General features: G+C 41.5%; 7 protein-coding genes, 1 non-coding gene and 1 pseudogene across 19 annotated transcripts in view; 3 read left to right on the plus strand and 6 right to left on the minus strand.

Annotated features, from left to right (window-relative positions):
- Positions 1–780: 780 nt before the first annotated feature.
- saxo2 (stabilizer of axonemal microtubules 2) lies at positions 781–5,166 on the plus strand. The gene is made up of 4 exons (XM_049567937.1): positions 781–1,213; positions 3,439–3,603; positions 3,879–4,045; positions 4,141–5,166. Exons 1-4 carry the CDS (start codon positions 1,161–1,163, stop codon positions 5,085–5,087), a joined length of 1,332 nt encoding a protein of 443 aa, XP_049423894.1. The 5' UTR covers positions 781–1,160; the 3' UTR covers positions 5,088–5,166.
- Positions 5,167–5,687: 521 nt separating this feature from the next.
- larp7 (La ribonucleoprotein 7, transcriptional regulator) lies at positions 5,688–14,010 on the minus strand. 2 transcript variants are annotated; one of them, XM_049567930.1, is made up of 13 exons: positions 13,886–14,010; positions 13,180–13,394; positions 12,247–12,347; positions 12,057–12,140; positions 11,651–11,815; positions 11,458–11,560; positions 11,018–11,326; positions 10,711–10,864; positions 10,441–10,583; positions 8,983–9,095; positions 7,841–8,000; positions 7,490–7,581; positions 5,689–6,090 (listed from the first exon to the last, which is right to left on the minus strand). In XM_049567930.1, the coding sequence occupies exons 2-13, from the start codon at positions 13,379–13,381 to the stop codon at positions 6,013–6,015; spliced, it is 1,704 nt and encodes a 567-aa protein (XP_049423887.1). In that variant the 5' UTR covers positions 13,382–13,394; positions 13,886–14,010; the 3' UTR covers positions 5,689–6,012. The 2 variants fall into 2 exon arrangements, with proteins under 2 accessions (XP_049423888.1, XP_049423887.1); XM_049567931.1 differs by lacking the exon at positions 13,886–14,010 and having other exon boundaries at positions 5,688–6,090; positions 8,983–9,092.
- Positions 14,011–14,293: 283 nt separating this feature from the next.
- On the minus strand, positions 14,294–19,371 carry LOC125883549 (NACHT, LRR and PYD domains-containing protein 3-like). The gene is made up of 6 exons (XM_049567915.1): positions 18,904–19,371; positions 17,033–18,755; positions 16,393–16,476; positions 16,143–16,226; positions 15,856–15,933; positions 14,294–15,771 (listed from the first exon to the last, which is right to left on the minus strand). The coding sequence occupies exons 1-6, from the start codon at positions 19,292–19,294 to the stop codon at positions 15,453–15,455; spliced, it is 2,679 nt and encodes an 892-aa protein (XP_049423872.1). The 5' UTR covers positions 19,295–19,371; the 3' UTR covers positions 14,294–15,452.
- On the plus strand, positions 14,571–14,644 carry trnai-aau (transfer RNA isoleucine (anticodon AAU)). The gene has a single exon. It is a non-coding gene; the product is annotated as a tRNA-Ile (tRNA).
- A 1,776-nt stretch (positions 19,372–21,147) lies between the features above and the next one.
- On the minus strand, positions 21,148–143,561 carry LOC125883542 (ADAMTS-like protein 1). Of its 8 annotated transcripts, none has more exons than XM_049567882.1 (27): positions 143,512–143,561; positions 142,480–142,658; positions 95,686–95,802; positions 59,067–59,194; positions 50,174–50,219; positions 49,559–49,795; positions 47,695–47,821; positions 46,154–46,228; positions 44,929–45,086; positions 40,804–40,915; positions 40,518–40,656; positions 40,338–40,388; positions 40,047–40,251; positions 39,096–39,243; positions 38,919–39,003; positions 33,319–33,638; positions 31,399–31,528; positions 28,519–28,729; positions 28,247–28,426; positions 27,976–28,129; positions 26,870–27,878; positions 26,633–26,760; positions 24,087–24,207; positions 23,713–23,917; positions 23,119–23,228; positions 22,752–22,972; positions 21,148–21,553 (listed from the first exon to the last, which is right to left on the minus strand). In XM_049567882.1, exons 2-27 carry the CDS (start codon positions 142,534–142,536, stop codon positions 21,444–21,446), a joined length of 4,584 nt encoding a protein of 1,527 aa, XP_049423839.1. In that variant the 5' UTR covers positions 142,537–142,658; positions 143,512–143,561; the 3' UTR covers positions 21,148–21,443. The 8 variants fall into 8 exon arrangements, 7 of the variants coding, with proteins under 7 accessions (XP_049423839.1, XP_049423840.1, XP_049423841.1 ...); XM_049567883.1 differs by lacking the exon at positions 143,512–143,561 and adding an exon at positions 142,892–142,998; XM_049567884.1 differs by lacking the exon at positions 143,512–143,561 and adding an exon at positions 142,860–142,874.
- LOC125884523 (U2 spliceosomal RNA) lies at positions 85,279–85,388 on the minus strand (annotated as a pseudogene).
- An 18,923-nt stretch (positions 143,562–162,484) lies between the features above and the next one.
- Positions 162,485–166,454, plus strand: plin2 (perilipin 2). Of its 2 annotated transcripts, none has more exons than XM_049568954.1 (8): positions 162,485–162,598; positions 162,811–162,857; positions 163,185–163,380; positions 163,692–163,774; positions 163,945–164,230; positions 164,781–164,959; positions 165,545–165,661; positions 165,779–166,454. In XM_049568954.1, exons 2-8 carry the CDS (start codon positions 162,828–162,830, stop codon positions 166,229–166,231), a joined length of 1,344 nt encoding a protein of 447 aa, XP_049424911.1. In that variant the 5' UTR covers positions 162,485–162,598; positions 162,811–162,827; the 3' UTR covers positions 166,232–166,454. The 2 variants fall into 2 exon arrangements, with proteins under 2 accessions (XP_049424911.1, XP_049424912.1); XM_049568955.1 differs by having other exon boundaries at positions 162,512–162,598; positions 162,826–162,857.
- Positions 166,455–166,584: 130 nt separating this feature from the next.
- cdca9 (cell division cycle associated 9) lies at positions 166,585–169,709 on the minus strand. The gene is made up of 10 exons (XM_049568956.1): positions 169,477–169,709; positions 169,252–169,383; positions 169,123–169,160; positions 168,984–169,035; positions 168,795–168,862; positions 168,596–168,657; positions 168,171–168,254; positions 167,422–167,503; positions 167,047–167,133; positions 166,585–166,917 (listed from the first exon to the last, which is right to left on the minus strand). Exons 1-10 carry the CDS (start codon positions 169,586–169,588, stop codon positions 166,873–166,875), a joined length of 762 nt encoding a protein of 253 aa, XP_049424913.1. The 5' UTR covers positions 169,589–169,709; the 3' UTR covers positions 166,585–166,872.
- A 1,525-nt stretch (positions 169,710–171,234) lies between these two features.
- Positions 171,235–216,892, minus strand: part of dennd4c (DENN/MADD domain containing 4C) — a 47,762-nt gene continuing 2,104 nt past the window's right edge. The window contains exons 2-34 of one of the 3 annotated variants that reach the window (XM_049568716.1): positions 200,579–200,889; positions 194,007–194,259; positions 193,850–193,919; positions 191,764–191,933; positions 191,406–191,647; positions 190,406–190,472; positions 190,241–190,299; positions 189,192–189,336; positions 186,531–186,706; positions 186,236–186,336; positions 183,954–184,190; positions 183,312–183,457; positions 183,052–183,090; positions 182,593–182,723; positions 182,346–182,478; positions 181,984–182,190; positions 180,757–180,885; positions 179,981–180,128; positions 179,719–179,856; positions 179,435–179,554; positions 179,151–179,282; positions 177,854–178,944; positions 177,546–177,738; positions 177,331–177,428; positions 177,061–177,236; positions 176,815–176,973; positions 174,824–175,016; positions 174,603–174,713; positions 174,387–174,524; positions 174,110–174,227; positions 173,577–173,733; positions 173,351–173,415; positions 171,235–173,186 (exon numbers count right to left, since the gene is read on the minus strand). In XM_049568716.1, the coding sequence (XP_049424673.1) occupies positions 173,050–173,186; positions 173,351–173,415; positions 173,577–173,733; positions 174,110–174,227; positions 174,387–174,524; positions 174,603–174,713; positions 174,824–175,016; positions 176,815–176,973; positions 177,061–177,236; positions 177,331–177,428; positions 177,546–177,738; positions 177,854–178,944; positions 179,151–179,282; positions 179,435–179,554; positions 179,719–179,856; positions 179,981–180,128; positions 180,757–180,885; positions 181,984–182,190; positions 182,346–182,478; positions 182,593–182,723; positions 183,052–183,090; positions 183,312–183,457; positions 183,954–184,190; positions 186,236–186,336; positions 186,531–186,706; positions 189,192–189,336; positions 190,241–190,299; positions 190,406–190,472; positions 191,406–191,647; positions 191,764–191,933; positions 193,850–193,919; positions 194,007–194,259; positions 200,579–200,877 (5,778 nt within the window). In that variant the 5' untranslated portion in view covers positions 200,878–200,889 and the 3' untranslated portion in view covers positions 171,235–173,049. Of the gene's footprint in view, positions 173,187–173,350; positions 173,416–173,576; positions 173,734–174,109; positions 174,228–174,386; positions 174,525–174,602; positions 174,714–174,817; positions 175,017–176,814; positions 176,974–177,060; positions 177,237–177,330; positions 177,429–177,545; positions 177,739–177,853; positions 178,945–179,150; positions 179,283–179,434; positions 179,555–179,718; positions 179,857–179,980; positions 180,129–180,756; positions 180,886–181,983; positions 182,191–182,345; positions 182,479–182,592; positions 182,724–183,051; positions 183,091–183,311; positions 183,458–183,953; positions 184,191–186,235; positions 186,337–186,530; positions 186,707–189,191; positions 189,337–190,240; positions 190,300–190,405; positions 190,473–191,405; positions 191,648–191,763; positions 191,934–193,849; positions 193,920–194,006; positions 194,260–200,578; positions 200,890–216,892 lie in introns of all 3 variants that reach the window. The other 2 variants (XM_049568715.1, XM_049568717.1) reach the window with 2 other exon arrangements.

A 216,892-nucleotide genomic window follows, 5' to 3' on the forward strand; every position in this document is an offset into this window, starting at 1 on the left:
TAAATATGAAATGCCAAAGTACACATAATCAAGAGCTTGCTATCTTTTGAAAAGGAAATTGTCACATTTAATTCATCATGCCCATTTTTTATTTTTTCTTCCTATTTTGTTTATTTAATTTCTTTGTATTTATATCTATTTTGCAAAATCATCTTTTATATATCTTCTTAAGTTGAGTGGCGGTCCAGTGTATAAGGTATAATGCTTCTTGACCTCTCCTGTCACCTCTGTTTTATTTCTCCTCTCCTTATACACTGTTGTAGAGGCTATTTGCAAATAAAAAACGAATTTGCAAACTCATTGTAACTCGACTATATTCTAATTTTACTCCAAATTAATATTTTGTTTCTCTACATTCCACAATATATCATTTCTTTCAATGCAGGTGCCAAAGAAAGGACTCAAAAGTAAAATTCCTATAATCCAATGTGGAGCTAATAGTCTGTGTGTTTTTAAAGCTTTTGGCGCCATCTAGTGGACAAACACGGAACTGTCCATGATGTTGTCGATTCCATAATCTATAATTTATTATTTGTAGGCTACGTTGCATATTCCACGGCTGCATTCATGTGCAAAAATGGTAATTCGCGTTTTCACAATTTCCTTTACTCTCCATTGTGCGTGTGTTTGTGTGTGCACGTGTTTATATCCACCCCTGTCTTTTTTTGGACCTGACTGCAAAGTGACAGATGGAGACCCGCGTTCAAGTCACGTTGCAAAAATGCACGACCCAACCTGCACTTTGCATACTCAGCATATTAAAACATGAGGGAAAAAACGCTTTAAAAAGCAACATAATCTCACATGTTGATGGAGCACTTTGCATCTTTATCAGAAGTGGCTCCTCCACTTTATGGAACCTAACTACAGGAGCTTTGGAATCCTCTTTACGCGCCAAAAAGCGCATCATCACTCGCAGCGTCCTCGCCTTGACAACCGGCCTGCATCACAGAGTAATCCACTGGTGTTTATTTTTAGATGCTCTCGGCCGCTGCGTGCTTCTCTCGTTCAACACACACACCCCGTGTCCCTCCGGTCAATAATTCATATGCGGTAGGCCTCCAGCACAGAGTCACAGAGCAGGCTGCAACAACTCCGAGCCACAGGACGCCAAAAAGCGCACCCGGTGCACCGCCTGGCGAGCGGAGCACCCTGAAACCATGAGGCAGCAACATGCTCAGCATAACGGCAATCAGCAAGCCACATCTATGAGGTGAGGGGACCTGTTCATGATGCTTTATTTATGGACAGATAACAATTTTGTTTAGCTCGTGACTTGCCTGTATTTTTATTAAAAATTTACATTACTTGCTATGATATTAACTGACCTGCAGTTGCACAACTTGTGCTTGTACAACTATTGTTATAAATAAAAATATATATATAGGTTTTAAATCAACGATATATGCTATGTGATTATCTCTAAGGTGCTAACTTCAACACCTAAAATGTTGAACATGTTATTTTACCCATGAGACAATGGGCCCCTGGGCACAGATAGATAGGTGGGCCCCACCACCTCCCCTACACAGGAGCAAGGCACCCAGACTTTGTGATGGTGTACCCTGTTTTTGTTGTGTTGCGTCCCTCTTCAGTCAGTGAATGCCTTTCTGTGGTTTTGTATCTCTTTAAGATCATTTTGTGTCTTTGTTGGTCGTTATATGTCTCTTGGGGTTGGTACCTTTGGAACCAAAAGTAACCCTTCAGACATGGTACCAGACGCTGGCGTTTCCACTGCAAATGGTACTCTTTCATGTAGGTGGGGTTGTTGTCACTCACTGCTCCATCCAGCACTCGCAGTATTTCCTCCTATATCAGTCTGCACATTGTTTATCGTCCTCAGAATGGGTTTGCACGCCAACATTTTCAGAAGAAAATAGGCTGCAGTGAGAGACTCCCTTGATGCGATATTTAAAAATAGCAGGTTTTGTGCATCTAGTCCTTCTCAGGCAAGCGCTGGAGTTTAGTGTTGCTGTAGCCCATAGGAACAGCGCTCCACAATGCTTTCTTTTTCTTCGAGTGAGGATTGGGATGTATGCAGTTTTAAACACTTTAAGATACTGCGGCCTCGTGCTTATGACCGAATCACAGCTGTGGTGATATACAGTACAACATCACAACCTCTCGTGTGATATTGCTTTTATACAACAGTTCAACAACAGCTTAAATGGCAATGCTGAGTAAGGAAATGTTAACAAAAGGTGATGAAATAAATTATTTAAGTATGCTGTGTAGCTCTGCGAAAAAAAAAAAAAAAAACAGTTCCCCCAGTCTGTTGCCAGGCAACGCAGCACACACGCCAGGAACTCACAAGCTACTTTGTATTTACATTGATCTGCAAGTGTGTAACTTCTTCCAGTTGGGCTGATGAAATGCTGGCAAACCTGGATGTTGGCAAACCTGATTCAAACACACCTGGAGGTCTGCACAGAAGAGTCCCAGCTTTCCTTTTCCTTGTCCTCTCCTGACGACCACTCATAATTTAATTCAATGTAATTTTGGGGAAAACATCCATCTTCTTGGTGTAACGCTATAGTGTCAGTCTGCGTCAATGTAGCGAGTTTGACAGTTGGTCAATTAACGGTTGTATTTATATTTATAACACCTGTGAGCGGAGTGATTTTACTGTTACATGTCCCAGTGATGTTATACTCTATATTAGCACTCAAGGAATGGCTTAAAATGACCGCAAAAGCCCTGTCCAATCAAATTACTGGGTCTGAACTAACTGTTGTATAATGAAATTTAAGGCATGCTGATGGATTCACATCATCAACTCATACATTCAGTAACATTTCGAGTAAACGTTCCACTTTAAAAGTTGCCGGCAGTCGGCCCAGTGAAATGTTACTTTTTTCTGTGACTACAGCTGCTGCAAGAGGCAGCAAAACATCCTTTCATTTTATGATTACAGTCTACTAATATATGTAAAACTCTCCACGGTATGAGTAGTGGTTACATAAGCCTCAAAACCAGCCACAACTCAGCCCTGAGCAGAGTGACCATCTGCTATTGACAGATCTGTGTGCTAGGTACCCCAACAGAGGGGGGACCAAAAATGGGGACGGTACGGGAACGGTTCCATTGGTACCATCCACAACTTTTTACAGTGGAAACAGAAAAAAAAGCTTATCGAACTGAACTGTACCATACCGCTCCATGGAAACAGGGCTTCTGCTGTCATTTTAAGTCTCTTCTGGTTTGTAATTTGAATACTAAAGGGGCCTTAATACTTTGTGCCCAGCAGGCCTGTAGAGTAATCCATCCATGACTTTATCTGACAGTATCTTCCATTTCATTTTACTCATAATGTATTTGAGGCTTTTTACATTGCATTTTCTTTTACACTTCTTAATGCCTTGTATGTCTTGTATAGGTTAAGTCATATTTGCCTTGTTGTCTTCAGTGTTAAACAAATAAATTTACCTTGATGTCCAGGAAGCCCTCCAGCTCTCAGAGAGCCGAGACACAGGCCTACATGATCACAGAGTACCAGGAGCGGTTCCTTCCTCCGCACTGCCACAAGACTGTGGTCACAAGCGCAACACGGAAAGACCCTTACCATCCACTGAAGGGGACAAGCGCCGATGCAACCACTTACAGGTAAGATCTTTGGCCAGAACTTCACTTTTTAACCTCCACCTTTGAGGATTGGTAGCAGGTGAGGCATGTCTAAGCTGCCACAGGTGAGGTGGTGGAAGTTACTCTGGGAAATGTAGGAAACTTTCTTTTTGACAACAAATACATTGGCATTATTTACAAAACACACCCTCAATTTGGGAGATTAGAAGTGGTTTTTTTAAAAAAAAAAGTCACCTGTAAAGAAAAAATTCTGAAGCAAAAATTGTCAAAGCTTACATCACCCACTTGTGTTTCAGAGCTTTCTATGTGACCCGCAAATGGATAAAACATCCACCTAAGGACCCACAGCCATCTTTACCACCCAAAGACCACCGGAGATGCAGCAGCGATCCACACAATCCAGTGTGCCTTGCAGTGAACCAGACGGCATCCAATGCGGAGGACTACACATCAGTGTACAGAAGTAAGCAATTTGAAAATCAGTAGTGTCTTCACATTGCAGAAATTAAAACTAAACTAAAAATATACATATCCACTCTGCCTGTCTCTTCTTTTCAGATGACTTCCAAGCCTGGAACATAAATAAACTCCAGCCATATAAGCTGTGTGACAGCTTGAAAGTCAACCAAGGATTAGTTGTCACAAACAATGTTTCCAAAGAAGGTCGCCCCCAGAAAAAGTCTGTTCAAGTTGCAGCTAATTCCAAACCAGTCCCACAGGTGCAAGAACCGCAACCTTTTGACAGCGTCACCAGCTACAGACTGGATTATGTCACACATCCACTGCAGCCCAGGAGACGCACTGAGAAGCCTGTCTACCACACCAAAGGTCTGCTGTCAGCGCCTGCTATGTCCTTGAAGCCAAAGGTGTCTTTGGACATAAGCCAAGAACTTTTTGACCAAACCAGTGAGATCTTTCAGAAATTCAAGACCTGGTCCCTTGAAACCAAGTTCCATGGCCAAGGTAAAACCAAAGAATTCAGTCCACCGGCAGACGACTTCCTCTCCACAACACATGCAGACTACACGGCACACAAGTGCGAGCGCACCAAACCCTTCCTGCCATCTATGCAACCAACAGAGAAAAGCAATGAGCCCTTTGAAGCGACGACTACCATGAAGGAGGACTACAAAGCTTGGAACATGGCACAGTGCCCCCCCGTTGTTGGTAAAAAACAGTCGGATTGGGCAAGGAAAATTACCTTTCCAGTGGGCACACCTAAGCCCGCTGAGAGCTGCACAACAAACCCGAAGCCTTTTAGCCATCCCACACTGAATCAGACTGCAGCCTGTAACTGCTGCTGTAACGCCACCCAGACACCCCAACGTCTTGCTGAGCATGGTATGTTCTGCAGCTTAGAATGCATCTCCACTGGGACAAGAGAATCCAGGATGCACTGGGCCACCTCTTTGGACAGAGGGGTCACTTGGGCCGACGGTGGCATTTGCGAAGAGCCCTCTCAGGACCACCAAATCATCAGCTGCTTGGTTTCTAGCACAAGCTGAGGTTTCCTAGAGACCAAGCTGATGACGAGATGTGGCGCTGCCACACATTACCTCAGGTCGTTTCAACCATCATACAAATAAAAGCCATAAATGGAAATGAGATTATGCAATGACAGCTATTTTTATACTATTAAGCGTCTCACTGATACTCTTCAGCACAACTCATTTTGAGTGTTATATAAGCTACTTAACTGAAAGGAATTCATATTCCATTTGGGAAACAAGTTCTCATAAGTCAGACATTTAAATGTGGTCCATTACAACATATATCCAGTGTTTAAATCATTTTACAGCCAATGCACTTGCAAGCCTGTGACTCTCCAGAGGCTGCAAAACCAGAATTTGGACCCAATATTTGAGTTTTTATTTGGGGTGAACACTCCCTCTGAACTACAATTCCTTTGGGTAGAGTACATGAGGGTTGATGCCCATTATTCCTGTAATGAAAAGCATTTTTAACTCTCACACAAACTTCATAAAAAGCACAAATGTGTCATAAATACCAAACAAGAAGTACTGAAAAAAAAATCAAATGACATTTTATTAAAAAACAAAACGGCAAATATCCTCAAAAGGAAATGCCACAACTTGTCCACGTCTTCACTGGGAGAACATTTAAATCAGCCATATTTACATCATATACAGAATCTTTATTTATTAAAAAAAAAAAAAAAGGAGGGGGGTTCAATTAAAAAAAATGTTGCCAAACTATCTACATGCTCAGCAGCCGTCTGCATAATCCTGGGCGCTCCAGTGCAAACAAAAATCAAGGGGACGTTTTTAATTAGTTTACTCTGACTCAAGTTTCCTTTCAGTTCTCTTCCAGCTAAGTACGTGCTAACACCAACTGTCCCCTTCAAATCACATCATGTAAAGTCTACACAGTTAAACGTGTAGTTGTCAAAAAAAATAGTTTCAGCAGCTGTCAGTCGTCTTGAAAACGGATGTGCTTGTGAGCCTCCTTGGCCCGGGCCAGAATGATTTTCTCAGCTTTGGATATGAGCTGGAGTGTGACAGGGAGAAAAGAAATAAGATAGGATACGTTACTCTACAGGTACGTGGCAGGTGAAGCGCAAAAAGTTGATTCATGGGTGGTATTTTGTTTTAATTTTATTTTTGAGTTCAGTTCTGGATGAAAAATAGAGCAAGTGTGTTGGATTCAAAGTGTTGGAAGACAAATACATCAAAATAAAATAGAATAATGATTATTTAATTTAATATCATGACATTTTATATCATTCTCTGACTGCTGACTGTGTGTCGGCTCTGTATTTTTTGTGCAAGCTGGAATATAGGAGCCACTTTAATGAGATGTGTTGATAACAGTCACATTAACTGTGGAGACGTGTTGCAAAAACATATTCATTCAAACTGTATTTCCTGAATTACCATTTAAAAAACATTATCATAGTTTCACATGTCCTAAATGTCCCAAAAAGATCACTTTAAACGTGCTGCCTCACTGAATAATTTGAACAGCACATGGTTATTATAGGTAGTTGGTAGTATCAGCACTGTCTCTACCTGAAGCTCGCATGTACGGAGCCTGGGTTTGGTTGAAGGTGGCAGTTCTGTTTGGGCTGAGAAAGCCATGCCTAAGTAAGGTAAAGGAGGTTATTGGGCTGGTGCGGGGAGAAGTGAGCCCTGGCATTAGGGGAGTGTCTCTGGGACGCCAGAGATCACTGTCTAGCCTCCTGGAGGTGTCGTGGGACCAACTAGACGAAACACTGGTGAAAGGAGGTTCCCACCTAATGACCCCAAAGACATGTTAGTTATCACTGCTCACTGGTCTGTATAGTTAAGCCTTGCCATAATAGCTTATCATAGGGCTTAGGAGGTTTTTCACTGAGTGCTGATCCTTTCTCTAGAGCACAAACTTCTTGTGTTTATTTGAATTGAATAGGACTTGTGGTTTCGGGTGGGGCTGCAGATTTTTTTGTCAGCAAGTCGGGTCAGTTTGAGGAATCGACTGGTCATATGTGCAGGTGTCGAAGCAGGTGCTGTATTTCACACCACAGTTCCTGTTTGGGTTGTGAAAAATCAGACCTGTGCAGGACTCTTGGAGGCAGTGGTTGAACTATGGTGACTGTATGTGACTGTGCATGTGTATTATTCCAGGTATTAGCCCATATCCAAAAATGGATTGGGCTGGATAAGCTGCTTACAGAAAATGAATCCTAGTTGCACAAATGCTTTTTTTTTTTTACTGCACATTGAACATTTTTATATGAAACTGTGTATATGAAGTCACATTTGGATCTCTCATAATTTTGCCAATAACTGATACAAAGTACTGTGAACATCTAGTCGACATGCTCAGAATAGAATAACTTATCAATAAAACATGCTGTGTATGGTAACGTATGTATTTTTCTATTTAAAAATGTAAAGGGGAATCTCACCTTCTCTGTACCACGCTTCTTTTCCCTTGGACGATTCAGCTTCACTTGGCGGTCCACCAGGATCTTCTGCCAGTACCTCTGTTCACTGTCACCTTTAAAAACCCATTAAACACAATTTACTATCACTACTCATGACTCAAATGTCAACCAACAATTCTTAAGAACCCTTTTGGAAAAACACAGAACGTGAGACGAGCTGACTGGCGCTTTCCCAATAAATTATTTCCGCAATCATCAATTATAAAAACCTGCTCAGTCATCCACATCCTGTCCTCAACTGGAGGGGATTAGAGGTGCACACAGGCTGTGAACAAATGCTTCTGCTTTGAACAAAGGAAGTAAAAATGATACCTGAGAGAATCTCAAGCTTCCAGCTGTGCTCTTTCTGTATCTCTGCGCTGGCGTCGCTGACGGCTTGAGCTTCCTCGGGGGTGTGAAAGCGGATGTGACCCTCAGCATCTCCTTCCAAGGTGTCAATGTACGCCACTGGGGATATTTTGCTCAGAGCATCCTACATAAAATAATACACAAACAAGCACAGATAAAGTTGCACAATTGCCTCACTTGGTACAGGGTGTCTGCTAGTATCAGACACTTCAATTGTATACTTTTTAAGACCTTTTCAGGATCATTTTAAACCAAATTTAAGACTGATTTCTGGACAAATCCTCATTTTCTTATTTTAGCATTACAGGTAAGTGTATGGAGTCCCATGCAGAGGTATGTTTTGTGTATGAATATGGTTATTAGTGCATGTATCATTAATCTACATTTTGCTGACAGGTAGGTGCAAGTTTAAAGTCCAAAGACAGTTTTAGGTTAAGTGGTAGATTTAAAGATTCGGAACATCAGAATTGTGGACTTTGACACAGAAGACCTTGATTTATTTTGACTAGATGGATAAATAAAATTAGATAAAATGTTTAGGAGCTCACAAATTCAAATATAAGACAATGACGTTTAAAGCCAGACACTTAGAAAACTGAATTTAAGACTTTTTAAAGGACCTGTGCTAATGGGAGATCTTTGCTATTAACTTCACCTTGAAGGAGGAACAGACTCAAGCTTTTGGGGAAGAGCTGTTGGTGATCCCTACGTTCTTAAATATCACAAAGGTTCCATTTTTAGCAATTACTTATCTGTAACATACACCGAACTGTCCAATGCTGCTTGCTTGGTACATGTAACAGTATTTTTTTTTTTTTCTAAAAACCTGCATAATTATTTTACTTTGGAGGCAAATTCGCCTTCATTCTTCTCTTATACCATCACAGCAAATTAATTATCAAAAAGGGGTTTCAGAAACAACAGAGAGGCCATCATCCAATTAAGAGTCATGGAAATTATTTAAGACATGAAAATGTGCACACTGGATTAGGAACTAAAACCTGCCTCAACTTGAACATTAGAATGTAAAAAGTTTTTTTTTTTTGTCATTTTTGTATGATTTGAAACCAAATACAAATAATGATGATTTTTGAGTTATACTGTACTTTGATGAACTTCCTCCCTGGTAGCGGCTTGTTGTCTGTGATCTTCATGATGACACCACTGGTAAACTGAGGGCCTTGGTTAGTCGCTTTCTCACTTTTGTCATCCTTTTCTGCTAGAGGGAGAAAAACAAAACAATGGTAATGGATTAAACAGAACAGAAGCAGCTTGTTATCATTAAGTATGATTTTGATTTGATAATATTGTGGTGTCAATGTTGAGAGGACTGGTTTGACTGTCTTCATGTCACCTTCACTGATGTCACTGCATGTACAAGATAACAGTTGACCACGATGATGTTCGGGTTTTTCAGTTTTCTGAGATACTTTTGAATAAAATGTATCTTTCCCACAAGAAACAGAATTTTTGCTAATGTTCCAGGACAAATACATACAAGGAACTTGATACAAGTGTAAATGACCACCGAGACACATTGTGATCTCATCACTTAAACCACTTGCTGAGGTAGCCTGGGAAATATGTGAACACATCTTTTGTAGTGGTAACACTACTGCGCTGATGTGTGCCCAATGAGGACTACGTCATCAGTGCCAGACGTTGTTTTGGTGACGGTTTCTCTCTCTTTAACTTGCCCATTTTACAGTGAGTTGGATGAAGTGCTAGGTGACCATCCATCACTTTGCCCTGTGGAAGGAGACGTGTTAAATTCTGCTGACAGCGACATCACCAGCTGTACGGACACAGCTGCTAATGTGATAAGTGAGTACCTAGCAAGAGTGTGGACATAATAACTGAGCACGGAGCCCTTTGACCTTCTAGCATAAGTGACATAGGCAGTAAGGAAATTTAAACACAAGTGGTCAGCTGCAGATGCATGATAGACACAGGTGTGAATGGTAACGTGCCTTGGCTGTCCACTTGTGTTCCGATCACTGTTTCGATGTTAATGTCAGGTGTGAACAGGCGCTTTGTTTTCTATCTTCACATCTTTTTGCTTTCAACACAAAGGAATTAGAGCTCTGATTCCCTGCCTGAGCTCGACTGGGCCTGACCCAACCTGCCAAGCTCAGGCTGGGCACGGCTGTAATGTCTTTTTATTCCCCCAGGCTTGAATTAGCTCGGGTTCTTGCTAGTTTACCAGTGTTTTTTTGTTTGTTTGTTTTTTAATGAGCTGGCAGTTCTTGTGCATAAAAGCAGAAGTTATGATGGAATGAATCAAGAAAAAAAAAGGAAGAAAGAGGGCAGGACTGCGACTGAGAGAGGGACAGAACCACAGAGCAATATAGTGGAGAACTGGTGGAGAGAGATAGAGCACATGAGAGATGAATTCACTTATGACCCCTGCTTATGGCAGTGATTTTAAGTAACAATGTCGACTGTGTGTGTGTGTGTGTGTGACTCCTTTAAGCACTACTTTTATGTGTTTTATCCCGATTTTAACAGCCCGCAGTTTGTCCATCTGAGCTCAAGTCGCAGGGAGTAGTGGAGACAAAACTCACTGCTCTCAGCTGGAGGATGATCGTCTGTGTCCATTCGACTCTTGTCCTCCGTGTGATCAATCTTATAAATGCACCTCTTCAGGGAGTTCATGCTGCGCTTCTGCAAGGTCAGATACTCATCCTTCAGTTTCAGCCACTCTTTCCTTGATGTGGACAAAAGAGGAACAAAGAAATCCATCAAAGTGTTTAAGTAATTTTACTTCTGAATAAATTTTCACTTCATTATTCATTCCTCTCGATGCGTAAAGAAAAGGGGATGTGGGGTCTTACTTTGACAGAACCCGCAGTGGGATAACTTCTTCCCCAATTTTAAGTTTCTCCTTGTGTTTCTTTTTTCTCTTCCTCTTTGCCTTGACTGTTGAATCATCTCTGTTTTCTTTGCCTTCCTCAACACCTCTCTCTGCGTCACTTTTAGTGGGCGGATCTAAAAGGGGAACAACACATTACCACAACAACTAACTCATGGTTTCAGTGCTGAAAACATTCATCATACATGATGTATTTTTAGACTGTGAAAGAAAATATATCTGCATTATTATTTGTGGATTATGGACCAGCAGATACCATGATCACTTACTAGTCTTTGTTAGATCCTTCTCCTTCTCTCCAGCTTCACTTTCACTTGTCTTTCTTATTTTAGATGGTACGTCACTTTCAGATCCATCTGCTGTCTGTGACCGTCGTCTTTTTTTCTCTGACAGTTTGCCCGCTGTCTTCTGGGTGCCAGAGCTGTCTGATTCAAAATCTCCCCCGACTGAGTGCTTCCTCTTTTGCTCTGACGACTCTGCTTCCATCGCCTGCTCTTTGGCTTCTTCGGCAGGAGCCTGTACTGTGGCACCCTCTTTCTTTTTCTTCTTCTTCCGCTTTTTCTTTTCTTCTTCTTCCCCTGTGGCATGTGAATGACAAGACATATTTCTTGATATGATGCCAGCATAACATTTCTCTTGAGTCCAGGATTTTCAGTTTATAAGTGACAGAGAGAAGCAGAGATGTAAAAGAAATGCAAATTAATTGTACCTGATGGTGGATTATCGGCTGGCAGAGGGATGGGCTTCCTATTTTTCGTCTTTGGGAAAATCCCTGGCTTCCTGGGAGCATCTTCAGGAGGATTGTTGAGCATCTGTTTCAAAGATCAAAATTTTCCATGAGTATTCTTGCTACAAAAAACAAACACTACATTTTGACATTCCAGGAAATAATAAGTCGTCACCTCTATGGATTTCTGTGCTTGTTCCACCGTCTCAAACTCTATAAAGGCAAAACCCTTGGAGTCGCCAGTGGACTTGTATCTGGGGATGCTAACATAAACCACATTCCCGCATTTTGTAAACACTCTCTCTATCCAGCTGTGTGTCACATCCTTGGGCAAAAGTTCCTTGTAAAAATTAAAACAAAAAGAGGAAGAAGAAAAGAAATTTGTTACTTTATGATCCAAAAGTATTATTCACTCTGGCAGGCAGAAAATGTTTGTTCAAATAACCAGCAACACCCTACTCCGTGGAAACTTCACAGATTCAAAACGAACACGCTGCACTTTCGATTAAGTTGTTTATTTATATAAATGTAGTCCAAATGTTTCTGCGAAAATCAAATTAAAATAAGAACATTCTATTTACCACATAGACTGTGCGGCTGTCAACATCCTTTGGTACTTCTCCAATCGGATGCTGACGCCTTACTTTATTTCCCTCTAGGTTAACCTGAAACAGAATAGAAATACATTTGCGTTCATTGCATTCATTGCACTACAACTCAAAATATTAAAACATTTTCTGAGAGAAATCATAAAAAAGACAAGATCTGTACCTCGACGACAGATGAATTTTTCAGCGCCCTCGCAATCAGCTTGGTGTCACATGTCAGCTTCTTCATTCGATTGAAGCTCGCCAACACAGATAAATCAACATCTAAAAACAAAAGCACACATTTAGCACACTTTTAAAACAAAATCAAATATATTCATGTCACAACTTTCATTAGAGCAGAGGCGCAAAACATACGGGCCTGCTAAAGGGCCCACCAGTCCAATAAGGCCTACTGGATGACTGCACAGCAAATATTATTGAACTTATGAAGGCTAAGATGTGCAGGTTTCATGAGCAAGTTAAACAGGGAGTAGCTACTTCAGAGGCTTTTCCATTCTGACCCAGATATAATTCTCTGAAAGAACATTCATTGTGGTCATATTTGAAGGCACTGGACACCATGGAAAATACTGTGAATCAGCAGCTGTATCAGACTTCTAGCTTTAAACAAAATTGGTGGAACCTATTGCTAAGGCACTGCCAAAATGTTTGATTTGTAAATTTTTTTTCAGTCAGGGGATAACTTAACCTGTTTCTTTGCTAGCTTCTTCTTTAGTCTGGTGTGGTGATGCCAGCACTACCATACAGGAGTGGCAATGTATGCACGTGAGTAGTAGACTAAATGTGGGCAAACAGACATATTGTCGAAATTACACTTGTTTTTCTTAAGATATCTCAGGCTGTTCATCATCTGTTTGTGTGAAAGGATGATGTTTTCAAAATGTATAATACTTATTGACACTGAGAGAAAGGTAAACCTTTAGAGTAGCTGTTATTTATAGATTATTCTGCCATGGCTTTACAGGTTGGGCCCAGTTGAGATCAAATTAGATCGTGTGTTGCCCATGAACTAAACTGAGTTTGACACCCCTGCACTAGAGGCTTCGATGGCTGATGTAAATGAAGTATATTATTGATACAGATGGTCCCTTACATCCATTGTCTGACTCATCAATGAGTTTTTTCAGAAAGCGATCCTTGTGAAGGTTGACATCTCCAAACCAGAACTCCACTTGCTTCTTCACATCGCCCAGCAGCTGTTTGACACGGGACCTCTTCTTCTTTTCTGTGTCCTTGTGCTTACTGCTGGGCTCTGCTGCACCGGCATTACTGGTGCTCCTCTCTGTGTCAATCATCCTGTGGGTGAGACTGCAACACAGGTCAGTAACATGCACAGTTAGAAAACAGCACAATCAGTGAGCTCCTTAGCTGTGTCCATTTATATGTACTTTCATATTAAGACAATGTAAGTGGACTGAGTCACACTGTGTGAAGGGCTGGATTATGTCCTTAATTTGCACAAAGTCAAACTGACATTTATTATTAGCTCAATGAAAGAACCTTGCCATTATATGTAGAATCCACAAGTCAATAATGAACACACCCCTTGTATCAACAAATGAATTAGACAGTAAAACTGTTAGCTTCACATTTAACAACTCTTTACAACGTTATCAGAGCCTGCTTAGCTAGCGAATTATGTGTTAGCTATAGCTACCTTTAGCAGGCAGTTGTTGAAGTTACCAAGTCAATTCGCGGGTAGAGACATTTTAAAAATGCTACAGTCATGCCCACCACATTTCAAAACCCGTCAGCCTTTCACTTCACAAGCGACTGGCTTTATAATTTACAGAACTCACCTTATTTGAAATGAAGAAACAGCCTTATTGCAAACACAAACATAACAGAAAAGGAGTTAGCTTGTTAGCTAACTTCATATGAACGGCATTACCCCGTCCAGTGCAGACGTCGCAGGATATCTTCGTCAGTTGAGAAGCAGGGAGAGCAATTCAAACTACTACCGGTAAGTAATTTCACAATAAAACGAAGAAAAGAGACGTATGCATTTGGAGTTCAACATTTTATTTACAATTGTACACAAGTGACAATACATCGGTACAAATTTTTGGAGTGTGCATTGACATTCGAAATAAAATTAAATAGAAAAAGATCAATATCATGAAATGTGTCTATAAATAAACGTTTAAAATAGGTCAGTGCAACACTACTGCAGCATAATGAATAGTTTCACACGGTTTGTGCTTTTATTTGGAAAAGGAAAATAAGACTTTACCCGAGCTCTACATGTTTTTTTCCAGTAACGTTAGGTTAACTTATTCTGAAAATCAACTCGTATTTCATTTCATTTTCAACCGTTACTTTTTTTCTGTACGTAAGATGTGTGGACACTACGTAACGTTAACAGACGTAACGTTAAGGGACACTTACAAACACGGCGTTACAGGCTTTATCTGGACACCACAGTGGACAAATATATCATATGTACTTAGTATCAAATCCTGAACATTTTTTTTCTACAAACATGGCCGGTTAGCTCAGTTGGTTAGAGCGTGGTGCTAATAACGCCAAGGTCGCGGGTTCGATCCCCGTACGGGCCACGACTTCCTTTTCCTCTCTGAACACACAACTGATTCTATCAGTAGGGCTAACCTTAACCTCCATCACCCAACTGATTACTGCAATAGTAATGTTATCCTACGCACACACAAATAAGTTACAACTGTGGATTCCTAGGTCGCCTGGCCACCAACATAGCAAGACATTGTTAATGGGTAAATTTTAAATAACCTACATCAAGTGTCTTAAAAACATCTCATGCCAACATCATCTTCACATACAATAACGACATTTAGTCTTAAGACATGGAGAACAGACCCATAAATGCAAGACATCATAATGTTAACATCCACACAATGTGAAAGTCAAACATTAGACCTTTAATATATTGTCAATATCGTTTCATTCCAACCAAAATTTAACATCTGCTATATTGACATAGTGACGTCCGGTGCCAGCTGGGTTATGTCTGATGAGTTTTACTTTAAAAGCATGTTTAATTTGTGTCTAGGCAATGTTGGAAGAAGGGTTCTTACCTCTGATTTTGTATTGTTTTTGTGCTTTAAGCATGAAGAAGACTTGTCCTGCATGCTTCAACAGTACCCTGTTTTTTCCCGTTTGTGCTCCACAATCAATTCAATTCAATTCAAAGAACTTTATTTTTCTGTTAGAAACTTCATCTGTGAAGAGTGACAGTGCATATTAAACAAAATAAATACAAATAGATAAATACAAATGTTAAAGATACAAATACAAATATTAAAAGGAGAGAAAAGTTTGTTACGCTCAAAGCATTCTGCGTCAAACAGACATTTGATGTAGCTTATGACTTGAGGTTAGCGATGTCTGTCAGAGGTCCAAAATGCCCTCAAACTTTTTGAGCCTCTTGCACATGTCGTCCTCGGTGCAGCCCTCAATCCTGTGCTTGATGAGCTGCGATAGCTGCTTGTAGAAAGTCTTCGCCCACTGGGTTTCTAAGCAGTGCACTGATATGTTGCACACTTTGTGGAGTACCGTCACCAACTTCTCGTTGCTGCTGACCTCACACCTTTTGAAGACCCATTCCCCCCACGCCTCCCACATATCGTCATCTGTGAAGCTCACAGTTATGCTTTCCTGGGTGCTGAAGGACTCTGGGTCTGTGTCAGCCACGTCATTCCATATAGCTCTGTAGGAAAGGGGAATCAGCAGAAGCTTTAGAAAACCCAAACTGTTGAAATAAGGGTATGAGTTATTTGTTGAAAACACTTACACAACTCTTTTCAGAGGGTTTGGGGTCAAGTCACTAAGTGACAGCAGACCTCTGGAGCTCACTCGGTTTCCCTCCATCCTGTCAAAGCACATAAGACTAACATGTCTTTAACAATGTTTTAAATATTTCACACATGAATAAATCAGCAAAACATCAAATATGAAAATCTCTTCAGCATCTCTAACCACTCTGTGACCTACTTTGTTTAATGAAAAGGACCAATTTTTTTCTGTGTCATTTCCCTAAAATGTTATGTCATATGGTGATATTAGTCACCAGTGTCTTACCACAATTCCTCAAGCTTTCTCTTCACCCGTATGGCACTAGACAGAGCCAGAAGTTCATCATCACCGATGTCTGACCATCCAAGTCTAAATTTAAAGTGAGAAACAGTCTGGATGATTCTTTACTCACTCACAAAAAGAATGAGTGCACTTTTTGTATTGGCTTAGTGCTTGTAATCTTTCTGTTGAAAAAAACAAACAAACATATTTTCTTCTTATTAAAAAAAGCCTGTAAAATCACTTGACATCTTACCCCAGTTGGGTTACATTGTCTGACACTTTCAGCACATCAGCGATGACCTGAACTGTGTCCATGTCGAGGTTGTTTTCTCCAAGCCTTAAAAATGAAATAGCAGAGTTAGCGCATAAGCCACATTTTATGTTTCTTACGTGATGTGTTGATACTTTACTATGTGACAGATGCAGAGCGATGTGTGTGACATAAGTGGCAATTCTTGACCTTTTTAGCCTCACTAACTCGGGCAGCCGAGGGAGCTGCATGTGTCTCTGTTTCCGTGCCACAAGAATATGTCACTGAAACTGAGCTGAGAGCTTCAGCCTTCTCTGTTCCCACACAGTAAACATAGACAGACAATGTGCTGAAAGTACAGTGTTTATGCTAAATGTAAGAACTAAGACCACTGTAATGCAGAACTGCCTGTACAAGTATCAGTAACTGAACTTCTTGTTTCTATCCCTTGGCTAAGCAGTGTGGGTGCCATTTGCAAATGTTAAGCTGAATATTGCAATACAACTTTGTGAATCAATCTTTAAATTGCCACCAAAGTTCCCCACATGGAACTGCAAAGGCTGAAAAATAAAATAAAGAAAACTCTGTGTGATAGATGTGTGACTCCAGAGACTGAGAGGATGCAATTTTACCTGGAACTCACCAAAGTCTGTCACACCTGAGCAGCAGAGGCTGAATATCTCTGAGTGCCTCACAGCTCACTCCTGTCCCTGTAAGATCCAGCTCTGATATTGTGCCCTTTGTGAGGTTTAGGAAGTACTTGATAGCATTGTAATCCATTTGGGTGAGTGCTCCATCACTAACATTAACTCGTAGTGTCTTTGGTTGCACAGCAAGGGCCAAAGAAGGGTCCTGTTGCTCAAACAGGCAGTGTAAATGGTTTAGGACATGTTCCCCATTCTCACAGAGCATTGTGAGCTCTCTGATGATCTTCTGACGACAGGTGTCTACTTTGTCTTTATGGCAGCACAGCCCCACCTGCCTCGACAGAAGATTAGCATTGCGTTCAGAGAGGATTCCAGACAGGAAGCGGTTGAAAAGGTCTAAATGTCCAGTGTTGGAGCCCTCCCCTGGACCTGCAGTGTACTGGAGTGCATCAGGTAATGGGTGATCTGTCACTGCACAAAAAACTGCAGCAAAGAACTCTTGAACAGTCAGGTGTGCAAAGGAGTAAACTTCTTCAGTGCAGCCAGGCTCTTGTGCCACTGTCTTGTCAAGGAAGGTACTAACAAGGCTGCATCCCTCTAACGCTGCAACATCTTGGTCGCTGCTGTAGAAAAGTGTTTGATGCTCTATTAGCTTTTGGAAGGCGAGTCGACCAAGCTTTAGCACGATATCTGACAGCTGGTGGACGGCCCCCGCTTTCTGGTCTTGACGAAATGTTTCGGCTCTTGCTTGAGTGTGAGAGCGAAGTAAGGCCACCAGATACTGCACGTAAATGTCGGTCATGGTCTTGGGGCTCTCTCCACAGAGGTTTTTGCTTTCTTTGAGGATGCAGCACACGATGAAGCAAAACGCAGGTATGTAGCACAGCGTCAGCATTAGCTCATTCGCTGACACCACTGCAAACATGCGGTCAGCAATGACACTGTCCTGGAAGTAACGTAAAAAGAAGTCCTGAACTTCAGCCAAGGAGAAACCGGCGATGAGGACAAATCGGTCAATACAGCCCACAGGGATGTGGTCGATTGCTGCTGGTCGACTTGTCAGCATGACGGAAGCATTCGGCAGCAGTTCACCTTGCAACAGACTCCCAAGGACCTCCACCACCTCTGCATCTTCATCTGGCTCAGTCACAAATGCGTCTACGTCACAGCTCCTGTAGTGTCTGAACTCGTCAAAGCCATCCAAGATGATCAGCAGTTTGTTGTCATTTGCTAAAATGTTATCCAGTTCCTTAGCAAGGTGCCTGTTTTTACGCAAGACCAGGTCCCGGAGGTTTGTCGGTTTGTCAATCAGATTCAGGTCTCTGAACGTTATGTGGATAATGAAGTCAAATGCAAGGTGTTCCCTGTTTCTCCCAAAATCGAACAGCATCTTCTGCACCAGGATGGTTTTTCCGATGCCGGCCACCCCTGACACCAGAACTTTCTTAACCGGACGGTTTCCATGGGTGCTTGAAAAGAGTTCAGCTGGTGTGATTTTCCTATGCACTGCTGACTTCTGCTGCAAAGATAGTCGCTTTTGTCCAAATGTCAGCACCTCGTGTCTTTTTATCTCCAAGCCCTGGTGTCCATCGGCCAACAAGAGATTCACATAGTGTTCGGAAAAAAGGATTTTCTCTCCGTGTCGAGTATTGTAGAAGAGCATGCTCTCACTTCGGCGTGCAAGGACATCTTTATGCTTTCGTTTGACTTTGTTATACTCTGCAAAAGATGAGATTATAATTTGTCTCATACACTACTTATACAGTTTATATGAACAATGCAATGCTATTCCAAATGTTTAACTCTTAGCGCTAGTCACACTCCAAAAACGACCTTAAATGACATCTCTGTTGTTTGAATTGCTTACCTTCGGATTGAGGCTGATCTGTGTTGCCTTCATTGGAGTGCGTCTGTACCTCTTTCTGATGACTGCTAATTGAGAGAAAAATCTCAGCTGCTTCCTCGCCTTTACATGTCAAGATATCCAACACCTTTCTCACTCTTGCCCGAGGCCCCAACAGACACAACACCTCCTCACGGTCATCACGAGTGAACACCTCCCGACTTACTAAGATTTCCAGCAAAGAGTCGATCCGTCCTTCCAGTTCATCCACGAGGGAAACTCGCAGAACCATGAGTGCTGTCAAACAGGAATTACAACCATCCTTTTCCAGCATAACTAATCTGAAATAATCAACAGCACAGAGCAGAAAGGTCCAGTTATGATGTGCTGATGGTGCAAATGTGAGGTGTGGCATCTAGATTCATGTTGTAAAGCAGTATCTCCGCACAGGGATCCCATAAATGCATTTCTGTCTTCAAGCGCTGAGAAATAGAAAGCCAGCTGTACATAGTACAAAGAGAAAGAGGAAGTGCTTTTCTGCTTTGAAGAACAGTCTTGATATAAGACTTATGTTGCAACAACACATGAACCTTGAATGTCTTGTTCTGCTGGTTCATGGTGGAACCTCCCATTTCAATATATTTGGTGATGAGGAAGTGAGAATTACCGAAATAGTGTAAAGGTTTGACAGAAATGCCGCTTCAATAATCATGCAAATTTGAGAACTTTGACTAGATAATGCAGATTTATTTTAAAAGAGAGAACCACAACAAACAGATTGTAAAAGGAATGTATTTGGTTTTATTTAATGATAAACCAGGCATGAGCAGGAAGCAACACATCAGTTCACCAGCAGAGGGTCCCCATTGCATGCACATCAAATACCAAAAAAACCTGTAAGGAAATGAATACTTAATACCCACCCCTGTAATTATTTACAAAACTATGCACAAGAACACAAATGAAAATAAATAGTTAAAAGGACAAAACAAATATCTACATAACTTAAGAGCATAAGTAATATGTTAATCATGTTTGTCTTTTACAAAGTAAAATAATCACACCTAGAAAGTCCAAGTTATCAGCTAAGGTATGTGTTGCACTTGATGATGCATTGTGGAACTCAGGACATAATGTCAAAAGTGCAAACCCTGCCTATCTGGCACAAATATGGTTTTCATTAATAATGACTATAAACAGTTCCCTCTTGCTTCAACCAATATCCAAGTGTAAAACAGAGTTAATATTTACATGTTTTAAGTTCAACTAACACTGAAATCTGTCCTAGAAAAAAGAGTTACACAAGAACTGTCAAATGTAACTGTTTTTTTCCCTAAAATGTCGCACTAAAGCAAAAATATAATTTGTCAGAGAGAGTCATAAAGTGGTTAAAAGGGACGTTTATCAAATATCTTTGCAAGAAATCACAAAACAAAATATATAAACAATGTAACTTTACAAACTAAAACAAAAAACAAACTCAACAAGCCATGTTCTTAACAAAGACTTGGATGAGTTGAGTGCAAAATAAGTGTCTTTTTTCCAAAAATTGACTTGCTTCAGTCATACACCTCCATAGTGCAACCCATGCAAGATAAATCTTTATCATTTCCTACTTTTTAATTCTATGAAAAATGCAGATGCAACGCCTGCAACCTTAATTTTTTCCTTTTTAAACACGTGCTAAATTGCTCAAAAATGGTAACACAAACCATAATCTATTTCCCATGTGGTTGATACCAAATGTACTGCATATAATGTATGAAAAATAGAAGGCTCTTTGCCAGTTCCCATTTATATGCAACATTGTGCTCTGTTTAAACAACAGTCTACCCATACATCTATCATAAAATCTCATTTAGCATCAAAACCATTTATCAACACTGTTTTGGAGACCATTGCAATAAAGGCAAGCACACAACTATCCAGTGGTTATCAAAAGCTCAGGGGTCTACCCAGAAACCCTGGGTATGAAGTCAATCCATTAAAAACAGGTGTATTAATCACATATTTATAAGGTGAATTGCATGATAATATTCACCCTGTTTTGGAGATGAAGTGAGGGTGTTACAATGGTGGTGGTGGTGCAGCATTATCATTCCATTCCTTTGTAAAAAAAAAAAAAAAAACACCCCTGAAACTACACCAGTTTTTTATGACTTCCCCTTTATGAAACACTGCAGTCACCATAAGTTTCTATTGCTCACAATGGAAATGTATCTTAGTTACGTTTGCATAATCTAGGAAAGCTTCGTGACCGTCAGATTTAAAAAAAAAAAAAAAAAAAAAAAGAAGTAAAACTGAAGCCTTCATTAGCAGACACTCCTCTCAAAACTTTCAAATTCAAACCAACACACAATATCTTTGAGGAAATAAGATCACAACCACTCAAGGTATGATCATCCAAACATTCCTCCACACTTAGGCATCCCCAGCCAAGACTGATCATTGAAGACAGTTGTGGGTGTAAGGATGGGGCACTGAGGTTTCAAGTCTCTGTCGGCTGTTGGAGCATCTTTCTGACCTATCAAGGTCGTCCATGGCCCTCGTTTTACATCCCAGTCTCAGGTGTTTTGGCAGGAATGACAGCAGCGACTCTTAAACTGGGGCAGCGGACAAAGCTCTAGCTGTCGAACTTTTTCGCAGTACCTCGTGCTGTCTCGACACTCTCCTGCTGCAATACACAGACGTTACAGTTTACTACACATGCTCATTTTAAAGGGATGGTTCAGGTTTTTTGAGGTGGGGCTGTGCGTGGTACTTATCCATTGACAGAATATTACATACAGGCTACATTATACATTTTGTTGTTGAACCCCATCCACAACAGTACATTGTTTATCTTCCATGTCAGACTCAAGCCTCCTTCTCCAAACTGGGGGCATTCTGGTAATACACTGACTATGGATAAGCACCCCATACAACCCCACTTCAAAAAATCCAAACGATCCCTTTAAGCCTCTCCTCAAGAGAGAGCATCAAGAGGATTTCCTTTTAAATGCTTTTGTTAAAGGGATCATCCTTCAGCAGTTACTAAAGCCAGCACAATACAAGAAAATAAAGTTCGGAAATCTTCCTTAATCTTCTGGGGTAAAGGGTCAGTTTACAAAAATCTAAAATATTCTCTTAGTGCAGGCCTTGTAGTATCGAGCCTTGCAGTTTTATGTGAAGTGATTTCAAAGAACCAACTCTTCTACACAAATATAGAGGTTAGTTGAATATCATGACAAATTTCAAACATCAACAATTCCTCCCTGAGATAATATCTGAAATGTAAGCTGTATTTATAGGGATTCGTTCATCAAATGTAACCGGGACGTTGTTTTCAGGATTACCTGATGCCGGAGAAATTTTAAATAGTATTTTTTTACTTCCTCAGTACCACATGCAAAATTACTTTCACTTGTTTTGTATTGGGGTGCCAGCAAAAATTGCAGAAACAGATGCTTCCAAACCTCAGCACATAAAACCCAAACTATGCATTATGGGCTGGGCCCATTAAGGGAATGTAATGTGCCATGATGGAGCTTATGCAAAAAATATTCTGGCAATAATATTTTTAATTTAATAATCTAATTTTAATTCCAATTTTAGTTATTCTTCCACTAGTTTATTTCGGGCAAGACCTCAGAAATACGCCATTAATGTGGTCATGAAATCGGCTGGGACTAACGACAACCAGCTGGTACTGCACTGAGGTTATTTTCAGTATTTTGACCTCTAAAATATGCTTTTCAGAGGAAAATTTAACCATCAACATATGCAGTTATATAATTTTGAATATGCTATACAACATATAATAAATGCAGGATCATTTTATTTTCAAAATCACAATTCAGAAACTGCTTGTCTGTGTCGCTGTTTTTTCTCACCTCTGCCACAGGACAAAATATTGCATCGCTGCCAGCTGGGAGGGCGCGGCTTCCACATGCAGTGATGTTCACGTGTGGCCTTTCCAGTTCGACGGTGGATGCAGGTCACCTGGCGTGACTGGAAACCGTGCCGTCCACAGGTGGCAGTGCACTGCGTCCACGGCCCTGCACGCCACTGAAGGGCACAGGCATCTGTGGAGCAATTCTTTACAGAGCTGGGCCTAAAAATACAAAGACGCATAAAGAAAAGGGTCAAAAAAAGTCCTAAACACTCCAATGAGTGGCTTTTTCACTGAAACATGAGATATTGCTGTAATTTTTATTGTTCATCAACATCATAAATCACAAACTGTTAATCCATATTCACCTCTGGAGTCCACTGCACATCCTGTAGGGGAGTTTGGTGGCATTGTTGTCTTGGCAGTAAACATGGCGGTGCTGTGTGGCCAAACTGGGACCCACACATTGACCGTGACACTGAAAGAGGAGATTTCATCAAAAGAAAATACTTGCCTGCTATCAACTCTCTCTCATGTGGTTTTGGCATTTTCAAGCCCACACACTCTCATTGAATTTCAAGTTTTAAATCTAAACTATGCCTCATAATGAAAGCATTTAGTTTGTATTTCGAAATGGGAGCTACTTTTTTTGCAATAAAAGGCAAAACAGGGGAATTCTCATAAAACACTTTGGGGAAATGTGATAGGGTTACCACAGAGAAAAGGTGACTTCCCTAACTACAACAAATATTTGACTATCAGGAGGGACTGGCAGGGTGCTTCCCCTTTACAAAACTGGGTAACAAAGAAACACTGAAAACACTGGTTATTTGGTTACCAGCTCAAATGAACTGACTAAGAACAGGCAAACAGTTTTTGAAGTAAACTGTGTTTTGCACAGCCTTGACAAAGCCCAAGTACATGTGTTAAGATGTGTTTGTGTTCAGAGTGAATCGACTCACCGCTCCCCAGTGGGTAGTGGCCCATCTGGCACAGGGCTGTAGGTTGCATAGCCTGGTGTCAGAGGGTCTCCTCCCTGTGCCGAGGCAGTGCTGGCCCTCCACCTCTCTTGATTTGCCCTCGGGACCCTTCATGCAGCGGACACTCCTGGACTGGGACCCACCTCCACAATTGGTTGAGCATGGAGACCAAGGATCCATTCGCCACCTAATCAAAACCACAGAGGAAAAGTAGACAATAACTAATAACGTATTTCAGAAACAATTGAAGTTCTCAAAAGAAATTGGAATGCAAACAAAGGAGACAGTCAGAACTGGTATTATTATGTAATATTCAAAATATCCAACTGGGTAAACATGTAGTAACAGAAAGGTACCTGAGGGGGCAGGATTGTCCATGGCACAGCTCAGCTGACTGGTTACTGTTACTCCTCTCAGAGCAAATAGGGCCATTTGTTCCCATACCATTACCCTGGACACAGTTTCTTCCTTTGCCACCTGAAATTAGATACTTGGATACTTCAGATATCACAGGAAGAGAGAACTATCTTTTTAATCCTTACTTTCTATTGCTGATTTTAGTTTCAGTGTTCTCTCTGTTAATGTATTAGGATTTTAAAGCAGACATTCACTCAGCAAAATTCATGTCTTACTGCAGTGATCTTACCAGTTCAACGAGGAACATTATATAATGAGCTTTAGCTGAAGATGCTTTGGTATTGCCTGGTAGACTCTAATGCTGCATTCACATGGACTCAGGGAACTAGGACTGATCCAGAAGAGTTTGTCCATCTACCGTCTGCCCGATTCCATGTGAACGCAGCATAATAGTATGTATAGTCACTTACATAGGCATCATTCCTGGTTTTCTCACTTCAGGTGCATCAAGTAAGAAAAAAGTCTCCTGTCACTCATACTTCAGCAGCTCTAAATTTTTGTCTTTGACAATAAGAAGAGGGTCATGATTCACTGGCCTGTATGTGAAGACGTGACCTGCTCTTGTTCAGAAATGACACTGCATTTTCCAAGAACCTGGGAATGATATTTTCAAGTTCAATTTCCCTGTAAAGGCATTCACAGTACTTGGGATTGCATTCTTGAGATTTCTGGAGTGCATCCATTAGACACGACCTTAAACTGAGTTTGAATTAAAAATATGAGAAAATGCAGTTTGGACATTTTTCAGCATCTTAAGCCCCTTTATCCTCCGTTTAGATTAGGCGAATGGGGTGCACCCACCTAATCTTCTTTGAAACATTGCCTGGAACCTCTAATTGCTGTCGTATGGGGAGGAAAAGCGCCGGAGCGTCAGGAAACCCGGCTGTATCACTGCTTTGATGACAATGCAGCAAGGCCGCAACTGGTCATGCTCTGAGGAGACAAATGACAGCGCCGCGCGGAGATGACCCGAGCTGTGGCACGCTCTGGACATTCCCCATTACTGAGTCAGCCAGATGAGCCACCAGGGTGCGTAAAAGCTTACTGTATATCTGTGTCTATGGTCATGACTGTGTGTGTTTCTCAGTTGAAAAGAATGCTTTCCCAGAATCTCTCAGCCTAAACCACAGAAGAACAACACACATTACTGTAACCTGGACTGCATGAGAGATTATTAGGACAAACTCAACTTGACATTAGGTTAGTACTGACTGAATCGTTTGTATGTGTAGCTACAAAAGCAGTTTTCAGTAATGTACTCAGTATCTGTCCATTATAGGACTTCATTGAAGCTACATCACACTTTAAGAAGCTTTAGAAGCTGGTACCTTTGGACAGAGCCAGGCTTGCTGTTTCCCCATTCTTCTAGCCTTTATGCTAAGCTAAGCAAACTGCCTTGTCTTCTAGCTCTTTATTCATCCTGTAAAAATTAAGAGTAGTCTCTATCTTCTCATATAACTTCGACAAGAAAGCAAATAAGCATATTTCCCAATATTATGTCATATTTTTGAAACTTTGGGTGCTTGATTACAACATAATGTTTGGATAATCATTATTATTATTACCCAAGAATTACCTTAAGGATAACTTTGGTATTTTTCAATCTGGACCCTATTTCCCAATGTTTTTATGACTAAGCAACTAATGGGAACAACAATTTTTGATATTGGGCTAGTATTGAGCAACAGGGCTGTAACCAGCACTGATGAAACAGGCTACAATGTAATCACTCTGGTTATGTTTACAACTTCAATGTGTGTCCACTGAAAGTGCTTGTTTTTGCCACTGACAGGCTCAGATTATTATTCTACATGTCTGACAACATTATGGAAGGATCCCTACAGAGATAGAAATTTTTATCTAAGAGTGAGAATCTTTTTATTTAACCAGAAAAAGCCCTGAAATTGCCATTGCCAACCCCACCAGACTCCATTCAAATAAACAGTAATTTTAGCATGTACAGAGCCAGCATATTTTCAAATCTAACTGGGAGAATAAAGGGTTTATTTCAACCAAGCCAGAGTTAGTGATTGTTGGGACAGTGGAAAGATGAACCAAGATGGTTATTTGAGTTTTATTTTGTTTCTGTTGACTTTGAATCAAGTGTGTTTTACAATGATAAAATCATTCCTTATTTAAATGGAGTCTGGCGGGGCTGTTGTACTCTATAACAAAAATGTCTATCGCTTTCAGTATACTTTCCATGATGTTTTTTAGACACTTGATAATCTGAGCCCATCAGTGACAAAAGCTAGCACTTTTAGTGGAGGTAAATGGAGTGCGAACATGCCCCAAATGGTTATACTGTAGCCTGTTTTCCCGATCAATACGGGACCAATTAAAAAAAAACAAAAAACAAAAAACAAAAAACGTTGTTCCCAGTGGTCACTTTAGAGGGAAAACAAAGTCCAGGTTGAAAAATACTTAAGTTACCCTTTGATGAAACTACTCCAGAAGATAAACCAATTTGCTTTGTGGATCTTACCTGAAATCTGCAGCCAAGACGAAAGAGATGTCAATCCAAAATGGTTCCTGGCAGTGCAGGTGTACAGACCCTCATCTGCCTTGCTTGGAGACTGGATCCTAAGTGAGCCGGTGGACAACAGGCCTACTCTGCCAACACCAAGACAACACAACCACTGAATCTGCTTCTTTTTATAACAAAATCTCAGTTTTCTTGATGCCTTTCACACAAAAGGTCACATTAAAGGGCAGTTCTTACCTGCTATTGTAGTTCAACTCTTTTCCATTCTTTGTCCATGTCAGGGATGGCTCAGGGTTCCCTAGTGCCTCACACCTCAGCTCCAAACTAGTTATGGGTTTCTGCAGAAAAACTGGCGCTCCCACATGAACTATCATTTCAGATGACAGCACAGCTCCCACCTTTCTGGAGCGTTGGATTATCACCGGGCTTCTTGGCCTGGACGTGTGGGCTTTGATGTTCTGTTTATAAAGGAGGGGCCCTTGCGTGGAAGATTCTGCACTGTCCGGGGGATGAAGAGTAGACTCGTTGGTTTCTCCTTGTGTCATAGTGAGCTCACTGAGCAATTGCGCAATGAGTTGTTCCCCCCATGGTCCTCCGAGGCCTTCAGAGAAGTTGTGCATGATCTCATCTAGCCTGTGGGTATCGGCAATGAGCACAGGAAGGTTTGAAAGTTCTGAGCTAGCTCTCTCATCCTCCAGCGTCGACCTGTTCTTTTCACTTGAGTGTGTTTTGTCAGCAGTGTCTTTTTCATCTTGGAGGGAACCTTTGAGTTCAAGCAACTGCTCAACAATGTTGTCATATTGATTGAGGGAGATCGGTAGTTCCTGAAATCTTTCTCCTGTTGTGGGCACATCTGGCTGCCCAACCTTTTGTTGTCCATCTGCCACGAGCAATGACTCTGGAACAGAGAGCTTCTGCTTGCTGCCAATGATCTGTAGGACAAAATGTTCTTGTGCCTGACCTGCGATGCATGTGTATACCCCTGCATCAGATGCACGAACCTGCTGAATCTTCATGTATCCTAGTGGTGTTATAGAGAGATGTGGGAGACTGACCAAGGGCTTTCCCTCCTTCAACCATCGGATTTGGCCTTTGCGGAAGTGGCGGGTTGGGCAGCGAAGGACCACAGTTGTCCAAGGGAGCAGGTAGGCATAGCCTCCCACTATCAGCTGTATCTTTTTGCCCTTCCTCCACTGGATATACACCTTCTTCTGGGCCAGTATGGTGGGATCAGGCTTGACAGAGTCTGTGATGAAATTAACAGAACAGGTGAACTGGCTGGCTTACTAACAAAACAAAGTGATACAATTTAATGAAATAGAGCCAAACAGAGGGTCTCTTACTCTCACAGAGCCTGAGGGAGCATGGCCGGATTTTGGTGGGCCGAGCCATTAGGGAACAGTTTTCAGAGGCTACGATCCAATGTCCCCTTCCTGCCCCTTGTTTTCTGCAGACTGACTGTAGTCTCTGAATGCCATTTCCACAGGTCACTGAGCACTGGACAAAAAACATTGTAAAATATGAAAATGAGAAGACTGTATACTGTACATACAGAATTGCATTTTGTTTTTGACCAATTTAAAAAGTAGGTTGGTGCCTTGATGAAAAGTCTACCTGGGACCAGTCAGTTGTGACCCATTGAGGTGGGCACTCTTGTTTGCCACAGGGCTGCTGATTTGCAGGAGTCTTTGAAGGGCAAAAGGTGTCAGGCAGCTCCAGGATGCTGCCATCCGCCAACCGCTGTTTGCACAGGACCTGCCTCTTTTGAAATCCACCACCACAGCTCTGGGAGCACTACAAAAATACAGAGGGGCCAGGGGTTACATTAGCAATATGTGCTGGGTCAGGCATTTAGGGTAGTGAACTTCCTAACTGAGATCCATTACCTGTCCCCAGTCACGTGTGTCCCACACAGGAGGGCAGTCAAAGCGGTTGCAGGCTTGGACAGGATTGGGTTTGGGGCTCTGACAGTCTTCATCCCTCAAAACCTCAGTACGGTTGCTGTCCCGAGAGGGCTGGTGAGTGCACGCCACAGTGCGTGTCATCAGACCAACCCCACAGGTAGCAGAGCATGAACTCCACTCCCCTGTTTCCCACCTGTGAATACAATGTTTATCATCAAACTACTGATGCGTAAAGTTTTCTTGTTGACTTTGTGGACGAGGGCCCGCTCCGTATGTAGATATAAACAGCTCATTCTAAGGTAATGAAAACACAACAATTCTTATTTTCAGGTGATTATACACTCAAGAAAACATACTTATTATATTATATATCATTTCTGCCAGTATATCCCTACACACTGGACCTCTAACCTTTGCCATTCCTGATTAATCATCATACTTTTGTATACACACTATATATGTAGCGCCATTATCCAATCTATAAAGGAGTGCAGTTAGGAGAAGTTCAGTCAGAGTGCTTGATGTTTTTTCTTGACCCCATGAGAGGACACTCTTGCAGGTCATGAATGTGTAAATTCATGAAAGTGAATACAAGTGAAAACGAAAAGAGTGATTCAGGAGCCAGATACTGGCAAAGAAACATTAAATCTCCCACTGAATTTATTGATATTTGAGAAATCCCGATGGCATAACTTCTTCACCCACATTTTTCCTATGACCTCCGTGTACCAATATTTATTTTGTTCTCCGACACACTTTCATACAGGGTGATGAATCCACCATCGAAGTTTCCTGTGCATTTTTATTCCAGTCTTAAAAATGATGTCTAACTAGTTGCTGTGCCTTTAAAGACATCTGAAAGCTTTGGCTGTGGCCAAAATGGCAGCGATTTTACTTCTTGCTTGACAGATTAGGTGATATTTCAAAACTATTCATATTTACTCAAGGGTCCAGGGACTGAGGAGAATTGGGAATGAAGCTTGTTTCTGGACCGGTACTGTACTCAAAGCCAAATCCTATGGCTGTTTCCCTTCAGAGGGAACAGTATCCAAAGAGTGTAGCTTAATATGGGAGGGTGAGGAGGCCTCAGGGAGGGAGTAAAGGGCCAAAGGAAACAAGTCCAATACAGCGTTTGTTGTGCCTGAAAACAAGACTCAAGGCCTGGAAAAACAGGCAAGGGCAGGCTGCAAGCCTCTGGGTTTTCTGACAAGAGTGCGAGTGGTGGAACACCGACACTGCGCATGGTGTTAACTTGAAACGTGTGGCCTACCGCAAAATCCACTCACCGTTTAGCCATGGCTCAGATATTTAGACATCATGCCATTATGCTGTTTAACCATTCAGGTATTTCATTCTGATGAATTTTGTGTGCTCATTGTTTATTCACTTTATGCCAAATTAATGCCCAATGGGTGATAGTTGGATACACTAAAAAGCTGCAGAACTTGGACTTAAACTTAATGAATCCACATTCATTCTGAAATCTAAATGCCGTGACAGCAATCTACTTTTAACAGGACTAACATTACAGCTACATTAAAAAAATAACTTGAAATTTAACAAGGATATTCGTGGTTGTCAGAGGATAATTACAGTGATTTAAGTGATCTCTTGACCTCAGAATCAGGAAAAAAGTTCCTCTTCTAAAGCTAATGGCCAAGATTTCCAAATAAATTTAACAGTTCCCAGAAGATAAATCACAACTTTCCCTCCAAGAGTTCCTTCCAACATGAAATTGGTAGATCACCATGAAATTTGTTGAGCACTGTCATGCTCCCCAGAGGATGAATCCCTTCCATTTTCAAGACTCACTAAGTTTTTCTTTGGAGTCACCTTCAGGTCCAAGTGTCAGCTTTCTACATGGGGTACTGAAAACTAATAATAATCTGATTTCCATTAATTCTTTAAGAACATTCATGATCCCCGGAGAATTAATCTTTTTGTTTTAAGTGACTGCCTGACATTTATCATAGCACCACATTCAGGCCAACATTTCCATTTAAATGAAAAACATCAAAATCTAACTGACAGATTGTAATTGCAGTTGTTGAGCACATTCATACTCTCCAGGGGATAAACCCGTTTCAGTTTGTCATGTACAAGCCAAGTGGAAGCTTTTTTTTTTTTTTTACAGTAGCTTTTCAAAAAAGAAAGCTAACAACAGTAGCAGAGGCCTCCTACGGTCATGTGCTCATAAAACTACTAAAAAAAGTTCTTCCAGGGTCAATGTCACATGTCAGCCTAGCAGGTACAGCTGCCACTAACACCTGATTCCTATTTTGTGTGTGATTCTGACCAGGCTCCACAAGTTGTCCCACTGGCTTCATTTCCTGCTCTCCATGATATGACCATCCATCTCTGTCATTCTGTTTCAGTATCACTTGGACCCAAGTGGCCTAAATGGTGATTTAATTGGCCCAAGTGGTTTAAACTGAGAGGTATAATGCAGAGGATTAGAGGGATTTCAATCTCTTTTGTACACAACCTGTGATTAGTAGAGATTAATTGATTCAACTAGTGTGATGTGTGTTTTTTGATAGTCTGAAAGTTAAGCAGTTCCAGGTGTAGAACCCAGGGATGCATCAAGGCTCTGGGAAATGGTACATGAATGTCCCAGCTCTCTATATTGCATATTTTGCTGGGTTACAGTCTTGGCAAACTATTAAATAGCAGAGCCAGAATACAGTCCTGCTTTTAATTAATATTCTCTTCTTGAATGCAGCCAAACCCTTTTTTTCCCCAAAACACATTTCCTCCTCAGTTTTACTGCATCCATCAATCAAGTCTATTTTAACGTTCAGACACGAACTACTTCAAACAATGTCTAAATGATAATGATGTCTGGGTTTTACTGTACGGTACCTGGGTGGGCAGGGCTGAGTTTTGCAGTCCTGCAGGAGTTGCGGGGGCCGACGGGAGCTCACACACAGGGTCTGATCTGCTGCCTCCCTAGTCTGCTTGTTCAGGCAGATGACCACCGCCTCCTGCACACCTGGGATTAGACAGCACCGAGCAGTCATAAGGGCTGTCCAAAGCACTATGAGCTATTGGGCAGGGTTCAATTATCATCTTTTAAAATGTTCACAGACACACGCTCACTGTCCCATATCTTCTTAGATCGAATGCCAAACCTACAAACACATATTGTTTTTGTTAAGCATCTCCTGCATTCTATCAGCCTCACATACATATGGAGTAAATGACACTGCAAGCAGACACTGCAAAGAAGCAAGCCAGGTATTAGGCCCCTCAATGAAATCAAGCACTGGTTGTACCTACTGGGGCACAATGGACACCAAACCAGTACAGCGGCCTGCTTAAGTTCTGGCCTGAACTGTGGATAAACTTTAAGGGTGTGATGTCAGGTCATGTTAAAAGCAACGTAACATAAATCTCTGAGTCTGCTTCGAATGCTGGGGACAATAACAGTGAAGCAGGCACTTCAAACGCCATAGTGGTGTGATGGTCCACAGGAGCGCAGCCCTCAGGGTGTGTATGTGACATCTGATACCCCTCTGTAATCATCCCCAAATGGGAGTTTGTTGGGTTTGGGTGAGCGCACACACAGACATTGACAAAAGCCTACGCCCATGTGCAGAAATTAAGTTACACATGCACACCCGTGCAGACGTTAACACAGGGACACACAGTTCAGGCACACAGGCTTGGATGTGGAGGTGGGGAGATAAAAGTGGGCCTCAATGAAAGTTGGCAAGATGTTTGGGAAAGCTGTCTCTGTCTGGCACAGCATTCACTGCCACAGTGAGAGCTGGTGACGTATGACCTTTAGGGTTAAACGTGGTATTCCATCCATTATCATCTAATATCATATAACTTACGTCTACTTCAAAGCCCATACTGTAATAGCTTTAGTCATCCACTGACATAAGGTCACCGGTTACTGCTGTGACATTTCAGTTTAATACAGAAACTGGGACAAACGCAGTGACACTAATGGAGAGGGGTTTGCCTTTAGGAATTACAGGGCATTCAAACTACTGTAAGCAATTTAATGTATTTGCTGTATTTATAAGATAAACGCACTGTGGCTATTAGAATGTTAGTATTGGTCGCTGACTTTGGTGATCGTGAGCTAACGTTAGCTAGCTAATGTTAACTATTTCTACCTATTATGTCAACCATTTCCTGAAGTCTAATGAAACAATGTTAAAAATCTGTGTCGTGGTTAAAAACACAGGCAAGTTGCCATAGCACATTGTAATTGCATCCAACCTGAGGCATGTTTAACAGGATGCTTTAATGTTCACGTTTGAAATGAGTTGACTCTGCTTCTCCAGACTGAAGATGGAGGTTTTGTAACCAAATCTGCCACTGTTGTTCAGCGAGGTTTCTTTGTTACTTCTCCTCCATACATCCTACAATTTTCAGGTCATTAAGTGGCCCTTGTTTTTTCCCAGTTTGATCATACAGAACAGCTGTAAACAGCGCAAATCATAGGCATTTGTAGTCTTTGTCTCCAGCTGCCTGCAGTGCACCGATGTATGACATCATATGCAAAGAAACTATTAGCAAATGTTCACTTGCTAACATGCTAAACTAAGATGGTGAACATGGTCAACATAACTGCTAAAGATCAGCATGTTATCATTAAACATGATGGCAATTAGCTCAAAGCAACACTGTGCTTAAGTACAACCTCACAGAGCTGCTAGCACAGCTGTAGACTGTTAGTCTTGTTACCTTTTTAACTTTGCATTCCTCTCCTTCCTTAATTCTCTTTCTTTATGTTCTCATATTAAAGAGGTCAATAATGATCCATACCTCCCCCACAACTCTCTGAGCACTCCGTAAACCCCTCGTACTCCCAGTCGTGCAGTTCCTCTCTTCCAGGTGTCTCCCCCTCCCCCTCCTCCTCTTCTTCCTCTCCCTCCTTTTCGCTTTCTTTTCCTTGGCCCGAAACACCAGAGCAGGGAGTACGGTAGCAGGGCTGACTCGTAGCAGGTTTCACCCCCTCACACTCGTCATCAGGCAGGTCAGCAACAGTCTGGGAGAAGGATAGCAAGACCTGGCACTTAACGCTACGTCGTTGGGTCCCGGCGCCGCATGTCCTGCTGCAGGGCTGCCAGGGACCAGGGATGAAGCTGGAGAGGAGAGCCAGCACATTTGAGAAAACAAAAATGGGATGATTAATCACACACATAAAAATATAAACAATATGCTGTTCATTGAGTCAGTACAATTCACATACGTATGTAAACAGGCTTGGAGAGGCAGTCACATTTTTGAGGACTGTTTCCAAACCAGCAGTGCTGACTTGAAAGTCTTTAGATATAAAGTCAAAGGTTTTTGTGCATTCCTCCTGTATACAGATTTTAGTCATTCACTGCTAAGTTAATAAGCCCACTGAGTATTCATGAAATCCAGTCCTCCTGTCATTAATTGAACAGCTGTTAAGCATTAGGATCAGCCGTTCTTGGATAAACGGCTTTCATGCGCATCCTTCCTCATCTTAAAGAACGGATCAGAGAAGGAAATACTTGTGAATCATTGGCGTTCATGAATGCCTGAAGGCCTGTCAAGGTTGGGTGAGAGTTAGGGCCCAGATACTAAACTGTCACCCCTCAATAGCTTTGGGAAAGTGCAAAAGAATTAATAAGACTGGAAAGTGTGAGACAGAGAGATGCTTGAATTCCTCTTTATCTTTAGGTTGGCCAAAATGAAAAGCGTAATTCTTTAAAGGTTCAAGGAGGGGGAATCTACTTTATGTTTTCTTGAACATCCATAATAATTCAAAGATGTTCAGATCTGATGACTCTACAAGCAAGTTACTACAACAGACTATAGCCCTATCTTCTACCTGGGATTCTGGAAAACCTTGGCGCATTTCCACTGAAATTACCCGGGGAAAAAAATTTCCCTCAACCCCAAACTTTCCCTGAAAGAAGTACCTTGTAGGGGGGTAGGACTTTTCAGATTCCCCAGAATTCTTGAGGGGCAGTGTGCTGAAGAACGCTGATTGGTGGAACACACACTTGAAGCCTTCCGCACTTCCGGTTCAGCGTGGCTGCAAACTTTATTTCATTGCTACAAGCTTCACTTCATTTGTGTTTTGGAAAATGGAGCAAAAGAAGAGAAGCTACGAGAAGTGGACAGACAACGAGGTCCAGGCTCTTATGAAATTCAGCAGGACTTTGAGTTGGCGACTTGAAAAGGCCGAGTCTATGTAAGAGTAGCCAACAAGCTGCAACATCATCAGCCTGATTTGAATAAATTTTCCGGAACCTTTGACATGCGATGGAATCGCAAACCACGCAGATTACCAGGAATTCTTTTACCCAGGTAAATAAACACCTGGAAATAAAAGTTCCTGGAAATGTTGGTGGAAAGGGGGCTAATGTGTGGCAGCTGTAAACTCTTCCTACAGATCCAGAACCATCTAGATTTTTGTCATGAAGGATAAAGAGTTGAGAGACATTTCATCAGTCTTGCTACCTCTTCCTTTGCACAAGGCTCTGTCTGTTTGTTATCGTCTTTATTGTTCTCATTACACCCAGTTTTGCACATAATGATGAATACAAAGTGGTTGGAGGCAGCACAAATGTTTATAACATTCAGCAGCTGTCTTCTTCGGGGCTGAGCTCACCACTGTTTCTTTTGGCAGATGCACTTTTCAAAACATCTTATTACAAACTAATCATTAACACTGAATTCTCAAGCTAAAGTGACGATACTAAATCACCACTATCACTGACTGAACCAGAAGTTTTTGCATTGAAGAACAGAAACTATCATGATGTGATAACTCTGTTGCAGAGAGGCGTGTGCTCAGCTTATAAATGGTGCTTGTGTAGATATAGTTTTCAACTTATCAAAACAATTTGAACCGGCAGCATGATGAAATTACTGCTGACATGCAGACGATCAGATCAGAATGTCCCTGTGTTATATATGGTGATGCAGTTGCGTAGCTTGGGGTTTAAATCACAAGTTTCATCACAATATATTAAATCAATTCTTTGGGAGTTTATACACTTTTGCGGATACCACCAGTCTACCACAATATGACTGCCAATCAGTTCAATTCAATGGGGGGGTGTCTGTCCCTAACATTGGGCGAGAGGCGAGGTACACCCTGGATTACTGTAAATTTATTATGTTGATCTGTACACATATTGCATATCTGTCCATCCTGGAAGAGGAATCCCTCCTCAGTTGCTTTTCTTGTGGTTTCTACCATTTTTTTTTTTTTACCCGATGAAAGGTTTTTTGGGGGGAGTTTTTCCTTACCTGCTGTGAGGGTCCAACGACAGAGGGATGTCGTATGCTGACAGACAACCATTCACGCTCACATTTACACCTATGGGCAATTTAGAGTCACCAGTTATCCTGCATGTCTTTGAACTGTGGAGGAAGCCGGACAACCTGGAGAAAACCCAGGAGAAAACACCACATAGAGGGGCTCTGGCTCTGGCCCAAACCCAGAACCCTCTTGCTGTGAAGCATCAGTGCTAAAAACTGCACTTTGCATTGGCAAAGTGACTTGTAATTTCCTCTTCTACATTAGTAGTAACGTGGCACTGTAGCTCACTTTGAAATTATGGTTAAGTGTATTGAGTGTTCAGATTTTTTCATATGGTGTTAACTGTAGAAATGAGGTGTTTTCTCTTTGTTCTTTCATATTCATGTCATTCAAAATGAGAGAACGATTGGTAGAAATATTGTTTCTCAACACCACTCTGTGAACAGTCAGGCCAACTGTTCCAGTAAATCGCTGCAGTCTCTGGGTTCATAAAAATACCAAAATAGTTTCCTACAGCACGCATTATCAGTGTACATGTATTTCATAGAGGTACCCACTAACATGGCAGCCGGCACAAACGTGCAGCATTCCTCCTTGGTTAAGCAGCCTGACCACAACACAAGAGCACCCTGCTGTTTTATAAGATGCCTCAATAAAGAGCTCATAATTACAGCAAAGTTGGCTCTTTATGAGCGCTCAAGGACTCGTTGTGTTTTGGACAAACAAATGAATCACCGGCAGTTAGACCTTGGAACACAAGCAACAAAGTCAACAAGCGAACCCACAGAAATGTTTATCTTCACGCGTTGTTGGAGTACATCTGTCGGTTCAAAAACAATCCTGATTTCATTCATGGAAGGAAACAACACATTTTTGTGATATCTGCCAAAGCCCTATGTTAATCATATCAATTTAATTTCCATCAATGGAAATATTTTATTTACTCACGGTGGTGGTAAGGGGAGCAAGGCCCTTTTGGCCGAGCTGTGGAACATATATGGGTTTAATTTTTCAAGCATTCGCACAGCGGTGGCTCGGGGCAGGCATAAGGCCTGGCAATGAAGGTGCAATAAGTCTAACACAGGAATTTCCTCCTCTTTCCTCTCACATCCGTAACCTGGCCCCATATGGTAGGCAGATATTGTTGTTGGCTTGTGAATGACTGCATATTATACACAGATATTTATGTGCTTTTGGAGGGAAGACATGCTTTTTTTGCAACAGAGCAAAATCATATGTTTTGGCGTTTCTCTCTCTCTCCCTCCCACTCTCTCGCTCCAAAGATAAGTCAAAGTAACAGATGTTTTGAACTGGCTAACATGGTCGCTAATACAAGTCATGCAAGACACTGGGTAGAGTCCAAACATTGTCCATCTTCAGAGGACAGCCTTTATTATTCAATTGATATGTGGGACGAGAACATCTGGAACATCTGAGGTTTGCTGAGGTAATGCTAGTAGTCAGTGATTGAACAGTCCAAAAAGATGTTTTTCCTCTTTCACCTTCAACTTCCCCTTTTACCTTAAATGACCTCACGCAGCTTATTCATTATCAGATCTGACAACACACACCTTCACTGAAGCAAAACAGCATTAAAACATCTAACTTCCTCTTTACTTGTCTTGACAAAACTGTCCTGCCACATTGAGCATACCTAGGACGAGACGTGCACTCAAACGGGTGCATATTTTGACAAGTGCTGGAGAAAAATGTGGGCTACAGCCGTACATTTTGACTCCAAGTTCTTGTAAATGGCCGTTGACATTAACACAACCACAATACTATGATGATTTCATGGCAGCACCGGGCCCTGTCTACTTCAGTTTCAGCTCCAGGTAAATCCTCAGCTCTGGCTTGTGAAAATTGTTGTTGAAACCGTGTATCTGGGATCGGACTTTTGCTTTTTTACCCCTGCAGAGTGACAGTGATTATTTTAAAGGGGAAATTTACAGCATCGAATTTCCCCAGATTTTCCGGGTCATGAAGCTTGAGAGTCATTTAGAGCTTTAGCAGTTACCTCCTCCTAACTTTTCACAGTACTCATAGTATAAGGCCCAAACACCTGTGATGGTTTCAACAGATCATTCACATTTGGCATTAAATTGCAGGTATATGGTTGGAGTGCCAGTAAATACACATATAATTACATATTTTAAGTTCAAACTGCAGTTCATACTGCTTTCAACAGAACAAAGCAGCAAATAGAGATATTTTGAATCCAGCTCATGTATTTTCAGGGCGGCACAGTGGTGTGCTGGTTAGCACTGTTGCCTCACAGCAAAAGGGTTCCTGGTTCGATCCCAGGAGGGATCGAAGGTTGGGGATAGATTAATTGGTGACTCTTAATTGTCCATAGGTGTGAATGTGAGCGTGAATGGCGTCTCTATGTGTCAGCCCTGTGATATGGGCCGTTCCATATAGATCATACCGCTAGTAAGACGGAAGCTGCACAAAATTACACAGCGACACATCATGACACGCCTCTTTGAGGCGGTTCTATCAGTAGTGGTCTTGTACGAACTCAGAGGACTATGAGTTTAGAAAGACTGATGAAAGCAAAGATGGCTGCACCCTATATTTACCATAAGTGGCTCTGCTCTTTACTATTATTTTTACTGTTTAGCAAATTTGAGTCTTCATTTTAATTACTCGTACACATTATAATGCCTCATGGGAATGCTTTATGATGTGTTGTTGTGCGTGGAATGTCGTGTACGAGTTGTTTATCTGTTGGTGTTGGTGAAAGTAGCTAGCATTGTTGCTAATAATAAACGCTCTGCCACTGTTATAGCGACGATGGCTTTCTTGCAGGCATCCATCTTTGTTTACGTTTATGTCGTAAATGGTACAAACACAAATGGGGACGCATACTGCCAATTTAGACAGGAAATTACGACATTTTACGACATCATCTTCATCATCTCACTGCTCGTAGCAACGTAAATGGATCACAGCAACAGTTTGGCAACCTGTCCAGGATGTACCCTGCCTCTCGCCCAATGTCAGCTGGGATAGGCTCCAGTGCCCCCGCAACCCTCAAAAGGATAAGCGGTAGCGAAAATGGATGGATGATATATTTTCTTTGTGTGCACACATGCATACGTGGGTGTCTGGTACTCACGTTGGTTCCTCAGTAACGCTGATCTCCTCCTCCAGTTCTATGGCCTGCTTATGCCACACAGGTTTTGCCTCGACTGGAAGCGTATCTAGAGCAAATCAAGCGGAAAAGACAATATTGAAAATCAAAAGAGAAATAAGTGTGCAGGTTAGGAGGTTGAAACATGACAGTCTAACTCACCGATGGACTTATAACAGGGCACAGTCACCAGGCATTCCTCCTTGATGTGGGGCTTGGTGGTGGGATTACAACCTCCAGCATGGAGGCCTCTGTGATCAATGCATAACACCACCCTGTAGCGCAGACCCTGACCACAGGTCACCGTGCACTGGGGGTGACACGACAGTTCAGAAGATACAGTCTTTAAAACACTGTCTGACTGATGATCATTTTCACACACAGGCAGGCTAATGTATTACTCCCATGGTTCCATCTCTTTGCTTGTGTTTGACAGAAAGCCCTTGACTCAAGGGAAGTAAAGAAAGAGACCTTCCAAAATCCCTGCAGCTCTCTGCTCAGGAGTGAACTTTGTGCATCCGCTGCCAAAACAAGCATTTAAAGGCAAGTTCACAGGGAAGAATGTGCTAGGTAAACAGCATCCCAGGTTTTTAGAGGGCCACAAATTTGACTCCCCGGGCCTCTGCTTGTGCCTCTATAACCGGTGAGGTTGAAGAATCCCCACAAGGAAGTTGTATGGGATATTTATGGTTAATATAACAGCAGCTCTGCCAAATATGTAGGTTAACCAGGAATGTCAGATGATCCAGGTGCACCATCCTGATTAACTGGATATGTTGTGCAAAGAAAGGATTTAAAGGCATGGTTTGGATCGTTTTAAATGGGTTTCTATGAGGTACTTATCTATAGTTGATGTATTGCATAGAGTAGATGTCAGTCAGGCATACAGTATAGTATAGTCATATTTTCACTGGTTTACCTTACTGTCAGACACTATTTCCAACAGGGAAATGAAGCCATTATATGCCTCTCTTCAATGACGCATCTATTAACTCAGCATTCACAACTTTAATCTATCAGTCTTAATGTGGCCTTTAAACTTAATTTCCTGGGCTTTCTATTGTCTTTACACTGTGAAGAAATAATAACCAATAATAATGAAAGGGCAACTACCGGTGACCACTCCTGTGCCAGCCAGGTGGGGCAGTCGAAGGTGTTGCAGGGCTGCAGGATAGCCGTCTTGGGGGAGTAAAGACACTTCCACTCCTCAGTGGGAGTGATGATGCCCTGCATGTCCTCCTCCACGCAGGATACTGAGCGACTCTGGATGCCTCCGCCGCAGGAGGTGGAGCACGCGGTCCACGGACTGCTCTCCCATCTGACATCGTTAAAGGACAGTGTTGAAGTCACTCATGGAGACTGGTAAATGTTGTTGTGTCACTATTACACTGTGTGAGTACATACCGAGGCAGCGGGTGGTAGAGGTCATATGGCATTATTTGCTTGTAGCCGTCACTAAAAGGCAGAGTCAATTAAAGAAGTGAGGATTGTGGATTATGCAAAGTGCTGTTGACAGATCATTAACACTGAGTTATAATAAAGTGCTTTGTCCAGTTTAATTCCCCCAGAGGTCTGGTCTCTAACCTGGCCAGGCAGGGCTCCATGTTGCATTCCTGCAGTTTGGGTTTAGGTTTGATGTTCTCTGGGTAATAATGGCAGTACTGATCTACAACCACCTTGCTGCTCCGAAGGTCAAAGCACTCTGCCGAGGTCAGCTGGTACCCTAAAGACAAAGAAATGTCAGTCATCACAAAAGAAACTGACTCTAACACATTCAGTGGAACAATAATTCAATATTTCGGCATCACAGCTTTCAGTCAGTTGGCTCGCAATATCATCGGCTACCATCAGTCCACAAAGCTATGCTTACCTCCACCACAGGTGACGGAGCAAGGGAAGAAGTCGGTCTCTCTCCAGCGGTGGATAATGGGCTGGTAGTAGATGTACTGGACCACACTGTCTGCTCCACTGGCTAACTGCACCTATGGAAACAGTGTTCAAAAAATGTTTTCACTATAGTGTTTCAGTTTGAGTTTATGTCACGGCAAGGCTTTCAGTTTAATTATAATACATCTAAAGGACGATGAATGAATAAATATTTGTTTCGTGACCCATCTCTCATTCCAGCATGTTTACCCACCATCATCTAACAGCACAATACAGTCTGTAAATGTCAACCAAACATAAACATTATCCAAAAACAAAACAAAAAACACAGAAATTAACTCCCCACAATAACGCTTCAGGAGATGTCCTGAAACAATAAAATCAATTCCACAATACAAACACAGAAATATACAAACACAGTCCGAAAAGCAACAGGACACAGTACACAAATCCAAACAAAACAAAATCTACATTTACATTGATTAGGGCCTGACGCTGTGTATTTGATACAGCTCATGAACCAATATTCTGTAGTCCATATAAAACAAGTCTGAGGAGATCATCTGTCATGTGTAACTTCTTTCCTCCAAGACTTTACAGAGATATTTAGAAAATGCAGAAACAAATCTCAACCAGAAAACTTTTTGAACCAATATTTGTCATAAATCATGACAGTACAGAATGAATTGAAATTTGTTTTCCACCTTTTTGGCTTTAGCATTTACCTCTAAATATGAACAAATTCTGTCTATCGTACCGTCGTAACTCTGTATCTTCCACTTTCATTATGTTTTGGTAATATACCACATATTTTTTAAAGTTTTTTTTTTTGCTTTTGTCTTTATTAGAGAGGAACAGTATTAAGTGTGAAGAGGGAGAAGAGAGAGAGGGGATGACATGCACTAAAGGGCCACGGGCTGGAATTGAACCCACTGCAACTGTGGGAAGGACATTGCCTTTGTACATGGGACACCTGCTCTATGCTATTTTATACTATTTTTCACATTTTTAATCTTTCCTGAATAAAAAAATCTCAAAAGTTCTCACTTTTGAGTTTTACAATATTTCTTCGACCTGTGATTGTAGGGATTTTGCCTAGAAATAATCCACAGTCTTCTACAAAAACAAATATTTCAGATACCCAGTCATGAATGGTGAATGCAACCAGAAAAATCTGAACTAATAGTTTTGGAAATACACTTCTGTATCCTTCCGAGAGTTAGTCCCATGTCATTATGTGTTTCTGGGTTAGTAAATAAAACATTGTTAGCACACAACAGCTATGTAAACTCCAGCAGGTCCTGGTTTAACTGATACAGTTTTAAACCACAGCTAAGCTCGTCAGATGTTTAGTGACACAGCATCAGCTGCCATATTATATACTGTTTAGTACCAAGGATTGATGGTGTGGGTTTGTTTCCAAGTCTTTCTGCACCCTAGTGGCCAATGCAGCCGCCATTTGCAACTGGAAAATCAAATGGCATCTCTCACAACAATTGAAGTCTCATCAACAAACTAATAATTTCCTTCCAACATAAATTTTAAATGACTTTCTCAAGCAGTCCTCAGGAGGAGACACTGCCCATATACTGTATGCCGGACAGGGTGTTGTTTATGTATTGCTAATCTAAAAGGGTGGAGAGAAGGAAATTAATAACAGGGCTAAAATTCAGTGCCGAAGTTAATACAGATATAGTCTACTGCCATTTATGAGTTCCACTTTGCTGTCAACTGGTGTTTTCAGATCATTTCAAAGTTCCTCTGATAAAAATGACTCGAGACATATGACTGGAGGGAAAAATCTGAGCTGACATTATAGTAGCTTTGTTCACTGACGGTGCCAACAAATGACTGAAAGATACTGGAATTGTTTTAGAGAAGTTTGTTTTCACACACAGGAATTAAAGGAATTTGACCCAGAGTAACCTGAAATGTCAGTTTCTGCACACTCAAAGGTTGAACACAGCTTCTAGCAGGAATATCATAGGAAGTGATAAATCATTTACTGTATGAGAGCGGGCACGTTCTTAGTGCTTTGCTTAGATAAGATAAAGAATACAGGCTGTATTTATAGAAATCAGGTCATGTGTGTCACATGTGGAGTGTTTTGTCTGTCTCTGTCCTTTTGTTGGAGACTTTTTGTAAAGTCTCATGAATATTTCAGCAAACATTTTTCCTCTAACCTCACACCTCAAACATATTGAAGAAATGCCCAAAGGCAGATTATACCTACAACACATATAAATCAAACTCTGCTCATTCACATTCATGTGTTTACAGTGGAGAGACTGTCTGGCAACTTTTTAATATGATTTTCCATTTGTCCAAACTTTTTCCAGCGCTGCGATATGAACTGGCCGTCTGCCTCGTAACAGATTAGAAAATTATGCATTTATAGCTTCTCAGATTTCTGTCTCCTGGATTCCTATTTATTGTCCGATCCTGACTTATGTGTTTATGAGGGGGGAAGTTTTCACAGGCGTTTCCCAGTCCGCTGCCTGTAGAACTTTTAGTGTCCACTCACTGGGCCTAGTCTGAGACTGAAAGCATGTGGGTGCGTGTATTTAACACATACACAAAACAAAACAAGAATCCAGTGCTCCACTATTGAATTTATGAACTGAATTTATGTTGTGTTACTTTTTAACACAAGCTGTAAGTAAACCACGGACTCTTCTTCAAGGCTTGACATTCCACCATTAATCATATACAGGTTTCATAAACTTGAGGTTTGGGAAACGGAAGAGTTGGGTGATAATTCTGTGTGGGCTTGCCATTTTGTAAAACAAGGTTTGACATTCCACAGAGTAAACTGAGCCATTTCTAATATGAAAACACTTATACTAAAAGTAACCTTTTTCTTACAGAACTAGTGTGTGTATGCAGGTTATTTAAATGCAGAAAAAGCTGTTAAAAATGGGGCACAGACTCCTTTCCCATTGCCACAGAGCCATGTGCACAGCTCTGCCGTAGATAAGTATGCCTTTCTGTGTTTCTTTTTCTGGCGTGTCATGTTGGACGTCATGGCCAGCTGGAAAACAGGTTAGTAAACAGTGGAAAGCAGCACAGAGGACAGTGAAAATGTAACGGTGGTTACTTTATTCTCTTACTGTATGTGCACACCAAGAGCTGCAAAAGCTTCAAAGGCAACCGATTCAATTCATTTTCAATGGGCACCAGTGACCATGGCTGCAAAAGCTGCAAAGCGTCCGCGTTTTGGCGACCAGAGCGTCAGATGAAAGTTGGGGAGTCGTGAACTTTATGCAAATTAGCTATGACGCATTTCGGCTGCAAATGACCAGCCACCAATCACAAAAGTAGACGTCCATCGCTTGTGTGGAACCCAGAAACATCCTCGGAAACTTTAGTTCATACCACACATTCGTTCCTACTTCAAAATGAGAGAGAAGCTAATCACTGCTGTAGCTGGACATCGAGTCCTTTGTGATTCAAGCCTGTTTATATACAGTATAGGGACCGAAATCAAAAGGAGCAGGCGTGGGAAGCCGTGTCCCGAGTAGTTGGTTTGCCTGGTGAGTTGATATTGTTCTGTTTCCATTCACCAAATTTCTTAACTCATGTAGCCTAGCTTTTGGGGCATGGCAGCCAGCAAAGAGGCTGTGCTCCAGCCAGTAACCTGCTTTGCGGCTCCTTTAAATTGACAAGTACGATTGAATGTTCGAATGTATGACGCCATGAGCGACTTGAGCTGCCAAAAATATTTTGGACAGCGGCACTGCTTGGGTGACCTTGGCTGCTTTGCAGCTTTTACAGCTCCTGGTGTGCACTTACAGCACTCAGTGTTGACTAGATTTTGAAAAATGTTGAAGCACTTCTTGGACGTAGACAGACGGTATTTTATTGTGGTGTGTCACTACATAGTGCCAGAAAAGGGTCTAAAATTAGCGTGTCCACCCAGATGTCATATTTCCGTTACTGCCGATTGGAGCTGGAGGCAATAAATACCTCTGACCACTGCAGAATATTTTGTCAAGGGTGTGAATGCCAACTGTAACCTTTCCCATTAAATAGAAAAGCCAGGTGTTAGTGGGTGTTTTGTCCAATGGCAAAGGGGCTTCGGATCGATATATTTACAGTAAGCTCTTACTTTGACTGTGAAGTCAGCTCCCAGCGGGCCAGTGATCCTCAGGACCTCCTTATCTGACAGTTTCTGGTAGTCCAGGGTGGTGTTCTCCAGGTGATACTGCCCTGACTCGTCAAAGAACAGCTCATCTTTTACACCTTGTAGAGTCTTACTCTCCACGTCTAAAGAAGAGACAAAGTAGATAGCTAGAACACAATGGACACATCACCATATACAGTAGGTGTATAGTTACGGTCATTGACTACCAAAGAATTCCCCATAAACAGTCGTATGTTAATTTAATTTTTCACCATTATTGTGTCAAACAGAATGAAACAACAAATAAAGAGAGATGTCGAGACGCTCAAAGAGTCTTTGACAGAGACCGTCAGTCAGATTCAGTAACATAAGGAACACAGACTGGCTGCTGTATTTGCAGGCACAGAGACTCACTTTGGCACTGCCAGGAGGCTCATGTGGGTCTACTAGCAGGCCAGCGCTGCTGAGAGCTCTTCCGCTGTTTGACCTCACTTCAACCCTGGCCTTACAAGGTCTTGTGTGATTCCAGCATGGACATTTAAGCAAAAACAACAAGGAAACGCAGGAACACGCAATAACTAACAGCAGTCATCATGTGCAGACAGATGGTTACAATTTAAGTGCCCTTGGCCAAAAAGAACGGGGAAATATCTAATGAAAACGCCATCCATTCAGAAAAAGAAACGCTTTTGGCCTGGCCGGGGTAACAATCTGTAAACTAACCGTGGAGCAAAGGATAGGTATGGAGATGGAACATTCGTTATCGATTTGATGCAGTGGGGAGTTTGTTGCCAGTACTTTGACATTGGTGATATTTGCTGGAAGCCATAGATCTTCACAGAGCCAGGGCAAAGGGGAGAAATAAATACCTCCTGTGGTTATTCTGCTCCAAGCTACTTTTAAAACCAGGCTTTAAGAAAGAGCCCAAAATGTAATATATTTAAGTATAAAAGGTTAATTTGAGATTGTTATTTAGGTGAAATATTCATTACAAAGGTCAAGCAAGTCTAACATATATAATGAAAAACTAATATCCTTTTTGAATCTCAAGTCTTTAAAACATAACTTGACCTGCGGTTTAACTCCCAGAGCACATGCAAAGTACTTGTGTTTAATGTGAAGGTATTTGGCAATAAAAAACACTGCCAAATATTAATATCATGTTCAACTGTTTTGGATGGAAGGGCACCCTGGACCTACCAGGACTTACACAAGTGATCCGGGCCTTTCAGGACTAGACGCACATGACGACTCTTATAGGGGACGGCAACAACTGTGTCCTCAGCTTGAGTGAGACAAACAGACAGAGGGAGAAAAATATCATAAGGTATCAATTAATACTTACAGGAAGTCAATATAATTACAACTGGCAATACAAAGACACAGACTGTTTTGTCTTGTATAATTCAAGACAGCACCCTTGGGTGAAACTGGAAATGTAATTCTTTGCTCTCTTTGTATTCATCTGGGTGAGATACTGAGATACAAAAATATAGAAATAAATCTTTTAGATATGCACTTTCATGCATTGTCATTAAAACACAACATGGTAATTCTTATTTACATAAACAAAAATAATACTGTAGTACAACAGTGGTAATATTTTAATACAGATAATACTCTAATTCAATTTGAACAAAGGAATTAGCTAAAACAAGCTAAAAATTTAGCTTTAAAGGGGCACTCCAATGATTTTAGTATTGCACTTCCAAAATGTCAGGAGAGTTGTGCAAGAAAGATTAAAAATAAAAATGTTGTCTTTGAAGCAGCTGAGGCCAAGATATCCTGACTTTTGATCAGTCAAGTATGAGTAGCTTGACAAAAAATCACTGGATCCTACACTTCCCATAATGCAGCTAAACACCATCATTCATTAGACCTTCCCTGCTTGGTATGAAGTGTTATGCAGCATCTCCAGGATGTTGCGATCCCAATAATTATTGCATATTCAGCCAGTCCCTATGAATTCTGCGTGACCTTGTATTTTGTCTAAATGCAGCAACTTTACCGCAAATTTTAGTGCGCAAAACAGGTAAAACCTCACTTCATCATAGAGCTGCTGGCAGCGTATTGATTCTCTCAACCCTCCCAGCCCTGCTCTGTCTCTTTGTTTATTATGCGAATACTGCTGCAGGAGTATGAGCTGCACGCCTGGGATGGAGTCAAACATACCATGAAAGGGCTAACTGTTAGCATCACACGACTAAGTCTTAGTTGGCTTAGTCAAAAGATATGAATGGGTTTAACGTCAGAGTCGAGCCATTTCGGTGTCGGTGCTTTTGTTGGCTAAACCCAACCATGTGCGTGTGTTGGCTAAACAGAACCCCGTGCATTTATTGTTGAAGGACAAAACATTAACTTGCAGTGTTGTACCAATGTGGTGTGTTTATGTTAAAGAAGACTGTATGCAAACTGTCCATTTCCTGTAAAGACGGAAGTGTATTTTGAAAACAGACAATGGCATGTAACAGGTCAAAGTCGACACGGTGTCCCAGAATGTCAACAACCAACGCAACCAGGGTAGTTTGCACGTCATCTGTCGACGAGAAAAGTCAGCGACCAAATGGTGATATGTGATGGGTTCGGAGTGAGAATGTGCTGGACAACATTAATGCTCCAGTTTGTAATGCATGCATTTGAAGTCTTTTTGATTACATATGAAAATAACCCTAATGACATCATTATCAGGGGTTATTTACCTAGACTTGACAAATTTATAGTTTTGAATTAAAAAAAGTAAAGATTCTTTACTTTTTCCTGATGTATGCTGGGATTTGTAGTGTCCTCGCACCAGTCTGCAGGATAAGCCATCTCCATTGCACACACCGCAGTTGTCTTCCTTTGCTGTGCTCCCCAACTCATGATCACAACCTACAATCTAATGATACACAAACATTAAAAAAATTCCCAAGACTTGTTGTTTAACCTTAATTCTGATCTTCAACTATGAATGAATTAAACTTCAATCAAGATGCTTTGCAAAACAATGAAAAGAAAAAGAAATTAAAAAAAAAAAGATGAAGTCCCAGTAAAAGTACTCATGTTGGTCCCGTTAGACCTTTAAAATTGAGTTTATTAAATAAAATGTCTTCCTTTATACCCTGTATATGTTATAATCAAATGATCCCAACAACCCTCAGGGTTCTTCCATATTCATACCACATCTATTGTTTGTATTTCTAAGATAGCATGAAACATCCCCTTTGGGTTGATCATGGGTTTTTCCAAAAATGTTCCCCATTGTTTTCTATCAAACATTATCTGCAACCATCCGTAGTTGATTGATGGAGTTTTTCGCAATTTCTGTCGGTAAGACAAAACCAAAACCACAGTGTGATTCTAAGCATGGTAAGAGAGTGTATTCACATCCCTGTGTGTCTCCGCACACAATGCCTTGGGACGTAATTTCATTCAACTGGGGAAAAATGCATTGTAAACTATTTCCCGGCCTGTCAGTCAAAAACCCAATCTTGAATAGTATTGTCATTGGGGATTCATGTGTATAGCAGATGGCATGACGTTAGCATTGTAACTTAACCTGCTGTGCATAGCTTTTTTGTATTTATTTACTTGCATCCAAATGCGCTGTGATACGATAACTTGTGAGACAGTAAATATATGCTGTGTTGACAAGAATAAAACAAACTATGCTGTGTTTTAGAAAGAAATTTCCTTTTATATGGTCATAATTTGACACGATTTTCTGAAATTTAAGATCGCAGGTCAGCTGAGGTTTTGAGTTTGGGGCAACATGTGTTTTCTTAGATAGCCATTTGTCTTCTATCTTGAACTGTAAACCCTTAAAATTCATTTTCATAAAAATCTAAATATGTCATTATCTCAAGAAAGATTTCACAAATATAATTTTCTCAGGGGATAGTATCTGCTAAATCAGATTTTTTTTGTTTCATCGAAAGCTTTTAATCTATCAAGCTGCATAAATATTTTAAATGCACTACATATTTGTCCCATTGTTTTCCAAGACTGCCTTCAATTTGAGCTAAGCCTGTGGCTGTTCACAACACACTGGTATGAGACTGGATTTGGAAGATACACTTTCCAGATTTTTTTAACAACAATTGATCAAAATCACATTCATTGGTTTCTAAGAAGTCTGCCCTGGAACCCCGAAAATGTGCAAATGTCCCCACACTGAAAGGTCAGATTATTTCTCTACTTTGGGGGGGCGGCAGTAGCTCACTCCATAGGGACTTGGGTTGGGAACCGGAGGGTTGTCTGTTCGAGTCCCCATCCGGACCAAAATATGGAGCGTGGACTGGTGGCTGGAGAGGTGCCAGTTCACCTCCTGGGCACTGCCGAAGTGCCCTTGAGCAAGGCACCGAACCCCCCAACCGCTCGGGGCGCCTGACCAAGGGCAGCCCCCTCACTCTGACATCTCTCCACTTTGTGCATGTGTAGGTCCTGTTTGTGCATGTGTGTGTGTCTTTCGGACCTGTGTGTAATTGACAAGCAGGAGTGAAAGCATTGAATTTCCCCTCAGGGGGATTAATAAAGTAAATAAACTTAAAATGTTTTGAGTCCATAATTTTATATTTGGCTTCCTCTGAAAGATAAATTAAAAGAAATAAATATGAACTCCTCAACATTGACCTACCTGGCAGATTCCACTGATACACATGTCCAAGGATTCAGTGTAACAGCGTGTCCCATCCAGAACCTTGGGCGCCAGCTCCACCACAACGCCCAAGTCCTTGGCTTTGCACTTAAGAGTGCAGGGGTTGTCTGGGTCGTTGTACACAGGCAGCCACTCATGGTACTGACCCTGATATCGCACGTCTGCATGAGCTGAACACTGCTGGGCACGGAAATCACCTGAATCTGGAGGGCAATCCTGAGGGTAAAAAAAACATTTATTATAATTAGTGCAAAGCATATCATGAGTGTGGATCTGTGTGTGGGAAGCTTAGTGTTCCTATAAATCTTGGTAGACGAATTGTTGAGACTGTGATTGCTGAATGTCAGCACAGTGATCATCATAATAAATGAAAGCAGAACTAGTTTGATGTTTCCCACCCACAACTTCTCACTTTCTCTAAAACAACAGGATCCAAGATCACTAAATTACACCCCTTAACCATAAACCTTGGTCATATTTTCACAGTTCCACCACACTGGATTCTCAATCACAATTTGCTCAGTTTATTCAAATAAAAACCACTTGAAAGCTCCGTTGACATCCATTACATAAAGATGAGTTTGCCGAACTTACCACATTACTGCATGTGCGATATTTGATATTCTGTCCTTCACAGGTCCTGCAGAAGAAAGAATAAACATGTGGGTGAACTGGCTTTGGGGGTGAACGATAAAACAAACCACAATGCACACCAATCATGTTCGCCCGAGGCAGCTGGTATTCCAACCATTGACTCTTATCATTTTTTGAATTGCTGAGCAGCAACTGGAATCCTACAGTGATGATGTGGCAGCCCACAAACATGAGTTCTGTGGTGTGTTTGCAAAGATTTAACAGTCTAATTCACACAATGTGATGATGCATAAATACGAGAGCATATGTCTGAACAAGCAAAAAGTGAATGCAGTGCAATGTCTCCCCTTCTGTTCCTGAGATATGATGTTAATACAATGACCAGAAAAGTGTTTTTGTAGAACATTATGATGTCACAGTGAAGCTGACCTTTGACCTTTTGGATAAAAAATCTCACCACTGAAATTTTGTCATAACAAGCATGTGAATTCTTGAGTTATGGCCAAAAAGATGTTTTGTGAGGTCACAGTGACCTTGACCTTTGGCATTCAACCACCAAATTCTGATCAGCTCATTCTTGAGTCCAAGTGGATGTTTGTACCAAATCTGAGGAAGTTTTCTTGAGGCCTTCTTCGGATATCACATTCAAGAGAATGAGAAAGATGCAAGGTCACAGTGACCTTTGACCAAAAAAATTGAATCAGTTGGAGTGGAAATTTCTGTCAGATTTTCAGATTTGAAGAAATTCTTTTCAGGACACTTGTGTAAAAGTTTGTCTTAAATATGCATATGAATTCTTGAGTTACGGCCTAGTGACAATTGACGACCAGATTCTAAACAGTACATAATTTGACTCAGTAAACATTTATGCCAAATGTACTGAAATTCCCTCAAGGCGTTCCTGAGATTTCGTTCACGACAACGGGAATGACATGAGATCACAGTGGCTTTTACATTTGACCACCAAAATCTAATCAGTTCATCCTTGAATTTAAGTGGAGGTTTGTGCCAAATTTAAGGACATTCCCTCATAGTGTTCTTGAGATATCACATTCACAAGAATGGGACAGACAGGCGGACAGACAACCTGAAAACATAATGCCTCTGGCCACGGCTGTCACCAGCACAGAGGGGTAAACACAGGTGAACGCAGTTCATAGGTACTGAAAATATTTGAATGCAATGCTAAATTCTCATTGGTCCAAGTAATCAGTCTTTAAAGGGACATTGTGTAACATTTTCAGTTGTTTATTGGCAAAAATTGATGTCTACATTCATAAATATGTCATCACTGGTGTATTATTACCTCCACCAATAATCTGACTTATTCTCTTAGTCGTCTGTGGGGTTCCATTATGTTTCGCCATCTTGAGAATACACCCGCCAGCAAGGGACATACAGCACCGCCTTCGGCGTTTTCATTGAGAGCCAGGCCAGAGCTGCGTGACTGAGGAGCTGAAGGAGAGGAGCAAGAGGCGCTTCGCTACTACCCTGGCAAATTTGAAACAAAGTCCCACTCTTTGAGCATAATGCAGGATCATGCATATGCAGCATCATGGGAGACGGAATCCTTGTCGCCAAGAAAGCGCAAAAGGGAATAGAAAAGACAGCGTGACCGGCGAATTAAAAAAAACGAAGGCCCACATCGGGGTAGCCTTTCCCAGGTAGGGAGAGCTGCTGAGGGAAAATGGTAATGCAATCACAGGCCAGCGCCGCTGTTGGCTGTTAGCCGCTGTTAGCGGCCAGTCGCTAACAGCCTCATCCCTCCTTGCATCACTGCACCGCTGTTAGCTGTTAGCCGCTGTTAGCCGTTGTTAGCTGCTGTTAGCGCTGGCCTGTGATTGTATGACCTTTCTCCTTCAGCAGCTCTCTCCACCTGGGAAAGGCAACCCCAATGCTGACCCTTGTTTTTTTAATTCGCCGGTCACGCTGCCTTTTCTATTCCCTTTTGCACTTTCTTGGCGACGAGGATTCCGTCTCCTGTGATGCTGCATAATACATGATCCTGCATTATGCTCAAAGAGTGGGACTTTGTTCGGCGGCAGTAGTGCCGCTGGCCACTAACAGCTGTTAGCGGCACAGTAATGCGAGGAGAGGGATGAGGTGTGTGAGGCTGAGCCACTTGTCAGTTGTCAAAGGACAAGACGTGATTGGTTTGTTTCAATTTGCATCCGCCCCAACAGTCCTACGTTGTAAACACAGCCAGCATGGTGAGGAGGGGGTTTGTCAACTCGCGTCGTGTGTGTCTGTGTAGGAATCTGTTTGAATACAATCAATGATTTCAACGTTAGATGGGAGAAATTCCTACACACTGTGGCTTTAAACAAATACTACTTTATAAACCAGCAGTACCACACATACAGTAGTAAAGCAGACACTATGAGCCCTTCGAGCTGTGTCTGCTGAACAGATTGGAGCGGTCTGGATCACAGCTCTCTGCATGACAGTCTGCAGTGTCTTTGCCTAAATTATTGAGCTAACCACTTAATGAAAAAAAATTAGGATTCCTTTGTGCTTTGATGGGGAGTAATGATAAACCATTCATGGTGGCTATGATAGGCCAATTATCCAAAACCTCAGTGGAAACTAATCAAAGGATATTCTTTTCAGTTTGGGAACTTATGAGGAATTCCAGTGTCATCGGGCCTTAGCTAATCTGGAATCATGATTGGAGGCAACATCGCAGAGATTGGACTCACGGATGAATGATGATTTTTACAATATTATTCCACAGAACGGAGGGAGTAGATTTGAAGCGTGTGGCATGGCAAGAACATTAGACCATGTGACGTATCCAGACAGTCCCCTCTGCCAAGCCAAACAGCCGATCATGGGGCCTGGACCCAAACAAGAGCCTTTCAAAGAGTTGAGAGACAGGTAGGAAAGATCAGTGGATCAGTGGGATGAGCAATATATAAACTACATGTTACAAAAAGAGGCAAAGGAAATAATATGAATTTCTATTTTCATTTCCTCTTAACTTTGAAACCTACAAAGTGGAGGCTAAGCAGAAGTAGGACCCGGACTAGAGATTCACTGTGGCGTCATCACAAGCTAGTGAAAAACGACTGGAGCACATAACACATAACTCACAGACTATAACCGCTACTTTTTCTCCTGCCAGATATACGCACAAAACACAACTACAAAGAATGTGCTCATCAGTTGACTGCACACAAGACAGCACATAGAGTAAAACTACCATCTAGCATGCCAATAACCTCATCTACAAGAAATGAACTAAAATCTATTGTAACCATGAAAAATTCATAGCAATCACTTCTTAAAATATTGGATATGCAGTACAATTTGCTTGGCTCATATTGTCCATATATATGTCATCAACTCTTCTCACTAGATTGAAAGTAATTGCAACCAGGGCTCCATAACCTTTGCCATAATATTGATACACTTGAGGCGAGTGGGCACATGAAAATGCGGCTGAGCTTGTAATGGCTGAAATATGTCTCTTGCTGTGAGCTCTGCTATTGATCAATATAGGAAATTAAGAACAGTCAGGCCATCAAAGAAGAGTAACATGAAGTTGAGAAAGATGAGGCAACAGCAGAAAAGGACACTACATGTGTCAGTCCAACATTTCTGTCCTCAGCGAGATGTTTTGGCCCAGATTGGCATGAAATTTGGAACATATGCCCATGGTGCCCAGAGGATGAATCCTAATAGTTACACTTATCCCCTGACTTTTCATCTAGTGCCACCAGCACATCAAAGTTTTTACTCATCCAGTGAAATATTTCCAAATTCAAAAGTCAGATTAGAACAAAATTTCATGCAGACATTCACAGTTCCCAGATGACGTGGCTTGACATCGGCCCACCAAAACGCAAATTTGAGTTAGTTTTGAAACTCACATTTAATTGTCAGTTTCCAAGATGCATTATCAATGGCAGTGGACCAAAATGCCTCTGGATGAAACTGGATAGACCTACACCCAATCAGAGCAATGAAACATAATGTAGTGCTGAATGATGGACAAATGGACAAAGTGATGGACAAATGACAAAAACAGACTAAAGTGTGCAGAGATGAGCTGTAGTGGTGTAGCATCAATATGTCTGCGAACGACTGTTGAAAATAGTACTTCAACTGAAAGTTCCACATCAGCTGCAGCCATCTTGGTTGTTTACGAAATGCCTCAATGGTGCTCGTCTTTACTGAGCTGGGTTTGAAGTTTGAGGACACATGAGCCAAAACTCATGTCATCAGGTATTTTGTGTAAAAGGGAGAAAGTTTGAGTCTCACCATCTCAAACATGCCCAATACTAGATAAAGGTTGTGATTGGCCTGCCCTGGGCTGGCTGGAAATCTGTCTGAAAAGGAGAGGGACCAGACACAATTGCCAGAGCAAATACAAGAGGTTGTAGATTCGTTGGGTTCCCAGGCTACAGATGACGCATCCTAATAGTAAACTGACTTTCGCAAGCTAGCATGAAGTTTTGCTTTCGAGTGAAATATCTCAACAACTGTTACTTGGAATGAAATTTAGTACCTTTACGCTGAATTTTAATAACTTATGATGCCTTAACCTTGTGTATCTCCCTGTCGTGATTTGCTCAATACTTTTCTGTCTCTCCTGATTCTGAATTTCTACCTTTTCAAATCTTAAATGAGTTTGGATTCTACATATATTTGTACACAGTTTGTTGATTCTGGCGCAACACATGTTCAGTAGTACTGTGCTGAAGCTGGGTGTTTTTTGCACTGAACAAGCCACGCAGAGGGTGGTCCTCTATCCTGTGGAGTTGGAGACATAATCAAGATGCCATGCCCAAGTTAATTAGAGCAACTTAAATAGTCATTCCCTTGGAGAAAATTTACTTTTAACTACCACACCATTTAAAGATAGACTTTAAACACAGCTGCGGCATGCTTTTAGTGAAATTCCAAAACACCACAGTCATTTAATGCCACTGCCTGTAAATTCTGCAAATCAGTGACCCCATAAAGAGTAAAAACATCCTTATCAGTGGTGAGAAGTTATTTGCAACAATAACATGCCTAACTTATTCCTTGCCCCTGCCCAGGACTGCTCGTCTTTATTTCCTGATCATGGAACATTATCAATGGGGTACATGAGTCTCTCAATTATTTAAAGTCAAAATAAAGTCAAGGCTGGCCTCTTTTTGTGAAAATAAATGACAGAAAAGACTAATCTGAAGGTTTGGCCAACCACAAGCCTCATAAAAAATAGAACAGCGCTTTCTCTTGCCATGACACCCAATCCATATGTCCACACTTGCTTCAAATGCTGTTGTTAATAATGAAGATTGTGATCAAGTGAAGTGTGTTGAGCGGGTGGAACTAATGAGGGCCAGGCAATCTGTGTTTAGTCTGTACTTTGCATGTGCCCTTTTGGTTGTCTAACTCTTTTCTGCATTAGCAGAAGGTCCTACGCTTCTGCGTGTGTGTTTTTAAAGGTCAGAGAGTTGGAGCTGTATTGGTTTGGAGGGTGTTGCAGGCCCATTTCCAGCCTCTCTTTCCAAAGAGTCTCACACACACACACACACACACACACACAAGGGGCCTTGTGCTGTGCTTTTTAATGACGCTGTTTGATCTGCCACCCGGTTCCAGGCTACTGCTCTCTCATTCCCACGCAACAGCAGGGTGAGGTGGGATGAGTGGGTCCTACCATTTCCTCAAGAGCCCCATACATTACTGCTACGGCCAAACGACACACCGGTTTATAAACATGCCCGCATGAGCATGTGCGTCTACACATGCACACACTGCCTACATCCCACATGGAGCCCAAACTCCAAACACCTCTTAACACGTCAATTGCTTTTACAGCCAGTAGCATTCTGAGGTGTGCCTGACCAAAAAAATCTGGGCAAGCAGAGAGAAATGGTTGCTGCTGATATCATTAAATGAACTTCTCAAAAAGCCATTGACCTCAATGTTTACAGTGTAGCACATGGGGGGTCTGGCACTTGGAGTTTGAGGTTTTGACAGCCTTGTGCTTTTTAGCCTGGCTTCCCAGCACCCGCGCAGACAGATTCATGGTTATGACACACTGGAAGCACCTTAGAGAACATCTCGGTTCTGACCTCAGGTATGATCTGTGCTGTTTTGTCAGTGTGTCTTTGGATGGTTGTAATGTTTTATGATCTCACCGGCTGCTCCTGTCACTGCCGGAGCTCCCTCTGAAGCCCCAAACAGTGAAACAGAGGTGACTTTGGCAGCAAAGCTCATTGGCTACCTTTACTGAGAGAGCAATACATTTGGGGAACTGTAAAAAAGAGGAATGTAGTGAAGTCACCCTGCAGCTATTTCCCAGTCTATAAATGTGACAACATTTCTATGGAAAACATACCCTCTCATTCCTTCTTTCTCCTATTTTTGCTCTTGTTCCTCAAATCCATTTGTAATTGACCACTTTGTGCGGTGCACTTGGCTTCAAGTTTTAATCTTGCTTGCTAGCTTGAAGCCCAACCAACCAGGTGACTTTGGCACCAGGATGAAAGGAACGAGAGGTCCAAAGTGCAAGTTCCAGTTTGTCCCCGAGACTTAAGCTGAGATGATGAGCAGTGGGAATCCAACCAATGTGGCTTCACTGCTTGCAGAGCCCAAACACTACCACAGAAAAGAGTTATCTAAAGTGACATGTGCTTTGGCGAGGGACATTGATTGTTATGCTTTGATTTGTGAGGAAACATGTCCGGGCCATTATTGAAAATCAGATCCCTATTGTCACTGATGAATTCAAGATTTAGGCTCGTATGGCCCGTCTAGACAGTTTTAGGAGGTGGATGGGCAAGTGATCTCGGTTGACCCCTCAGGGCTATTTAACAGTCACGTTACAGTCATATGTATTTTGAGCACTCCCATTACAGCCCATGGGAATGGAGCGATTGGTGAGATTTACTCACACTATTAGGGACGCTGTCTGGATTTATTTGGCAGAATGGCTGTGAGCAACAGAAAAAGAGCTCCCCCTCCTCCTCCTTCCCTCTCTTGAATCATAAAGCCATGATATGGCACTTTAATGGAAACCAGTCCAACCCCAGTCAGGACTTTGCTCTTTAAAAGGGGAGATTACCTCGGAGAGTATTTGAACACACACTTACAAATTGTCCATGTGATGTTTCCATTTATCTTAAGGTCAGTAAGTTCTAACTTATAATTAGACACATTCAGTTTACCGTATCTCTTCCTCTCCTGTGATGAAAGAATCCCTTAGTACTTGTTACACAGCATCATTCTGTGAGAACTGAGCTCATAAATGTCAATGTTTTTATGTCTCTGGCTCTCACAACAGCAATTTTTCAAAGTTAGAAATGTTACCAGTAAAGGAGAATTGCTGAGAATACTTTAGGCATGGTATAGGTATGGTGTGCTGTATGTGATGAAGGTGAAGGGGACTCACACATTTTTTGTACATTAATCAAAGATAATTAAGGAATACATTGGAGAAATTAATTGTAGTTAGTTTCTTAATTCGTAAATGCTTCCCAACTGTAGATATAATCCTTGTTACCACCAGGCAGTCCACTTCATTTCAGTTATATTTGTTTACATTGTCAAAAGTTGGGATAATACCAATACCACCATTCTATTCGGTTGCGGTACCTCACACCCTGATCCCATACTAAAAGGTGGAGCTTGAAACACTGCAGTCCCTTGTTTTGTCAAGAGAGGACTGTCACTCTTGCTCTACAAGGAATCAATGCAGAAACCTGCTATTTTAAAATATCCCATCGACTGCAACAGACTGTAAACATTCAAGCCTTTCCTTCATTCCTTTTGCTCTGAAAATACTGACATGCAACCCTGTTATATGGACAATCATCAACGTGAAGACGTGTCTCTGCAAAGAAATAAAGCAAGAGCTGGACTTGAAACACAACCCCGCCTAAATTTAAGAGTACTGTCTGCGGTGGAAACACAAAACAGATCAAGGGATTTGTCTGTGCTGGTTACGTACCAGTTCTAAGGGTACTATACCAGTTTGGTGGACGTGGCTGTAGTTTCAGAACAACTCTGATCAATGCATCCCAACAGAATTTGGTCATGATTGATTTAACTCACAAAACTAGGGGTTTGTTCTTTAAATACATTTATTAAATGCTTTTTCAATTAATTATATTCAAAGTTGTAAGTCATTAGCAACCACAACATTCCATTCATAAGCCATATGAAATCATAGTCGGTTACATCAGTCATGAAAAGTAATATAGGGCACAGCAATATTTTCAGTGCAGCACCCTTATCTCAAATGTGCTATGTTGTAGTAGATTAGTTGTAGTCATTGGCATGACAAATGATGTCCTTTACTGCACTATGCAAAAACATGAGCATTGCCCATGGTGTCACCCGCTATATTGTAACACATAGGGCCTGTCCCATTTCTACCCCTTAAATCTTCCACTTAGTATTGAGTGCCCTCGTTTGCGAGATAACCCTTGATGAGGGAAGTGAGAGACGGAGAAGAAACGCTGAAAACATAAGGCGCATACAACGTCTTCTAGTTCGGATCAAATATTTTGATGCTGTGTTCAACCGAGTTGCTGTTGAGTTTACACTAGTCCAAACATCTGTTGTTTGTATAGCCTACATTCCGATCGTACAGTAACAAATTGTTTTCCAAAACTTGCTGAAGTTGCTGACTTCGCAAGGTGTTCTGGGAAATTTCATCTTCCACTTCGATGAAAGTGTGGGTTGGGGCTCCCTTGGAATCTTGGGCGGGTTTTTTGGTGTGCTGGAAACCACTTCCACTACCTCAATTCTGTTTTGGGACACCACTAGCCTAAACTTGAACACTCACAACCAAGTGCAAGTGGGTATTTCTAGGGTAAGTGTGGGTATTGGGACAGGCCCTTAGAGTACGTATCAGGTTTTAGGGTGAGAAGTGGTTGAGAAGTGGCCTTACTTGGAACTGAGGCATCGTCTGAGCGAGTATGAGGCGCCTCCTCCGCAGGTACGGGAGCATTCACTCCACGAGCCCCAGGCATCCCACAGAGTGTCTCTGTCCTCTTCTGATCGGGCCGTCCGTGAGCTCTACACACCAGGAGGAGAGACATGACTTAAGCAGAAGTGAAGGAGGAAGTGAAGAGTTTGTACATATGAGTAATCTATCATGGACATCGTTGAGCAGTTTCCAGTTTTACTACAGTTACCTCATCCATTCAAACCAATGCTATGTTGTGTTTATTTTTTGTTTGTCTTAATTTCCACCCACAGCCAACCAAACATTCAACACAATAAATCTGAGTAAGTTATGTTTTTATTTCCATTTTGCAACAGAAGCATCCTGGATGCATATTCCTCAGCCATCTGAGTTGTGGCTTCCTCCGTTTATGAAGATTATCTTGCAGAGTGTGCAAAAACGCCAGAACTGCCAGATGAGAACCTGAACTGAATTCCAGGAGCTGCTGAAAAGGAAACACAAGTGCATGTGACAGGATGAGAGAGACTGCAAGGGGAAGTAATCAAAAGCTCTTGACTTTTGCCCCTTTGCTTAATCAAAAGCTCTCGACTTTTGCCCCTTTGCATATTTAAAATGACTGAGTCATCCTTCAGATTATGAAACGTTGGTCCTCTCTTAAACTCCAGGCCTCACTTGTGTGTGTCTCTGTTAATTACATCGTGCTGTATTTGGCAGCAGAGGTAGGGATATTACTGCGGGATCCAAAGTCAACATTATGAGAAGATGAATTTTGCGACTGCAAGGACAATGTGTATCTCAGGTGTAGAGTGACAGCCAAAAAGGAGAGATCCTCTCCACCCCTCTATCCCAGACTCTTTTAACTCCTTTTTGCCTCTCTCAAGGCTTTTTGTATTTTCAGATTAGATTTGACTGAACTGACTCACCTTGCTCTGGAGAAGGTGTTTATTTATAAGGCTGGCACTGTCATCTGATGTGGATCATCTACTGCTCCATATGAGTTATGTTTCTTTGTCTTGGCTTGACGCAGCAGCCTAGCTCTTCTCAATGCCCTTTGCAGGTCTGACTGAATGAAGTTAGAGAGCTGCATTATGGGCTCAGATGAAGTGAAAAGGAAAATAGATTGCTTTTGCTATCTAGAACAAGGACAGCTTAGCTCTGTTGGAGGTATTCCACTCAAAAGCTGCCAAAAATCTGGCTATATACCTGTTGAATGGATGAAAACCTGGAATTTTGTTTTTTAAAAAGGGCTTGGAACTAATGCTGAGACAAATCATCCACCTCCTATGGCAGCAGGAATGTGGTTTCAAAGACTAGAGGTGCAAACACATTCAATAAAATAATCTGCCATTCAACATAGGCTTTGAGTCTATGAAAAGAAATAGATGGATATAAGAGAAAATTATCATTTCCCACAATAACCTGAACACTTAGGCAGTCTTTCTGGTGTTGCTGAACCATGGAAGATTATTTTAAGATTGCAGAAATGCAGCTTTTGTGCGCTTTAGACAGCCTCCCGCCACGGGATCTTCACACCACGATGGCAGTTTGTGCCTGTGCATCCCGCAGAGTTTTTGACAGTGACTCAAAAATCCTGCAGATTAGGATTGCATGTGAGGCGCAACTAGCCCCCTTACCCTGAACACACTCAAAGAGGCAGGAACTTTGAGAACTTTATGTGTAACACCTGCTCTTTAAAAGATTTATGCCCACTGAGCTGACAAATAGTTTATAGTAAAAGTGAGATACACAGCCTTGAGATTTTAGAGGGAAAACTCCAGTTATTTCGACCTCTTTGGCCCCTTTTCCTAACAGCATGGCATTGTGCTTCCTCTACAAAGATGAATGGATCTTGCAAAGGAAAGCAGATACAAGGTTATAATACCGCCTTGATTATTTTCTTTGGGTCACAGTAGCAAAAACACCCATGCTGTAAGCTGCGGAGCGGGGTGGTGGGTTCGCATTATTAAAAGTGCGTAGGGACTGATATAAATGGCTGTCAGTGCTGATGACGCCTGAGGAACAGCAGAGGGGAACGGCGAGACCTAAACAAGCAGCCAACGGAGCATACAGCCAAACATATCGGCAATGGCGCTACTTTCTGCACGCGCCAACTATTCCAATGTTTGGATCCACGGTAAATAAACACAGGCTGCACTCTGGGCAGCTGGTTAGCGCACCACCTTAATTCTCCTTTGAAAAGCAATCAGTGAATTTTGCACTCAATTACGGCTGGGAGCTGTGTGCTGCGAAGCCAAGAGAGCCAGAGGCATAACAAGGCTGGTGAAGAAAGAGGAGGGGAAGCAGATGAAGGGACGGAGGGATGGAGATGAGGAGGTTGTTTGGCTGACTGTGCTGCTATTGTTCTCAATGGAGGCGGAGGAACACAAGGCTCCGCTAGTCAGACGGCCGTCCTGCTGGGATTTGGATCCAATAATCAAAAGGCTCGGATATCCACTTGGAGCCTTCCTAACCCTCCATCACTACACGTCTCACCTCTCCTGCTCTGATCCCCTCGGGGTTTTATTTGCACCATACCTTTCACACAACAAAGCATGTGCATTTAGACACATTTGCTCTCTTTTACTATGAGAAAAACAGAGCAAACATAAGTCCACAAAGGCCTTGTTGCTGTCAGACATCCAATGTTTTCACATCAAGTGGAAAAGAGGAAATGAGCATATGATAAAAGACCAGTGATCCCCATATTATAGGTTATTCTGATGGACAGATTCTATTTAAGTCACCTGTCAGCAGCTGAGACTAAGGACATTTTCCTTGAAGATGGAAAACTCCTCGACAGAGGAAAGAAACCCGACTCTGGTGCCTTTTTTTGCAGACTGTGTCAATATACATTCGATGGCCTTTTCAGTCGGCAAGACATACGATATTTGCACATCTGCTGAATCCCTTGTCGTCTGCTCCACGCTGCACAGCACTGCGCTCACCGTCGTGCCGCAAGCAGGGCAGCCACTGTAATGTAACAGGGAGTCCTAACCTCCATCAAAACAGCTTGCTGGCCTCCATGTGCATGACAAGTTGACTTTTGTGGCTTAGATCAAAAACACAGTGGAGGCATGGGGACATTTCAGGAGGAGTAGATAAGACAAGTCAGGTCACACTAACTGCCTGTTTAAGTTACAGCTGAAAGAAGTCCAGGATCTGAAGAGTGTATTTCTACTGCACAAAGTTGCAAAATACAAACTGTACATGCACACACACTCCCTCACAGTAAAGTAATCTATTAGTACACATGCTGTCTGAATGCTTGACTTCATGTGACAAGTATTTTAAGGGGATTAATGATGAAATAAAAGATAAAAGAGAAAACATCACCAAAACAAAATGAAATTTTCCAGGATTAAAATTGAGGAAAAAAAGTAAACATTACAGTACCAGGATAAGAAGAGCTGTCACCAGTAGCTTGCAAGATAAAAAATCTTGCTCCATGCCTTCTCAAGTGTGTGTGTCAGTCACTGCAGTGCTGAGTGTGTACTTGTTTATGTGCAAAAGTGTGTGATGCCCTCCTCTCTGGGCCACTCTGTGTGTCCTGTCCGCCTGCCTGCCGTCTCCTCTCTGACTTGCTCCCGTCCTTCTTCAGGAGTAACTTGGGGAAGGGGAGGGAAGGAGGAAGGAGGATTGGGAATGTGTGTGTGAATGTGTGTGTGTGTGTTTTTGTGTGCTATGCGTGAATGTGGGGGGAGTCATCGGGGGGGTGATCTGAGCCCCACGAGCCCTTCAGGTCTGGCACACTGGCCAATCAATAAATGGGCCTCAGTCAAGCGTGCTAGTTCAAACAAGGAGTCGGGCCAGCTGCAACTTCACAACTTCGCACGTTTGTGTGTGTGAGTGTGTGTGTGTGTGAGGCAGTCGTAGAGTAGGAATAATGGCAGACAGACAACAATTGTAAACCAATTTTCTTCCCCCTTTGATTCTTTCCATTTCTTCGTCCGATATCTCAAATTTCTCCCTCTTATACTCCTCTTTTTTTCCTCCCAGCTTGCCCTTTCTCTCATTTTATTTCACTCATGCCGCTGTTTCTCATTTCTTTTTAGCTCTGGACAGCTTTCCTCTGTCTACTGCCAGCACTCTGTTTTGGAAATGTCAAAAAATCTCAGTCATACCGGGCAAGCTAATCTGCTAGCATGTTTTGGATGTGGGTTTCAACAGTGTCGTTCTATGATTACCTTAAGGGAAAAAAAAAAAAATCTAATTTCCACACGTGCACAGATTTGCTGACTCCATACATCTAAACAAAACTGAGACATAGTGCATTAGTGAGCACATGACTTCATGTCCGGCTCCTGACTGTGTTTTGCTTTACAAGGAATTACATGTGAGCTCCCCGTGTAAATCAGATGATATAGTCTGGTCACTGCAGCTATCAGGATAGACTTCTCAGACATGGTGACTTTTTTTCTATTTCTTTATGAGCTAAAGGTCTACATCAATAGAGCCTTTCATAACATCTGGCAGTTTAAGCCAGTGCACATTTGCACTGTGGAGGTGGGGAACACGCCAGGTGTCCCCTGGAGGGACAATACCTCTGGTTTTGGAGAAAAACAACCAGTAAGATGGACAGCTCTTGGCGCAGAGGGAATATACTATACACTGAGTAACTTTCCAGTTTTAACTTCAGAAATGGCAAGACATGAAAACAAAAGCTGAAACAGAAAGTCAAAGAAACATATAGAGCAGTCAAAGCTGGTGCCAACCCTCTGGTGCCCCTCAATGTGACTCAGGTAGCAGGCTATCATTCAGGCATTCAACCGTGACGTTCCAAAGACAATAAAAACTCTGTGCCCTTCAAATCAGGACTTCAAACCCAACTCCCAATCAAACACCAAATCAAAAACCACATAATTGGTATCAATTAAGGCTGCGAGGAATGTGCTGCACTCCAGAGCAAACAGCCAGCAACCCTAATCACAACATCGAAGCGGATGTCTCGACACTTAACCAGCACACACACACTTTTTATACTTGAATTATACGCAGCAAACCAGTCTTGAAGTCTTAACTTGCTGCTGACAGTATGGGACTTGGCTTGTTTGACTTGGTAGCGGGGGATGTCTTTACATTCTGTGAATTGGGGAATTATCCACATACACACACACACTCAACTATCCACTTAACACCGGTGTATTTTGTGGTGCCAGCGGGGAAGGGACGCAGACGTGCACGCTTTCACATGCCTCCGCAGAAATTATACCCCCTTGCACCCTTAATCCATAACCTTCTGATATTTGCTTTCAGAAGAAATCCTTCTCATATTTGCAAATGTATGACTACAGAAAATAAACTGTGGCATCGATGATGTGCCCAGAGTTTAAAACCAAACACCCGCGGAGGAAATTAACGTGTTTGACTGACACTCACTTGGAGCCAGTTTTCTACCACAACACTGCTGGAGGTGTCTCCTCGCAGTTTAAACAATAATCTATGAAGACGATGAGGTGAGAAAAAATGATATAGTGCATTGTTATTTTACACAAGGGCAGGCTTGGGTATGCGGTTCCATGAGGGAGGCATGAAAGTGGTTCAGGAGATTCGGGGAACTGATTGTCCAGAGACAGGCACTCACGCACACTATTTTTGTAGATCTTGCATCATTTCAGCCCGTTATGATAACAGTGTAAGCCCAAAGGTAATTGCTAAAATCTGAGAACATGGCTAAATTACTTCAACCGAGTCCAATAGGGTAAGAAAGAGGAGCAGGACGATAAGACAGGTTTTAAACAAGCCTAGGTAGATTGTCTAAACCGCTTTATTTGGAGGTAAAATCAACAGTAAGCTCACGCAAAGGAATAATCCCTCACTGCGCACAAGACCCTCAAGTGGTTGCTACAACCTGCAAAGCAAGGGTCACATTACATACAGGGCAAGCCAAGGTAGCGCTATTGCCAGCATGTTTATTGCCTGTTTTTGGCTGTGAGTTTGGCAATGTTGTTTTATACATCTTTATTATTACGACAATTGAAAATAAGGTTTTCTTTGTTATTGCTACAGCAGCATTGAGCATTGTCCTCTTCATGATGATATTTCTGCAATATACACTGAGAATATTCATCAAGGTATAGTGAGGAGCTGTCTGTATTTAGTTTGTCTCTTTCATAGCCATTATTTTTTTGCATTGCTTACATTTGTATCACAGTGATGAGTTGCTGTAATTACATCATTGATTGGCTGGCTATGTTTCTTTTCCCCATCTGACTTCTTTTTAGCAACATAGCCATCTTCTCAAGATCACAGCAATCAACTAGGTCAAGGGTGCCCAAACTTTTTTCCCTTAGATGGCCAAAACTGAAACTTGATGGTGGGCCATGGGCCTAAATCTATTATATTGTACTATATTGTAAGGACGCAAAATGGTACTAGGACCCCATTTTACTTACTTGAATTGGCGTTTGTCTGTGTGCCAATGTCTCTGCCTCTCCATTTTTTTTCTTACCTCACTCATGGCAAACTGACTTTCTGTGCATTGACTGCACTGTGATTAAGATTTTATTGTCCATTCAGCATACTGTAGTCAAGCTGATGTTGAGCTGATGAATTTGAGCTACCACCTTCGAGCTAAGCAAACAGGTGCACCTAATCAGACTAATGTCAGCGGGCAGCTGCATCCCCAAGCTGGCAAAACACTATTTTGGAGTGTGCAAATCACCACCTGTGGATGAACCTTAATTGAAGTAGTTAACTACAGTGTTTGCTAAATGTGCAGCAACTGACTGCAGAACAGTCAACATCATGGAAGGCTCAGGTCTAAGTGATGTCCTCAGGTTGGCATGTTTTGACCAGTCATACTGTAAGCCTTACAGTTGCGGGAAAACAATAATTTCACGCATACAGCACCAGTATGAATCAGAGAAAACAACTAAACTGGAACTCCTAAAAAAGTGCAAATACAGTAGCATTAACCAGGGGTCGCTGAACATCAGCGACTGATCAAAATGATCTCAAAGTAACTGCACAAGTTGAAAGGCCCACATTGTACTGTAAGACGCATCAAGAACTCTTCCCAGGTTCCCTGAGATGACTTATGTGAGGCTGCTGTCCAAAACATAAAGATCGAACATGCATTTAAGTAATATTAGCCTTCCACTAAAGACTGTGATGAAGGAAGTTGTACCACAACTCTAAACACATTGCCAGTTATTTCTTAGACCTTTCTTATTTTTCCCAAATTATATTTTCTAGTAAATAACTGGCAATAACTGAGGTATTTTTTAATATCATACAGTGCTCATCCGTACATTTTAGTTCAAATCATTGTACTGTATATAACCTTAACTCATTGTGTTAAGGTTAGTGCTCATGCATACATTTTAGTTCAAATCACTGCATATAACTTTAACACAATGAGTTGTTGATCCATACTCTGAGAGTTAAGTTAATTTTGCTTTTACTTTTTGACAAAATGGTGGACAATCATCAAATTAAAATCCCCGCAAGCTTAAAACTGAGGCAAAACATACCAACAGCTTATATCATCAGTCACTGCAGGGTAAAATTACACAAGAAAAGCTCTCTCCTGCAAAATAACATATAAATATAAACTGGCAGTGTTTTCAGGTCTTGTAAAAGATCATCTAGTAGGCTGTCCAAGCAGCAGAAGTTTAACCGATCCTTTCCTTTACTCTTCTGTGAGAGGAATAAGGGTCAAATTAAAAGATTGCCATATTACAGGGTGATGACCCGAGTTAACGGGTCCAGAGTTCTCAGAAAGAGAGACAAATGAAGCTAAAGTTACCAGGGGCTGACGTTAAGTTACACTCAAGAGCCCAAACCCTCGTTTCCCACGAGGGGACTTAAATGGTTCAGGCGGGATAAATGGTAGTCTCCCACCACCCCCACAAACGACGTATGTGCTCCAGGCATGATTTACACCAAAGCCATTGTTTAAAAAGCTTTCTAGGCCACAGTATAAAATGTTTTACCAGGACAGTGATTTTACGACCTGCAGCTGAAAGTCAACCACACTTCCCCGTCCCCCCCAAAAACCAGAGGATTAAAATAAAGATGTAATTCCTTGACAATCAGCTAAATCCAATTCAAGCCAGATGGGAGGTGAGCTGCAAAACAGCTCCTCAAAGTAAGCAGTAGTACAGCTAAAACATGCTATTAAATAGTCCCAGTTTTCTTTATTTTTCTTTGTCTTTTGCATTAAAGCGTTAACAAGTTCTTCCTTTCATGAACTACTTGATGGTGATTATTTATGATTATTGAATACTTGATATAGAAGGGTGGTCAACTGAAATGCTGGGTCTAAAGTGATACAAGCAATATTTGGTTTCAGTATTTGGTGGTAAGCGGAAGATGACAGATTTACTGAGACATAAACACCTCTTTTGAGGATACTGTAGTCATGGTTGAGGTGGGAGGAAGAACATTGCTGCAAGCAAAGCCATTTAATGTGCTCAAGGGAAAGACAAACGCCAACTTGGCTTTTTCCCGAACCCATCTCTGTTGGCATCCACTCCAGCAGACCTTCTGACTGTAACTCCCTGCAGCCCCACAGAGGAAGACATTTGTTCTGTCTGCATATTGGGCCCAGAACTTTTTACAGCATGAATGAAAACAAAATGATTTGTTGCTCAGAATAGCAGCTGCATAATAAGCTCTTGTCAGTTTGCATAGGTCCGGAACATCAGGTGAGTTTGTGTTGGATGGCTTCACAATGCTAGTTTAAACATTTAAAATAGCCAATATATTTTCCTATATCTGCTAAACCGGACAAAGTGTATACAGCTAGGTTATCAATGCTATCAGTATATTGTACATAAATGAAATTAATCTATAAACAGATTATTTTAGGGGGTTTGTATGAGCTAAGACCTATCTGCTTCCTTTATCAAAGTTATGAATCTATTGCTACAATACTGGCTCTGTGAGGCTGTGCAGTCGTTGGAATGCTTTGAGCTACTTTACTTTAGCGTGTTAGCATGCAAGCATTTGCTGATTAGCACTGAACACTGCATACCTCGGAAGTCAGAGGTGGGAATGATGTCACACCCGAGTTGACCACATTTCAGTACAACAGAAAACAAAGATAGCAAAACCAGCTGTAGCCAGGTTAGCCATTGTTAGCAAAAACCAGTTAACAACCCATAACAACCCATTACAATGTATTTTGCACTGCATTCAAACACTGTAGAAACATGTCCACAGATAGAAGTTGGACAGTCCTGTCTGTACAACTATTTTAATGAGACATAAATAAGATAAAAATGCCAATGAATAGTTTGTTTCTGCAGCTTTCACAGGTGTTGACGTGTGGAGTAGCCATATTGGATTCGGAGGTTGGGGTTGGTGCATGTGTTAGGAGAACTGGATACAGCATTGGTAGCAGGGCCCCGTGAATTCCTATGAGAGTTGCTCAGTGGTACATGAAGAGAAAATGGTTCAACTGCAGTGTATAAAATAACCTGGATGATCAGCATTGCTTCTGCATTGTGCAGCCGCTAACTTGAATAGGGATAAAATGATTTAATCTTGCAGCTCTTCTAGACTATTGAAATGTTATCAGACTGAATGGATCAAATCCTGATAGTGAAACAAGTAATTTCACGGGGGTTGTGATGCTCAAAAAAATGTATCCACTGATTTACAACATCTCTTTCCCAATGTAAGACAATGGGAAAAAGTCTTTTTGGGTCGTAAGGCATCAGCAATACCACTGTTTGGCTACTTCGAACGTTGGCTTCAAAGCTGTTTCTGGGTGCCTTCGCTGGTGAGGTTCCTCCAACTTTTCAAGTCAGAAATCCGACTTCAAATAGGATTTGTCCTCTGGGGAGCAGGAATGTATGTACCAAATTTCATGGCAATCTATCCAATAGTTGTCAGGACATTTCACTAAAAAACATAAATATCAACCTCATGATGGTGCTAGAGAAAAATTGAGGGGATCAACAAGGTCAGTAGGATTTGTCCTCTGGGGAGCATGAATGTACAAATTATTATGGCAATCCATCCAATACTTGTTAATATTTTCTGTGTAGATCAAAGTGGTGGACCAAATGATCGATGGACTGACAGGGCCATTCATAAACAGCCAGATTAACAATGACATCTCAGTGTATTTTAAGGCAATGTTATTATTATTATTAATACTAAATGCAATTATTCTTGATAAGGAAGAGGTTAATTCCAGCAAAGACACATCTGCTTATTTTAAACAGCAACCAAAAATATACTCAGGCCACAATATCTTATAATAATTTACTGCACACTTTATAGTGACATTTTGAATAAGCCAGTAACCACAATCTGATCCCATCTGAGCAAACCTCTAAAACTCCCACAGCGCAGAGGAGGAATGGGGCACGTAATTAAGAATCAGCAGTGACATTTACTGCTTCCTGAAACTGCATTCATACGTTCTCGGCACCAAGCTTTTCCCATTAGCACATCCAGGAGAGCTCATATGTTTTAGCAGCTTTCTAGTGATTGCACAGGCTAACTCCATCAGGGTCCCACTACACCAACACTTCCCCCCCAAATGCCTCTCTCTTTAACCCAACCACGGCCACTGTGGCGTTTTAAAGAGGGAATGACAGGAGGGGATGGGTATAAATTAGCTATGTAAAGCCGCTGGAGTCGGCTAAACTGGCCCGCCAAGGTGGGCTGGAAGGAAACGGGGAGCGTGGGACCCGCATCAAGATCTGGGCAGACACTAAGCACCACAGATTATTTATGGACTCATAGCCAGTATCAAGCTCGAATGATCCCCTGTGCTTCAAAATGGAGACCATATTGCCATATCATCTGGATATCACAGCTTTCCGCAACATTTTTATTCTAAAACTATACTTCATTTTCTAAAAACTATAACACAAATCAATAAAACTAGTTGACTTTAAAGGGACAGTATACCCCAAAATCAAAAATACATTTTCCCTTTTATCTGTAGTGCGATTTATCAACTAGGTTGCTTTGGTATGAGTTGCAGAGTGTTGGAGATTTTAGCCGTCGAGATTTCTGCTGTCCCTCTAATATAAAGGAACTAGATGGCACTCAGCTTGGGGTGCTCTAAGCACCAAAAAACACTTCTGAAAAACTCAACGGCAGAAATCTCTTTCCAGAAATCATGACCCATTTACTCAAGATAATCCACAAACCTTGTTGTGAGCAGTTTCATGTGGGAACTATTTTCTTTCTACTGAACTAAGCCCGCCAACCTTTTCAACGCTACTCATGGACAGTGAGCTTGTACTTGTGAAAGCACATGTTGTCAATATCAATGGTGTCCTCCTCAGCTGAGCTGTAATGTTAGCTAGCTCAGTGATGCTAGGTGACCCAGCAGTAGTTGCTCTCCTTCTGTGTTTATCTTGAGACTACTGCTGCAGTTCAGCACCGGGGAACAGTTGGTAAGAGTCCACCCGCACATGCATAGTGACCTGGCTAACTGTTAGCATCACACGGCTAGGCTAACAATACTGAAAGACTATTAATGGGATGGAATTGTGCCATTTCACTCAGCGTGAGTTTGTTGGGACTGTTGAGTTAGCCGTGGCTGCTGTGTTAGCTCATGCTAACCGGGTGGACATTGAACTGACCAGGAGGACAGCGGCTCAAAGACAGTACTTCAGCACTGCGTCTAACCTTTGTAACGTAACAGCAGCAACAGAAAGTTTGCTAATTTTATCTTTAAATTTTTGGTTTAATAAGCTAATTGAAGCCTGTCTGTTTAATAAATGAACTCAAATTGCATTTGTTTTTCGTTGTTTGTCAATTAATACTCCTATTGTCGAGTATGGTAGCTCCTAAAAATGCCCATCACTGTGCTAGCATGGTAGCCATAACATTTCAACGTTATAACAAAGAAAGACTATAAGGTGATAGCATGTTAGTTGTTGTGTTTTCAGCTTGTTATGCTGTCCTCAAGTGGACAAAAAAATGTTAATGCAGCTTTAAACTTGCTAACTTTTAATTTGAAAATTAGTTATATAAATCATATATTATCTTTTTTGTAAGAATTATAAATGTTGTATGAATTTAAATGGCCAAGGTTATAAATATTCAGGGGCCTGTACTTCAAATGTACCTGTGTTGTCCCTCAACCAGATACTGAAATATAACAATACAAGACTATGAAGAATAAAAGTGCACAGTCCAATAATATCTTGATAATATGACTTCCTTTACATAGTTAATATTGCTGAATGAATGTGTTTGTACATCCTCTATCTCCCAGTCCTGTGAAACTGAACAGAAGACATCACCGCTCCATCTGGGGCCGTTCACATTTGACATGCGTCCTGGCCTTGTCATCCCTTTCCTCCCTAAACTCCTTCCTGTCTGAGTGACTAATTTGTTTTGGTTTCCTCATGCATTTCAAAATAAATCACTCTAAAGTTGGTATGCCCTTGAACTGCGCTTCTATCTGGTGACATAATGCTGCAAGTCAGTGGCGGCAGCAATTAGAACATAAGGGACTTGTAATCAGTAAATATAAATATCAGTAATTAACAGCTTGCTTCATTTTATCTGATGCTAAAATGCCAAGGGTTAATTTATCGCTTGTGGACATTGTGTTCTTTCCAGATCAAAAACATCTGGGGAACAATAGAGACGTTAATATTCACCTTTTAGAGACTGAATTTTTTGAATGTCCTGCTCTTACAGCACCAGGGATTCTGCTGATCTTGACAGGGACTAAAACTTGTCACAGCTTAAAGCTCTTGAGTAGGCAGCACTTTTGATTGGTGGGGTAATGATTGAATAGTTCAGCCACTGTGACGGCAATCAAAGTTTGGATTATGACCAAACCTGTCCTCTTAACAGCTCTTAACGGGTTACGACAGGTCTCTGGCTCGTTGGAACATTACTTTACGTTTTTCTTTGTTAAGAAGTTTGATAACTTAATCCCCCGCTTAAAAGGATGACCACGTTTGCTTTGCTCCAAGGTATTAAGAGGTAGTTTCTGTGACTTTTGATGAGTACAAACCTTGGACGGCTTGTTCAGGAGGCTGTCTGGGAAATTATGAACTATGATGAAGAAATATTGCAGCCGTTTGCAGTAATCAACGCTGTGAAACCAAAGATTTTTGGCTGCAATAGGCTCCATCAGGATTGCAGAACTATAAATATGACATCCACGGTCATGTCAGGATCCATACAGTTACTAGGAGGAAGGAGAAAATGGAAAGGATGCAAGTGCAAAAAATGCGAATGAAATGGAAAACCTAGATAAATATTTCAAAACATGGAAAATGTTGTAATTACCTACTTGAAGCAAACAGCTAATTAAGTAAAAATGACAACACCAAGAGACACAGAACCAACATCCTGACTAATTACTGCATTCATGTCATGAGAGTTCAAGGAAAATGAACTTCAAAGCTGTAAAACAGGTCTTCTTGAACTGGAGACATGAAACAGGCACACTCGTTAACCTCTTTCATAATTGCAAAACGAGACACAACAGTTCAACAGCAATTTTTCGGGCAGAGACACCAAGCAGCAACTCCAAATAAAAAAGGCACCTGGTTTGTCTCAGCAGCTTATTATTCACGATGTGAGAAAGTGGAGTATTTACACTCAAAGAGAGTTGAAGCTTTTGTAGCCACAAAAAGACGTGTCTGATCTCCTGTATGTGCTACACGCAGCTAAGGTTTCAGTTTTTAACCCTGAAATTGAGTCACATCGGTAACATGTGTTTTTCATTTGTTTCAAAATGTATTGTGTGTTGTCTTTGGCTCTGGGACGATCAGAGAAAGTGATAGTAATATGATAAAGGTGGTCAAAGGAGGCTTTAACCCTTGGAGCGTCCTCTGAAATCTGACATTTTTCACTGGGTTAAATAATGATGCAATAACGAGGAGAGCAAAGGGGCGTGTGTACCTCAGTTCCTTGTTATGACCTGTGCCTGACCTACAAATATGGAAACAATTAAAGCAAAATAGATGACACCTCCAGCACATTGTTCCAAGTCCCTTTGAGGAACACAGAAATTCACTGAATCTTTTACATGCATGCTATTAGGTTTTCAGCAAAACACTGCTCAAGCAATTACTCATTTTCAGATGAAGGCTTGTTTCAAGCTGAAACATGTTGGCTTTTATCATCATTGTTCTAATATGAACTAGGCAGTTTAAAGTGTCTCCGCTCCTTGTTGCTGATTGTCCTGATCTCTTGGGTTCAAACAAAAATGTCCACAATTTTAAAGCCTGAGGTTTAGGGATGTCAGCGGTTAAACATTAATTGGTTAATTGCAAAAAATATTTTTGACTGGTTACACGTCGGTCTGTAGGTTAACTTTGACACTCTTCAGTTTACTGCACTGCACACCACCTGGGTCAAGTGGTAGCTAGCTAGCGGTGGTGCTCATTTTGCGATTACCACTGGTAATGCTGTCCTGACCCAACAGGACCCCAGCAAACCTCCGGTCTCCCCAAGTGAGCAAATCCCGTTTTAGCATTGTTAACTATGTTATCACTGTTAGCAGTGTCAGCATGGCTAGTGGTGCTAACATAATTAACATTGCTAAAGTGGTTTTACGAGTCAAAATAAAGCCGCCCTCTCACTCCAGTTACCTGGGAAAGGAAAGAAGGGTGGCCACCATGTTTCCGCAGCACCACCACCTGACCACCGGCGCAACTAACTAGCTCCATCCTGACCCAGGTGGTGTGCAGCGCAGAGCAGCCAAAGCTAGCTAACCAGTGGAGACTGAAGGTCAGGCAGCAGGCACCATGTTTCGTCATGTTAACAAGGCTGTCTGTCTGTCTGTCAGTGAGGCAAACAGAAAAAATAATAAAAGGCAAATCATTTATAACACAAACCTATAATGTTTCTTTTTAAAAATGTGTAGAACAGATTTGGATTTACAGAAAAAAACTAAAAAAAAAATTCTGCACAAATTGCAACAACACACAACTACTCAAAGAAATAGCTTTTGTGAATGTCTGAGTAAAGATTCAACACAGAAAAATGGCTGCAAAACGCACATTTCCTACACTGTATATGGCACTGAAGTTACACATGTACACACACATTTCAGTTACAAATTTGACCCTCATTTTGGCTATAAAAGCAGGACCAAAAAAACTAACCAGTGATAAAATATGGGCACAAATTTTACTTAAAATTTAAATTCATCTTATAGGGCTAAAAATTTAAAATCTTTAAAAAATCACAGGTTTACAAAGATTGAAACCAGAGGCTCTGGTATTGTCTCTAAACACCACTTCACAAGTGCAAAATCTTTTTGACCCTTACAGGATTGAGACATGACATAAGTTCTTATGCAATACACCTCTCTGTCCATAACTTGCCATGGTGCTGGGAGTGCTGACAGCTCTTTCAAGCAGCCACACTTCAACACATTGACTGGGCTTTGTCCTGCAGCACCCACATTTTGAGAGAGGAAACAATCCATCAGTCTGCCACGGTGCAGCTCTGCAATCAAGCATTCCTCACCCATATGTTTCTGTAATCAGCTGAGAAAGACGTAGAAGATGCAACCAAACTGAGAAACGCCACATGGAGGATGATGTCATTTATCCATTAGGATGTGTGAAGTTAGACGAATATATCATGAGGTGATCATCATTTCATTTGGCTTACTTCAGCGCTCTTTGTTGGCACAGAAAGAAAAAAAAGAGAATGACAGACAGATACTGAATGACATCCTGAACATGAGTGAGGAACAAAGAGTGGAAAAAGAGCACATATAGTGAGTCATTGGAACCATACACACTTCCATTTCATCTGCATTTTCTCTCTTTTGAAGACTGTCACTCCATCAAGTCTTCTTTTCTCTTTCCATCCGTCTTGTGTAAAATTTACTGGATAGCGTTTCAGCTGAGCCTGTCGAGACCCATTGAGCAGATCCCAGAACTACATGGAAAAGAGCACTCACACGCCTGCCGTCCTGCCCTTCTTTTCCAAAACCACTGGCATATCAAATACAAGGCGCTCACTAGTAGGTCAACAAGGAAATATGGCCCACGGGACACATATTATGGTTTTTCACCAAAGCCTCAAGATAAACATGACTCAAAAAAATACCCATCTTTCCCTCCAAATTTCCCCTCAAACTCCTGCCCGACAGTGAAGAGGAGCTTTAAAGCTACTATTTGCCATGGGAAAAAACCCCCAGGACATTTGGGCTGTTGTACCAACGCAATGCCAAGTTTGGGGAAACTCAGAATCCAAGAAGTTTCACCACAAGATAATAGCAAATAAAAATTGCTGACATCACCTCTCTGTATGTAACCAGAGGCGAAACAGGAGTGGAGGACCAATGGTGCCAACTGAATGCTGTAGTGAGAACTGTGTCGATTATCATTGTAGATTACTTTGTGATTATTTTAACTGTATTAACATCGTTAGTGTGATGTTATACCTGTTGGTGGTGTTTAGAGCAACTATAATGTTGTTGGGAAAACCCCCACTCTCTGAGTCTCAATGTCTGAGTGACTCACTGACATTGAGTGACTTGTGTTTTTTTTAGACCGCCACTTTACTGTTTCGGTGCACTCTCACCCTACTCATTCCACTGTTTTTGGCCGCAGTGGGCAGCTGTATTCAGCAAGAAATGCTCGCAACACTTAATGCTACATGCCCAGCACTTAAAAGTCTAGTATGTAGGATTACTGAAACTGAAACTTTCTCCTTGTGTCAAAAGTGAGGCCAATGCAAAAACACTAATGACCCTATCTAGAGCCAGTTTTTGGTTTGTCCACTCTGGTCTACTGTACTGAAACAAAATGGCAGACTCCGTGGACCATAGTGGACCAAGAGGACCACAGATGTATCAAGAGAACTGGATACAGAGTCGGAGGCAGGTCCCTATTCATTCCTAAAAAGACCCCAAAAGTTTGTCTTTGGTGCATAAAGGTACCTAGGTTTTAAGCTCTGCTACCACATCATGGGACCTGTAGTGCAGGTGCACCAGAGACTTCCTGTTTAGCTCTCCACTGACTTGTATGGGTATAAAATGATTTAATCCTGCAGCTCTGCAAGACTTTTGAAATGTTATCAGACCAAATGGATCAAATCCTGATTCAATGCTAAAAAAAATATGTCCACTGATTTACAGATGCCTCTTTCAGAATGTACGTCTATAGGTTCAAGTCATTTTGGACCCCTTGGCAATATGTGACGGACTTGGAAGTTGTAACTGTCAAATTGGCTTTGAAGACCGGTGCTGTTCCTGGGGGCTTAAAGAGGACCCACTCCGTATGCAGATATAAACGGCTCATTCTAAGGAAACAAAAATACATTGTTTCTTGTTTTCAGGTCATTATACACAAAAACCCCACAGTATTCCATTTCTGCCAAAATATCCCCCTAAATCCCACACACTGGACCTTTACCGGTTGACAGACAAAGTTAGCTACTAGCTGGTGAATATAATGGAACATTTCGCAGCTACAGAGCTACATGTTTCCCTCAGGAGTTGGGGGAGACCAAAAACAGAGCTAAAAAAAAGTGCAAATTGGAATCAGGCGGCCGTAAACATGACTCCAAATCAGTGATAATGTTGCTCTATCTGGTGGATGCGTCAAGACTTTGTAACAAGTTCACCAAATCCACTCAAAAGTTGATAACATGTCATTGCAGTGTTCACAGCTTGTTTCTGCTGCCCCCAAGTGCCCAAAAAGTCTGTTAAATCTGCTGTTTAGTGAGGAGTTTTATGATGTGGCCAACTTGAAGGTTATATACAGCACATAAAACTAAAAACTGACCATGTCTTGAAGTCTGTGGGCAGTGATTGCACAGGGAAATATTAAATTATCCATGATATGGAGTTATAGGATTTGTGCAATGATGATAGGTTGCTGCTTGTTATGGGAGCATGTATCTGAGGGTATTGTGGGTAATTTGTTTGTGGGTGTAAGAGAGAGAGAGTTACAGAGACAGAGAGAGAAGATGAATAAGAAAGAGCTGAGAGCTGTGTGCATCTGTATGCAATATCTAGACTGTGCACATCAGCATGCCAAGTAATACATCATTTCCTTAAATACACTCTGAGAAAAGTTTATATTGCAAAAGTCACGCCTTGGGCTATGTTCCTTTACAGTTCTGTTGAAATGTGGAAATCACATCTAGTCTCTCTTTCACAGTTTACAAAACAAAACTGCCAAAGCGCACGCTTGTGAAAAGAAACCTCATGTGTCCTCCTTAAAGGTTAATGTGGAGCCAAAGCTTGCCCAGGTGATGGAGAGGGAGAGGAAACATTTGGATGCATGACTGAAGAGTAACCGCACAGGAAGAGAGCTGTAATGGATCAGTGCACCCCCATCCCATCCCGCTCCCACATAAAAACCCCTCTACCCTGTTTTCACAGGAGCTTTTGGGCTTACAGCTGTCTAAATATGCTACCGTAGCAAACTCTCTACTAGTGAGGTGTTTGCAGTGTTGTACAGGCAGTGGCTGCTCAGACAATAAAACTAAACAGCAGGAAAGGAGAGAAAAGAAAAAGAAAATCCATGAACATGCGGTCATAGTAACACCCAGCACTACTTTTTCTATCGTGACTTCTAATTGGAACTATTGTCAGTGGTTCCTTGTTTATTTCAAAGTCCAAGAACGAATAAGAAAAGGGACAGAAACAGGGAAAATGCTCTGCTGCTGCATGTATCTGTAAAATGAGACGTGCAAATTTATTATGAGTGACAGCATTGTAATAAAAAAAGAGAAAGCAGGCACCAACTTCTCTACACCTGAAATATTTTCTTGTTGAAGCCTTTACAGCTCAAGAGCAGCATCTTGTGTCTGAGAGACAAAACTACAAGTCCCTTTATTTGCAAGGATACTCAACAGGTTGTTATGGGTTGTTACTTGTGCCCAAAGTATATAGTTAGTATGATAAGGAAAAATGCCACAACATATGTGATACCCTGAGGAAGACCTTTTAGGTCAAAACGCATCGTTGATCAGAAGAAGAAGAAGAAAAAGAAGAAGAGTATATACTTTATTAATCCCTGAGGACAAATTCATTTTTTTCCCCTCTCTGTTTGTCAAATACACACAAGTCCGAAATACATACACATGCACAAATAGGACCTATACATGCATTAAATGGCACCTTTCCAGCTACCGGTCCATAATCCATATTTGGTCCAGACAGGAACTTGAGCCAGCGACCCTCTGGTTCCCAGCCCAAGTCCTTATGGATTGAGCTACTGCTGCCCTAAATCATGAATTAATAAAGGGTTTTTAACTTCAGTGCTTTGGATGCTTTTCATATTGCCAACACCACCATGGACCTCCATTACTCGTAAACTGGACAGTCATTGTGTTTTATTCTTATGCCACCACTTGCCTTATCCTTGAAGAGGCACCTGATTTTTTACTTTAACATGACCGAGTTTCTTGACCCAGTGCTCCCTGTTTGTCTACACGCCACAACATTTATCCTGATCGTTCTAAAGTCTTGAAATCTGGTACACACATACTTTGGGCAAGAGTACACAGGGTGTCTACAGGTATCAGACAGTTGAATTTAATGCTTTTTAAGGCCCGTTCAAGATTCCTTTTAACCAAATTTAGGGCAGATATTTGGACAAATCATGTTTTACTTATTTAAGCATTGCAGGTAAGCATTGCAGGAAGTAGCATATATGTGGTTTTGTGCAGAAGGAAGTGTTATGTAGGAATATGGTTATTAGAGTAAGTTAAGTCAATCTACATTTTGCCAATGTGAGTACAAGTATGAAGTAAAATGACAGTATTATAGTTTTGTTTTTTGTTTTTTTTTATTTGTAACATTAGAAATGTGGATTTTACATAGAAAGGCTTCACTCATTTTCACAAAATGAAATTGGATTAAATGTTTGTTTTGTTTGTTTCTTTTTTTAATTGGGGAAAAATGCTAACATTGATATGAATAATGAATATAATTATGATCTCTTCCTATTTTACACCTCATGGATGGGAATCGAGAAACAGTTCTTGTTGAGAACCGCTTTGAAATTGTCCAATCTACTGGAATCTTATGGTTCTGAGTTTATCAGTTTCTTTTATGAATCAGCATGTTTTTCTGACAGTTGCATACTGCAACAATGACGTCAAACTCATCCGTCTAAGGTGCTGTAAACTTGCAACAAGAAGGAGTCATGTTGGAGAGGAAGAAACAGTCCAAAGTGTGGACAAAGATGACAACGGTGCTGCTTGTAACGTCTGTAAAATGATCATTTCAAGTATGAGTGGAAACACCAGCAGTATGCTGAAACATCTTTCTATGCAACATGAGGTTTAAGTCCAGGAATACTATGTATTTGACACTCTGCACACGAGTGCTACTGCTTCACAACCAAACATGCTGTCCGTTACAGAGGGTCCTATGGTAATACTGATGCTGTAAACCTGCATGGGCGTACTTTTTTTCCCCACACAGAAAATTGATCAGGACTAATAGAATCCATAAGGGATCGGGCAGATGAGCAGAATCAAAAATGTCACTCATCAATAGAATCGTATCAATTCCCATCCCTATCTTTCATGTTCAGGTCAGGTACCAAATACTTGATCAAGTTTCTTGTAGATTCTGAAATACAAGAATGTTTTTTATCATACCATATTTAGTCTTTGACCACATGGAACTATTGTTTTTTTTTCCAAAGATACAATGGACTATGTAAAGAACAATACAGTAGTCCCATGTGCCCTAAGACTAGATACAGTATGATAAGAAAAACTCACTTTTCAGCCAAAAGGTTTGACCACCAATTTTGAAAATGTCTTCACATTTGTGCTGAGGCAAGCCCAGAGAACACTTCCACCAAAGGAAATTCAATTAGCAGCACAGACCAATAAATATTCATTATTAATATATTGCAGGAGCTGGGTTTCTAGAAAAACTCTCGCGAAAAGAGCACAAATCTCAGGGCTCTGAATATCAGTTTCAATTCCCACTTGCATTGGACTCATACACACACACACACACACACTCACACAGAGTCCATGGGAGGTGCACCGACAGAAGGATGAGGCTGGTCTGGAGTGTTTGGGGTGGTCTGAGCCCTCTCGAGTGTGGCAGAGGTTTACATAAACCCATAGCTTCTGGCATCAGACACAAAATAAGGGGGTGTTAAAATAAATCCTCTCTCCCACCCATAGACCGCGCTGACATATCCATACATCACACATGCATGTACACATTTTAAATCATTAGCAGGTACGGCAAAGGCAAACACTTTCCTCCTGTTTTGCTATCGTCATCAAATTTTCACAAACATAGATGTAAGGACATACACAAACAAGCTGTGAAAAGAAAAGCAGTTAGCGGGGCCCCTGAGTGCTTGTGTATGCGTTTGAGTGTGTGGGCCAGACAGGAGCCACAGTCTGAACTCATCTAGGAGGGCTTCACTCTTCACCTCCCTCTAATTGGTGTCTATTGCAGCGTACCGCCATGCAATTGAGGGCAAAACAGCGCCAGGCCTTAAAACCTCTCGCTCGTCCCCACCTCCACCTCCCACCCATCACTCCATCATCTATGGCAACCTAGTGAGAGATGGAGTAGAAGAGCAGCTCCTCTACAGTACCTCATCCCCCTATCATTATCCCAGTGAGGTCATTGAAAAAAGCTGATTGTGAGAAATGCTGCTCGTTTGCTTGCGGTTCAACCTGTAAAACCCAAGGCGCCACAAATCATAACCTAACTGTATACAGTACATTCTTCACTTTGGAAATAAAACTGTGCTTAATATTTGAGGGGTCAGTAGGAATGAGCTGAAAAAGATGTTTCTCCTTTTTTTTTTTTTTAAAGTGATTTTTTTCATCTCTAAGTGAATAGAGATGAGCTCTTGTTGCTATATTAATGATTTCTTCAGTGATCAAGTGATTGATGGCTTTATATTGTTACCACAGACATTCACATTTGGCTCCACAGCGATGCGAAGATTAATATCATAAATCATGGACAGACTATCTTCACAGACACACCGTATAACAACACGATGCAGACGTTTCATCGGGGGACAACGCAACACGAATAGTTGTCTTTAGTCAACTAACACCCTGGCTCCCGGCCCGAGGCCTCCAGGCAATGTTATCATCGCGAGACCTTCACCGGGCTCATAAATCTGGAAGCTTCAATGCTCCGCTGGGTCACCTTTCATTGTGATTTGGGTCGGGGTTCAGAAAAAAAAAAGCTGGGGAAAAGGAATCTGGGAAGTTTGCACGCATGTTGTGGGAGGATGCTCATCCTTTAAAGCACCAGATGCTGGTCGATACAGGACTTAAGATAGGTGCTTTCTTTTTTTTGTAAAAGATGCATATCTATCTCTACTTTTGACTCCTCAATAGATCTCAAATGTCTGCTGTTTGATTGAAAAAGAAAAACAGAACATAACAAGCAAAGGTATGGTGAAACTTAGCCCAAAGCTCAGAGTTTTACCATTTCATAAAGCTGTTTGGGGAAAAAAACACACGCACATGCTTAAATCCTGATCCCTTAAAATCGCTTTGGCATCACACATGGGCTTTTATGACTTTTGCTGTGCTTAAAATATCAGCTTCTCCAAATACAGTGTCCGGTGCGTGCATCTGGGAAGCATCTTTGGAATTAATACCACGCTGCTGCCGGATGGATAGAAAAGGCCCCGTGTCTCGAAGCCTCCGTGGTTTCTACGCTCATGTTCGACTCAGAGAACGGGCCGTGCTCACAATCAACCCGGGAGCATTTGCAAACCTCATGCATCAGCACTCAGAAGCAAGACCAATTAAGCCGCAACCACAGCGGAGTTTGTTGTACAACGGAGAGGGTAACATACATCTGTGGGAGACCACAAGGCCATGTCATCTAAAACAAGCTGCCTCTGTTTATATGAGAATGTTTATAATAAAGGCATATTGCTGATTAAGAGACACTGAATATCCTTCATACGCATCATGTGCATTCATCATCTGCTGGGAATTGTGCCACTGTGCAGGTCATCATTAACTAAAACTTTCCTTTGGATGCTTTGACTTTGTTTGGCAGAGGTCTTTGTGTACTTTGAAATTTGTTAGAACATCTGTATTTTGTAATCAAACAACACAAACTCTGGTTGAAGGGTAACTTTGATTTGACCTGGATCCTATTTTCACATATTTTTGTATCTAAGTGACAAATGGAGACAACAGTTTTTGAGAGAGAAGCAAAACAGGCTGCAATGTAACGTTAACAGGCATCTGTGCATTGTTAATGTACCGCCATTAAAAGTTTTTGCCAGATAGTTATTTTAAGTGTCTGACAACTTACAGAGAGGATCCCCACAAATAGAAACCTTTTGGTAAAACAGCAAGATCCTTTTTGTTTAACCAGAAACAGCCCTGACATTGTCTTCGCCAAACCCACCAGACTCCATTTAAATAAACACAAATTTTGTCATCGTAAAACACACTTCATTCTAAGTCGATAAAAACAAACAGACAAATAAAAAAAGCCTCACAAAAACTGTCCTCTTTGTCTCCTCACTGTTCCAGTAATCCCCAGCTCTGGTTTGGTTGAAAGAAACCCTTACCCATGGAAATATTCTGGCTCTATACATGCTAAAATTAGTGTTAATTTAAATGGAGTCTGGTAAAACAAAAATAATCCCTCTCTATAAAAAAGCTCTATCTTTGTAGGGATCCTTTCAATAATGTTTTCAGAAACGTCTGTTGACAATCTGAGTCTGTCAGTAGCAAAAACAAGCACTTTTAGTGGATGTAAATTGATGGTGCACAAATGCCCCAATAGTTTACACTGCAGCTTGTTTTGCTGCTGCCTGACTCAGCACTCTCCCTCTCTCAATATTGGGCCTATTTCAAAAATTTTTCCCACTGGTCACTTAGACATAATGGAATAAATAGGGTCCAGGCTGGAAAAATACCTAAGTTACCCTTTAATTAGCCGTAAATCACATCTCCTTTAACATCGTTTCAATAGGCCTTCATTTGCACTTGTGGTAAAGCCAACTTGTATTTGGCTAACCCACCAGAAGAATTTTTTTTCAGACATTTGTTCGATAAAAACATGTAAAATCCACTGATACCTCCACATTAAAACTGTTTCATAACATTTCTCCAGAGGTCTCACTCATCTACAGACAAGCAAGATGTGAGAGAGTCTCAATCTTTAAAAAAAAATTTAAAAAAAAAGCTACCAGTGATGCAGAGTTAAGCACCAGCCAAGGACCATAAAATTCTTCAAGAATACCATGCTTTATGCCCTGCAGAAGATTAGTGTGTGTGAGTGTGTGTGAACATGAGACAACATGAGAGTGAATCAGAGACTCACATGAATCTTTACCCTCAACCTAAAGAGATCCTTAAATTACACTAATTTGAAGTCAAAGGCTTACCTCCGTGTTGTATAAAGATTTGGTGTAAGTATGCCTTCTTGTGTTGCAAGCGCTGTTCACTTTTCAGCTTGGAAGAGTGTCAGGGTCATTTTTCAATTTTGTGGTTTGTGAACAGATTATACTTTCTCTCCCAGGGCTCCCTGAGAGCGAAAACTGTCTGTGAGTGTGTGCAGAAGGGTGTGAGCTTGCATGTGTGTGCCTTTGTGGGCCCGCTGTTAGTCTGCACACACACACACACACACACACACACACACACACACACACACATACACATCATGGTCTTGATTTTCTCATGTTTACGCTCAGAGTATTACACCAGTTTGCAGTGATGGGTTCTCAGCATGCACCAGAGAGGAGACCACCACGTTCTCACTGTGCGGATCAAAACCTTCTTTCAATAGGCTGTAAGTCCTGCGCAACCAGAGATGTCGAGTTAAGCGCCGGACTATAAAGGTCTTAAAGTCTTTCAAGAATACACAACTTACAGACAGACAAGCTGCACTGCTTTATGTCCTGCAGAAGAACAAGGTTTAAATTACTTTTTGGAAACAAAGCGTTTGCTGTCATCCAAAACGACTTTTACTGAAAAGCTGAAAAAATGCCTCGTTGGACAAATGTTGAAAACGTAGAGCCTTTTTATGAATCTGCTGCTTGACTGTGACATCTCAGGCTGAGTCGCTGCAATGTGGGTTGTATCTAACGTAACAAAAATATAAATTACAAGCATGATGGGACCACAAAATCTATTATGTAGTTATAATAATCCTCTCGTTTTTGCTACAATGGGATAATGTTTCGGATAGCGTGTGAGAGGCATCGAGAAGTAGTGAGAGGGAACTTTATTTTCTAAGATGATGCTGTTTTGAGTTATTTTCCCACATAAATCATTTGGTGTTACACACTATCCTTGCATAACTGCTGAACTTCACAAATGTATTCGTTATTGATTAATTTGTGGATCATTTTGTCAAGGAATTGTTTGGCCTATGAAATGTAAAAACCCCTATTCTGGCTTCCATGAGCCTAAAGTGATGCCTTTAAAATGGCTTATCTTGTCTAACCTAGAGTTCAAAACCTAAAGATATTTAATGCTACTATCATATATGCCAAAAAAAATGCAGCAAATCCACACATCTGACAAGTTAGAACCTGCAAATGTTTGTCATTTTTGCTTAAAAATGGCCTAAACAAATAGTTGCAGGTATTTTCCTTTCAATCAATTAACTTATTAGAGGAAATCATTGCAGTTCTCAAGGAAATATGTGCCATCTTTGGTTTTACATCTTTCTTAAAGGTCCATAGCATAGGATTTAGGGGGATCTACTGGCAGAAATTGAATAAAATATTTATAACTATGTTTTCATTAGCGTATTTACACTTGAAACTAGAACTGTTGTGTTTTCATTACCTTAGAATGAGCCACTGGAATCTAAAAAAGGAGCAAGTCCTCTTAAATGGAGTCTGCCATGTTGTTCTACGGTAGCCCAGAATGGACAAAGCAAACACTGGCTCTAAATAAAGCCCAGGAACAGTGCCAGGCTTTGAAGCCAAATTTACATAGTGGTCATAGTGACCCCATGATGCCATTGGGTCCAGAAAGACTTTTTCCCATAGACTTACATTGTGAATGAGGCTGTGTAAATCAGCGGATACATTTTTCTGAATGTCACAACCTCCACGAAATTATTTGTTTCACTATCAGGCTTTGATCCATTTGGTCCAATAACATTTTGTGGTGGGAGTCTAGAACAGCTGCACGATTAAATGATTTTAGCCCCATCCAAGTTAGTGTAGCACTAAAGCAGAAGTTAGTTGCTTGGCCACCTAAAGTTTCTAGCACACTTGCTCTATGGGCCCCACAGTGCCGAACATCCGAAGTAATTTCATACCATGAAAATTGAGCTTTTTTGGCTTCATGCACCACTGAGTCATTGGAATTTAATATTTGGTCCCCGGGTAGGGGACGTATCAGATATTAAACTGATAAGAACAGATACTACACTTGATCTTAGCCAAAAGGCCGAGAAGCGATGATATAACTTTAAATGAGGCAGTTTGAGTGTTGGTGGTATTAATGTCCCTCAAAGAGAGGAAGAACTGCACAAAACACCACTACATAAGTTACTAGGATCCTCAGTCAGGGCTATGACAGTTGACTGACACAGACTCTTTCAGGGATCAAATCTAAGACCTATAAATTGCAACTCCTCCTTCCAGTAAACCACCCAGCTGTACTGGATAAACTGTAACAAGCCAATACTACAGAGAGCAAACCAGTTCATGGCTTTCCAGATAGGAAAACTGGGAGATGTGTATGTTTGTTCTGCTACTGTGCTGTACATGCCCAACCACGACCGCACAGAACCATTAGAGCCCACATCAAAGGCAGGGATACGTTTTGGGTTGCACCTTGCCGAATGCTGAACCTAAACTCTGCTTCGCATGGGTGGCAGGGATCCTTCAGCAACAGATTTTTACTGCTGTAACTCTGGATAACACTGTTGCTTACACTGGATACTGGCTACATATTGCACGCTGCCTGAGCCAAGTGCCCAAGATGAACACTTCAGCTTACATTGGAGTGCCACTGAAGTTATTAAAGTTTACAACTGCTACCTTGAAGTTAGTCTGTTTATTTCATGTAGAACCACAAGGTGAAAAACAACTTGTACTGGACATATTCTTGTTCTTTTGAAGCAACATCTTTGTTGACTTTTTTATAAACAGCTCCAAGTCCAAGAGTTTGGGTGGGGGACTCCCACCCAGAACAAGAACATGTTCGATTGAGATGTTTGGCTGCAATATTCTGCAGCAAAATTTAATTTCTTCTATGTCTCTTATTCAACCAGTATGAAACCACATTCATGGCCTCGACTGATCTTGCCCACGTGCCCAAACACACACACACAGCACCAAAAAAATAAATAAAAGGCTAACTAGTAACAATCGCCACTTGGAGGCAATTAGTACATACAGTGCCAAAACCCAGAGCGAAGACATCCAAAAATTCCTGGATGAAACTTTTTGGCATCAACCCATCCCCATTGTACAAGTGTGTCTCTGTTTGTGTCTGTGCTTGCCTGCGTAAATGCATCGCTGAGCATGGAGTAGAATACAAACATCTGCAACAGGGAGTGAAATGTAAACAATTAGAAATCAATCACTTGCCCAGAAAATGTGTGCGTGCCTTCACACGCCGAGGAGGAGCAGATACTGCAGGAGGTGAGGAGAGAAGAGTGCTAGGATGATGGGGGAGAGGAAAGGGAGGGGGTTTCACCCATTAATCAAAGACATAGTTTTGAATGCTGTGCATGTGTGAGGGGACATGCGATAGTGTTGAATTCTAAAGGCACAGAAATCACATATGGATTCCCGTATTGCACAGTGCATGTACATGGCAGCATGCAAATACAAACAACTATGGGATTACATGAGGGTACGCTGTGCAAGAGCCTCTCCAGACGGGAGTGTGTGCACAACGGTAGCCAGCAACAGACATACTACTGGCTGCATGCATTCACACACACCCACATTTGTTATGTGGGTACTGTGGTGAGGTCTTGTCCCTGGTGGTATTACCTCAGCAGCACAACTCCAGTACCCACAGCGCACTGGTGTGACACCACATCAAGCAAGGGGGGAGATATTCGATGTGGCACTGCGAGGGCCAAGGCTTTACTGAACACATATGTTGATGGAACAAACACAGGGGTGAGAGAAAGATCCCCAGTCCAAAGCCACGTGGCTTTACACCACATTCACCAGCACTCAGCACTTTCTTCAAGAGCACTGGGACCGAGCCTCCAAACAGCGCTCGCATGTGCCAAACACCAGTCAGCCCAGCCAAAGCGCACAAGTCAGCGAGGCGAATGTCTCCTGATTCACTGCTCGCCTGTTCAGTCCTTTCTTTTTCTTGTCTTAAATGCACGATGGACATCGTTTCTAGTGAAGAAAAGGGTTGTCCTGGCCTGTCTCGCGAGCTAATTTCAATGGAGTCAGGGTATCTTTCAGATAGCTGGCTATGCAGAAACAAACACTGGCATTCATGGCTAACTGGCGTCACGAAAGCAGTTATTAACTCACTGTTTGGACCCGAGGTTTTCCAATCCAACTACAGCATGATCGGCTTCGCATACAGGCAGTGTTTCTAATAAACAACCCAGTCAATCGCATGCAATGAGGACAGATCCAAAGAATTTGATTTCTCTAAAGAAAACAACTCTGAAAATGAATAAATATGAGCAAAAACAATGATTTCACAAAATGGTGATGGGACACATTGTACTTTTTATCACCAGCATGTCAGTGAATGACAGCATGTCAGTGAATGCTCCTCTGCTCTCCTATCAGTGTTCCTGCGTGTAATGTATTGATTAGTTATATGTCAATGAAAAGAGCACCCTATCAATATCTGCACAAGGTTTTCCACATTTCACAATTTTTCACCTCTCACTATCTGTGCATCAAAGTTCAAAGGGAGAATAATGACGCAATTTTTTTTGTTGAATTTTGAAGAAGGAACGGATTTTTTTATGGATCTGATCACTTGAAATAACCTGAGCACTTCCATGTCAAGGGAATAGTTTGACATTTTGGGAATACGCGTCCTTGCTTTCTTGGAGAGAATTATATGAGAAGATTGATACCACACTCTCTTTATGGTAAATATGTAGCTACAGCTGGCAGCCAATTAGCCTAGCTTAGCTACAAGTCACCTTTTTACGCAGGGGGTTATGGGCCTTCCTTGAGTCTGCGCTGGTTGCCAGGCCAATAGGTTGGCATCAATCTTCTCATCCAACCCCTCAACAAGATAGCGAATGGGCAAATTTCCCAAAATGTCAAACTGTTTTTTTAAATAACCTGTGGTGACTTTTTTTTGTAAAAAAAAAAAAAAAAAAACACCAAAAACTTGTTAATATTACATTTATGTTAAAACTTTGTCACTTCTCTAAAGCCAAGTTCAGACCAAACATTTGCAATGAGATGAGTTGAAACAGGTGACTACTCGCTCTGGCCGCTCTGCAACGTTCTAAAAATCTGCCAGTTCAGAAAAATGCAACTAGATGAGATGGTGTATCATCGCTATGCAACAACTCTCCTATTTCCATTCTGTTTTCCAGCTTTTCAAGCTTATTTTGAGGCTGAATATAATTTGTAACTTCTTCAAATATGAATGAGGATAGTGACAGTGTTAAGCACATACAGCTAGCAGCCGCCGCACCCGCCTTCCGACACCAGCACACCATGAGGACGGAAGCAAGCGAACATGGCAGCTGTGGCCATTTTGATTTGACCATTGGACTTCACTACAAGCCGAATGGCTGATGAAAACAAGTGATGTGCTTTTGTTCTAAAATCAGCCTCTGGCAATTTGACCAGCTGAGTTGCAGATGACACCATCAGCCAGCTTGAGTCGAGCTCCGACAGATCAGTTCACATCACTGCAACTTTTCTCTGCAACGTTCTAAAACGGTTTTGTCTCATCATCTTTGGTCTAAACTGGGCTTTAAACAGAATAAATGTGTTGTGTGCATTACCTTCCTCTTAAAACCTTTTCAGGGCATATTATTTTTTGGAAGAATTCAAACCCAAGTCTGTGGAAGAATGTAAAACCAAGGGCAGGACTGTACGCATGCATGTGCATCATTGTCCATGTGCAGAACAGAGAACCACTCTTTCAAACTTTGCTCTATGGCACTACTAGTGGTCAAAACCTCTGCATGGTACCTTAAGGGCCCTGAGGTCAAGAGGGCGTGAGATTGAAACAAACTTTTTATATTAGGTAAGATTATTTTTTTGGGCATCAAGCTCTTTAGCAGAAATGTTTTGATATTTTTTGTGTTACAGCAACGGTAAATATCTTTTGTTCTTTCAACACTGGGTTGTGTTGTTAACTTGCTAACTGTCTGACTAGTGTCTTGAATCCGTCCTGTCAGTCTTCCAGTTTCCAGTTTTTAATGACGAATACAGACAAGCGCCACCTGCTAGTATGGAGAGTTATTTTCTCTCAGGCAGACACAGAACGTATGTGCTAGTTGGCTGTTGTCTGTCGCCTTTATGATGTGTTCAAGTGCAACTTTTTGGCCGAGACACAGGTGACATGAGGCAATGCAACAGTTGGCCTTCGTCGGCACTAGTTCTTTGATGTTGGTTTGGTGTGTTTGGGCCGTAAGGCAATAAAACTTATGGCTAAAAGTAGGCCACTTTTACGACATTAAAAGCTCAGAAATCCCCTAAAGCTTTAAGTTGAAGTGGTGTTAACACCAGGGGGCACAGCACATAGTGGAAAAAAACTTGAGCCTACACATCCTCTCAGCCTGCTAAAACTAACATGCCCATCCTTTTAATGAAGACAAATGAAGTGTTTAATTGTGCAAAACTGTTGCCCTTTCCACCTGGCGCTACACGCAAAACACAGCTGCCAAGACGGCGTGCAGCTGAGCATTGGGCCTCTCTTTCTATGAGCTGCTGCTGCCCCGGCCACTGAGTGCTTCCCCCTGTTTGCCACCCTGACTGGCCCTTGGCCCCGCTCGCCCAACCTCAATTACTCCGCACCCTGACACCCTGCCAAAAGGCGGAACCGTCTCGGCACTTGTTCACCCTGAAGGTTTTGAAAAAAGGAAAAAAAAAATGCTCCAGACTGTTACTGCCTGAGGTGCAATTGAGCATGTAAAAACATTAAGGCCCGACTTGCTTGGCATGTGATGAAGTGAGAGAGGCAGAGGGCAGCGAGGAGGACACGTCTAACAAAACATCTAACATCTCGCAGAAAGACGAGAGGGAGAAAAGGTGAGAAAATAAAACAACAGTGCAAAAGGACATAACCACCATTCCATGAAACATGTGAGGACAGGCAAAGCAGAGGTGTCCTCACTCCAGGCCTGAAGTCAAGTCATTGCTCTAATAACTGTCATTACCAAACACTTAGCTGTTACAACCCATAATATCCTGGCCATTATTGGTGTGGATAACACAAAGTATGACCAAGAGAAGCAATCAGTGCATCCTGACCCTTGGTGTAGTGCAGGGTTGTTAACAGAGCAAAGGAACTAATTACAAGTACTTGTGTGTGTTTGTGTATCCACCTCCTCTACTTTAGGTACATAGGGTTATAGAAATACAAGTAGTAACTACAGATTGGGAGGTAACTAATTACTTAAACAAAAATTGGTTCCTATGTTAAAGGGACAGTTCACTCAAACACACTTTTCCTCTAACCTGTAGTGATATCTATCAATGTAGATATTTTGGTGTAAGCTGCCGAGTGTTGGAGATATCGGCTGACGTCTGCCTTCTCTTTAATATAATGGAACTAGATGGCACTCAGCTTGTGGTACTCAAAGTGCCAAAAAATTACATTTGAAAAACACAACAGCAATGTCTTTTTCTGGAAATCATGACCCGGTTACTCAAGATAATCCACAGACCTTGTCGTGAGCAGCTTCATGTAGGAACTATTTTCTTTCTACCGACCATAACACCACACAGAAGGAGGCACGAATGAGACGCTGTCACAAGCACGGGCCCCTTTTCCATTAGTAGATGAATGCTTTCTCCTGCAAGGTGTAGTTCAGTCGAGAGAAAATAGTTCCTACACGAAACTGCTCACAACAAGGTCTGTGGGTTGAGTTTTTTTAAATGTATTTTTTTTTACCCCTTTGAGCACCACAAGCCAAGTGTCATCTAGTTCCATTATACTGAAGAGAAGGCAGACATCTCTACAGCCAATATCTCCCAACACTCGGCGACTCACACCCATTGACCTTTAAACTCACACTCAATCTGTATTGACAAACAGCACTACAGGTAAGAGGAAACATGTATCTTTGATTTGGGGGTGAACTGTCCCTTTAAAGCTCTACTAATCTTTCTTTTTAATCTAAATTAATCAATGCACAAAGCATACAGGGAGCAGCTTACACACAGTTTGCCAGGTTTGCGCTGCTTCACTATCACACAAATACAACTAGAAGCCGACACATACACACACCCATCCGGTAAATGAAGTATCACCTTTCAGTAACCCACTTTAAAGTTGTCTGTTGACAGGATGATCACATTCGCCGTCTAGACAGCAGCCAGCTGAGGAGAAAACCGTGTGTCTCTCTTTGTATCACTTTTTTTTTTCCAAAGGCTGTGCCTTTCTCTTCTACGCTAACTTCAAATTTCACTTTCTGACAAAGATTAGAAGTTTACAAATCATGTTCTCTGTCCTTTCTCTTTCTCTGTTAATCGCCCTGAGGTTGAGCGGTAGCTGCCACCTGTGCATCACCTTTGGAACAGCAACTTAAATCTCAAGACATCAAGTTTCAAACATTTTAACCTGTAAAGTTTTAGTTTTACAGAGATAAAAAGTTGCAGATCAGTTATCTCCCTGCAGTTAAATAAATCTGACAGAACTTTTTTACACATTTTAAAGCATATTTTACCGGTTTTGAGTTAGCTGATGTTCTCAGAGCTGCTGGAAAACTTCATTCATGGCCAAACAATGAGAGGGAATAGTCGTAGAGAGATTTATGACCGGCTTTTCTGTTTATCTTCACAGTCTTGCTCATTCAGTCAAGTTACAGAGGGGGGAAAAAAAGACTTTCTCAGACTCGGCAGCCAACATTTTAGCCATCAGACCCCCCGCACACTTTGATTCAGGAACCTCTCAACCCAATAAACTAACTTGATATTTGTTTATGAATGCTGACATTGTTGAAGCTCTACAGTACTTGCCATCACACAATAAATATGGGTTAATTTACAAAGGTATGTTAGACCTAAGCTGTTTAAGACAGCTCTATTCCAACGAAGTAGCTTGTGCTGAGGCTGCCAGGAAAAACACTTTCCTTCGGAGAGAACAATTCATCTGTGGCCCTCTTGAGGGATAGGGTAAAGGGTGCTGGGGAGGTCAGTCTTATTGCCCACCGACCGACCCTGGCACACACTCATGAAAGTTAAACTAGAGAAAGCGAATACACTTTGGAGTTTGAGATCTGCCTCCTGGGTTGCTTGCTAATTAAGCTGCGTTTGTCTTGGCTTGGAATCAAGCTTAATATTGAACCAAGATCCAACACAGAACAGCGCTACAGGCGCACAGAGACTGAAAATCGGCTGAGTGCTGAAAGGAATCACAAGTGTGGCTCCTGGGAGTCTGCAGGCTCCTCAGCTGAAGACATGTTGGCATCACACATGTAGCAGGAACCACTTTTTATCTGTCTTGTTGTTCTAATTAATATGAGATAAAACCTGCAGGCTGTCACATCAAATTTAACTGCCCTAAAACTTCCTATAAAACTCTTCCTAGATACTATCTTTATCCATCTTTGCTTCATTTTAATGGCATTAGATTTAAAGGTCAATGGGCAGCTTGCAGTGGTTACATCTTTCTAAGGCTGAAATTAAGTGCATAAGTTTTTCTTTAAAGCTCGACAGTTTCGCCAAATAACTGGTTTAAATAAATAGTTCTACATTTTGAGAAATATGCTTATTAATTTTCGTGTTGAGAGCTAGATGACATGATGGATAGCACACTCATGCCTGTGAATTAAGTGTGGAGCTAGAGCCAGCAGGCAATTAGCTCAGCTTAGCATAAAGATTGGAAGCAGGGGCAAACAGCCAGCCTGGCTCTCTCCAATGTTCCAACACCTCTAAAGTTCATTAATTAAAGAAAGAGTTCAACATTTTCGGGCAGAAAGCAGAAGAACGATACCACTCTCATGTATGTTCTCAAAGGTATACTATGCAGCATTTTCCTTAAACCAATTCATAGACTCATGCATAAGTAACCACTCTCAGTAACATCAAGTGTGTGTTGGTATATATATCTGCAGAGACTAGGGCTGGGCGATATGGCCTTTAAATTATATCAGTTCAATTCAGCTTTATTGTCATTTTGCTACATGTGTGCAGAGCAGAATGACAGAGCGTCTCTCAAGGATCATCATTCTGCGAGGACATTATCACTAAGAACAGACACTAAATGCTAACTAGAATTACCAGCCCCTAGCTCTACGCCTCTGTGCACCTGTCAAGTCTCTCTTACAGTTTACAACCATGTCTGTGAAAACATGCTTCACACACATCTTCACCCCGGCAGCACAGAGGATCTATACAATCAGCACAGTTTGAAGGTGGACACCCAAGATAAGTGTAACCAATTCAGTATCTGACCAAATGTCTCCCCTTCTGTTCCTGAGATATGATGTTGAGGAAAGGCCAGAAGAGTGTTTTTGCGTAATATTGTGATGTCACAGTGAAGTTGACCTTTAACCTTTTGGATATAAAATGTCATCACTTCATTATTATACCCTATTAGACATTTGTGTGAAGTTTTATCATCATTTGCGGAAGAATTCTTGAGTTATAGCCAGTGACATGTTTTGTGAGGTCACACTAACCTTGACCTTTGACTTTTGACCACCAAAATCTAATCAGTTCATCGTTGAGTCCAAGTTAACGTTTGTACCGAATTTGAAAAAAAAAAAAAAAAATCCTTTGAGGTGTTCCTGAAATATCAACGTTCACAAGAATAAGACAGAAAAGGTCACAGTGACCTTGACCTTTGAGCATCTAAGAATTTCATTGTTGAGACCCTGACCTCTGCCTCTATTTTCTTACAGTGCACAGGTGAGGTCCAGAGTTTATAAAAAGGTGGCGACTTTATAAAAAGGTGGCGACCAGCTCCCAGACCGTAATTAACACAAATCCAAGAAGAAGCTATCAAAACAGGTGAAACAGTGCCAGAAAAAAGCAAATATAGCAATGTAAAACCCCAAGTGGACAAAGCTGAGGTTGGCTTTTACTTTCACTTTTGCTGACGCTACCATTTCCAAACAGTAGATTAGCTTATCTTTATGCTAAGCTATACTAACTGTCTTCTAGCTGTAGCTCTTCTCATCCAAGTCTTGGAAAGAAAGCAAATAAGTGAATTTCCCAGGACATCTTATGTGCACCTGTGTGGTGATGGCAAAAATAATGCAACCATACTGACTATAATGAAACCCATAAAGAGCAACTGACGCCTGGATGGCATAAATTCAGTATGTGGGAGTGGACGTATAAATGTCGTTTGTGTGATGTTTGGTTTGAAAACCATTTGCTGATGCAAATTCAAAAATTTGCTTGAGGTCAGTGAATCATAAATCACATCACTGCTTGGTTACAATATGAAATCCAAATGCTGTAAAGATAGTTGTTTGTGGTTTCTAACTAGAGCACTGTAAGCATGTACCACGGCATTTACATTCTTGACTTCTGATAGTTTTTTAATGGTTTTTCCATTAAGTCTGCTTTATGGATATAAAAGAGCATGTAAAAAGCAAAGATGGAACAGAATACTGTCAAATATATGTCACTTTAAGACACTAGGTAGGACAACATGAATATTAGACTTCATAATAAAAAGAGTTTCCCTCCCTGATCCCCTCTTAAAACAGAATATGACCTCTGTCCGCCACTGATCTGTAAGGCTATCCTGCACATGTGAATGTTCAAATGAGCCCTCATGATCCTGCTTTAGAGTGTGATGGTGAGTTCAAGCAGATCATCTGTTTCAAAAGAAATGTCACTATATTTGATCAGTGTTCAAAGAGTGTGAGGGCTGCTGAATATTCTCTATGTTAAGGTCAAAAGGTCATTCACTGAAGCATGGAAGCTTGTGAAACGTGTGTAGTCAGGACTTTTCACCTCTCACCTGACAGAGGAGGTCATATCTGTGGAAAAGTGCATGGAAACCAAAACATGAGAGTTACATAATGTCCTCACAGCAAAAAGAAAAATGCAACTCAAGATATTACTGTTCACAACCCTTTGATCATTTCTAACAGATTCCTCTCAAATTGCGCCAGGACCAATCCCATCACAAAGGAATGATGAGATAGGCGAGCTGGACGTCGATTTCCGTGACAACAGCAGCTCTGCCCTCCCTCCCGCCCAATTAGATAAAACATCTGGGTGAGAGATCGGCTTAAGAAAACTGCTGCGGCCAGGACTCATGTCTCATCAAAAGGTGATGACAGAGTGGGAGTAATGCGAAGCAAAAAAGCCACCCCACCCTACAACGTGTTAAGTGCGTGTGTTTGCATGTGCTGCCCTGTTTCACATCAAGCGAGGTCAGCCCGCCCTCCACTCCCAGTGTCCCACGATCATCATTCACTTACTGAGGTATAATATGGCTGATTTTTCACTCTGGTGTGGTGCATTACATAAACACTCTACAATAGATTTATTGACTGATTTAGTTTTATCTGACTTCTCAATTTATTTCTTATTTAAGTTATAAAAGGAAAAAAGATGGAGATTTGAAATTAAAAGTGTTCAGTGTGTTCTGATCGGGCACTTACTGGGTCCTCTGGTTTCTGGTTGCCATCATGGAGAGGCTCCTCTGCAAGGTGGTCTCGTCGAATCAGAGTGAATTCCCTGATGAACACTGCGTCCCCATCATTGGCCCAAACAGCAAGCTGAAAAACAAACATCCAATCAGAGGTGTCCTGTAGGGTAATACGCCACATTTTGGTCTCCATCGTACAAGATGAGGCCACAATATTCCTGGAGAAAGATCAAGGAGGCAGAGTGATGCAGCCAGAGGAGGCTACGACAGTCTGCAGTCTGCCATTGGAACAGATATAAACACTGTTGCCTTTACATGTGGTTGGACAACACTTCATACAAAGTTGTTCATTTCAAAGAAGCAAGAAAGAGCCTGGAGCCATGTTTGAAATCACGTTATAAAAATCTAACAGTGTGTTTGAACCATGAGATTTGAGCCTTTCTTTCATTCCAGATAAACATATTGTGGAACATGGGCATGTCTTTAAATATACATTCAAAAATTCATATATAACTCTGCTCTATACCCTTTTTTTATACATTTTTTTCAGCATCTTGCAGGTACTCAACAGTTGTCATGAATGCTGGTATTAGCAATTGAGACCAAAACTATATTTTGTACCGGGGCGTAAGCATGTTTATTTCGGCTGTAAAGTTGGGCATTTTAACTTGGCAGTCAATGGGGATTTATGATATTTTGATATTTTGGAGCCAGCCTCAAGTGGCCATACGATGAACTGCAGTTTTTGACGCTTTTGCATTGGCTTCAGTGTGACCCTTGGTGATGCCCTGATTTGACATCTAGCGGCAGCACACCATCAAAAGTTTTGGTTTGATGTGACTGTGCTAGTGCTAATTAGTAAATGTTAGCATGCTAACATGCTTTACTAAGGTGCTGAGCATGGTTAACATTAAATATTGCTGGTGTTAGCATGCCTACATGCTCACCAATAGAGCCTGACAGAGCCACTGCAGAGTGACTTTGTAAGAGAGAATTATTACCTAAAGCTCTTTTTTTTTTTAAATTTAAAGGACTGGGGTTACCGCAGATCCTTAAAAACTCTTAAAAGGCACTGACTTCATTAATCTGAAAATAAGGCTTTATTTGGATTAACATGTCTTAAATCAAGCTTTTAAATGTCTTAGAAATGTTAAGACATGGGAAGTAGGATTATATGAATATTTTTTTCTGACGCATTGTCAAATCAAAATAATATCTTTTTTTTAATAATATCCTGAATGCCTCTTGCATTAACATTACACACGGATAGCGGAACCTATAAAAATCATATTTTGTTTACAGGCACAATGCTAGTTAGCTGTCACCATATCCTGGATGACATAGGGAAGTGTAAACAAGCAAAAAACTGGCAATTTAACCAGGAAGTTTTTCAAACTTGGTACGGTGGTAATCAAGACAGTGGAATTCCACATCCAGAGTAAAAAACAAAAAAATCGCCCAGAAAACTTACCAACAAATGGCAATAATTTTACCAGGTCGGTCCTACCCTGGTGTTGTTTTATGTTACAATAAACATTTGGGCAAAACTGTCCATAACCTCCTGAAATTGATGTTGATTTCTGTTTTTTTACTTCAGTTTTGGTCATGTAAAATTGATTTTTAATTTCATGTCAAGTGGCATTTACAACATCTTAAAAAGCTTTGATTCTAGCTGGGGTTAAGCTGTAGGAACCCTGTTACACTGATGATTATACTACCTTTACCATATCAGGTCAATACATGGGAGGGAGGTGTTTTTAACATACAAAACAAAACCATGTTTTATTATTATTTAAGTATGGATTCTTCTGTATGGAGTCAAATAAAAAATAAATAGTGAGACAACAAGCTCTTTGTTATTAATGCTACAGTGTTTCCACTGGACTATCCTATTTTACCACTCTGGAGCAAGGAGTGATGGTGGGAAATGGAAGTAAACTGTAGTAAAACTTGAGTTTCTGTTTGCAATCATTTACACAGCATTGTGTGTTTTTTCTTCTGGTCTGTGCTCTTAACCGCACGTTCCTCTTGATGAGGGCAATCGTCATGGGCTCTGGAGGAATTCACAGCAGAGGAGATCTGATATCAGAAGACGTCGTGAGTAACCCACCTCTTTGGGGAGATGGGTGGGGGTTGAGGGGCATCTTGGATAGGGCCCATTAGCAGCACAGCAGGGCCCGCATTCTCTAGGATGCACAAATTCACAGAGCGGGGGCCCTCAGCTGCTCTCAGTGGGTCATAAACACCCTGTAATGACCGAGGTCAACTGCTTGCCTCCCGGGCCTGTGCCAAGGCAGAGCGAAGCAGAGCAGGGGATGCGGGTTTGGGGTACTTGAGGTTCTTTGCATTGTAGGGGGTTGCAGATTTAAAGTTGTGGGGCAAAAAAAAACATGCTGCTAAGCAACTGCAGCAAAACTTACACCAGTGTGGGAAACAGCCATAGAGTGGACTCTTAAATAAGACAAATCAAATCTGGTCTAAAGCCCCACACTCAGCACTGCTTAGCTGCAGTCACTTAGACTATGGAGGCATCTGTAACAACACATAAGTCACTGCAGTAAAATGTGGGCAAAAGCCTCCTCGGATGACCAGGATCATCAGCACATTTTTGTTGGGCATGGATGTGCGCATGTGGCAGCTGTTGGACCATCATTTTGGTTTATCTGTCTCCTTAAAGGTAAATAAAAGATCATATTTTATGTTGTACTATTTATAATTCACCACCTGCAAAGTGAATGAGATGAATGAGACTGAAGACTAATTTTATATCTGTGAGAAACTAGTTAAATACATTGCTGGAAATTTAATACAGCACATGTTTCTCAGATTGACTCAGCAGTTTAAAGACTTCTAAACTATATACCCCAGAGATTTTAATGCATTTAGCATGGGAAACCAAATAACTGATATGAAAAAGCGTTATCCAAATACAGCCTACTATTAGGTGCCTGAATATAACATGAGATCTCCACTGACATGACTTATGTTGCACTGAAGCATGTCCTCTCTGCCATCGAGGCTGAAAATTAAAATGTTACACAACTACAAGCCAGGGGTAAAGCAAACATAAGTCAAGCATACGGACATTAAGAGAAGCTTTGCTGATCTGTGTGTGTGTGTGTGTGTGTGTGTGTGTGTGTGTGTGTGTGTCGGATAGGATGTACTGAAAACCACTTAAGTGACCAGATGTCCTTGCTCAAGGCTAAATGGAGGCCCGGCCGAGATGAACACGCCGATTGTGTCTTTCTCAAGAGATTTTTCGCCCTCTGTCCACAGAAATTATTTTCTCACACTTTCAGTGTCTTAACACCAGACAAATCTGACAACCATTTCCTTGTCATTTTGAAGTTTGCATCCATCTTCCGATACGCTCGGACCAGACTGAGCTGCAGGCTAATGGTGCATGACAACTAAACTCTCACTCATTGGAGTCTTAAAAGGGGGATCTATCAAACTCGTTTCCTTAAGCAAACAAGCTGGCTGTCCGGTGCCAATGTCAAGCATCCTGCACACCCCCACTGGACTAAACCATTACGATCTGGCAGAGGACTGGATATTTCCAAAAAGGGTCCAAGTGCTGGGTTATGGTATCATGTAGAGAAAGGGGGTCGATGACATACTGACAAAAACACATTTTATATTACAAATTTGTTTTGCCAAATATGTTCTTAAGATGCCCGACTTGGATTCACTGGAAACATTTTTCCCCAATACAGGAAGTGTGACATTCCTGTGCAGCAGAGAAACTGTAGGGAGGAAGTGGGGGGAAATATCATGGGTTTTGGTTAAATGCTGAATATTCTCTAAAGCAAATATCTGCATCTATCAGAGGACAGGACAAGATTGTTGTATTGGAAGCATTCTGGTTTCCATTTGTAGTCTGATTAGTATTGATCAATCAGCAGCAGGTTAACAGTCCATGTAAAGAGGCAGAACACACTGAAATGTAATCTCTGAGCCTACTGTCTGATGAAGATTTAGCTTTCTATTAGCTTTTTCACCATTTGATCCACATTCCTATACAGATATATGTTTTTAGAAATTAGCCAAAAATAACAAGCGCACCAAAGATTAAGTCTTTGCCCGGATATAGGCTTACTGCATTAGATCTCCCAAAATATTGGCCATCACCCCCAGTGGCTGGTCGTCATCATAAAGATAACAAATGGGTTCTGAGATTAAATACACAGAGCTAGCAGCATGGTTTTAGATAATGGACATAGCTACCAGGAAGTCACCCATTGGTTTGTGGACTGCCATTTGGAAGTCTTGAGTTTCGTCCATCGCCATCTTGGGCTGCGTCTGAAAGGCCCACTGGCATATTGCATACTACTCCTACCTACTAAACAAGTTGGGCCCATTCGGACATACTAAAAGATTGGTGGGAAAACACTCCATCCGCTGGCAGAGCAGAGGTACTGCAGTACCTCTGCTCTGCCAGCGGATGGAGTGCCTACGAAAGCACCCCATTTGCTGGTTTGGCTGAGGTACTGCACCAAAATCTTACTTTAACACTGTCTGTTAAAGTAACTGTTTCCAGCTGAAACAGGCAGCTGTTTTCAGTAAAAGGTTTCTGATAAACCCTCTGTATGCTAACTCATCAGTGCTGAATTACAAATTTAGTGACTGCTTTGAAAACTTACTGGAGCACTTAGCTACTAAAGAGCCACATATTTCCCTTCGGAGTTTGCAATAAAAAAAAAAAACCAGAGTTAATATTTCACTTATGTCTACCAGGTAGCCGGAAAAACAACTTCAAATGAATGTTAACGCTATGTGTCTCCTGGATGTCTATATTGGAAACTGTTTGCTAACATGATACCTAGTACAAATTTATAAGGTGATAATATGTCAATATGTTTGCAGCTTGGTGTGCTGCCCCCAAGAGGTCAAAAAAAAAAAAAAAAATCAAAGGATGCAGGTTTAAACAGGTGCTTAAGTTGTCTAAACATAATCACAAAGCCATTAATCATGCTTTGGCTGCCAGGCGCAGAACTTGCGGGAAAGAAATACTTATTGTTCAGAAAATATTTAATCTAAATGGTATTATGTTTCCTATAAAGTTGCATGACAAACATATTTTTAGGTAACGTGGCTATAATTCGAAGTCCTGTGAACTATCGGTTGATGGTGGAAGACTTATGGAGTCTTTTTTCTCTCTGATCTAATGAGTGTGTTAAATCTGTACAAGCATGCACTTACTCAAGCAATGTTTGAGTTTATTTGAAATGAACATGACAGGGGTTAAGAAAACACACACTCCTGGTATGCTCGGCCGCCTGTGATTGATAGAACCAATTCCAACGGGCATCCCGATCTAAAAAACTACACAAGCGAGGCTCAAATCCAATGTGTGCGAGTGTGTATGTGCATGTCAATATGACAAAGGGTAAGGGTGAAAGTAAAACAGGGAACCAGGCTGGTGATTCATTAACCTCCAAGGCGAGTTCGATTTCAAAGAGCGCGTCTCAGCCAGGGAAGAGGAGAGGAAGTGAACTCAGGGGCAAGACGGGTCTTCAAAAGCACATAATCAACAGTAATAACACCAACCTGATATTATAATTGAGCTTTCCTATAACATGGTGCCAGCTTCCACTGTTTGGGTGGAAACTGTGAAAAGCGAGTGGCTCTTACTATGCTGCACTAGGCCAAAACCTAGACTTATGTTTCGCGCACTGCTGCCTTTGATTAATAAAATTCCGTCCAATGTTTAGATAAGGACACCCCGTTTTAGAGACTGGCTCCTGTCTGAATGAAACCTAAGAGGAAAAGATATTTTTGCTAATCCACTTTCAAGGGGATTTATGTGAGCTTTTACTTAACACATTTTGGAGGAGGAAACATTGTGGCCTTCTTTTCCTCTCCTTCTCCACTCCTCTTTTCATAAGCTAGGAAAAAGGGTGCCCTTTTTCTAATCCTAGGACTTTTGCCATATCTGTCCCTGGCCCCCACACATCGATCCGCTGGAGAATTTTTCTGCTCGCCATAAAGGAATCATGGGATTATGGGGCACTTAGTTGAATGTTTATTCATTACAAAGCAAAGCCCACGGCCACTTTAGGATTTCGGGACTGATAAAGGTAGGAGTCATAAAGGCCATGACAAGGTCTTGGCTCGCCTGTGGCAACAAGACACCCCTCTGTGTAAAAGAGGAAGAAAACACTGATGGTTGCAATTTTCACTTCAGGCGCTCACACAGGATACCTGCAATGCAACAGCTCATGACTAAGCTCTCTGGGAAACTAAATAAAAGTGAAACACCACTTTCATCACATTCTCTGATTCCTGATGGATTATTTAGTTATCTCAATGTTCTTCCTCCGCCCGCCTTTGAAGATGTACTCTCTCCCCAGATTCTCTGCCAGATTTCTCTCAACTTGATTTACTGATATCCGTCTCCCAAGTGCAGTCTGTCTGGCAAGCATGAGGAGAAGAGTGGCAAGGAGCTCAACTTGTCTCCATCGCTGTCCTCTTCAACTCCGAACACTTCTCATCTTGAGCAGCACCAGGAATGAAGCCTCGAGGGGGGGAATCTACCTTTGATAGATGGAGAATATTCCTGGCGCTGTCATCACATCCCTTTGCGTTCACTCTCTGTTACTCCCGTGTTTAAATGCCTCATAAAGATGCGTGGCATCATCGTAATGATGCATGAGACTTCTTTGACACGGCCTTTGAAAGTCCTCATGAAACAGCACGTTACCTGTTTAATTTGATGTATTTCCTGTTAAAACAGGATATTGGTGCAGAACATAATGCAAGGACGGATCAGTTGAAAGTGTAAACTCAATGGAAGAGGAAGGCAGTTTGAAGTGATGGGAGAAAGGGAGCTCTGACAAAAATCTTTTATGGGATGAAATGGGATTTTCATTTCTAGTTATTAGGGCTGTTTTTTCTTTCTTTCATGGGAGCACCATGTATTTACACTATGCTGAAATGCCAGTGAGACCAGCTGCAGAGCGAACTTTGGGTAAAGCGCTCACTTTTTACCCAGCTGTCAGAGCAGATGGGGGGGCGGGGGGGCAGGACAAATACAACAAAGACCAACTGCCACATCGCTGAACAACAAAGACAAAGGAGAAATTAATACTGAACCCACACAGACCAGTGGGTCCATCCTCTTTCTATTCATACATGCCTTAGTCTTCCCTTCATCCAGAGCAGGTACTTTGCCACATGCAGGCAGTTTTCCAGTGTGCCTGGTCACAAATACACTCTTGACATCTGCCAGAAACTTGAAGGCTACTTACAGCACTTGGAGGACATATTTGCCTTGAAGTTAGCAAATGAGGAGAAAGAGGTGAGAGCCACCATTCATTGTTTTTTGTTTTACAGTACTGTAACAGAAAATGTTTCAAAATTCAAACACTTCCATTTATTTCACTAAATGTAATCTTTTGCAGTGAAACTTTATCATAATCCAGATAAAAGATGTTTTTAATTGCTGCCTACATCCAAGTTTTGTAATTCAACTTTTTAATTGTACCCTCCCAGTGCTTTAATGTGTGTTTCATGCAGTATGTACCCATTAATACTATGGAATGTTGTGCAATGCAAAAAACAAAACACATAAGAAATGCTTTCAGAAAATTCTCATTTTGCAGACTCTGAAAAGGGACTGAAAAGTAAAGCAGGTGTTGGTGATGCAAGGGGTGTTGCAAGAGTCCATTACTATTGTGTCAAAGCAGAACAATAAAATTCTCACATGGGCATTATTATCAATGTCGGCTTAATAAAAGGCTCTTCAAGACGCAAGCATGTCATGGCTCAGACGTAAGCAAGGGTGCCTCGGTGACGCATGTTGTAAACCTTTACATACGGTTTACACAAGTATCAGTAATAATTATACATGACACTCATAAATTTGTGCATGTTCAAATTAATAGCTAATCTTTGCCACATTTTATTACAAATAACTTTAAACTAGAATTACTGCCCCACGCACCAGTCAAGTTTCTACATCCATGTCCATGAAAACATGGATGCTTCACACTTACTTCCCCCCAAACAGCACAGAAGATCTAAACTATCAGCACAATTCAAAGGCACCCAAGATGAGTGTCACCAATTAAGCATCTGACCAAATGTTTTCCCTTCTGTTCCTGAAATATGATGTTGAATAATGGTCCAGAACATTATGTTTTATGCAGAACATTATGATGTCACAGTAAGTTGACTTTTTGGATCATCATTTTATCTTATTCAAGATTTGTGTGAAGTTTTGTCATAATTAGCATAAGAATTCTTGAGTTATAGCCAAAAACGTATTTTGTGAGGTCACACTGACCTTGACTATCGACCTTCAACCACAAAATTGTAATCAGTTAATTCTTGAGTTCAAGTGCACGTTTGTGTCAAATTTAAAGAAATTCCCTTAAGGTGTTCTTGAGATATCATGTTCATGAAACTAAGACAGATGCAGGATCACACTACCCTTGACATTTGACCACTGAAATCCAATCAGTTCATTACTGAGTCCAAGTGAACGTTCGCACCAAATTTGAAGGAATTCCTTCAAGGTATTATCGAGACAGAAAAGGTCACATCAACTTTTCCTTTGACCTATGACCACCAAAGTCTAACCAGTTCATCGCTGAGTCCAAGTGAATGTTTGTGCCAAATGTGAAGAAATTCCCTTAAGATGTTCATGAGATATCATGTTCAAAAGGGAGGGACAGACAGAAAACACGATGCCTTCGGCCACGGTTATCCCCAGCGCAGGGACGTAACAACAACTAACATCAGCATGCTAACAAGCTCACAATGACAGTGCTAACACGCTGATGTTTAGCAAGTAGGCTATGATGTTTACCATGTTCACCATTTTAGTTGAGCATGTTAGCATGCTAATATTTGCTAAAAAGCCCAGTTAGCACCTAGTTCGTGAACATGATGGAGCATTTAGCTGCAAAAGAGCAAGATATTTCCCTCAGAAGTTGGTGGAGAACAAAAAAGAGCTAAAGGAAGAGTAAGTGAATATTAAACTTAAATTTTTTTCGGTAGCGAGAAACACAAACTCAAATGAATGCTGCTCCAAGTCTGCTGGATGTGTAAACAGGCAACATTTTGCTAACACATTAGCCTGCCTGTCGTTGCATCAAATCTAAATCAAGAAATGAGTATTTAGACTTGACACCACCTTTACTTCATCCTTCCATCCATAATCTACACCCACTTATTCTGTGCAGGGTCATGGAGCCCATCTCAGTTCACATTTGGTAAGAAACTATATAAATAAATTATTAAAAAAAAACTGGGTACTGACTGGACAGGACGTATATCACAGCTAACATTCTGTAGACAGACAATTACATTTGGACTGTGGGCTGTGAGGAAACTGGAGAAAATACATGCAGAAAAGAGAACATAATGACAAACCTCTCAAACTGACTCACATGTGTCAAGATAATGACACAAGCCAAAATGCAGGCTTTATAATATTTAGCCTCTTTAGGCTTTATTGCCTTATTGTGGGCGCCACAGGGAGGCCAAGAATTTAAAATGGTGAGGCCTACCTCTTTGACAGTACAATTCATTTACCATGACTATCTGTATTTTTTGTTTTCTCTCCATTTACCAGTAAACATTGAGCAGTCTGCCTCTCCAAACTGCTGCTAATCTGCATATGATTCCAAAAAGGTCATTCATTTACCTAACACTGCTTTACAAGGCGGTAGAAGACAAAACACATTTTTTACAACATTGTTATGAGGACAACAGTTGCATGACCATATATTGATGAGTTGGGCGCGCCACACCCGTATATGGCTATCACTGATGACAGAAGAGGATCACACAGACGTCAGAAAGGTAATGTGATAAACAACAATTCTATTGGCCCGACGTCTTATAAACTTGAGATAGGATAAGAGTGCTGATGGCGTCAATATCCTCAATAAACACAAGACTTTGGCCGCTTAAGACTTGGCTTGCAGCAACGCAGTTTCTTCACTCCACTCCAGACACCGGATGACAGGCTGTGCAGTTCTGCTTGAACAACAGACAGAAGCAAGAGCACATTCAGATGTGAGGGGTTTACTACTGCTTGTTAAAAGCCATGGCAGTGGGATCGAGAATTTCACCTGAACACTGCAGCTTTCCATCTGTCCAGCACAGACATAGAGAAGAAACCAAGAAATATCAAAGTGTGATGAAAAGGAGCTCCAAAGACTGGTACCCTCCGGAGATGGCCTTTGTGAGGAGCAGGCTGTGCATCAGGAGGATGATTATGGACAGAAAGCCTCAATGGACGGGTCACAAAGACGCTCTTGACACCTGCCAGGAACTTGAAGGCTACTTAGAGTGCTTGGAGAACATATTTGCCTTCAAGTTAGCAAATGAGGAGAAAGAGGTGAGAGCCACCATTCACTGTTTCTTGTTTTTGTGGCAGAAAATGCTTCAAAATTTGAATATTTTCAGGTGCCTCACTAAATGTGATCTTTTACAGTGAAACTTAAAAATAATCCAGATAAAAATGTTTGTTTAATTGCTGCTTACATTTAAAATTTTGTAATTAAACTTCTTAATTGCACACTTAAATGTGTGTTTGATGCAGTATGTACCCATAAATACTTTGTATATTATTTAATTATATTATATTAATATGTTTGAAAAATGATGTGCCTTTTATATAATGTTGTGCAGTGCAAAAGAAACAAAACATAAAAAATGCTTTCAGAAAATTGCTATTCTGCAGACTCTGAAAAGGGACTGAAAAGTATAGCAGGTGTTGATGATGAAGGGGTGTTGCAAGAGTCCATTACTATTCCGTCAACGCAGAACAATAAAATTCTCACATGGCCACAATTATCAGTGTAAGCTTAATAAAAGGCTCCTCAAGACGCAAGCATGTCATGCCTCAGACGTAAGCAAGGGTGCCTCAGTGACGCATGTTGTAAACCTTTACACATGGTTTACACAAGTATCACAAGTAGCAGCTGGACTTTAGCCTGCATATTGCAACATATATCGAAATCAGAGGAATCACACTAAATGATTAGATACAATCGTTCTAACTGTTAATATTTTCCTCTTGCAGGTGTTGTGTTCATCATCTGACAGGAAGCAGTCAGCAAGACACGCACACCTCCCAGACTTGACTGTTACTGCCTGCTAGAGACTGCAATGAAAATGTGAATTTGAAATGTAAAGCCTTACATTTACAACACTAAGTGGACTTTTTAAGGCTTTGTAAATATGTATAATAGTTTTTACTACTCCATATTTAATAAATATATTTTGACTACTCATGAATGGTGTGATTATTAATGGGATCTTTTTCACTGACATTCATTTGTGATGATGATGATGAAAGCATAAAAAGCACAAGGAACAAATCCTTTAACATCAAAGGAATAGTTATTATTCTTGCAAAGATGATAGGATACCAGTTTCATGTCTGTGCAATAAGTATATGTCTCTTTAGTTAATATGAAGGAACAAAATAGATGGTTACAGAAACAGCCCCCGTTATAATGTGAGCGATATTCAGGGTCTGAGTCCACTAAACGTGTCCTGTGGTTTCTCTGTACAAGGCAACAGGATAACTCATCTAAAGAGGTCATCATCGATCATTTTATACCATAGTTGTCACCAGCCATTTTTCTTTAACTATCCGCTGGCTTTTGCGAAAATCCCCCTCTGACCACAGAATATCAGCCTGCAATACAAACAGAGACCAAATACTGTAATGCTCACACCGGCTGTGCCCTTACAATAAATCACGATTCTTCACTCCCGGGCTGACCACAAGCTGACTGCAACTTGAGCGCTTGACCGGTCCAAGTGTGCAGCATTAGCAAGTAGCATATTTCCTGCTAAGTAGACAGGTTAGTCCACCTGCTGACCATGTGTGGGGGCACGAGGGCTCATCATGGAGCTAATTATGTGGTGGGACACTCCAGTGCTGACTTCTCCTGGCTTACAGTACAAACAGATGGAGCTATGAAACCCAGTGCCGAAGCCTTTTGTATCCCATTAGCCAGCAGGGAGACATCTCAATGCAAAAATAGCTCCACCGCTAACATTAATCTCTGCACCAGACACGGTGCGGTTTCCCCGCTCAGGTAACGACTGCTATTATATTTAATGTGGAGGTTTTTAATGAGGCCCTCAAAAGATTTTTGACAGCTTAGAGAACAGCACGGAGCGCTGTGACAATGCCAGTACCGGAAAATACTGCAACACCACAAACCACTTTTTTCTAAATACAATACATACTGTATACCACAGACACTGTGCTGACACAACTATCCCTCTGTAGTAGTTATATCACTGAAATGTTTGATTGGAAAGCTAATGGGATCATTATGTAGAGTTGGTGCGCCACAGCAAAGGTGTTGATTTGATACAGAAAATAAGCGGACTACAAAGATCCTGTTTAGTCCCTTGTGAGCTGCTGTGCAGAAAATGTTATTCTGATGTAGTGGTTAGAGGCCTCCTCAGAAAGCTGCAACATTTCTCTCCATGTAAAAAATACTCAGGCTGTCTGAAGGAATAAGGGCAATAACTTTAATCTGACTGGTATATGAACTAGACAGAGGGAAGTAGCCTGTCAGTAGCCTGCCTCCCTCCAGGAAATAGACAACCCCATTGTTCTTCCTTACTGATGGATTTATTTGTCTCAATATCACCGTCATCAAATTCCCCATTGAACTCACTGGCTGCACACACCCAAGAGGGAATGAGTCCACTCTGCACAAAAATTAAACTTCAAAACGGGCGCAGCAAAATCACTTTTAAACCTTCAGGCGGAGCATAAATTTCTGCCACTTCATGTGTCTTCTTGGAGAATAACTGCTACTACATGTGTACCCGCCACATAAAATATCATCATAGTTCCTACAAAAACAGTTCCAGTGTGAAGTTAGTACAAAACAAACCAATATTCATAAAAATCAATCACATAAATATGTGTACACAACCATGAAATAATGACATAAGTAATAATTACGGCACTTAAAGCCAGACAAGAAAAATAATTAACCAATTTAAAGTGTATTACAGTGTACAGTGTCTATAGTGTATTACTTTATGTTAAAATCAATACAGCATAGTATCGTGATATTTTGCTTGGCAATATCGTAGCGATACTTGGACGTCAAGTATCATTTTTTTTATTGTATAATTTCTGATAATTTTTTAAAGCTGCACTCATCAATATATTTATATTAATAACTGATCAAATGAATATGTGTAATGCACAAGATGTCACCAATAGTGAAGAAAACACAGAGAATTATCACTCAAGTCAGCAGCTTCGCTCAGCTCTACAACACATTTGAGCATCTTTCTGTTCACCGTTTTGGATTAAGGGCCCTATTATGATTTCTCAACCTTTTCAAGCAGCATGAGGAAACTGTTTTGACCGAGAAAGCTCTGATAATGTATCCTAACTGTCTGGGGACAAATAAATATGGCAACCAGCTAAACTGGTTTAGCAACCAGCTAAACTAGCCAGCTAAACTAACATAGGAAAATATGTAGCGAGTAAAGAACCAGGATTTGGTTGACACTAAAACAGAGCTAAAAGGAGAGTGAATATTAGCATTACATTCGTCTGGTCACCAGAAACACAACTCCAAATGATTGCTAATGTTGCTACATATTTCTGGGTGTATGAATGTGCAACTGTTTGCTAGCATACCAGCAATTTCGGCATCATAAGACAATGTTCTGATACCAGCACCAATACCAGTACCCTTAAAGTGATTAAACAGCTAACGCTACCTTACAGTTATTCACGGGTGAGATCCGTAACAACTTATCAGGCAGAGGCTACAGCATTTTCCACCCTATTTGCAAGACATTTGACAATCTTTAGCTAGAGGACCGTCAGGCTACCATCTCACAGACGTTGGGTAGAAGAGGTAACGTCTCATCTCAAACTCAAACATCTTTCATAAACTACCCAAGGTCCCACCCAGGCGTACTATAAGGTCTGGCAACTGTTTTTTTTCCCCCTATTTTTAGACTGAATTCCCATTTGCTAGTACAATGTATCCACCTCCAACTCCTTTTGTGTGTGGATATCCCTTAATAAGTGCATAAGTATCTGCTTTTATGTTCCACACTGTTGAGTACTGTTGTGATTGATTGTTCAAATGTAAAATCAATAGAAATATTTGAATAAACACTTATTAATAAGTGTAATGACAGAGTTGAGCGGTTTCTGTGTCTGTGTATGTTTGCCGGTACTGTTTAGCCTCTGCTGCTGTGTTAGCTTGTGCTAACCAGGCAGATGTGAAACTGACTTTGAGCCGGGAGGACAGCAGCTCCAAAGATGGCAACAACAGAAACTGTGCTGTGAGTCGGGATGGTCAGGCATCAGATCCCCAGCCCCTGAGGTACAAGTCCAAAACCCGATTTTATTCATTTTTAGAATACGACTGAATGACTGGCAGATAGGGCTGAGAAATAACTACTTGATGTGTTCCTTGTGTCGAAATAAGGTTATAGCAGGCCCCCTGAAAGATACAGCAAAACACAATAAGAGGATTCTGAGAAGGAACTGACACACCTGGCCCATTGGGTCATGTAGTATACTGTATACAGTGCCAGCAAGAAAATACTGACAGGCCCACATGGGTTCCCATCTTGATGGTATTAAGGGCAGAGTGACGGAGCAGGGGAGGAGAGAGCAGATCCAGACACATCACAAACATGCCAGTTCTTCTAGCAGCAAGTTTCTGTGCCATACACAGGAGGAATGTCATGCAGGACTTGAATGTTGAACCAAAAGCTGTTGAGTGATGTGCTGTGGCCAAGAGGATTCATGTTCACAATGTTCAGTGCTTAAAAGCAGAGAGCCAAACACATTTTTTAAGTCGACACATTGATGTAGATGGAGAACATACAGTAGCTCATGGAGATTACATAAAAAAAATGAAAAACACTGACACGGATTTTGGTCTTGAATCATCAAATTCTTTTAGTTATTTCCCTGTGGTCCAGCATTGTTGGACCAAGCTCCCCGTACAATGAGCGAAAGAAAAAGGAGCAGCTGAGAGGCCTCAGCTGGACACAGCATTGACATAATAGCTCTGCTTTAAAACATCCACCCAGTTTGCATCTTCCATCACACCCACTTAAAGACAAAAAAGCCACTTGTTTGCCTGACTACTGCCTCTGCTCATGATGGATGGCCTTGGCCCTTTGTTATAGCTGATTCCAGCTTGTAACACAGGCGGGAAGGTTATGTAAGAGTGTGAAACTCAAGCAAGCGAGGGTGGACAATCATGACCAAATCACGTTTTCACAGGGTGAGACAGAGTCAGTTTCCCAAAATCATCCATCTTTTCCTCCTCTGTCTTACTGACCTTAGGCTCAAAAGCAGATTGCCCAAATCCATCATTTCGTTTCCCACAAAGAGGAGCTTCCAAATGTTATCAATTACAATGAGGGGGGCAGGGATAGATTGTCTCAAGAAACCATCTGGGTGAAGAGAAATAAAGCAACTTTATCTGTGGAAATTTGAGTAAAATAAATACAGCAGGATCGTTTTAAATAAAGCTTTTCTGTCTGTGGCCAATTCCCTGCACTAGTGCAACAAGTTAAAATTACACACATTTATTATTACATCATGTGTGATGAATGCAATTGTAACAGAGCTTTTGAGTCCTATCCATTATTTCAGGGAAAGCCTTCAAGTCACAGATACTGAAATGAAATATAACCAAGCCCCTTTAAGTAAGTTAGTAACACCAATAACAAGCCATGCTAGTGGTGTGGCTCTAGAGTGAAATATCACACCAACAGTAAGATGGATCGCCGTGAAATTTGGTCAAAATATTAAGGCTCCACAAGGGATGAATCCCCATGAATTTGGTGATAGCGTGACTTTTTATCTTGGGCCACGAGCAAGTCAAACTTTTCACGTGTCCAGTGAAATACCTCAACATTTACAAGATGGATTGGGCAACCAAATTGCCAGAAAAATGTTAGCATTGTATGTTTCTGCAAACCATGGATATGATGGCTTTTACATTAAATTGTAGCAGGTATATTAAAAACTTGGGTGGTTAGGTTTAGGCACAAAAAGCATTTGGTTATAGTTAGGAAAATACCACGTTCAAGTGCAAGTACCCAAGCTCAGTGCCACAAATGCCACTGGGAAACACAGTGATGTGCCGCTAAAAACACCCAGGTCAGATAAAAAACACCCAGGTTCAGTGCCACAAACACCGGTAGAAATGCAGTGAAGGGCCACCGAAAAACAACCGGTGTTGTTTGTCAGTCTTGAACAATGGTCTGCAGCTTGGCAGGCACTTTGCCTCCTTGGCAATCCCTTGCTCCATCCCCTCCACCTCTCTCCGACAAAATCAGCTCATCTACTGTGCCACTTTAGAAACGTTGTTATGCGATGTATGAAATGTACGAACGTATGATTTTTGCATTGAGTTTTGGATTATGTCAGAAAATAAGCTCTGTGGCTAACACAAGTTTATGATACTTACAGGTTTTGTTCAGCGAGATAATCTTCACATATGAACACCTTTCATACCGCATTTGAAGCTTAAATGCCATCGCCAGAAGTAAAAAGCTAATGTTAGGCTTTAACGGACTACATGACTACTCCACGGTCGCATGACTCTTGACGTCACCACCACTAAGCTTTCAACTGATTTCGGCCACTTTATTTTACAAACATTGTATAATGGGGAAATCAGATTGTTTAAGCTAAATAAGAAGCTGTAATGGCGGACTGCCAGCACTCTCGCCTGTTCGGAGGTGATGATGTTTAATACCTCCGACAGGGTTTGTAGTCGTATTGAGCAACTTGTTAGCAACCGCCTTTTTTATGACACGTAAAAGCTTCAAAATTTACAAGTAGGGTATTTACTGACGTGTTTTATGTCATAGAACAAAACCTGAAACTCGCTTAAGCTTTTGTTAACCACAGACCTTGTTTGAAGCATTTAGCAAAATCCCATTCAAAAAATGTTTTGACTTTTAGACGAGAGAACCGGAAGTGCTAAAAGCGCTAACGGAGTTCTGGGTTTACTGGCACACTCTATTTGGAAAATGTCAGTATGCTATCACACTTAACTAAGATGGCGACGCAGTTAACATTATACATTCTTGTTGATATCTATCTGCCAAACACTACTGTATGTTTGGTGTAAATAAGTGTAAAACACCTGTATTCAGTCTAATATCCAGCACATATACACACTGTAACTAACTTAAAGCATCACTGAGAACCATGCCCGCTGCATAGTGAGAGTGAACGCTGCATACTATCACATTAACACAACGCTGGCAGCAGTCCAACCATCAGACATGGACAGAGTGGAGTCTGCTGCAGCTGTGCTACAGCTCTCCATCACAGCTTTTCATTAGTCTGATCAATTCATTGGCTGAACTGCGGCTCTCTCAGTGGCGTTAAGTAACCGTGACCACCAAGTTCAATCAGTAATGAAGCTGTGTGTGATGGCAAGTGTGTAAACACAAGAGCGCCCGCCCTGACAAACGCATCTACAAAAGAAGGATGGTGTGGTGGTGTGTTCAGGAGAGCCATAACTAAGCAGTGGATTTCCATTCAGAGCTTCAGTCGTACAGTAACCACAATACTGCATACACACACACACACACACAAATACAAACATCTGTCGTCCTTCATCATATCAATTCGTAGAAGGATTAAAATTGACAGCTGGGTGGCACAATTACAACACAATGTTCCACACGTAGCGGGCCAACGGGTTCACTGTTCAGTACATGTGTGCTGCTGCACGACTGATTCAAAACACCAGGGTAATTTCACACATAAAGGTGACTGTCACTGGATGATTGATGATAAAAGTTTATGTGGGCTTTTGTTGAGGCGCTCCAGGAATTCTCCTTCAACTTTCCTTTCAGGTTTGAGTCATTTTCCTCATTAGAGGGGTGAAATTAAATACTTTTAACTACTTTCCATTAAATCAAAAAAGGATTTTGATATGGCACAATTTATTACTTTTACTGCAGTCAAGTTAGACTTTAATATGGCATTCAATATAATGCTCTAGTTAGTAAGCATGTATAATTTTTGTGAGCCAAACTGCTCTTTTTGGTGTAAAAACAAACATCTCATCAGGACTGAGCAGGAGTACAAGTTTGAGATCATTCGACCAGCTCATTTGAAGGTCGTACTGACCTGGGAGCTCAAACTAACATTTTTCTGTCATCGGTTTTCAAAAATAGACAGAAATGGAATCTCAAGTGAAAAACTGCACTGTTCACTTTTTTTTATGTCTTTTTTTTGCACAGCCTCTGCTGTAACACATTTGGGAAATTCCACAATTTATTTATGTATAGTGTCTAAAATATCAAAAAACATGCAAAAAAGTTATTCAGAAACTTCCAAAGCTTCCAATATGTCACAAAAATGTGTTCAGCAATATTCCTTCTGAATATATGGTGCAGCATATTATGAATCTTTAACCTTTTGGCTGTTTTTCAGTGGACAAAAATCAAGTAGCACCCTCAGATCTGTTCATTTCACCACTTTACCCATTTAATTCAACATAACATCCCATTGTAAGCCTCTGCACAATTGACAGTGGCAATGTCCCAAACATGGATCCAACCATGAAATGCATGCAAAGCCGTCCATGCCAGACCTCCCAGAAGACCAATCCAGTAATCGCTGTTTTCTTTTAAATAGACAAAGAACAAACCTGGCAAGCTGTTGGCCTGAATCACAACCGCACATCACTGAGGGCCAAACAGATTAAAACTTGGTGGTGTTCAGCAAGGTACTTGCAAAGGACGCTTTACTAGTACATGAGAGGAAAAACTGCCATCTGTGAAGACCCCGTTCTCATACCACAGTGAGGGCCAACAAATTTGTTCCGCCGAGTTTCCTAAACTGTTTTTCGCCGACATCAACATGCGCCATGAAAGCCCTGGTCCTCTCCAGAGCGCCGTCTGCGGTTACCACCGAATCGCTGCTGCATTCCTGGTCCCAAATTAAGCCCCTCATTTGCGGAGCTGCCTGACCATCGGACAATCTTAATTTCCATATTCTGCGGCATTCTCGAGCCCTGATCTCATCTGGCTGGCAGCGAGGCAAATAATGAAATGCTGCCCTGCCTGTAGCGTGGCATCTTTAACTATCCAGTCCTCGGCTCCATAATCCACACTCCATTCTTCAATTGTGTTTTGCATTGCTAGAAGCCAGCTGCACAGTGGGCACAAAGTGGAAAGAATTTTGGATGGTTACCAGTAAGTTTTCTGCCTGTTACTTAGACCTAAACTTTTCTGTCCATCGCTGTCTCTTTAGTGTGTGCATAATAGTGACCACATCCTTCAACACTCAGGAGCTGCAGCCCTAATTTTTATAAATTATATAACCCAAATCATCAAATTATGGCCTGGAGGGATTTTCTTTAAGAATTTGTTTGGTGATCAAGTTTTTAAAAGCCAACATGGGCTACTCTGTAGTCTCAGAATGATACACAATCACTATATTTAGGCTGGCAAACCTACACTTATGATTATTACATAAAGTGTTTGCTTCCCTCATTTTTATTCATCCTAGCATATAGATCTATTTAATGAGGACATGTTCTTTCTTACAGCACACTACAACTTACAGCATAGGAGCCTCAGTGCAGTTCAGTGTCTCGTGCATTTTCTTACACTGGGAAGATATATTTTTAAAAGAGAAATTTTACATGTAATCTCTAATTTATTTGTAATACATTCTTAGATATCCATCATCATCAAAGCAATTTCATTTGGGGTAACAATCTATCATATACAGGCAACTTTGGCCAGGAAAGTGCCCTGTTTTTGTAAACAGTAAGGTTCATACTGTCCAACAATACCAGAACAAATGCTGACAATAACATGATTCCCTTTTCAAAAGGGTCCAAGGCTCCGTCTGGCAGACGCTCCCAGACATCGCCACTTGACTCGACATTCTCCTGCAGCCAAACAAACCACAACATCATCATCGCTCTGACAGACGAGCTGGGGAAACCCAGTGATTTGTCTAGGGTCCTCTAAATATGACAATCACCCCAGGGAACCATATCTGAGACACACAGAAAAGATCAGAGGTGACAATATATTTCCCCACCAGTCTAAGATGACACAGTCGACATAATGTGACAGCTTAATGTCATCCATCCATTGTCTTGTCAATACGCAGTGATTCCAGAGGGTGCAATTACCCCAGAAGATTGACAGGCAACAACCCTGACAGATGCCCCACATACTAAAAGAGCAGAAAAAAGATCTCTCAGGGAAGGTCAATCTGCTATCAAGAACACCTTAATTACTTAAGCCTACAAAAATGCATCTCAGCACGATAGACACGCAAAAAACAAGTGTCTTGAGCCCCGGTAGTTGACGGCAATAATGGAGGATGATTGCAAAGACTTGCGACAATGATAGCACGTCAAGAAAAATTATTCCAAAATCCCTGTCATAGTTGTGTAATTGCTGGCGAGAGGGAGCGGTTTGATGAGTGACGTCCCTGACATCTGGGACGCAGCCAAAGTGGCGTTTGAAGGGGGTGGGTGAGCAGCACATTTTGTCCTCCACATTCCCGTTGTATTAAAGAGACAGATCGGAGGCGCCATTTGAACTCTTAAACACGCCATGAGAGATTTATCTGACACCATGTGTGAGCCCACTACTGTTTGTCTAACTTTATGTCCTGCATGTGTGTGTGTGTGTGTGTGTGTGTGAGACATTGTCATGTAAATAATGTAATGTTTACTCACTGCGTCTACAGTAATGTCCTATAGGTGTTTCCATGTTTGCTGTGATGTTTCTGTTGCAGTCTTCTAATTTTGTTACCCCTGTGCAATTTTGAGTAACTTCTGTTTGTTCACTGTATTCGAAGCACGGCAGGTCATTCCCATATAAGCCCAGCGACAGTGAGAGAAAGCATATCATGTGTTTGTTTTTGCATTAGGGCTCCCTGTAGGCTCAGCCGACAAGCGTTCTGTTATCTCAGGAAAATCATTTCGCTCCAAAGCAACAGCAGAGCCAAAAGTAGCTTCTCCTGCTGTCGACGGTCAGTTTATAGATACAGTGAGGGCACTAGAGTTCAGTGTAAATGGAAAGATTCAGTTATCAGGCTGTTACTGTACTCATCTCACCCAAAACTACTGAGGATTTTTCCCAAACAAGCTATTGTCAGTTAGGATAACATTGTAGTCAGTAACAGTTTCCAAATATGTGGGAAGAATTACTCCGCATTATTTAATTAAGTGTGATTTTTACATGGGTCCATAAGTATGGCATGCAAAATGCGTTGCCTTCTAATGTGTCTTTGTAGCTGGAATCAGATACTTGTGGTAATATTCTCTACTCAACATTTAAGACTGAGTTATCCTGAGAATCAAGGTTGCAGCCATTAAAATGTCAGCTCATGTCCGCAGCCTCTCTTCTCGTCAAGCTGATGGCAACGTGATAGTCCGCACTTTCTTCTTCTGCCGCTTTTGTTCTCCAAGAAGCAGGCAAGGAGCAGCCTTTTGTCTGCAGACACTGGTAAACAGATCAAATGAACATCAGCTACACATTGTGACACATAGCTGGACACAATTGGTATTCCATTTAATGACTTTATCAGTTGAGTGGGGTTGAAGCTTCCAAGCTTGTAAGTTCAGCTTGTGAGTCATTTAGAGTGAAAATCTGTGCAGTGTCAGTTGTACTACCTGGAAACATTTTCGAGATTAAGGGGAAGTTACACAATGTTGCAAGTTGGGAACTTACTGGAAACAGTATAGAATCACTTCTTGATTTCATAGTTTTGGCCACTGATAACACCGAGTTTTGGCTTTACTGCTCGCACCTTTACTCTTTCAATTCACTCCCACGGCTCTCATCAGCCTTGTTTAAAACTGCAACTCCTTTCAACAAAAAAGCTCAGATAACCTCACTGTACGCAGCCCGCCCAGCACCAAACAGCAGCTAAACAAAGTTAGCAAATAGCCAGTGAACACTGTGGAATATTTAGCAGCTAAAGAGGTGATCCAAGCTGGCACTGGACATCAATATGACATCAGAAAGATGTCGGAATCTTAAGTCAGACAGATTGTTGGAATGAAAATTGGGTTGAGACATTTGAGACGTGAGACGTTTGAAAGACGTTGGATTCTAGTCACTAAATAACACAAAACAAACAAAACATCAGCATCATGTCTCGTATTCTATGTCAAACTGATGTTGTCATTACACGTTGTCCTGGCATTGAATTTTGGTCACTTGACATCACAACCTAAATTCAGCCAAATATTAGCGTCTAACAATGTTGGTGCCTGGCTGGGATATTTCCCTCAGAGGTTGGTAGAGACCAAAACAGACATAGAAGAAGAGTGCGTGATGGACTTACATTGGCCTGGTGCAAAACACGACAAATGTTTGCTAAAATGTTCGCCATATCAAATTTATATGGTGATGAAATGTCAACGTTGTGTTTGTTTTGTGTTTGTAGTTTGTTTCTTCTACCCTAAGTTGCCCAGGCGATTCTCATACACTGTTCAAAAGTATACCTACAATAGGTAATCCACCAAAACTTCTACATAGTCTACATAATCATGAGCCAGTAATTTAGGTATAACCCATGTATTTGGGAAGGCTGCCATCACGTGACCAGTGCCCTGAAAGAGTAAAGAAGGCGTAAAGAGGCAGGTTGGGGTGGTGTATAGGTCAAAAAACACAGGACTTTCCCTAGGAGACTGGTGTTCAAATCCGTGTGTACGGATACAGGTATGTCATCACCATTTTTCTTTACCTAAACCTTTATAACTTTACTTGCCTAAACCTAAAGATGCCAAATCATGTTACTTTTCCTATACCTAACGGCAGTAACTTAACATCAAGTGCGTAACTTTACATTGAGTACCTAACATCACTAATGGAGTGCCAATTCTGTTTCTTGGATTCTAGGATGACCTGAAGCACCCCAGGTCACTGGAGGTAACATAACTGGCGGGGCGCTCATGTTCATGTGGGCAAAACACTCCTGACAAAAACTTTTTTTTTTTTTTTTTTTTGCCTGCTGTCTGTGTCGACTGGCGGACGATTGAGTGGCTCGCATCCCCTCCGTGTTGATTTTGGTGGTTCTCCTTCAAACTAAACGGATACCCACTGTCACGCCAGAGTTTTGGGAAGAAAAATGAGCAAAAGGCAGAGAAATTAAGCTGACAAGCAGGGGTAATGTTCACACGAGAGAAATAAAGAAGCCACAGTGGTGCGTTTGTCAGCCTTGTTCAGCCTGGCAGCGTGGCTCATGTGCACAGAGGAAGGTGGCTGAATACGCGCTACTGAAATGAAACGAAAAGAGAGGGAAAAAAAACTCAAGGCAAGGCATATAATTGGATTTGGCTCAGCCTGAACGTGAGTGTGTGCTCAGCAATGCGGCTGTGTTTGCACAGCTGGAGCGTGTGCCCAGGGTCATCTCAGCAGGGAGCAGGGTTTGGCACCGCCGGGCAAAGCTGCAGTACAAGCCTGCTGAAGAATCACTGGACGCCTCCCTCTCCGTGTCCTTCCCTTTTCAGAAACAGTCAAAAAAGCACAAAGCTTACAGAAGAGTACTGAAAAAACACTGTTACAGCTATGGGAAGACATTTTTATGTTTTCCCACTCCAACTCTGGGGCACACTGACCTGGCTCTTGTGCTGTTCTGGCATCATAATGATACTCACAAAAAATGGTTTCTATCATATCATAAATTGTTACTCAGCTATTTAGGCCTCTTCCATTGGGCGCCAATTAAATAGGTTTGACCGGAGACAGCACAAGCATGCAGCTGATTGAAATGAAGACTGGATATCATTTATCATTTCATGTATTCACCACACTCCATCAAATGCATTAAAAAACATTACCGATGGCTTTCTTTTGAACTGTTAGTGCAGACAGCCCTGATGGTATTACAGTATCGTTGCCTTCCCTGAAGAGCGACCGCATTTCTGCTCTCAATGGGACAAACTTGACAGGCTAGCTGGCTGAGGCAGGTAACTTTCACCCTATGATATGAGGGATCTGTCTCTGAAAACTTGCTGGCTGTGGCTTCAGTTTGTGTAAGAAATGTTATTCTTTCAGAGTGAAGCGCAAACCCCTGGTGGCATGAAACCTAAGAGCATCCAAGTGGTTGGAAGCTGTCTCTCAGCAGCGCTAAATCTACACAAGCTGAGGCACTGAATCAAAGTTCACTGTCAGGAGGAACAGGTAGGACATAAGTGTGTGGTGTGTGCTCTCTCTCTCTCTCTCTCTCTCTCTCTCTCTCTCTCTCCATCCTGCAGGACTATGAAGTTTTAGAGAGATAGATCATGCTCGACTTGCAGTGCTAACACACACAAAGATGGAAGGATATCACATAAATCATTTAGGGTTAGCTTGTGTTACTTACACGCAGTCAGAAGTGGAAAATCTTAAGTTAATATAGTACAGTATGTAGCTACCAGACCCTAAGAACTGAAAATCAGAGGGTCCATTGAGTTTTGGACCATGCACAATGACAGAACAGATAACAGTACTTCTGAAATGAATGGAATAGTATTACACCCCAACATAACAACTGATCTACTTATGGAAATATAATACCATGCTCCTTATCAAAGACATTCAGGCCACCTAAATACCTGAGTAGCTTTGTTACAGATAACCTCAGACTTAAAGACATGGTACTTTAAATACTGGAGACATTTGAGACGCTCAAACCCAACAGTGGCATCTTCAACTCCATTGTGATAGAGATTCTTTGACCATGAAAAGGGTTTCTTTTTTTCTTACATTAAGAAAGTGGCTTTCAAAAAAGGTGCACACCCTTCTTAGAAATTCCTGACAGAATTGACTTGCTCTGGCATCTTGAGTTTCAATCTGATAGCTCCAAAATTGCCTCTGCAACCAAAACCTTCAAAATGTGGTCCAAGCACCCCCTTCCATTGTTGTCGGCGTGTGTAACAGAGATGGCTTTGCATTCTGCGGGTTTCACATTGGCTACAGATATCCAGGTGACACTGAGAGATCCTGAGGGTATATCAAGTCAGGAGGGGGGGAGATGAAACCAATGAAAGTTTCAAGTACGGCTTTATAGTGATCTGGTGCCGCTACCAAACACCCATGTGTGCTCTGGAACAAGGGCATGACCTCTATGAAAGCCTTCATTGCCACAAATCAGTGCACAAGCCAGCCCCAGCTTGTTTCTTTGTCTTTTCGCATGGACAAATGTCCAACCCATAATCAAGGTAAAATCAAGACAATGTTAACATCTCAGTGATGCCAAGAAAACACGATACCCAAATAAGTTGCATTTGGCGCAGTAAATTCTGATATTGATACAGGTGGCCTCCCAAGCTGAACAATGGGTGTTCCAATAACAGATCCCCTTGGAAACTGAACAGCCTGCCCTTGGACGGGATCTCCATTTCTGTTTCCAAGGATTAGAAAACCAACTGGACCCCTGAGATTACCCTGGTGCCCGTAAATGTGATGCCTCTAGCAGGTGGACAGGTAGTGAGCACTCTGTTAATCTTTAAGAGTTAGGTGGGCAGGAAGAAGGGAATTATGGGTCATGGAAAGGACAGAGAAGTAAAGACATGTGCTGGACCGGTGGAGTTGTTTGTTGAGTGACAACAGTGCTACCAGCTACAGTGTTACAGTGATGACGGAGGTGTTTCATTGCTTTTCTTATTTTAACCTTTTTATTTTATTAATTTCTGAGACTATACTGCCACTAGAACTACATGCATGGGTGGATTATGAAACAATGGGGCTCCAGGCATAGATATGCAAAAGGCCCCACCACTTCTCTTACAAAGCAGACATTTTTATGTGGTTTTGTGTCTCTTCTAGCTTAGTTTGTGTCTTTTTGTGGCTGTTTTGCCCCTTTTTGTTTCTCTTTTCATTTCCCTTGCATCTCTTTGTGGTCTTTTTTTTGCCTCTTTGGGGTCATTTTGAGTCTCTTCCTGGTCGGTACGTGATAAGCTGAGTGCCATTTTGCAGATCAAGGCCAGGGGGCCCTGACCCTTTGAGCCCCTGGGTCTATGTCCACTACTGTTAAGTAATCCATCCATGACTACATGCCAAAACTGATCTGCCATTAGTGTGAATTTCACTAATGAAAACTATGACATTATTCATAAAACCAGGCTAAAACTTAAAGTAACTTCTTATTTAGTAACCAAATTTCTGTCAATTTTTCACCAATGAATAAAAACTACATGAAAACAAATGGACAAATGAACTAACTGTTTTCTTTTTCAGAAGTTGAATAAGACGACTGTCCTGTTGCCCTCTGAGCTAGCTAGTTACAGCATTAACGCATTACGTTAAGCTAACGTTAGTTCTTGGAAGAAAAGAGTAACTGATTTCTGGACTGATTGAATCTGTGTTAATGCTAACATTAGTTCTTGGAAGAAAAGAGTACCTGATTTCTGGACTGATTGAATCTGTGTACCAATCAAAATTAAACAAGACGCTGCAACAAAACAGCCAGCATGCCAACATTTACGAAAAGGTAAGCTAGCATTTCTGTATCATTATCAAGAGCAGTGGATGTAATGCTAACGTAACTTTCAGTTGACTGTCTTTTGTGTTCATATGAAGTATAACATATTGTATTTATCAATAGGAACAGCCTCATATTATCTTCAAATTTCACTAGACTAGATAATAGCCAGACTAAAATGTTCTCATTATTCTTTGACTAAAACAAGTTCGGGGCTAACAGTAGCTATGTTTCCATCCAAAAGTGATTAGAATCATTGGGAAATGCGTATTAAAAGAAATACAAATCCTGTGTGTTTCCATTAAATGTACGGACTTTGGTGAAAACTACGAACTCACACGAGTTTTCCACAGAACCGGAAACAAAACAAGTCTCGCATTCTTCTTCTTCTACGTTTTCTGGCGGTTGGCAACCAGCTTGTAAATGCATTACCGCCTTCCCAACCCGGAGTGTGGATTTCACCATGGAGAGAGGTGCGCCACGTCAGGCTTAATTCGAATATAACTGTATCCCCCATTTTGCGAATCAACATTTTTTTGAATCAACCAAAACCCGGCTAAAGCGAGCGTGTTTTAGTTTGTGCGAATCAGGGGATTTTAATTCAAATTTTGGAGTTTCCATCATAATTTCCCGATGCAATGCTTCTAGATGCGCATCTAAACAGGCTGATGGAAACATGGCTATTAATCAAACAGTGGCGTCGCCTGGCCTGGGCATCCGGGGCTTTAGCCCCGAACGTTTTTTCTTAAGCCCCGGATAATTCAACTTCAGAAGAAATAATGATAACTGTACATTAACGAGCCACTAAAGAAGTTGTAGTTTTCAATTTTCAGTGAATGCAACACAGGATGATGTCGACACTGGTTAATCAGAGAGAGGGGTTGCGTGAAGCATCCGTGTTTTATTGGCTGTTATTACAAGGCTCTATTAAATGCTGTATTCTGATTGGTCAGTAGCGGCATTCTGCGGTCTGATATTACTGTGTAATGACCACTGCTAGTAGCAGCTAGCAGCGGCGGGGTTCTATTCCCCTGTCGGGAGTTATTTTCCCAGTATTCACCGGCTCATTATACATTATCCCTTACATAGCCTCGCGTCACCAGGCTCTTCCGGTATCTAAACCGTTGGCGCACTGGAGACGTTTTAGCAACAACACGAAAGATCATGGATATAAGACGTTTTTTCAAAAACAAGGAGGCTGACTCGGCTGAGGCTCACATCTCCGGGGAGCCGTTACCAGAAACAGGTAAATGAATAATTTAAATTCTGTTTATTCCTTCAAAATTATGTGGAACGTGTAGTGTTAGGGGGGCGTGCCGGCGGAGCTGCGTGACAGTCCTCCCCGGTGATAGACGCTCTTAGGCGAGCTGAAAATCCCTGAAGGCTCAGTACGGCTGGCGACTTTTCCCACACATAAATTCAGTGATATTTTTCTCACATAAGTTACCAAAGATACCGCACACAACTACGTAACTGTTATGTCCTTCTAACGTTGCTGTGTGGGTAGAAGTGTTGGCCTTTTTCTTTTTATTGTGAAAGCTGAGCTTTCACAATAAAACTCCCGAGGACTTCCGAAGGGCTGACGAGCGCTGCCGAGCACCTCTATCTCATTTTGCCTTAAACTGACTCATGTAATGTGCATTTTTTGGGGAAAATATGGCTCCTGATATAGTCTGTAGGCATCATCACTCAACTTTTTCACATGGTCTGGTGTTAAAAAAAAAAAGCAAACTAAAAATCGCAAATCATGTAACCTCTAACATTTTTTAAAAATTGAGGGGGAATATGACTTGGCTTCAGTCAAAATATTTACAAAATATTTATTTTTCTTTAATTCCTGTGTTATCTATAAGTGCATCATCCTGTTTCTATCAATATAATATAATTTTATTTTGACACATTTTGAAGTACATGTTGGCAGTATTTGGCTGTAGGCAAGACGCAATAAGGCTCAAGAAAGCATAGAGCTTTTTTCCCAGGTAGGATCCCCTAGACTTCCCTATAAGGTTCTGGGCTCAGCCCCCAATGTTCTCAGTCCCAAGAAACGGCTCTCTAATCAAATGTCTGAAATTCAACAAAAACTAGTGATTCAGTCAAAATACAAACTACATCAAAATCCTGTGAGTGAATCAACATGGCTAGCCATCTAGCCAACTGTCATTATACCTTTGCTCTCTATTAAATAGCCTAATTAATATGAACGCCTTGTTTCTACACAGCTCTGTGTAAGCATGAATCAACCGGAAGACCACTTATTTCTGTAAGAACCTCCATGATGTTCGATGTGTTTGTGGAACCCCACTTTCCTGTTTTTGTTTTTTGTTTTTTTAATCCAGAATTTGCCTCAGGTAGGTTGGAAAAAATTACCTTGAGCAGCAGATTTCAGACAGACCGTATACACTGTGTCACAGCTGTATTCATTCACTTCTTCAGCGTGAAAAGTTCAACAGCATGTTTAGCTAGCTAACACTGGTAGCATGCTAGCTTCGAAACATATACAGTATTGTAGATTATACAAAACCGGTTACAAACTTTACAGGCTAACCTCGTCACTTATTCGTCCCCATGCCTTATTGGTCCAGTTTTTGTCTCTGTACCGCACCATGCACATATTACAAGATTGGACAGCGAAAAACATCCTAAATTAACTTTAATGCCATTTCTGCTGTAGCGTTTTTATGCATCTGTAAAGATATGCATTTCCTTGGATTGATCACCGGGGGCCGTTAAACTATACTGAAACACAAACACAAAACAAACCTGTGTGAAAATTAAGTGTACATCTAAAATTAGTAGCCTACTAAACAAATCTAAAACTCATGTTGTACAAAAACACCTCTTCAGCATCTGTGCTTGGTTTTAACTGGACTCATCGTTTGCCTCTGCGGAAATACAACCACATCATTCAAATTTTCCAAAACCATGACTTGAGTTTTTTTTGTACATTTCAGAATGATTTTTGCAGGGTGTTTTGCTTTCAGTCTTTCTACTTTTGTCCATTTCTATCATCAACTGAAATGTTAATAGGCCATTTATGGCGTGAAAACTCATCTAAAACTCATATTTAGTGGTCACATTCTCTTGGATCAAGAGCTCAATAAATTTAAGAGTAATAAAATGTTTTCCATCTGATGAATAAAAAAAAAAAAAAGACTTTAATAAACTGTGGAGTGAGTTTGGCACTATGAGCTGTGATATTTTCTGGTTCTGAATTTTTAAACTATTATTACTCCGGGAAACCTGTTATTATATCAGGACCGCACCACAGTATGTGTGTTGCTATATGTGCTTTTCACACAGCCACTTTACTGATTTGCAATTTCAAGCAAGTTTTTTAATAGTTTCAGTTGTTTTATTGATTTTTTGTCATCTGAACCTTGGTACCAGAGTAAATCTAACTTTGTTCATATTTAAAAGAGTACTTTGGAATAATAATCAAGTATCTTTAATCGCAAATATCACAACTGTAAGCCTAACAGAGCACAAGAGAGGGACGGAAAGATAATTACTGCCACTGAGCAGCTGACCAAGTGTTTCTGATGAAGTAGAAGAGGATGGAAGCACCACAGGGCTGTGCACACAGCAGGATTATGACAACAGCTGGGTGTGCCTGATATTAATGAGACACAAGTGGTGGATCTGCCCTGATTCACTTGCGTCATCCAGATAACTGGGGCATGCAAGTTAGGTGAGCATCCAGGAGCCAAGCTCTTACGTAGAGTAAAACTCTTCGACTTGCACAGCTGGATCCAACACTCTGACCAATGTAACCTTTGACATGTCAGACAATGATTGGCAGTCACATAGTCCCACCTACATGGGAGTTCTGCTGCTCTGTGCATGTGATTAGTGGGTTCGTTTGCACTCTTAAATCTGGGAACTAACTGGCCGAGCCTCTGCAACAACCTGGATTAGTGCAGCGGAAAGAAAAGCAATCCATCCTCTGCCCTGGATCATCACATAAAAGCAGGGAAATGTCGTTCCAAATTTATCTCAGTGGTTGGAAACTTTGTCAATAACTGGCTTAATGCACATAGGGGGTACGGCTCCAATCAGATACCATGATAAAATTAGGTTGTAATGTTTGTTGAAGTGCACAAAATTTATTGCACAATGACACACTCAATAGATTTAAGGCCAGGTGCAAAATAAGCCTGAGTGCTCCTCGCCCTCTTGAAAACAAACTTGACATGAGAATGTGCTTACCTCTGGGCAAACTGCTACCATATTTCTATTTCTCACTGCGGTGGAGGAAACCATCTTGCCCTCAGTGCCCCTGATCCACACCTTCACACCCTGCACTGCACCGCAGGAAGAAAAGGCGAACTAGAGGGTGGGATCCCTGCGGGGCGTGCACGCACACCTATGGCCTATATGCACGTGCATGCATCGTGCATGCATTGGTCATCTGTCTCTCTTTCTCGCCTACACATTCTGAGTTTGACCTGTAAGGAGCAGGAAGCCTGGGAGCTGAAGTCGGCTAGAGTCAGGAAAAGGGAGAGGCCCGTGAATGAACCCCCAGACCCAGAAGCAGGGCTCAGCAGGAGCTAAGTGAGTCAGCCAGTGGGCATGCAGGGCCACACTGCGGAGCTAAGCCGAAACTATAAGCGTTCAAAGATTAACAGGAGGAAATGAAACAGGGATTTATGATCTAACAATACCTTCACCCTGCTCGCTGGGCTTTCTTAATAAGCTCAAGACATACATCAAATATGTCAAGCAGATAAAAAAAGATAGACAATAAAATGAAAAGATAGACGTGGAAGCTCACACTTGCATATTTACTTTCGATGCAACCCAAAAGATAATGGCATGTTGGAGCAAGAACCACCTAAGGTTGCATTACAGACACACATGGATGCACAGATAAAAGCGTGCAAGAAAAAAAGCTCAAGACAAGCGAGACAGTTTTGGCACACATTGTTGAACATGAACCTACATCCTCCGCTGCACCTCAAGGCGGTGTGTCTGTCTGACACACCTGCACACAGCAGCGGATCCAGTTACTTAACAGCTGGTGCAACATGCAAATAATAACTCTATACCTCTGCTTTGATTCATTACTCTTTTACTTTTTAAGTCGCTAAACTACCATGAAGAAAAGCTCCACCTTGCTTTACTGTAGCTGTCTTTCAGTATCACCGTGGTCTGTAAACCTAAATGTTTTGTTAGCATTGCCCAATTCCACATCTGTTGTATAAATTAGCGGTCTGCAAGCTCAGTCTGGTTTTAAAATATTCCCCTGCAAAAATATTTGTTGTCAGCCTAGATTAAGCCGCTGCAATTACAACCACATATTGTAATATTAACGCCAGGCGTGTGAGCATCATTCAATATGAGGTGAGAGACTGGCATTTTGTTAGCTTTGGGCAAGTGCAATAAATTCCAAACCTGTTATGCGAAAAAAAGGCAGGTTGCCAGTTACATTTAGGTGGAACTATAATGCGCTCAGACAAAATGTTGCAGTGATTGATCGACCAACTGTCGTGAATTTGGCTTTCTCGTTAACATGTTGTGTGCTGTGGGAAAACTCACCAGTCAGTTTTTTACAGATTTATTCCAATTACATTATGCAGTTTGTTTTATGGTAAGGTTTTATGTCACCTCTTCTGGATACATGGGCCTATTTGTCTTCTCGCTGCAGTCTGCAGAGTCTGTGGCAGTTTCAGTAAAACACTAACAGACTCAAACGTTAAAGTAATCTAGGTCCATGCACTTTTGGTATGAAAAACAACAAATCTAATGTGCAAAACATTTACAAAATTATTATTGGCAGAATAATTCATCACATCTAACTAAATTGGATGGTGAATACAGAACAAAAATGACTTCCATTTGACCGTGATCAAGGTTAATAGACAGGCAGGAAATGGGAGCTTGATGGACAGATTAATGAAGCATACACTGAGCTCACCAGAGCAGTTTGTGTAAAGAGTGCAGATCAGATAAGATCAGAGCATTACTCATCGCACTCTGTGGGTAAGTGTTTAATCACCGAGCACTGATGTGTACTAAACTTTCTTTTTTATTACATTTGTTGCGTAGTTTTGCTGTAATAAATTTTATTCAAGACTGCATCCTTACATTTTTTTTCTTTGATAAGCGCGTAGACATCTCTATACTTCATTAATTCACCATAACCATACAAATAACTAATTAGTTCCAGTAGTCCACACAGCTCTTTATTAGTCTAACTCGGGGAAAAAACCAGGTGATCCCTTCACGTAGGCTTACAGCTAATGTAGGAGGCTGGAAAAGTAAATATAAGTTAGACATAAATTAGAAAACTTTGGAGTTACTGGGGAGCACACTTCTTCTCTTTTAGTGGAGGGTAACCACTTTCCCACACACAAATTTGCATTTCCTACAATAGCAAATGCATGACCTACCCTATTCATCTGTATTTGTGCACTTTTTCTGAAAGCTTGCCAATACGGACAAAACGGACCAGTACCACCATAGATCATGGGGGCAATGTAGCATAATTCAAGCAAGATATGACCATAGGAGACGACATAGAAATTTAAATAATGGCGGAACGGAACAAATTGGTAATAAAATGAAAATAATTCTCCGTCCAAGTCAGAATGTAACAGTTTATGGCCGCACAGATCAACACCATCAGCAACGCTGCCTCTGTTTAAAAGTACAATATTACCACCTCCTCCACTGTCGGCTCATTTGTTTTTGTTTTTGTTTTGGCTCTGCCCTTTAGTGCCATCTGTTGGCTGTATCTATGCAAACATAAAAAACACATGGAAGTATGATGGCAGTGACATTTACAGTGTTTGAAATAGACCTATCTATTTTTGTACGTAAAGGGAGTATAAATGAGTCTTAACAGTAACCGTACGGTAATGTTAGCGACATCACAGTTCTCGGCGTTCATGCAGTCATCCTACTACAGATTGTGGTGTTTTTCAAGTGGTTTAACTTGTTGTGCTTTGCGGCATAGACACAAGTCTTGTGCATTCTTTGCTTGTGATATATTCTCTCTTGGTTCAGGTAATGTCTGCTGTCAGTCAACCTGGTGAAGGCAGTTTGGCCAGCCACTGTGCTCAAAGTTCCCCAGGAGCTGCTGCTGACAGACAGCTACTTCTGTTGATGGAGAGGCCAAATGAAGGTTGGAGTCGATGTGGATTGAAAACTAGCCTACTATCTCCATGGTGACATTAGCAACATTGTCAATCACTAAATATGACATTGTCCGTGATGTGAGAAAATTCTCAAGGTGCACAACATGAAAGACAAGTGTTGAGCGAAACTTTTTTTTGATCAAAATATGTAATTTTTGTTGCGGGACACTCATCAAAAGTGTCAAGTGCCCTGTCATAAAACAGGTTTTACTCATTTTGCCTGAACCCAACCAACCCAACCAACAAAGGCAACAAGTACAAGCCAATCAGAGGGAGAGTCATGCGCATCATGGCTTTGCTATCCTAGGAAACGCAAACTCACTTCAAACGCCTCCAGTTCCAGTGCCAAGCATCGGAACATTCTGTCCGCTGATCGCAGAGACTAAACTAATCTAAGTCACTCTCCCCCCTCCTGTCAAACTAATCCTGTCTTAAAATCTTCATCCTGTTAGTGTCATACATTTTTTCCTCTCTGATTATCTCTTTTTCTCCATTCCCTTATTGTTTTTCACCCCACTACCACCAAAAAAAAAAGTTCTCGAAGGCTGTGCATATTTGGCACAGACCCGGTTCCCTCTGATCATGTAATGATTTGCCCGTAACGATTACTCTCTCATGCGATGATAGAGTGGTTTGTACCTGTCCTGCAGAGAGCTGCAGCCAGGCACATTCCTGCTTCGCCCTCCTGCCAATCAACGTCAGCTAACGCACTGACACACACGCATCTTTCACCAACTTAAACATACAAAAGGGTCTTGCTCACTCTTTGTACTGATACACACACAGCCTGCCATTGTTTGTCAGTGAAAACATCCCTGTTTTCTCTCTGCGTCAGTCAAAATCCAGAAAGCCTCTCCCTCATTCCATCTTCCTCGCGCATAAACAAAACAAGTCGACATTAAACTGAATGTCTTTGATGAGTGGTGAAGTTCACCTCAGGCATTATGTCACCTTGTTTCGCAATTTAATGACATGATTTCCTCAAGTTTTATCAAAATCTATTTAGTGGTGTGAAGTTAAAATGATGTAGCATGCACCTGGAGTAAATACTGTCTGAAATATTGAGTGTGACAGATGAACAGACAGATGTTTCCCTGCAGGAATTTAAAATGTCAGCACGTTTATCAAATGAGATGTTATTTCTTGGGTTCAGGAGCAAGAATTCACTGATCTTCCATTCTGGGTAACACTTTTTATTTTGACCAAAATAAGAACAGTTTTTGCTTGGAAACCACTTCAAGTTTGAGTGGAGAAACTAAGAGGGAAAACAGAAGTAGTGAATTATGGTTAGACTGAAAAAACAAACATGCAAAAAGAATAATTACTTAGCTGAGGCATGATTTGGGATCTCTGCTGAGTGGTGCTAAATACTGAATAGCTCTGCTTCGCCAAACATATTAAACAAAGCTGTTTTAAGACATTTCAGACAGTCGTAGCAAGGCTGCAGTTATTAGAAAGTTACGGATGAAACCATAGCTACTTAATCTATAGGTCTACACATGGAAAATTAATCAGCATCTTTTAAAAACTATTTTTGTTTTACCCAGTTTCAAAAATGTAGGATCTTTACTTTTCATGCTGTTAGTTGAACACAACAAGAGGTTGTCTGAGGCTCTTTTGATTGGCAAAGGTAATTATGTGGTAACAGATTAATCAAGTATAAAAGCAATCATTAGTCACAGACTTGACATGGTTCCCAACCAGCAGTTTTTCCCACTGATCATTCTGTATCCCCTCTCTGAATTCTAAGGTTTTTGCGGGTCCCTGAACACAGCGCACACAGAACTTAATGTGAGTTGATTTTTACTCAGCAGCAGTTCCTTCAGTTTGATTTGCGAGGTGAAGAATTCATCAGTCAGTCAGTTTGTGGTCGGATCGATTAGAGCTAATCAGATTTGATCAATGACTTAGAGGAGCAGCTGCTGCAGAGGCGAGTGAAAGCAAACTTTTAGACCCAGTGCTGGACCACATGCTTCCGTGCGAACGCAGCCAGTTTCATCTAAAATAGGTTGGAAAAATAGATGGATGACACTAAAATGAAAGCGCTAGTGTTCCAAGAGTTAGTGCGGTCTATGTCTATATGAATTAATGAACGCTTAAGTTTCATTTTCACTGTGCCTGGCGTTCTGCTGCTCCATCTGTGCCCAGAGTATGCTCAGCGCTTCTAAAGTGTTGCTCTGAATAAATGGACCTGCACTTGCAGGTCTAGTTCTAGTCTTCCGACCACTCAAAGTGCTTTAATACAACATGTCACATTCACACACACATTCACACACTGGTGGCTACCATACAAGGTACCACCTGCTACTCAGTTTACCATCGCACACACTCACATGGTGATGAAACAGCCATCAGCAGTGATTTGGGGTTCCATATCGCCCAAGGATTCGTCGACATGCGGTCTGGAGGAGCCAGCGATCAAACCGCCAATTAGTGGACGACCCACTCTACCTCCTGAGCCACAGCTGCCCTGCACAGTATTCAACAGCACTCCTAATGAATGGTCCAGCTCCAAAAACAGGAAATCAATATGTAGCGGCAAGTGCTAATATCTTGGCGGGCCGCCACATATAAATACATATGGGGAAACCCTGACCTGTGATCACAAAATAAATCTGAGGGGCCATGAGATTATTAAGAGGGCAGGAAAGAAGAAAAATAATATTCTGCTTCTCATATTAAGACTTTTTTCTTGCAAAATACTGGACTGTTTTACTTCAACTCCAACAGTTATTGAGATCTAAAAGGTTTAAAGGTGAACATTATTATTTTATTCTTCTATCTTGTGATGAGGGAATTCTGCTTCATATATACCTTTCCAGTAACCTCTCAACAAGACCTCTGGTGCATCATATTTTGATACATATCAATTCTCAACTCCTCCCAGATCTAGATGCAGAGTGTGTCGAGAGACCTTGTCAATAGCTTTAATAAGAACAGTCAACATGGAGTCAGACACATGCTAGGTCTGTCTCTCAACATTAAGCTTAAATAATCTGAACATACAGTTTGGGATCTTTCATATGGAGCCGAGTATCCAGTATCTGTCATATCATCGAGGTGGCTTCACAGGCCACCTGGTCACCACAATCCCAACTATTCCAGCTATGGAGCAAATCATGCAGAGATGAGAGAAGAAACTGTACCGATAACACAGACGGCCTTATTTAAAAGGAGCATTACTGTATGTCCTGCTGACGAGAAGGAGGAGCGGTGAAAATGAAGGGTGAGTGACATGCTCAATGTCAAATGTGCACTTTTCCAGGTCACGGTTGCCAAATACTTTTCAAGCTGCATACCTGTCATCACCGAGACAGGAGGAGAGGTGGGGGCGGGGAGGGGGCGGGGGAGTGCTGAGAGGATTCGGACTACACAGATTCACGACAGATTCAAACAAGCTGGGCGCATTTGAGACTGCATTTCTGCGTGTGGTACATGTCTCCCCTGGAGAGACACCAGCGTGGATGATGTCACCACACAGAGGTATGCTGGGACGGAATTCCACAGTGGTAACTTCAAATGCGACGCCACAGTGAGACAAATGCCATCAGTGAGCCACAGACCGTAAAACAACAGTGACCTGCGGGTGCATTTTTCTTATAGGGGTAATTATTTTCAGAGGTCAAACATCAATCATTGCACAACATACAAATAACAAGACTGCACAGGCTTTTTGAAAGCATAAAAATTTGAATGAAGGTCATTTAAAGTTCACAGTCAAGTTCACTTTTAGTTCAGACCTGCCTCTGGAGTCAAGGCGCTACCTCTTAAACCAGTAATTTTGGGTAACCAAACAAACTTAAACCCGACGATGGATGTTTATAACAAATCTTGATCATACACATATCTGAAATTGTTCTGCTTGCACTATAACAAATCTCCTGGGATCACTGTATATTTTAAAACAGCCTTTATTTTCCATGACTTACCATTTTCCACCTCACACTCTTATAAATAACACATAAACACACTTAAAATACACTTTGTACTTTACACAAACATGCTCCAAGACCACACAGATTCCCCAGGCAAGGGCTTCCTCAAAAGGGGAGACCCAGGCCGCTTCACAGGGGCCAGAAAGTCTGTGCTGCGGCCGCTGTATCTGTGCTGTGTCACTGCTTAGCACACTGTGTGTTTGTGTGTGTGCTGGTGCTTTTCATAGAGGACACTGTGGCCTAAGTAATCCCTGTGAGCACCCTGGGAATGGTCCCATGCTCACACTACACACGCACAGTCACAAGACTATAGACACACACTCACACACACACCTTTGGTAGTAAGTAACTTAATCTATTTACTCAAGAACTGTACTTAGTGCCATTTTGAGGTTCTAGTCCACTTGAATCAGGCTAGCTGTATCCCCCTGTTTCCAGTCTTTATGCTAAGCTAAGCTTATTAAGGAAGCCACGTCAGAAAATTTTCCACTGGTTATCAAACTCCTGACAACACCAGTGCTGCAGATTACACCAGAGTAGGGGTGTTGTGACATACTTGTATTAATGATAACCATGATATTTGAAAATGAAATTTTAAAATCATGATAATAATACACATATCATAATATCATATAAATAATCCAGCCCATCTTAAATCATTTCTGTTTCTTTCTGTTTTCACTTGGTCGCCCTTCCCCAACGCCATCTGGTTCTCTTTTCACTATCTATTAAGTGTAATTGCAGCTTTTGTACAAGTTTGTAGCTACAGTTATGGTTACAGGCTCTCTGTACTTCTATTTTGAGTGAAATTCATTTGCCAAAAAAGAGGCAAAATGCACTATAAACAAAGTTATAGATAAATATGATTGATAGAGTCCTGTCGGTCATCCAGTTTCCCTTTTTGAATGACGGATACAGAGAACTGCCACCTCCTGGTATGAAGACTTACTTCCTCTGACACAGGAGCAGAACATACGTGCTAGTTGGCCATTGGCTGTAGTCATTGTGACGTATTCAAGTGCAACTTTTTGGCCAAGACACAGTCGTGACAGCTGGCTGCCTTCTTTGTCACTAGTTGTTTGATGTCAGTTTGATGTGTCTGGGCCTTAATGTAATCGGTGTGTAATCGCAGTTTGCTCCAACACCATTGAAGTCCAGTAACACCAACCACTGTGGCAAAAAAGCTTATCAACCGTAGCCATATATTTACCAGACAGATAAGACAGTTGTCGTGATCTTCTTATCTAAGAAGAAGGTGAATATTTCCCAAAATGTTGGACTGTCGCTTTAGGTTTCCATTCCTGGCTGAGCTGGCTGATAGCTGTCACCAACAATGTCATCCAACACAGTCAACTGTGTTATGTGTTTGCATCACTTCTGGGAATCCCCTGCGCATACACTGTTTACACTGTTTGATCTCAATATGGATACTCCACAAACAACAATGAAAACTATTACGTACATAGGGAGGCAAATACAGAACATGAACACATGAAGTGGGTTTTGCTTGATACATGTCAGCCATAAACAGCATGAAAAATGGTCCACATGGACACTTAGGCATGCACATTTACACAGAGATCCACACACCATGGAGACACACACCTACTTTGCGAGCACGCATGATTACACGCTCATCAATCTGCTCCTGTGGGCGTACGCATAGTAATCCTAATAACACATCATTTGTAACAGGGTCTCTAGTGTTTAGTCGTGGCGGCTCAGCATTTACTCAAAGCACATGTGGCCATGGGGGGAAGCAGATGCAAGAACACCAGAAAGCGTCATTAGCCTCGCAAACATTCGCCGCGGCCAGCCGTGGAGACCGCATCAGACAAGCAGCACAGCAGACCCTTAGTCAATCATGTCTCCACTGGATTTAGCTGTCCATCCTCACACATAACCTTTCTCACACTCCTATGCAGCCTCCATTTACCAAAAGGAGAGAGGTCAGTGAGAGAGATAACCGATCTAGTATTTGTTTTTCATGGCTGTCAACCAGTCAGTGGATCTGGAATTACTGCATCCCCATTTTCTCCAAGAAGCTGCAGTTGAATATTTATGTTTTACTTTCCAACTTTATGCTGGTGGCTTTGTTTTACATTACTCCTGCTTGGCCTTTTGCTCTCCGTGTACACTTCATACAACTCTTCCACTCTCACTCCATCAATATTGCTCCCTTTTTCCTATTTCTACATACATCTTTGTCTCTGAGTGTGTCCCCCTCTCCTTGTGCTCTCTCCTCAATCCGCATCAATATCACTCCATCAATATTCCACCCCTTCTTTGTACTCTCTAACGTGGCACTCGTCTTATTTTCCCTGCGCTTTATTTAAACCTGTTCATTGAGAAATATGTTATTAAATTTTATTATTTTCTTCCTGCTATGTTCATAGACTGTATAAAAAATAATGGGTGTAGCCACCATGACATCACCCAATGGTTTGTGGACTCCCGTTTTGAAGCCTTGAGTTTGGCATTTTGGAGCCAGAAGTGACCGTATCTGGACAAGAGGGTGGAGCTATGGAGGAGCGAGGGGTGGATTTGGCTCATAGACTGTGGTGACGCCGCACAAACAGTCTGTCACTCAAAGAGGCCATGACCTTTGACCTGTATGCCATATCATTTTTCATAATTACACATCAATTCCTTGAATCCTTATTAGAGTTGGGCATTTTATGTAACTTCTATATATAAATACTTGTGACTACTTGAAATTCATTTATTGAACAACCAGGTCTCAATTAGCCTGTTAAGCCGTAAATTCAAGGTTAACATAAGAAAATTCAAACTTTCTGTCGCTGCAGTCAACATGACATAGGTTAAACACAGCACATCAGCGTCTGGGAGACATTCAACATCTGCCCCGGTTAGCATGAGCTAACACAGCAGCAGAGGCTAGCATCCAACAGTGAGCCATTTAACAGACCCAGAAAACTCACACTGACACCAAAACGGTTCGACCTGGCCGTTCAGTAATTACAGCCATTTAATGCAAACAGTTAGGCCTGTCACTGTGTGTGTGTGGGTGTGTGTGCATGGGCAAACTCTCACCAACTGTACTCCTGTAGCAGAAGTCACATGATGGACACAGAGAGCCAGCAGGGCAAGGAGGTACTGAACAAAGTAATACACTGCACACAGCTCTACAATGAAATAAGATTTCACCCATTTAAATAGTAAATAAAAGATATAAAAGCTATGTTCACATGTGGGAGGTTGGGCAGCGATTTGAATAGTTGAACAAATATTGATGTCCAAATCAAGTACTTCAGTACTCATGCCCTTCCCTAATACTTATGATTTCATGTCCTCAAAAAACGAAACTTTTTTTCTTTCGGTCCTAATTTGACTTCATTATTAAAGGGCCAAAGCTTAACCATTGTCTTGCACATTTCTTAGATTCTTCTTCCTGCCTTGGTTCTCCTTCTCTACCATTCATTTTTGCCTCCAAAATCCTCCCTCTTCCTTCTTTCCTTCCTCTTTCCTTCCCTCTGCAGAGTCTGATCTCGCTTCCTCTCTCCTGACAATCCTCCCCAGCACTGTTTCGACACACACACCTCCTACCTGCCCTCCCTTCTAATTAGGCGTCACAAGAGGGGCCCGAGTGCTCCCTCTCCTCTCTCGTTAGCACCACTCCCCGGCACTCCCGCTGCAATCCCACCCTGGGATGGATCTGAGGTCAAGGCCGGGGCAGAACAGAACAGACAGAGCTAGACGCATGTGCTCAAGCCAAGGCAGAGCGGCTCGACTGCGAGGTTCTGCTGCTTTTGAGATTGGTTGTGTGTGAAAAATGTGCAAGCCAGATGATGTGCGGAGGGCGCCGGCTGCTGCAAATGAAGTTTGAGCTGGCGTCCAGGAACACACAACAGGATAAAACAACAACGCTCAATCACGCTGACGGAAGGGACGTGGGCTCGCTGCAGATGGAGCCCAAGATGTTTCATCAGAGGAACAGGATGCCAGAGGGTCGGCTTTCAAGCCCGGCAATGACAAATAAACCTCACGGAGAAGGAACAAATACATTCACAAGGGGCTCCAGAGGAAACAGAGAGGGGATAGAGGGCAGCCACCTGCAAAATCACAATAGAGCTGACTATCTGTGATGGGCGTGAGACCTGCAGAGGCCATCACTACTGAACTGGACACAAAAAGTCCCTCTGCTGTAATGTTGCCATCTGCTGGCAGCTCTTTATCAATGCGTGACAGCAGTCTGATATAAAATCAGAGTTTTGCAGAGTGTGTGTGTGGCACAATAAGACATATTCCATTTCCAAAGAGCCACATGAAACCACAAAAACTCATTATGCTTTTTGATATTGAAGTCTGAACATAATGCCCTCTTGCATACATAACACTGCAACATGACTCCAGCAAGTTATGCCATTTACTGGCACAGGCTGCTTTGGGCAGTCAGTCACAGCATGTTATTAGAATTTGGCATCAAGTGATTGAGAGGCAAACAACACTATCAAGTTCCTCATGATTTTGGAGGGGAAACGGCAAAAGCCATATTCTCCGTTCCACATCTTTTCAATTTTCACATGGCCTGGTTTGTAAATCAGCTCCTCATGTTAAAAAGACTTTGACATTTTGGGAAATGCTCTATTTTGCTTACTCACTGAAAATTTGATAAGAAAATTGATACCAACCTCATGTCTGTACGCTAAATTTTAAGCAAGGGCCAGGGGAAAATACATGCTGTTCAACATGTTATATCTCGTTTGTTTAATCCACACAAAAACTGAACTCTAAAGACAACATTTTAGAGCCAGGCTAAACATTTCCCCATTTCGATTCTTAATACTATGCTAAGCTAACAGTCCAAAAGTCCTCGCTCCCCTAGGCTCAGCTCCAAATTTAGCATGGAGACAGGGGAGTGGTATCAATCACCTCAGCAAATTTTTGCCGAAAATGAAATAAGCACATTTCCCTGGATATAATACCATAAATTTGATGAAGAATTAGGATCAGGAGTTAAAGACAAAAACACTCTGTCAAGTTTCATCTGCTGCTTCACTCGGAGCAAGTGTCACTACTGGGATTGTCAAAAAGGGGGGGAACAGTGTTTCATAAAATACAATACCAGAGACAAGCTCATCATCTGGAACAACAAGCCAGGTCTAATTTTATATATTCTTCTCAGGCCATGCCCCATTGGTGGAATCCCTGATTGGGGATTTTGTATTTCTACAATGGCTTCTTTGAACTGAAGGACATTCAGGATTTTCAATAAAGTAAAAGAAAAAACTACAAATTGGAGATGAGTGGTAGATCTTAGCCAAGCTATTGGCTTAGTGTAAATACTGTTGAAACTGAACTTTCTTTGGGACTCAACATCCAATAGAAGCTGCCATGTCTTGTTCTGTTCTGCAGGACTTTTCCTTCATTGGCCCACTGAGAATGGAGTGAAGCTACTTCCTTTTGGCCCAGCTCTATGGGGATGAATGCCTGCTCTCTGGATTTCCACTACTGGAAAAGCAGCATCCCAGCACACCTGAGTAGGAAACACAGGAAACAGTGCAACTGTGCCAGGAACACTAAGAGCACTAAATGAAAAGTGAAACATTTCGCGGCGGGTACCTTGGCAATTTATGCAAACATGAGTACCAGTGAATTTTGGCCTTGGATTGAGAGTAACATTGCACACATACACTTCCACACTAAGCAGCTCTGGGTCTCACTCCAGAGATTAAGCCCAGATGGGAACAATGAGATGAGTATGAAGGCTTTTGCAGCGTAACTGAAAACACTCGCGTTTGTTAACGCACTCCAAAAACTTGCTCCATCCATCCATCACTGGCCAGATGTTCTCTGAAGCCCTTTCCTTTTCTCCTCAAGTGGGACCAATCCCTCTCAAAATTAATTCACTTCCCATTCCACTTGCGTCCACAACAAAGGCACTCATGAAAGCTAATTGGATAGTTTGTGATCTTTACGATCGAGCAATCAAGCCAGGGAGCGTGTTTCGGAGAACAAGAGATGTTGTTGTTGACGGATGATCACTTGGGACCATTTGCACGCCGTGACCCCACTTAATCCTGCCATTAGACCCCAAAGCTTCCCCATCCTGAGGACTTCAATACACTCTGCTCGCTGCATTAAGACTCTGAGAGGGACCATTTCCTTGAATAAACATTAAAATCTGTTGCTTTTGCGGCTAATTTCCTTTTGAATTCCAGCTGAGTGTGGCAGCCATGCAATGTGATGAAGTCTGGCAACTGACTTAAATGCTTCACATGTCGAAGACAATAAACCATGTCGTTTAGCAATAACTCCCAAAAGGGGAGCAATTTCACCCACTTCAATAGTGATACCATTGTCACAGTGTGTTTGATGTGTTTTATTTGCAGCAATTATTTTAAGAAACTTAACCCAATATATTAACCTGAACTTGTGTTTAAACAAAAAATTTAAACGGAGCACAGACCGAATTTGTTTTTACAATATATCTCTGCAACTGACCAATTACTATTTCTCTGGCATGCTAACAAGCATGCTCTACAGTTTCTGCCCGGGCTTTGACCCGGAAGTCAAAAGCATTAAATGCGTAAAAGAAGAAGAGAAAATAATAAAAAAAAAGTGTACAGCAAGTACAAAATGTACAGAGCTGTATAGTACTACTCCACCATGATACCAGTTTGCTGCTAGCTAACCGTAGCTAACTTGTTTATTGTTTGGTCTGTGATGTAATAGGTCAACCGGAAACAGGTCCACAACAAGCTGGAAAGGAGGCCTATCGCCACCTATCGTAGCGGAGTTGGACATACTTCAGTCAACAAACAGACTCCCCTCCCATGCTTGTATACTAGGACCAGAACAGTCGTCCAATTAAATGGCCTAGTCAAGATGTAACCGTAGCTCGACTTATCTGTGCATGTAAACGTACTGACTGATATTTCTCTCCTGTCTTTTCCTGCTTCAAAACAAAAGCATTTTAATATCACATATAAGCCTTTAATGTGAAACTACTTATGTAAGTTTGCGTTAGACAAGCTAGCAAGCACTTTCAACAATTTGTATATGTAGCCTAGACATTTTCTGCACTTTTTAACACCTGATAGTTTTGAAACTTCACACAGACAGAATTCATTTTATCACAAGTTTAACAAAGATTGTCTTATTACCAAGAAATTTTTTAACAATTTAAAAAATACGACAGGCTAGCTATGTTGTTTGCTCGTCTTAGCTTACACACCTTCATATGTTGCAAACAGAGAACCTCAGATTTTCTGGGGGGAAAATTACATTATTGTTCTGAGTTTAGGGCAGTTTATTTTGGTCTTTTTGCATGAAAGCATACAAAAAGGATTTGCTTTGCTCCCTCACCCTGGCAGGTGCCAAATCACAGTTAACAGGATGAACCTTGGTGCTCAGAGAGATGCTTGAGTGTCTTTGAGGGCACAGCCTCCTGTGTACACAACCACCTTTAAATCCTCATCCAGCAAAAGAGGAAAAAAAGTGTTTCTGGAAGGTTCCACTTTGCTGCACAAATCAAGGGAATAGAGCGAGAGCAACAAGACCCTCCAAGAATCACTTGAGGTATGTCATTATGTCACCCACAAAGGAAGGTCTATTCCATTTAGGGTTGGAGCCACAGGCCATTTGGCCCACACACACAAGTCACACAACTTCAAGCAGCCATACACACAAATATAGTCTCATTCTTCAGTTGAATAGTAATGCAGAGACTTTGACCTAAGAGGAGAGGATGAAAAGAAAAGGGCCACCGCATAGCAGACCCCAGGAGGCAGCGCTTGTTGATCTCTGTCTGTAACAAAGCACTGGGTCACTCTGGTGTGTGTGAACAGATAGATGTCCAGTGCTGACTCATGCTTGCACAGATGGGAAAGCTTGTCACGACCACTTGAGCACAAAACAAAGTCATTATGCAGTCTCAGTATGTGACAGAGACACAAAACAATCAAAACACCACCAGTTATTGTGACAGAAGTGAGTGTGAGGGCGTGTATTTCAAACACTCTGGACTCTGAGCTGAACAGCTCATGGAGTTGAATACAAGCATTTGTAATGTACTTTCAGCACAGACAATTTTCTGTTAATATGGGAGAGTTAAGGACAAGTCGTTTATACTCTTCAGATAATCATGAAAACATAATCAAAGGTCTCACATCAGCTGCTTCACATTGATGCTCACAGTAAGTCTGTGAATGTGCCAATACATGATTTTCCTCCCAACAGGCCTATTTAAACTGTAACATAATCAGGTCAGCACTGGACAGTGGCCTGGAAAAGAGTTGCAAAGCCTCAAGCGCTTCTCTGTCACTGACATTCACTGATTACAGCATCTACATGCTCAGCGGGGCTATACGGCAGCCAGGGTGTCTAAAGCCCCAATCACCTTGAGGTGCTATTAGCACCTGTCGTGGTCATTTACACATGCTGACAGTGGCATCCCGCCCCTCTGTTTGAGTCCTAAAATCTGTCTGCAGGCCAAACAACTGCTTTGTGTTCCAGCTAAAACTCTTGCTCAGCTCTGTGCAGCATGTGTCAGCTTTTACATAACTTTGCCTTTACGAGATAACGCGTAAAAAGTATTCCAGTAACGATTAGCGTTAGCTGAGCGTGCTGATTTCAGGAGTTTAATTCAATGCCAGACTGATAAGCTTTGACCTTTCAGAGGATGACCCATGCGGTCTCTATTAAATTTCAGGTTTGACATTGCAAGGTAAAAGGAGGGACTCAACTCCAGAGGGCTGCAGTATATCAGTTACATAACACTTGAGATACACAGCAAACAAACCCACATTCATCACAGTATTTGAGTACATTTAAACAATCTCTAGTTTTATCAATTTCTTGTTAATAACTGCTTGTCGTTGATACCTTATGACAAGACATTTCAATGCACACATACTTTTCCTCATCTCATCCACTTTGCACTGCTGCAGCATCACTGGAGGAAGAGGACGACCACTGAACACTTCATCACATCCCAAAATGACATTAAAATACTAGTAACTGACAATAATGGCTCCTGTATATACCTGTAGAATTGGATTATATACAGTATGGATATAATAGAAATGTCACTTAGGTCCCAGTTGAGTTACAATAGTAAGTTTACCTTTACAGACATTAGACAGGTCAGACTTAAAGAACCAGCTGTCTCATTTCTGTCTTAGTAAATTTAATAAAGTGGGCTTTTTTTGAAGATAACTGTCAAAATATCTGCGGTTTCGTGGTGCGTCAACTTCTCAAACGCATCTGTGACGCGCCTTCCTCGCGCACATGTTGAATGACTGAGTTCATTTAAAGCTTACCTTCACACACGCAGCGAGAAGAAGCAGTCCAGTCGTGAACAAGCAGCCCCCCGTCATCTCTGACGCTGTAACCTCAGTGTAATGTCAAACTGTGGGGAGACAGTTGTGACTGTCCGCTCTGTGTCCGTCTGTCCCAGTCTGTCCAGTCACTCAGAAAGAGGTCTGCTCTCCTCTCCGCGCTGCGCTCCGGCTCCAGTTCACATACACACACACACACACACACACACACACACACACACACACAGAGGGGGAGAGGGAGAGGAGAAAAAAAAGGTAAAAGTCAGCCAAGAACTGCCGGAGACGACATGACACTTCACGGTCGCTTCCAGATATTTTGTTCCCCCAGCAAACACGTTGCTGCTAAATTTATGTTTGCATACCAGGCGTGCGTCAGGAGAAGGGGCTCACCCACCTTACATTCTTAAAGAAACACAGTCCCGGGCCGTGACGCGCTCAGAGGCTGCTCGCGCACACATATGCGGCGTTTGAGCGATGCTTGGTCGAGTCCACGCGCTGGAAAGTCAGGTTCTTATGAAATTTGATCCCATTTGTGTGCTCAGGTGTATGTCTAATCTTGTTTTCATGAAGGAAGGATAAAAGCAGGGTCTTCTCAGGTCAAGGATAACTTTTTGAACTCATGAAAACCTTGATAATTGTATTGTAGTGTAGCACAATGCCTTTATCCATGGAGACTTCAAGTGGCCGCAACAGGACTTTGGTCTGGAGTTGTCAAAATCATATACGTGGCTCATATTCTTGCATTACTGAACTTAAAACTGAAACTTTAAAGTAATAGTTGTACATTTTTGGGAAATCCACTTACTTGCTTACTTTGAGATAAATAAGAAGGTTGATACCACTCTCACATTTGCAAGGTAAATACGTAGCCAGAGCCAGCAGCTACCTAGCATTAGCATAACTTAGCTCAGAGACTGGATATGGGAAATGGCTAGCTATGGCTATGGCAGGAAACCACTATTTGCTATATATTGTAAGGTAATGGCATCTTGAGCTGGGAATGAAGTTGCCTACCTCTGTGTGATGTTATCCAAACTTCTCTGTGGTTTCTTGTAGTAAGCCGGTCAGCATGTTAGTGTCGTAAACTGTAGGCAATAATAAAGTCGGACAACATGACAGCTCCCCAAAAATGAAGCATCTCTATCACCCCCTGGTGGCGGGCTGTAGTATCGGTCATAAAGCCCACCCCCTCTATGTTAGCAAATCAAAGTACAAGTCAGTGTTTTCCTAAAAATGTTATCTGTCATTTTTGATAGCTCTTATCATGCTGCTGTGTGTTTAAGTGTTTGTTTTTCTGATATGTATGTGTGTACAACACTGGTTAGCTCATTGCTGACACTTTGCACTGCACTCATACAGTGGTACAGCTGATACAAGGCCAGTGTTGTCATGAAAGCATAGCGGCCACCCTCCAGTTAGTTCTGGAGTTCCAAGAAGCAACCTCTGAGGCTGAAAAATGAAGTCAATGCAGAAGGGCCAAAAACTGCAGTTCATCAAATGGCCACTTGAGGCTGGCTACAAAACAGAGTAAATCCCTAATGACAAACTTTCCAGCGGAAATAAACATGTTTACAGCCTGCTGCAAAAAATGGTTTTGGTGTCTTAAGCTTATTTTCAACTTTCATGAAAACTGAACAGAGGGTAATTTTTTTTAATAAGGCCCAAATTTACACATATTTAAGGACGGGGCCACTTGATTGACAGGCTGTCTGCGAAACGTTGTCACAGTCCATGAGGCAGATCCATGCCTTGCTCCGTCACTGCTCCAGCCTCTCGTTCATGTACGGTCACTTGTAGCCCTGAAAACCAAGATGGCGATGGCCAAAAAGCTGAACTTTAGGCTTACAAATGGCAGTCCACAAACCAGTGTGTGATGTCATGGTAGATATGCCTATACAGTCTATGGTTAACACTGTCAGGTCTGTCGGCACTATTGCTGTTGTTTAGCACTGTTTCAAAGTTAGCATTCTGCTAGCCGCCGACTCAGCCACCTGACAGTAAGACAATACAAGAAAGGACCAGTGCTCTTCTTTATGCTCTGCTTCCTACATCACGTGGACCCCAGGTACATGAGCTTCAGTTGGAACATCATCCACGTCTTGTTGGCTTTGCACCAGCTGAGGATTTCATCTACTTTTTTCACAGCTTTAGATTTAGTCACAAGTATGAAATGCATTAGTCTCTCAAGTGAGACACCCAGCACTGCCAACCATGTGCCATTTAAGGTCAAGAGGAGTTTTATCTGAATCAAGCTCTGACTGCTTATGAACTGAGATCAACTGGATGGAATGAAACGTTCATACTCTTGGCCTTTACTGGCGTATGATTGAAATCTGCTGTTGTTTCTGATTTACCTTGATGAGACCCATGTCATTCCTTTCCGGCTCCAATAAAAATAGAGGTTCCCTCTGTTTTTGTGAGGATCATATTTTTTGTGCAATTTAATGAAGGTCTGCATTGTATCTTTGGACATGAATGCCTCCCACACCTCCTAGATGTGTGTCCAAAAAGAGGTCAAATGCGGACCTGACCTGATGTCTTTCACTTTTGTGAGCACAGTAAATGAACTGTACTAACAAACTGTAACTGAAAACCTATTTTGTGGGGATTCTATCATATTTAGAAATAAACTATATTTCTCAGTGATTCAATAAGGACTACAACATTTTCCACTTCAGTGAGAAAGGAATTTTGCATTACAGTATAATTGATGGCTGGGGTCGGCAACTCCTCTTCCTTTTGATCCCATACCTTCATTAAAGTAAGAGACATTAAGTTCTTTGAAGCTAAGCCCACAGTGGTGGTGCATTAGGACTTGCTTGTCGCTTTTGAAGCTGTCCAGGGCCACCGTAATAACAACGTTCCTCGAGAATGTCATCTGCCCTCAGCCAAGCTCAAAGGGTTGAGGGAGATGCCCTTTGAGAGCCACACAATAGTACAGGTATGTATGGTATGAGGTACCTGAATTGCTGCCTGACACGCAGGCTTGAATTCAGCTTAATCTCTATTAACACACTGAGCACTGGAATGTAAATGTTTATTTCCCCAGGAGAGGAAGAAAAAATCTTTACCTGAAGACCCAAGATGGGGGTTGAAATCATTTCCTCTCCACCTCAGGGTTAAATTATCGTCCTTAACAGCTCCTTGAAATTCAAAGCCTACCTGCTCATGCCACTCATCATGAAAAATCCAGTGTTTTTGAAAGCGTAAAGACTCCGGGAGACTTTTGTTGAACTTTGACCAGCCCCAGCACCCTAAGAGCACTGCAGACACCCCACAAAGCCGGAGCAAGCTGTAGATAATGCTTCAAGACATGAATAGTTTACATTCACTGTGACTGGCGGTGCATAGCTAAGCCACGTCCTCATGTTACAGATGCTGTTGTTCTTATTGATGGACATGCTCCCATCAGCGGAGTTGCAAAATCACTGCCCCGAGCGCAAATGTATTTTTAGGGACTCTACAAGCCTAAATAGCATCTGTCAGTTGTTTGCTCAAGAGATCTTACAGGGACTTTTCTGTGTGGGGAGACAAATAAGGGGTTGAGGCAGCAGCTAATGACAGTCTTCTTAGCTGGGATCTTTTGTTTGAGTGCAGTGCAAGATGCCCAATGACACTGTTTTATGCTTCCAGGCCTTTTTAGAAGCAGCTCCTGCCTTTTTACTCTGCACCTCATATGCATGCACACACAAGCATGTAAATATGACTTTACAAGGGCAAAACAGGGCCACAGTATGTACAGTACATGTGTCGGTTTTCTAGCTAAACATACTTGCAGCAGGTCAGTGCCCCCCATATGAGTAACCTGGTTGTCTCCCTTGGGCTGACCCCAAACATAGCTGTTTGATCAGTGATATTTGGCCTGAGAGTCAAAGCTCTGCTTGTCACATGTGTTCAAAGAGAGGGGAGGAATTTGCCAGATACCAGCTAAAGAAAATGCCCTTCACGGGACACCAGCTAGCTTGTTTTTGCAATAGAGAGGCAGCAACCAGATTTAGAGATGCAGTTTGTTTTTCTCCCAGAGCAACAGAAACTTTGGGATTAAAGAAATGCTGTTTGGAAGTACTCTTAATCACTTTTTGGCCAAGAGTTAGATGGGAATATCAACAGCACTCAAGTGCTACAGCCAGGTGATAATTAGCTTAACTTACCATCAAGACTGGAAACAGGTGGAAACAGATTTTGATTTTGTCCAAAAGTAACAAAACAACCAGCACATCCAAAGTTCACTAACACCTCTGCTAGTGTCACCTCACTGTGATGACATGACTCTAGGAAGTCACTTCACATGCAGATGAAGTAGTCCATCATAAAAACAAAAAAAGTTTATTTTTACAGTTTTTTTTAATGCAAATTAGACCAAAAAATACCTCATGTTAACTAGTGAGCTTCAGATGTGCTCGTAGGTAGATTTGGATTTGGACCTTTGGACAGAGTCAAGCTAGGTGTTTCCCTCTGTTTCCAGTCTTTATGCTAAGCTAAGCTAAGATAAGCTAACCTGTTGCTGGCTGTATTAATGCTTAATTTTTAGGGTACAGTTATGACAGTGATATCAATCTTCTCATGGGAGGATTATGGCTAACAGGCACCTGGGCACAGATATGCAAAGGGCTCCACTACCTCTCCGGCGCAAGACACATAGACTTTGTGGTGGTTTTGTGTCTCTATGTGGTAATTTAGTGTCTTTCTGTTGTTTTGTTACTCTTTGTAGTCATTTTGTGTTCCTTGTGGTTTTGTTGTCTCTTTTGGTAGTCATTTGGGTCTTTTTGATATAATTTTGTGTCCTATTGAGGTCATTTTGTGTTGTTTTGTAGTAATTTTGTCTCCCCTGTGGTTGTTTTCTGTATCTTTGTAGTACCTCTGCATGTCTTTGTGGTCTTTTTATGTCTCCTTGTGGTCATTTTAAGTTTTTTCCTGTTCAACACATGTTAATTTAACATTTAGCAAATGAAAGCCTGTGCCTGCCCATTCGGTAATCCATCCATGGATCTTCCCATCTAACTCTCAGCAAGAAAAACTAAGCATGTTTCCCAAAACTGTTCCTCTAGCATAAAGCACACAAACACATTAGAGTGTTGTTGTGGCACCTTGTTATGGCTTCCAGCCCCCCGGCATGCAGTTTACCGCCACTTGGTTGCCCTCTCTCATCTGTCCCTGATTGCCTTTACGGCTCTGTGGAATTTGGCACACGATCCGAATGTGTGTGTGTTTGTATGTGTGTCCACTCATGCTTGAGACTCCGGAGGAAACGAAAGCCCTTGCCATTGCTGGGCCACAGCGTCCTGGGGAATGCCAGGCTTGCAAAGGGTACAGTAACCTGCGTGTCTGTCAGCGCAGATCTGTTTCAGCTGCAGGCATCGCGTTCCATCAGGCATGTCATATCCACTGCGTGCTGTCTGAGGGCATCATGCCACAAACCACCAGTCAGAAATGTAGACAGTGGGCACAACACTCTTCACACCGTTGCCAATGATCAGTCAGCTTGTCTGAGAACCCAAGGGTATAATTTTTTTCTTCTTTCTTTAGGGAAGTATCTAATTACATACAAATCCTAGCTTTCAGCTAAAACCAAATGTGCTGCTGGACGAATATTCATGAAGTTGACAAAAGTATTTAGCGATGAATTACTGGCAATGAGTTGCACACTACAAGAATAAGGCATCATAGTACACAAATCCAGGATTTCCTGTCATCTAATGACAAAGTTAACCTGAGATACCGTATCTGATGAATCCTCATCACATTTTCCACGGACATTACGGCTCAGCAAAAATCCTAAGAAAATAATCAAGCGGCTGTTAAAAAAAGAGACAGAGCAGCAGAAAAGGACACTGTTAAGTTTGTGGATCAGGGTGTCTATTGTTTCAGTAAATCTGCTGCAGGCTGATAGCTGGCAGATGACTTGAACAGCGTCATTTAGGGTAAAGAGGACTAAACATCCCCTGGGATCAATTTTATTTACAAGGATCTGCAAATAAGTGCCCAAGCACGTATTCCACTTTTTTTTTTTTTTGGAAATAGCAGCTTTTACTCTACCCTACAAAGGTACCATAGAAGCAGAGAAGTTAAAGGCCAGGTACATTTGTGTTCTTTGTCTTGTTATTTTAAATGGCAAAAAAACACAGTGACATACGTACAGTGGTGATCACTGATAATGATAATAATTGAAAGGGTTCAGATTTTTTGAAGTGGGGTTGTCTGAGGTACTTATCCATAGTTAGTATAATATTTTCACCACGTTATCTTGCTGTCAGACAGCCTTTTTTTGATGAGGAACTGAAGCTGTCATCTATGCTCTCTTCAAAGCCACCAGACTCCTTTAACAAAAACGGTAATTTTACCTGGCAGAACATGGGAGTTGCTGGTCTACGGCCGCGTTGATCAGTTAGTTTGTTTGTGTTATGGTGACTTTTGGATCCAAACTAATGTGGCATCCACAGCAGTACACTGCTTAGCTCCCATTCTGGTGTAGCTGGGCATGCACTGTACAATTTGAGCCCATTTTAGAAATGTAGCTTAATTCCAGCTCCCACTATACGAGTAAATTGTCTGCAATGTAAAGCTCAAGATGTAAGTGCTCTCACTGTATGATGCAATCATCAAGCCGCGACCTGAGTGCTTACACTGTACGACAAGAAAACGGCCAGTTGGCTCTCACTCTGGCTTTTGACAGGGGGTCCGCTCAAAATTCCGACATCCCATTATTCCGACATGCCATTGTTCCGAAAATGACCCATTGTTCCGAAATCTCAATGTTTCGACATCCCATTGTTCCAACCAAATTAAACCCATTGTTACGAAGTCCCGTTGTTCCGAAACCTCATTTTTCACTGTTACAAAATAACTGTTTCATGGTTAAGGTCTGGTTAGGTTTAGGCACAAGAACTAATTGGTTAAGGTTAGGAAAAGATCATGGTTTGGGTTAAAATTATAACTTTCAACATTGTTTCTACTTCCTCAAAACAGGGCAACCGTTGTTGTCATGGCAACAGTAAACAACACGACAACACGGTCTCTTGCTGTTTTCCCTTGCTGCTTGCTTTTTCAACTTTTTGCGTTGCAACATTGAGATTTCGGAACAACAGGACTTCGGAACAATGGGTTTAATATGGTCGGACCAACAGGATGTTGAAACATTGAGATTTCGGAACAATGGGTCATTTTCGGAATAATGGGATAATAATAATAATAGGATGTCGGAATTATGACATGGCACCTTTGACAGTTTCAATAACATTAGTTTAAAGGCTCTTGGGCAGGTAGAAGTTTGTTTGCTAGTGGAGGTGCGGTTCACAATAATGTAAGGACAGAGGTCCCAAAACAAGCTTCAAAGCCAATTTCTGCAAAAACGGGTCTGTCTCTCTCACTCTCTCACACACATATACACAATTTAGCAAGTTAGCAGCACCAACATGCTAGCCAGCCAGGTATTCGTTTTAATACTGACTGAGTGAGAAAAAAGGCAGTGACCTCGGGGAATCAACTCATGACTCTGCTTCACCTGTCTAAAAGCCTGACGCCGGCCGTCCAAAATTTCTGATATGTAAGAATTTTTTCCAAATGTCCAACAGCCAATCAGGAGTAGCTGATCAAGCCATGATCGGTCTTCACGTTGTTTGCCTGCCATGGACACCAAATGACACCCAACAAAGCTGAAATTAGATCTGACTCTAAAATGAGTCACGCAGCACAAATTGTATAATGTATGCAGTGTAAGCGGAATATAGATCATTTGAATGATCGATAACGCACAATTCTCAAAATAAACTTGGCTCAGTGACAAAGAGGCACGTTAGGCAAGCTTGGGGGTATGGCAACCGAAGTCAGGTCACTTGGTAAAGTGTTAATCAGAGGGGCTTTGGACATAGCATTTGGAAGCTAAAAATTTGACTGTTTGTATGTAGTGGACACTACTGGAAAGCTACAGGTACAACAAATAAGGTTTACGGGGGTCTTTACGGGGCAGCATTGTCCCAACATTGTCCTCTCAATCTTTAACTTTTCCCTGTGTTGTATGCATGTCATCGGTTAGGTAATACTTGCGTGTAATTAGTCAGGTGTTCTGTAAGGCTTTTGGGGGATGCCGAAAAACATGTGTGCTTAACATTGTGTAAGAACATCACAATTCATGACTCATCTCCTTTATTTCCTGGAATATGAAAAAAAACTAATTGCTGAACGGATGAAGACAAGCATCAAGGGTCATGCAACACTTGAGCATCGTAGGCCCAGACCTCACAGTGAATTCTGCTCTTGCCAGCATGGTTGCTTCAAATTTCAGCATCTTGTACGGCGCTGCAGACCACTGGCTACCCGTAGAGACCACCTGGGCAGAGGTCTGGCTGGGTGCATGTCTTCTTTTGACGCCGCATGTGTGTGTGAAAGAAAGAAGACAGAGAGGGAGAGGGGAATGACAGACAGCTTGGCCCGGCTGTCAGCTGCCACTCGGTTCCCATTACGACTTCTCTAATGTCCAAGCCCCGCTCCCTTGGTTTCTCCAAACTCCTGCACGCCTCAGGTACTGTTTTGGAGGCCAGCTGAATGTCCGTCTGACAGAGAGATTGCAAAGGAGAAGCCCGGAGAGAAAGCAGAAATGAAGCAAGGGCCCATTTCCCACGTTGTTCTTGGCTCCTGTCTGCCCCCGAAGACTTAAGCGAACACTTCCAAAACAAAGAGATTGTCTGTGTAGGTGCCCAAATAGCCAGCCCACGCATATATGCACACTTGCACACAGACAGAGACACACTCACGCTGGGACATAAAAAATGTTATTCTAATTCCTTCTAAGTGCCTATTTAAGCAGCTGTTTTCTGTAAACACTGGCTTTGGACAGCAGGGCTCGGACATTTGGTTTTAGATCATTCTCAATTATATCATAATTACCAGGACTCGGTCTGGTTGTCAGCAACAGCACCCAGAAAGTATAGCTGTGAATTGCTGCCCCTTTGCCAGCGTAAACAGCCGGCCTGCTAATCCCAGCACGGCTCTGTGAAAATGGCCTGTGACGGGATATTGTCGAAACACGTCGGGGTCATGTGGGATGGTGTCCGACCCACACGACGGATCGCCTTCTGCGGTCATTGCCTCACCTTCCATCTGACCCATTCAAAGCATGCGCTCACTGCCTGGCTTAGTAATTATAGCTGTACCTCATGGGTCAGCATCCAGTGCAGTGCTTTACTACATGACTTTTTTTGTTCTTATTGAGAAAATCATTACCAAAAAATCATCAAGGCAGAAGTGGGTCAGGGTGTGGTCCCACAGGAACTCAGAGGATCTAATTTTCAAGCACACACTGACCTTTTCTCACACTTTTGACCTTGTAAAGTTGTTGACTCATTTTCTGTCTTGATCCTCTCAGTGGGAAACGTAGACGGTTAACTTGGATGTCTTAGCTAATGAGCCAGAGTCATTATCTGAGGATTACATCCGACAGGTGCACAGAGCCCTGCTTAACAAGACTCTGGTCTTGTCTGTTTGTCTATATTGTAGGTATAAATCTACAGTTACTGCCCTGCTAAACACACATTGTCTGCGTAGATCCGTTGTTTATTAAAGGCTGAAGTAATGGTTATTTCAAGAGGGCGAGCATCATCTTGTTAAGAAGTAATTCATGTCATGCACGACTGCTCCAGCTCCAGGGTTGGGTTGAAGCTGGGAAGAATTTTAGTGCCAAATTTAGCAGCAGGGCTACAAAACTTTTGTGACTATTTTGGTCCTAGATGTTGAAATTCTGGTGTAAATTCTCTCCAACAACAAGAATGCAGCCAATATTTAGTCCACCCCTACTAGATCAAAATGACAGTCAGACATTTTCCACAATGGCTATTCATTTCATGTCCTCTTTCCATGTTGGTCTGGTAATATCTGTAAAAATTGTACTGTATCAAGTTTTTCCACTGTTGTTTGCTATGGTGCATATGTAATAAAAACTGTTTAACTCTGAACAGATCAAAGAGGGCATTCTTTAACCTGACTCACAGATATAAAAGATAATGGGTGCCTTTCAGCAAACAGCTGCAATCATGGCTGTGTCTGCAAAAACATCAGTGACAATAAGATTTCTATTGCAAAACACAAAAGGAAAAGGAAGCTTTAAGAATTTGGCTGCTTCTCAAATCTCTAATGAGCTTGTCTGATATTCAAATTTGTCTTATCATACAAATAAACTCACAAAGACATTGAACATTTTGCAGAAGTCTGCCTGGTTTAACTTAAAGCTGCTATAATCAATATTTTCATATTAACAATGGATCACATGACTGGTTTTGTGAAAGGTTTCGCACATTCTGCAGTTGTCTTTAGGTCCCTATCATTGGGTCATTTTTGGCTACAAAGAAAAAGTTAGCTAGCTGGTGAGCATAACGGAACATTTAACAGCTAAATAGTCTGAGTAGGTATAGATGCAGCTGGAGCAGCTACATGACCACCAACTAGCTACATGACTTGCCCTCCATACCTACATGTCAGTCCACAATCAGCCCCCTTCGCCCCTGGCCCAAAAGCAATAGCTCTTAAGAAAATGCTGAGGTAGCATTTAGCTACCTATGAAGTATTAGCTTCAAAGAGAGGCGGTTAAGGTTAGGGTAAGGGTAAGGACGTGTATCTTTCTATCTTACTATGATGAAAACTCTGTGTGTGGCTCCACGTTGTATTCATTTGGGCTCACGTTGTATTCATTTGGGCTCCACTGACTGCGTACGGAAGCGACACGTAGAGAAGCCAGCGGGGTTGTTTACCGTTTGCCAAGCCAAGAAGCTGCATGTAGGCTGCATGAAATGTTAAAGCATTTTCCACCTAAGTTATTAGGCCTACATATATTTGAGTTATCTACAAGTTTACTGTACTGTTTGTCATCTACTCGCTTTCAAATGTCCTTCCCTCTGATCCATTTTCACCCCACGTTTATCGCCAGAGAGGGTAAATTTTAATTATTCATGAAATGTACGTTATCAATGAATGAGTATTTTTGTGTTTATTGTTACAGTTTAGCATTCATTCCTGAACCAAACCTCTGGGGATGGTTGTGGTACGTACACTTGGGTTTGATATATTCGCATGTGGTTCCAGCCTGGCCCCTCCAATCAAAATGGTCTAGAACCACCAATGAATAACACACAGATTGAAATATGCCAGAATTTTCCTATAATTCTGTAACCTGCACATCGAGGGCCATAAGAAGGTAATTTAGAGAACTCTCGGCTATCTGTAGTACATCTGTTGTGAGACTCATCCCAGTGAATCAGTTGAATCCACAGTGTCTGGTTAGGTTTGATGGACAGTCCAGTGCACCAGGCTGTCTGACAGCAGATGTATTTAAGGCAGCAGCAGTGTTTGAGGGGAGAGTTAACCAAAGCATACCGCTGCACCAAAGACATGTCACTTTCTTTCTCTTCTGCTCTAAAGCCACATCTCTTTTCCTCGTGATCTAAAGAGCTTGAAAGGACAGCCACTCTCCCACTGTCTCTCTCTTTCTGTCTGCTCTCTTTCTTCCTGCAGCGCCTCTGACTGTGTGTGATCCGGAGGTGTGACACTTTCCCAGTAGCCCACAGGTATCCGTTACCCAGCCAGGAGCCTTGGCACGCTGCCCACAGCCCTACCTGTCTCGGAGGGCACAATGGATTGATGCTGTGTGAGGATCTCCTCTCTCTTCCTGCCAGACTATGTAACCCCTGCTGCCACCTGCACACCAGCGGACCCCTCGGGAAACAGGAGGGAAGAGCCTCCGGACTGATCTTTCTTTTCATCTCGACAGTCTGTGGAATGAGAGAAGCAGTCAAGACTTGGCTCAGATCATTACCACCTCGGTCCTGTTTGAACTGTGTACATCTCCGTGGAATATGCCTTCAAAGTACGGATCTAATTGTGCACTAACTCTGCTTCCTGTTTCCTAAACCTCATTTTAGATCCTGTATGTACAGTATGCCCCTCTTCTATAATAATAATTTTCTCTTGGATGTGTCACTTTATTGCCTCACTGAAACCAATGCATTCCTAATTGTGCATGATCATTCTTACCCAATAAAAATAATTTAAATCTATCTACAATTATCATGATATTTCTATGTTTGCCAATAGTTAAATAAAAAATTAACCTTGTAAATGTGGGTATAACCGGAGCTAACATTGGCACTGGAACATCACGAATGACTACGGATGGACTACTAAATGGGCACACTGGGCACAGGGTCAGAGGCCCAAAATTTCAGGGACCCCAATGGCCTTCACCTGCAAAATGTCACTCAAATTAAAAAATGACCACAGTAAACACAAAATGTCTACAGAGACACAAAAGGACCAAAAATGACAAATTATCTTAAAGAGACACAAAACAATCACAATGAAACAAATTAGACACAAAATGTCCTCAAAGAGACACAAAATGACAACAATAACAAGAAAAGAGGCAAAACCACTACAAAGTCTGGGTCTTGCTCCTGTGTAGGAGCGCTGGTTGTGCCCAGGGGCCCATTACTCAACCTGAAATTACAAGAGGTGGCATAGACTGGAAAAGTTGGGGAAAACACAGGCTGTGATGTCACATGCCTATGAGTGAGAACTTTGTCTACTTTGGTGCCATCTAGTGGCCTAAATCTGTAACTACTAGGATGTATGGTCATAAAATATCAGCAACAGACGTGATGACTGGTTGAGCCAGGGGTCAGCAACCTTTACAATCAAAAGAGAAATTTTTGAGCTGCTGGAAAGAGGCTAAAGAGCCACATGTGGCTCCAGAGCCACAGGTTGCCTACCCCTGGGTTGAGCCATCAGGTAACAGAGATACAGTCATAAATATACACTGTTATTTATTATACTGTACTTGAATTATTTTAAAGGAGCTGAAGATCAGTTTCATTTGTGAAAACTTAACTGGATCTTTAAATGATTCGTGCGAATGGCTGATATCTTCTTATGAATGGAGAGTGAGGGAAAAGTTTCAAGTATATTGTAGTCCAGCAGCTCCGTTAAACAGATGGCCTTAGACTAATACATTTCAGTGTCTGTTCTCATTTAAAGGAACAGCAGCATGTTATTTTCCAGTGTGGCTTCATTCATATTTACATGGCATCCTGCTCACACAAAATGATCTGTTATTGCATTAAAAACTGAATAAAGAAAGAGTTCCAACACTTAGTGCTTGTATTGTGAAATTATCTTTCCTAAGACTCAAAGTGTAGCAACAGTGGACTGTTTTTTTTTTTTTGGTTTTTTTTTTTTGACCTGTCCACTTTATGTCATGGATGGCGAGATTCTCAGGTGATTTAAAACAAGTCAAATAGGACACTGAACCAGAGTGACCCTGACTATTTTAAGTTGCGCTGTATTTACACAAGGGGGGTCAATCAGAGTACTGCTCAGCCATGTGTGTGTGCATACTAAGCAGCTACACTGTAGTTGTTTCAATTATCTGAGCTGTTTATAAGTATGTGGTAAAATTTAAATACTTGGTACTTTGCAGATTCTGCAACTTCGTACATTTGTTTTAGTGTGGTACACACTGATCATGACACAATGGGCACAGACTTGCACAAGGCCCCACCTCTCCTACTAGACATACCGATATTATAACTGTTAAGCATCTTTTTGTGTTGTTTTGTGTGTCTTTGTTTTAATTACACATCTCTCTGTAGTGTTGTATCCCTTTGTTGTTTTCTTGTGTCTCTCTGTAGTCATTTTGCATCTCTTTGTGGTTGTTTTGCCCCTTTTTGGTAGTAGTTTGTGTCTCTCTACATAGTTGCTTTGCATCTCTTTGAGGTCATTGTGTATCTCTTTGTAGTTATTTTGAATCTACTTGTCTACCTACAGCTGTTTTGTCTCCCTCTGTAGTTGATTTGTGACCTTTTGTGATCATTTTGTTTCTCTTTGTAGCCGTCTGAAATTCCTTTGTAGTTGCTTTACATCTCTTTGTAGTCATTTTGTGTCTCTACGTAGTTCCTTTGAGTCTCTTCAGTGATGGACTCAGGATGTTTGAAGGGCAGGGGTGAAAAAGAAAAAAGGGCACCTACTGCATGACATGGGGACAAGAGGGCAGCCAAAAGGGCACATCCTCTCGTTTTTGTTCATCAGGAGGGCAGCCAAAAGGGTACATCCTCTCATTTTTGTTCATCAAGAGGGCAGCCAAAAGGGCACATCCGCTCATTTTTATCCAATAGGACACATCGTCTTGTTTTGATCACTCAAGAGGGCAGCCAAAAGGGGCACATCCTCTCGTTTTTGTTTATCAAGAGGGCAGCCAAAAGGGCACATCCGCTCGTTTTCATCCAACAGGGCACATCGTCTTGTTTTGATCACTCAAGAGGGCAGCCAAAAGGGGCACATCCTCTCGTTTTTGTTTATCAAGAGGGCAGCCAAAAGGGCACATCCGCTCGTTTTCATCCAACAGGGCACATCGTCTTGTTTTGATCACTCAAGAGGGCAGCCAAAAGGGGCACATCCTCTCATTTTTGTTTATCAAGAGGGCAGCCAAAAGGGCACATCCGCTCGTTTTCATCCAACAGGGCACATCGTCTTGTTTTGATCACTCAAGAGGGCAGCCAAAAGGGCACATCCTCTCATTTTTGTTTATCAAGAGGGCAGCCAAAAGGGCACATCCGCTCGTTTTCATCCAATAGGGCACATCGTCTTGTTTTGATCACTCAAGAGGGCAGCCAAAAGGGCACATCCTCTCGTTTTCATCATTCAAGAGGGCAGCTGATAGGGCACATCCTCTCATTTTTGCCTCTCAAGAGGGCACTTTAGTTTTCAACCAAGGCGGCACCAGGGGGGCGGCCCCCCCTGAGTCCATCAGTGAGTCTCTTTGTGGTCATTGCTTTTCTATATTCATTGTGAGTCATTTTGTGTCTCTTTGTAGGTGTTTGAAATCTCTTTGTAGTTGCTTCACATCTCTTTGTAGTCAATTTGTGTCTCTATGTGGTCGTTTTGTGTCTCTATGTAGTTGCTTTGCATCTCTTTATGGTCACTGTGTGCCTGTTTGTAGCAATTTTTCATCTCTTCATAGCCATTTTGTGTCTCCCTGTGGTTGTTTTGTCCCCATTTAAAGTTGTTTTCTGTCTTTTATGGTCTTCTTGTGTGTCTTTGTAGTTGTTTTATGTCTCTTTGTGGTCATTTTGACATTTTGTCTTTTCCTGGTCAGCACGTATTCATTTGAGTGACATTTTGCAGGTGACAGCCTCTTTGGACCCTAGGCCTGTGCCCAATACCAGTTCAGTAAAACATCCATTATCACACATTTGTCTCAAAAACTATATATGAGCAAATGTTTTTTTTCCCATTGATAAGTCTGGTCTATTGACAATTGACAAACAAAAGTGAAAACATTGAATTTCCCCTCAGGGGGATTAATAAAGTAAATAAACTTAAAACTTAACTTACAAATATCCTTAATGTGTGAGCCATACACCACCTGTCTTACTAGTTCAGTTTGGCTTTATCTTGGAGATGTGCTCATACAATTAACATAAAATGACTTCCAACAGTGCACTCAGCAGAATACAATGTGCTCTGAAGCCAGTCAGAGTTACTTCATAACCAGTACTGTGCACATTCAACATGTCTTCACTGAAACTGTTGATTTCAAACACTCAAAACTGGACATTAAAACACAATAGTTTCTGTACCCAGGTTTAAAATATGTTAACTCCACTGTAATCCTGGTAAAGGTCGTATCAAAGAATAACTGCAAGACCAATATTATACCCCTGAAATCCCAGTAGGAGTATTATAGATTTCAACATGTGATCTTGTTGCATCATAATTCTTTATCAACTGGGTGCACTTTGCCTGCCATCACACCACATAAGGCTGATCGAGGCAATTAAAAGAATACCATGTGGACAATAAAATATGAGCAGATCAACGTCCAATACAACGTGGAATCTGTGTGCATGTGTGGAGGTAGGCCTATATCCTGTATCGCAAATAAATCACAACTAACTTGAAATCTTCTTCTGTGGACTTCCTTTGGACAGAATCTCATTAAAAATTAGAGTCTGTGGTTTACTGCAGCCAACATTTTCATATGGGGTCTATCTGAGTTATACAAGGGCTGATAAATGGGCCCCAACGGGTTCATCCACAGAATCCAGGACCCCAGTGTGTTAGCCAACTGGAGAATCTGAGTGGAGCCCATGTTTCCTCATCTGGCCTCCAAATGTGTAGCACAAAAGAAAGTGCCTTAACACTTAATTTACATTTTTAATAACACACAAATTCTTTGCAGACATGAGCAGTGACACAAGAGAAAATACTGAAGTGCTCTCAAATTTGAAACAGAGTCACACATGTGGCTCTGATGAGCTACTGGCAAACACAGACCTGTTCATCTGTGGGTAAACCACTGACGTATGGTACTACTCAGGCCATTAAGTTAAGTAATCAGAAATGTATTAAGCAGGGTGTTAGCCTGGTCAGATTTCCTGCATTCATTTCAAAATATCACCAAATGTTTCTCATAAATAGCACAACAGCAAGTATATAGCTACACTGGCTGCTTTGTGTTCAACATTATCCTCAAGTCAACATTCATATGTGGTAAAAAAAAAAAAAAAAAAAAAAAAATGCTGTGGCTGATTAAAAACATATAAAATGACTTCCAGTTTTTTGTGTTGTGATGTAATAATGCACGCTGTCATGTATTACTGGGACACTCGAACAGAACAGAGCCATCGTTAATGTTATTAGTAACACCTGTGCTTTTCCTACTGTGACAAGTGAAAATGGCTGCTGTGAAAACAGCCTACAAACTTTTAATGAGAACTATTTAAAGACAATATTTAGAAGAAAGTGCATGGCCTGATATTCATTTATTCATTCACAATAATTCACAATTCACAATTGTCAGGGGCTCCCTGGACTTCGCTTGTAATATGTCACGTGTCAAATTAACACACGGTGACCAGGAAGAGACTCAAAATGACCACAAAAAGACACAAAAAGACCACGAAGATGTGTAAAGGAACTGCCACGAGACAAAAAATAACTACAAATATAGGCAAAGCAACCACAACCTATAACCTTTACTCTATGATATGGATTTCTCAAGCCAGGAAATCTAGTGTTGACATTTCTTTCATTTATATCCTGTAGAAAAATATGCTCCAAGTCTCACAGAATACATGATCTAGTTCTAGCAAGCGATTGTTCTTCGTGACCTTGTTGAATGTCATCTTCACAGATAATGCCAGTGTGTTTACACAGAGCCTATGTAGAGTATAAACTCATGTTGAGGCCTTGATTTCATCAAAGCATAACTTCAGCGCTAGATTAAGTAACTGATCTGTGACACAGTCGTCTGCTTTGTTAGATTCTGTTTAGCTTTGAGCACTCAGGATGTTGTGTGGCACAGGCTCAGACAGGGCTCATCATTTGGGACCCATGTGGGTTGGCGATCATTTTCATTTTATAGCTCAGAGTCACATGTTTTACATAGTACCTTGACAATCGTCACGGTTTAAAGGCCATTAGATGGGATGAGGTGAGATGAGCCACAGGGGCCCCCTAAAGCCTCAGCTTCACTGTGTGTTAGTCATCTATAATGGTTTGATTAATTGCAGATTAGTTAAGGAACACATGCCACTAAAGCACAACATCTGAAATAATTAAGACAGTGTTTAAAGGTTGCTTTTCTTGGTCTTTAGGTCTCTTCGTGGAAATAGAATAAAAAATGCATTGTGCTCATGTACACTGATGAACAGAGAGTGTAGGAAAGCAGGTCAAGTAGGGGCCCTCAGATAATGTTTGCCTGGGGTCACCTTGCATTTTAGTAAGGCTATGTTAAATGAATAAAAAAATCATTTATGATTTAACAGTAATTTAAATTGAAAGTTTTGTGGCGAAATACTGTTGTTTTACAGCCTTTTCCCACATTATTACAATCAGACACCTTTTATAAAGTGATGGCACTAAAAGTTTAACAGAAAAACACTGTTATTTTACAGATTTTTCCTGAATTATTATAATAAAATACCTCCAGTTAAGTGGAGGAATGGTCAAATGACTTGTAGCAGTGCCTGCCAAATGAAACCCATAAAATTAAGGTAAAATATCCTAACTAAAATAACATGCAAAAACAATAAATCTACAGAAATTTTCATTACAAGTTTTGCAGAGAAGCACTGTTATTTTTTTATTTTTTTCGCCTAAATTATTAAGATCAAATACATACAACAAAGTGATGGTACTAAAAGTTTTATACTACTACTTATATACTACTACTTATTTTATCCTACTTTACAGATTCTATCCTGAATTATTACAATGAGAGACTGTTTGTTACTTGCTAAAGGGGAATGGGTGGTGCAAGGGCAAGGAATGTCAACTATTTTTTAAGCAATGGGGAGGGACTTATGTTTTTTATTTTCCCTTATACTGTGGGTATGAAGGCCTGAAACTGCTAAAATCAAAAATAAATAAATGGCTCAATAAATAAATAAATGAAATCATAAAGAAAGAAATGTAGAAATAAAATGCCCAATTATCAAATAAATTTGCAGGTTAATTTGAAAATAAATAAATATGGACAGAAATATAAAAATAAATAAATACAATTTATTTATTTATTTGACAAATTACTTATTTTCTGTATTCATTTATTTTCATATGTATGTATTTCCTCATTTATTCTTTTATGTTGACATTTATTTCTTTTTACATTTATTTCTATTTTTTATTTTACATTTCAGTAAGAGGGATATACAACTTTAAATGGCTGTATTTTGTATTTATTTTACCGCCAAAGGCATGTTATTTATCATAGCCAGAAACTTTGAAAAAGAAATTATCTTTGGCTTTTCATATATGATGGTCCCTGTACACATCATGTGCGACAAATGCTTCCGTCAATAAAATGAAATAAAATAAAATAAAATAAAAACATAACCAAATACAATCTTAAAGGAGCTATAGAAATATAAAGCAAATAGTCATAAAATCCTCCTAATATGTCACAGAGACTAAGGAATAATGTTCATATAACATACTGATCTCACCGACAACAATAGTACAGCCAGAATATTCGCAATTAAAAAAATTTTTTACAGTCCACAAATCATGTTTATGTTTTGAATTTGTGTTTTGGCCTGTAGCGCCACCCACCGCCGTCTACCAGTCACGCAGTCAGTAGAGTCTCAGCATCAGTTACAGTTACGACTGAGCTACAGCAGCACGGCAAGCAGCATTAGCAGTGTCCCAGTACATAGCATTAGCAGCCGGTTCCTCATGAGCTGTATCCTGGCAGCAGAGAAGCCGGACTTGCTCAAACGGTTCCCTGGAAAACCGAAGATCAAGGACGCGGCTAACTATTGTTTGTTAAAATCACTTTGTTCTACTTGTCTCATTTAAAATTTGGCCAAAAATAAATCATTTGCACAAACTAAAAGGGAAAACCGAGGTTGTTTTTTTTTTTTTTTTAACTCCAGGACTTTGTCTTTAACCTTTAACTTTCAAACATCAAATGGTAAGTTGTTAAAATCTAATAGCTAATTTATGGTGGAGAGAGGGTCATGCATTTCTGCCAGTCACTCTGGAAGGCTCAAGGAAAATATTTGTAGTTTTGGAGAGGGCCAAAATAAATAAAATTAAATTAAATAAAATTCAATAAAATAGAATAAAATATAACAAAATTAAATTAAATTAAATAAAAAAAAAAACAAGTCTGACCCCAGCCACCCCCTCCCCTCCTCTGATAAATAATGAACAGTCCCTAAAATACCTTCAATAGAGTGAACAAAGCTGGTAAAGTAAAATATGCTGGTTAAATTATGTAATGTAGGAGTTCATGTTTTCCATACACAGTGCTGATAGCCCTTTTGAATAGACATGAAATAATATACATTATAATCGTCATTCGACCTAAAATACCCCTGGCTTACGACATATTAAGAAATCAGTGTGCTGTTATGGGTGACGAGACGTGACGGCTGGTCTGAGAGGAATTCCCCGGCTCAACTTTTGCCCCTTTTACCTTTGCCCCAGAAACAGCACTGTCGCTGACATCACAGTGCCGCGCTACATCTCGCGATAATTACTGAACATAAATACAGCTGCTGTCGCCTCAGTGATATCAGTCAACTCATTGAAAGTTTGGACACATTATCAACTACCGGTGAGTCTTTACTTTAACTCTTTAAAGTTACTCTGTAAACTGCGTCACAGCCGTCTCTGTGACACATTCACGGGACTTGGTGTTATGCGACTAGAAAAGACTTCTGTAATACGGAAGTAATAGACCTATGCTGGTGTGGGTTTATGGAGGGGAGAGTCACGCTTATTTTGTTCTTGTGAAAAGAGACGTTACATGTTGTGTCTTATCTATAGGTTTTGTTTCAGCAGACATGGCAGCAGCTGCAGTTATCCCAAATCAGGTGAGTTTGCTTTAAAGACTGAGCACTCCTAACTAAAGGTTATTTAGCTTATTTAACTATTTGTTGATAAGTGTTGAAGAAAAAGCTGCTTTTATCCTTTTGAAAGACAAGAAATGACACTAGAAAGTAATTTTACACACTCTGGAATAAGAAAAACGTTACTTTTTAATGTAATAATCAAAGTATATGCAATATTACATTTTAAAAGTTTGGAAATTGTCCAGTTTTCTCTAATATTACTGTTATTTCTTTAGTTAGTAACATCAATAGCTAAATTAAACTGTGAATTTGAGTACTGTAAGCCATTTATTCACTTGGTCTATACAGAATGTGGTGGAGAGGGTGACCAGCCTTCCTCTGGTGAGCTCCACCTATGGCTTGGTGTCCAGCGTGTACACCAACACTAAGGACACCCACCCTTACATCAGGACTGTGTGCGAGGCGGCAGAGCAGGGGGTCCGCACCATCACCTCCGTGGCCCTCACCACTGCGTCACCCATCATTGACAAGCTGGAGCCTCAGAGTAAGAACCCTCTAGTGGATTCTAGATAAGGCGTGGCTTCATAAGTTTATAGTGTGTCAATACTGAAACTGTAATTATGTGCTGACCAGCTGAGTCACGCAGAGCTTGAAACAGGAAGTTCAGGTCATGCTGCTGGCTCTTACTCATCTTGATCTTTCACCCAGTTTGTCTGTTTACTCATCATCACCCTGATGTGAGCCACAGGATTTAAAGAAACTTTTTCCACCTAGTATTTTCTCAGCAAATGTATTTATTGACATATTTGTTTCAGTATGCCTTGTTATATTTACTCATTTTTTTGTTGCCTACAGTTGCCATCGCCAATGACCTGGCCTGTAAAGGTCTGGACAAGATTGAGAAGACACTGCCGATTCTCCACCAGCCGTCTGAGCAGGTATGTTCTGGATTATTGAGCAACAGCTGGCACACTTCAATTGTGTCAAAGGTCAGAGCAGTTAGAATCAAGCTAAATTGATTGACCTTTGTCCTGTCTTTCTCAACTGCTGTTCTTTACACTCATACTTTGCTGTAATTTTATTTGCTCATGGTTCTGTCTCTGCCCAGATTGTCTCCAGTGCCAAGGATGTGGTAACCACCGCTAAGGATGTCGTGACAGGCAAAGTGTCCGGTGCAAAGGGCACAGTCTCAGACACTCTGACCAGCGTCGTGGAGAAGACTCGGGGTGCGGTGCAGGATGGGATGGACAAGACCAGGGCGGTTGTCAGCGGGAGCGTCAGCACCGTGCTGGAGAGCAGAGTGGCCCGGCTGGTCAGCAGCGGAGTGGACACGGCCCTCAGCACCTCTGAGAGTCTGGTGGAGCAGTATCTGCCTCTGACAGAGGACGAGCTGGGTGAGTGGGGCCAAAAACCACCTTCAACTTGTGTTACACACAATCCCATTTTATTACGACTTCATTTTCCTGGTGTGGTCTAAAGCTCAACCCACAATTTATCTTCGTTATTGGTTGTTTGAAATTTTTATTTTTGCCTGCTGTTCAGAATACACAAATAAAGGCTGACGAGATTAGGCTTGTTTTTCTGTAACAAGCTGTATCAAAGGTCAGTGATTAACAGGCAGCTGGAGCATGTTGTTAGTGATGGATCTGGTCTGGTTTCCAGGAAAACATTATTAAAGGAGTCTTTGTTTAGAGTGATTCGTTGCGTGCAGAACTTTACCACAAACAATCCTGTACACTGTTAGTTTAAATTAATCCGTTTTAAGGGATTGACAAGTGAAACACTGCATTTGCCATGGATTTAAACCCTCCAGCTACTTTAACTTGCAGAACTCTACAGCAATTTGTGGCAGACTTTTCCATTCTCGCATTAAATAAATTACTTAGCAGTTACTTATGTGTCCCCATCTTAATGTGACATTTCATGTTTCCTTCCCTGTGACAGAGCTGGAGGCAAAAACTGTGAAAGGCTTTGACAACAAGGAGCCGAGCTACTACGTCCGCCTGGGCTCCCTCTCCACCAAGCTCCGCAAGCGGGCGTACACCAGGGCCGTGGCCAGAATCCGAGACGGCAAGCAGCGGAGCATGGAGTTCATTTCTGAGCTGAACTCCACTGTTGACGTGGTGAGTCGTTGTATTCAGTGATAATATTAGAACTGTAGACAAGCTTTACAATGACTCTTGACCTTAAAGGAATATGTCTCTCACAAACGACCATTTGTACATCAATAAGTCAAGCCGTGTTTCCTTGAATTAGTCAAACAGTGAACATATTTATTTACTGATTGGAGATGAGGTTTCACAGAAAAAGCTAAATCAAAGCATCCATTTACAAACTTACACAACTCATGCTGTATAACCCGAGTCTCATTTATTCAGTCATATGCTCAGTACATCCCAATCACATGCTCTTTCTCTCAAACTTTATGTAAGACTGAACTAAAAATGCATGTGTTTGGGAAGTACTGAGTGTACGACCAGATAAATAAGACTCTCTGATTAAAGGTAACACAGCATGACTGATTTACAAGTGGTTATTTTGTGAGTGAAGTATTCCTTTAACATAAAATGGGAACAAACATCAAGATCTGCATCCTAGTAACACATTTAGCATTCTGCCCTAAAGTGGCTTTTAAAAATACATTTATTATTATTATTTTTTTTTACATCTTACGGACAGACTGAGCATTTAAATGTTTGTTTCTCCAGATTGAATATGGCAGAAAGAATATTGACGGGGCAAACAGGATGGTAAACAACAAGCTGAACTCTCTGATGGCGTGGAGGTCCAATGGTTCACGCCAGGAGAATGGCCACGAGGCAGAGGTAAGAAGGTGGACGACACAAATATCTAAAAAGATAACAGCATGTTAAGGAAAGATGAAAGCACTTTGAATTGAAACTGTGTCAAGTTATTCATATCTGTTCATCCCCTCCTCTCAGGTGATTGAGTCTCGCACCTTGACCCTGGCACGTTCCCTCACCCAGCAGCTCCAGACCACCTGTCTGGTCCTCGTCTCCAGCCTGCAGGGTCTCCCCAGCCACATCCAGCAGGAGGCGCTCTCCCTGGGCCACTCCGCCACACAGATCTACACCAATTTCAGCAAGGCTAACGCACTGGCAGAGCTGCCAGACAGTGTGCTGACCAGCAGTAGAGTCCAGCTGGGCAAGATGAAGGATTCTCTCGACCACGTCATGGATTATCTGGTCAATAACACACCGCTCAACTGGCTGGTCGGTCCTTTCTACCCCCGGATTGCCCCAGAGCCAAGTCATGCAGCGATTTCTGGCGCCAGCAGCACGCAAGCTACGTCCTCCAGGTCTTCCTCCGCCCACTTAGATTATGAGGAGCCCATGGAAGTCGAGATGGAGTCACTGCATTCCCAGCAGCAGTAGTGATCCATCACAGCTTTATGTTCTGAGTTTTAACTGATGTATTCTGCTTTGTAGGCAAAGATTTGACTCCTCTATAGATTAAACTGCACTATAGTTCCATGTCAAAAACAATGCTGTTTTATACTTTTTTTAATTTGTAATTCTTGCTGAAATTTGTATTTGCTAGCCAGTCTGGCAAAACATAATCGTGTGCTTTCTACATAAACTTTACTGGAATTCATAATTGCATTTCCTGAGTCTTTTTCCCCTTCACAAAAAAATTAATTTGAGTCTAACATAAATCTTTCACATATTTAGGACTTAATTTATACATCCCATTACATTAGTAATGCTACACTGATACTACACTGAAGTTATAAGTGGAAAAATATAATAATTTTCAGGTCAAACTAAGCAAATTTAATACATTTTGAAACTTGGGATGGGTATTTGTCACTATATAATTAACCAAATTACACTGACAATCATGTAGGATAATACAAATAAGCTTTATTATATTTTTAAAACTCTTTAGGACAACCAAAGCACACCTGCTGATCTTATAAGCACATCTGATATTAAACCTTACTTCTATAAATACATTTCATAATATGACAAGTTTAAAATCTACTCAAATCCAAGGTGAGAAAAATCCGGGCAATTCATTGCAGGCAGCGACTTCGCCTCGACAGATAATCCATCAAACTCTGAAAATCCAAAATCAGTGGTACATTTCAAGTGTTTAACAGTATATTTTAAATGGCTTGTCAAGTCCTTTGTTATGAAAATGAGGCAAACACTCATAAGTGGCATTTAAATTGAAACTTTGACATTACCGTGAGCTTCTGAATCTGACACCATGCCACGTCATCCAGCACGTCCAAGTTTATTTCATCCTTGGTCTCTTCAGAGAAGCAGACAGTCTGGGAGGGAAGAGAACCACAGATAGGACACATACATGTAAGTGTGTCGCATCTGATAATGATCCAGGTCTATTTAAACACTTGAACATTAGCAATACAGAAAACATGTATATTCTGCAAAACTTTAACTGCAGCAGTGGGGAAACTGTCTTCTTGGGTTTGAAGGGTTTCAATGCGTTATTTAAATGCTAGTCTTACAAGGCTTGGACAATTTCTTGCCTTAAATAATGAAACAGCGTCGCCAATGAACGAGCTTGTTCCAGGTGACAAAGATTAAAAACAACTTACCTGTCCCAGTGCTGTGGTGACAGTGATGTGTGCAGCAGAACCTATCATTGAACAGTGCAGATCACCAGCAGAGGCGACAGACCTGGGACAGCACAAGATTCACAAATCAATTTCATCAAACACATTACCAGAACTATTTAAAAGAAACTGTCAGGGTACTCTGGCTTCCTCCCACAGTCCAAACACATGCAGGTTAACTGGTGACTCTAAGTTGGCCGTAGGTGTGAATGTGAGTGTGAATGGTTGCCTGTCTCTGTGTGTCAGCCCTGTGATAGTCTGATCTGTCCAGGGTGTACCCTGCCTCTTGCCCAATGGCAGCTGGTATAGACTCCAGCACCCTCGCGACCCTCAAGAGGATAAGCAGTTACAGACTATGAATGAAAGAATGCATCAGGGTTCCCACACATTTTCATGGACAAAAGTAAGAAACCTTTTCATGACTTTTCAAGGACCCATAATAAATTTGATGTCCATTTTCACCATATAACATGAAGAGAAATGTATAATATACTTTATGCCAAATGTTGATTATTATATAAAAAAAAAACCTAAACAGCAACATTTCTGTTCTTTAACAGTTTGTTATTTTTGTCACATTATGCGGCATGTTATCCATGGAAGAGTACTGTAACAATTCATTTCATTACACTCAGCAAAATTTCATGACTTTTCAAAAACATTCAATGGTTTTCACAAATTCCATGACTATTCCCTGACTGTGGGAACCCAGATGCATCTCCATAACAAACCTGAGTTTAGGTTTGGTCGATCTGGTCTGCTCGTTGGTCTTGGTCACGCGGCTTTGAGTTCTTTTGACACTGACAGAGGAGCCGCTGTAGGAAAATAAGAGCAATGTCAAGGCCTCTATAATCGTTCACCACATGTGAATACTACAACACCTTAAAGGGACAGTTCACCCGAAAAATCAAAAATATTTTTCCACTTACTTGTAGTCCTATTCATCAGTGTAGATTGTTTTGCTGTGAGTTGCAGAGTGTTGGAAATATCAGCTGTAAAGATGTCTGCCTTTTTTTTAAATATAATGGAACCAGATGGCACTCAGCTTGTGGCGCCCACACCAAAACAAACTAGACTGATCAACAGCACTCCAGGTAAAAGGAAAAATATGTACTTCTGATTTTGGGGTGAACTGTCCTTTAACCTCCAATCTTACGTGAGATTTCCAGTGCTGTTACTGCCAACTAATGTTCTGGTCCTTTTTGTCCCCTTTCCTCCCTAAAAATATAGAAAAAAAAAACATTGTTTGGACATGTGACTTCGATTCCACTTGCTCAGTAAAAGACCACATATTAGTGTTTACAATTCTACAAGCTATTTATTTGTGTACAAACATTGTCTGGTACATTACTGACCTTAGAGGTCTTGGATGAGGGCCTCTGGGCTGGGCTGGACTGACCTGGTGAGGAATCGGTTGATTTAACTTGAAAATTAAAAGCACAGAAAATGACAGTTAAAACAGAATAATAGTTTAATCTTAAACAGTGACGTTTCATGCAGGAATGACACTGCTTTTTATGGTCGAAATAAAAAAGTAATGTCACCTCTTTTACTGTGTACCCTCCTGAGGGGCTGCGGCATCTCGAGGGACTCATTCTGTAAAAAGGTGATAATTATATCTGTTATATATTTGTTTGTTTTGTTAATAGCAGCTGTAGAGGGCAAACAGGGAGCCCAACTCACCTTCATGGCAATTGACACATCACTTGCTGAGATTTCCTCTGACAGACCAGAAAGGGTGATGAAAATAAACAAGATATGAATCTCAATACTCTTGGACCAGCTATTATCTTATGAATTAAAACGTCTCACCGCATATTAAATCCCCTATGAGCGTTTTTTGAAGCGAAGGAGGCATCTTCATCACCTCCACTTTGAAGACTTTGTCCACTGTTGCCAACATGTTCTCCATTTTGGCTTCTAACTCGTTCATACGCTCCTGTGCTGTAAGGAAACACATTATGACGTGAGAACCAAAATGGAGACGATAAGAGGATGTGAAGAACCTGACATTTGACCCTTCAGTCGCCTCCAGACCTTCTTTCTCAAACTGCTGGATGAAGAGCGTCAGTCTGCTCTGTCGCATCTCTCGGCTCAGCTTCTCTTTCAAAAGGTTGTTTCCTGAGTTTTTCGTCCGTCTCAGCGGCATCTTGTTGTCCTAAGCTTCGGCCTGTGTGTGGTGAAGCTCCGGTTGCCGACAGACACACACCTGTGAGCGCGCAACATTTAATTGAGATATTCATGCGCCTACCGGAAACGAGTCATGTGGTTCTGTGAGAGCTGCGTTGCGTGGCGGAAGGATATCCCTCAAAATGCCTGCTTCAAAAGCAGTGTAAAACCAGTATTTTCACTGCAGGTGGACTGTCCATTATTTAGGAAAAACAAATTGTCTTAAATATTTTTCAGTTATTTAAGGAAAATAAATGTCTGGTAAAATCACAAAAAATAGTGACCCTTGTTCCAGACGATGGTAAAGTCTCAATGTCCTCAAATGAAACAAAAATAAAGTCCTAATGTCGCCATACAAGTACTTTCTAATTTAGTGTCCTAATTGGTCAAATTTGTTGCCGTATCAAACTACAAACATTATTAATCATAAATAAACAAGTTTCAACCGAAAAATTTGATCAGGTTTTGTCCACCTTTATGTCGGGATCGGCTGCAGACTGACGTGACAGACATGGCTGCCATCTTGTTTTTATATGGATTAGTGTATTGTGCTCCTACTGCCACTAGATGGCACAAAAAGTGTCCACGAATGAGGACAACAGTTCTAGGTTAATTAGAGTGAAATACAAGGTCTAGTAAACCCAAAACTTAAACTGTTCCAGAGAGTGTACATGTGACAATATCTCACTTTTTATGTTTCCACTGGTGGGATGGGACTGTGCTTTCTGAATACTACATATGGTTTCTGGATTTTTTTTGTTGTGAATTCAGTGAAAGTTGAAGCCGTTTGCACACTGTTTATGAAATCCAAATTATGTAACTTTGAAAGATAGAAAAAGTAAATCATTTCTCATTAAAAATAAAAACTGAAATGTTAAAAAAAAAGAGTGAAGATTCCTAGCCAATAACCTTCCATTCTACAGTTTTTTGTTGGGTATGACAACTTCCCAGATGGCTGAAATACATTCATCTGTGCCGATGAGTATAAATGTGATTAACTTGCTTTCTGAAATATCCACTGTTTGGAATGGACCGTGCTTTCTGAGCGATATGTACACTAGACTTTGTATTTTGGATTCAAGATATTGCAGCATGACAAAGCAACCTCACTATTTAATCGACAGAAGCAGCCTCTTATATGCAACATTAAACAATGGAGATCACCAAAGAAGGCAAATGTTGGCATCCGAGTGTCACGAGCTGCAGCCATCACAGAAAAGTGCCCTGCTGTGTTTTCATGCTGCTGCTTCCATTGTTGTCTTACATGCACTCACACAGACAGAAGACAAAAGCTGGCCTCAGAGAAAATGTAAGTGGGAAATATGAGTCTGAAGTAAAAGGAGCCGCTGACACTTGACTGTCAGACCTGCGGAGGACAAGATGAAGGAGATGGAGGAGGACTCTGTAATGTAAAGGAAGAGTTTGGAGGATTCAGTGGAAATGATGAGAGCATAAGGAGGGAGGAAATTTGATGCTGACCAGAAAATCACAAAGGATGACGGGAGACATCAAAGCTTCACAGCATGAGGGACAAACTAAAAGCAAAATAACATGCATCTCTGCAGCTTCTCACACGTGACACTAAAAAAAATTCTCATTGGCAAAGACGTAAAAAATGGACACATGTTGTTCTCAATCAGTTCACAAACTCATTTATTGCAGCGCACTTAAGTGTAGACATTCAATTCCTTTCCACAGGACGGTAAGAGATCACTTAATCTATTGTTAAAGAACAGTCTCTTCTGTACATCCTCTGCCATAAGGAGGTCAAATTTACAAAGTCAGTACAGGGTGGGGTCCCTTGAAACAAACTAAAAGGGAAAGTGGGGATTGTTAGTCATACAAATGCTAAAGTTACACCGTCTGCAATCCATATGTCAATGATACAAAAATAAATAATTGAGAATTTCATCTTGTTTTGGAGGAAAAACTACTGTTTAGAGGTGGTCTCATCTCATCTTCCTTGATAAAGGTCAGGGTTTTTTGTTTTTTTTTTAAATCTCTGCAGTGCAAATTGAATATTTCACAATATTATCGCTTCTGTACAAGTCACTCTCCCAAGGCTACAATCGGACCACCTACGCCCATTTCCCAACAGTTCATCCCAACAGCACTTTGCTTTAGTCGGAGCATTTAGTGGAATGTCATGTTGTGAAACTGTCTTTCTTAACACAGTGTCAGCAGTACTGAAGAAGCCCTTTGCAGTATAAAGCTCTAATTGCTACTGTGTATAAACCATAAAAGCAATCTTGTCTGCAAATATCCAATTAAAAAACAAACAACCTTACTGGTTCGTTCTAAGCTAGAGTAAGGAGCAGCCCCAGCACATGTGAGTTGTAATTTACCATTAGAATAAGGCATATTAGCTGAACAAGTAAAGTATGTTACTGTTAAAAAAAAAAACGCAGATATTAAAAACACAAGTTGGACTGACTGCTCTGTCGCTGAGGCACAGAGCCGCCTTTCCCTGCGACAGAACATGTGTCTTCATTTTAAAGTGTGGGGATCAGTAGTGTGGCATGCCTTTTCACTTCCCATTGATGCATTTGTTTTATAATCTCGCCCGCCCAGTCGTCTGGTTTTAATCACACGTGGGTCGAGTGTCACTTCTTTAAGACCTGTTTTGATTGCAGGGCACCTGGAATGTTGCAGAATTAATTCTAGTGATTGATAATTAGTGATTGTCCTCAGTCCTCTCCCATTCACGTGTGTGCTTCCATTGCGTATTTACACATCCATGTACATTTACAAAGAAACAAACCTGAACATTCATTAAGACTTGGATCACATAAACAGTCATGGAGACGTGTTGCCGCCAGAAAAATAGGCAACCCTGGTTTCAGATTTCCCCCCGAAGTAAACAATATGTACAAAAGACAGGTGGACTTGTGTTTTTTTAGAAAGTGCACAAAAGAACAGTCTGGATCTGTACACGCTCTCAAATAAGTCGGACTGATCTAATGTTGGGAGAGTTAACGCAGATCTTAGCAGAGCAGGCAAAAGGCTATGAGACAAGGAACTGTCACACACACGGACACAGATGTGTCTACACCATAAGGGCAGTCAATACATTCTGTACAGTGATTAATCATTTTATACACCATCTTTAAAGAAACACACCTCAACTAGTCCCAAAGGATTCACTGCAGCTTTTCCGAGCCATTTACAGAAACAGTCCCACCTGTAAGTAGCTGCTTGGAAAAGCCGATGAAAAGCATCATAAGGTGGTAAAAAAAAAAAGAAAAATGAAAAAAAAAAAAGATGATGGGGCATCTTCCAAGACAAAGGGAAGAAGAAGAAGTACCATGTTTGGGCGATTGGTGGTGTTTGAATACAGAATAATTTTTTGCTCACACCCTGTCTCGCCACCTATCCTTCCCTCCTGCCACCTGTCGCGCTTGACCAGTCGGGTTCTTTCATCTTTGCTGCAGGCGTTTGTGGTCAGATGATGGGGCTGCCGAAGCATTTAAGGCACCACTGGACACTGGCGCTGGGCGGTCGATCGAAGCGGAGTAAAGACTTGAGCTGCTCGGGGCTCAGTTCGTCGTACGCCAGGCGGTACTCCCTGTCGAAGGCCTCTGCAGGTGTACAATAAAGGGGGGAAGATTCGCAAAGTCAGAAAAGAGCAAAAGTAATACTGATTTTGAGTGAAATTTAGCATTCCTTTACTTTTTGAAGACAGCGTCACTTTTAATAAACTAAAAAATGTGCAGTTTCACCGATGATATGCTGATTTACTCACCTACGTCGATGTTCTCCCTCCCCAAAGCCACCAGTGAGAGGAACAATATTTCTCTATAGATACTCCTGAGAGAAATACAGGACACAGAAATGAGACATCAGATGTGTCCACATTAACATTACAAGAATTTAAATGTCTAAAGCTTTGCAGAAAAATAAAAAAGTAACGAGAGCTTCAAGAAGAGCTGAATCAGACGCATCTCTGAGAAGGAGGACAAAAGTCTGACCTCTGCCGTTTGACACCCTCCGGGCGCCGTTTGATCTCTCGGATCAACAGGTTGATGGGCCCGTAGACGTCGTTGGTCTGGATGTTGCGAACAATTGTGTTGAGGAGGGTACGGATCTCCTGGTGGTCTGTCGGCGCCAATGTTCCCTTTTTCTCCACTGGAAAACACACGCACCATCAGAGAGACTGTTACTCTATCCTTTTTAGTAAAGAGCCTCAAGTCTTCTAGCCAACAGTGACATTGTATCCAATGAGGTTAAATAACGACATGATGTCATGTTCTTGCCACATGAGACATTTATATTTAGCTCAGTTTGTCATCAATAAATCTGCATGCTTCCTTTATGTATGGCATTGCAAATAGTTGTCTTTGTCTCCCCCTAGTGGCACAAGTGGTTTCTACAATAAAAAACATTATGTCTTAAAAATAAAAATCGCATGTTTTCTTACAGTGTTTAGGGATGTCAACCACAACAGCAATGTCTAATACAGTATATGAATACTGTGGCCTGATGTGTGTCTGTGCACACTCACACAAGGTCCTCCAGAGCAGGTAGAGGGGCTCTCCGTGTTCCTGGTGCAGGTTGATGTTGTCCCACAGGAGCTGGACGTATACCTGCTTGCTGTCCTGGGACAGTGACGTCAGGGGCAGCTGCAAAGATAAAACCATTATTAATATTCCTGTCAAACAGTCCACAAAGGAAAGACATCTTAATATTCTTACGCAGCTTATTTGGGACAGAAAGAGTTTGCTGAGTGAAGAAAAGCCTTAACAAAAGAGTAACGATAGATGGCATGTGAAGTCTCTAACCTGGACTCCTTTGTTGCAGTGTTCAGAGGTAAGGATGAGACCAGGTAAATGACTGGGCAGGTCCAGACGGCGGAAATACCAAACCAGGTTCCAGAAGATGATGGGGTGCTGGTTGAGGAACTTGTGGGTGTAGATCACCTGTTGGGACATGACAGAGTAGCTGAGTCGCTGTGAGGCAGACATGTTGTTAAGCATATGTGTATGTGAGTGCTTTACCTGATCTCCCTCGTTCTCCAACAGGGTCTCCAGCTCCTTGCGCAGCACCAACGGGCTGAGGTATGGTACGGACACAGGCTTGGGGTTCGGCCGTTTTGTCCCCATGCCATCCTAACAAACACACACACCAATTACTTTCACTACACTGCAGATACAGTGGTTTCTGTAATATTTAAGCCAATGGGGTAACTGCAGTGACAGTAAGGAGAACTGACCGACACCTCTTGCAGGCTGCAGGGCAAGCTCGTGGTGGAGACGCCGTGCCCGGGTCTCTGGGAGTAGTCCAGGCTCTGAAAAGGGCCACCAACACTGTTGCTGCGCGTCAGTGACGTCCCACTGCACTTCTGCTGCTTCCCCGCTGCCTGGTGCTCAAGGAGACCCAGGGGGTCCGACTGCACTGGCTCTGGGATCAGACTAGGAACACGAAAGGCAAAGAGGATTCAAGAAAATGTGGTGCTACAAGACACTTTAGCTTCTTGGGTTGATATGTTTGCAACACATCATCCTGGTCATGACTTTTCACATCTGATGTGAAACTGATTTTACATTAAAACTTCAGGTGTTTCACAGGAAGTTGTTGGGTATATACAGTACAGGCCAAAAGTTTGGACACACCTTCTCATTCAATGCATTTTCTTTATTTTCATGACTATTTACATTGTAGATTCTCACTGAAGGCATCAAAACTATGAATGAACACATGTGGAGTTATGTACTTAACAAAAAAAGGTGAAATAACTGAAAACATGTTTTATATTCTAGTTTCTTCAAAATAGCCACCCTTTGCTCTGATTACTGCTTTGCACACTCTTGGCATTCTCTCCATGAGCTTCAAGAGGTAGTCACCTGAAATGGTTTCCACTTCACAGGTGTGCCTTATCAGGGTTAATTAGTGGAATTTCTTGCTTTATCAATGGGGTTGGGACCATCAGTTGTGTTGTGCAGAAGTCAGGTTAATACACAGCCGACAGCCCTATTGGACAACTGTTAAAATTCATATTATGGCAAGAACCAATCGGCTAACTAAAGGAAAAGCAGTGGCCATCATTACTTTAAGAAATGAAGGTCAGTCAGTCGAGAAAATTACAACTTTAAATGTGTCCCAAGTGGAGTGTAAAAACCATCAAAGCGCTTCACAACAGAACTGGCACATGAGGACCGACCAGGAAAGGAAGACCAAGAGTCACCTCTGCTTCTGAGGATAAAGTTCATCGAGTCACCAGCCTCAGAAATCGCAAGTTAACAGCAGCTCAGATCAGAGAGCAGATGAATGCCACACAGAGTTCTAGCAGCAGACCCATCTCTAGAACAACTGTTAAGAGGAGACTGCGCGAATCAGGCCTTCATGGTCAAATAGCTGCTAGGAAACCACTGCTAAGGAGAGGCAACAAGCAGAAGAGATTTGTTTGGGCCAAGAAACACAAGGAATGGACATTAGACCAGTGGAAATCTGTGCTTTGGTCTGATGAGTCCAAATTTGAGATCTTTGGTTCCAACCGCCGTGTCTTTGTGAGGCAGAAAAGGTGAACGGATGGATTCCACATGCCTGGTTCCCACTGTGAAGCATGGAGGAGGAGGTGTGATGGTGTGGGGGTGTTTTGCTGGTGACACTGTTGGGGATTTATTCAAAACTGAAGGCACACTGAAACAGCATGGCTACCACAGCATCCTGCAGCGACATGCCATCCCATCCAGTTTGCGTTTAGTTGGACGATCATTTATTTTTCAACAGGACAATGACCCCAAACACACCTCCAGGCTGTGTAAGGGCTATTTGACCAAGAAGGAGAGTGATGGAGTGCTGCGGCAGATGACCTGGCCTCCACAGTCACCGGACCTGAACCCAATCGAGATGGTTTGGGGTGAGCTGGACCGCAGAGTGAAGGCAAAGGGGCCAACAAGTGCTAAACACCTCTGGGAACTCCTTCAAGACTGTTGGAAAACCATTTCAGGTGACTACCTCTTGAAGCTCATGGAGAGAATGCCAAGAGTGTGCAAAGCAGTAATCAGAGCAAAGGGTGGCTATTTTGAAGAAACTAGAATATAAAACATGTTTTCAGTTATTTCACCTTTTTTGTTAAGTACATAACTCCACATGTGTTCATTCATAGTTTTGATGCCTTCAGTGAGAATCTACAATGTAAATAGTCATGAAAATAAAGAAAACGCATTGAATGAGAAGGTGTGTCCAAACTTTTGGCCTGTACTGTACCTCCTATGTGATCCAGGCAGATTATCTGGAGTCTCCCTTGGTTCTTCTTCAGGGAAAGCGATAAGGTCTGGTGTCTTTATGTCAGCTGAGCCGCTGGCTGTGGGCTGGGCACTGGTGCTGTGGAGACTGTCTTGTGAAGCACTGGGATTCACGTAGAACCTGAGAGAAAATCACACAATTGTCAATTTGCGTTTGCTAAAAGTGACGATACATTGTAGATTTCATTCTACAACAGCTGATTCTTACCCAGTCATTGTGCGCAAGTCATGAAACTCCACATGCAGTAAGGGGAGAAAGGCTGTGCGACAGAAAGGACAGTTGGTATTCAGGTTGGAGTCGTCGGCTGTCCAGCCTGCCATTATCTCCTCGTCGTACACCAGGGCTTCACACGAGCGGCACTGGGAGCAGCTGGACATCAGAACCTGTCAGCAGGGAAATAGGTTAGGAGTTATATCAGTGTATGTGTTGGCGGTGGAAGCACAGCAGCAGCAAAGGTGTGTGTACAGTATGTCTGACCTCCAGTGCGCAGTTCTGGTAAATGCTTGTGGAAGAAGCGTGATGTGAGGAGCCTTGCTCAGAGTCTGGACCCCTGCCTGCTCGTCCTGGAGTTGGATCTGCACAGAGACAAAAATAAACTCTGGAAAATCTAATCTCACAGGCCAACTAACCTCATTAGGCTCTTTTTCCACTTAAACTGAAGTGTATATTTGCACGACAGAATGAGTGCTTACGTATCTGCTGGGTCCCTCGGCCCGTGTCACTGCTGCCGCTGCTGCTGCCCAGGCTGGTGCAGCTCTGGTTGAGACCGTTGGCCACCAACCTGGGTATTGCTCCTCTCTCAGGGCTCTCGTCTACGTCATGTGCAGCCAGCATGTTTTCATCCAGATGGGACGGGAAGCCGCCGCCACCACCCTGAGCTTCATCCTGCAGGGTAAAGATAGGTGGGATTTAGAGGACTGCTTCAAATCATCAGCTCTGGTCAGAATTTATCAGCTAATAAAGCTAATAAAATAATGAAATTCATCCTTTAATGACTCACCTCATCATCTGAGTAAGAGTAAGCTGAAGCGACTGCTCCCCACACTTTGCTGGCCACATTTGCCGCCTGTTTCATGCCAGATTTAAGCACGTCAATCTTAGGTCCCGACAAGAGGGTGTCCATCTTGATGCCTGAAATGGAGTTGATGACTGAGCCCAACGACCCTCCCTGGGAGGACTTGACCAGCGCTGTCAGTGAGGATGATCTTGGACCTGGGCTTCCCGCAGTGCTGCCAGGAGTCTTTGTCTTTGCTGCAAAAGTCTTGGAGCGAGTAACAGCGTTGGGGCTGCGTTTGGGTGTATCACCTGGGGAGCCCGTTGGAGTTTTGACTGGAGGCACGGGGAGGCTGGACCTGCGCTCCATTGACTGTTTGGGCTGTGGGGTGTCGACAGTGTCTCCCTGGGCCTGCTGGAGCTCCATGCTGGAGGACTTCACACCCAGGGGGCTTCGTAGGCTCATGTACATTTCGATCTCCTCGGCCAGGTTGCGGGACACCACAGCAGGCATGGAGCGCGGTGGCTCCTGGCTGGTGACAGAGGCCGACTCTTCACTCTCGGTCATAAGGAGGGAAAGCGGGTCAGCGCCCACCTCCACGTCCTCCCTCTCCAGGGTCGGCCCTCGCAAACCAGAGTCCTCTTCGTTTGTTTCCGTTTGCTTCCTCTGTCGTTTCTCTGTTTTTATCTCTGTCCCCTCCACCTCTTCATCATCTCCCTTCCCTTCTTCTGATGCTCCTGGCCCCTCTTCCTCTTGCAGCTTTACCCGTGTCAAGTCCTGATCATCTTCATTCTCTTCTTCCAGGTCTTTGAAAAGTGCTTTGGACACACTATTAGGGGGTGGACTTTGGCCCGAACAGAGCGCTGCAGTCAGGATACGGGCATCAGCACCCATCTGACTGGCCATGTGGTCCACGCCTTGCTCTAGGAGCATCCCAGCACGGGTTTCAGCGCTGAAGCTACAGCTGCGTTCGGCAAAGCATTTCTGCCGCTGCTGCTGAGACTGGTGAGCTACATCCCCTGATGGCAGCTCGGCCGTATCATCAGGAAAAGACACGCTATCATTCTTGCTGTGTCTCCTGAACAGCTTCCCTGTACCTGCAGAATGTGTACAGATAAAATGAAAGTTGTCTGTTTCAATTTACCTTCTAGTTAAATAGGTTAATTTAAATGGAAAACAAAAGAATATGTCATAAGTCACAGCAGAGACAAAATTGCTATACTAATTTCTGATTGCACTCTTAAACCCTTCAAAATCTTTTTTTTTTTTTTTTTCAAATTAAAGACTTAATCTTTTGCCTCACCTGTTTCCCTGCCTCCATCAAAGCTCCCTGTGGACAGCTTCACAATACTGGGGACCGGCGAGGACACATCAACAGGACTGGGGGGCTCTGCTACTGCTACAGCACTGTCCACCGAGCCGGCAATGTCACTTCCTGGTTATATGAGTACATCATCAACAGAACAACATGAGTGCACAAAGAGGAAAAGGGCTTTTCTGGTGCACAAACAACCTTCAAATGCAAAACTAGTACTGGATGTGACTGTCTGCTACATGCATCGTGTAGAATTGAAGTGCCTTTCTTACCATTACGCTGTGCTTTGGAACCGTTTCTCTCTTCAGCGGCAAGTACAGGTGTGTGTGAAGGCTCCGCCAGCTCCTGGTGTAGCTCATCCTTAGAGCCGTAGCCTTGATCAGACTGCCTTCCTGTGGATCACAAAAATCGCACAAACAACGCTGTAACTGCTGTGAAGTTGTGGCCAGTGGTGTCGCAGCAACTCTACATCTCGGTCATCGGACAAACGCCATTTCTGACCCTCAGGTTTTAAAGCTTTACACACGCAAACGTCTTAACTTTAGGGGATCAGTACCTGTGCTACAGTGGTTGTCTGCTGCGTCTTCCATGCCGTGGCTGTGGGCAAACAGGTTGTGCTCCTCACCGTTGACCTCACTTGAGCTGTCAGCACTTCCATGACTTAAACGGTCAGCATCACTGACTGTTGATGCAGCTAAAGACAGGACACACAAAGACAAAAAGTGGATGAGAAACAACAAAACATAATGATAGAAAGCAGCTCAGCTTGACAAAAGTGTCTCCTGTTAAGCAGCCTTATCATGTTTTTCCATTCCCACCTGTGTTACTAAGTGTGGGTCCCTTCTCGGATGAGGTTCGGTGTAGAGCGTGCTTGAACTGGGCCACTCCACGAAGCACATTACGAAGCTTTGTCCACATAAAGAGGCCACTGCGGTTCCTGCTCGGCCATGGGCTCTCTAAGACGGCCTGCACACGGAGACAGAATTAAGAATGAGACAAAAACTTCTCAAATGGTTGCTGCTGTGCCTTAAATGAGACCTATTATGCTCATTATCAGGTTCATACTTGTAATCTGGGTTTCTAGGTCAACATGTTTACATGCTTTAATGTTAAAAAAAAACAAAAAAACACTTAAGTTTCCTAATACTGTCGTGCCAGAACACCTATATTCAGCCTCATTCTGAAACACTTGTTTTAGTGGCTGCCTCTTTAAGACCCCTCCCAAAAAAGCCCACTCTGCTCTGATTGGTCAGCCTTTCTGGGTCCTCGGCATTCCCCGATAAAAAGCTTCTAAACCACAATCTTCATAGCTGAAAACGTGACAGTAGGAATATGATCCAAAATCTGAGATAAAATATCATCAGCTACCACGATTACAGGTTCTCCTGACGTTAGCATGTAGCTACAAGTAGCAGTGTAGGCTCGTAATGTAAACATTTGCAGTAAAGTGCCTGCAGCAGATGGCTATATAAAGAAATGTTACAAGCTGACAGCAGCTTGTCTTGAAAGTAGCTACATCAAAGCTACAAAGTGCTTTCTGTCATTTGAGCTACAGTGGAGAAATGATTTAACAATGCAAAAGGCTATATGTGACCTTGTTGTAGTATCCATATGTGATGGCGTTCGGATGTACTCCAGCTTTCTTCATCTCAACCAGGACTCGTACAGCCATGACAGGAAGACCCCACACACCACACAGCTGCATCACAACTCTGTAACACACCTGAAAGACATTGAGATAAAAAACATGAAAAAAGGGCACAAATAATCACAAGAATTATCGCCCTGCGGTTGTACACCTCCATGAACCAGGCAAGTTTCTCTTACAGTTTACATCTATGTCTGTGAAAACATGGATGCTTTACATCCATTGACTCCCGAGATCTATACAATCAGCAAAGTGTCAAGGTGGACACCCAAGATTAGTGTCACCAATTTAGCATCTGACCAAATATTTCCTCCTCTGTTCCTGAGATATGATGTTGAATATGGCCAGAAAAATGTAACATTATGATGTCACAGTGAAGCTGACCTTTGACCCTGACCTTTGAACACATTATTTTATCCTATTAGACATTTGTGTGAAGTTTTGTCATAATCAGCATATGAATTCTTGAGTTATGGCCAAAAACATATTTTGTGAGGTCACACTGACCTTGACCTTTGACAACAACAGTCTTATCAGCTTATTCTTTAGTCCAAGTGAACATTTGTGCCAAATTTAAACAAATTTCCTCATGGTGTTCTTGAGATATTGCATTCACAAAAAATAGACGACAAGGTCACAGTGATGTTGACCTTTGACCACCAAAATCTAATCAGTTCATCGAGTTCAAGTGAATATTTGTGTCAAATATAAATGATTCCCAAGGCTGTTCTTGAGATATCACATTCACAAGAATGAGACAGACAAGGTCACAGTGATCTTGACATTGGACCTATGACCACCCAAAACTCAGTTCATTGGTGAGTCAAATTGAACGTTTGTGCAAAATTTAAAGATATTTCCTTGTAGTGTTCTTGAAATATCACATTCACAAAAATGACACAGCCAAGATCACAGTAACCTTGACCTTTGACCACCAAAATTTAATCAGTTCATCAAGTCCAAGTGAGCATTTTTGCCAAATTTTGAAGAAATTCCCTTGAGGCATTCTTGAGTTGTCATGTTCACAAGGATGGGACATACAGATGTATGTATGGTTTGCCAGCGTGGAGGCAAAATAAGACCACCTCACCACGAGACATGAAAAAAATATCAAAGCTCTAAGTAAAAATATATAAATATATATATATATAGAGAGAGAGAGTCTCAACGTACCTCATCCAGCACCTCCACCTCAGTGGTCCTCATCTTCAGGAGCACGTTGTACGCCTGATGCATGGCACGGCTTTTAGACTTGGATAGTCTCACGGCTGCCGGCAGGCAGATGAACCACAGGCTGTAGCAGTGGCTGAACAGACAGCGTGCCCACAGCGGAGGGTTGGAGTAGAAACGCTTGGCCATCTTGTACGCTAGCTTGATCTCCTGTTGGATCAGACAGACATTTAAAGCATGAATGGTTTGAGAGCTGATGAGGAGGGAGGATAAAGAGTGTGGGAAGATTATTTTTGACACAGGGTAAGGTTACATCATCCAGTCCTCACAGGGTGGGTATTGTGACTGTGTAAGTATGTACACACCTGCTTTGTCCTCTTAGCCAGTAGTGCGGGGCTGCTGGACAGACTGGCTCCTGCTGCTCTGCTGCTGATTGCTGGTCGTAACTCCCGAGGACGGTCAAATAGCTCCATACGCAGCCTGGGGAAACCTTTGTAACTGGAGAAGGAGGGATAAGAGTGTTACAAGGTCACATGAGCACTAAGACTTTGTTTTGTTATCCATGTTTTTCTGTCTAACAGAGTTTTACGATACTGCAGTAAAAATACACACGTGTATTTTGGGGCAGGTTCAGTTCCATCATCAACTGGAGGTTCAGGAGGCATGACAAAGACAGTGTGCTCGCTCTTCTGGGACTCGTCCAGCTCTAACAGTCTCGTGTCCTCAGATGACTCTCCTTCGACCTGAAGTGAGGATCCAGAACCTTAGCATTAGTGACAACATGACTTGAGTTGTACAAAAAGCACACACTGCGGGTCATTTCCTGTCTGATGGCAGAAAGTAAACTACAAGCATAATACAATCTATGATGCTTTTCCAATTAGGCACATGCTTATTTGATTGTGGTTAGGATTCAAGGATAGAAGAAAAGCAGGAAACGTTCATGCCCCTTGGTGGAAACACTTATCATAAGGAGAAAAAGGTTAATTTATTTACCTTCTTAAAGTTAGTCACAAACATAAAAAAAACAAGGCACGAGGAAATCTGATTACAGTGTAAGCCCTGCATTACCTTGGTGCCCTTGTCGGTGATTTTATCAGAGGGAAAAAGCTGCAAGAAGAGGAAAGAGAGCAAAGGGACCAGAATGAATCAGAGGAAATTTTGGCTTCCTTACTCTCCCAGTGGATGAATGTTATTTTGCCAATAAAACACAACACAAAGCCCCGCTCATGGAAGGAAACCTCCAGTGGAAGAGGAAAAACACCATAAAACCAGTGTGTGGCGAGTACAGTAGATATCCAAGACTGGCATGACGCTGAGCTGGTAATCACCTTCTCCACGCAGTCGTCAAAGAAGGCCAAGCCGGTGTCCTTGTCACTGACAAAGGTGCACTCCTCAATGAAGCGGATGAATATCTGGGTCTTGGTAAGCTGGGAGTAGAACTTCTGGTGGGCTCTGTCTCTGCTTTTGAGGAACCCTTAAGGACACAAAGAAGAGACTGTGGTGTCACTTTTGTCGTTCGACTGAAATCCACATTTCTGCAGTCTAATCAGGTTTCATTGTATTTTTATCCCTCTTCAAAAACAAACGTGCGGCAGTGAAGACAAAAGTGTTAAAATGTGCCTTTCCCATCACTCTAACTGTATCTAAAATTGATCTCTAACAGTGAAGCTAAATGGAGATGAGAACCAATTTCCCAGCAGCAAACATTAGTGGAGTCTTATTATAGCCAATGAGAAAGGTGATTGATTTGTAAAAACACTTAGGCTGAGTGATAGTTGAGATGCTCCTTGAAATAGAAATGCCAATAACATTAAACATTAGCTGAACCTAAATGAGGGTCGTAAATTATGCAAGAGTTACGAAGCCAAAAAGCTCAACACATCCAGGTTCCATAGTGTTCGACTGCGCATAAACAAAATCATATCCTACATGTTGATTTCTGAAAAACGAGCTGTGGATCGCTTGTTTACCTTGCAGGTCGTAGAGGGAGTCTGCAGCCGTGGCCTTTTCGGAAGGCGCCTGGGTGATGGGTGTGAGGTAGGAGCGGTAGCCCTTCAGGATGGAGGCCATGAAGCGAAGGAAGGCCTCCTGGATTTCCATCTCCAGGGCCGTCTTCTTCTTGTGCCAGGTGAAGTCTGCTTCGATGGGGGTCATGTCCACTGCCGAGTTTACTAACGAGTTTTCCTGCGCTGTTTGACGGACTGAAACTAAAACACACAACAAACGTCAGTAACAACAATGCACATTAATAAACTACTCCTTTGATTAAAATTATAAGTATGGAAGCCCAAAACTGACAAAATGTAGTAAAAGGTTATCAGACAGGTCAAAAACATGAATACATTGGTAACTACACGATTAAAATGGAGTATATAAATATAGAGCTTTATACTTTAAATTTATGTGCCTGGATTACTGCAACAGCCCTCTTTCTGGCTTGAATCAAAAATCTATTAATCGACAGCAGACTGTCCAGAATACGCTGCCAGGCTTTTAACCAGAACCAAGAGACTCCAGTTAAAGCCTCTGTACACTGGCTACCAGTATGTTTAAGATTTATCTGATTACTTTGAAGGCTCTTCATGGTCTCTTTCCCAGCTGTATCTCTGACCTCTTACAGAACCGTACACACAAGTACGTGCTTTGAGATCCTCGGGCCGAGATCTTCTATCTGTTCCAAGACCAAGCGTTTACACTGAGGGCCTCTAGGCTCTAGAATGATCTGCCTGAGGAAATCAGGTCGGCCGAGTCAGTGATCTCTTTTAAGCCCCTTCTTAAAACACACTTTTATCAGAAATGTATTTATTTTCTTTCCTTCTTTCTTCCTGATGATTTTATGACTTGTTTTATTTTGCGACCTTGTGAAGAATTATGTAACACTGGTATTTAAAAGTTCTCTGTATAATCTTTATATACAGAGCACTTTTAACACTGGTTTTTAAAAGTGCTCTGTATATAAAGATTATCATTATTATTATTATTACTTCAGATGGTAGAAAAGGCATAAAAACATCTACTTTTTTTCCTTTTCCTGTCCTTTATCAGTTTATAAAATAAATGAAAACTTGATTCATTTTACTCTATCTTTTACTAGCCAATTTTATTGTTTTAAACTCTATTTTCCCCATACAACATTTTCTTTTCCTCATGGTCCCCAGGAGAGCCACTCAGCCTTGCAGCAAATTTTTCCGAGTGGTCACTTGCGGTATTGCAATGACTAAAAAAAAGCAGACAGCCTAAAAAGCATTTTCCCCAAGGACCACCACTGTAACAAAAAATATCTGAAACTGTTGACAGGACACCTCGAACTGCAAGGTCAACTATGACTGTTTCTATTTCAAAATTTTGAGCTATGGAGCTATGGAGGTTTTATATTTGTAAAACCAAGAGAAGCAATTTATACATTTTTAACATCTTCACAATGTAAAGTCCAGTGGGAGCTTGTGGACAGGGCCAGTGGGACAAACACTACTGGCCATATTCAGTTGGAAAGTAAACCCGCATGCTTGAAAACTTTTTTGGCGTATGAACCAGGCGAGCAACTTCATAGGACTGAAAAGGCGCCACAAACAATTATTTTGTCACAAACAAAAAAATAATCATTTCTTCAACTTTTTTTAACCATCTGACTGAAGATTTTTAAATCTTATCTCATAATTACAAAAAATGACGCCTACAAAATGAGCTTTTATCTTTCAGTTAGCTTCACTTCATCACATCTTGTTTTATTCTTATATCTTGTATTTCTTTGTATTTTAATATGCTGTTCAAAGTTTTATTTATTTTTTTGTTTTTACCTTTTGTTTTTGTAAAGCACTTTGCAAACTACAAATGTGTATTATTATTATTATTATTATTGTTACACTTAATTGTAATTATTTGACTAACAATATGACTCCCATATTCAGTTCTATTTTTGACTTGTCTGAGTCTTTCACTACATTTAATCAGTTGTGGGTCTCCATATATAACCACAGGGGGTGGACAGAGTAACATGGGCTGACAAGATGATGAAATCTATTGCAACAGCCAAAGTATTTTTTAGGCTGTGATAAAGATTCAGCCCTATGGTAATTTTTACCATCATAGTTTGTGGCATCATTGTAGCCTTGGAAACAGACACATCCGCAAGCTCATGTTTACAGCAATGTCAGACCAGAAATTTTCTCCATTCCTTGTAAATTAATCTAGTGAGAAATAAATAACTGTAGTAAGGTTTTTGCTGTAAGAGGAGGTGAGGTGCAGTTTGTACCTGTGGCCAGCTGGTGGTGCAAGTTGCTCAGGGAGTTGACGAGACTCTTGCAGGGCTTCTTTGGGAGGTTCTTCCAGTTGCTGTGTCTCTTTTCGTCAGACCTGCGACACATAACAATACCACAAAGGCAGTGAGCTGGAAGTAACAGGAGAGCTGAAATAAAATAATCTGCCACGTGCTCATGGTGTAACAAATGTGCTGCTGCAATATTTGAGATGGTTCAACATTATGCAAGCTGTAAATACAGACTACAAAGCAGGCAGCCACATGGGTTCAGTATCAAAGCGCAGCGTACAGGTAGATAGTGTTGGTGTCCAGATCCACACAGACAACATCAGGCGGGGGGTCGTAAAGGTCAAAGTAGCGGGAGTCCACGCCCACTATGAAAGGCAATGGAGCGTTGAGGACGCCTGCGAGGGAGAGCGGGCACAGGGGGATGTAGGGACACTGCCACTGGAAGGGGAAGATCATCTGAGCAGAGACAAGAGAAAAGAAAGCACAATTACTACAACCAGTCTGAGGATAATTAAGGGTTTACATTACACCCCCTGGAGGTACAAATAATCAAAGTACCATTATGCTAAAACATGCCAGTACGTTTTTAAAAGGCTATTGAGTAAAAATGTATAAAAGCTAATGTTGGCGAGCCCAGCTTTTTGCCCCTAACTCTTTACTTGTGTATAATGTCAGCATCACACTCCTGAATTAAATCTGGGCAACTAGGACACATTTAAGGGCATATAATATGATACGCTTCTTTACTTTATTGTAACTGATTTATTGCAAAACTTCAAATGCACTTGGTGGATTTTTGACGATTGTGACATCCTGTGTATTTCAGAGAAATGGTTGGCAAAGTTCAATTATGTTCATGGAGCTGCAGAATCAGCAATCAAGCTCAGTGAAATATAAGTCAAACCACTGGAGGAGAGGCAATATTTTTGGAACATTAAGTACAATGTAGTGTAATTTGTCATAGTTGAAATAGAGGTATTTTGATGCAGGCCACTTTCATGTTTTTTGGAAATGTCAGAAAATAACTGCATTTCGGTAAATGGTATGTAAAGAGCTTGAGCCCATCCTAGGATATGAGGTTCCTAACAGTGGTTTGGTGCTTTATCTTTGTATATTTTCTGAGGAAAATGTTACTGCTAGTGACAGAAATTTGATCAAAATATTGCTAGTAGCAAGCAAGAAAGTGATTACTAGGAGCTGGGGTAAAGAAACACCACCAACAAAGGACCAATGGCTAACAATTGTGGAAAAATAATAGAGAAATTGACGTATACTGAGACTACAAGAAGCACAGCTAGAAAGAAATTGGGAAAATGGACTGTATACAAGACTCAAAAAGACAACACTGGACTGGAATAATAATCCATAGATGCACTAATCCTTAAGGCTGTAAAAATGTTGATTTACCAAAGCAGTTTTTGTTTTGTAAGCTCTTAATTATATTTCAATTATTTAATTATGCTGTTGTAACCAACATGCCAATATCACAAAAACTGTTTTAATAAGATTTAAGTGGAAAAACAATAAATGTACGGGCATTATTATGACTTGCCTAACTGTCTGCACAGTGAAACAGTTCACTCTTGTTAATGCTAAGTTCACTTCACTGAGGGAATCCTGATTTCTGATGAAATGTCTGAATAAACATGAGAAACCTAGATGACATTATGCATGTAGAGTTATCACACTACTGTTGAACATCTACAACACGTTTGTCAAAAAATCTGTTCCTTGTCTCGCTGCTTGTTTTAATGTGTTTGTACTTCACAGCATTCTCCCAGAGTTTCTTACCGTCATCAAATATAAGTAGGCAAGTAACATTAATAGTCATGATAATGACAGTCCTAAACACTTCTACCATATTTATCTGTTTTCTGGAGTGCTTTAAAGGCATCTGATCAAATCAATCATGAAAAGTGCTCATTATATAAATAGAACTTTTCGTGATTTAGTATGGAGATTAGAGGAGGTCGAGATGGGACTGATCCTTTTAATGTCAGTAATGGAGTCACCAGAGGATCCATGATACAATATTATTGCAATTTAAAATATGTTGCCATATGCTGAGTACTGCGATAAAATATAATGCAATATATTGCAATTTATTACATTTTTTCAATTGTAAATAATGTCACATCTGTTTCATCTAACAAGATAAAGCTTTCAGTCCGTTTATCTCACTTCAGCCATTTTATTTTTCGCAGCAGCATAATTTATCTACTGCACTGAAATAGCAATTGATTTTATCATTCTACTAAGCTACAAGAGGTTTAATTTGTATTTGTAATATTCATAATGTATGTAATAAAAAAATCAATACTGTGAGGATATGATATTGCCACACAAAAAAATTGCGATACTATGCTGTGTCGATATTTTCCCCCACCTCGAAGAGTTAGACGCATTATCTAAACTCTTATTCAACTTATATATGGATGTGCAGTTGAATGTTTGTGAACCAGGCTGTGTTTCTGATCATGTCATGATCAATGCTTTTGTGTGTGCAGATGATTTGGTTATATTTTCCTCCCTACAGAGCTGCTTCATCCCAACAAGAATGATGAAAGGATAATTATGCATAAAAAGGATTATGAAGTAGTATTTTCTTGAGTACTACCTGTGGAGAGACACTTTGAAAGCTAGCACCACTTTTTTAGATGGTGCATAGAAGAGACACCCAATGGTATTCATTGAATTCTCAGGGCAAAACATCTGTACATACATTCATAATATGGTCAGTACAGTGAAGGTCTGGCTATCCAAAAGGCAGAGAATGGGTGATGACGATGGCTGTAATGTTAATTCATTTTAACCATTAAGTATTTCATGGAATGGCTATTTCAATATTTCAATCTTATCTTCTAAACTGAAGATTTCAGCAGATTAAACAGCCAATGTTGCGGTAATAAACACTGTGTCTGAATATGACTTCCATACTCACAGCCACCACAGCCTCAGCCACTCCGGTGAGCACAGCGGGCCGCAGTGAGTGCAGCAGGATCTTGCTCTCCAGCAGGACAAAGTGCAGCAGCGTGGCGCAGTTCTCTGAGCCCAGATTCATCAGCAGAGTGCCGTAGTCTGCCCCGCTGACAGGGAGGGAGAGCAACACAGGAGATGAAGAATGAGTTGATGAGCTCGGGCAGACAACGGCAAGCAAAACAGAAAGGAACTCAGGGGATGGAGTGAGTGTGAAAAGGGGTTTATAACTGGGTTTGTAACTAGAGACGGATGTGAGTTACGTAAGAGAGAAAACTTCTCATACTCACTGTTTTGAGCTTATATGTGGATGCGAAGTACTTTCTAATGTTGGTAAAAAAATATGGCTATTAAATTTCATTTTGTCAGTGCTGCTAAGAGTACTTGTTCCACTCTTTCTATTTACTAATGCAGTTTACATATGCTGTCAAGCTGTCAGACATTTTCAGAACCCAATACAACCATTTAGAGGGCAAAATTAATTTCCTATTTCATGTAGGGTTTCTGAGATTGTGTCTAAACTTCGCAAATAACGAACACAAAGGCAGCAGCAGCAGCAGCAGCAGCAGCAGTGAGTCACGTTAAGTTCAACACCAATTAGTGATTTGTTAGCTTTAACAAAAGCCTGACAATCTCCATTTTTGTGGGTTTTCAAGGAAACACGAGGCAGCATGCAGACGCACAAAGAAATGTTTATATTAACTACAAACTTATCCACAAAATGATGCAGTGTAGTGATGGAAAAAGTGTCAAAAATAATGATGCCTGATGCTGTTTTTAGCTATTTAAACATGACTGAGTTTGTTTTCCTTTTTCTGGGATAAGACACTGCTCAGCTGTTTTTCTTTCAGACAAAGCAGAGAATACGTCAGGAAGGACAGCTCCACTCAGTTTGAAATGGAATAAAACTCTCAAAGTATAAAGAATGAGCTGAAAGTGCCGCCCTGTGTTTGACAAACTAACACAACATATTATCTATTGTGAAATGATTAAGTGAAGCAAAGCTAGTTGTACCTGAGGGGTAAAGGCGTACACACAGGCTGGGAGAGGATCAAGGTGTCATGTGCCGAGAGCTGAAAGGAAACATTTTATAAAGTTCATTTAAAGTTATACACATATTAAAGCATAGTGAGATTGACAACTACTAGTGTAAAAAGATTATTTAAAAAAATATGTCACCTGGACCAATATTCTTGGCCTCTGAGGGGAAGGAAATGACACATTGTGCATGAAGTGCGAGATGTGCCTGTTGGGAGAAAAATCCAAAATGCAGTCATTGTCTTCATGTAATTTTGATATATATGCAGCAACTACATTCACCTAACAAAACATAAGCTTTGAGATGTGAATGGTGTGCCGCGTCAAAGGAATACTTTACCCAAACATCACAATTTATATATCGATTTCTCACCCGGGCACTCAGGCAAACGAAGAATCCACAAAAAGAGAAATTTCTACATCAATTTAAGTCATAGGGGTCCACATCCAACAACAGTAAAACTATGTCAAAGCATCCATTTACAAACTCACACAACTCATGCAGTATTATCCAAGTGCCATTTATCCAGTCAAATGCTCAATACTTCCAAAACACACGTGTTTTTTTTCTTAAACCTTACTATTTAAAACTGAACTGAAAACGACAATTACTCCTGCTCCCTTTAGAGCCAGACTCCACTGACAAAAACAGTAATTCTATCTCGCTGGACACTGGAGCTGCTGGTCTGCCGCTGCCTCGATCAGCTAGTTTGTGTTACTGTGTGACTTTGGTGTTTTAAAGGGTTAGTTCAGATTCAACAAAGTCAAACAGTAACACAGACAAACTCACTGATAGAGGTAGTGGTAGACCAGCAGCTCCAGTGTTCAGCGAGGTAAAATTACAGGTTTTGTCAGTGGAGTCTGGCTTTGAGGAAAGTATCAGGTTTACTTTCAGTGCAGTTCCCCGTCGGAGGGGTGGTCTGTTTGGGTACTGAGCATATGACTGGATAAATAGGACTTGGATTATACTGCACGAGTTGTTATTGGATTCTTCGTTCACCAGAAGCATGTGAGAAAAACAAACTTTATTTCACAAATTCAACATAACACGAGGTGAGATATGCAAACTGTGATTTGGGGTGTGAAGTATCTATTTAATTCCCGCTCAACAAATCATTAAACAGTGCAGGCAGATTCTTACTTTTCAATAGGCAGTGGGTGTGGGCCTGAGACGGAGAGCTTGTAGAGGAACATCAAGAACTTGCGGAAGGACTCAAAGAAGGGCCAGCGGGACAGCAGGCAGATGCACTTATTGGTGTTTACAGGCCGGTTGGGGATCATCTTCTTCTCCACGGTGGTGAGCAAGCCCAGCTGGATCTTCTGCTTCTCACTCAACTGATCCACTGGATGTGGCTCGTAGAACTGGATGGCTGATCCATACACCTGGAACCAGAGATGGATAAAGTCCTTTGGTTACATTTTCAAACTTTTTGCCTTAATAGCTAGTTTTACCTCTTTTCAAAGAGTACATTAAATCAGGTGTCAATCTTCTGTCTCACCTTTTCACCAGAGGAGATGGTTAAGACGAATGTGGAGAAGACAGGCAGAGGATCTCGTGTGTTCGGTGCCCAACATTCGATCTTGGCACCCATGGGCAAACAGAACAGAGGGACAGATTCTGACAGAGGAAAAGACTCGTAGTCCTCTTCTGGGTAACGAAAGATGAGACCTGGAGAACAAAGGTAAAGACACATAATAATTATATACTCAAGTGCTACTATGATGCAGTCAAGGTGTTGTGGGCCTATCATTGAAACACCCGTGAAGGAGGGTACCCACCTGATGACCCCAATGAAGCATATACCATCCCTAAAACCCCCAACAGCCCTCCCCAAGCATGGCCCTAACTCTAACCCAGAATCGCAAGTATGTGCAACAACAACTGACTAGTTAAAACTCCACCTCAATTAAAGTTAGGTAGGGAGTAGGGAGATGTAGCGTGTACGGATGTCTCTCCTTGGCTCTGCCTTTCCTTTGCTCCGTCTTACTTTTCTATCCATCAAATCCTTTGGCTCCCACTCGGACCCCCCGACAGCACTATCACTCCCACCTGTAGTCTCAAGTATGTGCATCAGGGATTGCAACTTCTAGTCCTAAATCGAACTGAACCCTATTGAACAAAATACATCCAAATCCAAAAGTTTATATAGTGACTCAAGCTTCCAGAGGCTCATTTGAAGAGTTTCACTTGCAGGAAATAACTGTTTTGCTCCTCAGCGTTGTTTGTTGAGATGTCGTTCTGACAAGACACACACATTCTTAACTGAACATGCGCGTACACAAACAAGTCTGCAGACACAAAAATAATGGGCGTTGCAGGAAGTGCCGTCATCAGAGATGAATAAACAGCTGCCTCACAGGAAAAAGGCCAGCCAAAAAGATAAAGCCAGCGTGTGCGTCTGCATGGGTGTGTTTGTACACACACTCACATAAACACTGATTAAATGCGTGCTGGTGAATTGTTCCAAAGGCCAAGCTGTTTAAGGAGCATTCAGTCAGTGAAAATGTCACAGAAGCGCTGAGAAATGCTGGCTGTAATAAACACTGGCTATCTACAGGGAGATCAGAAACACGCTGAAGGTGCCGCTCGCTTGAACTTTGTAACAAAAACATAACAGAGGCTGATTGCGACAGCATACAAATCTGCACCATTTGTAATTACACCAGGGTCTACACTCAAATTTAAAGCTGTGTAAGACATTTTTGAGCTAATGTTTAACCAAATTTAAGACCAATTTTTGACTGTAATATATATGTGTATGCAATCCCATGCAGAGGCAGGTATTATGTAGAAATATGTTTATTAGAATGAGTTAGATTAATCTACATTTCGCCAACAGGTAAGTGCAAGTCTAAGGTAGAAAGACAGTTTTAGGTTCAGTGGTAGATTTAAAGATTTGTAACATCTGAAACATGGACTTTAATGCAGAAGAGCTTGACTCATTTTCACAAAAAATTAAATTAGATAAAATGTTTGAGTCAATTAAGACCTCAGAAATTCAAATTTTATACAGTTTTTATGACCTTTAAGGCCTAATATTTATAAAATTTAAGACATTTGAAGACTTTTTAAAGGACCTGCAGACACCCCGTACACTGCATTTTCATACCAGTACATCACATCATTTAACAGAAAGACTATTTATTATTATATATTATTGCAAAAACATTGTTAACTCCAACTGTTATTGCGTATGGAAGCCTATTAACACCAGAATAAAGATAAATCAAACTTTAAACTCACTTCATCTCACAACGACTCAGTATCTCATTATTATGAAAAAATGCCAGTTTTATTTACTTTACTTACAACTTGCAATTTCATAATTTGAATTTTAGTGTTTTTGAGTTAATCAGTCTCTTTTCCTTGTTCCTTGGCTTCCACTATTAAGGCCTCTAAACTTCAGACACAATATTTTATACACTGTGGACTATATACATTTTTTCTTTTTCACAAATTTAAGAGAAAACTTCATAAATACTCTATTGTCTAACGTGCAATATAAAATCAAGGTAACTGCAGACCTCATTGCTGTCAATTTCTAACATGGTGAGCCCTCAGAAAAATAACTAACTTTTACTCACCAGCTTTGTAACTGATGGAGTTAGACGCAGATACTGACTTCTTGTAACACAAGAACACATTGGATCCCCACTGAAAGATTAAAAACATACATTACACATCTGAATTTCAACTGATGATGCATGAGTACTAGTTCAGGAATCTAAAAATCAGACTTACCATGCCACAGTTGAGGTTCTTATCCACCTTGCAGAAGGTATGTGGTGGCGTCTCGCCTTTGCTGGTGATAATGACACAGATGTCTGTCACTGCCAGGGAGTTCTGAGGCTGGACGGGCGGCGCTCTGCGCAAGGTGATGAAGATGCGCTGCGAGTTGGCAGAGCTGTTGTTAACGTTGGCGCAGCGGCCGTATGGTGTGGCCTGGATGACCTCGCAGCCGTGGATCAGACGCTCCTTGCCCTCGTAAAGCACCCTGATAGACACAACAGACAGTGGGTAAAAATGTTAGCTCAACACTTGGAAAATGATGAGGCGCATATTGTGCCTCCATCACAAATGAAGATGAGATTATGCACAAAAGTCTGCAGCAGAGAAAAATAAAGATGTAATCCTTCAGTAAATGCTGGTATTACAATGACTCATACATACTACAAAGCTCTCACAGACAGTTAGGTGGCTCTGAAAAAGTGCTATCCTGGATTCATTTCTTAAACAAGCCCGGCTGCCAAAAGACACATAACTCACATTCTAATGATGCAACAGTTTAGTTAATGCTGCAAAACAAAAGGGCATTCAAGTTTGAAGCTAACAGCAAATTAGGAGTTTGAAACAGACAGCAAGAAAGATAGAAGACTGTAAAATAATCCAGGAATCATCTGGGAATTTCTGTGAGGTGCTCAAGAAAAACAACAACCAACACAACAAATAGTGGATGTTTCCTGCTGGTGTGGTTTCCCCAAATGGCGAAGGTGTCAACCACAACATGAATAATGAGGTAAACAGTCTGAAGCAAAGGCTTTCAGAGGATCCTCTGAAAGCAGAATTACCAGGGTGGATCTTGCAGGGAAAACATCTCATCGATAAAGGAAAAGATGCTTTCTTACTGCCATCTGTCTAGTTTATTTTTCCATCGGCCCTGAACCAAGTCATGCTTTACGACAGTATGCAGACAACAGAATACTTGGGACAGTGACAAATTCAACACAATAGAGACATTGATAAAACCCCAGTTTTACTTTTAAATGCGTTGAAGTTGTTGATGTTTTTCATAGAGTGTAAGAGGGAAAATGAGGACATATCCAACTCTTTAGTTGCCATGCTATTGCCATATCATATCTACACTCTCATCACTATCTAACTTTGTCTGTGTGGATTGTTGCTGTGCAGGAAGTATACAGCGCATTTGTCAATATCTTTTAGCTGAGAACGGCTGGAAACAACAGTGATGAGGACGGTGAGAGTCAACCAAAACAGTAAAGTTGCACAAAAACTATAACCTAACAGCCTGTTTAAACCTGGTATGAACATACATTTTTGGTGATCTGATCACAAGTGGACAGCGCTAAGTACAACTCTAGACGACCACCAAGATGCACTGTGATCCGATCACTTGAACCACTTGCTGAGGTAAACTAGGACGCATTTGACCACATATGTTTTGCAGTGTAAACTAAATAATCCTGATGCAAGGACTCTCATAATTGGTGAAGGATGTGGTGGTTGTTTTGGTGACAGTGTAGTAAAAGCTCCTTAACTTACACATTTTATGTCAAGTTAAACGCCTTGCTTTGGCTTACGGAAGGAAACTTGATGAATTCTGCTGACAGCCATATCGCTAGCTGAGCTGACAGAACCGCTAACGTGACTAGCAAGCATGCTACAGAGCAGCTAGCAGAGGAGTGGATGTAATAACTGTGCATTGGGCAGTAATGAAATCTGAACTCAAGCAGTCAGCTGGAGACGCATGGTAAGTACAGGTGTGAACAGGAATGTGTCTCGGCTGCCACTTGTGTTCGGATCACCGAAACGCATGTTAACACCAAGTCTAAACAGGCTCTATAAGACGCTAAAGTGCTCTGTAGAGCTAATGGAATAATTCTAGTGGCTTCATCACAAGGACATACCAATCGATACCAGTACAGGTACCTGTAATTCTTTTGTCAGTTCTCAACTTTCTCTCTGTGATAACTAGGGATGCGTGTGATAAGTCGTCTAAAAGATTAAACTTCCGCCCCCTTGCTAGTCGGCACCAGAAAATATTAGTCGGTCAAACCTTTTTGAGATTTATTCATGTACAAGGCTGCTTAACTGTCATGCGGCCGCCGCCACTAGTGGGTGCTACAGAGCAGTCAGACAGCAGACAGCAGAGTTTTAAAACAGCACAGTGGGACATTGGAGACACGTCCTCTCGCTAAACCAGCACGGTTTGGCAGTACTTTGATCTAGAAAATGAAAACAAGATAGCATGTAGGCCGTTCATACTGCACGGCGCAAAATGCCTCTCATTTCAGCTGAAGTTTAATTATAATTTAGATGTTGTTTTATTAACTTTAAAGTGAACACTATCATTTTTGTCGAATAATGTGCAAGGTTCAATGAGCCCCATGTTTCAGAGGCAATTTATTTATTTTAGATGTTATTTTAGTGGTTAACTTTTGACTGAGTTGCCATCATGTTCACGTTTATACTGCACGGCACAAAGTGTCTCATACTTCAGCAGCATTTAAAATCCGACATGGTTGTTGAAGATCGTGATTAAAGGATTCAAAGGGCATTTAATGCACACAATATTTTTTGGGGACAATGTTTCAAATACTTAATAAATTGTGCTAAATTTTGACTGTTTTCTGAGTATTTTCAATTTTTTAGACTAGTCGACTAGCAATTAAAATTTTCGATTAGTCAACGGGGAAATTAGTCGCCAGGAACATCCCTAATAGTAACAAAAACTTTTTGAACAAGCTGTAGGGGGTGATGTAGTCGACTAAAACGCAATTCTGTTACTCTACTCTTTTCTAATCACTCATAAAGCTATTGATTAATGCAGCTTTAAGTATTTCAAGTTCACAGAAAACATGCTCACAGAAAAGACAAACTCAAGCTCTCCCTTTCACAGACTTTCCATTTGCTTTCACTGGAAATATCTGGAAGGAAACTTCTTAAATTTCTCAAAAAGAGTTTTATCCATTTTAATTTACAACACTGGTGTAAAAATCTGGCAAAAAAGCGTGCACTGCAATGCTGCAGTATAAACACATCAGTCCACATTCAAACTGATTTAGGAAAGATTTAGAGACGATGAGTAAGAGGCTGAAAGTGTGGCTCTATGGTGAGGATAATCTCTGGTTCTTTTGTTCTACAGAGAGGATCAGTGTGTGGTCAGCACCACTGACTTTCTTCTTAAAGCTCTGGTTTCTCTTTAAGGCCTCAGTGAGAAGCCCGCCTTTAATGGGTGATGTGATTCAGACATATTTACCGGCTGACTCATTCAAATCCCAGACAGTAAGGGAAACTTTCATATCGTGATGCTCATATCCAACGGGCACTCTGAATGTAATAAAACAATATGGATTACTGCCAAAATGTTTTGTGCATCCCCAGTCTCAGTTTTCTTATCACTCCCACCAAGGAGTATCACACAGCTAAAGAGTTGCAGTCAGGAAAGCAATCAGTGTCCTACTGTGTTGGATTTTTTTTTTTTTTTTTGCATGACTGCAGGGCTTCCATGGCAGCATGCTCCGTGTCCTCCCTTTCCATCTGGACAATGCCATGTGGGAAGCCAAACGCAGTGATTGCTGCCCTCTTTTAACTAAGACAGACCCCAAAACACATTTTTTAATCTTGTGCAGGCTACGGGGGCAGCCATCGCAGATATAACAGTCCTACAACACTCCATTTATTCTGAAAAGAATGCAGGACAAACCTAAAGAGGCCAGGAGGACAGCTGCCAGCGAATTCTCATTTAGGCAACAAAAACAGAGTCCTAATGGGCACAGTGAGTCGTGACGCCGCGGAGCCCCGGGCTGGGAATGGTGGCTTCACTGACAGCAGAGGTGGCAGAAGGAAGAATCAGTGATTTACAGGTTGCTAGTTTTTCATTTATTCTTTCAGTGGATAGCAGGTGGGACAGAAATCAGCTGATGGGAAGGTGTTGTGACACGGCCAAAAATATATACTGACCCTCTGTGTTGCAGCTCAACTGAAACAGAAGCATCAGGAAGTGAGCCAATGCCATAATGCATTAACTTATGGTATTCTTATTAAACCACACAAGCAACCAATCATTAATTTTACACTGGGAGTCTCTTCATATCATCCCTGTTTGCAGCAGCACAGAAAAGAAGCTTGTGAAATCTGTTATTCAGTCTCATTAAGCTGCATGACTGATTTGGTACTTCAAGCAAAGAAAAAAAAACAAACAAACCATAAAGCAGCTTGACAGTGACTGTGAATCCTTGAATGTAACGTTGCTTCTATTTTATCCACCCCATATGTCCGTTAGCATGCTAAGCAGGGTTGCGCAACCACTTTAAGGAAACCTGACTTGACATATGATCTTCTGTTTATGCTCAGTGCAGTGACGGCTGCAGGGTTTCATGAGGGTTTTATGTGGTTCTGTAGATTACAGCTACATTTATCTGAAGGGAATCACATTAATAACGTGAAATGAGCCAAATTCACGAGACAACAGGTGGACACCAGTTGTGATCTTTATACAGCAACTCCAGCTTCAATTGGAAGTCTGACTTTGCAAAGGAATCTTTCGGAGAGCAGCGCCGAGTCTCTTGTAACTGGAAACTCCAGTTTGTTAGTGGGACACACAAAAAGGCTTTAGACAAAGACTAAGGTGTGTGGAGAGCTGAAATGCCTCAGGCAGTTGCGTCATTGTCCTTTATAAAGCATAGTTAACCGACACAAAGCACTGGTGATGAAATGTAGGTAACGTTTTTGGCTCCTCTGTGAATAAGTAAGAGCAGTTGTGGCTTTAGGCTTACTGGATTTCATGAGGTGAATCATAACGGAGTTCCCTCTTAGAAGATAATAGAGGGGAGCTGGAAAATTGCATCAATGGACAGGATTGAAGAGGTGTGGCTGAGAGGAAGGGAGTGATTGAAGTAGTCAACAAGCCACTTCTCTCCACCTCTGACAGCACGTGTCGTCATGCCATCAAAGTTAAATTCAACCTGACAATTACAAAATACAAGACACACTTTTCACTAGAGCCCTCCTCGCACAGCTAGTATTACCAGGTGACCTTCTGACTTAGAAATTACCTCCTCACATCTGGGTTGGTGTGGTGCATTTGCACAGGATAAATGAAGTCTGTATTGAACTTGAATTCATTCCTCAGATAAGATGCACACAGTCAGGTGTAACTCCACTGTACACGACCAAGAAACACAGCAGCCTTAGCGATGATGTACAGTGTTTACCTTTCTTTTTCTCTTAATGTGGGTTAAACAAACAGAACCAACTCTGCCACACATTCAAGCTTTCTCTTTCTGCAAACAGGTCTCCATCCTGTGTAGCAAGATGAGCCTCCTGCACCCGTATACTGTCAAACCTTTATTTATAATCACCAATGCTGCCTCCATAAGACTTTACAAGGAAGAGGCAGAAACCAGGAGAAGTCTAAAATAGGACCCCAAATCACTGAGATGCCGATTTGGAGGGGACTAATATTATCACATGACCTCAGTGTTTGGTGAAATATGACCGGTGATTTATGGTGGAATTTTCACTTGACAAATTACAGACATGACAGATTCGCACGGGATTAAGATCACAGACAACCTCCACAATTATAACAAATCACGAGGTCCCCAGGTTATACTAGTCCCGTGTGAACAGGGCATATGATACATGTAGTACTATAAGCCTTACAAATGGTAGGAGGAGTGATGCACTGGAGGCAAGGCCTTTATAACAGCAGCTTCTCCGTAGGAAAAGCACATGTATTGCTAATAACATTAACCATGGCTCTGTTCTATTCAAGTGTCCCAGTAAGCTGTGACAGTGAGCCAGCATGCACAATACCAGGATCCTGAAACTGAAGCAGCTAAACTGAATTCAGCGATCATTAAATCTATTATTCAAACCTGTGATTTTCCTCTGGTGATATGTCAAAATTGCTCCAATGAAAAATGCCTCTTGAAATACACAAATGATGCAAGTCTTCAAAATATTTTTGCATGACACGTTGGCTAGTGATTAGCCCTGCTGCAGGACACTTTGTAGATCTTTAATCATACCCGTCAGTACATTTACATGCACAGTTAAGCCAAGCTATGGTTACAGCTGGACAAGGCAACTTAATTGGACTTCTGTCTTTGAGGTGAGTCGATTATTGATGAAGTATGTCCGACTCTGCTACGATAAGTGGCGATATGCCCCCTTTCAGCTTTCTCTTGACCTATTACGTCACAGACCGAACAACCGACAAGCAACTTAGCTTGCGGTTAGCAAGCAGCAAACTGGTACCATGGTGGACAACGTATCTTTTTCTTCTCTTCCTCTGTTACACATTTAATGCTATTCGACTTCTGGGTCAAAGCCTGGGGTGGAAAATGTGGAGCATGTGCAGAGCACCCAGGCTAGTTTGGGTCCGACTAACTGTATAAATCCAGGAGTGATTCGACTACCAATCACGTTATTTTGGTGTGTTAGTTCAGTGGAACCTACAGTAGCTTCAGCAACTCAGAAGTGAAGCCACTTATAATGAGTCTCTTGCTGTTACAGGCATGCAAGCGTTCCAGATTACAAACCGTGACATAAACAAACTGCTGACTCACCCGATGTCGATGAGCGGAGACTTCCCTCGACCCCTCTTGTAGCACAGAAACAGCTCAGGGCTCTTGAGGCTGCCATGATTAAGGTTGGCTGGCTGACCGCTGTATGTGGTGTCGATACAAGTGAAGCCCTCGGGCACTGTTTCTCCTGCTGACCTGTTAATGACGGCCAGGTCGGTGATGGGCGCTTTGGGCCCGCTGGACTTGGTCTCTGACAGGTCCTGCTCCAGGGGCGTGGACTTGTCTGTCAGCCCAGCCACCACAAAGTAGTCGGTCACACGGTGACCCTTGTCCTCGATCATGGCTGGGCGTACCTGGAAGGGGGAAAATAGACATGTGAGATTAATTTAGAAGGACATTTATATAGCTCAGAGTACATTTGTTTGCCTAATAGACAAAACCCCCCCCCACGCACCACATTCATAGAAATATTCTATTCTCAGCTGTGGTTAAACCTCCTGCAAAGCACAGTCTGTTGCTCAACACTTGCTGCACATACTGTATTCAGGCACCAGCTAAGGAGAGCACTGCATGTTGGTGAAAGCTCTTACATGTCACTGTGGGACAGTGGTACGGATTAAACATGCAAGCACACACAGAATGTTAAGTAATACTGTGGCAAAGGCAATAAAAGGATCCTTTAAGGCTGCTGCGCCACAACCAAGCAAACAAACTGGGGAAACACAAGGAAGGGACTGGATCTGTTGACATTCACAAACACTCTTGTCATTGTATATCACCGCACTGCTCCAGTTATGTTGAGAGAGTTAAAGCTCCAGCAGCTACACAGAGCCAAGGGAGAGCAGCCATGCCCGGAGGAATGCTCAGAAATGCCACTGAGAGCATAAATCGAGGAGACACTAAAGTCTGCAAAACACTTGAAATATTGTTCAAAATTTAGCGCGAGTGCCAAAAAAAAAATACCAGTTGGAGCTGCAAAAATGTGCTTTTTGTCATTTTTAAATTGAAAATAACATTGTGATAACGCTACAGTCGCTCTGCTGTAAAGCGTAGAGAATTATATAAGTAGAAATAAGAAGTATAGAGTATAATGTATGTAAAAATATAAAAATAGTATCTAAAATATTAAAAATATAAACTTGTATAATGTGCTGAATATGTTAAGTGTGTAAAAAAAAATAAAAAAATATGTCCCTTATGCTACAATACAAAGTATTAAACTAGTATGTAAAGTTTAGAAATGTAAAAATATGTGTGTCATGTATGGAAGTTATTTTTAAATTACAGCTTGCACTTCTGTTTTCTAATTATTGTTTGAGTCATGACACCAGATTAAGCAGTCACTGACTCAGATATTGGTTAAAATGCAAACCATCCATGTTGTATTTTCAGACACATCTCTTCTTCATAAAATAACGAATGCAGTGAGGACACAAAGCACAGTCTTAACAGTTAACTAAAGCTAAAACTGAGTGTGAAAATAAACGTATTTAACTGAAATAAAAATAAAAACTAGACTGAAATATACAGGAAATCTCTTTAGTGTTAGTCTTTGTCAGTTTGGTTAAATCTGTCAACACAAGCATGAGGAGGCATTGGTGGACATGTTTATTAGGACTAAGTACTCGTTCACAGATTTGGTTGTTCCTTCACGCTCCCTTAATCGGAACTGAATTAGGAAGAATGTCACTCTCTTACAGTGCACGTTACACATGGAATAATCTGCATAAGACCTTAAGCTTAGACACTGATCTTGCTTTAATTGAATGTTAATGCTTTTAACTACACACCTACACCTTAGCATGTTCATCACCCTGCATTTCTACTTTAGCAATCGTTTACTGCTATTGTCGTTTGTTCTTTTGTATGATTTCATTTCTGTTTTAACTGCACCTTTGTGTGCTTACTGATTGTTTTCAATGTTTTTGTTCATGCTCGGCGTCATTGAAAATGGGGGTCTCCTTCATTTCCAGAGTCTTAAATGAAAGTTTAAATGAATGAATGAATGCATGAAAGGTGTCTGCATGACTGTGAACCAACTGCCTTTATAAACAAAGTGTTGTGTTTGTATCGTAATACAAAGGTGTAAATCGTAAGTTTCATCACAATACGATACACTGATTCTTTGGACAACCTCAAGACATTTGCTGATACCATTAAGTCTGCTATGTTTTATTTTGATTCACTTTAATTCAAGGGCCCGCAATTAATATGGGACGATATCAATAAATATCCTCATTATCTTTCTCTTGGCTGCTTATCATTGTCTGCCTGGCACAAGGCCACTAGCACTGTTTGAATGTTTACGAAGGATGTGTGCTTGGACAAAAACGTGACACAGAGGTGCCATGAGTTAAAATAAAGGCATATCTTAAAGATAATTATATATATTGATGTTTTTACTTTGCATTATACCCCTATGTGCCCCTGACAATTATCTGCCATATTATACCCAGTATGAGCAGCAGGCGAGGCAGTGGGCTATCAAGCATGTTTTTTCTACCCAAAACGCACTGCGTCACTTCCTCTCTTTGGTTCACTTCCTCTCTTTGGTTCTCTGGATAGTCCATTTGCATTCCAACTTTAAGCAAACCGCACCAGGGTTCACTAACAAGTGAACCGAGACCCAATAACAGTATACTTAAAAAATGCTGCTCATCCATTATACTCTTTATATCATGGTGCAAAGAAATCATCTTCCTGTGCCAATGAAAAGCACCTGACTTATCAAGCCTGGCCAAAACCAACAGAGAGCAACTGGTTGTCTAATGAGAAAGAGAAACTTAAAGCAAACACGTCCACGTCGTCTTCAAAGGGCTATTAGGGACATGCACAGGAAGTTCAATTTTTCCAGTGGTGAGTCAGCTGTGGCAGGAGGGGAAAAGAAGCCTCTTTGTATGGCAACAGCAAACACAGACAACCCTGGACTTCATGACGCAGATTATTACTGTCCATAATAGCTTTTTTAAAATTTCTATTGTGGACTTGAGTTGCCACCAGATAATATGATATGGTTTATCGATATAATGGTGAAGCCACAGTGCAAGTATTTTGAAAGGCAACCAAGAGGAACTGCAAGAACAGGACGATAGAATCTAAGGACTACATGTGTGAAGCTGCTTCTAGCAGTGTAGGCTGGAGACCCGAGTGCATGCTAACGTCTACTGGCTGTACTGAAGTGCAGGACATCCGTTGGCCTGTGCTGTGGAAGGAATGGCAGGAGGCAGACTGACCTGCCTGGGAGCAAATTATTCAGCCACAGCAAGACAGCAAACAGCTCACACACATTACACACATTTTCCACACAAAACAAAAATCTTTTCTAGACTTTGAGCCTGCCATTTAGATTTCCATCGACAGCACAACACGCACAACAATGCCGTGATGTGTGTGAAAACCTGCTTAATTAATGTTTCATTCTTTTGACCAGTATTTAAACCTTTATCTGATTGAATGACGAATGCGGCGCTGCTTTTGAGTTAGAAACTTGGCGTTTTGCCCATGTGAACATGCCAAAATTCATTTGTTTCAAGTGCCTCTCAGACCAGGTAGCTTTGAAGACTTGTAGCTGGATATCTGCCCAGAATACGGGCCCTTGTTTCCGCCTTTCCTTTTTAAAACAATGTCGGGAAATCAAAGAGCAAAGAGCGTAACTGTATGAACACCCCGAGCAGCAGAAACAATACAGTTTTATATCATATCCAAGCAGAGACTGAATGACTTTCCATAAACAAAAACAGCAATAAAAGTGCATCAATGGAGATGGGATGGATCCAGGCTCACTTCCACAAATCTATCAAGACAGTCAGCTGTTGAAGTAACGCAGAATGGTAAAAGCTCAGATGCACTGGGCGTCACAGGTAAAACAAGGAAGAGATTTATCATACCGGATCAGCATTGTGTTTTGCTAGCCATTAAATTCACTTCATGTCAGTATTGTGCTTCCAAAGTGGGACATTTACTCAGTCTGAGGAATGTCACTGAAGCGTTTTTGTTCTTGTAGCTAAAATTCATAAAAACCCAAATGATTCCAGATGTGCTTTTCTCCTCAACACAATAAAAAATGTTTGTCCCAATCTTTTAAAAGGCAGGCTAGATCCAGCTTCTAGTTTATGATGATGCACAACAGCAATCCAGACACACAAAACCGTTACATGATTTATTGCTAGAGATTTACTGCACTGTATCCATGGTTACATCTCATCTGTCAAAGCCCTGTTTAAAAGCAAAATGCTGTTTTCAGACTATATTTGCTTTATAATGAACCACACTGTTTTATGTGTTCTCACTAAAGGCTGGCCAGTAAATGTATTCTGATGGTCTTCATGTGTGGGTGAACTAACAAGTGTAGCTAAAACAAAACTGAACGCACCTGTTTCATCACTATAGTATGAATAAGGCAGACCCTTAATGAAATCAATAAATGATTCATTGTATTCATGTGTCTGGGTCTTTATGAGATTTGAAAGATGGTTGTAAAGTGCAGATGTCTGTGCATGGAATATAGTCCAACACTTACTGCAAATAGAGAAGCCCACAAACCACACAGAAAGTATGACATCTAACCAACAGAGAGTTTCAGCTTCTAGTGCAGATCAGGGAGTGCATTACACCTCTTTCTGACACCTCCACTAATAATATTTTCTCAAGCAATACTGTGGATTTCATTCTCTGATCCAAATATTTAAGTCATACATAAGCTAGTCTTGCTCACCAGACTTTTCTCAAGAAAAGAAAGGTCTGGCTGGGCCGACTCTCACTTTAAGATTGGAGAAAAAAATCGCCCCCGGCTGCTTATATTTCTTTCAACCAATCACAATCGTTCTGAGCGGTGCCACAGCAACGGTGCGCTTGCAAAAAATATTGCCGGGGGGAAACAGGTTTTGGTGTAACACGCCCACAAAAATATCGCCTACAGGACGCGAACCATGGCAGAAAAATGGCTACATCCCCACAAGATCAAACACCGCAAAATTTAGTAAAGGACGTGTTGAAAATGGTTGAAAACTGCTACACAACTGGGGGTGGTAGGGCAGCACTTCAGCGGGTGGCTCGTTCCGCCCAATGAGAGGCTGATCTATGTAGCGAACTTCCACCCACTCAGACTATACATAAGATGACCTAATAGCATTTAAGCTAAAAATTGTACAATATCTACATTAGCTTTTTTTGGTCTTGTTGGGGCAAAACAACTCAAACATTAACATCTTATCACCTTTCAAGTTGATAAGGCAAACTGGTTAGTGAATAGTATCCTGCTTACACATCAAGTAGACATGTTGCCATGTAAGCATCCACTTTGAGTTGTGTCTTTTCCCATCTGATGAAAGGAAGACCAATATTCACTCTCCTCTTAACTCCGTTTTTGGTCTCCACCAACTTCTGATGGAGATATTTGGCTCTTAAGCTGCTTAATGCTATTCACTATGTTCACTTTCCAGCTAGTCTCTAGCTTTACATATAGTTCTTAAAATTACGTTTACTGTCTGTACAGTCATACTCAGGTGCTCTGTATTAAATGGCTCTTTGGTTTAAAAGGCTAATTCTAATGGTGTGTTGACACTGAATGTGAAACCAGCAATTTTTAATGGCCATTTATATAAAAAGTCAATGCAACGATTCAAACCGATGTAATATTTGCACCAGGTACAGCAAATGACGCGAAATTACAACATTTGAGAATTTCGTATAAAATTTTTTATACTTGAGCAAGAAATTCGCATGACTCTGCATCGCAATGGTTCATCAGCGGTAAGATCTGGTTGAGATTCTCCTGACCTTTCCGAGAAGAAGAAATGAAGCACAACCTTATTGTTGCTATCTGTGGGTAGCTGAAGCTCTATGACTCAACACCAGTACAGAGACAGAACAAAAAAGGAGAGGGCTTGGAGAAAATGAAGGGAAGCCATAGGTTTAAATGGTAAATTCTGAAAATATGTACAGTATCTCACATAAGTGAGTACACCCCTCCCATTTCTGCAAATATTTCATTATATCTTTTCATGGGACAGCACTATAGAAATGACACTTTGACATAACTTAAAGTAGTCAGTGTACAGCTTGTATAGATTTACCTTCCTCTGAAAATTACTCAAAACACAGCCATCAACATCTAAACAGCTGGCAACATGAGTACACCCCACAGTGAACATGTCCAAATTGTGCCTAAAGTGTCAATATTTTGTGTGCCAACCATTATTATCTGGCACTGCCTTAACCTTTTTGGGCATGGAATTCACCAGAGCTCACAGGCTGCTTCAGGAATCCTCTCCCACTCCTCCATGATGACGTCATGGAGCAGATGGATGTGAAGACACCTTGCGCTCCTCCACCTTCAGCTTTGGGATGGCCCACAGGTGCACAGGTGAGTTTAGGGCTGAATACATACTTGGCCAGTCCATCACCTTCACCTTCAGCTTCCTCAGCAAGGCAGTTGTCATCTTCTAGGTGTGTTTTGGGTCATTATCATGTTGGAAAACTGCATTGCAGCTCAGTTTCTGAAGAGAGGCGATCATGCTCTGCTTGGAATTCATGTTTCAATAAATGAACCGAGCTCCCCAGAGTCGGCAGCACTCATGCAGCCCCAAACCATGATGTTGCCACCACTATATTTGACTGTAGGCAAGGGACAGTTGTCTGGGTGCTCTGTCAGCATATGTGACACCTTGGTGAAGAGCACCAAGACAACTGTCCCTTGCCTACAGTCAAGTATAGTGGTGGCAGCATCATGGTTTGGGGCTGCATGAGTGCTGCCACCACTATATGTAGTGCTGACAGTTGTGCTAACTAATTGGGGAACATTTGCCAGTTGCAAAATACTCCAAAAAACTCTCTAGAGGCTGTACACGTGCAAATAAAGAGAGGCAAAAAGAGGCAAAAATTCACTTGATGTTCAGTGTGAACACACCATTAGCAGATCACAGGTCAGTAGGAAACGACTGACTGTGAATCTCACTTTCTCACTTCACAGAAAGAGCAATTTTGGTAATTTCTTAATTTAACATCTCTGTTCTGCAAGCATCTGTTCTGCTGAGTAACATGCAGACTTTAACCTCTGTCAAAAACATTGGCTTCTACTATTCATCTGCTCTGAAATGGTAATGTTGGTATAAAAACATCAAGGCTGTGAGTCATACAGCTTCCCAAAAGCATCGGCACAGATCGCCAGAAAGTGTCACAGCAGGGAACAAAGCAAAGAGAAAAACAAACAGTATCCTGGGCAAGCAGCAGATCTCTTTGGTCTTGATTGGGTTTTGAATGTTGTCATATGAATGATCGCCATGCTGATGGATCAATATTTACAGATGACATTAAACACTATACTGAATTTTTCATTATATTAACTGGGATTGTTTTTATGCAATTATTGAGTCCTTGAAAAAAGCAAAATTATCTGAAATTCTACGTGACCCAGAAACTACCTGTGAACCATGTAAAGTGACACAACTGCACCTGCTTTCGTATAAAACCCCAACCACTGAGCAAAATCTGCAGCTTCTCTCGTAGACAGTAACATACTTGTGCATTGTGCATTTATCTGTCTTCAGTTCTGTCAGTATCACTGCATCACATGGAGGCTTTACTGGATAGTTTTAACTCCCTAGCAACATGATGATATATTGATATTTCAGACTTTCCAACGACCAATAAAAATAATTCAAATGCTGAAACGTATTTCCTGTTATCTAGAAAAATGGGCTGGATGTTAGTGATATGACGCCGCTCGTTATTGTGGACAGTTTACTATTACAAGTTAGTCTGTCATGCTATATCACTTCCATACACTACAGGGGGGAACTAAGGCAGACCAACTGTCACTTAACTCTGACATGAGTAATCATGTTTCCCTGCATGGCCAACTAGCCGCTGATGTTACGTGTGCACACAACCACAGACACACTCCTAAGGCTGGAACCATTTGTGACAGTCCCCTCTGCCTCCACCACACACCCCGCCACAACCATACAAATATCCCTTTGTGACAGCCCATGATAGACAAACACTGAAGCTGCCATGACAACCGAGCCCAAACAATGCCAGGCTGCGCGACCCTGAGCTGCGACTAGTGTTACTCTAGCAGAGGAAATTGATCTCCAAGTCTTTCAAGGGTACATTTAGTATAGCTGACATGTTCTCTGCAGTCTGCTGTCAGCATCAAGGGATGGCAGAAATAAAGTCCGCTGCCTCTGTTTTAGACCAAAAATGGCAGAGACAGCTTGTTTTATTGTGCACTTCTATGTCTGGCGTGCAAATAAAACATGGTAGTGGCCATAAACGGCGATGGTGTTGACAGTGGAATAGACTAAAAGCTTTAAAGCCATTGTAAACAGAGGCGAACGTAATATGTAGGATTTTCCGCCCTTCTTGTTCTGCGCTTGTGACAGCATACAAGGTGGAGCAAATATATTGAGGAAAACTTTTAAACCTCAACGCATTAATGGCGCAGCTTCTCGGGTCAAATTGTAAAATGACGAGTCAAACTGGCAGACGAACTGGTGCGTTAAATTTCCAGTGTATTAAGTCGTGTGTTGTAACTTGAGCCCCTGCCTCTAAAGGTTGTGCTCTGCCCCTCCCTTGCCATGTGAAAACCTGTTCCTCTGTTACTCCTGAGCCCCGATGATCAAGTGTCACGCTCTTTGTCTGGGTCGCACTCAGGGAGTAGGGTCACTACGATCCACAAGGGAAATACTATGGAGCTTTAGAGGACATGTGTTCTGACTGGTTACTGTGAAACTGGTTTGTGACTGCCCTGTGGCTATGAATTCTTAAAGCGCAGGCCTCAGTGTGGAGTGAGTCTCCAGCACATTTTCAATGTCAATGTACAATGCACAGTTTAGATGATGTTTACACTGTTATTCATCACTAGAATTACCTCAAGCTATACTAAGCAACACTATTAATATTTTTATATCATCTTTTTAGTACAACACATGATCTATAAGATATGTTTTTATAATGCTAACGGAGGATTTTACCATTTTTACTGTCAATTTACGTCCAATAAAAATGCTTGTTTTTCCCCTGACAGGCTCAGATTGTTTTAAGTGTCTGACAACCTATGGGAAGGATCCCTACAGATACAGATCTTTTGTTAAAGATCCTTTTTGTTTAACCAGAAACAGCCCTGAAATTGCCATCACCAATTCCACCAGACTCCATTCACACAAACAGTAATTTTAGTGTGTATAAAACCAGCATACTTTCCACATCTAACTGGGTGAATTAAGGGCTGATTTCAAACAAACCAGAGTGCTGTTACTTGGAACAGTGGAAAGACAAACCAAGGCAGTATTTGTAAGTTATGTTTTGTTTCTGTCGACTTTGAATTAAGTGTGTTTTACAATAATCAAACTATTGTTTATTTCAATGGAGTTCAGTGGGATTGGCGATAGCAATTTCAGGGCTGTTTCCAATTGACCAAAAAGGATCTTACCCTTTAACAAAAAGGTCCATCTCTGCAAGGATCCTTTCCATAATTTGTCATGCCCTTTAAATAATAATCTGAGCCTGTCAGTGGCAAAAACAAGCACTTAGAGTCGACATGAAGTGATGAAACGTGCCCTGAATGATTACACTGCAGCCTGTTTCGCTGCTGCCATCTGCAGCTGTCTCGCTCAGTACTGGACCAGTTTCAAAAACTGTTGTTCCCATTTGTTACTTAAACACAAAAACATGGGAAAATAGGGTCAAGGTTAAAAAAAATACTGAACCTAGGTCTACCTTTTAACCCTTGGAACTTTGCTTCCAATGTCACACACTCTCTTCTAAGAAACATAACTCAGTCAAATGCAAAGCACGAAGGAAACCGCATTAACACTCTTGGAATCAGTTTGACTTCCTATTTCCAGTGAAACATTCCACAACATGTTTACAGAAAATGACAAGGCAAATCACAGCCTTTCTGCATATTACTATGAAAATAACAGCATACGGCATGACTACAGTGGGTGCCATATGCTTGTGAATAAACAGAGTGACAGCCAAGCAATAACAGCCAACGGTTCAAACCGTTATAATCCCACAATGCAGAACAGTTTTTTTCCATTCAGGCCTTGATGAGCTGTGGTTACATGGACAAATTTCTTCAACTGGATTGAAATCATTCTGATTGATTTACATGGATGCTAAATTAAGTGATTCAAATGTGCATTTACATGCACCAAAGCACTGAATCAGAATCACAGACTGTATAAATAATGGACGTAGCTACTGTGATGTCACCCATTGGTTTGTGGACTGCCGTTTTGAAGTCTCAAGTTCAGCAATTTGGCCGTGGCCATCTTTGGCTTTTGGAGCAAGAAGTGACTATATTTGGATGGGAGGGTGGAGCTGTAGAGGAGCGTAGGGTGGATCTGAAGTAACACTTATCATCTGAGGTAAATCTTGCTCGAAAAAGTTGTGTTTGTCATAAATAAACGAAGGAACCAACTGAGGACCAAAATTAAATCTGTCATCACACTTAGTTCTAACATCTTGAGTGGATCATTCCTGGAGGCCCCTAATTTCCCTGCACTGTAAAGTCTTGTTTCTTAACAGTGGTACTGGTTGTAACTTGCCTGCAAAAATGCCAAAGGTTGGATATGCAGCCCAACAACCCGAGGGCAGGAGGAAAACTCTTTGACTTCCATAAATAAAACTAGGGAGGTCGTACTCCTCGTGTGTGCATGCGCCAAACCTGATGTTTGTTCACTTTTAGCACTCATCTGCTCTTAACGGCATTCACCTGGCCAGCTCCTTCATTTCCAAATTCAAAGAGGGACAGAAAGATGACGATACAGACACAGAAACAGAGATTTCTCTATTTAAGTAGAAAGTGGAACCCCTTACTCCATCCCCCCATGGTCTAGCCCCACAATGATCTCATCCCTTTCACACAAAAGAGCCTGGAGGCTTGTTCCCCAAGGGGGAAAGAGCCTGCCTGCGTGTGTGTGCATGCACAAGTCTATGAGCGTTTGTGTGTGTAATGTTGGACAACAGACAGCGCTGTGTCTATCGCGGTTATTTCGGCAGGAGCCCCGCCACGCACATCCACTCACAGCTTGACTAAAACAGCAGCTGGGCATGACACACGCAACTGTCATGTACCGAACCTTGGACACTATAAATGAGAACAAAAACAGGAGTGTTCTAAGTGTGTACAGATGCAGAAATTATACTATGGAGAGGGCCGATCCTAGGTTATAAATCGCAGGACAGGCTGATCCTTCACACCAACCCCTCTATTGTGACAAGTGAACATGTACGTGAGCTTCTGTGCAAGTGCTACTTATTCATCAGCATGCAACAGGGCTGCTGAGGTGCACTAAAAAAATCTCTGAAAGCTCAGATATGACACAACAAATGGTCAAAGGCAAAAATCTGCAAAGGAAAATTCTATTTCAGCTGTAATAGCTTTCAACTTATTACCCTTTCAGCTCCAGAGGCAGCCGCTGAGCCACCGTGTGTCAGGTTCTGCAGCACCAGAGTCTGCCTCAAGTGCCACTTTGTAGCTCTGGGCTTTGGAGAATCTGAGGAGCAAAGTGGCCCTCCCTGCCACCTGTCATCACAGTGTGCTGTAGGTGGTGAAGGCCAGGCCGAGTATAAGGTGCCAGTGAGGTGACGAAACCTCCAATTTACAAGGCAACGGCCGCAGGAAAAGAAAGAGATGCTCTGTGCATTTCCCTGAGGTGGAGTGTGGGTTTGGAGGGGAGATGAGCTCAAACTGAAGCCAGCTGAGCTGCTGTCTGAATGAATTCAGATGGTGCAAAGCTACAGTGTTGTTTGCAAAGTTGGCTGTTGAGCGGCGGCCTGTAAAAACCCTCACCCTGCTAATTAATCTCAACATCGTGTTGTGATGAGACTAACAGTCGTGCTGGGTGGAACGAGCCGCATCAGCCCTCAGTTTACGATGCAGAAAATACGTCAAAATGCAGACAAGTGCGCTCGATAAAGGCAGGGAATGTATTTAACTGTTCAATATTTGCTGTTCAGAATGTGAGAGGCGGAGCATTCACAGTCTATCTGCTTTTTGGCTCCAGATAAGCCTGAGTGATAGCCTGGCATTATCATATCCATATGCTAACAACCTACTCTAGCTCTGACCGGCCTGCACAAAGCAAAAGACCAGCGGTGAACTCTGTTCCTCACAAATGTTTGTTTAACCCTGGCAGCTGTCGTTTTTATACAGAGGCAATACAAATAAATCCAATTTCATTTACGGAGAGAAGACAGCTGTCAACAGCCGTCACTGCTTCTCAGAAAAGGTATCCGACTGCCAAATCTCACAGATAACAGATAATGTTTGTTGTTTTCTTCTACAGGCTACTTCATTGTGTTCCTTTGGGAAGAGGTAGTTTTGCTTGATTTTTCTAAGCTTTATATGTGCATAACGTGTCTGTAGTCACACTGAAATACTGTCCTGATATCTGTTAGGGGTGAGAATCACCAAAGAGGCACCACAACTAGGGTTGGGTAGCCTGGTACTTTCAAAGGAACCCATTGAATTGCATTGGTACTGATTCAGGTTGAATCAACTGGTGCCAAATTTTGGTACCCAGGAGCTGCTTCAGACAGGATGCAGAAGCACTGCGAAGCACACTGAAGCTGGGAGGCCACCTGTGGAGCTCTGTGGCCAGTTTCCTGGCTTTAAGGTGGCTTTGCAGTGGAGACAACAAAGCTCTGCAGAGCCAAGCATGTCGAAACTATTCCTGCAGCGATGATAGTTTGGCCTAGCATCACTGGTGTTTGTTATTCCACGTATTTGTCAGTTGTGTCTAAGCAGAGAGCGTAAGAGATGAGCAGACACAAACACACAAATATATACACACAAGTAAGCAGACAGACAGGAGACTTGGCTCCATGTGTGATTGGTAAAGAGAAGGAGTAAAGTTAAAAAAAAAAATATATAGTACCGTTGGAACAGGATTTGGCATATTTTGGTTATAAAATTTGAATGCTACCCAACCCTACCCATGATACAATGTTATCCCAATAAGCAAATTGTGTCCCCAAAGGAAAAGAGATAGAGAGGAGATAAAGTTTTCAGCCTGTTCATCTCACGTCAATCATTTTTAATGCAGCAAAATGTATCTAGTGAAATAAAAAAGCAACTGTATTATTCTGGAAGGCTTCCAAAAGTTCAATCTGTATTTGCAGTATTAATAATTTATATAATAAAACTGTTGATACTTAGCATTCGTGTATCAACACAATATTGCCATGCAAAATGCCGCAATATTTATGCTATGTCATTTTTTCCCCATCCCTTCAAACTGCAAGATGTAACTTGACTAAACAAAACATGTTGGCATTAAAATAACGTATTGATGTGCTAAAGCCACAGCGTTTTTTTTAAATCAATTTATAAATGCATTTTCAATAAAAATAATTAAATAGGGGCAGCACACTGGCACTGTCGCCTCAAAGCAAGGAGGTTCCAGGTTGAACCACCAGCCAGCCGGGGCCCTTCTGTAAATCTAAATTGGCTGTAGGTGTGAATGTAAGTGTGTCTCTATGTGTCAGCCCTGTGATAGTTTGGCGATTTCTCATGGGTGTACCCTGCCTGTTGCCCAATGTCAGCTGAGACAGGCTCCAGCCCCCCTGCAGCTCTCAACAGGACAATCTAGTAAATCTATAAGAACTTTGAAAATAATGACAAATGCCCATTTACTGAAGCCAGAAAATGACTTCAAACTGCCAGTCAAAAAAAAAAGCACAAAGCAGTCAATCTGTAATGGTTGTTTATCACATTGTAAAAGCTGTAACTAGTAAAGGTTTGGAGTTTTTATTTGACACATAGTCATCAAAACTGTCCTTCATTGACAAACAAACAGCTTCAGCATTGTAACAGACATCCACTAAAGCCTATCACTGGAGGCACGTACAAACCATCTGTTCCCCTTTCAGTATCATATCTCTGTAAATCTTTGTCAGTGCAACAGCAATCCAACAGCCCTGGATTCTCGTTTAATGTTTTATGAAGATAACATCAAAGCAGCCAGTAGCAACCGGTGACTAATAACTAAAGCTGAAAATTTCCACTTTTTCTTCCTGGCTCACTGGAGGACTGTAGTTACACTCTACAAACACCTGAGCACGTGACTGGAGAGGCAGGTGTGCTTCCAGGAGAAAGTGACACACTTTGCTGAAGTATGTCACAAACAACTGTTGCCTACACAGCCAATGGCAGCGAGTGGCTATGCTCAACATGACCAGAAGGTTAGACCTGGACAGTGGCAAGACTTTCAAATCTAGTCAAATGATGTACAGTTTCCTGTAAATATGACTTTGTGGACTTAAAAACAACCTGGGTAGGTTTAGGCGATGAGAGGCAGCTGAGAGCAACGAGGCTAGGCTCAGCAGAAACGTCACAAGACTGCCTTCCTCCTGGAGCGTGACAGGCCGGCGGACAGAGAGCATTCTTTCCACTCTAAGGAGAAGGGAGAGAGGGCAAACTCATTGCCCTTACTAACTAGCTGGGCCGAGACCAGCTTAGACCCAGGCCTACTAAAAGAAAACGACAATAACACAAACTGGCACGTCACACCAAAGTACAAGGGTCAGAGGAAGGAAATAGGTTACCTGAGAGGGTTTCTGGCTGGCTTACAACTTCCCTGTTGTTGCTCTTTGGCTAGAAACGACTATCTGGAGTTAATATGTCTTAAGACATGCAAACAGGCAGCTTAGCAAAATGCAATGAAGTGTTTCAGGTAAGTATTTGCTCAGTAAGCCCAAGATCTTGCATTGTCAGTAGTCTTGGTATAAAAACAGCAGGTATTTCTGGCTAATGAAGTAGAAACACCAATTAGTAATATTGGTAACAGCAATAGCAACGGTGAGAAAGAAGACTGGGGTTACTGAAGTGTCCTTGAGCCGGACAATGAATCTCTACCATCTTTGGGGATGCTATGGTGTTGCTGATGATGACCGCAGACCCCTTATGGAGGATGATTTCCTTTGCATGAGTTATTAATTCCCACATTTCTGTGTGTGACAATTCACAGTTTAACATCTGAAATAGATGAAGTGCTGAAGAAGATGTAGTTGAAGTGTCTGCTGCAGCACAACGTCAACCTCTGAAAGGACTTGCAATGTCAAAGTGTAGGCAATGAATTGACCAGGAAGTGTCAGTTCCAGGAAGTGTTTAAACTGAAAGGCAATGTCAGCTAAAGTGTCGTTTGAAGTGTAAGCACTGAAAGCAGTTGAAGTGTATGAACAAAGGAAGTTGAGGGAATGAGGGTTTAAAGTGTCAACCAAAACTTAACACCGTAGGTAGTGTCAATTCAAGTGTGGGATGTGTGGGTTAGTGGACTGGTTGATTTAACGTTGCTAACCTTGCTAGCTGGCAGCAGAAATGCTAATCAATTAAACTTGTTAGGGATGCAGCGATGTATCAGCTGAACCTCAGTATCGGCCGATATTCACCTTGTTGACTGACATCGTCCTTTAGGCAAAAAAGGTGACGCTCACTGATGGCAGTGGTCGATGCTTTTCTCTTGTGTCACATAAATTTTGTGCAAGCTAAAGAGCAGTGCTTGAGACTAACGGCTACAAAGTTTAATTAATGAACAGGAACACAAAGAATACAATGACTGTTTGGCAAACTGGCTCTGTGATCTGATGTGTGACGAGATGGCTAGCAGCCTAAGTCCTGTGTCCTCCCGGGGACAATAGAAAATGTGTGTGGACAAACAAAGATGTTCACTGGGGCGCCCTCAGGACGGACAACACAGTAAACTCCCTATCGTAGTGTCAGAGGACGCACCCTATTGTTTCCCTGATAATCTACATTATGAATCTGTGTTTAAATCAGCAGGAGGAGAGCTAGTTAGCGTCAGCTTTAAGCAGCCGGTGACCACAACAAAACAGCTCAGGGACACTGCAATGACTTGTATTATGATGTGTTCAAGCTCTATTCAGTAAAAATGACTATTAGGCGAAGGTAAATTATAACGTTAACATGATGTGTTTCATGTAATCTTGTAAAATGTAGATTTTGCCGAGAAACTTGAATAAAAACAATTGTTAGAAGGAGAAATTTGTTGATGTTTTCACAGCAATATAAAATAGACATTAGGGGGTGAAATTTTATGTATTATATAGAGTAAATAAAAGCTTATTAATTTTATTATTAGCTTATTCATAAATAATGTTTGCTCAGTTTTATTTTGCGAGTTGTCGTCATGTGTTGTAGGATTATTTGCAATATTCACAATGCACAGTGCAAAGTGCCACAGATCTCAGGAGCATTTGGCTATTGAAAAATGTGATAAACAATTTACATGGCTCTTACAATATGTGCAATATTTTTTCAGACAGTGTTTGACCTTAAAGATGAAACTGTGCTCAATTTTCACTGATTTCTGAGTGTTGACTTAC

The sequence above is a fragment of the Epinephelus fuscoguttatus genome, linkage group LG23 (assembly GCF_011397635.1).
Source record: "Epinephelus fuscoguttatus linkage group LG23, E.fuscoguttatus.final_Chr_v1".
NCBI classification, from domain to species: Eukaryota; Metazoa; Chordata; class Actinopteri; order Perciformes; family Serranidae; genus Epinephelus; species Epinephelus fuscoguttatus.

What these genes read in the sequence shown, in the direction of transcription:
- LOC125883542 (XM_049567882.1), bottom strand. Translation starts at nt 142,536, where the DNA reads ATGACGGGGGGCTGCTTGTTCACGACTGGACTGCTTCTTCTCGCTGCG. An exon ending in CCAGCATACATCAGGAAAAA is followed by an intron (nt 46,229 to 47,694) that starts GTAAAGAATCTT and finishes GTCTCACTCAAG; the next exon opens with CTGAGGACACAGTTGTTGCC. An exon ending in TATTTTGTCCTGTGGCAGAG is followed by an intron (nt 21,554 to 22,751) that starts GTGAGAAAAAAC and finishes TGTGTATTGCAG; the next exon opens with CAGGAGAGTGTCGAGACAGC.
- cdca9 (XM_049568956.1), bottom strand. Translation starts at nt 169,588, where the DNA reads ATGCCGCTGAGACGGACGAAAAACTCAGGAAACAACCTTTTGAAAGAG. An exon ending in TCGACCAAACCTAAACTCAG is followed by an intron (nt 167,504 to 168,170) that starts GTTTGTTATGGA and finishes GTGCTGTCCCAG; the next exon opens with GTCTGTCGCCTCTGCTGGTG. An exon ending in TCACCACAGCACTGGGACAG is followed by an intron (nt 167,134 to 167,421) that starts GTAAGTTGTTTT and finishes CTTCCCTCCCAG; the next exon opens with ACTGTCTGCTTCTCTGAAGA.
- larp7 (XM_049567930.1), bottom strand. Translation starts at nt 13,381, where the DNA reads ATGATTGACACAGAGAGGAGCACCAGTAATGCCGGTGCAGCAGAGCCC. An exon ending in TGATGAGTCAGACAATGGAT is followed by an intron (nt 12,348 to 13,179) that starts GTAAGGGACCAT and finishes TTTTGTTTTTAG; the next exon opens with ATGTTGATTTATCTGTGTTG. An exon ending in GAAGCTTGAGATTCTCTCAG is followed by an intron (nt 7,582 to 7,840) that starts GTATCATTTTTA and finishes GGGTTTTTAAAG; the next exon opens with GTGACAGTGAACAGAGGTAC.
- saxo2 (XM_049567937.1), top strand. Translation starts at nt 1,161, where the DNA reads ATGAGGCAGCAACATGCTCAGCATAACGGCAATCAGCAAGCCACATCT. An exon ending in CAGCAAGCCACATCTATGAG is followed by an intron (nt 1,214 to 3,438) that starts GTGAGGGGACCT and finishes CTTGATGTCCAG; the next exon opens with GAAGCCCTCCAGCTCTCAGA. An exon ending in CTACACATCAGTGTACAGAA is followed by an intron (nt 4,046 to 4,140) that starts GTAAGCAATTTG and finishes TCTTCTTTTCAG; the next exon opens with ATGACTTCCAAGCCTGGAAC.
- LOC125883549 (XM_049567915.1), bottom strand. Translation starts at nt 19,294, where the DNA reads ATGCCACACCTCACATTTGCACCATCAGCACATCATAACTGGACCTTT. An exon ending in CTCAGGTGTGACAGACTTTG is followed by an intron (nt 16,477 to 17,032) that starts GTGAGTTCCAGG and finishes TTCATTTTTAAG; the next exon opens with GCTTGGAGAAAACAACCTCG. An exon ending in GACAATGTAACCCAACTGGG is followed by an intron (nt 16,227 to 16,392) that starts GTAAGATGTCAA and finishes CTTTAAATTTAG; the next exon opens with ACTTGGATGGTCAGACATCG.
- plin2 (XM_049568954.1), top strand. Translation starts at nt 162,828, where the DNA reads ATGGCAGCAGCTGCAGTTATCCCAAATCAG. An exon ending in TGACAAGCTGGAGCCTCAGA is followed by an intron (nt 163,381 to 163,691) that starts GTAAGAACCCTC and finishes TGTTGCCTACAG; the next exon opens with TTGCCATCGCCAATGACCTG. An exon ending in TCCACCAGCCGTCTGAGCAG is followed by an intron (nt 163,775 to 163,944) that starts GTATGTTCTGGA and finishes GTCTCTGCCCAG; the next exon opens with ATTGTCTCCAGTGCCAAGGA.